The sequence below is a fragment of the Poecilia mexicana genome, unplaced genomic scaffold, assembly GCF_051168715.1.
Source record: "Poecilia mexicana isolate PSO_F unplaced genomic scaffold, ASM5116871v1 scaffold_6, whole genome shotgun sequence".
Lineage (NCBI taxonomy): Eukaryota > Metazoa > Chordata > Actinopteri > Cyprinodontiformes > Poeciliidae > Poecilia > Poecilia mexicana.
In genome coordinates, this window is record NW_028263375.1 from 29,742,776 (window position 1) to 29,986,568 (window position 243,793).

The 243,793-nt window shown below is 39.9% G+C and overlaps 9 protein-coding genes and 1 long non-coding RNA gene across 12 annotated transcripts in view; 3 read left to right on the plus strand and 7 right to left on the minus strand.

Moving 5' to 3' along the window:
• admb (adrenomedullin b) overlaps nt 1–1,978 on the plus strand; it is a 2,651-nt gene extending 673 nt beyond the window's left edge. The window contains exons 3-4 of the mRNA XM_088006790.1: nt 190–315; nt 1,012–1,978. Coding sequence (XP_087862916.1) covers nt 190–315; nt 1,012–1,285 — 400 coding nt within the window. The 3' untranslated portion in view covers nt 1,286–1,978. The remainder of the gene's footprint in view (nt 1–189; nt 316–1,011) is intronic.
• A 6,023-nt stretch (nt 1,979–8,001) lies between these two features.
• Nucleotides 8,002–34,025, plus strand: ampd3b (adenosine monophosphate deaminase 3b). Its single transcript, XM_014991921.2, has 16 exons — nt 8,002–8,468; nt 13,736–13,803; nt 21,949–22,171; nt 22,309–22,465; nt 23,075–23,240; nt 25,764–25,983; nt 27,306–27,435; nt 27,534–27,728; nt 27,915–28,046; nt 29,279–29,442; nt 29,638–29,764; nt 29,859–30,022; nt 30,558–30,678; nt 31,625–31,798; nt 31,916–32,026; nt 33,360–34,025. The coding sequence occupies exons 2-16, from the start codon at nt 13,746–13,748 to the stop codon at nt 33,537–33,539; spliced, it is 2,322 nt and encodes a 773-aa protein (XP_014847407.2). The 5' UTR covers nt 8,002–8,468; nt 13,736–13,745; the 3' UTR covers nt 33,540–34,025.
• A 372-nt stretch (nt 34,026–34,397) lies between these two features.
• Nucleotides 34,398–44,338, minus strand: rnf141 (ring finger protein 141). Of its 2 annotated transcripts, none has more exons than XM_014991931.2 (6): nt 44,217–44,338; nt 41,559–41,757; nt 40,863–40,971; nt 40,127–40,308; nt 39,851–39,958; nt 34,398–39,258 (listed from the first exon to the last, which is right to left on the minus strand). In XM_014991931.2, exons 2-6 carry the CDS (start codon nt 41,687–41,689, stop codon nt 39,108–39,110), a joined length of 681 nt encoding a protein of 226 aa, XP_014847417.1. In that variant the 5' UTR covers nt 41,690–41,757; nt 44,217–44,338; the 3' UTR covers nt 34,398–39,107. The 2 variants fall into 2 exon arrangements, with proteins under 2 accessions (XP_014847417.1, XP_014847418.1); XM_014991932.2 differs by having other exon boundaries at nt 41,559–41,760; nt 44,217–44,326.
• A 760-nt stretch (nt 44,339–45,098) lies between these two features.
• LOC106920731 (alpha-1,3-mannosyl-glycoprotein 4-beta-N-acetylglucosaminyltransferase C-like) lies at nt 45,099–47,288 on the minus strand. The gene is made up of 3 exons (XM_014991928.2): nt 47,143–47,288; nt 46,909–47,056; nt 45,099–46,494 (listed from the first exon to the last, which is right to left on the minus strand). The coding sequence occupies exons 1-3, from the start codon at nt 47,269–47,271 to the stop codon at nt 45,329–45,331; spliced, it is 1,443 nt and encodes a 480-aa protein (XP_014847414.2). The 5' UTR covers nt 47,272–47,288; the 3' UTR covers nt 45,099–45,328.
• Nucleotides 47,289–91,512: 44,224 nt separating this feature from the next.
• On the plus strand, nt 91,513–92,248 carry LOC148159492 (uncharacterized). Its single transcript, XR_015763152.1, has 4 exons — nt 91,513–91,617; nt 91,756–91,806; nt 91,871–91,954; nt 92,127–92,248. It is a non-coding gene; the product is annotated as an uncharacterized LOC148159492 (long non-coding RNA).
• Nucleotides 92,249–105,988: 13,740 nt separating this feature from the next.
• borcs5 (BLOC-1 related complex subunit 5) lies at nt 105,989–109,276 on the minus strand. 2 transcript variants are annotated; one of them, XM_088006565.1, is made up of 5 exons: nt 108,912–109,276; nt 108,625–108,768; nt 107,908–108,065; nt 107,225–107,430; nt 105,989–106,920 (listed from the first exon to the last, which is right to left on the minus strand). In XM_088006565.1, exons 1-5 carry the CDS (start codon nt 108,967–108,969, stop codon nt 106,875–106,877), a joined length of 612 nt encoding a protein of 203 aa, XP_087862691.1. In that variant the 5' UTR covers nt 108,970–109,276; the 3' UTR covers nt 105,989–106,874. The 2 variants fall into 2 exon arrangements, with proteins under 2 accessions (XP_087862691.1, XP_014847421.1); XM_014991935.2 differs by having other exon boundaries at nt 105,989–107,430; nt 108,912–109,275.
• Nucleotides 109,277–109,469: 193 nt separating this feature from the next.
• Nucleotides 109,470–125,692, minus strand: smc1b (structural maintenance of chromosomes 1B). The gene is made up of 25 exons (XM_014991933.2): nt 125,568–125,692; nt 125,047–125,235; nt 124,383–124,495; nt 123,913–124,116; nt 122,967–123,205; nt 122,583–122,838; nt 119,792–119,932; nt 119,586–119,668; nt 119,258–119,465; nt 118,985–119,170; nt 118,043–118,228; nt 117,813–117,959; nt 117,583–117,720; nt 117,197–117,313; nt 116,488–116,594; nt 115,286–115,427; nt 114,576–114,721; nt 112,807–112,960; nt 112,626–112,724; nt 111,930–112,086; nt 111,042–111,196; nt 110,643–110,794; nt 110,453–110,522; nt 110,067–110,177; nt 109,470–109,991 (listed from the first exon to the last, which is right to left on the minus strand). Exons 1-25 carry the CDS (start codon nt 125,674–125,676, stop codon nt 109,866–109,868), a joined length of 3,735 nt encoding a protein of 1,244 aa, XP_014847419.2. The 5' UTR covers nt 125,677–125,692; the 3' UTR covers nt 109,470–109,865.
• A 968-nt stretch (nt 125,693–126,660) lies between these two features.
• Nucleotides 126,661–131,911, minus strand: cpa4 (carboxypeptidase A4). Its single transcript, XM_014991936.2, has 11 exons — nt 131,789–131,911; nt 130,863–130,944; nt 130,192–130,326; nt 130,005–130,103; nt 128,833–128,934; nt 128,624–128,725; nt 128,407–128,517; nt 127,887–127,977; nt 127,523–127,722; nt 126,983–127,067; nt 126,661–126,896 (listed from the first exon to the last, which is right to left on the minus strand). The coding sequence occupies exons 1-11, from the start codon at nt 131,881–131,883 to the stop codon at nt 126,709–126,711; spliced, it is 1,290 nt and encodes a 429-aa protein (XP_014847422.2). The 5' UTR covers nt 131,884–131,911; the 3' UTR covers nt 126,661–126,708.
• An 18,232-nt stretch (nt 131,912–150,143) lies between these two features.
• Nucleotides 150,144–241,226, minus strand: LOC106920738 (copine-8-like). The gene is made up of 20 exons (XM_088006566.1): nt 240,847–241,226; nt 226,707–226,747; nt 220,103–220,149; nt 218,913–219,016; nt 202,353–202,392; nt 194,938–195,014; nt 186,968–187,031; nt 184,925–185,028; nt 184,168–184,272; nt 183,702–183,743; nt 180,454–180,529; nt 174,825–174,881; nt 171,898–171,959; nt 171,561–171,607; nt 165,368–165,549; nt 160,388–160,515; nt 157,726–157,828; nt 155,919–155,976; nt 154,222–154,295; nt 150,144–153,731 (listed from the first exon to the last, which is right to left on the minus strand). Exons 1-20 carry the CDS (start codon nt 240,927–240,929, stop codon nt 153,519–153,521), a joined length of 1,707 nt encoding a protein of 568 aa, XP_087862692.1. The 5' UTR covers nt 240,930–241,226; the 3' UTR covers nt 150,144–153,518.
• On the minus strand, nt 205,192–206,385 carry LOC148159493 (uncharacterized). The gene has a single exon (XM_088006699.1). It carries the CDS (start codon nt 206,383–206,385, stop codon nt 205,192–205,194), a length of 1,194 nt encoding a protein of 397 aa, XP_087862825.1.
• Nucleotides 241,227–243,793: the final 2,567 nt, after the last annotated feature.

Sequence of the window (243,793 nt, forward strand, 5' to 3'; positions counted from 1 at the left end):
TTCACGAGATGGTCGCTCATATATTAGAAAATAAATAAAGCTGAATAATTGAACTTAAAGGCTTGATTTTTTGGGGGGGAAAAGAACCTTTCAATATCTACTAAAATTATTGTGGTATTGGCAATAGATATGTTAATTTGACTGGTAAATGATGTTGCTTCCTCCCGTTTCTGTAAATGTTTGCTGCAGGTTCAGAGAATGGCTGCAGAGCCACATGAGCAGGGACCCCCACACCCAGCTGAGTGCAGCTGCAGAGCGGACCTCTGTGGGACCAGAGCAGAACCAGGATGGAGAAGCATCTTTACAATCAGCAAGGTAAATAAGAAGAGATGCTTCTCCTACACCCCACTGACAGCACTGGTACTTCAGATTACTGTCTGGGCAGAAAAGCAAATGAGAATTATGATCCTTAAATCCATAATAATACTGTTGGATTTTTGATCTTCATTTGGATGCCTTAGACACAACAATGCTGTTACCTTCAGAAACATATTATTAATGATTTTGATTTTATGATTTAACTCCTTAAGTTCTCATTTTAGAAGTTAAAAGTATTTTTTTAGTCCCCCACAAAGTTGATATCCTTACCAGGCCCAGACCCGTTTTGTAAATATGCAAGTTGACATACAGGAATATTTAATCTTTTTATTTCTTTTCCCCCAACTCATACTCTCCAATTGTAAGTTCGTAGGGTTGGGTTCCAGAAAAGTCAACATTTTATTCATTTATATAACATTTATTTTTATGCTAAATGGTAAATTTACAATTGATGAAAAAATAATGTCTTGATCAAGCAGAAACCTATAAAACATAAAGATTTTAAAGACTTAACACTTGTGAATAAAAAAAATTGCAGTTGCCATGATGATGTATTTTATAGTTTTGATATAGTTTAAAAAATTTATCTCCCCAAAAATACACAATTTATCCAAATTTGATCCAAACAGTCCAAGTTGTGTAAAAATAAAATCCAACAATACATGACATTAACCTGTGAATCTGTTATTTCAGTTTTGGAGGAAACATCAGATCCAAAAGATCCGCTGGCTGCTCTTTGGCAACCTGTTCAATTCACGTCACATTTGAAACCGTGTACAAAAGCAACATTCCCAAGCCCTGCGCTCCACAAGGTAAGATCGGCCCTGATGGCTTTGGACGCCGACGCCGCCGACGCTCCACTGTGGGCGACCCTCAGCTCACCCTCCTGACCGAGAGACCAGCAACGAGCAGTGAAAAACCATGCTCCAAGGACAAAAACACACCTTTAGAGGCAAAGAACAATTAGCGTTGGACCTTGTTTTTGATTGATTGTTTGTTTCCAGCATAAAGACTTTTCCACAGACTTAGGTCTTAATTTTAATTACCCGTGGAGTCCATCAGGGGGAGCTCTGGCCTCCCTTTTGGCTGGAAACGATACATACATGCTTTTTTAGCTGTTGGTGTGTCTGAACAGTGTGATTTATTGATGTGCTGGAGTCAGAACCTGTGGGACTTGATAAGAATGTGCCTCTTCTTCAGCCTTTAAAGTGAACCAGCCATGAACTGGGGAGGAACCAGTGAAGCAACTGGAGCTCTGGAAGCTCAAATCAATGAAGTGAAATGAAGGAAAGGAACTGCTCATTATGTGCAATTTACACATCTTGTACCAAACCGTTATTTGCTATTTAGTACTATTTAACTGTCAACATGTATATATGAATATAAATTCTATATTTAAACAATATAATTTTATACATGTTAAAAATATGCATTTTTTTTATTTCAACTTGAATGATATTTTTTCTGTATGTAACCTGAGTGAATAACTGTAAGCAGAAGAAAATGTGATAACATTACTGCATTTTGTGCTGTATTAAAGCTTAGTTGTTTCAGATTTGTCTTACAGGTTGAAGAGTTCTAAAGAACTAAGTAGGTGTTGTGCTGCCATCTAGTTTTGAGTTACATTTCTAAATAAAAGCTTGTCTTTCACTTTGGGAAATGCTTCATGTTAATCCTTGAACATCTTAATGTTATGTGATTTGTGTACAGCTAATCTAAAATAGCTTTGAATGTTACTAAACTTCATTCATGGATTGTGGCAAAGCCAGAAATTATAACTGATTCCAGCAGTTCTGCTTTCAACCAATGTCAGAAACTATTTAAAAAATGATGTGGTCACCAGCTTCAGTCTCTGGGGGTTCAGATGCATACGGGTGTCATTTTGGGACAGTGTGTGTTGTAAAAAAAATTCTGACTTACATTAGGAGCAAAACATGCGCCTCACATTCCATTTTAAAAATAACTCTTTTCATCAGCTCCCTGTTTCAAAAGAAAAACATGTCCTAAAAGGAAATCTGTCCACGGGGAACATCATTCTGGAGTTGAGCAATCCTTAATCTTTCCTGAAAATGTTCTTTTGGCAAGGAATAAAGGAAGAAAGTACAGGAACTGGAACTGTACAGTTCATTCTAGATATTTACTGCGACTGAAATAATTCTTGAAAACATTAAAGTTTGTCTTAGTTTAAATGTTTCCAACAGGGCCGCCGACATAAAATTCACACCAGATGTCAGGAACAACCCAAGTAAACCACATAAAGAAACTGAAGTAAAATAGCCCACATAAACAATAATGGGTAAAAAATTGTCATCTCTAACATCTCTGTTTCAGAGCTCCTAATTGGTGCTGATTAGAAATGAAGGCAGATGGCCACTATCTCCAGAAGAGCTTCAGATGGAGCTTAAGATGCACCACTTGCTCTCATTCTTCTCTCCCCTTTGTTGCCCTCTTCTCTTTTTCTCCCTCTCCTTTGCCTCTCTTCTACAACTAGCTATGATTTTTGTTAAATTAAAATTTAAGTTATCCTATGGATTGCTTTCCTTCATTTGTTATGCTTCTAGAGCCAGGCTGCAACAAATTGGGGGCTTGTCCGGGATGTAAGCAGAAAATCATAATTGTTAAAATAAATTGCTGAATAAGTTCTGACATTGTGAATATCTGTTCAAACCTCCAGCATGGTTGAGAGGACTCACTTCATCCCATGCTAATTTTGCAACCTCTACATCTTGTTCATTACTGCCACGCATAGCACCAAGATGAAATCCCGGTTGATTTGAGAGGAAGTGGACTTGCCTCATTGCCCCAGTCGATTTTATAGCCTTTCATACTTTGAGTTGTTGCCAAAACGACTCACATGATGGGATTGTTAGGTGGCAACTTTTGATTGTCAACTGAACTTTTTATGGAAATGAGCTAGAGCAGTGGTTCCCAAACTTTTTCTTCTGGCCCCCCCCTCCCCCCAGTGGTTTCCAAACATTTTCTGCGCCCCCCCATATGGATTCTGTATTGATATTAGCTAGTCATCTTTTAGCTAACATTACCTGCATCCAACAGCCTCAACTCAGTCGGTTAGTTTGGAGGGAAAAACTGTGAAAAGTTATTTGCGTTTTGCTGGTCTAACACAAACCTACGTAGCTCCGCACAGCAGCAGCAGGTCTCCTTCACAGGTGTAAACCCAGCGCGAGCGTCGTAGCGCTCATGTTGCGTTTAAAGGCGGCTCGGAAAAACAGGTTACAACATGTTAACAACGGATTAAACAGTTTTAACTGCTGATAAAAGTGACAGAGGACACAAATATGGGAAGTGTGGAAGCCTCTACTGTATCAAATTGACATAGGAATAACAGAGAGTTGGCCATTCTAAGGTAAAAACCCAGCGCATACAATGTTCATGTTTTGTTTTGTTTTTTTCATCCAGACGGCTTCCCGCGCCCCCACTGCAATGACACGGTGCCCCCCCTTAGGGGGTGCGCCCCACAGTTTGGGAACCTCTGAGCTAGAGTTTGATTAGAGTGGACTAAACAAAGCTGAAGTGAATGTACAATTAAAAGCTTGATACTTCCAGCCTGTGGTCATAACTGAAGAAGCTTTTTAGATATGAGGTAGAGCATCTCCAAGACACAGGAAAAGAAGTTTAGTGGCATTATATTTAAGCACTTAGGATTCCTGCAAAAAGCTTCTTTCAATAGTTTTGTAGAATTTTGACCCACTCTTCAGATCTGCTGAAACTGAACCAGGTTGTTAGGCCACCTTGTTCACACACACATTTTGGGCTCTGCCCACAAATTTTCTATAGTATTTGGATCACCAGTTTGTGACGACCACCCAAACACTTTCACTTCATCATTTTATTGTCAGTTTTGTGAGGTGCACCAGTCCCTCCATTTTTCTCCAGATATAATAATGGTTATTTTTGCAAAATGCTTTGGTTGTAGTTTGAATGAAACCACAAGACAAATATAAAAAAAATGAAGATCTTTGGTCCTAAGTGCATTTACAGTTCATGTCTGCATGGGACTTGATATACTGGGGACAATGGCAGTCCATCTTCTGCCAGGATCTCCACAAGGTTTTTCATCCTTTTGTTCTGGGGTTTATAAGCACATTTTGGACCAATCATGTTCATCTCTGGGTGACAGAACTCATCTCCTTCCGATGCAGTTTGATGTGTGGACATTTCCATGCTGTTTTCATTTAAATGTTGGAACTGATGAAAGCGGCACCTTCAGGCATTTGTGAATTTCACCCATGGATGCACAATGTCGGTGGAAGTTCACATTTCCAATCCTGATATCTTGGCTGATTTCTTTGGATTTTTCCATGATCAGACAAAGAACAATTGTCTGAAGAGTTGCCGTAAAATACATCCACAGGTGAGTTTCCATGTAACACAAATGTAGTGACATATTTATATAAACTTGACAGTATCGTCCCAGATTGTTTCACATCATAGTAAATTTCTGAATTTGGAGAAAGTATTCTGGCATTTGGTACCCCGGTCATTGTGCAATTCCGTTCCATTCTCATCTCCCTTTGGTGCTCCACCTGGGATTTATCCAAATGAGTTTATTTTCTCTGGCTGAATTTCAACCGGGCCAATCAATGAATGAACAGGAGAAGTTGTGAATGACGATGTTGATTTTTTTGTGCTGTTTTGGAATTATTGTCTGCCTCTGTTGGATTGTAGTTTGGCAATTGCAGCGAAGGAAATGAACAAAAACATTAAGCTTTTTTTCCCACACTTCCAAATATTGACCTGAAGCATAAGGAATGTATAAGATGTTTTATTGCTGGCATAGATGTTGTGGCCCTACCCCACACATTGTTGTTTACAGGGCACACAATTTCCGATAAGCTTCATCAAAAGCCTCAATATTTCTGGTAATTTCAAGGAAGCCCTTTTTTTTTTTTTTTTAAAGAATTGTTTTGCGTTTTACAGTCAGTTAAATCTCCATTGGGTAAAGAGCAGTCTTACGCCACACTCTCAGTCATTAAGTCATTACACATACAGATCAGCTGATACAGTCAAATCCAAAAATTGTTGCACAAAAATTACATGAGAACAATACTGGGCACACAACGTACATAAAAACATGAAATGAGAAAACAAATGGTCTGAAGCTGTCACCTGGAGGGGAGAACAAAAGGAAACATTTCCTTCACATTCCACAGGGTGGTGCTATAAGCCTAAATTTAAACATGCTGCATTAATAAACTAGATAGGTTTGTCTTTTCACCTACAAAGATTGTGTTCAGTGTTCATTATGACGGGACTCAATTGAAAAGTTGATCAAAAGTCAATGCAATGCATGCTGTGAACAAATAGTAGCAAAATGTTTTGCTGTTTGAGGGCAGTTATTTGATAAACGAACTCTTCCTGAGTTAAAACATTAGTGTTGTTTCTAAATGAATGTGAACTTGTTTTCTTTGCATTATTTGAGATCTGAAAGCGCTGCATCTTTTTCGTTATTTTGACCATTTCTCATTTTCTGCAAATAAATATAAAATCTTTGCTTGGAATTTCTGCGACATGTTATGTAGTTCGTAGAATAAAAGAACAATATTGATTTTACTCAAACATAAAAGTAAAATCGGAGAAACTGATCCTTTTAAGTGGTCGCTTAATTTTTTTCCAGATGTGTATATGTGGACACCAGCTAGCACTTTAAAGATTTTTTTATTTTTTTTTATTTCAGGAGATAAAGCTTTTCTTTCCTCTTATGAGAAATTTTCCTCTCCTTTTATTTCACTTGTTAACAGCAAATTAATTCCCACTGTTTAGCCAACCACTTTCATACAACTTTGTTTTAATCCAATAGCATCTCATGTCGGATAGGTTAAGCAACCCAAATAAAAGACTCTGCTTATATCATCATTCTACACAGAAAAACAAATAAATAAAGAAAGCATGAAAAAGGACACAGATGAAAGGATTTCATCAAATTAGACACTTTGGACAGGACAATTTTACCCCAATAGATGAAAGACCGGAGGGTCAACACAGCCAAGAGAAGTCGAGGCTCATGGAACCATTTTATCAATACCTTATTCTCTTTTGATGTCCTCCTCAGAGACCACATTTTGAAAGGAAGCTGGACTCTACCTATTAAAGTTTTAGGTGCTCAGCATCCTGGATGTAACTTTGACTGCATCTACAGCTGTTCTCTTGTCCTCGTGCCTGTGAGCGACTGAATTCAGTGCTTCCTTTTGGTCAAACATCTCACGGCAAAATGAAACTGACGACGACCTACCAAGCTGATTGTGTTTAAAAAGAAATATAAAACATCGGTTTGAAGCAGTATTACTTCGATTCATGCGTGTTAGACAATACAGAGACATGCACAATTGCAATCCCATGACTTTTTTTTTGTTGACTACTACCAGAGATAATTACCCTGATTGTTTAAAGGCAAAAAATAGGAAAGCGGCAGAAAGATGAGCCTGAGATGACTGATGAAGGAGAGGATGAAATGAGGGCGAGGATAGACAGTGTGCATTATACATCCACCAGCTAATCGCCAGCAGCTTTTAGAAGGGAAGCAGGGTTAGGGTTAAAAAAGGGGTTGGGTAAGGGGTTGAGGGCTTACCCTCTTTTATAAAAAGAGGGAAGATGAGAGTTGATCGTCAAACATCAACAAGACTGGCTACAGATACCAACTCAAGAATGCAGCCACCATCAGTCACCTCCTTTAAATGGAGGTGACTGATGTCGATGTCTCGCTCGCTGTACGCCAAGAGCGAGCGAGACATCGACTCACTGATCCACACCACCAGGATCTACAGCACTGACATTGGGATGTCATTTGGACTAGAGAAGTGTGGTCGGATGGTTACAAAGAGAGGGAAGGTCGTCCACACAGAAGGGGTATCACTCCCAGAAGGAACAATAGCAGACATAGAGCACAGTTACAAGTACCTGGGAATACCACAACCAAATGGCAACCTTGATGAGGTCACAAGGAAAGGAGCCACAGCCAAATACCTCCAACGAATAAGGCAAGTCCTGAGAAGCCAGCTCAATGGCAAGAACAAGATCTGTGTGATAAACGGCTATGCCTTGCCAGTAATTGGAGACCCTGCAGGAATAATTAGCTGGCCAATGGAAGAGATAAAGGCCAATGATGTACAGACCCTTTATAGGGGCTGTAAACTAAATATTTAGCTCCAAACAAAGCTAGCTTCAAACTACATAGTTCAGTTTGAAGCAAGCCAACTAAAGCTAAATATGTAGTGACATATTTAGCTTCCAACTAAATATTTTGCTTTCTAAGCTAGCTTGAAACCAAATATATTAGCAAGCTAAATATTTAGTTTGAAGCTAAATATTTAGTTCATAAAGTTGGAAACTGTGACATTTATAAATGAATGAATAAAAATACAACTTTGAAAATGTAACCCCCTTTTTTCCATCCTTTGACAGACTAAATTACTCAAATTCCTTTTATTTTTACAAAGGGTTCCTCATAGGTCAGAGGTCACGAGTCCTGGTGTTCCGGGCCCACTGTCTGGCATGTTTTAAATGAACGTGTGATTCTCAAATAGAAACAGTAAGGGTGTACTTACTTTTTCCACACAGTTTATTGACATTTTTCTTTTGTTTTTGTAACACATTCTGTGAGTGCAGACTGTTATATATGTTTACATAAATTTGAAAATTAGGTCATTTTAGAACCAGGTGGAGAACTATAAAACTCTGTGTTTTGAAAGAGGGTGTATTTTCATTTGTTGTCATGACTACAGATCTTTTTCTTTTATTTATTTTTTTATTTTTTTACCACGGTTTTAATGCCAGCTCACGCTCCTAACAAGAATCTGAGGAATGCACCCAGCCCAATCAACAATGACCCAACAATACCAGGCTGAGAGTAAAACAAAGAAGGGCGTGGTCTAAAAATAGCTCTCATCCTCTTAAAAGACTTAACAGTGCTGGTGCAGATGTAAGCCTTCCTCCGGCACTTCCTCTACCGCCCTGACATGATCGCGGCTCACTTCCTGAAACTCTCCGGGTTCCTGCATATCACCAGTCAGGTCAGGCTGGCCGCTTAGGAGTGAAACAGCTGTGTGTCTGCTAGAGGCTGCTCCTAATAAGGGTCTGAGCCGTGCTGAGAGGTCTGAGCGCCGCACACAGCCCTGCAGTGACAACATCCAGCAGTAAGTACACAGCAACGCCCGGCATTCTTACTGTACTGCTAAGTGTAAGGTTTTCATCACTCTCACATTCGCATGAATTTCCGTGGCAGAGTCTGAGTGAAAATAAAACAAACAAAAACAAAGAAACGTGGCTATAATTTGCATCCAAGGTCAAGATATGCAGCTCCGCTTTTAGTTCTGCTTTTTTTTATTGCAGCGTAGGAGATCTATGGATCGGAAGTTCTGTTTTTTTTTTCTTTAGCAAAGAAGATTTTTTTTTTTTTTTTTAGACAAATCACAAAAAAAGTCAGTCTGGTGGATGCGATTGTCAGGACAAGTGGATCAAAACAAAAACTTTTAGAAGTTTTTGTTGTTCTGAGTGTGGGGGTGTTCTTGATCCAGTTTCCATACACTGCACACACAAAAGAAGAGACAAGCCTGGGCAGGTACACAAGAGAATATGGATTCTTACAGATATAACTTTATTCACTCAAAATTAACTTGACAACAACAGCATGAGCGTTAACCCGTGGGATCGTTTGGAGTTTGCATGCGATGGAGAGCCAGACAAACAAAACCGACAGGTCTGGACAAATCTCACGTCTGAATGGATTTTTGCGCAAGACCAAAAAAAAAAAAAAAAAAAAAAAAAAAAACCTGCAAAGATTCCTGGGAGAGTTAAAAACCTAGAGAACTACCAATGTTTAATGGTGCGAGTAAAACTGTCGTTATTCTGATGGGCGTGGCTGCAGAAGTACAGAGTCATGAGGGAGGAGGAAGGGTAATAACAGAAGTTAGATATTGCACCTTCTGGGTCTTGGTGTAAAAAAAAAAAGAGAATATTCACAAAATATTTCTTTTTGTCATTCTCAGTTTACCAAACAGGAAAGAGAAGAGCAAAAAAAAAAAAACCAAATAAGGATGTGGAAATGCTTCTTTAAAAAACAAATGTTGGGCACACTGTAAAAACACTTTTACTAAGTGTTTTCTAGTGCAACTATCTTGTCTTATATCAAGTGTACTAACTCAAAAGTAACTTTTTTAAACTAGACTAAAAAGACTTGTTTTAAGTTATTTAACATAATGAATAATGAAAAAATGCTAGTACTCTTATAAAATGGGAAAAAATAATCTGCCAGAGCAACTAGTACTTTTTAAAATATAAAGAATTATTGATTTAAAACAAAATTTTGCCAAAAAGTTACTTGTTAGTTAGTTGTGTCTTATTTAATGTTTACTAAGATATTCGCACTAGAAACTAGACCAAACTTACTTGATAAGATTTTGTGTTTTTGCAGTGTAATAGGTTTAAGTGTAAGCACACATGACCATGACTGGTTACTTCATTGTTTTAATATACAAAAGAGAAAAATGTCAAATGTGATCTTTTTGCTCTTATTGAAACATTTATTCCTTCTGTTCATCCTGCTGTTAAAAAACAAACATATTGGCTGTTACAGTTATCTTAATGTTATGTGTAACCTTTTCTTTTATAATTTTGATTACAATACACAGAACAGCAAAAAATGCAAAAACATGTAAATTTAATTAGTTTTTATGGGCTGATCATTGGACAGAACATTATTTTTTTTCTTCTGATTTTCATTAAGTTAAACTGAGCTGGTTAAATTGTGAGACTTTTTGTTCGGCTGACTAATCTGTAGTTTGTTGTCTAAGAGAGCTGTCACTCATTGCTTTGATTTTTTTATGCCAAATGTAGTTTATTCATCATGGCCCTCCAAACAGCATAAGCTTCCGTTTAGCATAAATGCTGCCTCATCACGTTGTGTTATTTAGTGTCATATCACTCCACGGCACTAGATGGAGCTGTCGAGTGAGGCTGACATTGAGGAATACGGTACCGTGTCCCTTTGTGTAGTTCTTGTCTGATGTGCTACGTTAAATAAATGCACCGAGTTATGCAAGAACGTGTTTTATTTATTCTTGCATAAATATATCATTAGATATATCTTCTGACTTTAGTTGGCCATGAGTTGTTAGGTTTTATTTGCTGCAGTATCTAGTGCTGGACAATTCCTTCTGTCTTTTTCTTGACAAAACGTCTCCATTTTGCGCTTGCTAGCATAACAAGCTAAGCTAGCTTGAGGAGAATGTGGCTTAATAACTTTGACTGGCAGGCAATCAGAAAGATGACCACATTCAATAAGTTCTTTTAGCTTATATTTTTATATGAATGATTGAAAAATAGATTAAATTTTACAATTTACAAATAAAATTTATTATTAAAAAAAATTATTTTTTATCTTTTCCTTTTTTGTTTTTTTTAATTATGGAAAGCAAAGAGCAGGTTTAGTTTCAAGGCTATGGCCGATTTTTGATTCTTTCGGATATATGGAATTATATCCGAACAGTTGAACTTACCTTTCTTGTAAGGGAGGAAAAAGTGTGTAAGCAGCCAGCGTCATGCAACGATAAGTGGGGGAGGGGCAGCATCACGTCAGCCTGTGCTCCGTGAACCGGGAGCGAACTGCGTTCACGTTCTCTGGCTTACGGATTTAAATGTGACCTAGCTGTTACACCTAAATCCTTAAAGAGTGGAGTTGGACGTCCCAACATTAAAAGCCTCATTCTACAAACCAGCCTTTCCAAGCAAAGTAAACAGCTCTTATCTTAATGTAATGAAAGGCTAGAAATTTGACTATACACATTGTTCACATTTATTGCTGCAATTTAATATGAGGAGGTGAACAAAGAGGCTGCTTGTTCTCCCTGCACATGAAATGTGCCTGTACATGAATGTGTGTCTTATGTGACGTGTTGGACTTGGCATGTAAACCAACAGTCAGCATGCTCCAACCAGGTGATGGGATTAAATATATCTGCCATACACCTGACTCTGAGTACCCATTAAAACAATGGGTTAGCTTTTTTTTATTTATTTTTTAAAGTGGGGTTCTCTGCAGAGGGTATTAGCTGTTAATATCTTATCTGCTGTAACGAATAGGGGTCCACCACCACATCTCATGATTTTATGAAATAATATTTCATCTTGTCTCAAGAAGTCTTTCACAGTTGCAGTAAATACGGGACATCGTCTGCTCAAGTCGGTTTACGCTAATGTTATGAGCTCCACTTAAGAAGATGTCTGCCTTACGCTTCACACTCTGCTCTATTTAGATTGGATGACTGGATGAATAAGAATGAAATCCTATTCATCCATGTTACCTACTTGCTGCAAAGCAACAGGTCTACCAAGGTGCAGGCCTTGGATTCGATTTTAAAATGTATTTCCAATTGTAAATGAGACATGCAATGGCCAAAACATAAGAAAATGCAAAAAAAATTTTGCAAGGGAAATAAATAACTTATTGTCTTATATTTGAACAAAACTGGAACATTGGGAAAAGATGTACTGTTTTCAAAAATCTATAAAAAGCCTTTCTTGGCATTGCAGCAATGCTTCCTAGAACTCTTAAACCTTTAAACCGGTTTTCACTGATGATTCATCTTTTATGATGAGCGCAAACTCTTAGTGACTGGACTCTCCACAAATTCTCTATTGGAATCCAATCAAAAGAAACATTTGGGTAAAATATTATTTTTAAGCTAAATTGGCAAAGGTAATGAGTATTACTTGGCCTAATTTTATGTTTGAGACGTCCCGTTGCATTGATAGACTAAAGAGTCCAAGTCAGGCTGGTTGACAGTACTAGACTAGAAAACTTGAAGATAAGTGCAGCACTTTTAAATCTGGTATCTGGAAGCATTTTGGGTTGTTGGTATAGAAAAGAAAGTGTGCCAGAATGCTAGACGAGGCTAGAGTTATTAATAAGCACTGTGAGAACGCTGATGATGCTAAAGTTAGCATCAGCTTCATGGTTTTGTTTACAACCATCAGGGACTATTAGAGGTTTACCTCCAAACCTCCAGTAGCGATAGGCTTTATCGAGATGTAGAAGATGGATTAAAAGTTTTCCTTTTAAGCTTCTTAGGAAAAGCCAAATTCCACTCAAACCCCAAGCTATCTATTTAAATAAGCAGTGACTTTGCTGCTTTCTAGTGACTTTGCTGTAGTGTTAGAGGTACAGAAGCAAGTGGCAAAGCACAAAAGCAGAAACTTCTTCTAAAACCAGTCCAGTCACTCAAAGTGAAACTTTCTCAATCAACCATCATTGGTTTCCTCTGTCTTCTTCTCGTCCTCATCTGTTTCACAAACAGTGGTCAGACAGAAGCCACAATTCAGCACGGTGGCTCGTTGTGTGAAACACAAGCAAATTTTGCTAAGCAGCATGACGAAAAGACAGAACGCAGCAAACCTTCTGGTTTAAACACAGTTAATAGTTTTTGTTCTACGGAGTCTGCTTTCCCAGTCACACATTGCTCAGTTCATTGGGTCGCAATGTAAGATTGCATTTTATGTATGCAGTCATGTTTCTTATTAGCTGCATTATTTGCTTTCCAAAGTATTGAGATTGAACGTTTCTAAATGTCTCCTTACAATAGCAAACCTGAATGTGTTTCATAGGGATTGTATGCGGCAGGCCAACATAAAACATTACAATTAAAGCTGCAGTTTCAGTGTACATATAAGTGCACAAATTGGAATCTGATTAATGGAAACGCGCCAATTTTGAAAAAAACAAAAAAACTTCTTATGATAAAAAGCACCTCATAACGGAAGCAAAACTTCTTGGTGAAAAATTTTTCAATATTGACGGATTTCAATAAAGCCAATTTATTCTCGAAATTTCAAATAGCACAATTTACTCAATGGAAACTCGGCTGATGTGCTACAGCTGTTCGACGGCTGTACTTCAACACACCTGGACCAAATGAGGTCATAGAAGGACTCGGTGGAAGATGATTTCATGCTCAGGAGATGATTCAGACATTTGAATGTTGGAGAACAGTCAGTGCCTGGAGCTGGAAACCCTTCCTCCAGAGTTTTATCCTCCAACAACAAACCAGTTCTGGAATCATTCCTGCAAAAATGAAATTCGTCTGCAGGCGCAAAATTCCCCCTAGAATAAAGATAAGTTGTTGAAGTAAAAACAGATTTCCTTTTATGAAATGATTTTATATTATCATAACTTAAAAAAAAACTAAACAAACTTCTTTAAGTTTTAGAACAAAGAATAGATCCAACATTTAAAATGAGTATAAAATACATTTCTTGGTGTTTTTGTATTTCCCATATTTATGGGAAGTGAATAAATAAATATGTAGAAGAGTTTAGATGTTATAAATATAAGCCAGCATGAGACTGGAAATACATATATATATATATATATATATATTTGTATTAATCAAAGCTTTGCATCTTTTAGGTGAATCAAAATGAAGAGAAGGGACACTCCGTTTTTCAAGCAGCAGTCCACACCATGCCTCGGGAAAGGTGAGTCAAAATTCCCGATGTAGTGGTCGGGGGTCAGGGGGGTTTGGGACGTACGGGGGGAGGATAAAAAGAACACGGTGTGACAGAACATTACAGCTCTAGTCAGCATGTTATGAACAGCATCCTCTGTTCATAACAGTAATTAATACTCAACAGGAACATGCTTGTCAGCTGTTGGCAGCATGTAAATGTGAGAAATGAAGACAAATCTTTTTTTTTTTTTTTTTTTTTAGTTATATCAACGCATGAAGATGCTCTGCTCCAGTGAAGGAGTGTGTGGTTTCCTGTTATATGTAGCTGCATCGATGCCTCATAAATCAGAGATATTAGAAATATAACTGTGTTTCTTTGATAAACAGCTGGGCTCAACATACTCTGTGCCACTCATACAAACTGACTAAAGTAGTTTTTTTCTTTTAAAATGTATTTTCATCAACAAATGCATCCCAAAGCCTGCAGCTGAAAACAGGAATGACTCATGTGAGAGTATGCTGGTTTTGGGTTGCAACATTTTTCATGTTGGTTTGTATAATCTTAGGCATTCTTTGGATTCAGTTCGGTTTATACTTGAAGGCTATGAGCTAAGAGACGCGTATTTGGTCTCGGTTCTTGTTTGGTCTCTTTTTTTTCATGCTTATGAACAATGACTGACAAAGAATAAACACCTGGTGGAGTCGATGGTGACAGGTCTGGGTACTTCACCATATTTAGCTCATCCAACAACAGTACTTGGATCTAATGCTGAGAGAAAGTACCTGCCACCAAACAGATTTCTTCTCACACATAATGTTTCAGGTCCCAGATCAAGGTAACCCGAGTAAATTCAAAACACAGTTTTCAAGTTTTATTCACTAACAGGAAAAAAGTTATCAAAACCTTTGTAGAAAAGTCATTGCCCTATAATCAAGAAATCACTTCAGCAGAACCTATCTGACAACATGAATATGGACAAAAGATTTTAAAAAGCAACACATCAGGCCTGGTGTAAGGAGGAACAAAACTTTTGATTTTTTTTTATGTATCCTGTCTGAGTGTTGGCACTCAGACAACACTCAGAATTGTTGTCTGAGTGCCAAGGTGAAGCCCAAAAGATTTACTTTCACAAGTGGAGAATTTTGTCTTTTTTCTGGATTAAAACTTAACCCAAAGTAAGTTTTATTGATATTTATGAATAAAACTTAGTTTGGGTTTATTTCAAATGCAATGGACAGGAAGATGTGAAAGAACTGAGGGAAAAGGTTTAAAGAGAAAGGAGAGAAAGAAAGATGGAGAGAGAAAACAAAGACAACACGGTAGAAGTCTGCATCTACACCAATAGAAAGAGAGAAAAAGCTAAACACAGAGCTGAGTTCAACGTCAATGAAAAACTACATGGTACTACTTGATACAAGATGTATTTAAAGTCAAGCGTAGCCCAACAGAGTGTTTATGTGAAAACACCCGAATGCAAACACCATATCATAGGTACAAATCACTGACATGCATCAGTCTGGAAAGGGTGACAAAGCTAAAACATCAAACCGTTGAAGGAGTGGCTGCACTACCAAAACAAAGAGTGCATCAGCGACTCATTCGGGTCACAAAAGAACCGGGCTGAGCACCCATACACGTCTGACCTCTAACTAACACAGTATTTTAGAAGAACATACATGCGGTAGAGTGACGGTCTGAGCATTCAGACAATTCTGTAGGAAAATGCTTGACCAAGCACACAGGGGTCCAAAGCACACCAGTAAACCCATTATTGAATGTCTCAACCAAAAAAAGTAGTTTTTTCTTCAGCTGCCTAGTTAAAGTCTGGACTTTTTCAATGTTGTCATATGACCCTGAAGAGGTTGTCCAGGCTGGAAAACCTTTCAGGATCTCTGAATTAAACTGTTCCGGGATTCCAGCTACAGAGTTGTACAAAACCTGTTGCCAGTTGTTCAACCACTTGATGGCAGTTGTTGTTGTTGCCAAAGGGCTGGTACAGCCAGTTCTCTGGCTTAGGTACAGTTACTTTTCAACATAAGCCCAAAGTGGTTTGGATTGATAATCTAAACCCTTTAATTGTGACAGAAGCAGCAAAAACAGCAGAAATCTGTAAAGGCCTAATATCTTTCTGCAATAGTGAAAAGGTATTTACATCAGAGCTGACAGTTTCTTTTACTGTCATAACAATGCATGCTGGTGATGCATCACGGTATGTTTTGCATTAACCTGAAGGGTTATGTCCATGTAAATACAGCCACCGACTGACATTCCACACCAGGTGGTGTGTGCAAAATATGAGGAATGTACTTTAATATAAGTGCACATGTTGTTTTGTAACATACCACAGAACAGCCATAAATGCCTCCGTGAGTAATTTTTTCTACTGTAGGAACATCTATGTAAACCTGTAAACAGTTGTTTCTATGATTAATAACAAGAGGTTATCTAAAACCAACTGAAATGTTCAATCAACTGAGTTTTTTTAATGAGCATATCCAGTCTTTTTCTGCTTCTGGTAGAAATGTAGGATCGTTAATTCTTGATAAAAACATTTATGATATTAAACTGCTTTATTTAATAGCATATCCTGGTTTAGAAAAGCAATCTTCAAGATTCTCTTACATGGATGTAATTAATGACATTTTCCTCAAGTTAATAAGAGGAAACCGTGTTGGATCCATGAACCAAAAACAATTTGAATTGGTTCTTTGTTGCATCTCGGCTGGACTTCGCCACTGAGATATAATATTCTGTTATCAGTCATGTTCAGACATGGTCATAAAACAGTTCACAGATCAGATTTACAGAATGGAGCTTAGTCCTGCACCAGATTTTTTTTTCAGCTTTCAATGTAAAACATTAAGTTGGTGAAATTTAGATAATTTTCTGGACATGTCAATGAGTTGATGCAACTTTTCTAAAGAGAAGTTTTAACCCTCTGTGCTACATTATCAAAGCTTTAGGAAGGAAACCCGAAAAATTTAACCCAAGTCAAACAGTTTAGAAGACATGTATCCCCAATACGGACCAAAAGTATGCAAACAAAGATGGCTACAAAAAAAAAAAAATCTCATAATAATTCTAACTTAAACAAGAGGTTTGGTCAGATTTAACTTCAGACAGTGAAAAAAAAGTTTATTTTGTTCTGACATTGATATTGGATGAACAGTCCTTGCTCTGGTTTATCCTGATGATTCTCTGTAGGTCAGTGACGTTCCAACTCATTGGACTTGCTCATCTCCGTGTGGCGCTTGCCTTGTTCACGTTGAAACAGGAAGTGGCCGTGCTCAAACAGTTAACACAAAGTTTGAATCATGAAACAACAGACCTTCTGACTGCATAGCACTTTGAACAGGTTTTTCAAGTTGTGAAATATAAGATGTATGTCATCGTCAAGGCAGCTCAGGCGTTCCAGCGTTGGAGACATTGAGTTAATTTTGTTGTTTTAACGGTACCAAGCCCAACCTCCACTCAGCCAACCTCACATGATGTCAGCTAAACGTGTCTCTCTTGACAGCCGCCTAGCAAACGCATATTTGTTCTGTGGCCTGCCAAGCCAAGAAAGGTGTTTCATTACTCCAGAGAACAACTCTAAAGGCCAGTAACAACTTGCTTTACACCACTAAAGCTAAAGCTTTGCATTGCACTTTGTGATATTAAGGTTCATAAGCAATTGCTTGGCCATGGAAACCCATCTCCTAAAGCTGTTATTGAGCTAATCTGAAAGTCAGATGTAGTTGGTCTTGAGCTTTTTACCCTGCAGAAAGTTGACAACCTCTGCATGCACAGACCTGACTCAGTTCTGAGGTTTTCACACTGCGTACCACTCAGTCGCTGAGTGGCTGTTGGTCTACAATACCTCCAACAAATGTCTGTAGAGTAGTAGGGAGGAAGTTTTGTGACTGGACTTACTGCACAGGCAGCGTCCTGTCTCAGTATCATGTGGGAGTTCATAAAACTTACAACGGTTATTCATTCTTTGACAAATATTGACTGAAATGCCTCCTCGAGTCGTCACCCAAGTTTTTTTTTTTTTTTTTCTTTTGTTGCCAGGAATTGTATATCCTAATTAGGTTGCTATGAAAAAGGCATCGAGTAGAGTCTGTCAACAGGTCATGAAATCCGACTTTTTACGATCAGTGTCAGTCTTCTGTAGTGGTTTACTTCCCTGAAGAACCCGCATGGCAGAAGAAGAATGTTGACGTCACACAACAGCGTTGTTTATGGAAGTAATAATGGATGGATTTTAAAGTTTATTCAGCAATGGGAGCAGACAGGATTGTCACAAGATCATAAGAAAAATAAACTAGAAAAATACAGCACAACTAATCCTAATGCCGATTTGTTGAGCATTGACTGCAATTTCTGTAGAGAAGGAGTGGTGGGGCTGTGATGTGATGAAAGCTGTTTCCTTTATGATGTGTGCAAAACTTTGTTGATATTCTGACTTCTTGTTGTCTTTGTTTTTTTCTGCCAGTGGTAACATTTCAGTTGTTGATCATGACTCATGTTATGGAAAAAATGACGTTTTGCACAGCTGAATGGTTGTTTCGATCTCAGTTTTGTGAAATACACTTATTTTGATATGGCCGGAACCCCACCCCCCCACCTCATCCTTTCTCCAAAACTTTTTATCAAAAATCGTGGGATTTTTTGGAATCGACATGTTTCCATTAAGCACTTTGTTTTTTCCGTAATTCCAGTTTGCGCAATTTTATGGTCAGTGGAAACGCAGCTACAGACTTTTCTCATAATTTCATAAATAGGATTTTCAGCCATTGTTTTATGTCTGATCTGACTTTTTCCGGTGCCGAATTGTGACACCTGTCTCACGTCAGTGACGTAAATATCGGATAAAATGCCATTCAGACAGCAGGCGTTTGGAAACATTTAGATTTGTATCCGATTTAGCTCCACATTTGGAAGTGGCTAAAGTCAAATTTTTGGGGGGTATGAAAAGAGCGGAATTGGTGCTGCTCAGGCTTACGTGAAAAGATCTCATATGGCCAATAAAAATAAAATTTAAAAATCAGATTTGAGCTGCTTTCATTCACTGTGTGAACGTAGCGTAATGTTCCTTTCCCTTGCATTTCAGTAATACATTTTCTGGATTCGTCTTTTATAGTCATTTTGTTTTTCCACCCAAAATATCCAACAGCCAGCATTTCTTCTCAGCATTGAACAGAGGCATGTTTCTAAAAACCCAAATTTCCCTGTGGACATCTGGGCCCTTGAGTTTGTTTCTTCTCCACAAAGCGTTATGATTTGAAATCTATTCTCAGGACCTTGACGTGACCTAAAGAGCCCCGACGTTTTTATTCCCACTGACCCGGACCACAGACAGCCGCCTGTGTTATCAGCCCTGCTCGGCCATGCCAGCTCGGATTAGAGGCCCCTGTTGCTATGACGCTCTCAACATCCGAAAATAGATGGATAGAAAGGGACATTTAAGACAGCAGCAGCTAGCAGCTGTTTCATGCATGCTGTCACTGGAGGGCATAAACAGCGGAGCAAAGCGGGACAGAGCCCAGTCGCAGTCAGACGCTTCGACAAGAAGCATCACAGGCGTAAAAACAAAAACCCTCCGACGTCCAGGACACTGCCAGGTGTCTGCAGAAACCCTCTATAAGTGTTGAGAACCAGCAGCCTGAAGCTGACATTTTATTTTTTTATTTTTTTAGATAGTGATTTTCACTCTTATGAGAGCTGAAGTGTTTGAATTAGCAGAAAAAAAAGAGTGAGAAAAACAAACAAACATGGCCCAAATCACTGCAGAAGGTAAGAGACGGAGTGGAGTCTGACGTGTTGTGAATCTGTAGAGTGATGCTGATGTGATGACAGTTTTATCAGTGTTGGTTAGGATGGACTTGTATGCGTATGTGAAAAACGCATACAGGCAAAACACCATGTATTCTCAAACAGATTTAACTCAACTCTATGCTTTGACTGGGCCATTCCAGTCAAATGAGAATGTTTTGCTCTACACCATCCATTTCCCCTGTATTACAGCTTCTAACAGGGTTTTTTTCTAGTCTTGCTTTGTGTTTAGTTCTTTCCATCATCCAATCGGCTCTGATCCCATCCCTCATAACCCACAGCATGATGCCACAACCACCACTTGTCACCATGGTGATGGTGCATCTGCAGTGATGTGCTGAGTTTTTTCCAGTCCAAAGGTTAAACTTTGCTCTCCTCTTCAGGTGTTTGTGATAACCTTCACTCTAAAGTTGGAATGTTTTTCTTCCACCAACAGCTGAACTCTTTCTGCAGCTCCTCTGGAGTCAGTCTGAGTCTGATATGGCTGATGCTCATCTCGTCCAGCCTTTTCAGTTTACATGCACACCATGTTATTGTAGGTTGCATTCTCTTTCTTTTGATTTTTTATTTTATTTTATAGTTTCTATTTGTAATTGTATGTCTTTGCCTTTATTTCTTTGTTTCTTTCTTTCTCTATTCCTCTCTCTTTCCTTCTGCACACCACACCTCTCAGATTTTTATTTGTAAAGTAGTGTTATGTGTGGTTGCCATTTTTCTTCCACTATTTTTGCACTGCTTTACTTTGGTTCAACCACTAAAATATCCTTTCAACTACCTTAATAGTTTAAAATCTTTGGTTGTAAGTTAACACATAAAAACATTCAACATATCTAAGCATTTTTTACAAGAGGTTTTGTTTTTCTGGGTGTATTTTTTTATTTACTTATTTTTTTGAACTTCTAAAAGGAGACATCTCCATCATCCCGCTGGCGGCTCAGCTGTTCCAGTACAGGAGTGAATTGCACGTGCTCAGAAGCTCGGCCAGAATGAAAGCTTTAGAAAGTGTGTCAGTGTGAAGGTAAATAGTCCTGCGGTCGTCTCTGGGGAGCCAAGAGCGTTCAAAGTTCTGACAGCGTTGTCTGTGGCGGCTGCAGCTGGGATGTTAGTCACCCGATACTCTGGGACGTACACACATCTTCATGTCCTACTTGTTGATTGAAACTCCACGCGGCCCACAGACTGGCACAAACATTAACACCAGAAACAGTGATGACACAGAGGTCAGAATAGCTGCACATCTCCTCTGGTTCTGGATAGCAACAGAAGCTTTCACAGTGGGGATGGTTTGGCCTGCCAGCTGAGCTGTCTAAAAAAAACAAAACAAAAAAAACTCTGCTGTTGTTCTTCTGATCTGATCAAAATACAAATTTACAGAAGCCGGAGGGGGGGTGGGGGTTTAAATATAGCACCAGGCGTCATGCCACAGATGCAAAAGAGAGCCAGGTCAGTTTAAATAAACCAGACTGTTTTATTATAATGTCTTTGTAAGAGTGCTGCAGTCCAAATGGACTTGCATTAATCTCCCAGGAGCCACTAAAACTTTATATTCATGTTTTTATCTGGAGTCTTGTGTTCATGTTTCAGTTTCCACATTGTTCCAGCTGTACCCATAAACTTCAGAGTACGTTACTGGGATTTTATGTGACAGACCAACACAAAGCAGTGAAAAACTGAGAAAGGGAAAGACAAAAATGCATGTTTTTCCAAATGAAAAATATTTTTTTGTGGGATGCACTTCTGTTTGTCCACTAAATAAATTGTGGCCTTACGTTTTCAACACCAGTACTGGGCCTCTGAGCGGCGGTGTAAAATGTGTTGACTGTAACCTGGCCGGGATGTTGGACAGAAACATGAGCAGCCTTTTGGAAGTTGTTTACAAACTAGAGTTCAGATGAAGCTCAGCAAAACATCCGCCAACTCCCACCTCAAACTCATATTCAGATGTCTCTGGTTTGTCTTTGATACGTGTGTTTACTGCCATCTCTAAAATAATGTTAGCATGTTGGCAACTTGCTTAGATAAATAAAAACTAGTACAAATATACATGTGATTCTTACGAAATGATCCGGGGTCTCAGCACAAAGCTCAGGAGGATTGCAGCAAATGTCACGGTTGGACAGTGGAGAAATGATGGGGTTGTCCCGTCAGACTGTCAGTCCCCGAAACCACACACACAGAAAGAAAACCATGTAAAAGTGCAGTTGGTTTCAGTGCAACCTTGCAGGACTGTGTACAGGGTAAACAGCTCACGGGCTCCCATGGACAGGGTCTATCACTGGTAACCGCAAAATGGTTACCTGTGATAGTTTGTGACATGAATCCAAGACCTCCTCTAAAATGCTACTCTTTTTCCAGAAATAGCCCGGCTCTTCCCGAAGATGTCTCTGAGCGTGGCGGATGAGAAGATCCGGCTCATGGCGGAGAAAGTGTACATTTCTGCCCTGAGAGAGGAGGACACCAAGGACGCCATGGCCCTGTTCAGCGTGCCGGAGGACTGTCCCATCGGCCTGCACGAGGACAGGGAGCGGGAGATGCAAAAGGAGCTGGCTGAGCAGCAATCTCAGGAATCAGTGAAGAGGTACATCATGGATCAGTGTTCGTAAACCTTCGACTCATCTGTACCCAACAGTGAAAACTTCCAGTTTTATGAACTGGAACAGTTTTATGAAACTGAGCTTGCAGCTTGTCATGTGATCCCGTTGCTTCCCCTTTCAGGAAGAAGACCTTCTTGCTGAAGCGGTCCCAGTCCATGTCTTTTCAGGATGACTGGAGGGCGTCTCCACTGCCCACTCCAGGAGGGGCCGAAGCCTTTATCCCAGAAAACTTCCCGGACTACCAGAGAGTTACCATCAGTGGGGATTACTGTGCCGGGGTGCGTAGTACTTAAGCACACATAGTAAAAACACAAGTCTGTATATTGAAAAAGGCACCGTGATAAGTATTGAAGATCCAAACCAGAAACGATACAACCAAAACATGAATCAGGCTAAAGGAGACGAGGCAAAACCACTGGATCTCCAACATTTTGTCTTGCTACCTAAGTATGTCCTATAATTATCATTACTTGTAATGTCCTAAAATATTACATTTATTCTCTAGACCCAGATCACTCCTTGTAAGGGTGTGTAAAATCCCTGGGAGACACAAGGACGGGAAAGACTGTAGGATGCTGCAGGATTTCTCTTTTGTCTTTGGTAATAGACAAAAGGAGCCATTTCTCCAGCTTTTGAAACACTCACATTTGTTTTGGTTGTATTTACCCAGAATTCCCTGCACTGTAGTTCACTTACTGCCTTTGAGCGTTCTCCGGTTCCCTTGTTTTTCACATACGCATCCGAACTGCAGCAGAATTCACTTCAATCGAACCAAGACCGATGTTTTTAGGTGGAGCTAGAGTTTCCTTAGAAACTCTACTCATTTGCCTAGTAACATGCTAGAACGCTGGTGTGAATTCTTCGTTAAACTTGTTTAATGTTTCCAGATCACAGTTGAGGATTATGAACAAGCAGCCAGGAGTCTCTTTAAGGCCCTCGTCATCCGAGAGAAATACTCCAAGCTGGTGTACCACCGCTTCCCAAGAACCGTTGCGAAGTACCTTCGCGATGGAGAGAACGTGAAGTGGAGCGAAGACGACGAGGTTCTGCCAGGTACAGTAAGATCTTTAAACTGTTACTCCATCAAAGCATTCACTACATTTACTGAGTTGCACTCCCACTCTTGCAGATGCTAATCTTCAGGCATCCGCTCTTAAATTCATCAGATGCAGCTAGAGCACTGACGATATATGAAGCACAGGGAGAAATTCTTTCCATTTGTTGTTTCAAGCTCGATTTCAAGTATTGTATGTAAAGATAAAATGCAAAGTAGTATCTTTCTCTGCTATTTTCAGCTCCTCTCTATGTGTATCAGTATGTGTCTGACACAAGGCCAGTCAGGCTATTCCTGGTTCGAGATGAAAGAACACACAACCAGAAGTGTTTACCGAGTACAAAGACTTGACTCATACATGATGAAAGCTAGGACAGATGAACTAACATACAATTTTTTTGTATCTTTTTTCTGCAAAACATGAGAATAACTTTATATAAACACAGTGTTCCCAAGGCATAAAAATCCTGATCATTGGACCATCTGACCTAAGTACAAACACCTAAATATGCAGATTGCTTCTACAGACATTTATGAAAGAATCTAAGGAGTTCAGTAAATTTCAGTCAAATAACTTGACTGGATGCCACCTGTGCAAGTCTAGTAATGATTTTTTTTATTACTAAATATTCCACAGTCAATTCTTAGTGGTATTAGGGCAAAGCTGAAGTGATTGGGAAAAACAGAAACTCTACCATGAAGAATTAAAGGGACAGTAATATCTAAAATTGAGTTTTTTTACCTTTACATTATATTATAATTTTATTACCTCATCAAAAACATAGCTGGAGTGGTGCCAGGATTTATTCATGCATATTTAAGAAATTCTTTATTCTCCATGGCAGCCATCGAGCTGTGCAAAATGTCTGGGTGGACCTAGCTCCGCCTTTGAGACGAAGCTCCTCCTCTGAGCTGCAGTTTCCAAGCTTCTGCCTCACAGAGGAGACCTCACCCGTGACTACCACACTCAGCTCCTTCAGACTAGCCAGCAGCAATTAGCAAACACCAAGTTAAACTGCACATCTGATGAGATCATTATAGGAGCAACTTCTCAGTGAAACACTGGTAAAAAACATTGTTAAAGAGTTAGGAGGAGCGCTGCAGTGATGACTTCCTAAAGGTGGAGTTTCAGAAAGAGCAGGAGTTTCTTATAGAGAGAGGCCCAATTTCTAGCCATTAAATTACAAAAAGTCATATTAAAGTCATATTTGAGATATTTAGCATTTTTTTAACAGCTGAAGGTAACATGGTTGTTTTATTGTGCTATAAAATGGTACTGCCTATGTGCCTAGAAAACACAAAATACTGCCCCTTTAAGACATGTAAAATTGGAGTTTATGCCAAATTTCTGCAAAGTCAATGGCTTTGGGCCTTCAAACTTAATGTGACTTTCATACAAGGTTGAGGAGAGTGCATAGAAATCTTTGTGGAATTAGTTTCTATAGGTGAACAGCTGCATCGGAAGCTTATTTCACCTTCTGCAATAAAAACCCATCGGATGCAGCAGTGGAAGAAACTCCTATTTCAGTACACCAAAATATTTGAGACAGTTTCATCCTCCCAGCTGTATGAGAACAAAGGAAGGCCCATGAATCCATGGATGACCAAGTTTGGCTTGGAGGAACTTGACTGGAACTTGAGTCCTTCCTGTCCTCAGTCAAATACAACACAACTAGGGTGAATAATGGTGGAAACCGAGAGCCAGTCCTTCTCCTCATGAATTCACTTTCAGAAGACAGGATAAAGAAAATCACATACAGACCCACGCCAAAAGCTGTCCCAGAAGAGTTGAAGTGGAGATGGATGGACAAATGCTTTTGGCGATATAATGTATATAAACATGTTCTTAAGTTGCTGACAATGGCTTTTGTCCTTCACTTCTTAGTAGGTGACAAAATGTTAATGATGTATAAAAATCTAAGTAATTTGCACTGCAAGACATTCATTAAAATCTGATATTGTGACCTTCCTAAAATAATGGCCTGTCATTTTTTTGCCAAAAGTGTGTGCGTGTTTTTTTTGGCAAAAATCACCTTAGGCCATTATTTTAGGAAGGTAACGATAACAGCCAGGAGTGAAAAGTAAAAGCGGAAATGTTTTGTAGGTCAGAGTGCTCAGACTGGATCAGCAGATTGGATTTTTTACTTTGTACTCATTTTGTAAATTGAACCTCAGGTGTTTAAAACGGTGAACACATTCCACAGTTCACCAGTCAGTGAATATAGAGAAGGAAATGATAAATAAACTAATTTTGATATGGCCAAAAAAAACTCCCACCTTATTCTAGTGCCACAACTTTTCATCCAAAAATGACTTGTTTTTTTATTAGCATGTCTCCATTCAGCAAATTTATTTTCAAAATGTCAAATTGTGCAGCTTTATGATCAATGCAAATGCAGCTACTGACTTTCTCACAGAAAGACTGCCTCTGTCTTTTTCAGTCAATGATTTGTCTTTTAATCCAGTTTTACTTTAAAGCAGCATTGTTTAATGTTTTGCTCGTCTATTCCAAACATGTGCAGACACCTGGCCTAGCCCCCAAGAAGGAGAGGACCCGTACTCCATGGAGGGCATTCCTGAGGACCTGAACTATGAGCTGAAGATGAAGGATGGAATAGTCAATGTTTACGCCAACGCTGAGGCCCTGAAGCAAGACCAACCCCTCAGCCTGCCATACCCTGACCTGGAGACCTTCACCATCGATCTGAGCCACGTACTTGCAATGATAGCTGATGGGCCAACGTGAGTGAACAAACGCTTTAACATCTTTCACAAAGCTGAGGTCATGGGGGGAGTTACATCTCAGCTGGTAGTGTCAGTCATTTCCCCAACCTCAGGCAAAGATAAAGGATTGTTTAGCAAGTCGGGACAGATGGGAACCATGGTAGGGGTAAATTCTACAATAAAGTTATTTTGCAACAAGTATTTAGAAGAAGCTAATGCTAAAGTACTAAATTCATCCATGCTGATATCCACCATGTTACAGCGAAACAATATGTGAAACCAATATATCGCCCTCAACATGATCAGATTTGTGATTGCGTACCTAACAGTGCAGTTGTGCTTCATGAAATGATTCTTTGGATCAGACCTCATGGTTTCAGTTTTACAGTTGTTGATTTTTGAGCATTGGTAGCTATGAAGCTATTTTTACCTAACTGACCACATGGTAGGGCTTGAACTTTAATAAAATTTTAAACTGTTTATTATTTCAAATCTGTAGAATAATGGTGGGGAATGTGAAGAGGCTCTGAAAGTAATTTGCGAATATTTTCATTTTTTTAATTAACGCTGGTTCTTTGTTCATGCTCTTATGTATACCTCATTTGTTTCGTTTTTAGATATTTGCCATTTGCTCAATAAAAAAAGAAAACATGTGAAGAGTTGCATCAACGGTTTTCATAAACTTCAAAATAAGAGCACAACTATAAACGTCTGGCTACTTGAATAATTCTTAACAGTCGATAACCAAAACTTAAACACAAACGGTGAACTTTGTTCAACTGAGTGATTACAAAAGAGTAAAGTTAATTAGTGACTTTGGATGTATTTTGAAAAATGAATTTAGGGGAAGCAAAATGTTTTGCAAAATGTTTTGCAAAATGTTTTGCTTCCCCTATCATTCAAAGTTAGCAAAACGCTGAATGATAAATTAACTCCACTGTGCCCACCACTGGTTTTTAGTAAAGATTCACCGATCCAATATTGATATCTGTATCGGTTCTGATATTGAAAATAAATCTAGATTGGGTATGGGTGACAATGTAGTCAATCCATAACAGCAGATCTATTCAGTCTAATTTTATGCTTTCTACTCTTACATCCCTTACTGCACTGACTGACCTGGTTAAAGTTGTGTTGTTTTTACGTGTTTTAGCTAATCTTATGATACTATTGGGGTATTTAAGTGTTGCTGTTGCTGGTGCAGAATAAGGAAATAAATTTGTCATTCAGTACATTTATATCTGTTTAAAAACAGAAATTCAACACAGATTTTTTTTTGTATACCCAGTAATTCCCAACAACACATGAAATCTTTCTCTGTATATTGTGTTGCTTTGCAGGAAAACCTACTGCCACAGACGGTTGAACTTCTTGGAATCTAAATTCTACCTGCATGAAATGCTAAATGAAATGGCTGAGATGAAAGAGTTAAAAAGTGTTCCACATAGAGATTTCTACAACGTCAGAAAGGTTAGTCTGCAATTTTGACATCAAATCCAACTTCCTAGCTTTTGAAGTCTAAATGAGCAGCGGCGCAATGTCCAACTTTCCTGTTTGATCAAACTTAGGTGGACACACATATACACGCTGCTGCCTGCATGAATCAGAAGCACCTGCTGAAATTCATAAAACTATCGTACCAAACAGAGGAGAACCGGGTGGTCTTGGAAAAAGGCAACCAGAAGATAACTCTCAAAGACGTCTTTAGGAAGCTCAGCATGGACCCCTATGACCTGACAGTGGATTCACTGGACGTCCACGCAGTAAGAGTCAAAACATCTGGAAAACCACTTTAATGTTAACTGATCAGGCTGCAAATAAAGGGAAATGTACTGAAGGATTGTTGTTATTCTGATTGTTCAGGACGAAAGCAAAGGAGTTTAATCTGATGTTTGTTTTATGCCAAGTTCTGTTTTACTGTCTTTCACACGCTCTCTTGTGACTGGCAGGGAAGACAAACCTTCCACCGCTTCGACAAGTTCAACTCCAAGTACAACCCTGTTGGAGCCAGCGAGCTGCGCGAGATTTACTTGAAAACCGACAACTACATCAAAGGAGAGTACTTTGCGCGTCTCGTCAAGGTGAGGAAAAGCCCCGATGCCCCCAAAAAGAGGCTTCGCCCAAGATGATGTCATTCGTTACTGCTGGACAGATCTGGTGTTCTACTGAGGTTTAATGGGACTCTAGTCCATGTCGTCATATTCCTATAATGGCTGTCATTGTCTAGCAAAAGTGATTTTGGAAAAATTAAATCACTATCACACTGTTTTAGGCAAGAAAACAATGACAAGGGCCATTACTTTAGAAAGGTATTGATATTATATATCAATATATCCCATATTGATATTATATGGGATTGAGAAGTCATCAAGGGTTGCCTTCTATTTACGAGACAAATCTAAATTATTGGCACTTCATGTAAAGAACCCTAAAATAAATCTCATCTCAAACTGGTGACCCTAAGATTAACTAAAGTAAACTAGGGTCACTTCAGGGATTTTGTTTTAATAAATGACCATACATAAAGAAATGCTTAGGTGAGCAGTTATTTTTTGTAGCCGTTTACAGATTCATAAATGGTTAATGGTGTGTACTCGTATGTAGTCCAAAGGACCCTGAAACGCTCTAAACTACATTCAGTCATTGGCCCATTCATCCACACTCTCATGGTGGTGAGTTACTCTGTAGTTGCAAACTGACAGAGGTGAGGTTCTAATGATCAGTAGGAAAACCAGGTGAAGTGTCTTTTCCAGGAACTCAAAGACTGAGACAGACAGACCAGCAACCCAACGTTTAACCACCAATTACAGAAACTCCTCCCACCTGAGATAACTTATATCAGCTAACTTACTTGATGTAAGTTACCCTACAGCTTTGAAGAGTGGCTGAGAGAAATCAACCTCTGTGTCGCATCATATTCACACCCCAAGGAAACAGAACTTACCCTGTAGGTTGTACCTACATGTCTAAAATCTTTCTCGAACATTGTTTTAGAGTTTCTAATTAAAAAAGTCATCCTGGGGTGCTGTGGTGGCACAGGGGCAAAGCACAACACCACATATGTACGTGGCCGTCACAGGTTTGATTCCCGGCCTGGTGACCTGGCCGCATGTCTTTCCCCTCTCTGATTACCTTCTTTCTTGCCTGACCTCTCTCAAGTAAAGGCTACTAGAGCCAGTAAAAACTTTTAAAAACATTCTGCATCATAGTAAGCAGATACTACTGCTGCTTTTTTAATATACTGAGTGATTGCATAATCTGTCTTATCAAAAAGCATCACTGGCTTCCTGTATGGTTTGCGTGTCTGTTTCAGGAAGTTGCCGCCGAGCTGGAGGAGAGTAAGTATCAGTATGCTGAGCCCCGTCTGTCGATTTACGGCCGATCTCCCAGCGAGTGGGAGAACCTCGCCACATGGTTCATCCAACAGAAGGTCCACTCCCCCAACATGAGATGGATGATCCAGGTTCCAAGGATCTAGTAAGCACTCAGTCTAAAGAGCAAAGCACAGATCGTTATCCTCAAAAGACACCATGATGTCAGCATACATCATGGATCCATTCCGAAAGTGTAATCATATAGAAACTCAAGATCAGTTACTTAGCAATTACTTCCAGGGAACTGTCTGATTTGTTCATTTGCTAGGATGGGTTTATTTGGTTACTTGTCTTGCAGTGACATCTTCAAGTCAAAGAAACTGGTGCCGAACTTTGCCAAGATGCTCGAGAACATTTTCCTTCCACTTTTCGAGGCCACCATCAATCCTCAAAAGCACAAAATAATCCACGTGTTCCTAAAATACGTACGTCCTTTCGCAACTCCCACGTGAAAAAAAGACAAGCTGTAGAAGATTTCTCCATATCTGACGGAGCATAATAGTGAATGTCGCCCTGCAGGTGACGGGGTTCGACAGCGTGGACGATGAGTCCAAACACAGCGACCACATGTTCAGTTACAAAAGCCCGAAGCCTGAGGAGTGGATCGAAGACAACAACCCTCCATACACCTACTACCTCTTCTACATGTATGCTAACATCATGGTGCTCAACAACCTGCGCAAGTAAGTTTAGCCTGTTGGTGCAGCCGATTGGGGAAAAAAAAGGGTTATCAATGACTTTTGTTTAGGTAACGTGCACAAATTAAATCAGTGGGTTTTGCTAAAAGTTGTTGCTGTTGGTTAGCCCTAGTGGCTGATGGTGGCAGATAATTGCTAGCGCAATCACCTCCCACCTTTATTTCTTGTGTACATGACCATCACCTTTTGTGGAAATAAGCCCTTAATGCAAGTGTGATGAGGAAATCCTTGTGAAAATCTTTGAGAGTGAGATTGTTAAAAGTTCACTTTGCTCTTAGCGCTTTCATGCTAGCTATTAGCTGTTAATGTGGAACTCTACTTATAAGTTTTAAACACGTAACATGTTGCCAGGACTACTGTCATTTACTTGAGTGACGTCTTGAATGCAGCTCTTATTGACCCATACGTACAGCTTCAGTTAATAGGTCTGAAATAGGCATTACTGAAAGCACAATAAAGAGTGGTGAGATTCAAAGTGAAGCTCATGGCAACGTGACTCTGAAAATGTTTCTGTCCACAGGGAGCGAGGCCTGAACACCTTCCAGTTTCGTCCCCACTGTGGAGAGGCCGGCTCCATCACCCACCTGGTCTCTGCCTTCCTGACTGCAGACAACATCTCCCATGGACTCAACCTCAAGAAGGTGCAGCCCTCCTGCCATGACGCGGCTCGGTGACCGCAAATGAATTCATAAAGCCACAGGCAATAAGCACAATTTGTTGTTTCCAGGGAGAAAATTCTGGTCAAAATTCACGTGCCAAATTACATCAATGGGTCCCGGTTTCTTGATAAATATTTTAGCATCCTGCCTGCAGGTGGCAATGTTTCTGACCTTTACGACACTGTTGCCTCAACCTTACTTGATGTCCAGTTCTAGTCTATCAAGTAATACAAAGTCACATTTGACATCATAAGTAAGTGTAAATATTTCAAAATTCCTTGAAAATATTTCTAAATTATCATCACAAAATCTGCGATTTTTGATTGAGAAAACTCACAAAATCCTGGAAGGACTGATTAATGTAAAAAGATATTCAACATTATTTAATTATAAGAAGTACTTATTAAATGCAGACAGTTATTTATTAGCAGCTTAATGGGTTGATTCAATACAACCCATAAAGTTGTATTGATTCATGATCTTGATGTGGCTGAAAACTGAAGGTGAGTTTGATCCCCTCCTGCCCCCCTGCCCTAGATGATGTAAACTCTTATCTTTTGCAACGTTTCCATATCCAGCATGTCAAATAACGGAACAGATTTAAAGCAACTTTGCTGCAATATGTTCAGTTTCTACCAAAGTCTGGTCTGGTTTACCGGTCAATGAAACACCTCTACATGTCTGTCGGTAAACCAGGAAGAGAGATGAGTTGTAGAGAGATAGATTTTTTTGTTGCATACCTTAAAAAACAGATTTTGTTTTGAAGGTTTCATCCCATGTTTGTTTCAGTAAGGTGTCAAATAATCCTTGAAAAATCCACCGATTTCTCTTTCTGCGCAAATTGTTCTGGATCGTCTGATAGACGAACGAGTGTTGACCTACAGTGGTAATCCCTGATGCATGTCCTCGTCTTCCTCGTCTTCCATAGAGTCCAGTGTTGCAGTACCTGTACTACCTGGCCCAGGTCCCGATCGCCATGTCCCCGCTGAGCAACAACAGCCTCTTCCTCCAGTACTCCAAGAACCCACTGCGAGAGTTTCTGCACAAAGGCCTGTGTGTGTCGCTGTCCACCGACGATCCCATGCAGTTCCACTACACCAAGGTACACTGCTTTCTCTCAGAGGCTTATCAAGTGATCAAGCATCTTTGGGTGTTGCAGGAGTGTTGAAGTGCATTTTGTTTGTCTTGCTGCTAATATACTCATAAAATAAATGTCCAGGAAGCACTGATGGAGGAGTACGCCATTGCGGCGCAGCTGTGGAAGCTGAGCACATGTGATCTGTGTGAGATTGCCAGGAACAGCGTCCTGCAGAGCGGACTCTCACACCAGGTAAAGACACACGGATCGTCTCCGTCTTAAAAGCAACGAAACTGTCAACCTTCTGGCTGTTTTATAGGCTGTTACATTGAAGACATGACACAACTACAGGTCATGTCTAAAGACAAATACATATGTGTATCCATTAGTGTAATACTAATCAGGAGCGGAGTTTGTGCACAGAAGGAATTTGACTACAGTTCCACTTAACTCTGAGTAAAGACATTCAAAATATAAACATGTATAAAAAAATTATTCCAACCACAATATAATACAGTAATACTTTGGTTTTAAGAATGTTGGTCAAGGGCAAAGTACAAATATAAACCAGCTTAAAAACTTGTACAAAAATGAACTTTTAGGAAATGATGTTGTGTAGATGTCTGTCTCAAAGGCTAAAACTGCAATTGCTCATACTAATAATGTGTAAATAATGATACAGTCATGATTTATTTAATTAAGGTTTATCTGATGTGTGGAGAGAAACTTTGATGTGTATAAAAGGAGTCTTTAATTTTCTACCTGCCTCTTTTTGAACAAATTATGTAAAATTGCATGTCGGTTGGGTTGACAATATTTCTCTTAGTTTCTTTCCTGTTTTTACTTTTCATTTTCTGTTTAACTTAAATAAGTAAATACATTTTCTCTTATTGATAACACCTAGACTGCCATCTTGTGCTCAAAACTAGTACTGCCTTTATTATTTATTTTGATTTTATTGTCTGATTCTTTACTGGTTTCTAAAAGCCCTTTAGAAACCAGACAATCTTAAACTTTTATTGAAAAAGTTCTGTTCTGGACTGTAAAGTATTTGACCTCATGTCATTTATGTCAGAGTTGTGTGATGCTGAATATTTAGATATCAATCCGATGCCAAGTAAATACAGCAGCAGTACTGCTGATACCAATACCGATATATTTCATCAAACCTTTGACCTTCATATGTTTATGCTTTAAAATGTTTTCCTAAAAAAGAAGAAAGACAGAATTTGGACAAAATAACACATTTTCATAATAAAAAAAGAATATAGAAACAAAAAATATATTTTTGAGCATCTTTTCTGGAAAAAACAAAGTGAAAATAATAATCATTTTAGAACAAATCAAAACACTTTTTTGTTAGAGTTGAGAAACTCGAATACCAAAAATAAAACTTCAAGAGGGAATCTGAGACTAAAGTATCGATCTTACCATGCTAGCAACGATCTGATACCGATACAGTCTCGGTATTGATATGAACCTCTAGTTTATGTCCAGATCGTTGACCTGACTCACGATTCTTCTTAACAAAACTCTGTACCATGAATGCTCCTTCACTCAAGGGCTGCATGTTTTAAACCCACAGGAGAAGAAACATTTTCTTGGCTCCAACTACCTTCAAGACGGACCAGAAGGCAACGACATCCGGCGGACCAACGTGGCCCAGATCCGCATGGCATACCGCCACGAGACTCTGCGTAATGAACTCAGCTTCCTGGTGGACGCCGTGAAGACGGAAAGCGCTCTGAACCCAGCCGAGCTGTAGACCGGACGGGTCCGACCCAAACGCCTGGGCTGCGTCTTCAGATGACGGGACACCAACTAGACGGCAGATTTTTTTTTTTTTTCAAATTCAGTTTATTGGGTTTTGTTTTTTTCCACTTTTTTCTCATAATGTTGGGGGTAGGTAAAAAAACAAAATAAGAAAGTATGTAGTGTGTCTGGAGACTGGATTGAAACCAGCACAGATATCTCCGTTTATGTGCCTCTTTTGATATGGATAGGTTTTTTTGTTTAGTTTTTGAGTACATTCGTGCAATTACCATACAGCAACTTGTCTGTATGATTCTGAATTTTATTGAGGGAAATGTCACTTTTTATCAAAGTATTAATAATGATTTTATGCTGTTGCGAGGATTTTACTAAAGACTTGGGATTTATAGAGTATGAAAACATTAGTTAAAATTGATTAATTCTTTTACAAAATGTCTAATTTCTGTTTCCACAACTTAAATAAAGGATGTAAAACAGATGAGAGTGTTTAATATGCGAGTTTGTCTGAAAAATGACAATCCGGTACACGTTGAGGTTAAAGAAAACAGGTTTCCACTTCTGTCGGCGGCAGAAGTGGCCTGCCAGCAGGCGATAAATCTGCTCTTACCCACTACAGATACAAAGATGCTAGCTAGCTAGCTAGTAAAGGTAAATTAGCAGCTAGCTAGCAGTAGCCGCAAGCTGTCTCGAGTCACAGAACGCAATGAAGATGTATGCGTGCGACTCAAGACTTTTGCCTGAGGAAAATTATTTTTGGCCATTAATTTTACCTACATGAATTTAAGACTTTTTAGCTATTCACAGATAAAGAATATGATTAAGTAAGTAAATACGCAAGGTGACTGAGTGCTTATGTGCAAAATCGAGCTTCTTTATTAATAGTACATTAACAGGGCTTCGATTTCATTACATCCACATCCAAACATACAGCATTATGACTGAAAGTCCTCCAGCAAAAAAAAAGTACTTCAGGTAGTGGAATTACAGTTAATGCTACAACCTTAAGGTGGAAATACAAAAAGAAAAAATAATTAAAATACAGTTGTATCTAAAATCAATAGTGTCAATATGTGCAGCAGCTCCACCAACAGATATGTGCAAACTAAAATTATTAAATGCATTGAATCACAACTTTATTCAACATTTGGAAAACAAAATAAAATAGAAATATAAAAAATTTCTAATTTAAGAGAACATAAAAAAAAAGCTCAGTGATCAAATCAAAACCTCACCATCGAAACATTTTTACGAATTCATATCAACACAGAATTCATTAAAATCTTACTGAATATATATACTTCACAACCAGAGCTATCATGTATCAGGAAATATGCGAGCAATAAAACTAGAAAATAATGATAAAAGTCATATTTAAAAAGTGATACGTGTTCAGTTCATGACAATGTTTAAACATAAAACATTGTTTAAACGTTTAAAGAATGGTTTATGGTATTAAGTAATAATACTTAATACCGTAAGTATTATTACAGTAATGTTTTAGAATGGTGTTTTTAATGTGTTCTTAAAGTGAGTATTGAAACAGACAGTACTATATTAAAAACTAGACTTTTAACTTGGTACAATGGCGTATTAGGGCCACTGTAGATGGGGAAAGAAGGAGTAAATTTTCACCAATCAGAAATTTTGTAGAAAAAAACTTTGCAAATTTCTGAGTTTGAAGTCAAACATTTGCTGAGACTAATCTCAGAAATTTTTCAGAAAAAAACAAACGTGGAGATTTCTGAGCTTGAAAAGTGGCAAATTTCCTAAAATATTTTTTTGAAACATTCAGAGTTCAGAAATGTCCAAGTTTTTTTCCTTTTCTGAGATTAACCTCAAAATTTCTGAGTTTTTTCAAGCAAACTTTCAACTTTCAAACTCAGAAATTTGCTCACATTCTCGAGAAAGTTTCTGAGTTTAATTTACTCCCTATTTTCCACCCCATCTACAATGACACGCCATCATAGTATGGTTTTAATTTTTGAAATCGTCAAGCTGAGGTCGGGTGTTCTCCACATAAATCACAGTTAATTAACCAGAGAGCAGGAAGCACTCAGAAATACTCAAACAGAACCCAATGAATTTCTGCCTCAAAGGAAACTTGGTACCAGCAGACATGAGAAAACAACAGCAGATTTACTCATGCAAACATATTTATAGAGATGAGAATTAATTTATTTTTATACAATAATATAGAGTATATTTTTCTATGTACACACGTAAGTACAATGAAAAAAACAAGAACATCTTAGAAAGCAAAGTAGGATTTTATCCGAGTGAGAAAAGCTGTCATGTTAGCCAACCCCTTCTATTAAAGTTCAAACCAATTCGTCCAAAACACTTTTTGAAGGAAAATCTGAATCATGTCCCTTCACAGCTTCACATCCCAGAGCTCATTTGGGACCGAGTGGGGAAAAAATATGCAGGGCTTTAGCAGATGGGAAAGAAATTTGACGAAATCACTTTTCTTTGGCAGTTCAGAAAACAGGAATGTGCCTGATTTTGATTTGCGGGGGGAATAGAAATGGGAAAACCAAGATTATCTTCTTTTTTTTTTTTGCGACTTATTTAACAGTTAATGGCTTCCAGAAGGACGATCTGCCACAGGGCCTCCTGACTCAGCACTCAAAGTGGTTTAATCCAAGTTATTCCAACACAGTGGAACAATATTGCTTTCTAACTCGCATATATGCTCCCAAATATTACCACCTGTTTTAGAGGACAGTGAAGGCAACATCAGGTTTCGGTCAGTTCTGGTTTCAGTGGCGCTACAGCTCAGCTAACTCGGCCCAAACTATTACAACTCAGCAGGAAAACAGAAAACAGGACCTGATGGAAGCATGAACGTCATTCATTTTGGGTTTTTAGGTCTTTCTCCCATTGCTTAGCAACTTCGTCGCGACATTTAGCAACTTCTCAGACGAAAGAAAATTGTCCAAAATCAGAATTGGCAGGTCAGACTTTTTAAAGATTGGAGATCGACTGGCGAGAAAAACAAAAGAAAAAAAAACATATAGGAGCTGAATAAAGCCAACAAAATACAACATATTTTTGTTGATTAAGGGCTGCAATGTATGATTATTAGAGGTGTGCCGATCGATCGGTCACCGATCATAATCGGGCCGATTTTCGTGAAAAAGTGCATGATCGGTGATCGGCGATCATTGTCTCTTTTACCGATACCGATCACCTGCTTCTCATTTCCAACCTGCCTGTGCAGCTGGTCTCCTCTTTCCTTCACACTGCGCAAACGCGCAACAACAAATCCTAAGCGATGTGGAACTATAACGCACTGAATGAATGGGGAAGTTTGCGTGTTGCGGTGGAAAATTGAAGCACGTCAAAATGCATCAACACAACGAAGCTAATACGACATAAAAACAATCCCATACTTGACGGAGTTTGGCTACATTGAGGCTCACTGCAGTAAAAAAGACATAAGGAGGATCAGACAGCAGGTAAAGCAGCGCACAGCTACAAACAATCACCCGGATTAGCATGACGGTCAGAAAGCTAAACAAATAACCCGCAAAATTATTTAAGTCTTCGAGCTGCGATGTAAGACGCTGGTTCTGCTCTCGCTGTTGAACCGCTGCTACGCTACAGGTAGTAATATTTCACAGACGGAGCGCCGCTTCTGCTCCACCTGGTAGTGACTCTCACACCGAACCTCTGCTTGAAGCTGCAGCATCTAACCTAAAAAAAATACATTTTACCTACGTATTAAAACTGTCGCTGTCCTAACATGAGACAGATAATCTCTAAAAAAATAATCGATCTCCTCCCTGATCTGCATAATCACTCCGCTCAGTCAGAAACAGCCAATCAGAGCAAGCAGTAATCAGCTAGCCGCCATGCTATCAGGAAGTTTTCATTCAGTAACTCTGGATTGTTTATTGTAATGGAACCTGTTTTTGCCTTTGAATGTTAAGTTTTATACTTGAACTTTTTGGCAATGTTGAGAGGTTTTATTTTGGCTCTTTGCATTATTTAGCCTCTTCAGAGCCTTCATATGTTATCAGTCTGTTAAAGATAGTATTATCAATAGCAGTACAATTTGCACAATGCCTGTTTTGTTTAGTTTTCTTCTTGGAAAAAGTTATTAAAAACAAGTTTTTGTCTAAATTAAGGTGAATTCATGGTTCCTTTTTCCACATAATGTAACCGGTAGTGTTTATGATAAAAAATAAATAAATAATAATAATTATGTGATCGGTATCGGTGATCGGTATCGGTAGGAAAAAACCTGATCGGCACATCTCTAATGATTATTTTAGTTAAGCCTTTAGAAATACATTAAATAATGCAAATAAATAATTACATTTATTTTTTACATAAGAAAATAAAGATTTTATTGCCTAAAATGCAACAATATATATAAGTATTTATTTTCCCCTTAGGATCAATAAAGTAATATTTTTAATTGAATTGAGTGTCCTTACAGTACTGTAGGTCTCTAAAGGCTGGTAAAGTTAACTTTTTTTCATATCTACATGGATGTTTTAACAGTTTTATCCAAATTACAGATAAAAAACAAATAGAAATTTCTTGCACAGTGAGAGTCTTGTTTGGTTTTTACTGTTTTCTGAAAATTGTTGAAAAGCCGGAGATCCTTTCTGCCCACAGACATCACATCTACTGCAACTCTATGAAGAATCTTAGAGAGGCAGTATTACCTTCAGTTGTTATAAAATTGACAAAAATATCAAATAAGACTTAAAAGAAAGTTCCCACTCTTTCTGAAACTCTGCCCTCAGGAAGTCATCCCAACATGGCTCCTCCTATTTACCAGCGTTTCATTGAGAAGTTGCTCAGTATATACTGAGCAACTTCTCAATGAAGTTCCACCAGGTGTTGCCTAATTGCTGCTGGCTAGTCTGAAGGAGCTGAGTGGAGGGCTGCTCTGTGAGGCAGAAGCTCGGAAGCTTTTAAACTGCAGCTCTGGGGAGGAGCTGTGTCGTCGAAGGCGGGGCTAGGTCCACCCAAGCATTTGGCACAGCTGAATGATATCACTGAATCTCCAAGGCAACCAAATGTGCATAGAAGAATCAAGGTAACACTCCAGTTACATTTTTAATGAAAAAACAAAACAAAACATGATTACTGACAAGATGTAATGCTCAAAAAAGGTACATTTTACATAGAACTGCACCTTTAATTTCGCCTTAGGATCCACAAACTATTTCTGAAAATGAATTCATCTGAATTGTATCTGAATGTATATTTGAACCAGTTCAGATTAATCATTAAAAGCCCAAAATGATTCATGCTGATGATGGGTACATGTGAACTTCTCACCAGAGCTGTATGTGTGTGTGTGCTTGTGTGTTACGGAGCACAGTCCGGTTTGGAACGACACAGAACACAGGGAGGAATACTCAGGCTGCCAAGTGCATTCTGGGAATTTGAGGCCTTGAACAGTAACATGGTGTCTGCCGTTTAAACACAAATAAGACCCGACTGGTTGCTGTTTACGTGGAACATGAAGCTCTCCCAGTCAAAGTGTCACTGTGTGTTTAATCAGGTGAAGGGCTAGGCCTCCCTTACTCTGCGCAGTGTGTTAAGGCTGGTGTGGGTGGCCCGCCTCATCGGCCAGGTTCAGGATGTAGCTGACCACTTCGTCCTCCGAGGGGAAGTCGGACATCACCCAGGAGTCGTTGGCAGCCGTCACCTGCAGCCGGCAGATGGGACAGTTCCGGCTGCGGCCACTCCTGCCAACGAAGAAAACGTCACATGATGTCAACGAGAAGCCAAAATAAATGAATACGGCATAAACAATACCTTTATATCAGCAGTCACGCTGCTCCAGTGCATTATAAGCCTGGCGGTCTACCAGGCTTTACTTGTGCCCCCACCAGGCTAAGTATTGATGATTTTAGTTTTTTTTCTTTTTAAAGGTTTGCATTTTTTTAAGAATTAATAGTCAGAATTACTTAAGAGTCAATTAATAGTCAGGCATTAATCTTCCAATAACACATAATTATCAAGTGATATTTTAAAATTTCCTGTCAACTTTAAACATTTTTTAACTCAAAAACACGGCAGGCTGCTGAATGAATGACTGACCCAGCGCCCCGGACCACCAGGTTTTCTGGGGGAAACCCTGACACAGCTAGCACAGCTACATTAATTTGTGGGGCTTCTGAGGGACCCGTTTGGGGACTTCTTTTATTCTGACTCTGTATTAAAGATTTAAAGGAGAAAAAAAAAAGTTTGTAAAAGTGCACCACCTCACAGTTGCTTTTTTAATCTTATTGTTCTTACATGTGAAAAAAATAAATAAAAAAACAAAGCAAGCTTCACCATTTGTCGATGCATTTCTGACAGAAGCTGTGAGCGCAGGGCAGGATGAGGTCGGCCTTTCCGTCCATGCAGATGCAGCACTCCTCCTGGTCGGTCAGCTGCTTCACCCTGCACTCAATAAAACACACCACTTCAGCTCTACAGAGCCTTGCAAAACTATTTATATCTTTAGAACACTTCAAAGGAAACGACATATGGTTTAAAACTTTTTTTCCCCCTACTAATTAAAACTGTGAAAGCTCCCTGCTGAAAAAGAGCCTCTTCCTGTGTACTGACCTCCCCATCCACATGCTGGCCTGGCAGGAGTCGGTGGAGGGCAGCTGGGCGGACGAGCCCCTGACGGCGCCCTCTGCTGACAGAACCTCAGCCGCCTGGCTGGTGATGTCCCGGTACAGCTGGATGAACTGATACAGGTTCATGATGCGAGACGCCTCCACCACTCCGCTCTCCTTGTTTATCTGAGAGACAACAAATTCAAACCAGATCGTCCATCACACAAAAAGCTTAAGGAGATCAAGGCCAATTTATTGGTGTGTTCTTAATATTTTTGAAAGTTTAGACATTTTGTTTGTTCTTCTAACTTTGGGGACAAATTCAACAGGGACAACTAAATAAAAAAGAAAAACTCAAACCCATCAACAACAGTTAAAAAAACCTAAAACATGCACAATGTCCTACTGGATGATCTATATATTCCATTTCCATAGTTCTACTGCGATCCGATGTATTCTGATGAAACAGTTGTGGAGAATTTGTTTCTCTCTAAGATGCATTTTCATCTTTTTCTTTTTGTTAATAGTCACAGTAACTGAGCAAATGTGATGGAAATCTTCCACTTTAATTTCTTTAAAAATCAAAAGGTCCAACAAAGGACTGGGTCTGTAAAATTAGCCTGTTGCAAGAAAACAACAGTTGCTCTGTTTTTAGCATGTAGCATTGTTTGGTGTGGCGTCCTTCGTGAAATAAGTTTGAATTCAAACACAGTGGAATGTGGACCAGCACCGGATGTCACCTTGGTGCAGACGATCCGAACGGCCACCTTCCATAAGGCCGAAGCATCAGAACCGGGCTGGACTTCAAACAGAAGGTGCTTCTGCTGGCCGGCAGCCAGCTTGGCCGTCCTGAGAGGAGAGAAAACGTCGTAAACAAATAAAACAGACTCGGCCTGAAGGCTTTCCGACAAAGTTCATCCGAAGTACCAAAGTCGGCTGTCACTGACGTAAACGTGTGATGAAAAGGACAGAATTGTTTCTTAGAGAGGAGTCTGCCTGCAGAACTCGACACCCAGGCCCAGGTCGAACTGGTGTCGAGCATTTTGAGAAACTTTGAGATCAGAAATTTTATAGAAGACACGAAAAGTTTTCGACTTTTGAAACTAGAATATCTTTTATATTAATTTCAGTATTTGAGTTTTTTTGGTGGAAATGTAGTCTGATACACCTGATCAGACTATCAGAGTAGGCCTCCTTGATTAGTTTGTTAACATTTCAGCTGTTTATGCTTGTCTGAGTGGAAAAACTAAATGAAACATTAAAATCTTGAGTCATTTTCTCACTGCCCCTCCCCCCATTGATCTGCTTTGTGGCTTTTTTTACATTTTAAGAACTGAAAATAAAGTGGCGAAATCTTGCTTCCTGTTTGCAGACTAACGTCCACAGAGCATTATTAGTATGTTCAGAGAAACGACAGAGCCAGTGCTGAGACTCACACGTCATTAAGCTCAGCCACTCTGCCCAGGAACTCCTCGTAGGTCAGGTAGCCGCTCTCTCGGACCAGTCCAGCATGTTTCACCAGCTTCTCAGGCAGATGGTTTATCTGACCTGAGATTTGCTGGCCCATCCTGGAAGCAGCAGCAGCAGCACTTTACTGTCCAGCAGGGGGCAGCACTTCATTCAGTTCTGCAGCACCTGCTGGCAAAACAAACTTGTTAAAACAGATCAAATGTCCTCTAAGGCTGCGTTCACACTGCAGCCTGCAGCCACACACTTCCTGTACTTACAGGAAGGTCTGATTCTGTTGTTTTGAAATATTTGTGATAAACATGAACAGTCGTAGTGGGGAGGCTGAAAACGTACCACCTCTAGCCTAACGGCTGAATTTCTATTACTTTTGGTCCTGTGAAAATACATATTGAATGAAATTAAATGAAAAATGTATACAACTGGGTTTTAAAACTACAACTGCCAGTCACTAGTGGCATGCCAATTAAGGAGCTGACTGCCAGCAAGTTAGAACAAAATATAGATCGACTAATAAATCAGCTAAAATCAGCTGGCTAAAATTATAATAATCTATAGAGCATAAAAACAAAAACTGAATAATATTCTGCACTTTAAGAATATGTAATTTACTCAATTTATGAGGCATTTGTTTTCTGTTTTTATATTTATGTCTGTCACAATAACAAATTTTATAATAAATTGTCCTGGTGATTGTTGCAATGTTGTTGTTTTGAGACCATTTTCAAGTCATTTATTGATAATGGCATAATAATGCTAGTTCACCCTCTGAATAAACTTTAAATTTGTGCAGAACATTCCACACAGGAACTGGAAGATATTTTAAATAAAACATAAAAAGCAAAGATAATTTTTTTTAAAATTAAATAAAAAGCGCTTACAACCCACACCAGAAATAAAATGGAGTGAAATGGAGTTCCTTTAAAAAAAATACGAATTATCAGAACAGAAATGATGGAGCTCATTTTCATTTATTGTGCAACTAATCGAGTCATTGCTTATTCCGACAAGCTTATTTATATTTTAATTCTTATCTGCTTTGTCAGAAACACAGGTGGAGGCCCGAGCAATCACCCGTCTCTATGACGACCACATTGTGTGAGACTGAACGAGTGTGTGTGTGTGGACCACTGTGTAACCTCTGGAGATGACGGTGCAAAGCAGGAATCTCATAAAATCAAGAACATCGTGAATAACCCTGAGCTTCTTCATGAGACTGCCTTACGAATGTCTTCAGGCAGAAGCTTCTTCAGATTTGCTGCAACACTGACTGCTACAAGCACCTTTGAAATATATGAGATACAAGAATATCTAATACTGGAATACTGATTGCTTTCCAGTTTTAGAAAAATAATGTTTAGATCATATTATAGATATTTATATCAAATTACAAGGTTTCCCCCAGAAAACTTGCTAAGCCTGGTGGTTGGGTGCTAGGGCAGTCATTCATCCAGCGGCCCGTCGTGTTTTTGATTTAAAAAATGTTTAAAGTTGACAGGAAATTTGAAAATATCACTTGATAATTATGTATTATTGAAATACATAATACAACAACTACAACATGCAAACATTGTTAAAAAAAACTTAAATAAATAAGCAATTCTTAGCCTAGTGGGGGCACAAGTAAATCCTGGTGGCCCACCAGGATTATAATATACTGGGGGGAAAACCCGAATTATATACAAAACACTAACGAATACTCAGATTTGTGGTAATCATATTTTGTTCTATGTCTAGTAAAACTAAGAGCCCAGAAATCCTGAATAGTTTCAATATTTACAGCTGTGAGGCTGCGAGAGGATAATAGGTGTGTGTAACTCATTACTTAGTTGTGTGGTTTGTTGCAAACACCTTTAGTGTGGCTGTCCAAAAACATTCAGGACATGAAAACACCGACAGTACTGTACCCAACAAACTAGGGTTGCACAATGAACCAATATTGTACAATCATAACAATGTCAGTGTGTAACAAAGTAACAAAGGACTTTGTTGGAATGAAGTTACTCAAATGGATGGAGCTTACACCTGACGCAGGTGATAAGATGGCCTAGCCCAGAAACTAAAGTCTATCATGTCAGTAACATCGTAATAACAGCTGAGAAGGCGAAGAATGACTGAAATGTAGATAATGTACCAACAGTTGACGCAATGGCAACATTCAGCAATATTTCAGCTGGCCGATTTTTCAATATTATGCAGCCCCGTGGTAAATAAGTCTGTATAGTTTATCTAAAACTTTACTAACACATGTATTATTAAGCGGCTGTTGTAAATAAACGCCTACGTTAAAAAAAATACATTTTATTACTATCAATATGTTAATGGACCGTTGTATACAGACTGCTGGCCAACTGAGAACCATTTGAAACCAAATAAGCTACAAAGCGAACTCAGCTCCAGCTAACCAGTTCCAATTATTATCATTTTTAAAACATTCATTTCGGACCAAACTCAACTGAACCGAACCTCGGTTCAAATTCGAAGTTCTACTGATAGGCTATCAGCTAGCAAAAAGCAGCAGCTCTGCTTCAAAACCGTAGCGAGCCGGCTATATGCTAGCAACGAACAAGAAACGGTGTCACCATATTGGAAATTATGACGGAGAATATTACGTTATTCAAACTCACCACTCTTTTAATCCAAAAAGTTGAGTCTTCCGTTGCTCCCTTCGCTGAGAACTTGCTTTGACAAACACAACAACACGCAGCGGCGCGGCTTGATGACGCAATCACCGTCACTTCGTTGTTCGCCGCAGGTGAATTGGGTAATTTCTGTTCGAAGGTTTTTTATATTTGTTCATAATTTACCTCCTTGTTCATGTGGTTTAACCCGTTGAATTGTAAGTAAATTGTCGAAAGACGTTTCTGGCAGTTGTGGTCTCATTTGTTTCCTGCCGCAACAGGAAACAAATGTTGCGGGAGAGAGAGAAAAAAACATGATTAAAAGTCAACCCTAGTGAAGTTGTCATGTAGTGCCGCACAAACGTATTCATTCCTCTTAGTCCCCTTAACTTTATTGTATTAGAATTTTATAATAATAATAATAATAATAATAATAATAATAATAATAATAATAATAATAATTAATAATAATAATAGTTATTATTATTATTTGTATTTCTATGACATTATAAAAACAAATTCAAATATTCAAATACTTCGAACCTTTATACATTGTGTAATGGTGCAACCAAAGACTATTAATTTAAGATCATATCTGATAGACCGGCTGATAGAATGTTTTTCCTCATGGAGTTTGCATGTTCTTTCGAGACAATAAATATAATATAATATAATATAATATAATACATAAACATGTTGATTTGAAAATTATCTCTGAGTTTTGTAATTTACCACCAGATGGCAGTAAAGGACAAAGCAAACGCTGAAAAACCCTTTAATTTTGGGAAATAACTATGTTCTTTAAAGTAAGGTCTTACACTTTTGAAAACTTAAAGATCTATGATCTAACTTAAAATTACTAGCACGACTTAAAAAAAAGCCACACAGTTCCAGCAATGTGTAAATATTTTTTTTATAAATAGATCCTCAGAAAATGAACATTGTATTACAAATGCCCTTATGTACACAGCAGTTCTGTTGTTGATGCTTCACAATGAAAATATACAAATCTTTAAGCAACCCATGAAAATATGGATTGGTTTAAATTTACAGCACTGTAAAAGTCCAAAATGAACTTGTTGTATCAAACTAAAAAGTACAGAAAGACCTCAACATCTCTACATTAACTGACCGACAGGCGGTGTGGTCCAGAGGCTGATAGTTCTGATGATGAGCCATTCTTTCTGACTAGCCGTGACAACTATTCTGACACACTCAATGTCAAAGCCAATCTTGTGGTCCACATCATTAATCTCAATGTTGCCCACTTTAAACTCTCCTAATGTGATGTAGGATGTACACTGTCTTCCCTGTTTGGTCTCCACAGACTTCTGGCCTACTTCCAGAGCTCCGTGGTGAAGGATGTCGTTTTGCCGATCCTCCGTCCCTGTCACTATTTTGATTCTGCTAATTTTTGTTGATTTGTTGAAGATTATGATGAAAAAGTCTCCGGTGCAGGGAGGTTTCCCCCAGAAATACTCATCAACTATACTGCTGTACGCCTTGGTGGCGTCGTAGTTCTCAAAGACGTTGATATTGGTGTAAATGCCAGCCGGGGGGTTGTCCGGGATGTCTATGGAGTCTTCCTCGAAGTCGTCATCCTTCAGTTTGTTCTCCACGCCTTTGTAGGACGAGTAGTAGCCCATGTGCTGGAACAGCGAGGGCTTGAAGCGGATCACGTCCTTTTGAGCCAGCAGGCCCCGGAAGTGGATGAGGAGCCAGTCGCAAGGCATTTCCTGGTAGAACATGAGGAGGAAGTGAGCCAGGCGGGGCAGGTCTCTGGAGTGGTACAGCTTCCCGATGTAGCCCAGCTTGGAGAACTCCATCATCACCCAGTAGGAGCCTTCTCTGGAGGTTATCACCTTCTTCAGCGCCGTCAGGAAGTTCCGGGAGCAGCGCACGTCGTCCTCCAGCATCATGTAGAAGTGCGACAGGTTCGTGCAGAAGTTCAGGAGGAAAGCGTAGTCGACGTTCTGCTTGGAGCGGAAACGGACTCTGTCCTCCGGGTCGTTGTAGTTCCTCTTCAAGCCATCCAGAGAAGGGTAGAACTCCTCTGGGGCCTGGATGACCAGGAGGCGGCCAGCTATGATGTGGTGAGCGAACTTCCTGGTGATCTCCTGCACCACGTTCTCACACCAGGCCAGGTCAAAGTCCGCCAGGTGGACCACAACCACAATCTCTTTCAGCTCCTCATAGCTGGACTGGTCAAAGATGGATTTAATCGTCTCCAGGAGGTAGCTTCCCTTTTTTCTCTTGACAGATGCCAACCCGATGGTAAGATACTCTGAAATAAAATCTGTCTTATAATCTCACAAATAAAATGTTCATGTTCAAGTTGGCAACAAACATATTCAAGATGATATCTAGTTGAAACCAGATATTTCCACAAACCTTTTGAAAATACATTGTAAAAAGAACATAAGCCTTAACTTTTGGAGACATGTCCTTTAATCTAAGTGTTTCTCTATAATTGCCACATTTGGAGAAAAAACCCAACTGAGTTACGCAGTGGGTCAAAATTCCAGGAAAATACTTTGAGATGCTTGTTAACGGAGATCCAAACAAATAATTAAAAGGCAGTTCTGCCAAACAGTGAGGAAATATATTTAAAACCTCTGGCTTTGAAGAAAGTTATAAATGGTTTTATATGATTTCTGTAAATATCTGGTTTCAATTGCATGCCTGGCATATTGCTTACTTTTTCTTGACAGTGGAATCCCGGCAAGGTAGCGATACGTCACATTGATGCTCCCAGAGAAATTGGACAAATCTTTGAATGTGTGCACATATCTGTCAGAGCTTGAAGGATGAATCAAAGTCTCTCCCAGCTGCCTCTTTTCACCTTCCTAAAGCACAAAAAACCACCAAAAGATCAACAAGGAACGGCACTGGCAGAGGTTTTAGACACTAGATTCCAAATTGAGACTCGTACCAGGACGTAACCATCATTCATGTAAAGGTTGAAAAAGAGCAGCGCGGTGAGCAGGAAGGTGAGGACGGGGAGTGTGGATCGTTTTCTCAAACACCTCATCTTGTCCACGGACTTCCACAGCAGCCTCATGACCACAGCTGTGACTGCTGGGAAATAAAGAGAAGTGATGTAAGTGGGAATAGTATTGGTTTTTGTTTCAGCTCCTTTTTTAGCTCTGAGCTTTTATTGCCACAGAGTATTAAAGATAAGAATCTGTGAAAATATGATTCACTTTAATGAGAAGGTCAGTTAAATGATGGTGCTAGAAGGACGCCTGCAAGGCAGCTGAAGCAAAACTAAAATAATAGTTGTAAGAAAATCTGTAGTACCAGAATGTCTGGTGGTAATAGAATAGAATAGCTGGTTACATCATTAACCATGGTAGCTAGAAAGCAGAGCTTCTGTAGGAAAACAGATTAGTGTGATCTGACAAATGTAGACTAGAGGGAAAGGAGCTATATATGGGCAGCCATTTGTAAAATTACAGTCAAAAATTAACAACGATAATTTATTTTATATAGCCATCCATGAAAAAAAAGGGAGTTCATTTTTCAGATTGATATTTTCACAATTTCACTCATTCATTTATAAATGTCACAGTTTCTAACTAAATGTTTAATTCAAAACCTAAATATTTAGTTTACATATTCATATTTATCTCCAATTTAAATAATTAGCTAAATATTTAGTTCAAAATTAAATATCTAGTTTGCTACTTGGATACTTAGTTTGGAGGTAATTTTTAGCTAACTTAATCTTTAACTTGCTAAATAAATATTTAGCTTCAGATTATTAGCTTGCAAAATAATTTTTAGAGTGGAGGTAAACATTTAGGTCGTTAGCTAAATATTAAGTTTCTAGCTAATTATTAAGTTTGAAATATTTAGTTTCAAACTAAATACTTAGTTTGGAGCTACATTTTTAGTTGGTTCACTAAATATTTAGCTTCTAACTTAATATTTAGCAAGATAGCTTTAGCTTGCTAGCTATTAGTTTGGTAGTAAGTAGTTTGAAACCATGATATTTATAAATGAATGACTAATATGGTGAAAATATGTGTTTCTCCTACGACAGGCTAAGTGAGCCAAATGATAGTGTAACTTTACAAACGGTGCCCCATTGCTATGACGATGTTTTATAGATTTACAGAACCTTCCTTTAAAATGTTCTATCAATCCCTTTCGGGCTCCAGCAGATATTAAAACTTTAAACCCTTTTATCTGTGAAGCTTAGTGCCAATCATCAAAATCACAGGGTTCTTAGTCAGATCTCAACACGTACACTTATTTCCTGTTAACTTGTTGCATGAATATGAGACACATCAGTGCAAATGATATTTAATCTTTTTGAATATTTGTAGATTGAAGAAACACTCAAGTAAAAAAAAGAACTGAAAACTCAGAAAATGGCAAAAAGAACAAAAAAATGGAATAAAGGAATCTGCAAAGGTATTCCATCATCCTTCCTCATTATCCTGTACAACTCCTGTCTTTATGGTTGGATGCCAGTTATTCATATCTATCAAAATAGATTATTCTAACGTTAATCAGAATAATAATCAGCTGCAACCCCGAGGCATCAATCAAAGCCTGGACAGATCGTCATCTTTAATTACGTTTTGATGAGCTACTCAACATGACAGATGTGACCATCGGGTGCTGAGGCCGATGCAGAAGGCTGATCTGAAGGTTTTTCACTGGATGAAGCTAAATGGCTGCTGGTGATGGATTGTTTCGTTAATCCGCTCACAAGCTGAGACGTCAGTCATCTGTTCTGCTGTTACAGGCCAGATGATTGTCCAGATGCTCTTAAACGGATTTTCTGATAGGAAATTAACGCTCCTGGACCGAGATATGATAATATTAAACAGATTTCTTACAGGACTGATTTTTTGATGGGAAGTTCTGTAAAAATATAGCGGTAATTAGAAGTTTACATTCGTCGAATAAGAAAACACATTCAGTTTTTTTTTTCTCACTGAAGTTAAATCAGACCAAACTTCTCTGGTTTTAGGTAAGTTAGAATAACCCAATTTATTTCTATTTGCTAAATGCCACAATAATGAGAAAAATAATATGTCATATTCGTTTATTCATGTCTTCAAACTCAAAAGTTTACATACAGAGTGATTGCCACCTCTTTAAACAATGAAGGAAAGCCCAGATGATGACGTCAGGACTGGAAACTTCTGATTTGAGTTGATTGGAGGCACCAGGTAAAATGCTGCATTCTGCCAGTCCGCAAAATGGCGACAGCAAAAGATGGGAGAGAACACCAGAGAGAGCTGGTTGTTCAGCAAAACAGAAGAAATCTGCATTTCACGGTACGGTAGCTATTTACTATATGCAGAAAAAAATCGAACCTTTAGACACGCAGTCCTAAAAGAAAAAAAAAACACCTTATCATTCATTCATTCGTCACTCAGGTTCCATTCAAACCAACAGAGTGTCCTCCATCTGCTGGAGAAAATGAGCCGTTTTGGCTTTCTGTCATGAAAAAGCTCCAAGGTGGCACCTGAGGGAGTAAAGTAGAAAGACAATGACGGCTGTCACAAGTCAATAATATGAAAGCCTTGGCAGGAACACACACACACACACGCACACACACACACACACACGCACACACACACACACACACACACACACACACACACACGCACACACGCACACACACACATATTCACACACACCATTATCTGAGACAGCAGCCTGCGAAATCTGATATTGAGACGAGTGAGGAATACCTAACAAGGCACCGTAATGGCCGCCACGGAGAATCCTTCTAAGAAATGAGATTTTTGTTTGCTTTCTCTCCTCGAATCTGAGCAACAAACAAGCCTCCTATAGGTCACATACATTTATATGGAAATGAAGCTGCGTTCGGCGGGATAAATAAGCCCCAAGTTTGAGGTTTGGGGTGCCAGTGGAGAGTTGGTGGGGGGGGGCAATTTGCCTTTACTTCAAATGCTACTCTGCTGAGGTGTTTATTTTATTATTTCTTTTTCTTTTTTTTTGTCAGCAAATTATCAGCATGCATGCCCAGGGAGCTCATTTCTACAACTGGAGTCATTTTAGATTAGAGGCTGTAAAATAATAAAAAAAAAACAGATAGAGGAGAATACCAATGAGCATCTGCATTTCAAATAGTAATACATCCTCAGAGAGTTGCTCTTCTTCACTGCGCGTTAACCAGAGTCTCACTGAAAGAATAAAAGAAATGAGAGCTGATGGGGCCCACGCACAGCCGCTGTTTGAAACTTTTCTGAAAAGGAGGGGAAAAAAATGCAGAAGAGCACTTAAAAATGATAAACAGCTGGCGACGGCTGTTTGCACACAAAGCTAGATGGAAACCAAACTGGTCCAATCAGGTTAACCTGATGCTTTTCAAACATTTAGAAAAGAAAGTCAAAACTGAAAATTAGGATATACACAAGAATAAAACCATGAAAGAAATTTCTGTTTGAATTTTTTATTTTTATTTTTAATTATCTTCAGATTCTTTTGCAAATAAATTTGGATTTTGATCCAGGTAAGATAATTAAATGAAACTGTTTAATTCAATTCAAAAGTAATTATTGATCCCAAAGGGGAATTAAATATTATTAACTTGAGATTCTTCAAAGAGTTGTTGTAGACGTTGATGTCTGTGGACAGGAAGGATCCTGCTGTAGCAGTCTGTTTTACTGCGAATTGGAAGACGCCTCTGACTGAAGAAACTTTGTTTTTCTTGATTTTCTTTTTTTTCTGATTTTTTTCTTTTGTCACACTTCCATATTTGAAGTTATGACAATGCAAAATACAGTTTATTAAACATTTGATATTGTTTATTAAGAAAATAAAGTATCTAAACTAACCTGGCCCTATGTGGAAAAATTAATTGACTGTGATCGACCTAATTTTTTGGTTGAAGTTCCCCCACAGCATCCAGACCTGAACACTGACAGACCTGTAAAATCAGAATTCAAGATTCAAGAGTAGAAAGCAACATCTTGATCTGAAGAAGCTACAACAAATCCATTGGGTCGTAATAAACCTGATGGACTAAGAAGGAGTCGTCGCTCACATTCATATGTGCATGAAGGCAGGAGAACAAATACTTCAGACGATACACTGTACGTTTGATTTACACAGTTTGCTTAATTAAATCAGATTCTTCACATTCATACATCATGAATACATAAAAATAGACAAAACTGTTTTATTGTATATTGACAGAAAACTCCAGGCGCATAATAACCTGAGGAGACTGTATGGTTTAAAGTGGCAGCATTAAGTGTTTCTAGGCACAGAGTGTCGTTTTATAATCAAATAACTATGTTAGCATCAGTTTTTATAAAAACACCTCATAAAACAAATATGACTTAAAAGAAATTTTACTTTGTAATTTAATTCCTTGACTTTGGGCCTCTGTCTTTTTAAAACATCAGTTCTTTCTGATATTCCACCTTTAGGAAGTCATCATAACATGGCTCCTTTCTTAACCCTTAAATAACATTTAATCAGTATTACACTGAGAGCTCCTATAAGGAGCTCAGCAGCTCCACCAAATGTTTGCTAATTCCTGCTGGCAGTTTACACCATAAAAATATAAAATGTTAACCAATTATGAAACAAACAATAAAAATTACATTTTAAACGTGAAAAGTGAGAATGGATGAAAGGTAAACGGATAAACAAGTCAGCTGTAATTTGCTAAAAAACCAGAAAGACTGCAGTAGATTAGACGAGATAAGCTTTGGGCTGGAGAGCTAAAGATTTAATAAACAGCCTGTAATGAAAGTGCTATTGTGTAAAAATTAATGAGTAAATTTTTCATTTCGACCTTTGAAACTTAATACCACTGTGCAGCACTGGCAACCAGTAGGACACTGGGATATGAGCAGGATACGCCCTGGAGAGGGGAATGAGTGGAACGGGACAAGATGCTGAAACAGAATCTGCCTTTTCAGCAGAACCCTGCGAGAAATACGTTTGGTCAGAAAATGATGGATGGGACGGTTTTCGCAGCGGAGACAGAGGGACGCACATGGAGAGATCCTGTTATCGACTGGATGAATGCAGGCAGCTAGAGGTGGTTAATGGTGGAGGGATGGACTGGGCTGCCGGGAGTCTGAGAGAAGAAATATCACCTCCTTTACCGAGTTAGAATGAATAATTCCACTTTGAAAAGTGGCCTGGACTTCCACACTTAAAACTGCAGAGTGTAACTTTTATAAAAATATGTTTTTTTTCCGCCCGTATTTATTCAAACTGTCACCATGTCTGACAATATGATAACCTGTGAAAAAAAAAATCAATTTCCTCCATTTCCTAACTGAGCTACTGTTGCAGTCTGCAAAACAACCAATAACAGCCAGGAGGCGAGTCTTAGCGCTGTCAATCATCCTCCTGTACGCTGCTAAATGTACTAGTGGTTGAGAAACAATGTACAATGTACCCATACGGGAAAACTGGTTTATCCTCCATCATGAGGGGTTATGCTAACTACCCTTAGCATTTGTAGCAGGTTATGTTGTCATAGCTCGTCAAAAAGAACTAGCAAAGTTTAACTCTTTGTTAAATTGTAACTTAGCAAAGAGCGAGTGGGACGAGATGAGCACAAGAGTGATTGACAGCACTAAGACCCTCCTTCTGGCTCTGATTGGTTCTTTCTGAATGAGTGGTGTATTTCTGCAGTTAGCACTGGGAGAACTGGGAGAAGGCTTGATTTTTTCATAGATTACCTGTCTTATACCATCAAGACATAGATAAATTAAAAGAAAATAGTTATTTTAATAAAAGTTACAGAATGCAGCATTAATACATTTATATAAATAGATCACTGATTGCAGCTTTGCTTCTACAGCTTTCCTTCTCTCTGGGACTAAAACTGCCAGCGTTCTCCTGTCAACTTCTCTGACAGGAAACTCAGAAGGCATTATGAATAACCGCAGGTGGCCTAGTAGCAGATGCACATACACCGCTCACATCCCGGGCAGGCACCGTCTGAAAGAGTGAGTCAGGCGAGATGATAGGTCGATTCTGCCCTTAGTGGGTGGCAGGTTCAAAACAGACACAGACAATAAGATGTGACTCAAACAGTTCAGATGAGAGAGAAGAGTGAGCCAAGAGCTCAGGTCGGAGGCATGCAGCCACTCTTCATGGTGATAAATATTATGTTAATTTTTGTATTTTCTATTTTTCTTTTTTTTTTTTTACTTTTTGCTCAACTATGACAGTAAATTTAAAAATTAAATTTTAGATTTTCTTTAAAGCACACAAGTTAAAATGTATGCAAACAGACTCAAACATACACAAAATTGTGGGCACCACTAGCTAAAACGTTAGCTGTGCTAACCCTAAAACACTCCTGCTTAGCAGAAGCTAATGCTAAACAGCTAAATTCAGACGTGTTCTTAAAGACAACAGTTATAGTGTTGCATTCTGGGTACAAAACAAATGTCATGATGAGAGGAAATAAAACAGCTGTGTAAGCAACCTTCACCCACTTCAAAATAAAAGCATGAAGATAAACTACTTAAATATTTCTTAACTGTTGACAACAAAAATTCAACATGGATGTCAAATTTTATTCAACTGAATGTTTACGAAGCAGTCGAGAAAATTAGCGCTTTAGAATGTATCCAGTAAATTAGTTTTAAGGGAAGCTAAGCTTGCCAAATGTTTTCAAAGTTAGCAAATAACTAAAGTGCTAAAAGAAAAATTAGCTCTGCAGTTAGAAGAAGTGTGTCCACCACACCACTACATATACCTGCACTTCACAAAACATTTCATTGTCACAGAAGCAGAATGGATTTAAATATAATCCACGAACACGAGTTAAATCATAAGCAAAAAAGTGAAAAGATGCATTCTAAAATTCAAGAAAACAGTCTTAGTTTAATTCTATTACAATTTATGTTTAATGCATTATCCAGATGGCACAGAATTTTAACTTTACACAATATTCTCTGTAAAATACAGCAGCATTTCACAACATAAAGGACACACAGTCATTCGTCCGTCCGTTTCTTCTCTAAGTTTCTGTATTTTTAACCTCATGCATACAGATGCTTTCTGAACGTTTTCTCTCCTGCCTCCAGCTGAGTCACCTTGAATAAATAAAGTCAGACTGACTTAGTGATGTTCCCTCCTGATTCCCTCACAGTTCAAATCAAAGTGGAGTCTGAACAATAAAGACGGCTCGGCTTCTGGCTGTTTGGGTTTTTACTTCAGAGCAGATCATCACAAAAGAGACGTGATCCGAGATCCATGACAACAGCTGTTAAAGAATTATTAAAAATTCATTCTAGATTACAAACTTTTTCTTGTAGAAACCAAGTAAATATAGTCTGACCCATGATGTGGGTCTCAGACTTGCAATGGTGTATTAGGGTCATTGTAGATTAAACAAAAGGAGTCAATATCCACCAAAAATTTTTTGGAATCTCACAAATTTTGTAGAAAAAAATTTGACATTTTTTAGTTGAAAATCTCCTTGAAGAAAGACTCAGACATTTTTAGATTGATTTCTGAATTTTTTTAGAAAAAAACAAACTTGGAAATTTCTAAGATTCAACAGTTAAAATCTTCAATATATACTATTATATATATATATATATATATATATATATATATATATATATATATATATATATATATATATATATATATATATATATATATATATACACCAACCTGTGCACCGCTTGGATCGACACACCAACCTGTGCACCGCTTGGATCGACACACCAACCTGTGCACCGCTTGGATTGATTACAAGAAAGCCTATGACTCAATGCCACACACTTGGATCATTGAATGCTTAGAGATGTACAACATCAATAGGACTCTAAGAGCCTTCATTGCAAACTCGATGGGGCTGTGGAAAACCACCCTTGAAGCCAACTGCAAACCACTTGCACAAGTGTCCATCAAATATGGCATATACCAAGGAGATGCTCTGTCCCCACTGCTGTTCTGCATAGGCCTGAACCCCCTTAGCCAAATCATCAACAAGACTGGCTACGGATACCGACTCAAGAATGGGGCCACAATCAGTCACCTCCTCTACATGGATGACATCAAGCTGTACGCCAAGAACGAGCGAGACATCGACTCACTGATCCACACCACCAGGATCTACAGCACTGACATTGGGATGTCATTCGGACTAGAGAAGTGTGGCCGGATGGTTACAAAGAGAGGGAAGGTCATCCACACAGAAGGGGTCTCACTCCCAGAGGGAACAATAGCAGACATAGAGCACAGCTACAACTACCTGGGAATACCACAAGCAAATGGCAACCTCGATGAGGTCACAAGGAAAGGAGCCACAGCCAAATACCTCCAACGAATAAGGCAAGTCCTGAGAAGCCAGCTCAATGGCAAGAACAAGATCCGTGCAATAAACAGCTATGCCTTACCAGTAATCAGATACCCTGCCGGAATAATTAGCTGGCCAATGGAAGAGATAAAGGCCACGGACGTTAAGACTCGGAAGCTACTAACCATGCATGGAGGGTTCCACCCCAAATCCAGCACCCTGAGACTGTACACAAGCCGTAAGGAAGGAGGCAGAGGACTAGTGAGTGTGAGAGCCACTGTCCAGGATGAAACATCCAAGATCCATAAATACATCAAGGACAAAGCCTCAATGGACGATGTGCTCAGCGAATGTCTCAGACAATGGGGAACAGAGGACGAGGTGCTGGAGGAACCATCATGGGAAGACAAGCCCCTACATGGGATGTACCACCGACAAATAACTGAAGTGGCTGATATCAGGAAATCCTACCAATGGCTGGAGAAAGCTGGACTCAAGGACAGCACAGAGGCCCTCATCCTGGCCGCCCAGGAACAGGCACTAAACACCAGAGCAATAGAGGCTCAGATCTACCACACCAGACAAGACCCAAGGTGTAGGTTGTGCAAGGAGGCCTCTGAGACAGTCCAGCACATAACAGCAGGGTGCAAGATGCTGGCAGGGAAAGCGTACATGGAACGACATAACCAAGTGGCGGGCATAGTGTACAGGAACATCTGTGCCGAATATGGACTGGAAGCCCCGAGGTCAAAGTGGGGAACACCCCCAAAGGTGGTGGAGAATGACCGAGCTAAGATCCTGTGGGACTTCCAGATCCAGACAGACAAGATGGTAATGGCGAACCAACCGGACATTGTGGTGGTGGATAAAGAACAGAGGAAAGCCGTTGTGGTGGATGTAGCAATACCAAGTGACCACAACATCAGGAAAAAGGAGCATGAGAAACTGGAGAAATACCAGGGCCTCAGAGAGGAACTGGAGAAGGCCTGGAAGGTGAAGACCACAGTGGTGCCTGTGGTCATAGGGGCCCTCGGGGCAGTCACCCCCAAACTGGAGCAGTGGCTCAAACAGATCCCAGGAACAACATCAGACATCTCAGTCCAGAAATGTGCAGTTCTAGGCACAGCCAAGATACTGGAGGAGAACCCTCAAGCTCCCAGGCCTCTGGTAGAGGACCCGAGCTCAGAGGATGAAAGAGACCACCCGCGGAGGGTGAGAAGGGAATTTTTTTTTATATATATATATATATATATATATATATATATATATATATATATATATATATATATATATATATATATATATATATATATAAATATCAGAAATCTCAGAATGTTATAGAAAGAAAACCTTAGAAATTTCTGAATTAAAAAAGTAAAACACGTACAACTTGTGACAAATTTCCAAAACTTGAAGATTATCGGTTTTTGAAACAGATATTTCCATGGTTTTTTCCTAGAAAATTTCTGAGATTAGTTTTTTTTTTTCCAGCAAATTTTCAAGTTTTCAAATTCAATCATTTTTGTGTTTTTGTAGAAAATGTTTGACATTCCAACTCAGAGATTTACATGTTTTTTTTTCTGGCCAACTCTTGATTTTTGGAGCTCGAATATTTCCTTGAAAATTAATCTCAAAATTTCAAAAATCTTTTCGTGGCAATTTACTCCTCTGGTTGTTTTCTCCATCTACAACGACTCAGTAGGACATAGAGTTGTACAGACTGTCGTGTCTGCTGTGCCTCCATACGGGCCTGGAGCAGCGAGCTAATGTGGGTCAAAGCGCTGGCTGCTGAGGCGAGCCCATCCTCATTACAGTCGCCGCCACTGGGACTGCAGAAGCCTTTCATGTTCGTCTTTGACCTGAAAGGTAAATACACTCCAGATGCAATTTACATGTACGGCAGGCCCGCTGTGCGCCAGCGCCGAGCTTCAGAAGAAGAGAATTGTGTTAGCTTGGGGGCCGAAGGCCCACTTTTAATCCTGAATACTGAGCAGCTTGTTGCAACTACAGGAGCCGATAACGGAGATCAGATATTTTAACCAATGCTAATGTGAAGAGGTTTCTGCCTCTAATTTGCCACTTACATCTTACAGCTGGCTAGAGATCAGCCAGAGCGGTTTGAAGTGGCTAAACTGGACATAGAACCAAGATGTGCTCTGGACATTTTTAAAAAGGATAAAAATCAATGCAGTGGAATAAAATAAATATCTTTTCTGTTCCACATGTTGTGCTTCCTCATAGCCTCAGGCAGAGATTAGGTGCAGCCCACAGAGGTCTGATAAATTCACTTCTTTCTCTCTATACAGCTCTCAGCTCACAGCCTTTATTTATTATTATTATCATCCTCACTTTTCACCTCCTGTTCAAGACCTGATCTTTAATCGGTACATTTTCTCTGTGCTGCATAATTTACAGGTATTTATAACCTGGGAACAATCTTGTTTGTGTTGAATATGTGGAGCAAACCGGTCGTTATCAGACTCTAACATATAATAATCATCATCTTGTTGAAAAGCTCCGGTCCTTCAGGGCCGGTGTTGTGTGACTTTTGGTGGCACTTTAAAGGGGTCACTGTTTATTGGTATCGCTTATTTAATTATAAATATTTTAATCTGTCATTATTTGGTAGAAGTTAGTTTTCATTTTTCAACTGTTCCTCTACCAAGTCTTACATATGAACAGGCTCTGCTCCGTTATTCTATTGTATTTTAATCACATTGGCTTTTTGCATTGGCTGTTTGAATTTAAAACTCTCAAATGACATAAAATAAACAGAAAATAAATAAATAAATAAAAAATAAAAAAAATAGTGTTAGAGATACTAATGCCAACAACTGTTGGAGAGACCTCCAAACTCATTTAGGCTTGTTCGGATAATTAGTTTGGAACAGAAATTAAGATGATAAATTTTTAATGACCTCCTCTAACTGAAAAAAGAACGTTGTGCACCTGTTGTCATTACCCTCCAGTGTCTCTTGCGCGTGTGTGTGTGTGTGTGTGTATGCATGTGTGGGCATGTGCGTGCGTGCGTGCGTGTGTGTGTGTGTGTGTGTGTGTGTGTGTGTGTGTGTGTGTGTGTGTGTGTGTGTGTAGCACCAGACCAGAAGTTCATGGAGAAAATTTTGTTTTTTCAGTGCCATAAGGTGAGTACTCCTCACATGAAAGACTGTTGCTAGCATGACCTGTTAGCATTTAGCTACAGTCTGTTCAGTGATCAGCTTTCTCAGTCCCCCCCCCCACCAGGCGGGTCAGCTGTCCTAGCCGGTCGGTTGCCTGCCGAGTTTCTGATTAATTTCTATTCACTGTGCCGATGCCTGAGTGGGCAACAGGCAGGGCACCGATCAGACAGGTCACCCATCCAAAACAAGGCCCATGCTAAAACTCACACTGAAGGCAGTTAAAGATCTCCAGTTGATCCAACAAGCGGCAGTGGAAGAAAACAGGAAGAGCCAGAATAAAAGACCAAAGAGTTAATAAAAACTCAGCACAAAAATGCTCCAATTGGACCCTCTGAGACAGCAGTGTTAAGCACTATGCTGCTATGACAGCTGTAGTACAGATGGACATTAGGGGAAGTGAAAAAAAGTTCAAATTTGGACTTTTTTATAGATTTCCGATGTTTTTTTTTTCTCAGAATCAGATTTGTTTAAATTGTAGAGTCTTAAATCCTATAGCAAAGAACAAACTGCTATGTGATTATTTTTCATATTATTTTCTTATAATAACACGGTAATTGAAGTCTCCTTGGTTATTTATATGGGTTTTGACAGATTAAGCTCAGAATTCTAATTCTGTGTCAAAGTCAAAATTCTGAGATAGGAGTGGGCGATATGGACATAAAATTTTATCACAATATTTTGCAGTACTACAGTGATAATGATAAAAGTGATGACAAAAACTACTACTTTTTAATAATATCCCCACAAGCACAAGTAACGCTCTTGAAAAACATATTTATGTGTACTATGCTTCTTTGGGACAGTCACATAAACAAGTGTAATTTTTATCACTAAAATGCACACAGCAACTACATTTAATTATATTTTTAAATGTATTGATATTTATTGATTTGATTTATTTATTGCTAAAGTGAACAATTGTAGAAATAAGAATCCCAACAACATGGATAGTTTCAGAGGTTTTTAAACATTAATTGGAATTTATTGCAACAATGACAAATTAAAATCTTATCATGACAGGAAATTTATCACGATAAACGATAGCCCATTGCTATTCTGAGATTAAAGTAAGAATTCTTTTTTTATCAGTGGCCCTAATCCTCTTCCGTACTTCAGGATGACTTAAACGTGTAAAATTAGCAAGCGTCGTCCCAGTTTCAGAAACACTCAAGACTTTGAATCGACAGCGCTACGCTAACTGCTGGCCGCTGTATTTGTTTAGCAGGAAGCACCTGGAGCCTGATTTCCACAAAAGCTCCTGTTTGAAATTCAGCGTGTGTGTTCACACCAACATGGTCACGCCTCTGGCTGATGCTCCAACCCTGACTAGGCTTCCTGTAATAGAAATATTTAGGGCTATTATGGTCACAGCTAGTCCATATGCAGTGAAGAATTATATTGACAAGAGCATGCCCAAAAAAAAACAACAAAAAGAATGCAATTAATTTCCAGGAAAACGGCTCCTCGGCGCCTGTAATGAGATGCCGAATTAATAAGCTTGTGTGCCGAACAACAAAGCCATTTGGTAAACAGCACTGTTCATTTGCCTGTTGACATCCAGACAGTGCATGAACCCAGAAGGACACTAGTGAGCTGCTCTGTGTGTGTGTGTGTGTGTGTGTGTGTGTGTGTGTGTGTGTGTGTGTGTGTGGGTGCGTGGGTGGGTGGGTGTGGCAGGAAAGCAGGCAGCAGGTTTTGATGGAGGATTTTGGAAAATAACATGCATGTGATTTTTGCAGTCTAATTTGTTGACAATTTGAATACAGCTATTCCTCATGATGCTTTTTACTTTGCTTGTGTGAAGATGTCAGCCTTTTGGATCCAAAGCTGAAAATCAAATTCCACATTTTTCTGTTATCTAGAAGTAATCACTCATATTTGTGCAAATTTGAAATGCAATTTCCTGTATTTCAAGGCAGCTATGTGTAATTTCGCCCCGTATTTTACAGTTAAATGGTGCGTTCTGTTTCGAATCATTACAACATGAAGAAGATTTATCACATGTTCCAGAGTTATCGGCCATGAAGCATCAACTTGTCAATATGAGAAAATGCAGATGGACTGATTCGGGATTCTCTACTTATGTTTGGGTTGGATATTGATCCATTTTTTTTATTTTATGGTGGAAAAAATGATGAAAAAATTAAAAGATGATTCAGAACTTGAGTTTTGGTTGATCAGTAGTTGTCAGGATTCAGTGAGTTTTCTCTGCAGTGAGGCGTTTATGATGACAATGAAGGTGATTTTTGGTCTTGTAAAATGTCTCCTGTTGCTCCTGTAAGAAGCTCTGCAGCAGTGAGTCTGTGTTTAATCAATTACAGTTAAACTTAAGAATATTCATACTCCTAGCACACTTACATTAAACACTTTCATTTAACCCAGCAGTGTTTTTACCAGTTCTCTCACAAGAGTAGAGGCGGGGAGACCGATCCAAAATATCGATAGTACAGGTATAAAGTTGATATCCGTATCAGATTGATACTACCGTGGTAAGATCGATACTATGGAGCTAAATTGGGGCCATAAACTTTGTTCAAAAGGGGAAATAAATAAAACTGAAAAAAATAATAATAAAAGATTTGAAACCAAAAATATATTTTAAAACTGAAAAAAAAAGTCTGAAATTGGAAAAAAAAAACTGAAACTGAAAAATCTTCGAAAAAAGTTTGGAAATCATGGCAGGGACATCCGTAGTTGCCATGATTTTTAATTACATCTTGTGAATGAGCTTATTGAGGAATGATTTTAGATACATTTCTTATTTAATGGAAACATGGCAATTGTGAGATTGTGTCTTTTTTCCACAACAGCACAATAACAACAAAGATTTGTGCAAATTTTTATGGGAATGCAGCTAATCTCTTGTTCAGATCTGTGTCGTTTCCTTCAGTGATTCTTGGTGCTGCGGCCCCCTCAGGCAAGGAAGTAAACAGTATTTTTCATAGAGTTTGGCTCTTTAGACAGTGCAGAGCGAATGTGAACCACACCAGCTGAAAATGTAACAAATGTTGCTATTTTGGTCTCAAATAGAGTAGAGTCTACTGGACTATTAGGTGTGAAAACACCCTCAGTCTCATGCTACACTGTGCAGACCCTCTGTCTGCTCTGATGACGATTTACTCACCTCACCGCTTTATGTGGTTTACATAGCACTGCATTATTTGCTTACATAAACCACTGTGGAATTTCAGAGACAGGGATCCAGTGTAAAACTGGGCCCATTCAGACAACAACTGTACATTTCTATATTCACGTTGCCTTTTCCTGCTCTATTGTATTGTTTTTGCATTTGACTTCAAGCTCATGTTTTGCTTGTAAGATGTCATTTTAAACGTACAAGCTCAGCAGAAACAAGCAACACAACAATCTATTTGGAGATGTGTTAAGAATAAGAAAAAAAAAGCAAACAATTTGCTGGTGTCTCCAAGGCGACGTAAACAACAGCTCTACACAAGCAATTGCAGGTTTTTTTGAAAGGAAAAATGAAAAATAGAATGAAAACACTTAATGGTTCTCACTACAGCCTTCCCTATTAAGACCATACAGACAGAGTCTACCAGAAAAACATTCTCCTCTACTTTTGTCAATTTGCCTCCTGAATCATTCAGCAATGCAACAAAAAAGGACACAATTATTATAATATATATATATATATATATATATATATATATATATATATATATATGTATATGTTTGCCAGCAGTCAAGACCGAGGCAAATTGTTTTTCACATACTTTAATAACGGTTGCTCCATGTATGATTGAGGCTGTGTAATGCAATCTCCAGAGCAGAATTAAAGCTGATGCGTGGATCCAGACTCTAAGGAAAATGTTAATAGAGTTCACAGAAAGTAAGCAGTGAAATCTTCAACAAGTAAACAACATTTCCTCCAGAAGAAAGCAAATCTTCCTGCCTCCAGCTGGGAATTTTACCGACTGCTTCTCTGCCTGGTTCAATGTGTTTACTTATTCATCAAGGTGGGGTGCTGGGAGAGGGGGGGTGCAGTGGGGGGTTAGTGGGTTGATGGTGAGGGAGGAGGGGTGGGGGGGCTGCCGGTTTCTGAAGCTGCAGGAGGTACGCTCATCCTGCTGCTGGGTGAGACGGGCAGGCGTGATTAAAAATTTATGCAAACACATGTGGATGCATAACCTGCAGCGAGTGTTTGTGAGCGGTGATGCATGTTCAGCTGTCAGTAAACAGGTAATCTTATAAAAGACAGGGAATTGGATTTGATTTATAACCGTTTTGCTGTGAGTGCTCTTCCACAAGAAATAGGACAATGAGCACACCACCTCCTTTTATGTTTCTTTTTTCTTAAATAAGTCTGGTTGAAGTTGTACATGCTTGAAACACTGTCTGCTTTATTAAAGGCACAGAATTATGTAAAATCAACTTTTTTGAGCTTTGCATCATGCTATAATGTTACTCCCACATCCCTATAGCGTTGCTTTGATTCTTTCATGCATGTTTGAGAAATCCTTTCATCTCCATGGCAACCATTCAGCTGTGCAAAATGACTGAGTGGACCTAGCCCCGCCTTCGAGGATGGAATTCCTCCCCTGAGCTGCAGTTTTCAAGCTTCTGCCTCACAGTGTGTCCCTCCCTCCCCCGCTGCTCCTCCACTCAGCTCCTTCAGACTAGCCAGCAGCAATTAAAGAACTGGTGAAACTGAGCATCTGCTGAGCTCATTATATGAGCTATTTCTCAGTGAAACGCTGGTGAAAATGTTGTTAAAGAGTTAGTAGAGGAGCCAAGTCATGAAGACTTCCTGAAGGCGGAGTTTCAGGAAGAGCAGAACTTTCTTAAAGAGACTGAGGCCCAATATCAACGCAGTAAATTAAAAAGTCAAATTTCTTGTCATATTTGATATATGTAGCATTTCTGTAACAACTGAACACTTGACTGTTCTAAAAATGGCACTACGTGTCAGGAAAATACACAATGCTGACCCTTTAGTGAACCATCAGTAATGCAGCTGAGAGAAATTGAAACAGAGAAAAGGACTTTGTAGAACATATTTAAAGGAGTCACTGCCTTTTTTCAAATCAAAGTAAGTATGAGCAACACAAAAATGTTACAAACTAAAACCCTTTACAGAGGCATACAATTCCAAGCACCTTTAAGGGCAACTGAGTTCATGGAAATCCCTCAGGCCTTCACCATTTCCTTGCACTTCTCCCTAGAAGTGTTTGATATAAAAAAAAACAAAAAAACATAGTACTTTTCCCCCCTTCATTTTCTCTATATTTAGAATTTGACTATTCTAAATATTAAGATGGGTGTCATTCCAAAACGTCAGTAACAAGCCTGACTGGTGCTCACAGGAATAGAAAAAATAATCTATTATACTGGGTATGTGTGTTTTTTCCACATTCTGAATGGAAATGGTTGAAACTTCAAAACCGCAACGACAATAAAAAGCTGCTTTTGATTGGCCAGTGCAATCAAGACTCACTGACAAAAGTAAACTCTATGTATTTTAAAAATGGCTCTCTTTTCCCTGGCCTTTGACTGACTGACATACTAAATAGTTCTTGGAAATCTTAATTGTTCTGTTTTTAAATTTACTTATATTACAGTTTAAATGTTGCTGGTTGGTGTTATTGTGAAGCACTTTGGCCAACTGTTGTCTTTTTTCAAATGTGTTATATAAATAAATTTGACATTGACCTTGACATGGACTGACAACATTGGTGCTGTCTGTTGTCATGGAAACCACTGTAAAACCAAACCATCTCTGTGACCCAGTAAAAGGAGAGCCTGGTTCACACGGCAACATTTTTAAATTGTCAGATGATTTTCAAAAGGTAAAATTCTTTGTATGCAAAAAGAAAAAAAGCAATGTCTCTATTTTTTTTTTTTTTTGCATGTTAAAATTTATGTAATTAACAAATCAAAAATGTACTGCTCATCTCCAATGGTTTGGGGGCGAGAGGCGGGTTCACCTCGGTCAGGTCGCTGGTCCATTTCATGGCAACACAGACACAAAAGAACTTTAGCTTTGGAGAAAATGTTACATTACTATGGGAATCTTTTCATCTGATTGGTTCTCACCACATTAACCAACTGTGAGACGAGTGAAAATGCCGTGTTTTGTCTGCATGGCCTCAGGTAGTTATGTAATACTCCAGTACAGAGGACTGCTCTACCTACCCAAACCACTTCTCTCTTCATGAGTTGCCTTCATGGCTGATTATCATCAGATTTTTTTTTCCCGGTGGTGTTGACTGGAACGATAAGCTGCTGCAGGCTGTGTATCTACAGTGAGGCTAACTGGAAGAACTGGGCTCATTATAGGTTTGCCTCCCTGGCATTTATTTCCTGTGGAATCAGCAGGTGATGGAGGAGTCCTACAGGAAGTTTAAGTGGGAAATGAAGATTTATAACAATTTATAACAACTTGATTTTTCTCACAAAAAAATGAAAAAAAAAAAAAAAAAAAAAGCCAAAACAAACAGATATACTGTTTTATAAGTGACAAATCAAAAGTTAGTTTGACATATTTTACAGAAGTCTGGCTGTGGCCTTGAAGCCACGCCTCAAGACCACAGAGTCTTGAGGCCTTTTTTTTTTTTTTTTTTTTTTACTTATAGGTTTAAAAACATCCATTCGATTATGAACTTACTGAACTTTAGAGTTGCCTTTCAATTAATAAGTCATTACGAATGCATAAACTCTTGAACTCTTGATCAATATCTGCATTTTAGGTTATTTTTTCTTCTGTTCTTCTACATCTGTCCGTTTCTAAAGCTTCACACAGCATGTCGGGTTTACACTTTGGACTACTGTAGTTGTTACACTGGACTCTCTCCATGCTGCATCTGTGTGGAAAATCCTTAAATCACACAGTGTAAAGCGCTGGAAGTGCAGGATTTCGTTTGGTTGGGGAGTTCGTTCAGTTCCGTGTCATTAACTCTCTTCATGTAGTATTGATTTTGTCACCAGCTATATAAAATATTTGTACTTTGTCGGTGTATTATTTACACGAACAATCGGAAAGCAGAACAAGGTGAGGTTGATTTTCATTTGCTGCCCTGTGTTTCAGACATTAGCTTCACAAAGCCCCATCTGTTTTCAGATCAGCCCTCTCTGGTAACTTCTCATGTTCAGCGTCGCACACTAAAGATCTCCTTGCCAATCTGTGGCAAATTAGCGCTAATGCCAACGTGAATAAATAAATAAATTTCTGTGTCATTATATTGTTTTTGATTCAGGTAATTTGTCCAGGTTCATGGGGGGCTGAGCTGAATGTTAGAAAATAGCCAACATAAGTAAAAGCGGTGAGAAAGTAGGTGGTTGATGTTGTGTTACAAAGGTGGTCAGTTTTGGTCGCCTTGGAAACGCTGATAGCATTTGATTACTTGTATGACACTTTCCTCTCATGTTGACTTATTGGAGTAAAGTCTGCAACACCAGCTTTACAGTGAGGAGGAACAGAAAGGATTTGATGATCTGGCCTTTTCAAACCAACTACTGCAAGTTTTGCTCCACAATGATCATCGATCATTGATTGTTGCTGTTCTTTAATCTGGAAATGAGGTAAACAGATTATTTCAATTCCATCAGACTAAAGCAAGGAAGACTGTTTACAACTGAAAAACATTTTTGAGAAACAACTGTTTCATCTTGCAACTGCAACAAATTAAAGCCAAGCTGAGACTTTGTGACATTCAGAGATCCGAAAAAGCCGGGAATAACTTTTCAAACTGGAAAAGCATCAATTAACATGGTAAACATTAGAGTTTCTGGTAGTAAAGCTGAAAAGGGAATCAAACATGGCATGTTTCAGATACACTCTGAAAGGTTTTATCTTTAAAGAAAACCATAAACCAAACAAAATGTATCCATACCAAAGGAGGCTGGTCAACTCACCCCTTCCTTATGTAACTCTGTAATTTCACAGTTATTTGTGTTTGACCTGGTAGCATAACCTGTCATTAATGTATTGTTTCCCCTGAGTGGTATGGAAGAGATTAGTGTGGTTCCATTGTAAAAGTGGTCCATAAAACCAACAAACACCAAACTATTTCTGGACACCTGCAGCTGTAGGTTCATGAGACGGTACTGTATGGTAAGGAGGATGGTACCGTTCACAGTCCATTGATTGAGAGACAGAAAAATATCACTGCTAGCAACAAGCACGTGACATACTAGTGTGTCACGTTTGTTGTCGCACTAGCAAGACACCATGTTAAAGGTTTAGGTTTAAAAACAAAAGTATTCTACAATCACATTTGAGCTCTTTGAACCGACGTCTAGAGCTGAGCACAAACTGGCTCATCTGACATGACAGAAGCAGAAAATCTCCACAAGAATGGCTGAAAACCAAAATAATCCATGTGTTTCACTGGTATTTAATTCCCTTATAAATTCTACGTAAAATAAGTTAAAGTACATGTAATTTTTAATATTCCATAGTTGCAGTTTGTACCATGTGATAAAATGCTGCCTTACACAAGAGAAAAGCTTTGAAACATGCGCCACCCCAGTAGCTAGCTTCTACTTCGCCCCGCTTCTAGCTTGCTTAGCTTCAAATCGATGGGTCTGACAATTAAAAATGATAAAGACAAATGTTATTTTCCAACTTATCCTCCTTGTATCATAGAATAAACTAAAAAGTTATTTTTGTTTTGACATTTTCTAGCTAGCTCTAGCTCAGTTTGGAACATTTGTTAACTGGGCGTTTCTTTTTATCTCAAAGTAAAGTGAAACCTTTTAGCACAACTTGCCGTCATCATGTTACATGCTCTAACATGATGACGGCACGTTTTTGTGTTGGGAGTCAGATTAATAGGCACTACCTGACAAACTAGTAGCAGCTCTGCAGACTTTTCGGAATCATAATTTCATAAAACAAAACTCCCAAATTTAAGGCATTGAATGTCCGGTGGAAAACAGTGACACGCCGCTGACCTAAGTGGTGGAAAATTTATTTTTGTGGCCGGCTACAGAAGCACTCTGACTCATTAATCATTCATGGGGCAGATGAGTGTCTGCTGGGAGCTGATCCTTGGCATTTAGACTGGAGGGAGACTACAGTAAACACATTTCTGAATGCTACTCTGCGGTTCACATCTAATCAATTCTCCTGTTATTACGATTCCCTCACTTGGAGAAGGTTTTGAGGGGGCAATAGGGCAAAGGGATATAATATCACAAGGACCTGCCAATGATACATTTCTATCACAGAGAAGGCATAATTTGTGCTGGGAAGCTTCAAGCTTGTCTGAACCGGGTTTTTAATAACAAACAGCCCTCCTGTGAGGAGTCAACAATGCCCCAAGGTGAGAGGCGCGCTATTTGTCACACCAGACGTGCGACAATGTGCGAAATATGTGCCATCTGCCTGCAGGGGTTACCGAGATCTCATCCGAAATGAAACAGCCTGAGAGGGTAATACCAAAGTCATTAAGTATTCTCAAAGCCCATCATCTCCTCTTCCTCCTCCCAGCTCTGCACAGGAGTGGGGAGGGCGGGGGGGGATATAGAGGGGTAAAAAAGGTTCCAGCGTGTTGCAACCTGATTTTTTTTTTTTTTTTTTTGTCAGGATGGCAGATCATTTTAACAGGAAGCAGAGAGATTTAGAGATGCAAGAAAATATGGGGGGAATAAGATGTTGGTCTCCATGGTGACAAGTGCAATAGCTCGGTGACAGAACAGCAGAGAGACGGCCAGAATCTTTGTGACTCTGAAATGATGCATCCCACATTCCAAGATTTGTTTTTTTGTTTTTTTTCTGTTAAAAAATGGATGATTCAGAGATACAATCGTCACAGAAGGCTGATCCTGATTCACACTACAGCACAGAGGCTGCCCCCGATTCAGACTGCGCTAGAATATTATTAGGAGTGTGACGGAGCGAGTGACAATTTTAAATGGCGTGTGTGAACAGTGTGTGTGAAGGGTGGGACGACAGAGAGAAGCCTGGTTACGGCGTGTGACTTTCAGATTACAGAACAGATTAAATAAATATGCTTAATAATAAACTGAACAGCACAGACTGGAGTTTAAAACCACTTAGATGTTACTTCAACAAATGTTATTTTGTTGAAGTAACATTTCAAGTTACTTCAACAAAGCCAGAGGATAGCGGCGGCTCCATCAGAACCGAGGTAAGTGGTGCCAGATTGAGTGGATTTTGAACACGTTGGACTAATAAAAAAAACAAAAACTTTTGGGTGAGTTGTTCAAATCTGAGCTGCTTTTTACAACATTTGCTGTGAAAAATCAGAGGAAAATTATTTCAAAATAGTTATTTTGTGACAGAAAAGCAGAAAACTTTAAATAAAATGCCTTGTTATTGCATTCATCTTATTAGTTAATTTATTCAGAGATGTCTAGAATCTGTCAAATATGACATCATTAATGATTAGTCATTGGTTAATCCAATGTCACCATGTAGTGGTGTAAAACAGAAATCCCAGCACAACATCATGATTTAAACGGACATGACGCCACAAAAAAACCTGACACTGAAGCTCTTTTGACTCAGGTTTCATTAGAGGTTGAGCTTTGGGCTGGTTGTCTTGGTTTTTTGGAATTGGGTGGGGTTTATATTGTGTTTGGCAGAACTGACCAAGTTGAACTCCACCCGACTGTAAGAGCAGCCAACCTTGAACTGGAAGCAGTGAAGGCAGAAGAAGAAACGGGGGAGTGGTCCCGGCCGTGTCAGCTCGCTCAAACACTCGACAGGCCAGAGGAAATGAATCGGCATCAGAGCCGGCAGAGCGTTTCTACAGGAGAACATGAAATTAACGTTATTACTGCCTCTGCGACATTCGCAGTGGAATATATCTAAGGTGTGTGTGTGCATGTGTGTGTGGGGTGTTTTGTAGTTGCTGCAGACTTTTTTTGAGATGATCAATACGTCTGAGGAAGTCTGTAAATCACACCATGTGTGCTACAGTAAAAGACAGAATAACAAAAGATGACATGTTGTTTTTTTAGACACATATCTTCATCCATCAGACACTAAAAGCAAACCTGATGTGTGATGGGATTTTAAGTTGAAGCAACAGACTGAAAGATTTGTTTTTGGATACGATTCAAAACTATGAAAAACTAAATATGAACAATGAGATCAAATGTCTGATGTCTGGGATAGCAGATAATTCATAGAAATCCACTGTAAATTTATAAAAGTATCTAATTTGATTCATAAAAGTATACTATTAGATGCAGTTGTGCTCCAGTGCTTGTTGCAGGTTTCTGCTTCTCACAAACCTTTTAAAATGATCACATTTAAGGTTAGATCTCCATCCAGCCTTTGTCATTTTTCTTACTATTAAAGTAGCTTTTTTCACATTTTGCTATGTCAAAACAGCATAATTCAATGTATTTTATAAGGATCTTACCCGACAGTAACACAAAGTGGTGCAAAACTGAAAGCCTGGAAGGAAAACGACACATAGTTTTTATAAGTAAAAATCTGAAAAGAGCAGTGCACTTTTAAATTAAGTCGATGAGTAAAAAAAAAAATTGCAATCACAACAAATGGGTTGGAATTTTTGCTGTTAGCTTTGCATATCTCTAGACTTAGCTGCACTAACTCTTTACAAAATGGCAGCAGTTCTATCCGGATGGAAAGCTTGTAGCATGATTCTACCACCACTTTAATTCAAGGTGGAGTGATGAGCAGAGTTTTAGTTTTTTTTTTAGTTTTATTTCAGGATGGAGAGAAAAGAGGAAGACAAGCAGCAAATGACCCAAGACCAAGGAATCAAACCTGGGACAAGCACATCGCAGACTACAGCCTCTGCACACGGTACCTGCTCTACAAACTGAACCACAGTGTACACAGTTAGCTTTTCTCCATAAAAGTTCAGTTTTAGTCTGACCTGACCAGAGCACTATGTTCTCTACAGACTGAAAAATTGACTTCTTACTGCTGTTTTTAGCCCTGAGCTGTCTGCTGTGTTCTTTGTTCTTCATGATGCTGTTTGCTCACTAAAATTCTCTGAACCACTGAGGCCTTTACACAACAGCTGCTTTGTGCAGAGACAGTAAAACACACACAAGAAGTGGATTCTGTTTACAGTTACTTAGGGTGATTTGTTGCCATTTTAGAGCGGTGGGCACACTGCTGTAATCCGCTAATAGCAGAGCTAATTTTTTAGCTTCGCGCTTTAGCTAAATTTTAAAATGTTTAGCTCAACTTACCCTACACTTTTCCAGATGGATTCTAAACCGGTAATTCACTACGCTGTTTTATAACCAAGTGTTAAATAATTTTTCAAGTAGTAATGTTTATATTCATGCTCTTATTTTGAGGTCTGTGTACGCAGCAGTTCAGTTTCCTCTCTTCATGTTCTGTCTTATTTTGAAGAAACTTTATGGAACAAATGACAAGAATACAACAAACAAACAAATGATATGAGATAAACAGAAGAATACAACACTTACAACCAGGGGCGTTCAGCAAGCGAAGAGCAAAATGTCACCTCACATTATCATGTTCTCCTTGTGACACACAGTGAGAATCAAGATGGCTGAATTTAGTGCTTTAGAATTAGCTTCCCCTAATTACCATGTTGGTATATCCCTGTAGCATTAGCAAAACTGAGGTTTATGACTACTTTAGCTAAACATTAGCTTTAGCTAATGTTTTTGTTAGCAGTTCTTGTTTATTTAGCTGTATGAAAGCGAACCACATTTCTTCAGCCTGGTGTTGGTCTATGACAGACGTTTGTGGTTAAAACCTGACTAAATGTTAAAGGAGCATGAATACTTGACCACAGCCCTTCCTCTACGATTCTTTTTAACTCTGAAACAAACTTGGCAGTTCTGAACACATGCAGAGTTTTCATACCTTCTATGCAGTAGCTAAACTTGTGTCAACCTACATTGGTATCAGATATTTATTACACCAAAAAAGAAGAAGGAAAAAAAAAAGGAAATCATACGCAGCGATTTGGAACTCAGCCCAAACACTCACATTGGGAAATGCTCCAAAGCAACAGCAAGCCATAATCACTCAGCCGCCTGCCAGAAGTGTACAAGAGAGACTGCTGCTATAAGATGAACATAATGGGATGCTAATAAATCCTCCGGAGAGCACAGGGAGTTCAGAATGATGTTTCCCAGAATGCTCATCTATCAGACGAGTGAGAGGCCGACTTGCTTTCAGAGAGCGTCCTCTGTAAGCACCGCTTCGCTCCGTCTTGCCTACAACACACACTCATGTTTCTTTCCAAAACCTCAGTTTGATGTAAAGAATCTTTATTCAATTACCGGAGCTACATTTTCCTTTCTTAGCACATCACTGTTACCTCAGACAGGCAGCATTTTGTCATCTAACGCTCCATCGTCATCCTTTCAGCCTGTTTTTCTTTCTTTTTTTTTTTTCACAGTGAGATTGTGTAAATGTCTTTTTTTCTGACAGACTGTTTCTTTGGAGGAAGAAACTTCATCTCAAACCTTGTTTGACTTGAAGTTACTGCTATAAATTTCACTCTACATCTGTTTTAGTGAGTGTTTGATTGGTTATTTTGGAAGAACGGAAAGCAGTGATGGGGTGGGAAAAAAAATCTGATATTCAGTCCTAAATATGCCCTTACACACAAAAATAAAACAAAAACAGTTAGCTTATTACATCTGACATCTGCCTGTCGCCCCGCCTCCTAATAGCAATGTTTATCCCCAAGGCTTTCAAACACTCATAAGCCTGTCATCGCCAGGCCTTCCCATCATGTTAACAGGAATATCTTCTGCAAATACAGCAACACTCTGGGAAAATTAGTCTTAGCATCCGAAAAAACGTCACATCACTGCCAAAGACTGGACCTGCACTGAGGTGAGCCAGGGGAATTGAACTGGATGGGATTATATCACGTTTCAATATTTGATGGAAAATGGTTTGGTTTGAAAATTGACCACTCTGGTGGGATTGAACAGAAAACAGGAGGTGATTTTACAGAGGTTGTTTTATGGAATAATCACATTAAATTCCCTGCATTTTTAAAAAGATATTTTCTTTTCTCGTTAGTTTGGAAACTATGTGTTGTTTTTCTTTCACATCATGTTCCACAAATTTCGCCATCCCATAGATAATTATGTCCATCCTCTTTTTGAAAACGTTTTATGTTTTTCTTTAATACCTCAAAAACACAAATGAAATGCAGCTCTTTAAAAAAAAAACACACACATTTCCCACAGAAGATATTTTTTAAACAATTTTTTTTAAAATGTACAATTAGTGGATGTAAGAGAGTTTTATTTGCATGAACTGAAAGTGAAAATGGCTTTTTGGACAGTGAAGGTTGGAGACGCCCATCCTAAGCATTTGCGTGTGGAATTGTGAGTAAAGAGAAACATTTAATGCAGTTTTAATAAACTGCAGTGTAACAATGTTACGCTACAGCTGTGAATACTTTTCAGATGCAGTGTGAATCGTATAAAAAATAGAATAATTTAAACTTACATTCAAAGACGGCGTTATTTGAAACAACTAATTTTATTCAGTTAGAATATTACAGTAATATTTTTGGTTTGCAGAAAACAGAAAGCGTTTTCCTGGCACATTGTGCTTCATAAAACGGCACTATCAAGTAACAATGTTACCTTCAGTTGTTATAAAGTGACACATGTATCAAATATGACAGAAAAGAAATTTGACTTCGGAACTTAAAGGCTTGAGTTTGGGCCTCTGTCTTTTTAAGAAGCTCCTACTCTTTCCAACACTCCACCGTCAGGAAGTCATCACAACATAGCTCCTCTTTAACAGACGTTCTTTGCAATAAAGACTCAAGGCAACTCTCCAGGTATGTTTTTAATGAGGGAATAACATTTTAACATGATATAAAGCTAAAAAAAAACAACCTCTAATTTACATCATACTTTAAGTTAAGGATGTGGTTATGAGGTTCACCTAGAAACGATGTGTTAATTTAGATGCATTGAGCTCAGCTCTCTGTCCATCAAGCATGTCTAAAATATGACTACATTTAGACTTTAAGCAAACTTCTGAAAATGTAATTTAGATGTAGAAAACCTGTCACGTTTGGACCAACTATAGGTTTATCTTAGTCTAGACTTCCATGGACCTTTTGGCTCTTCCATTTTGCAGCACAGAGAAGTGTGTCAAGACCTCAACTGTTACGGTTTATTTTTCAGTCCGAGTGTTGAAATACGAGCATACTGGCCTTTTTAATTTCATATTCTGAGTTTCTCCTTTTACCAAAGCTGGAGCCGTTTGGCCTCTCGTCTTCCTCCTCCCAGACAGGATATTATTTTTGATGAGAAGAGAATGTGACAGAGATGGACCTCTGCATCACACTCTGCTTCATCAATTAAGATTTTTTAACCGTCTTAAGCCTCCCTCATTTCAAACCTTGGGGGCCAAGCGTGCTTGTTTGGGAGAATAATGAGAGGCAAATTGGGCCAGAGGTTGACGTGGAGCACCAGCATAACAATTCGCTGCAGGAAATGTAAACCATCTCTGGCCCGCTCACCAAATCAATTCCAATTTTGTTCCTGGAGTCAATGCTCCTCTCATATTCCTCGTCTTTCACAGCCACGCATTTATTTGATCATTGGAAGCATGTTGAATAAAATCCAGTGTTCTGCAGTGATCATAAACTCATCTGCTAATTTTCCCATCACTAGCTGTGTTTTCATTACAAACGTGCACACATTTTTTGTAGATGTTCTGTTAATGTTTTGCTACATAAGAAATTACATTAAAATCACACGTGAATGAGCTTGTTAACGCAATAAGTCAGTAAAAATCATAGCAGTAATTGATGTAAACAGTCACATAATTTATATTCATCATTCAGCCACGGTGCCACTCAGCAGAGGAGACGGCAGCATTTTATTTAGGCATTAGGAAACACCTGAATAAAACTTCCTTCGCCAAAACTCATACAAAGTCATGATTGTAGTCTACCACAAGCTATCCAAGTCATCGCCATTCAGCCCGATTCTCATCTCCCTTCAGTGCTCCGTCTGGAATTTATCCCATTCACCTATATGTCTCGGTCAGCGCATTTCATTCAGGCCAATCAGTGAACAGAAGGAGGAGTTGTGAACGGTGTCACTGAATTTCACTGTCACTGTTTTTTATTTAATCACTACTTTGTGATTCTACAAAGTAGTGACAAACAGAGGCTGAGCACAAATCCACAACACACTTTTCAATTTTAAAAAATGTTGAAAACCATGCACCATAATTTTATCCGCAATGCAGTGATCCTCTACTTTGTGTTGGTTTTTCGCAGAGAAACAAAAACACATCAAAGTTTGTAGTCTCAACCTTATAGAGTGTGAAATGGCTTTCCATACCAGTGGGATCCTTCACCGGACAACTAGGTCTTCTCTAACTTAAGAAGCATTTTCAAATGTGCATGCCAAAGTAATTTCTTTAAAGCCAGTTTATGCTTTTATTTTTATCACCCCCCACCATCTCTGCAACAGTAAAGTAGATCAAAGAATGAGCTGAGGCAGAGACTTGATGCTGGCAGGAAAATATCTTTAAGATGCTTTTTGTTTCATGTTGCAGCCATCCACAATAATCAAAAGTTTCTGTCAGGTACGCCCGACACCAGGACCTTGAAAAGTGGGGATCTGACAAACCTGCCACACTCAGAGAAGACAGGCTCGGCTTATTAGGACGGTAAGGAGCTGCAGGCTCCATATTGCTGCCTTCTGGTATACTTTTAACATCCTGGGAGTTACAGCTCACATTATCTTGCAGGCAGTCAAATCTGAACAATTAAAACAGCTGGCATTTTAGAAGTGCACGTTTTTTAAAAGAGAAACTTTCCTGAGCTGCTGCTGCTGGGGGCACCATCATTAACTCCAACCAATGGTGGAAACGAGTCAGAAGAAGTGAAATACAGACCAGAAATTGTTTTCGGTTAAAGTTGTTGAGACTAATGATACGGTGGTTCTCGTTTGCAGCTGCGTTTCCTTTACAAATGTGCGCAAAAGTTTAGTATTCCGCTAACATCAGAAATTCCCCACAATTTTGCAATTGTGGTGCAACTATAAAATAAGAAGCACAATTAAAATTGCGTTTGAATAACTTTGTTCAAGAGATAAATCATTAAAAAAAGCCGCCGCCATGATTCTCCAACTACTTCCTGTCACCGTCTTCTTTCTGGTTCACGTCAGTGGCAACACCTGGTTGTTGATCATGTGACTTGTGTGACGCCAAAAAAATAAAATAAAAATAAAGTAAAATTTAGCAAGACTGCAATGTTTGCATTGCAGTCTTGCTAAATAAACCAATTTCGATACTGTCAATAAATAAATAAATTTAAAAATCATCTCATCCTAGCAGCAAAACATTGAGTTTCTTCAAAATTGCTGTGCTTCTATTAAGCAAATTTACTTTTGAAATGTCAAATTGAGCAATTGCATGGTTATTAAAGACGCAGCTGAGCTGAAGCAGTGGCACATTGGGTGGACAGGTCCTGCTCGCATCTGGCAACTTAGTCAACCAGTTACGGTTTGATCTGTGGCTCAACGTTTTTAGAGGTAAATTATCAGATATGAAACATGAAAGGCAAGCCAATGAGATGCCACACAAACCCTCAGCCAACAGCACCAAACAACACAGCAAAACTACAGACCAGAGATGGAAGAATGGAGAACAGAACAGAAAACAGGAATTCAGTAGAGGAAATGAAGCTCTGTGATGAAATCCTCTGGGATTTGTAAAATAAAGTGGCAAGAGCGAGTTATGAATATCAAAAAGCTTAACTGATCCAATCACGTACATTTTCCCCCGTTCCGTCAAAGAGAAGCTAATCCGCGCTAATTAGCTAAATAAACCGAGATCTGAACGGAGGATGAACCGGGCGAGCGGGTTACGGGGGAATGCGACATATGTGCTCTTCACGGTAGACGACAGAGATGGAGGACTGATAACTCCTCTCTGATGCTCTCCTGGCTTACACACACACACACACACACACACACACACACACACACACACACACACACACACACACACACACACAGATTATCCACCTGTTGTGCGTCCGTAGGCTGTTTATCACTGATTTATCTCTTTGTTGGCACAATCTGATTGATCAGAGAATCAGTGGAATGCTTTTCAGATCAATCATTGCATGCCTCCTTATAGCAGGAACAACAACAGCGCTCCTTATAAACGCTTGCTCAGCCAGCAGCAGACACATGGAGGGCAAAAACCTGTTTCCTTCATAGGTTTTTAGAGACCTGAAACCTCTCAAGTGTTTGCTTCCATTTCTATGGATGCTGTAGGTAAAGGACAGTCCATTCATTCTCTGATCCTACAGGGAGAACATCCACCCTGCATGTGGAAAGGTCCTGGCTGGGATTTGAACCCACAACCTCCTGGCTACAAGTCAAAAGGAGGTTTATGGGATCATTTCTGAACACCTACAAGTTCTGAATGGTGGGGTAGAAGTGGAAGTGAAGGAAAAAGTAGAGAGTAAAGCAAAATGTTTAATTTTGGACGTGAAATTTATGCAAATTTTATTTTCAATACCAAATGCGATTACATTCTTGTAATCAAATTTATGGATGTCAAAAGAGGAGCTTTTCATGGGAAAAGAGATGATTAATTCAGTTACAGTGTGGGAAAATTATTCAACATCTAAAAAGTAGAACTCCCAACAAAAACTGTTTATTTCACACTGTATGACATAAAAGTATAATTTCAAATTAATGCGTTAATTTCCATTAATTACATATTAACACATACATTTTTTTTAGCACAATTAATTGCTTACCTGGAACTTTTGTATTCATGCGTTTCTGGTAGGTCCCTTAATCTGACGCACGAGTGACATCCACGAATACACTGATAGACAACAGAGCCGTTTCTTGGTCCACTGGGTTTTAATTTTTGTTTCAGAACTATCTGATGGGATGTTGGAAAAGACTATTATTGTGCTCAAATTGTGCTAAAAGCAGTTAGCTTATCACTGCAGCTATTAAAGCCTAAATTAGCATCTTAATGCTAAACATGTAACAACAGCACAGATGACCCCAACGCTACAAGGTGGTGTAGTAATTAAGGAAAAAAAAAACATTTAAGATGTGGACCACCTAAGAAAAAAAAAACTAACAAGTTTTAGAAACTGATGAAATAATTGTTGCAGAAATTCTGTTTCATCAACATGATAGTTATTTTTTTTAAAAACCCTACCAAACTAATTTTCTCTGTAAAAATCATTTAGACCGGTCTGAATGTTTGTCATTCTGGATGATGCATCACTCAATGTTGAGCTCTTAAAATACTTGTATCACTAACGGCAGACTAATAGCTTATATCATCAGAAATCAACGTTTCATCCTGTGTGAAAGTGGACCTCTCTCGGGTTTCAATGCCTCTCAGTGTGGTCCAGACCCGGCTGTGAGGCAGACGCCACATGGCGGTCCATCAGTGTCTGATGATGTCTCAAAATTAGGGGGAGATTTGTTAGGAGGCAACCAGATTAGCACTGCCAAGTATGAACATAAAGCCGCTTTTTTTCTGTCTGCCAAGCAGCTTAGCTTTTTGACCTCTCTCTCACAGGATGGATGTTCTGCTTTGTACGGCTGGAAACTGAAAACATGCTTTCAACTTAGCATGACCCTTTAATGGAAGCTGGGAGGCCATGTTGGGTGTAAATGTTTTGATATTTGTTTTTTTATTATTTTATTCCATTAAACAACAGAGAAAAATTAAGATGTAGCTGACGTCTGTGCCTACAGCTATGAGGTGGAACTTCGTTCTACAGTGGCCTGTAAATATTCGGTAAAAAGTGAGAGATTAGCTGGTTGCTATGCACACGTCCCAAACTAAATATAATGAGTATGCTGTGGTTTTACCACCTCAATTAAGAATATGGCGCAGCCAGCGCAATAGTCGCAATAGCCAGCGCCATTTCCTTTGGTAGGATTCTGAAGTTGGCTACTGATCTAACTATTGATAGGCCAGCACCAGTAACTGAAACCGGTAACCAGTAACCAAGTGGCTGGTGCTGGCAAATAAGAAAGAGACTAATCACTTCTGTTAGCACTGAAGAGGCTGGTGACTAGCATACCTAGCCTTGCCTTCTTCCTCTGTTGGCCATTAACGTGTACAGGCTAGCAATAGGAATAGATTTGCTGGCATTAGTGTTGTGTATACCAGCAACTAGCAATCCACAACTTGCACTTTCTTCTTTAAATTTAATTTTTTTAAGAAAAAAGGTAAGTAACATACTTTAGATGTTTTATTGCTTGTTTGTGTTTTTGACAGTTTACTGTAATCCAACATGACACCAAGCTTAGACATGGTGTTATTACAAATGAGCTATTCACCTATTGGAAACCCCAAATTATTTGTGGAAAATTCACCTTTTTGTTGTGAATATCTAAAATATTCTTAACAAACTGCAGAAAAACCTATGCACAACGCAACTTGGAATTCTATTGGCTGGCATTTGAAAAGCGGCCATTCAAGGAGCGCCATTCTTTTTCCATGGCGCTGATTGGTTGGACATAAGGAATGAAATTCTGTAAATCCTTAGCATAAAGTTTAGTGAACACACGGGGAAGATCTTAGTAATGCTAACTACACCAACCGAGCCGAATACTGATGCCAAATATTTCCTCTTTTCTAAAAAGAGATATCAATAATTAATTTCCATTCATGTTAGAAAGGCATAAAAAAATGACCAAAGCTGTTCTTGTAATTGTTATGTTATAGCTCAAAGAGAAACTGGGTAAAACTGGTATCGGCGTAAAGTTACATAGAAACCAACATTTAAAAATCAACAACAAAACTCTGATCTCTGCTAACTATAAAATTCAGTGGAAGACGGCTAAAGTCACTGGTGTGATTTACACGTCCACTGCTGGAGTCAGGCTGGTCAATAATATCTTGCTCTACACAGCTCCAGATGTTTTATGGCAGCAGAAAGAGAAATTGAGAGGATTATGTGCTCCGCCTGCCAACACAGTCTTTTGATCACAGGCCAGGTAATATCAGAAAATCTGCATTAATCCCCACCATCACCCTCCCCCTCCTCGCTTCCTGTTCTCATTTTGGCCGACCTCCCCCTCTCCAAGTTGTTATCAGTCAGAAGGATAATTAAGCCTTGTGGGACTGTTGTAGGCCCCTCTTTTCTAACTTGTCAAAAGTTAGTGGGAGGCAGATCAAAAGCTTTTGAAACAGACGAAATGAAAACGATAATCTGCCAGGCAGCAGAAGATAGTTGCCTTTATTTTGACCCTTATTCTGTATAATAGATAAAAGTTTACTCATGCTCTTAATGAAGGTGTTAAATATTCTGAACTTCTGTATAAACTATTACAGTCATAATTCTGGAGTGTCCCGTAAATTAGCTACTAATTTAATTTCTCTCACTTTATGATCTCTAAATAAAAAAAACAACAAGAAAACATAGATTTGTACTGAAAATGTGCTTCAGATGAAAAGTTTATAAACTGCTAATAAAATATTCTTGGCAGATTACCAGATCAACACAACCCACCCCCGTAAAATTAAGGTTAATTATTAAAATTTCTAATTAAAAATATTTTTAAAAGTCCCAGTCAGTTACTGAGTTGATAACACTTTTTAAAATATAACCAAATCAGAAAATCTGAGTCATCACTGACTAAATAATTACAATTGAGCGTCCCAAAAACAGCAGCTTTTAAGAGTTAGTCGTTATAGATTAAGCCTGATGCAATAAGCAATCAATTAATCAGATTATAAATTAAAATGAGTTCTATAATTTCCAATCTGAGGATTCATTTTTTTGAAGGCCAATGTTGTTTATAGAAACTTTGTAATTCATTTAATTTATGTTTTTGTTCATGCATGGTTTTTATTTCCATTTTAATTATTGTTCTTATTGTTATGTTTTATTTTAGTTATTTAAAATATCTTCCAGTTCCAGTGTTGTGTGCAAATTGAAGTTTGTTCATCTTTGGGAAGGCAAACTTGGATGATTATGCCATTATTAGCTGAAAATGGTCTCAAAAACAATATTATTGTTCATCGCAATCATTTCTGGGACATTCATCTGACAAAATTTGTTATTGTAACAGGCCTGCTACAGAATGAAATCAAGCTTAATTGCATACATCACATTTCAGCGCCAAGGCAGTTCAATGTGTTTTAGATGATAAAAAAGATACAATATGAAAAAAACATGCCTATTAGAATGACAGAACAAAGAGTTATATCCATGCCAAAGTCGATCCATTTTCAAGTTGTTATTAATCAAAGCAGCTGTAAAGAAATGGGTTTTCAGTCGTGATTTAAAGGAAAATTATCATAAGTTTGGAATTTGTGGCGCTGACCAGAATAGATGCACTCAAATCATCCAGCTAGCCATTTTGTTACCAAGTGTTTACATTTAGTTCAAGAGTGCAAATTTCCCAAAAGATTATGTAGGAAATGAAAAACACTGCAGACTGTTAAATATAGCAGTGAGTAAGGTCTCAGAAATCTTAGCCTCACTGGTAAAACTGAAAATTAGTTCACGAGTTTCCTCATTTAGAACATTAAATGTACAATATGTGTTTATTCTTCTTAGACAAACAATGTTGACAAATCAGTGAAAAATGGATTATTACATTTCAACAAGTCACCAATAGAATCCAAACTCAACCTTAGTACAATCAATCTAATTTTATCTGTACAGCACCTTTCAGCTACAAGGCATTTCAGAGCACTTTACATCATGAAAACACAAAAAACACTAAGGAAGCTGGATGTAGAACCTGCATCAGACCTTCCTGTCGACACTAAACTGAAAAGCTGTTTATATTTTTATTATTTTTATGAGCTCCAACTGAAGTTATTGGTCTCCAGTTCAAAAATACTTTGACTGATCAAATCTGAACTAGATTATTAAATTTTCTACTTGTGAAGACCCAAAAACAAGAATTTTCTTTTTTTTTTTTTTTTTTTGGCAGTTGGATTGACTATTGTGACAGATTATTTAAAACACAGTTTGTGATTTGAGAATGCAGAAAACTGGAGTTTCTTAGTTGTCATAGAAATATGACCAAACTCTGACCTTGACCTTGGTCAAAGGTCACATTTCTATGTCCTACTGTACAGCAGAAAGGAAGTTTACATCTACAATGCCCCTGGGAAGTGTTCACCTCTGTATGTTTTACTCCTTTTACTGTAAATCAATCATGACCGACAAAATTTGGCATTTTTGACAAAAAATAAAAAAACACTTTAATGTCAAAGTCAAAACTGAGCAATACAAAACAATGTCAATAAAAAAAAAAGCAACAGTGAAATACCTGAACAAACAAGGTAACTTGTTTGCTTGACCACAAAAGTTATGTGAAAGTTATTATGTTGTTAATAAAATAAGTAAATTAAAAAAAAAGTTGGGTTATTTTATGACCAGTGAGAAAAATGTTGGTGAGTCACCCTTTACCTTGGGAGTCAAACTGAATATACACAGCTTTCTTTTTTCTTATCAACTTATTATTTTTAAATACTAAGACTTAATTTAAAAGTGAACAGAAAAAGAAATCAGCTACACAGACAGGCCCGGCGGCATGGGTGGGCATTGGGGGGCACTGACCTCCCATGGAGTCAGCTGTGCACCCCCTTGGACTGGAAGCTGTTTGTTGTTTTTACCTTAAAGTGGCCAACCCTCTGTTATTCTTATATCGATTTGATACAATGGGGTCTTCCACACTTCCCATATCTATGCCTTGTCATTTTTTTCAGCCATTGTTAACACATCATAACTTGTTTTTCCGAGCCGCCTTTAAATGCAACATGAGTGCTAAGAGCTTGCGCTGGACTTACACCCGTGTGGCCTTGAAGGAGACCTGCTGCTGCTGTGCAGAGCTACTCAGGTGTGTTAGAATCATGGCAGCAAAACACAAAGAAATTTGCAGAGTTTTTCCCCCAAACTAACCAACTGAGTTGAGCAAAGCTGTTGGATGCAGGTAATGCTAGCTAAATGATGACCAGCTTTTTACCTCAGCTAACTCTGCCTTCACTCTTTTTCCTCCCGGCGTCCGTTAGTTCAGTTGCTATGACAACAGTAAAAAAAAACATAAAAGGACTTTACACTGAATTGATAGAAGACGCCAGCAACCTCAAGATATCAGCCCAAAAGTTAAAACGTGGGTATAAACAGGTCTTCTAAATGAGAGGTAACCCTCAGCAAACCATTAAATTAGAGAGAGAAAAAAAATCAGTGCATTGGAGAGGCCACCCCAAAGCTCTGATCTCAGTCCAATAGAAAAAGCAGAGGTAATACAGCCAAAAATTAGCATGAATAATTTGGACTGTTTAGCCTGTCATAAGATTTAAAAAAAAAAAAAAAAAAGTTCGTTTTTAAAAGTTATATTTTCACCATTTTATTCAGTCATTTATGTCACATTTTAAACTAAATATTTAATTAGCAAGCTCAATTTTTTTAACTGCATATTTATCTCCAAAGCAAATATTTAGCTAGTAAGCTTAAAATGTAGCTTACAAACTAAATATTTAGCTTCAAAGTCAATAGTTAGCAAGCTAACCAAGTTTTTACTTTAATTATAAACTAAAATATTCATATTTCACTGTCTAATTAAACATTTTGAAGCCTGCTCTTGTGGCATATTAAAATATTTAGTTTGTTAACAAAAAAGCGTGTTAAATATTTAATTTGTAAAAATATCTACCTCGCTAACTTTAGCTGCAAACTAAATATTTAGCGTTCTCATAAAACATTTAGTTTGACACTTGAATATACATTTTTGATAACTAATTTTGTAACACAATTTAATTATTATTCAAATAACATCAGAATAACTGTGACCAATTTTATTATTTTTGATTATGTAACTTAACAAGCAGCACCCCATCAAACTACGGTGAAAGAATACCCAAAATGTTTGACCCAAGTCATACAATTTAATATAGGTGTTAAAAGGTTTAAAACGTGTGCTGTAACAAAAGTGTCTTCATTCTGGCACTTAGCAAATAGAAATTATTTTGATAACCATAATCCTAAGTAACCTAAAAAAGGAAACAATTTGATTCAGTAACAGAGAGTGCTATGTTGGTTTAAATACTGTATGTAAACAATCAGCTGAATAAACTAGGAAAAGAGCCAAAAGCTCCCTTTCAGCATGAAAAAAAAAACAAGAAATGGAAAGAAAAAAATCTGTCATGAAAGCATGTTGTATCAAAGGACTGCCTCTTCGTGGAAAAAGACATGAAGAAAAATCCACTTCTGTTGAAATGTCTGATATTCTGTTTAAAGAACTTGTTTACATGTCAGCTGCTCACATATTTAACTTTTTTACCAAACACCCGAGCACCAAGGTGTCATTCTCTACACCCTCACACCTTCTCTAAAGATGGAGGATCTTTCCTGTGGAAGCAGGATATCACTGAACGGAGTTGCTGGAGGTGTAAAACACATGTAAGAACAGAGCTGCAGAGCGCGTGCAGTATTTATAAAGCAATAATGACGTGTGAACCCTAAAGAAAAAACTTTGTTTCACCTTTACAAGCACTTGCTGGTTTTTCAACCATATAAATTTACCTGAGTTTAACTTTTTAACCCTACCATAGTTTTAAGAGATGGGGCCAATTGTCTCCTGTGAGCATTTTATCCTGTGCGCGATCTGGTGAGGTCACACTGACCCTGCGTGCGCTTTCACAAGGTTTTTTTGTTTTTTTTCACGTGTATGTTTTCGGGACTTGATGGTCGCGCTAAGACATACTAGGGGAAAGGTGATGTGTACAAAACACAGTAAAAGAAAAAAGAAGAAAAGGAATTCAGCAGAGCCAACCTTGATTATTTCTCATTTCTTTGTCAATTGAGAATGTAGCTAATATCATTTGTACATTAGCTATGTTCAAATAGCTAATGTATTTGGACATTTGAATATAGATGTACAAATTTGTACAGAAGCTAATATACTGTTTGCTTCAGAAAGCTGACGATTCGTTCACGAAAGTTTCAATGAATCAAAGGACGAAGGAAGGCAGCAGCTCGTTTTCAGTTGCACCTCACACAGGCTCAGTACAGACAGTACTCACACGTTTAAAGCTGTTAACAGTTCGGGTGTCTGAAAAGTAGCGCCACTGATGCTCATGTGACAACTCAGTTCCACGAGGAATTAAAAAAAAAATAAATAAATAAAAGACTGACGTCAATGCTCGAAAGCGCTCAACGCGCTAAACTTAGAAGCGTTTTAAAACCAGTAATTTAATTAGAAGCGTTTTAAAACCAGTAATTTAATTAGAGTTTACCTACTTGTTGATGTGAATAGACCGGATGTTGTTTGAGGTTAAGTTTTTCTCTTTTTCCTGTTCTCTCTGGGCTGGCATGAATCTTTTCAGTCACAGCACGCACCGGTCTGAAAGTAAAGCCACACAAATGACAGGAGGAATCAGAAGACGACTGAGTTTGACTTAGTCGTTCACAACAGTCACGTGCGTTTTCGAGCACGTGTCCCCAATGATTTGTTTGTCCATTAGAGACAAAGGATGGCATGTTCTGTCAGCCTTGAACATCAGACTCTCACAAACAGAGCGTTCTTCGGTGAAAACGTTCTCTTCCAACACAATGCATCTGTGTTCAGCCAGAACAGGCTCATTATCTTCTGCCTCTTCTGCCCCTTCTGCTGCGTCTCATTAAATCTAAATCAGAGCCACTTTCTACCTGTAAAGAGCTCACATGTAGAGGACTCGTGAGTATATATGCTCCATAGTTAAATGTTGGGTTTGTATAAGTCAGTCATACATTTATCTAGGTATCCGAAACTAACATAATTAAAAGTAAAAGCATATAATAAATAGTCAAAGGAGTAAATCAATACACTTAAAATGCACTAATTGTTATTATTTTTTTTGAAAGACATTTGCCTCATGTTTATAATTTAATTGACATTCCTTTTTCATTTTTTCAGTTGAGTTGCAACAAGTTATATTTTGAGCACATAATTTGAATGTTAGTGTTATTAAAAAGTATATATACATATTTTGTTTGTTTTTCCTTTTACTTCTGCCTATTGGTTGGTTAGCGTCACTCCACATGTAGCTCAAATCTATACCGGCCACAACAAAGATGGCGTCGCTTGACACGTTGTGGGACAAGATGGCCAGTTTATAAGTGAGCTGAAGCTTAGCAACTTTATTAGAAAACAATTCTGTAACTACTAAGTCTATTATTTTTCATATAGACTTAGTCTATGCAAGCCAAGTTATTGCACCTATTTTATCTTCTGCTTGTAACATGTTTGTCTATTTTTCAGCTGAATTGTACAAGATAAATGTCATGTTATATCTTTAAAAATTTTAAAGTTATTTATCTTGGGCTTATCTTTCACATCACAAAATGTTTGAACATTTGTGAGAATCTCTGCTAAACACATACATACATACTCGACTATTAGGCCTCAGCATCAGGGCTGACAGAATGTGAAGCACAGTTCAACATGTTCATGTAAGTAAAAACGATATAAAGCAAAAGCAACCATTCAGAAAGTGTTTACAAGGACAAACCAGCAGCCAGTCTGCTTAATTTGTCAAGTGGAGCATGTTTGTGTGTGTGTGGCATGAAAGTCACTAAGCTTGGCATTCAGCTTGGATATGATGTGACTAACATGTTATGCTGTGTGTTCTGTTCCTGCTTAATACAAGATGGTAAACTGCAGGAGTGAAAATGCCTGGTCCCTCAGAGGCTGCCGGCGTGATTAAAAGGAAGTTCTGCTGCGAGCAGATGGCCGTGTAGACTTTGCTTGTTCCTTAAAAGTAGGGGCAGTCCACCCACCCTCCTTATTTTTATCACTTCATCTCAGAGAAAGTGAAGCAGAGACGAAGACAGACTAATGAGAATACATTTAGGGGAAAAATGTTTTGTAACATTGATCTGAAAGTGTTAATTTGAGGGTTTTTTTTAAAGGTTATTCATATACGGTCATGTGAAAAAGGAATACACTTATGTCTAATCTTTTTATTTAATTTGTCTCAATTTATTTCTGGGTATTTCGCATCAGTAAAACCACTATTAAACATGTTTTATTCACTAATCAAAAGGTAGCAACAGAAATGTGGTTTCTAATGAAGGAGAAAGTTAAAACACCCTATCCACTAAGACATGGATGTCCAAACTGTGGGCTTGGGGCCATTTGCAGCTTCCTGAGGGATTTTTGTGGCACCTGAACACTATTCTAGAGTAAATAAGTCCTCTTTATTTAGAATGTCGTCTCACTTGCTGATTGAATACATGTCACATTGGTACCCCCTTCAATGACGAACATTGGTATCCCTTAATGTTCGTCATTGGGGGATACCACAAACACTGTGATATTAGACTAAGACAATATAACGTTTTTAGATTGGAGTGGTCCCGTCAACCTTCTGAGCGGACCAGATCAATCTTAATACACCACACACAGCAGCAGTATCTCCTAAGATTATCTTAAGATTACCCCGATAATTGGGGTGTCCTAGACATTGTCGGATTGACTCGTCTCTATTTGGTTATAAGAGTTTTCCAACGGTTATGTGGCACTAGCCTCTTTTTTGGTCTACTTCCCTGGGGTTCCAAGTGTGTGGAATTGAGCTGTAAACATGTCATCAGAAGACTCCCAGTCTTTGATTGGCTATGGGGTGAAGTCACTGGTTGGGTCACAAGAATGACTTCCTGACGAGACTCTCCATTGTAAAAACTCAAGACAGCAAACGAGCATCTTTGAAGCTTTAAGGAAAACGGCAACATTGATAATAACACTGAGGTCGTTATCGAAACAAGCAGGCACTTTTGTGTTTGTGTCACATTCAGATCACATCATATTACTTATAGGGCTCTGGGTTTGCCCTGCTATAACTACCCTGACGAGCCTAGTGAAGTTCTTGTTTTCAAGCTAAATCAGGTATTAGTGGACAGGGTCATTGGATGACCAGACTTGGTCATGATATATAGCAGTTGTTGTGAACATCCTTCACCTATAGACCATTTTCCATACGGTGAAACTGCTGAGTTTATTTTATTTTAAGACGTCTTCAAATCCCTTCCCAGATTCTTAAGGTGCTTCAGTCTCCTCTCTGAAGGCCTCTTTCCATCTCATCGTGACGTTCACGTTCACTTCAGCAATCGGGAGACCGTCAAACTAAATGTCTATGATTAACAGAGCAAAAAGCTAAGTCATGACACCTTCACGATGTGCACCTAATGTCATACACCTGGGAGTAATTTTAGCCATTTTAACTTGGAATAACTGTGGGGGTGTCCAAGTTTATCCCTCACCATAAAATATTTTTTATCCATTTTACAGAATATAAATGTAGTGTTCCTGTCTATTAAAAATCCAAATGAACAGGTCTGTTTGAAAATGTCTAAAAATATGCACAGAGTTGCACAAATCTGAACAGGTTTCAAGGTTTATTTTTTTTCAAAGTTTTTCCTTGTCATTCATTCAAGCATCAGAAAATATTCTTGTTGTGTCTTGTTTTGGCTGACACAGAAACTAAATCACTTAGAATGATTAATCTTTCCACAGGTTGTATCCAGCCCTAGATTGTTGTGCATATTTGATTCTCATTTAACATACCCTGTAGTAAACACAAAATTTCTCAATTTCTCAAATGCTTCAGACTCGCATAAGATCAAAATCTTGTTCCCTCAGCTGATTTTGCAACTCAAAGATGTTTTTCATCACAATATCGGAGCGTGTAAAGATGGGAAAGTTTGTGTGCAATCATCCGATCTTTGCTGTCTCTGGAGAAAGTAACTTCAGTAAGTTTTGAGTTGAGTACGCATAAAATTAGGACTTCATACTCTAAACACGGCATTTGCTTTTAAAAGGTTGTCACTACATGTTCTGGAAAAAGAAAAAAAAACCTGCTGAAGTTAGTTTTGTAAGAACCAGGACAGACGTTGGTAATGTTTACCAGTTGCATTGCTTCCCTTACACCCCCCTCACATTGCTTCCCTGAGCGAGACTTCACCGACTGCAAAAACTAAAACTGCAGCAACGTCTTGAATTTAAATGGAGCCGTTTTAGGCTTTTTGAAAGTCTATACAGATGCTCAACCTCTGCAAACACAATGCCGAGATGAAGGTAAGATCAAAACGAGAGTTTCTGCTTTTCCACTGGACGCCCCCAACAAGGTCATTCCAGGTAAAAGCCAATTTTCCTTTTATTGATTTCTCATATTAAATCTGTTCCAATCACAAGAGCAGGGCTGCAGGTACACTGAAGGAGATGAATCGATTATGTTTTGAGCTGCTGGACAGCGCCGGGATGGAGAAAGAGTTTGAAGATCAATCTGCGGACGAAGACCCCAATGTTTTGTAGATTCACTTAAAGCAAGTGTTTACGACCAGTTTGTGGGTGAGCCAACAAAGACGAAAAAATCACCAGAGAGAGAGAGAGCAGAACAAATTCAGCCGACAATACAAGTAATTCCTAAATTTAAGGGCTCCATTAATTCCACCAACCGACACCGGTTTCAACGAGGGTCACAAGGAGAGCTAACATTAATAACAGCTGCCATGTTACGGCCGAGTGTGGCTTGGGGGACGATGTCCCGTTTGACAGCGTCCTCTCGCAGATGACATATGATGCCATTAGGTGCCATTATAGGTCAAACCGCACACAAACACGGGCGGGCACACGAGGAGCGAGTGTAAATCACTCTAATCCAGGCGTGAGATGAAGAAAGTTCCCCCCCTTCTCCCCACCCCGCCCCGTGTCGACAGCTGAGCGGGGTCGGGGATTTGTGTCAAGGGCTGAGCTGCAGTTTTTACAGCTCGACTCATGATAAAAGCTGTGATAGAGCTCAGCTGTCGCTCAAGCCAAAAACAAGACAAAAAAGAAAAAAAAAGTCCCACCACCTGCTTTCATCACCACAAACTTAAAGTCCACACGGAGCAGGAAGGGATACCCAGAGGCGCTCCAGCTGTGGACGCTGTGGGGGTTTTCCCATCGGGGACACAACCTCAACACCTAAACATTGCAGAACCAAACTGTTGCAGTTCTCTTTCACTGCTCTCACACATATTTACATCATCACATTATCATCCGCGTCCCTCAAGCAGAGATTGACTCATCATCTCCCCTCTGATCTCCGTCCAAACCTCATCAGCCCCTCTTGAGTCCGCCTGTCAATCCGGAGGCACGAAACGCTCCTCAGTCTGCCTGGTCACACAACTACCCTCTGGGGTCGGGGAGAGAAGAGGAGAGTAGAAGGCGACGCAAACTCTGCAGAAGTTGTTTGCTCCTCTTCCCGGGGAGGCAGAGGCAAATCAAGGGGCCAAAGAAGAAGGTCTGTAATCGGAGAGACGAGGCGCGAGCTTACCTGCCCACGACGCAGACACACACCAGCAGGACTGTGGCTTTCTGTTGCCGCTCCGCTCCACTCACCTACGCTAAATCACTTCCATGACTCACTCAGGAGGTGGGGAGAGAGACAGCACCGGCTCTCGGCGTTAAGAGAAGTCGTTGCAAAGACGGGGGAAAAGGCAGGGAGCGTGCTTCCGCTGCAGTGATGCTCGCCTCTCCTCCTTTTTGCTTTGATTCCCCACCCCCATCCATCAGAGAACCCCCCCCCCCCACACACACACACACACCTTCCCAACACCCCCTCACTCTCCAACACAAGGTGTTACAAACAGAGTGTGTCTGCATCTACTGCCTCTGATTGGCTCCCTGTATCCTCCTCCATCGCCACCATCTCAACCAGTTTCTCTCTGGAGTCTGGACAGGCAGCCTTAAAGAGGCACTGCATCAAAGCCGTCTGTCTTAACACTAACAAAAAAAAAAAAACTGATTTGTGTGGGGGAATACATGAACTGTATTTATAATCCTTTTTGTGTGTCTCTTTGGATATTACCCAAAAGCGAAGCGGAAATTTTAGTTTATGGAGTCAGTCTTGGCAGATGGCTACTTACACGGAGACTCTTACACTGCAGGAGGTTTCTTCCTGTTTAAAAGGCAGTTTTCAGTTCCCCTGTCACCACAGATATGCACAGCTTGAGGGATCGCTCCAAAGTATCACCTCAGGAGGAGGGTTTACTGCAAAATCTGTTTTCTATTAGTTATTCCCAGAAATTAATTCCCACCCATCTGTCTCTTTTACCTCAAGCGTAATATTTGCAGTAGTTCATGCAGTCTGCTGACAACAAATCTGCTGGTGCTCACAAAGGAAAACTGTGGAAGAAAGTGTTATTGCAAAAAAAAAAAAAAACAGATTCTGACTAGTATAAAGTTGCTCTTGACATTTAAGTTTCTATCAATCTTCAGACAATTATTTTAATTGCTTTCTGTTTTAACAGGAATGCAGATTGGATTTCCTGACGAGACTGTTTGGACTTAGTTTCATGCTAACAAGAGAAGCGCTCTACTTCAAACTTTATTTTTCTTTTACAACATGAATTTATACATTTTATTATTTTAACCATGATACATCTGAAATCTGTTCCACAAGAAAGACCTGGCAAAGATGGCATCTTGAGACATGGAAAGAGATAGAATTAATTCACCAAGTTGACTGTGCATTTGTTTTTATCCATTTTTTTAAATATCACAGATGCTACATAATAACAAAATGTATATCAAAACTGAAATTTAAGAAGTCACAGAAACAACTGAAACTCTGCATCGTCTTGTTATATCTTATGGAGGTTGGCAGGTCAGCTATGAATGTGTATTACTGCCACCTACTGACCTGGAGGGCGGACAGGAGATAAACAGAAAAAAAACTAATGCTGTGAAATTAACTCAATAATTCAACTAAATTCTTTCTAGTAATTTTTTTACATTCATTTGATATTTTCCTTTACTGCCATCACAACTGAAAATGTTATAAGTGAGTCTCATTGAACCCTGGGTGACTTCTTTGAAGAGAGAGCCAATGAAAGTTAATGAGCTACAGCTGTGCCACCAGGATTGGGCTTTATATGCCTCACATGGTGGCAACACTTGCAGCTTGTGGCAGGAACCATGGGAGGTGTTCAGGTTCTTCTTTTTCATCTGGTGGCATTTATGTGGCTCGTCAAAGGTATGTGAATCCCTTTTCAAAGAATTAATATTCTGCAGCTTGTTGTATACCTTTATTCAAGTCTGTAAAATCTTGAATTGATCCACTAAGATTGTTGTGCTACTTCATACAACTGAAATGACACTATATTGTTAACAGGATTATGTTTACCTATTGCTTCTGGAGAAGAGGGTCAAAGGATAAATATCAGTGAGTATAAAGGTTTGGTTGAAAGGGATTCATTGACTATTGCTAACAACTTTTTCTCTGGCAGTGACGACTCAAAGAGAGATTTCTATGAAGAGCCAAACTGCTTTTCTGAAGTCGCTGGATTCCATTTTAACACTGGGTGAAAAAGGTGGGTAACTCTAACTTAAACCAAACTTTGCAGTTGTGAGCACTGGCGAAGTGGTGGTAATCCTACATCAGAGTTCATGCATGACTTGAACAGTAAATTTCAGGGTACTGTAAACTCCTGAAACGATATCACAAGTGCTGCTGCCGTCTTAACGTTTGCTCATCATGTTTAGTGAAACTGGAAACGGCCAAGAGTGGATTGAGCGACGCCTCCCACAACGTGTCAAGCGACGCCTCCCACAACGTGTCAAGCGACGCCTCCCACAACGTGTCAAGCGACGCCTCCCACAACGTGTCAAGCGACGCCTCCCACAACGTGTCAAGCGACGCCTCCCACAACGTGTCAAGCGACGCCTCCCACAACGTGTCAAGCGACGCCTCCCACAACGTGTCAAGCGACGCCTCCCACAACGTGTCAAGCGACGCCTCCCACAACGTGTCAAGCGACGCCTCCCACAACGTGTCAAGCGACGCCTCCCACAACGTGTCAAGCGACGCCTCCCACAACGTGTCAAGCGACGCCTCCCACAACGTGTCAAGCGACGCCTCCCACAACGTGTCAAGCGACGCCTCCCACAACGTGTCAAGCGACGCCTCCCACAACGTGTCAAGCGACGCCTCCCACAACGTGTCAAGCGACGCCTCCCACAACGTGTCAAGCGACGCCTCCCACAACGTGTCAAGCGACGCCTCCCACAACGTGTCAAGCGACGCCTCCCACAACGTGTCAAGCGACGCCTCCCACAACGTGTCAAGCGACGCCTCCCACAACGTGTCAAGCGACGCCTCCCACAACGTGTCAAGCGACGCCTCCCACAACGTGTCAAGCGACGCCTCCCACAACGTGTCAAGCGACGCCTCCCACAACGTGTCAAGCGACGCCTCCCACAACGTGTCAAGCGACGCCTCCCACAACGTGTCAAGCGACGCCTCCCACAACGTGTCAAGCGACGCCTCCCACAACGTGTCAAGCGACGCCTCCCACAACGTGTCAAGCGACGCCTCCCACAACGTGTCAAGCGACGCCTCCCACAACGTGTCAAGCGACGCCTCCCACAACGTGTCAAGCGACGCCTCCCACAACGTGTCAAGCGACGCCTCCCACAACGTGTCAAGCGACGCCTCCCACAACGTGTCAAGCGACGCCTCCCACAACGTGTCAAGCGACGCCTCCCACAACGTGTCAAGCGACGCCTCCCACAACGTGTCAAGCGACGCCTCCCACAACGTGTCAAGCGACGCCTCCCACAACGTGTCAAGCGACGCCTCCCACAACGTGTCAAGCGACGCCTCCCACAACGTGTCAAGCGACGCCTCCCACAACGTGTCAAGCGACGCCTCCCACAACGTGTCAAGCGACGCCTCCCACAACGTGTCAAGCGACGCCTCCCACAACGTGTCAAGCGACGCCTCCCACAACGTGTCAAGCGACGCCTCCCACAACGTGTCAAGCGACGCCTCCCACAACGTGTCAAGCGACGCCTCCCACAACGTGTCAAGCGACGCCTCCCACAACGTGTCAAGCGACGCCTCCCACAACGTGTCAAGCGACGCCTCCCACAACGTGTCAAGCGACGCCTCCCACAACGTGTCAAGCGACGCCTCCCACAACGTGTCAAGCGACGCCTCCCACAACGTGTCAAGCGACGCCTCCCACAACGTGTCAAGCGACGCCTCCCACAACGTGTCAAGCGACGCCTCCCACAACGTGTCAAGCGACGCCTCCCACAACGTGTCAAGCGACGCCTCCCACAACGTGTCAAGCGACGCCTCCCACAACGTGTCAAGCGACGCCTCCCACAACGTGTCAAGCGACGCCTCCCACAACGTGTCAAGCGACGCCTCCCACAACGTGTCAAGCGACGCCTCCCACAACGTGTCAAGCGACGCCTCCCACAACGTGTCAAGCGACGCCTCCCACAACGTGTCAAGCGACGCCTCCCACAACGTGTCAAGCGACGCCTCCCACAACGTGTCAAGCGACGCCTCCCACAACGTGTCAAGCGACGCCTCCCACAACGTGTCAAGCGACGCCTCCCACAACGTGTCAAGCGACGCCTCCCACAACGTGTCAAGCGACGCCTCCCACAACGTGTCAAGCGACGCCTCCCACAACGTGTCAAGCGACGCCTCCCACAACGTGTCAAGCGACGCCTCCCACAACGTGTCAAGCGACGCCTCCCACAACGTGTCAAGCGACGCCTCCCACAACGTGTCAAGCGACGCCTCCCACAACGTGTCAAGCGACGCCTCCCACAACGTGTCAAGCGACGCCTCCCACAACGTGTCAAGCGACGCCTCCCACAACGTGTCAAGCGACGCCTCCCACAACGTGTCAAGCGACGCCTCCCACAACGTGTCAAGCGACGCCTCCCACAACGTGTCAAGCGACGCCTCCCACAACGTGTCAAGCGACGCCTCCCACAACGTGTCAAGCGACGCCTCCCACAACGTGTCAAGCGACGCCTCCCACAACGTGTCAAGCGACGCCTCCCACAACGTGTCAAGCGACGCCTCCCACAACGTGTCAAGCGACGCCTCCCACAACGTGTCAAGCGACGCCTCCCACAACGTGTCAAGCGACGCCTCCCACAACGTGTCAAGCGACGCCTCCCACAACGTGTCAAGCGACGCCTCCCACAACGTGTCAAGCGACGCCTCCCACAACGTGTCAAGCGACGCCTCCCACAACGTGTCAAGCGACGCCTCCCACAACGTGTCAAGCGACGCCTCCCACAACGTGTCAAGCGACGCCTCCCACAACGTGTCAAGCGACGCCTCCCACAACGTGTCAAGCGACGCCTCCCACAACGTGTCAAGCGACGCCTCCCACAACGTGTCAAGCGACGCCTCCCACAACGTGTCAAGCGACGCCTCCCACAACGTGTCAAGCGACGCCTCCCACAACGTGTCAAGCGACGCCTCCCACAACGTGTCAAGCGACGCCTCCCACAACGTGTCAAGCGACGCCTCCCACAACGTGTCAAGCGACGCCTCCCACAACGTGTCAAGCGACGCCTCCCACAACGTGTCAAGCGACGCCTCCCACAACGTGTCAAGCGACGCCTCCCACAACGTGTCAAGCGACGCCTCCCACAACGTGTCAAGCGACGCCTCCCACAACGTGTCAAGCGACGCCTCCCACAACGTGTCAAGCGACGCCTCCCACAACGTGTCAAGCGACGCCTCCCACAACGTGTCAAGCGACGCCTCCCACAACGTGTCAAGCGACGCCTCCCACAACGTGTCAAGCGACGCCTCCCACAACGTGTCAAGCGACGCCTCCCACAACGTGTCAAGCGACGCCTCCCACAACGTGTCAAGCGACGCCTCCCACAACGTGTCAAGCGACGCCTCCCACAACGTGTCAAGCGACGCCTCCCACAACGTGTCAAGCGACGCCTCCCACAACGTGTCAAGCGACGCCTCCCACAACGTGTCAAGCGACGCCTCCCACAACGTGTCAAGCGACGCCTCCCACAACGTGTCAAGCGACGCCTCCCACAACGTGTCAAGCGACGCCTCCCACAACGTGTCAAGCGACGCCTCCCACAACGTGTCAAGCGACGCCTCCCACAACGTGTCAAGCGACGCCTCCCACAACGTGTCAAGCGACGCCTCCCACAACGTGTCAAGCGACGCCTCCCACAACGTGTCAAGCGACGCCTCCCACAACGTGTCAAGCGACGCCTCCCACAACGTGTCAAGCGACGCCTCCCACAACGTGTCAAGCGACGCCTCCCACAACGTGTCAAGCGACGCCTCCCACAACGTGTCAAGCGACGCCTCCCACAACGTGTCAAGCGACGCCTCCCACAACGTGTCAAGCGACGCCTCCCACAACGTGTCAAGCGACGCCTCCCACAACGTGTCAAGCGACGCCTCCCACAACGTGTCAAGCGACGCCTCCCACAACGTGTCAAGCGACGCCTCCCACAACGTGTCAAGCGACGCCTCCCACAACGTGTCAAGCGACGCCTCCCACAACGTGTCAAGCGACGCCTCCCACAACGTGTCAAGCGACGCCTCCCACAACGTGTCAAGCGACGCCTCCCACAACGTGTCAAGCGACGCCTCCCACAACGTGTCAAGCGACGCCTCCCACAACGTGTCAAGCCCTTAATCCCTTTCTGATTAAAATAAGATTCAAATTTTTCTCGTATTCACTTCTTTAATCGAGTGTCACTCTTCCGAAGTTCTGTAGGTCTGTGTAGCAGCACAGCCATCTGGTCATTTGTTTACATCCTTCACCTGCAGGGTCTCAAGCAATTTGGCTTCTCAAATTTCAAATGACTCAAGATATTCTGTAGTCTAATGGGCTTTAATTTGAGTTTTTTTTTTTTTCTCTCAGGACTTTAAGCCAGGAAAAGTTCACTATGGTAGTACTGAGGAAAATGCCTAATGAAGCTCTTTGCTTTGTCTGAATTGCATTAAATTTGGATGCTTTCTGTAACAGTTTTCTTAGGGCAGCTTAAAAAGGAATAAGCTGATTTTGTTCAGGACATCTTTGTGGTTCTTGGTGAGTAAAAATCCATCTGTTGGCCTTTGAACGGTAAGTGTGAAAAGTAACTGAAGCTGCAAAACACAACCATTAGTGTCGAACTTTAGGCAATTACATTTGCAATATATAAATGAATCACTGCTTTTGATGCTTAAAAGGAACTGTGCATTATGTCTCTTTAAAAGTTCTATAATTTCAAATTAATACAACCCATACTTGTATAGAAGACACGTTTCTAAAATAAAGGGCCACAAATCTGAATAATCTGGCTGAACTGATTTCAGCAGCATGTTGGATTAAACTAAGGCCTTTTGTCCTCAGTTCTAATGGTGCATCATTTTCTGCATAAAGTTGCAGGTTTTCTGTCTGCCACTGATGGTGCTTTTAACAAGTAAAGCTTTTCCACTTCTGGAAATGAATTCTAATAAAATACAAAGAATGTATTCATGAATATCTTTACCATTTCAATCGTGCCCACAGAGGGCTACACTGTACCGCCATCATTTCAACCTGCAGTTATATCCCAGATACTTTCATCTGCAGTGATAGATGCTTGCACACAATCCTTCCCAACTATAAAACTCTGATTCCTGCAGATTGTGGAAGGCTGGAGAATGATTACAGGCCTGAAAGACTTGAAGGGTATCCATTAATGTCAGCCTTGTGTGTGTGCAAAAGGTGAACTCAGTTACAGTAGGCATTCAGAGGAAGTTCTGCAAGCCAATTAGCCGCATGAATCCTGCAGCCTTGCTGTTCTTTTCCCACTGAGAGAACGTCTGAATATTTCAGAAGTGATAATTCCAAGGTTGCAGGAGGTTCCTGTGCAAACAAGCAGTCGCTCCTCATCTTCAGGTTAGAAGAGAAGAAAATTAGACATAATGTTCAGTAATGGGTTTAACAGCGTGCTGTAAAAGAACCATCTTAAGGTCAATGGTAAACCCTCACACAGACTCTAGGTGTGTGTAGATTCTATACAAAAATATAGAATATTTTATTAGAATTTTAGAGGGATTTATTTCAACTTTAATGGACACAGAGACGACAGACCGGTAGAAAGGGATCAGGTTTAAAAGGAGAGGAGATGAGAGTAGAGGAGAGAAAGAAGAGAACACAAGTCAACACCCTAGAAGTCTGCCTCTAAAACTGCGGAAAGAGAGAAAACAAAGCTGAGAAACCACAAAAACAACATATAATAAGACCAGTTACAACATGCATGCATCATGTATTGGTACATGACAATACAAGATGTACGTTGTGGCAACCGCAGTCTGACAGACGGATTTCAAGTGGGATTAAATCAAGATAAGTACAAAGCATGATAACAGTGGAGAGTAATAGAGAACTAAGAGTCATCCTGAAAAAGTGATGTTAGAGTAAAACTTACTTCTGTGCTGTTTTCACATGTTGTAATGGTTTGATGCAAAACCCCCCAAAGCAACACAAAAGGTCTGACCTGACAGGTGAAATTATTCCTTACAATCAGATGAATGGTTAAGTTAAATAATTATTTTACACTAGCAGATTTTAACGCTGCCGTTCAACGTAAATCATTTTTGAAGCAGGATTGATGTAACAGACTGAATTTAAGATCATTTCTCATGTTGCTTTTGCATTTCTTCTTTTTCATTTGCTTCAAGCAGTTTAGTGTTGGTTCAATAGTGAATAACTGCTTCTACAATGATGCTTTTCTATCTTTTTTTTGTCTACAACAGTAAAATAATTTCAGTGATCTGTCCTGCTTCTGTCCTTCTCAGAAGATGTTTTCTCAAGATAATGAGAACATTTCTTCCATTATCACGAGAAGATACTAATTGTTTTCTTGAGATAACGAGATGATTATCTTATACTTTTTTCCGATGGAAAAGGTCACACGTACATGACGTAAACTTATAAGTCATCTCCCGCTACTGTGGCATGCATTACAAGGATGGAATCAGGATTAACACAAACACCAATCAACTTGTTATCTCAAGAAAACCTTTGGGATGTTAACTTGTGATCTTGGGAAAACCATCAGGGAAACTTAACTCATTATCTTGCAAAAACTACCGGGAAGAGAACTTGTTACCTCATTCTGTCCCACTGTTGTGGCATACATTACGACAGAGTAACGTTTAACCCACACACCGGCTGACTCGTTATCTCGAGAAAACCACTAGGTAATTATCTTATCTTGAGGAAAAGAATATGTCTACCTGTGCACGTCCCTAAATATTTCCACTGATGGCAAAAGTATAGCCCAGAGATGACCGTTGAGTTTGCCTTGTGGTTTTTGAGCGGGGGTAAGAGGCTCCAGGCCGATACATGGTCAACACAGACAACCACACACACACTCCCACTTAAGTGCAACTTAGAATAACCAATTAAAACGCAGATGGACTGTGGGAGGACGCTGTAGTACACTGAAAGAACAAAACTATGAACAAACCCGGAATGTGAACCTTATGGCTGTAAGGCAACAGAGCCGAGCACCAGGCAACCTGCTGCCTCCGGGGACAAAATAACAGCAATTATTCTAAACGAATTGGCTACTTGTCTGTTTTTGGGAGAACAGCCAAACACAGAGGACGTTTCACTCCGAGCCAATGAGCTCGGTTCTGATCAAACCTCGATGGTCCTCCACAGCCTTTCCGCCGACACACACACACACACACACACACCGACCCGTTGCCGTCCCTGTGTGCTTCCAGAACAAAGAGCTTGGCTCGGCCTCTTATGTGCTAATCAGCCTGAAGAGGCCACTCGACATAATTGATATAGGATGATGTTTTTCCCCCTTAAACTCAAGCACACACCGACACACGACTGACAAAGCAGCAGCAAACCACTGAGTGCAGACTGAAGAGGAGGATGTTCCTATAGAGGGTAGCTTTGCATATGAATGACAGCAAATAATAGATTCCTCCTACTTGTTATTGTTGAAAATGAAGCAGTACACGTGCTTCCTTTTCAGAGGAGCAGCAGTAAGGCGCATGCTGCAGAGCTCTGTGCATAGAGAACACAAGCTGCGTTTCCATTGACCAGATAACTTCGGGAATAGGCATTTTGACAATAAATGAGCTTAATGGAAACACGGCAATTTTGAAAAAACTAGTTTCTCTATTAAATGGTTTGTCTCTAGGATGACGTAGTTTTTCGGCCTTATCGAAATTAGGGTGTGTCGCAATTGAAAACTCTTTTCGCATCACAAGAGTCACATGATGAACAACTGGATGTTGCTAGTGGCGCTAACCACGAAGAAGAAGAAAAAGAAGACGGGAAGTAGTTGGAGAATGATGGGAAGGCATATTTTTAAAGGACTTATCGCGTGAACGCACCAATTCACTCGTGACTTTAGCTGCATTTCTTATTTAACGGAAATGCTGCAATTGAAAAATTGCTTTTTTTTTCAAGGTTGTTATTGACAAAGTTTTGTGCACATTGGCAATGAAAATGCAGCAACATTACATCTGTAAATTATATGTTTATCGATTGGATAATATTAAGGCCTGCTGCTCTGCCCACTTTCCGTTCTTAATAAGATCTTCTAAGAAAAATGACATTTAATTAGGAGCACAGAGCCACATTTGTTACCAAGGGTTGGACGCCTGGAAGCCAAAACAACAGAAAGAAAATGTCCTGCGGCAGTGTGTGCTTTCATTTTTTTGCTCAGAGAGAGGGAGGAATTCCCAGCGGTTCGTTTGACTCACTCATCTGAACGAGTCAAACATAACAGAGCAGTGATGGAAGTGGCTCCCGTCTCACTGGGTCTCCTCCACTTCTCCATGAATAATGGATGAAATGTTAAGTCTTCATAAAATCCTCCTTCTCTCTCAGCACATGCAGCGGCGGGTGTCTTTTTAGCACGCAGTCAGGGGCTCCGATGTGGTTAAAACGAAGCTGATGACTGTCAATCGCATTGAACGACAAAAAAGCAACTGAAATATGACTCACAAAGCAGATAACATGCACAACCCCCCCAAAAAAATCAGATAATTTTTAACATTTCAAAGAGCTGCAGCTGAACGAATGAAGCAGTTTTCTAAGAGGTGTGACTGTCCAGTTAAAGACAGTGCTCTGAAGTTATAGACACCCTGTACTGAGTTCATAAATGTCTTACAGCCTAACAAATATGGTAAAACAGGCTAAAAATATATTAAAGGGGAAGTATTATGTGTTTTCCAGCCACATAGAATAATTTTATAGCACAACAAAGTGACAATGTTGCCTTCAGTTGTAATAAAAATCCAGTATATATCAAATGACAAAATAAATTTGACTTTGTGACTTAATGTCTTGAAATTGGGCCTGTGTCTCTTTAAGAAACTCCTGCTCTTTCTGAAACTCTGCATTCAGGAAGTCATCACAACATGGCTCCTGTATTAACCCTGTAACAATGTTTCTACCAGCCTTGCACTGAGAAGTAGCTCCTATAACGAGCTCTACCAACAGACGTTTGCTAACTGCTGCTAGCTAGTCTGAAGGAGCTGAGTGGGGGAGCCACAGGGGAAGAGCTCCTCTGTGAGGCAGAGCTGCGTCCCTGAACGTGATGTTAGGTCCCACTGAACGTTTTGAACAGCTGAATGGTTGCTGGGGGGATTCAAGGATTTCCAATAAAGTAGACTTTACGTAGTACTGCCCCTTTAAGTCTTACTTAAGCCCCCAAGCGTTTATGTTCAAAATGAACTAAAGCATGTTTTAATGAAGAGGAACGTTTGATGTGCTCGTTTGTTTTTGTTTGGTCTGTCTGTCTTCCACAAAAGAAGACTCTACATATTCAGCACTGACTCAGACATCTTTTTTTCTGCAACACACTTTACCTGCCTTGAACCTTCACATTTCAAAGACTTTTCAGAACAGAAACAATGATGTCACATTTGCACAATCCTCCGCTCCTTCCTTTTGTAAACTAAAAACAACAAAAAACGAAGACGAAGTCTTTCACGCGTCGCGTCGCTGCCTGTCAGCTCCAGCTCGACTCTCTCAGCTAACTCAGGAGACAGCACACCTGAAGTTCAAGTACCACTGGTAACAGGCCATGAGTATGGAGGCTAAAGAAAACTGTCTAGGTTTATTACCACACACACACACACCTCCTCCTAGCTCACACACCACCTCGCTCCACCACATTACGAGCCAATGTCACCTCGCTCCCCGTTTGGTCCAAACGGAGCCTTTAATGACCCGCTGTTTGTTTGGCCACAGGGCGTCTCAGATGAGACATGATGCTGACAGTCGGATTTCATGGCAGCTGCCTCTGTGCCACTGAATCACCATCTGAGTCTCACACCATCACACATCGGAGGCCCAGCAAGTTCCCCAACGGTCGGCTTCATCCTCTATTACAGCCGTTGTTAAAGCTTGACTTGTCCAATGGAGAGTTGAACTTGTTTTTTTTTTCAATCCAGTGGCTGATCGAAATGCTGATGATGTGCTGGTTATGGGAATATGTCCATCTTGAGCTATGATCATCCTCTATTCTGAACGTTAAGGTGAGATGATGATAACTGAAGGGGAAACACTCCACTGCTACCCTTCAAAGCTCAGATTTTAAATTATTGTTGTGGCATTGTACCCCGATTGCCATGGAAACCATACAGTGGGGCAGCGTGTTAGTTCCACGTCTTCTGTCAGGTAGCTGACTCATGCAGTCATCCCTCTGGTAACGTTTGGAGCGACGGCCTTCCGGTGGAAGGCAACGAAGCAACGAATGCTGTGTGCAACGAGGCAACGAAGTGCTTTATTAGATGTTCCAAGTTATATTTGGTTTGATGAGGGATTCGCAGAAGAAGAAGAAGAAGAAGAAGAAGAAGAAGAAGAAGAAGATGGAGAATAAAAAAAACATGAGGGGTGAAGCTCCATCAGCTTTCTGTCACTGGAGGTGGCTGGCTGTCGAATAAAAAGCTGTGCTCAGTCATTTTACAGGATGAAAGTCAATACAGTCGATACAGGCAATCATCTAACCTTCCCTCCAGCTGCTCTCTACAGTATTTACAGCTCCAGGCCGGATCGCTTTGACCTGAAAGGGGGCGTGGGTAAGACGGTGCATGTGTAGAATCAAATGCAATGGGACAGAATTAAAAAATGCTAGCCATGTGACTCGACTAAAAAATTTTTAATCAAGTTAATTGGAGCATTCGTTCACATCTTAATTGTAACAAACCCCCTTTTTGCTGCTAAGTTCTCTAATAAATAGACATATGAGCTCAACAACAAAGATACTTAATCTGTTATGTCTATCAGATTGGTGTAAAGTGCTACTCTACCGGTCATTCATGTAACTCCGAAAAAAAAATACTTTTGTTGATGCTAACATTAGCAGTAGGGATGTTTGTACTGTTTAGCACTGAGATGCTATTTTAGGCTTGAAAAGCTTCAGTGATGCACAAACACAACATGAACACAACAGTAGTCTCTTCCAGCATCTTATCAAATCGTCTTTTGGAGCAAATATTAACGCCCTGTGGGCCCAGAGAAGCAGCTTCGTAATCCGTCGTTGTTGGGTGCGGATGTCAATTGTGCGTCAGATTTTCAAGTGTTCCAGAAACGTGTAAGTACAAAGGTTCCAGCCGCAGTAGGAATGGGTTTTCTCAGGATGCCTGCAATTTCATTTTTCACCAAATCTTATTTTGCACTCGAGGTTATTTCAGGAGGACAACTTTTGGATTCCCCCACCTGAAATTTAGTTCTGTTTCCAGTCTGAAAAATTCATGGCGCATCCAAGAGGGTATCCAGATGTGTGATATAAACTTTTAAAGTTGTGTAGTTTGCAAAAACAGAAGCAAAGTCCTTTTGGAAAGCTGGAGTTTTTTCTTTTAGAATCTTAAATTTTGAAATAAATCCGAAGCAAAGACGGACGATGTTAAAAAAATGATAAGTATGACTTTTTCTTTTAGGTCCTGCGTTTCAAATGGCACATTACATCTTTATTTCAAATTTCTGCTTTTTTCTCTCAAAAGTACATTTAGGTAAACCAGATCTCATGTTTCAATTAATTAATTTTCTCTTCATTTCTTGTTTAGAAATTGTAAAATCTGTCTACGTCTTGTAGAAAACAGTAGTATTCTTTTTAAAAATGCTTACACTTTCAATTTCCTGCAGCTTCTTAAAATGCACTTGTGTCACATAACAGAAAATGCATCAAACAGTTTGATAAACTCAAAATAAATCACGGAAAAAAAATAAGTAATGAAACATTAATCAACCTCATAGCAATTCTTCACAAGAGTGAGGAATTCCACAGTAAGGCTTACTGGAGCCAAACTGAGGTTAAGCTTTTTTTTCATAGTGTTTTAATTATCTAATTAAACCAATTTGCACAGATTAAAACAACAACACACAATCCAGTAACAAGTAGGGGGGAAACTAAGAGACAGAAACAGTGTTGCAGCTCAACCAACAGAAGTGCTGACATATTTTCATGTTTTTAATTTGAAGCGTTGCGCCAGGAAGGAGGCAGCAAACCAGGCTTTTGATTTATATTCAAATGAGAAGAATACAGGGGGAAATTGGATTTCTCTTTCATTTCAGAGAATGAATTTCCTGGCTGCAGATTATATTGAATCATCTGGCAGTGTTAATATCCAGCTCTGAGCGTCAGGAGCAACTCCTCATTACATAAGATTCAGAGAAACTTTTACACCTCGTCGCCACGGAGCGCTGCGACAGTTTTCACTTCAAGGGTGATGTTCAAACAATACACACACCGCCCACCCGTCCAAAGGCCGTTTAAGGCATTTCCACCTGTTTTAATTTACACATGAAAGGCGATAACATATCAAAAAGAGTTCTAGTTAAAGTTCCAGTGAAGATTAGTCTCTGTTTTATGTCCCATATGTCAAAGAAGTGGACTAACGCTGCGCCGCCATGTGAAAGAAGGGAACAATTAGAATGGTCATCAGGACGTTGTACCCTGATTAAAATTCAGCAAACATTTAATCATACCGACTCAAACGGAAGTAAATACGTCTTCGACTTCAAGAAAGACGGTTAAATCCGGTGTAAGCCTTTTCAGGGTTTATTTATCAAGTAGATGAAAATGACTGATCTGGCACAATAACCTGCTGTCCGGGAAAAATGGGTTTTCTTGCAGAGGCGGAAGTAATTTGTGGGGGGGAGTTGACTCTAAAGCATCCTCCTTTGTCTGGACAGCACCAAAAAGCTTTTATATTGATTTTAATAGTGGAAGAGATTAAACACATAATCAATACTCACGGTTCATCCCGTTTTAAGGGAATTAGAAAAGTTCTCTTGAGGTCCGAGGATAAGTTAGGTGTGTGTCTGTGTGTGTGTGCTTGCTTATATAAACATAGCAGAAAAAGAACAGAAATTTGTGTTTGGTTGATTATTTCTTTATTCTAACAATGCTTTTTGGCAATACATCTTCTACCTCTGAAAAATCTGTTCATTTCCCCTTAAAGTTGCAGTGTGTAACTTTAATAAAAAATGTTTTGTTTTTTGTTTTACATATTTGTTAAATCTGTTAATATATTGTGACAGTACAGATAATCTGTCAACCAATCAAAGCGAGGAGGAGGGTCTTAATGTTGTCAATCACCTTCTTGTATGCTACTCATTCTCTGTTCCCTTCCTTGTGATCTGCTAGGCTACAGCTTCTTCCAGATAGCATATCTTGCCCTGAATGCTAAGGCTAGTTAGCATGACCACTGACGATGGCCAATAAACAGTTTTCCTGTAACAGTAATTTGTTTTTCCACCACTAGAATATTTAGCAGCACACAAGAGGTTGATTGACAACTCTAAGACCCTCCTCCTGGCTCTGATTGGTTGGTGCGTTTCTTCAGATGGCAGCAGCAGCTCAGTGAGGAGGTGGAGGAGATCGATCTGTTCACAGATTATCTCTCATATTATGCAGTCACCACATGACAGTTTTAATGAATATGTAAAATCCATATTTTTCAAAATAAAAGTTACATACTGCAGCTTATATATATATATATATATATATATATATATATATATATATATATATATATATATATATATATATATATATATATATATATATATATAAACAACTATATATGTATAGTTGTTTCTTTACAGAAGTTGAGCTAGGTGGTGTCTGGTCAGTATTTTATTTTTATTGTCCATAAATAAAATAGAACATGCATTTACCATGTGGCTGGTTTTTTTTTTTTTTTTTTTTATTAAAAGTTTTCTTTCTAAAATAACATTTAGTCAGGTATAAAACATACTTTTAACTAAGTTCATATTTCTTTATTAAAAATGTTTTTTTATTGTTTCTGATGTAATAATCTAATCTTAAATGTGTTTTAATTTAAACAGAAAATTTTAAAAAAGGCTTGAAAGCATCAGTTTGTGTCTAATTAATTTATATAATGTGTTTCACTTAATGACTGAATTTGTGAAATACTGGAACTTTTACTGACTTGACTGCATTTTGGACCATACAGAAAAAAATGCATATTTGGCGCCACCTAGTGAAAAAACAAACCAACCCAGTGTGTGTTGCCTGGACCTTTGCTGCCCTTTAACTTATAGCTCTTGCATGAGGAGAAATAACTTAGGACATTTTATTCACTTTAAAGGCTTTTATTAAAAAAACAGGTTTATGTGACTAATCAATATTTACAGTTACAACTTGTATAATTCACCTCTTTGACTCGTTCCTCTGTCATTAGTATTTGGAGTTTCTTCTGCTGCTCCATCTGCTTCTTTACAAGGGCACTAGCCCAGGGCGACACATTTGTTTTTGGGGAGGTGAAAAGAGTCAAAGGATTTTTTTAATGAATGCGTATTTTGCGACCATTCTCACAGGGCCCTACCAGGTTAGCTGTGTTAATATTTAAGGATTTTTAGGCACATAAACAGTACTCGAGTATTTGAAAATTATGACGTTATTTTTGGGGAACAACATGGAGCTCCGTCCCACGGGACATATTATACATGCCGTGTGTCAATTATTACCCACTGATGCATAAGACTAACTACTAATATGGTCACCAAAACTGGAGCCAACATCCTTCTAAACATGGCAAAGACTTCTGGTTCAACTCTAAATCAGATGCAGTGAAATTTATTTGATGGGTTTCCTGAAGGAAAGACCAGACAGTTGTTTAATTCCTACTTCCTGTTGGTAGGCAGGGCTGTTCAGCTGTCACTCGCCAGCAAAACAATAATAAGGCTGAGATTTCTTTACGAGACCCTAAAACACGTCACGGACTGAGAGCTTCGTCAGTCTTTTTTTTTTTTTTTGCAATAAGCTCCGGCTTTTTTAAAAGCACTAGTTTAATCCATTGCTATTACTTCAACATACTTCACACCAAACTATTCAAGTAAAACTCAAAGCAAACATTGACTCTTTGACTTGTGGGTCGTGTCCGTCTAGAACATTCTCAGTTTGTCACAAGTAGAGGGTCTTGATCTCGACGCTCAGGACAAAACACCAGATCTGGAGCTAGAAGGCCGATTTCAGCCATGATCTGTAAAGTGAGACGAGTGATCTGAAAAAAAAAGAAAAAGAATAAAAAAAAAAAGCTTTCTGTAGTTCTTCAGCTGTTTTTTTCTTTCTTTTTTTTTAGCAAGTGTTGCCATGATTTTTACATAGTTTGTATCCAAGAGGAAGATGTGAAATTTTCCCTGCTCCTTCCTCGTGTTGGGAAAACATGCAGGACTAAACGAGCTACTTCCTTAATGCCGTTAGTTCCACCAAACAGTCAGAGTCAAAGCGGTCCATGTTCATCGACCTGTTCTGTGGCTGGGTTTGGGTCCAGCTTGGGCTACTTGGAGGCAGGTTCGCCCTCTGACCTCATGCTGAAGGGCTCCAGCCGCTCGCTCTCCGGCAGCATGTTGTTGAGGCGCTCCATGAGCGGCACCGTCTGGTCAATCCCCATCTGGATGCGCCGCAGGATCATGGACATCTCGTTGACCTTCTGGATCTGCTCGGCGTACTTGGCGTAGCGCTTCTGGCGCTCCTGCATTATGCTGAACAAGGCTTCCACAGACAAGTCCATCTGAAAGGGGAAAAAAAAAAAAAGACGGTAGACAGTTTGTAGGGCTGCACAGTGGCAGAGCTGTTGCCTTGCAGCAAGAAGGTTCTGGGTTCGATTCCCGGCCCCGGTCTTTCTGCATGGAGTTTGCATGTTCTCCCTGTGCATGGTGGGTTTTCTCCGGATACTCCAGTTTCCTCCCACAGTCCAAAAACATGACTGTCAGGTTAATTGGCCTCTCCAAATTGCCCCTAGGTGTGAGTGTGTGTCTGCATGGTTGTTTGTCCTGTGTGTCTCTGTGTTGCCCTGCGACAGACTGGTGACCTGTCCAGGGTGTACCCTGCCTCTCGCCCGGAACGTTAGCTGGAGATAGGAACCAGCACCTCCTGACCCCACTGAGGGACAAGGGTGTAAAGAAAATGGATGGATGGTAGACAGTTTGTACCGGGGGATAGTATATACGGTAACTCTTCTCTGGTTTGGACTCAGTGAAATTCGAACCTCTTTGATCCTCTTGACGAGAGCGTTCTGGTCGAAAGCCACGGCTTCAGCACACTGGTGCAGGTGGTCTTGGTATCGGATGCAGAGCTGCAGGACCTGGGCCGGGTCCAGCCTCTCCAGACAGACGGTGCTTGGGGACGTCTGACCGCTCAGCACTCCTATGGAGAGACAAACACAAAACGAAAGACCTGCCGAGGCATGCTGGAGCCAAGAAAAGCAAGTGGATCAGAACCAAAATGAAAAGTTTGAGATATTTTTTTTTATAATCTAAACCTCCAAAAAGTAGAGTTAATAACAATAATTAGGTGAGTACTGAAGATATTTGGTTGCCTTAGGTTTTATTTTCACTGCAAAAACACATCTTACCAAGTATTTGTGGTCTAGTTTCCAGTCTACAATTGAAAACTAACTTGTAGTGCAAAATCTATTAAAAATCTGCTGTTGTTGCATCAGTATTCTTTGAAAACTTTTGCTGTGCTTAGTCTTTGTTATATGACTAAATAAAATGCAGATTAAGGTGGATGCAAATCTGATTTTGAGTAAACATACTCGAATAAAAAAAATTTAAAAAAAACTGCAAAGCGTGATCATTAAAAAAATTGTGCATCTGAAAAGTCCTCTTGTCAGAAAAAAAAAGTTTTTTTTCCTACTTCCACTGCCTTGTACTCGCGGGCCATATATTTACCATTCTTAAATCGTGGTTGCGGTGCCTCGTACCTTTCAGAAGCGGTTGGAACGTCGGGATCTCTTGGAGCTTGATCACATCGGGGTCGTTGTGGATATTTCTCAGTGACTGAGTCCCCTGAGCCACAACCACGATGTCATCCATCTTTGCCTTCTGCCTGGCCGGGGATGGCACCGCTGAAATGACACCAGAGTCAGAGAGACGAACTCCACCTTAGCTCAGCTTCTCCATGAGAAGAAATAAAACCAGAACTTATACTGTAGCACACAAACTTTATTTAACATGGCTATTTTTTTTAAAGTGAACCAGGTGATCTTACCAGCTGTACTGTAATCGGAGTGTTTATGTTCCGCATCTCCACTCTGTTCGTTTCCCATAGTAACGACACCTGGCTGCAAACCTCACCTTCTACTCAGCTTGATATCAGTTGTTTTCTGGATTGTTTTTCAAGCAACCCAGAAGTCTTAAAATGTGACAAGATTTTAAAGAACTACAAAAACAGATTCATGTCTCAACAGCTTATCAGCTGAGATCTGTCCTGCGGCAGCAACAAAATGCTTCTTAATTACTAAAGAGCTATAATTAAACTGTGGAGGAGAAAATATCATTTTATGTTCCAATTCGTCAAAATCTTCTCCTGATGATCTGCCTACTTCCGTAAATACTAAGCCCGGAAGCACCGCTTGGTTCTTTGCTGCCCCCTGCTGCTGCGGAGGGAAAGAACTAGTTGAAATAAAAAAAGATTTCTTCGATAATCTTGCAGTTATTCTGTTTAGTAAATATCAAATAGCATAAATAACATTAATAAATAAGCTTACTGTTTTATCTCCCACGTCATAAAATGATTCAATCATTAACACAGAAATATATCAAGATATTTCGTTCAGTGTATTTTTAATGAACAGGAGTTATGTTTATAGCATAACTCTAAATGCAAAACATTACAAACATGGAAAGTTGTTGTTTTTTTTTTCAATACAAAAACTTTGTTTTTTAAAACTGTATTTAAACCTGAACTCTTTCCTGAACTTCCTGACATGTTACTGACTATAAATGACAGAACTGGACCCACAAGCAGTTCTTATATCGGGTCAATCCAACAGTAAGCACCCGGGAAATTTAAGTTTATCACTCAAGGAACTGCAAACTAACTCGTTTTAGAAAAAAACAAAAATAGCAGCAGAAAACAGCTGTTACTATTTTGCAATAACAAACTGAAACTATAAGAACCAGTTTTTCTAAACAGAGTTGAACTGCAAACTAATGATTTCGTTCATGAAGGAATTTCGGGGCAGCAGGCCTCGGATCCTCTGTCTGTTTCGTTGCTGCTCTCCTCTTCAGCCAGAGGGTAGGGACGCAGGTCCAGGGTCAGAATGCGGCTGAACATGCATCCATCCAACTGGAAAAACGAGGAAAAAAACATCAGTGCGGACTAATTTCTACTGAATAAACAACATGGAAAATGTTTTCCCACGTCAGAGTAGACTCCCAGCAGGGCGTCGGCTTTGGAGAAGAACTCCTCCTTCAGGGAGATGACGATGATCTGCATGTTCTCTCTGGACTCCTCTCTGATGAAGCTCGTCACCTGGAGACAAATCACAACACAGTATTCTAGTTACAAAAAAAGTTTGACCAACTAATGCACTAGCAGCTACAGACCAGCAGGGAGCGCTGGGCTGTAGCATCTATGGAGGACAGATCCGGACATTATTGGTGATAAACAAAAATAAATAAATGGCTTGATAAATCTAAGTAATTTACAAGTACTTAAGTAATTATGTGTTGTGTGTTAAATATTATTTATTTCTGCTTTTTGCTGTTTTTGTCCAGATGCGTTCTCCATAGCAACGAGGTTTGCACCTTGCTGATGTTGGTGTTGTCCAGAGCTGCGTCCACCTCATCCAAGATGAAGAAAGGAGCTGGACGGAAGCTAAAGGAAGAGGCACAAGACTTAATTCATTAATGACGGACAGAAAAATAACAATAACAACAACAACAATAACAATTACACTTTGCAAATGATTTCTTTGAACCTGGTAACCCAGGTTACCTGTGTATTGCAAACAGCAGAGCGAGAGCGGCGATGGCCTTTTCTCCACCAGACAGATTGTCCATGGACATGAAGCGCTTCCCTGGAGCCACACAGTTGTAGTTGATGCCACCTAAATATGGCTCCTCTGGGTTTTCAGCACTCAGAATGGCCTTGCAGCACCATGGAAAATGTTCATGTAAAGATCAAATTCAGATATGGTCATTGAAGAACAGATCAACAGTTTAATAAGGAAAAAAAAAAACCAGCAAATAAGACGTTTCTGGTCACTGTTTTCCTACAGAGAAAACACGAGCAGTGAAAAAGATGGCCGACTTGTTCCTGTGTCTGCCGTGGTTTTGTGTTTTACACCAGCCAGTCCTGCAGTCCTCAGAGGGGGTTTGTGTGGAGTGCTCTCACCTGGGCACTCCTGTTTCTGCATATCCGTTTGTAGATGTGATCGATGACGAGCATCACGTGCTCAAAGCACTGACTGAAGAGCTGGAACCGCTGAGCTTTGACCTGCTCAAACTCCTGGTTGCACCTCCTGGCTGCTCTGGTGCTGGCGTCAAAGGCTGAGTGAGGAAGAGAGAGGCCAAGTTTATCAGTCACAGGAAAACTAAACCTAACAATGCATTTAGGAAACTTTATTTAGAAACCACGGTTTCTAAATAAACAACGGTTCTTATATGTAACATGTGAACGTCGTCCGGTTTGGTAATCCAAACAAAAATGATGTAGCCTTACTTTACATTTAGCACTGCAGCAATAACAGTTTGATAAATAAGTTACAGAACCAGTGCAACTCAAATACACGGCAGTGTCTGCTCTGATAAAGATGCCAAATGCTTGAAAGTAAAAGTAGCAGTGACAGCTGGACCTGTTTTCTTATTGATTGGGTAATTAAACATTTAGGTTTCATTCCCAGACAGCTAGATGACTGATATATGTAAAAACAAAATTTTATCGATTACAAGAGTTTGTCATTTACAAAGATTTGATTTTCGGAAAATCTGGATCCCCCGCCCCCACCAATAGATTCATAGAAGGCAAAGCAATTTTTTGAGAATATTTTTCTTTGATTAGGGTCAGAAAACTTCCTGGATATCTCAACAGAAAGCACAGCCCTAGTACATTTTAACAAAATACTTCTTTCAGCTCCCAACAGTTGAACAAACTTTTCTTTTTCTTTTTTGGGGTTTGGTTTAGACTCTTGGGAGATATTATGGCATCAATACTGTCAATATCTTTATGCTAGAAGGTAAAACTCAAGAGCAAAGACACAAAACGGCAGGAAAATGAAACCACCTTCAGTCACCCCCTGCAGCTTGTCTTTCACATCCCTCATTTTCTCCAGAGCTTTCAGGTTAGGCGGAGTGGTGCGTTGCAGCACTTCTTCCAGAGAGGAGACCGACTCCTTCAGCTTCTCCATGTGAGCCTCCAGCTGCTCCTCATCACGCAGACACTGTCAATAAATACAGTCATTACACGCACACTGAACGTCCAACTGAAGTTTGAGTGGAAAAATAATTCAGCTGCTCTCTCACCCGGCTGAATTTTAGCTGACTGAGGTTATTACAGTCAACTAAAACTAACCAAATCACAAAAACTGAAATCAAGAAAACATTTTTGTTAACTGAAGTACAAACTATAACTAACTGGAACTATATTGTGAGTTTATAAAACTAAGTGAAACAGAATGAAATTATAGATACAATATCCTCCATTTTTGTATTTCTGGATCTACTTATTAGCCTTTCGAACTGATGTGAAACTGTTTATTTCCCCCCCCAAAATACAGTTTACAGAAAATTACAGCACCAGTAAACAAAATGGCAACAGCAAAAGTTAGGAGAAAACTCCAGTCAGTTGGTTCTTCAACAACAATCAAATAGTTTTTTTTTTGAAAATGGCATCTTCTGTTGTGTTTTCATTAGACAAAAACCAAGGAAATAAAACCAAACTATAGTGAAAAACCCCAAACTATCATAACCTTCTTCTCACCATGAGCTCCTCTTCCAGCTCAGAATAATCAATAACGAACTGAGCTTCTCGTTCATAAATGTCCATCGTGGCTGTGGTACTTTCTGAATCCGTCATGAGCTGGAAAACGACAAACACAAGGCTTTGATATTATTCCAGTTTCATTCCGTAACCAGTCAAGCTACTGAAACAGAAGCCCCACCTGCACCTCGCTGATCTCGTTGAGGCTGCCTGACAGCATGGTGATCTGCAGGTCCTGGATTTTGCAGGCGAGCAGCATGTTGTGTCGAGCCATGCGCTTCTGCTCCAAAGCCGTCTCCGCGGACATGACCTCGCGCTGAAGCTTCGTCAGCTCTCTGAACGCACGCCACAGCAGAAAAAACGCCGCAACGCTAACGACGCTCTCAAAAACACCAACAGCAGTTTTCTGGATCATTAGACTATAAAAACACAAACTTCCAGGCTCCAGTAGTGTAAAGATATTAGAATTTGGTCAACCATGCTTCAAATTCCACCTCAACCAAAAGCTTTGTTACACCCGTCAACAAGCTTCTTGTACAGTCTCGCGTAAAAACAGGCAAATTATTGATGGTAACAATCAGTTTGTTTTTAACCTATCCTTGAAATTGTTGAAATGTTGTGTTTTAATTTTGTTTGTGTGTTTTAAGGTATTTTATTATGTCCTTTTGTAATGTTTGTTAAAATGTTAAAATTGTTGAGGTGGTCAACTTGAATTTAATGTTTTGAGTTTGTTTGTGTCTTAAGGTATTTTACTATGTCTTTTTTTTTTGGTAATATTTGTAAAAACATGATTTTTATTGCATTGATTTGTGGTGTGGACCCCAGGTAGAGACTAATGGGGATTCTTAAATAAACACATCATCATGATATAAAAGCTTGCAGCTAACTTTGAATTCTAAGTCACATTTATTTATTCATTTATAACATCAATGAGGGATTTCTTTTTCAGCACTGATTACGGACTGGGTCTGATTTTTGACTTATTAAAATGAGGCACGTTCTGTGAGAGTTCTGATCTGGCATAACTGAAGCACCAGGGGGCGCCACAGAGGCGACAGAAAACTGGAGGGAGTGAGGAAAAAAAACTTTTAAATGAAAAAACCTAATACCGTATTTTTTTACCAGAAAAGTTTCATCATAAAATGTAATCTGTTTTTTCAAGCATTATTATAGAACATAAGTTAAAATCATTTATTAAAATGTTATTTGTCACGCTTCATCCTTCTGATTAGTCAGTCAGATTTGTTAAGTTCCTTTGCTCGTCATGCTAGCATAGCGTGGCCCACTAAAATCAAAAGAAAAGAGGCAGCATTTAGAATGGAAAATAAAACAACAGGTAACAAAAACAACAGGTAATAAAAAACACAAAGTGTGAAAGAAACTTTCTGGAAGTCAAATTTTCTCTACATATTTTGTAGCATTGTTTGTGGGTCCCAACAGAGAAGCTAATCCTATTTGGGAACCTCAAGATTAAACTGCTATGTATGAATTACAGTATTTTCTTTAAAGTTTGTAAAATTATTATTTACATTTTTTTTACCATCTCTGTGTTAAAATAAACAGAATTTATACACTTGTATATGAAACTTGTAGGTTTTGAAGAAGCTATGAATTCAAAGGTTTGGAAGAAATCCCTTAAATATAGAATGAAACCTGGGAGTAAAATATCAGCAGCCAATCAGGAGGCCCAAAATATCCTATTATGATTTCATTCGCAAATTTTAGTGCAATTTTTATTCAATGTTTAACCACCTTTGGAAATTAAGAAGCCTTATATCCAAATTATTTTCAAGAGTCTCTTTAAAAGAGACTGGAAACTTCAGAACACCTGTGGATTATTTTAAAGCTTTAAAACAAAAAGACGACAGCAGCTGTACAAATCGGTCTGTGTTTCAGAGACGGATTGCTTTAAACGGGATGAGAAAGTGCCGGTACTGGAGGGATCTTTACTTGTTTGTCTCCTGAAGCTTTTGAGTTTTCTGGTTGAGCTCAGCTTTGACTGAGGCCACCTGGCTTTTTTTAAGGAGCAGCTCGTTCTTCATCTCCAGAAGCTTGTTCTGAACCTCCTCTACCGTCTCAAGGAGATTGTTCTCAACCTGCGGGAAAAATGGTGAAAGTTAGCTTAAAGAACAGGTAATAAACAACACAGCCTGTTATCATATATTGATAATAACCTCAAAGGGAGGAAACCGAAGTTTGGGCTACTTGTTGCGCATATTTCCATTACAAATGTGCGCAAAATTTGGTCAACATTCTGCTCATGTCAAAAAAAAAAAACATATCAAAGTCACGTGTGAATAAGTTTGTTCATGTGATAAGTCATTTAAAAAATGCCACGCCATCATCATCCTACCACTTCCTGTCATTTTCTCCATCTTTTCCTCCGGTAGTAACATCAGGTTATTGATCCTGTGACTCGTGTAAAGCGAAAAATGTTGTGTCCATTTTAGTTCTGCAAAATAGACTAATTTCAATAAACCACCTCATCCTAGCGCAAAAACGTCTTATGGAAAAGGATTTTGCGAAATTGCCGGGTTTCCGTTGAGCGAATTCCAACTTCGTAATTCTAATTTGCACAATTTTAAGGTCAATGGAAAAGCAGCAACTATTTACTCCTATTTCTCTTTGTTGCTACACAAAAGGTAGGAAAGTGGCTCCACCTCTCTGCTTTCCACCGTGGCTTGCTCCTCCTTCCTGATGGTGTCTTCCATTTTGCTGAGTTTCTTCCTCTCCTGAGCCAGCTGCTCTGCTTCATATTCCAGCTGAGCGTTCAAGCGGGCCTGCTGACTTTCGAACTCCAGCCTTCGGGGAAAGATATGTGAATGTTGAACGACCTTCATTACAAAAGGGCTCTTCAGAGGGGTAAATTAGGGGCCACACTGAAATATTTAATGCAGTGAAAAAGTATATATTTTTTTTAAGATTTCAGATCATTTTAATCTTAAAGAGTCAATTCAAAGAGTTTTTAAATGATTTCACTTATAAAAGTATTTAAAGCAAAAGCTCCTTCAACATAATTGGTTATAGAGCCCTTCATTCAACAAATGCCAACTATTTTCATTTCAGTCACTTTGACTTTAAAGTGTAATTTTTTTCTGCTAAACTGTCTAAACAGGTCATTTAGGGTTCTATGTTTGAGTTTCTGTGTGCATTTTAATATTTTTGTGTAAATGCTTCATCTCTACTCTTAAATTGAGATGAAGAGTAGAGATGCTCTTCATCTCAAGAGCATCTCTTGATGCTCTTGAGATGAAGAGCATCAAGATGATGAAGAGCATCGGTAAGAGCTCTTACCGCCAAGCTCTTACCGAGCTTGGCGGTAAGAGCTTGGCACATCTTACCGCCAAGCGGTAAGATGTGCCAAGCTCTTACCGCTTGGCACATCTTACCGCCAAGCGGTAAGATGTGCCAAGCTCTTACCGCTTGGCACATCTTTTAGTAGGCTAAAAGATGTGTTCTTTTAGCCTACTTCCTGTTAGAGAGGTCTTATCTAAATGACTTCTGGATCATATAGTTCCAACAGTAATCGGACCTGTGTTTGCTTGGTTAAAATCAATAAAAAGTGGGATAACGGGATATTTCATGACTAAATAATCGTTAGTGACGATTATTTCTTCATAATCGTCACTAACTTTGTCACATAAGACCAAGTTTGGCTGTATTTATACATTAAATTATTATTTTTAGACAGATTTTTATATCTACTCCAGCTCTTATTGCCAACTTTTAACATTAATTTGATGAAAAACAGGACAAACCTGTAAAGGGAGGAGTTCTTCTGTCTTATTTCTTCATAATCCTACCAAATTAGCCAGGTTAAACTTCATACATACAACAATGTAAACACACACGTGTGTTTTACCGTTTCTTGTCGAGCTCCGCCTTCTGTTTTAAGTGTTCCTGCTCAAACTCTCTAATGGTTTCCACGCCGATCTTAGCGCAGAAGTCTGCAAACACTGTGTCATCGATCTAAAAACACAACATCCACACAGTTAAACATGACATGATCCCAAGCACAAATACCTTCCCAACACCATCTATGAATAGAACAGAATAATAACAGAATAGTGCCAATCTCAAGAAGAATCGTTATGAGTGAAAAATTACAGGTTTTCCATATTCAAAATCTTAGAAGGTAAATGCAGCTTGGGAAGCCAGAACTTCTACTGGACATGTGATTGGCTGGCCTTTGCAAAATAACCAATCCAGGAGCTGCACTTATTTTCCCTGAGGATGATTGGCTGAACCCTCAAGAGAGAAGATAAGGAAGACTCCAGATGTTATATTCTAGTAAATAAAAGTGGAGTTTTATTTACTAAAGTAATGCTATGTTGTTGCATATTATGCAATAACATTTTCTCATTTAAAAAAGGAATCAAGTTATTTGAATATTTTAATGTTTTTCTAATACAGCATAAAATAAGTTTTAGTGGTTAAATAAAAAGAAATCTATAGAATGTGCCATTTTGTATACAATTAATCGTTAGTTGCACACTTACAACCCAGGACTTCCAGAGTTAAGCAACCTAAAATGTTCTTTTCTAAATGTAAACGTGTTGGAGAGGCTGCACCTGATCGATCTGTTCTCTGATCCTCTTCATCTCTGCATCTTTCGCTTCGAGATCCTCCTGCTGCATCTCGATCTGACACTCAAGGTTTGATAGTTCGCTCTCCAGACGGGAGATCTCCTGAAACCCGTCAGAGGCACAAAACTGACATCAACACGTTTGATCTGAAGAGGACAATCAGTGGCTGTGTAATGTGAGATGCAGCACACTTGCAAATAGGAGCAGCAAAGACGTACAGCTTAATTTTAAAATCAATTTTTGAGCATTTTGAATCGATTCAGAATGATCCGGACTAGGAATCTCTATAGAATCAGTTTTTTTCTGCACCAGCAGATGTGTGTCCAGCAGTCAGATAAGAGTGAGACCTCACAGCAGCTCTGTGCTCTTACCGCTTGGCATTTGGGGATGGTTTTGCTCCGGAGGATTTCCAGATCCGTCCGGGTGTATTTCATACGGGTCTGGGCTCCCTGAGACTCAGCCAAGATCTGATTTAAATTAGCCTCCTTCCTTTTCAGTCTCGACAAGTCCTGAAGAAGAAGTCAGATTCACTCTGAAGAGCAGCAGCAAAAGGAACCAAACGAGTTGAAAGCATTTCATGCAATTTATTTAGTTGACTAACGCGCATCTCATTCATCAGCTGGTCCCTGTGTTCCTTCAGACGCCGCACATCCTTCTCCTCCCAGCAGCGAGCTTTGGTCCGCAGGTCACTGGAGCCTCCGGAGATAACGCCGGACGTTTTGAATAGCGTCCCATCCAGGGTGACCGTCTGCAGCCCATACCGGCGATTAGCACATATTCGTAAGGAACAGCAGAGGACGCAACATAAAACGAGCTCCGCGTCGGGCTTACTCTGACTCGGTCGGGTCTGTCGAAGGCCACGCTGCGGGCCTCTCTCATGGTCTCGCACACCAAGGCGTTGCCGCAGACATACTGCACCACTTTCCCCAGCTGAGCGCCGCCGGCATTCACCTGCACCACGTCCACCACCATCTTGACACCTGGAATCTCCCTCAGGCGCTCGTTCAGAGGATTCACCTGAACACCAGGGGGAGCGAGGGTCAGAGTTCATCTGCTTTTCCCACAGTCAAATTCAAACACATTTTCTCAGAGTCAAAAACAACAGAAAGGAACTGAAAGTTTAGTCTGATTGAACTTCAGACAGTGAGAAAAAATGGCATCTGTCCTTTTATTAGGTGTATGATGATATCTGGTTTTCTAAATTTAGGCTTTAATCAAACGTTATACATCACTTTATTACAAAACTGTGCAGTCTAGATATCAATATCAAGGATCTGTAATCCTAGAAATGTTCTTCAGGTGATAGAAGACTGACTTTGTAATTGTCTTTATGTGACTAAAGGTTCAGTTCTGAGTCCATCGCTTTGATAACTCAACGGTGCACCAAAATCTTACCAAATATTTTTGTCTATTTTTTAGTGTAAATATCTTGATGTACCTGATATAAGACAAAACTAACTCTGAAGTAACCTTTCAGCACAATATAGGAGCTTGTTTTATGTCAATAATTCCTTAATAGTGATAAAAATACTAATTATAATCTGCCACTGGAACTAAAACTGCACTTGTTTTTTGCACTTGTCTTGTTGCTTTGCCAGATTATTGGCAGAAATCGAGGACTTTCCAAACCTTGAAAAACGCCTAATAGAAACTGAAGTATTTTCAGGAATTTCAAGCAGCCATACAAACAGCAACTTCTGTCACTTCGGTCAGCGCCAGAGGTGTGAGTTTCTGGACTTCTGCTGTCGACCTGTTTGTAGGGAAACGACGTACAAGCAGGTAGTCAATGGGCAGGAAGGTCTCGGGCTCGGCCCGCTGCTCCTTGAGGAAGGCGATGCATTCACGGGCGACTTTCTCAGACGACACCACGATAGAGTTCATGTATCTGCCGAACACCTTGGTCACGGCCAGCTGGTACTTCTTGTGGACCGGGCTGCACAGGTCGGACAGGCGCCCAAACTGAAACGGCACAAAGCGGTCAAATAGTTTGCGACGAACCAGACCACCGCGGGGTTTGTTTTACTGCTGTCGGGGTTTTGGTCTTACGACCGTCTGAGGGTAGAGTCTGCGGAGTTTCTCCAGCAGCTCCCGGCGCTGCTGTTGCCTCCTGGTCTCGTGGCTGTCCAGTCGAGCGCTCCTCAGCTCCTCCATCACCTGGTCCAGCTCCTGCTTCAGCTCCTCACCACGCTGGGTCACATGCTGAAGCTCTGCAGTCAGGCTCTGCTGCCGCTCATCAAGATCTTCAAGCGACTTCCTGGGTCAAAATGTTAACTTTGTTGCACTTTCTTTCCAGGTTACATTAAATCAAACTTTCCCAGAATAAGAAAAAATGTGATTGAAATTCTGTGTTAAAGACCAAATATAGTTGACCTACTTGCATTTCTGGGTGTACTCCTCTAGTTTCTCTGCTCTACTCATGAATTCTTCCAGGTGAGTTTGGTTGTTTCTGATGGCAACCTGCAAAATATGTTTCAGTTGAAGCACAGAGGATTTAACGGACATATTTCCCAGAGACTTATGGCCATCCAGCTATCGTCAAAACATCATGGAGCTCGTACTACGAGGAAAGACAAAACACACCTCTATCTCCTTCTTTCTGCGCTGGTCAAAAACCACCTTTTCACTGTCTGCTTTCACTTCCCAGTGCAGCTTGTCGGCCTGCTGGCAGAGGACAGCGCTCTGCTTCTGGGCCAGCTCCTTCAGCTCCTTGTACTGATGCAGCTGGAACACAGAACATGGTGGTTTTAGACTTCATTATTATCACTGATCTTCCCCCTACACGGTGTCAGATTGTTGTGAATAGGGGTGTAATGATACAATAATTTCACGATACGATACGATATTCTGGTCGCAATACAATATGTATCACGATATTTGTTGAGCGATAAAATTCGCTACGATTCAGTGCATTTTTACGATTTTCTGAAAGATTTTAGAAGGACAGAGTGATTTTAGTGACATTTTGTGTTCCATAGACTTGAATTTAGTTAACTGAAAACTGATTAAAAGCACCAACTACACAATACCTGACTCTGATTGGACAGTCTAACAGTCTGCAGCTTGACAAAATGAATCAAAGACGCAGTGAGAGAATTAGTTTCTGTCATTTAATTCGTGTGGATTTGACATAAAACTCAAAAGTTTAAACAGTAATCCAGGAGCAGAGTGGGGAGATTATCAGCCTCTGTAGACTCTCAATATGCAAATGATTGCACTTATGTTTTTTCTTTTGGACACTGTGGCTGCATTTTGGAGTAAAAATGCAGCCACAAATGCAGTCTTTTGGACTAAGGGGAAAAAGGCTTTTCTACCTTGGCTCCCGGAGTTAGCCGCGGCTGTAAGCTGCTTTCGTCTAACTGCTAAAGTAGTGGCTCCGCCTCACCCCATAGTGATCGACTTCCTGCAGCTAAGCAGCGCCTCTACTCCCCTGCTTGGATCTCTGAGTAGCTGCCTCTCAGACTGCCAGCATCTCATAGTACTGTCAGTCTCTGATACTTTTTGTCTGTTGCTAATAAGAATGATCGATCAGCCATTGTTGTCATGGAAATCCTCACTGCACCGCGGATTCCGGCTGGGGTTTTTTCCTCTTTGTCTTCCTGCTCAAAACACAGCGCTGCTGCGTGCCCGCTTCAGATGTTATCAACCCACGTTCATTCTTCAGGTAATCCTTTATATACAGAACAGAAACCGCTAAGCTAAAAACTAATTACGAAGTGAATGCTACCAGTCAAAATTTGCATTAATTTCGCGATTTCACTGCCTTTGCAGCTGCTCCGTTCGCGCCGCTACTTCTTTCCGCTTCTCCGTTCCGCTTCTCTTTCACGGTTACTTGCTCAACTTTACTTCGTTCCTCAGCAACAAAATACAGCCCATTGTTATTTATTGAAGATTTTACATTTCCAAAAACACAGGAATCTAATGTTTTGTTTCGTTTTGTACGTTTGGAAGCTCATTCCCTCTCACTTAATCGGAAAAGTCGGGGAATGGCGGCGCTTTTGACATTTCTCTGACATTCGGAAAAATATGGTTTATTAATTTTAGCATAACTCCGGTTATACTTGGCCTATTAACACAATTTAAAAACTGGTGTGTAGTTTATAATGTGCGCTTTAAGCTCGAGTTGAAAGTTAGACTGAGGGAGGCGGAGTCTTGCTGCTACTCCGTAACAAACTAGACGTTAAAAAGAGCTGTCAGGCTATGGACCCCTATGGTTTAACGGATTGATACTTGCGGATGAAAAATCGATACTTTCCGAGGGCGGAAAATATCGATATATATCGCCAAATCGATTTATTTATACAGCCCTAGTTGTGAAACCCTCAGTGGTAACACCTTCAGGCCTGCTGTAGCTACATGAGTGAATTGCCCGGTAACTAACCTGTCTGTCTCTTCCCTTCTGCCCAGGTGCCTCTCCTGTCCCCGATCCTGACCTCCACTGGATTTGTACCTCCTGGCTTTGGCCCCATGTCTGTCTGACACTGAGATCAGGAACTGCCTGACCCCAATTTGGATTCCCTGGTTCTGATCCTGGCCTGTCTGACTGAGAATAAGCTGATTCCCTAATAAACACCTACTTTGTATTCATTGTTCAGAAGTTGAAAAATGTTAAACTTTTGTTGTTCCGTGTGTTGGATTTCACTCCAAGTGGCTTTATCATCGTTTGTTCCTCCTCAATGATAGATGTCAAAAAACTAGTGAGCAAGAGTATGCTAGCAGCTAGTTAGCAACTGTGACATCATCACCTGTCTTGAGTCAGACTGAAATGAAGAAAAGATGCACACACCTTTTCAAACTTTTGCCTCACAAAAAAGATTTTAGATACATGAATTAAATATTTTTTAAAGATCTTGATGTCTGAAAACATTTTAGATTTAAACAATGAACTGGATAAGAACTGAGATGTATGCAAGCTTTGCTATGTTGTGGAAACACAACGGGTTGCCGAAGCCTTTTAACGAAACACAAACGCAGTCTGTGCCTCTACCAAGGCAAACGCAGCTGGAGAAGGCATTTGAAACTCAAAATTCTCTGCAAGTCCAGAAACTAACGGAAGCTGATGCCACATTCATCTGCAAGGACATGAAGCTACACGAAGTGGTTGAGAATGACGCTTTGAACTGCTTTATGAATGCAAGAATAGGGCTTAAGATTCTATAAAAAAAAAGGTTGAAGTATGTTCTTGTAAATTAATGTAGTTATTCTTGAATTATTTACGCTGAAGTTATACAGTAAACACATTTTCTTCATACATGTGTCTCAAGTTTCAAACCTTTCTTTTTTTTTAATTCTTTTTTACTATTTGAAACTTGAAAATGGATACTTCCAGCATGATTTTATGAGCGGTGTTTGCACATGGCTGATGCACGGTTACCTGATCTACATCCAGACTGATGTCTTTGCCCCTCGCCACTCCTTCCTGGGTCTGCTTCTCGTATCTCCTCCAGGCTCTCTGGAGCTCGATCACTTCCTGCCGATCCTCCTCCAGCTGCTGCTCCTTGGCAGCTATCGCCCGTCTCTTCTTCTTCACGGCATCGCCGATCTCTTCGGCCTTCTTCACGTGATGGGATGTGTTCACCTTGGCTTTGATGTACTGCGACCTGGACTGAGTCAGGACTTGCTCCTGACCGCTTTGCCACGAGGAAACAGCAGAGAAGATTAATGGTACGCAAAGACGAAACATGATTTTACTTAAAACTATTAAAATAAATAAATAAATAAATAAAAAAAGCTTTTAATGCTGTCAGGACAAACACACCGGATCTCCTTGTCCATGTGCTGCACCTCTCTAGTGAGGCGTCCATGTTCTTTTTTGTGAGCTTTGACGCTCTGCTCCGCAGCACCTAACTCCCGGTTCATTTCCGCTGCAATCTCCTTCCTCCCCCTCAGCGTGTCACTGATGGCGTCGATGCCCTTCTCGTTGTGATAAAGCTCAAAAAGACTCAGCTGCAGACGCTTCTGGTTCAGGTCATCCACCAACTCCTGGTATTTCTGGGCCTGAAGTATGGGATGAGCCGGTTAAGAGTCTGACCAGACCAAAGATGAACAATTTTTGGTGAAGAATTTGGGTGACATTATTCAAAAAAGCCACAACTTACCAGGTCACAAGATATACGTTTAGATTAAGAACAAAATTAATTAATATTTCAGTCCCCCTTTTTTTTCTACTTTTACACTATAAAAATATAGCTTCAGCTAGAAAAATAAATCAGGTTTTATTTCTGGTTTCACCAACTCTAATTTCAGTTTTTACAACTTTTTTTTAAAAGATTTTACGTATGGAATTCAAGATGTGTGTCTCCACAGAAACGTATGAACTTCGTCCAGCCAACAGCTGATAAATTTGCCAGTTAACACAAAACAAGCTAGTGAATTAGCTAGCAAGGGAATATTAGCACCTGGTTAGCGGTAGCATCAACCATCAAAGAACACAATGAATATTTCTGTTCAAACTTTTGCCTGACAGAAAAGTCCCACAAAATTGAAGACCTGTGATTAGCATGTTAACGGCTAACCTACTTTATTTAATTAATTTCAATCATTTCAAGGCTCTAATTTAGACAAATTAATTTAAGATGTTTTAATGACACCCTGTAAATAAATGTAGCACAACTACACCAACTTATTTTGCTTTCAGGTTATTAGCTTGCAGGTGAAATACTAATTTTACTAAAAGCTCTAAATGCATTACTAATTTTATTCACCTCGACTTTTTCCAGGGACACCTGTTTCCGTTCCACAGTGGCCGATTTTTTCTTGTTGAAGTGAAACTGTGTGTCCTCCTTGGCCTTCATCAGAGCTTCTTTCTTCGTCTTGTATTCTGCAGCGTACTGCTTGGACTGACAGATGCACTCCAACATCTTAGTCCTCTCCTTTGGGTCTTTCAAAGCTATGGCCTCCACCGCCCCCTTCAGAGAAACATGGTGAATTACATCTTTACTTTCTCCACCGTTTTCCGTTTTGTGCCACTTTTTGTCCCGTTTCTCTTAATTTAGCCTTTTACAAATTCAGCTTTCAGCTGTTATCATTCGTAAAGATGTATGTAAAGATTAGACCATTAAAATATCACTATCCTGAATTAGGGCAGGGATGAAAATTAAATTTTTGGGAAAAAAATAAAATAAAATAAAATAAATAAATCTAATTACAATGCTAGAACATCTTAACATCTTACCTGAAACACCACACAGTTCTGAGCTTTGGTCACGATGCCAATCTTTTCAAGCTCCTCGATGTATTTAGCATGCGAAACATGAGATGCATTAATATGATATGCAGAAGAGTCCCCTGGAAATATGAAAAAACAAAGTGAAGAATAATTTATGGCACTCTTGTCTATCCATAGCGATGAAGGGGGCAGGAGATGTGCAATCTCAGAAGTGTACAAAACTTAACTGTTTATCAAAGGCAATATGGGTTTAATCAAAACCGTTCAGGACTTATCAAAAATCTATAAAACGGTGCTCATCAGTTAGTCAAATGTAGATGTGCTATTTTTAAAATGTGCTTTTTATCAAAATAAAATTTGACCATACAATCCTTGGGAATTGTATTTTGTTTCTATTCATTCAATTGGGCATTATATTACACTTTAACTTTCTCTTTTTTTGGTCATCGAAAAGAAAATAGTTTTACCTAATGTTCTTCATGGGTTAATTTATACAGTTACTGTGCATTACTTATGATGGAGAAGAACTGGAAGTGTCTCTTACACCTATTCTATTCTTTATAAAATGACTGTTCTCTTTTGGGCACTTCTTGCGTGTTTTAGTTCTCTCCCTAGTCCCTCGAGGACCGACTCTGGGCACCCCTGGCCTAAATCGACTTACTGCACTAACCTGTTATTGTACGAGAAAAAATCGTCTCTCTCTCGTCGTCATTCAAGAAGCGCAGCGCCACACGCGCGGTGTCGGACACAGGTTTACCGATGTGGGCTCCGTGGACCAGGTCCCGCAGGTGCTTCACCCGGAGAGAGGCGACCCTCTCGCCTATGGCGAAGCTCAGGGCGTCCATCACATTGGACTTACCTTTAAGCGATTTTACATACATTAAACAATTACAATATCTCAATAACATAACAGTGCACAGCCAAAATGACCACCGAGTAACATTAGAAAAGAAAAGAATGGTCGTTAACAAGTTCCGCTAGCATATTTATTTCCTTTCTAAATTATATTCTGAGCTCTTTTAACTCCAAGGCTCCAATTTGACTATATGTTATCTTCATACTTAGTGCATTAACATCCCTTTTTATCATAATAAACTGAGCAGCCCAACATCAGTTTAACAAGCTAGTTGACGCAGTTTGTACATTGCTAGCTAACAAGAAGGTTAGCACAGTATTCAAAGGTTCACTTACCGGAGCCATTTGTGCCTATAATACAATTAAATCGCATAAAAGGTCCAATGACTTGCTTTCCACGCCACGACTTGAAGTTTTCAATATCAATTTGTTTGAGATAACCCATGCTGGTCCACGGTGGATCCAGCAGCTAAATTATCTGCGCAACAACCTTCTGAACAAGACGGAGTGTCAGAGGCGGGAAAACAAACATACCTTTAAAAAAAAAAAACTGTAATTACAAAAGCTGTTAGGCTTCTAAAGTTATGGAAAGCTTCTATGCAGTATGCACTCCTCTTGCATTAATACCGTAAAAGGCTATTTATTATTATTTTTAAATCTGTTTTTGTCACTAAAAGACATGTCTCTATATAATTCACAGCTTAAAGGCAAAATTAATCAGGTGAGGTCTAACAGTAATCTTACAAGAGAATAGCATTCATGGAAAGAGTATATTTCTCTATCTGTTTAGATTTGAAGAAAACATACCATACTCTTTCCTTTGGTTTGTTATTTCGTTTATATTTCCTTCTAACTCATATAAAGCGCTTTGAATTGCCTTGTTGCTGAAAATGTGCTATATAAATTAAATAAAATTACATTACCTTACCATGTCTGAAATAATTCAGTTGCTGAAGATTGTTACTCTGTAATTAAAGCATATTGACTCTCCGTAGCTTTTCTTTTTTTTTCTCACATTGCCACTTATATCTTTCTACATTCATTTTTTGTTTCTTTCTTAGCAATGAATTTCATTGTCTTCATGTCTGACCCATAACCTTGTCACTTGGTCCCATATAGTGAACATCAACAAATGTTTGAAGAAAGGAAAAAAAATGAAGATGTGAAGAAGACACATTTAGAGGACTTTTATTTCTTATCAATGCCGTCATGAACTTTTATCCAGTTTACTTCAGACTTGGCAGATATGTTTATGGGGATCAAAGGGAGTGTAGTTCAAAGTTTTAAGTACTTCTGTGTTCATGGTAATTCAAATAAAACTGAAGGCTTTGACCCAAAGCCCTAAACCTTGACTTGCGTCCATCCTACTGGTGCCATAAGCCCGATAACAAATGTGTTAAATACAACCTTAAAACACAAAGACACAACATACACTGAGACAAAAAGTAGCTTTATTGGTCCCAGAATCAATAGCCCACTAATATGGGTGGTCACGAACATACTCCATGATGTGCTTCAGGGCTAACCAAGTCTCTGAGGCAGTCGGGATAATCTGATCGGCAGGAAGGATGAAACCATACCAACCGGTGTCCCTCAGCTCAAAGGCAAAAGAGTATTTGATGCCCACATCGTAGGACCAGTCAATGCTCCCACCGCTGGCTTGATCTGAAAAGAGAAGAAGAAGATGGCAAACATGATCATACATTAGTAGTAGGGTTTGAAATGTTGCGCTGAGGGAAAGTGTTACTTACAGATGATGTTGCAGATGTTTCCAACCTTGTATGTGGTGCCGTAGAGGGACGTGAGCTTCTGCACTGCAGCACGGCCAACATAGTCCTGTGCCCAAAAGTACAATTGTGTAAAGTGTTGGCCAGAAACAATGCAGGTCTTATAAAACGTAGTATGATTTTAACAGCTGAAAAAATTTAAATAAGGCTAGGTATGATGGAGTAGGATCTGTAGTGTACCGCTCTATAGTAGATTTTGTTTTATCTACATATTCACAAGAAAACCTAACAATATCTGTGCTACTACGGTGAAGTTAAGGTGGTTGTTAAGTGGAGTAAACTTTTAGCTTTTGCAACAGCCAATGAGACATTCCTGTGCTTTTCCAGGTCTTGTAGTAAATTAAACTGAAAGACTCAAGATCAGCTGGCATGTGAACAGATACAGCTGGCAACCTCAAACATTTGTTTGACTACCTTAAAAGGAATATTTTCGACATAAAGGTAAGTTCAAGGTTTATCTTCAGTGTTCCCTCTCCTGGATTACTCTAGAGCCTAATTTAATACCAGCTCAGCCTGATCAGCAGCGCTCTTGCAGGTGTAGCCATAGGGGTACATGAGGAGCTGGGAGTAGGCGTGGACGGAGATGAAGGACTTGAAGTTGCCATGGCTCTGGACCAGGTTCACAATGTTCTTCACCTCGATCTCAGAGTGAGCAAAGGGGCCGCTATAGGCATCAGAGCAGGGAGAGGAACTGGAACCGGGACCTGGACACAAAAGTTTAGTCTCTTGGCTATAATCTTACATATTTACATGCTAACCTTCATTAATATGTATTGTCCCGTTTTTTAAATAACTGATCTGGACTGAAAACATATCCTGGTTATGCTAAACAAATTCAAGGATGTTGCTGTAACTGAAAATCACTGACCACCAAATCCTGCATCCCAGTTCCTGTTGGGATCGACTCCGACACACAAAGAGCCTGAGTTTGGAGAACGCGTCTTACGCCACATCCGGTCCTGTAAATCACACAGCACCAGTCAGTGTGTTTCCTATAGAGTATTTTATTAAGCTCTTTATAGGGGCAGTATTATGCCCAAGCATATATTGCCATTTTATAGCACAATCAAGTAACTATGTTTCCTCCAATTGTTATAAAAATGTTGTATATATCAAATATGACTTAAAAAGAAATTTGGCTTTGTAATTTAATGCCTTGAAATTCGGTCTCTGTCTCTTTAAGAAACTCCTGCTCTTTATGAAACTCCACCTCCAGGTAGTCATCACCACAAAGCTCCTCTAAGCCTCCTCTAAAAAGTCAATTTTACATAATAGTGCCCCTTTTATTTAAAAAATGGAGAAATGGGAGAGGTACGACTATAGCTGTGGGAACACACAATCTAAATTCTAACAGGAAACGGTAATTTGAAGCAGTGGTGGTTTCTTACATTGGTGTGGGAGAAAACATAACCATCAGGGTTGGCCACAATAAGCATGTACATGTCCATGGTGTTCAGAACGGAGGTCAGAGAGGCATCGGTGCCATAATCAGTGGCGATCTGGGTGAGAGCACAATGTACTCATTTGACACAATTATTCATAAACACACCAAATAGATCAGGCGAGACTTATAGAGACCCACGTATCGTCAATGGCGTTTTGTACCTTGTTGGCCGTCCACACTCCAGTGGCCTGAGAAACCCACTCCCTGGAGTGAATACCCAAGTCCATCCAGATAGCAGGGCGATTGGTGCCTCCAGTGCTGAACTAAATACAAAGTTAGTAACATATTGATTTAAAGGAAGTTATAGTACAGGGTGTCTACGCAAGCTAATTGTGTTGTCTAATGAAAGCAAAGCCAACAGTTTCCCTACCTTGAGGACGTACATGGGTCTGTTCTCATAAGATCTGCCAATTTCCAGCTTAGTCACCAGGTTTGGGTGCTGAGCCACCAGCGTGTCCATCCAGCTGTAGATCTGTATGGAGATGGATCAAAACCTGAGACCAACAAAAACATGTAGCCTGTTTGATAGCACTGATAGCACACAAAGACAGGTAAGGCAATCTTTACAATTAGGAATAAAATGGCAACAAAGGGGACGAAAATAAATAGTAAATATTTGTTTTTTTGTTTGCAGTGTGAAGGCAAATTCTCCTTACACCAATGATCTCAAACTCCAGTCCTCAATGGCCGGTATCTTGCAACTTTGAGATGTCTCTCTGCTTCGGCACACTTGATTACAATTTTAGCCCGTTAGCAGAGCTCTGTAGAGCTTTACTGTGCTAGTGAAGCGGCTTCACTATTTAATCCACATGTGTCGGACAAGTGACACATTTGAAAGTTGCAGGACAGCGGCCCTTGAAGACTGGTATTTGAGAACGCTGACCTGAAGTGATAGACAAGACAAGAAGAACATTTATCAAAGGAGGAGAGAGGCCCATGGTAACGCAGAAAGAGCTAGCTCAGATGGGAGAATCTGTTGACTGGACAGTGATAAGTTCACTCAACAAATCTGACCGTTTTGGAATGTTTGTAAGAAGAAAGCCATTGTGAAACAACGCCACACAAAGTCCAGGTTGTAGTTTTTCTCAAGCCATGTAAGGAACACAGTAAAAAGGCGCTCTGGTCACACGAGACTAAACTTTAACCTACATGCAAAATGCGGTGTGTGGCTAACACTGCCCGACACTGAATACACAACCCGAACAGTAAAACATGATAGTGGTCACATTGGTTTTTGCTTCTTTTTTTAAAGAGAGACAAAAGAGTTATGTACACAACAAAATGTGGAAAGAAGTACGGCACAAAACTGACTGTTATTACATTGTAGCAAGAGATGTCAAATCACCAGCACAGTTTCCATGGTCACAGTCAGAGACATCTCTGTAGACGAAACCTTTCAGCAACAGCTCCAGCTGTAAAACTTTTCCATTCCATCACATTGTGGAGACATGAAAGTCATCGGTTGCAGTTCACAATCGTGAATTTGGAGTTTATTTCAGCCAGAATAAATAAATAAACGATTTGCCGATGTGTGAGTCGTACCGTCTCCAGAGGATGATAGGCTGCAAAGTTGAAGTTCCTGGTGTTACGCTCCCTGATAAGGTTCTCCCTCATCTCAGCTTTCTCCTGATCGAGCAGCTCCTGAATGTTCAGGGAAGACAATGCTAAGCTCACACGTGACTTCATGTCACCTTCTGAGTCAACCAGTAAACCTCTGAGGACTACCAACCTGGACGTCGTCAATCATGACAGTGAAAGGGATGCTGTGGGCGTGCAGGTACTCCTTCATGGCACCAAGGTGGCTGCGGGGCACTCTGACGTCAACGGGAAGCTCCGTGGACACCGGGTGGCGCCAGAAGTCCAGCTGGAATCAGAGAGTCAGCGGAAGGAGATGATTGACACCTGTAGTTTGAGCACAGCAGCTTAGGTTGATTTACAGATCTACTGTTTTTTCAAGTGTGGTTAGGAGAGAGTGCTTCATGGAGCTAAATTAGGGCTGTAAAGTTTGTTCAAAAGAAAAATAAATTTGAAACTGAAAAAAAAAGTATGTGAACTGAAAAAAATATTTAAAACTACATTTTACATTCAAGGGTTTTCTTTTTTCAGTCTGATTTTTTATGTTCTTTTGAACAAACTTTATTGCCCTAGACAAATACCACATGAGCCATTCTGAAAATCCTCATACTCTCATGCACAAGTAAGAGATAATTACTTAATTAAGCTAAAAGAAAATATAAAGAAAAATAAAAATAAAAGACAGAAAAACTTATCTGTGATTTAATGCAATAAAGGTGAAGCATAAAACAGTCCAACATGCAGCTAAGAGAGGCTATGTATGGATGACTGTGTGGGACTGTGTGAAATGTGTGAAATGTGTGTGTAGTGTGTGTGTTTACATACATTCCATTTTTCCTCAGACTCCAGAATCTGCAGCAGCTTGATCTGTTCCTCCGACTGGGCATCGATTCTGATGACCTGGTCACTGAAACACATCTGATCCAGTCAATTTCATGTCTTCTTAAATGGTTGCCTCATGGTAAATCAACAGTAGGTTAGCAGGTTGATTCTATTGATCACCAATAAATAATTGTTCAACACATCACTGTAGATATGCTGCTATACATTTAGATTAGCAGAGGACAAACTGAACACCTTTTCCTCACTTTTTTCTTCCACTGCTCTGGAATCCAGAAGGACGACCTACCTCAAGTGCCCTCCACTCAGCTCCTTCAGACTAGCCAGCAGCAATTAGCAAACACCCGGCTCCACTGCGTAGCTGCTGAACTCATTATACCAGCTACTTCTCAGTGCAATACAGGCAAAAATGTTGTTAAAGGGCTAATAGAGGAGCCATGTTGTGACGACTTCCTGAAGGTGGAGTTTCAAAAAGAGCAGGAGCTTCTTAGAGACAGGCGTTTCAAGGTGTTAAATTACAAAGTCAAATTTTCTTGTAAGCTGATACATATAGCCTTTTTTTTTACAACTGAAGTTATCATAGTTATTTGATTATGCTATAAAGTGATTCTATGTGGCTGGAAACTATTTAATACTGGGTCCTTGAAACAGTCTTTAGGAACATGTGCCAAATTTAAGGCACAGGGACCAAATCCAGCCTGCTGTGGCTTTTCATGTGGCCATCTAGACTCCAGACACCAGTGTGAAAAGATGCTCGATATTATTTAATTTTAAGAACTACTTACAGAATGCTGATTCAGCTATTTATTAGTATTTTAACAGTTTGTTAATGAGCTTAATTAATACATTCTGTTCATACCAAAATTAAAGCTAAAACAAACGCCACTGCTAGTTTTAAACGTCAAACTCACCCAGTGAAGAGCCGCTCAGATCTGGCTACAGACACAAGCACCAGCAGAAACCAAAAACCTCTCATCCTGTCTGGATAGTTCAGACTGTGAGGCATCGGCTCATCTAAGCTCTATTTACCACAGTGGTTCAGGTGGTCTGTTCCCACTTCCCCCCCCCAGAAACTTGCACACCTGTCAGTTCCACTTATCTGCTTCCTGGAAAACAGGAAAAAGAACATGCTGATGAAGCATGGGGGTTATCTGTTCACTGCCCAGCTGCAGATAGAGCCAAGTTACCCAAAGTTATTTGCTAGGTTTGAAGGTTTCTTTATTTTTTTACTCTGCTCAAAGAAACAAGCAATTCAAAAGCCACAAAGAAATCAGGAATAAATCTGGCATTAATATGGAAGAGAACATATCGTTTTATATGTAAGGAGCATCACAGCTGAGTGTGAACAGAATATATTGGAAAGAAAACTAGAGCTTTGACAGCGAGCATTTCAAATTTTAATAGCAAAGATGTGAAATTTTGCACTCAGATTCAATATGATTTAGACTTTTAGCAATTAAATTCTTCCATACAATAGGTTAATTTTGGTCAGTAGTTTTGCTATTGAAACTCTTCCATAGATCCCCCTTTTTTTTTACCTAAATGTGACATATATCAAATAAGACTTGAAAGAAATTTGACTTCTTAATTTAACACCTTGAAATTGGGACTGTGTCTCTTTAAAAACTCCACCTTCAGAGAAGTAGCTTGTACAAAGAGCTCAGCAGATGCACAGTTCCATCAGGTGTTTGCAAATTGCTGCTGGCTAGTCTGAAGGAGCTGAGTGAGGGAGTCGTGGGGGAGAGCTGCTCTGTGAGGTGGAAACTTGGAAACTGCAGCTCAGAGGAGGAGCTTCATCCTCTAAGGCGGAGCTAGGTCCCATCAAGCGTTATGCACATCTGAATGGTTTCCATAGATATTAAAGGATTTCTTAAGCATGCATGAAAGAATCAAGGCGACACTCCATGTTTGTTTTTCATGAGGGAGTGACATTATAACAAGATATAAAGCTAAGAAAAGTAAATTTTGTATAATACTGCCCCTTTAAGACTTTAAAACGTCACCACTCCCAACAAATTAAATAAATCTTTACATTCGAGCTGGTATTTGCACAGTTTTATTCATTCTGAATATCTTTCTGTTGCTATATCTATATATTTTTTAAATTGTCTCTATATTTTGGCATTATAATGTGAGACAGATAATTTGTGAGAAAATCGAATTGCTTAGATGACAACAGTAGCTCAGGCAGGAGGTATAGGAGATTGTCTCAAGTTCCCAACTGTAATTTTATTTCTTTCCCTTTGTGCTGTGCAGTGATGTCTTTTCCTTTCTGCATAACAAGGACATGGTCTGTCAACAAAATACAGTAAATGCATAAATATGAATCTTGTCCAGTCCTTTATCGTTGATCTCCCATAATTACAATTTACAAAACTTGTCATCAAAACTTTAGAAATAGTTTACAACAGTGCACTGTCATATTCACAACATGACCCCCCCTTCTTTCCCCCAGAAAATGACTTAGGCAAAAAAATAAATAAATAAAAATTAGGCAATTATTTTAGGATATTGACAATATCTAAGATTGGCCCAAATGCGACTAGAAATAAGTTACAATACACCTTAGTGCCACCAGAGGGAGACACATTTACTCTCTGCCTTAAAATGTAATGAATAACATTTAAGCAGGTATTAAACATACCTTTATTAACCTCATATCTCTCTATTAAATTTTTATTTATTTATTTATAAATGTGGTGTTTGCTTTTACTTTGAACAAAAAATAGTCATAATTAACCAAAATAAAGGCTCATAGCTTTAATAAAACTCACTTCCCCTCCACCCCCACAAAATACTGCAGGGAAACATTTAAAGTAATGAGCCTAATGTCAGTATCTCTGAGTCGCACCCACTGAGCACTTTTCAGGTGGAAAATCACAGCCTAGTTTCAACATGCTGAGAGCTGACATTTTAACAGCTAAAAAAAAATCTGATAGCTGCTTATTAATGAACTCAAATAAACTGAAAGTAAAATACACTGAGAAGCCTTCAAGAGTTGGTTTCTGTGTCATGACATTTGATATCTGAACCACTACTGTGAAGCATGAATAACTTCCTCACAGCAGGACACAGCTCAGGTAGAAGAAAACAATCAGTTAGCAAAGAGAAATAGGTTTAACTCTCACACGGTCTTAAGAGACGGAGCTCGTCATCAGCTTTTTACCTTGTGCGTGGTCCGATGGGGTTGCACTGAGCTCGTGTGTACTTTAGCAAGTTTTGTGTTTGTGTGTATGAGTGGTTTCGGGAACTGAGAGTCTGACAGGACAATTCGCAGCTATCTGACCGTGACATCTGCTACGGTCCTACTGAGCATCACACTAAGACCAGGAGGGTTAAAAACATAGAACAGGTTAATGCAAATCACAGTAATCTGCTTCTGTTGTGTGAACCAAAGACTTTCATTTATTATATTTGTTCACTTGTCTGGCTGCTCATTATTTAAAACCACAATACTAAGACCACCCAAGAAAGAGTATTTTCCCTCACAATTCATCCGATAATTTCTTCATGTGTTTCACTTCTAATGAAGACTGGAAACTGTAAAAGACTCAAAGAGAGTGAAAGAACCAACTGTTATATGGCTTGTTGTGGAGTTTAATATTCAAACCGCTGCTGAATTTCTGATTAAAATTTGGAGATGTTTGTGACAAGCAGCCAAACAAATGAAACTACATATGGAAAGGTGATGCAGAAGAAGCTTCTTAAGGCTCTCCTATTTCCTATTTTTGCAATTGGTTTAAAAATATGACTTGAATGATTGTGTGAAACACTTTTTTAAAATCAAGAAACATCGTACTTATAAATTTGTTTTAGTCTAGGGAATTCATATTTGCTTTTCTGACATCTGTAGCAATTCTGGTGTTCTAGATCTGAACAGTCAGAAAAAGAGTTTGAACTTTTGGAAGCATTAATTAAGTTTATCTGTAACTAACTTTTCTACATTTTTGGAGAACTTAGTCAGAAATGGCGAAAGTTTGAGGAATGCCTTCAGTTAGCTCCATTTTCAAAACCTCCGAACTTCTGCCTCACAGAGCAGCCGTTCTCCGTGACTCCCTCACTCAGCTCCTTCAGACTAGCCAGCAGGAATTATCAAACACCTGGTGAAGTCTGCTGAGCTCATTATACCAGTTACTTTTCAATGAAATGCTGATAAAAACGTTATTAAAGGGTTAAAAGAGGAGCCATGTTGTGATGACTTCCTGAAGGCAGAGCTTCAGAAAGAGCAGGATCTTTTAAAGAGACAGCAGACCAATATCAAGGCGTTAAATTACAAAGTAAAATTTCTTTTCAGTGATATTTGATATAAACAGCATTTTTATACAGAAGGCAATGCAGTGAATTAACTATAAAATGGTACTATGTGCCTGAAAAACTCATAATACCACCACTTCAAAGTTTGCTTTGAGTTGGGGATTAATGAAAACATCTGCTGGATGGTGTGAGGCGACCGCCTGCCTTCTCCCCCATCAGCTGCCATGACACTCCGCCAAACCCCCCTCCTTCTCGTCAGAATCATTAAAAAGAGGTTTTAGCATGTCACTTCCCCTCCCTTTCACTTTCTAACAATCTCATGAGGCAAAGTGAGAGGAGAAGGTTTAATAGGCGTAGGAGGCCACAGGCGATGCGCGGGGCTGGGGGGCTAGAGGGGGGTGGTGGTTGAGAGCAGGGACTTTCCATCTATTTCCCAGTGTTGAAATAATTTATTCCATTTCCCTTTCTGTGTATCTAAAAGTTTAATACTCCACATGAAAAGTGGCTGTACATGCAAATGTGGGTGGAGTGTTTATTTCTGCCCATCTTTTGTCCCATGTCTTATGCCTCTAAGAGCCGTAAGAGTAAAGAACCCCCCACGCCCCGCACCCACCCACCACCCAACAGCATGTTCCACATGACTTCCTCTGCGCTAAAAATAGACCCATTTACATTGGCATTACACGCCTGGGCTGTCTCTCAATATTTCAGAGACTCACCGGGAAATTGACCATTAATCATTTATCGCCTGTACTGGCTCATCTCAATTTGCGCGCGCACGGTGCACGGTGTCGATGCAACATGGCGGTTTAGCCGGAGCGCAGTCAGTCCTCTAGCGTCTGCTTTTATTCTTACGTGGTTTGTCCATTTAAATGCAATCTGCTGTCCGTTTGATGCCAGGGCTTGATGTTGGGAGGCAGTGAAGCTGCCTCGCTCATATATTGGCCAACTGAGCGTGCCTTGTCATGTGATCCTCCCCTCAGTCCAGTCTGGCGGTCAGATGACAGAAGCGGTCAGCTGTGAGTTTCTGCCGTGGAAAACTGTCCCCTCTGATTTTGTTGCACACTTAGAGCTGGGCTTTAGTTTTTGTCATATTCGTCGGTAATATAATAACTCACCTGCGTGCAAAAGGTTCGGTCTCTCAGATCACCTTCCTCTGTTGTATAATGTATGTACAGATGAGAGGTTGAGCTCTCTGATTTAAATGCTGATTGGCAGCTGTGTTGAATGTAACTTTACAATCTCGGTGGAATATCTAGACGGTTATGGTGCAGAATGAGCAACATGGTGAATCTACAGCCCACAGCATTGTTTCTGGGGGTTTTGTCCACTAGGGGTCACACAGACTCCATCACTTTCCTTCTGCTATACAGTGTCTTTAAAAACAAAATCTACATATGCCTGTAAAATGGCTGGTTTTTATTAAAAAAATAAGATAATTTATCCTCACAAAAACAAACAACATACAAAACAAATACATTAGGGGTGAAAATATAACAATGAAAAAAAGTGTAACAACAGGGTTGCAAAGACAAGTTGTGAAAAAGTATTTGCTTCATCTTTATATTCGCATGTTTGTGGTACGCCCGTAAATCTGACGCACCAGCGACATCCACAAACAACAACAATGGACAGCAAAGTCACTCCTCTGGCTCTACTGGGGGTTCGTTTTTGCTTTGAAAAATGATTTGATTGGATGCTGGAAATGACTGTTGTGTTCATGTTGTGCTAAAGGAGTTAGTCTCTGAGTGAAGTTATTCAAGCCTAATGTGACATCTCTATGCTAAACATGTAGCAGCAGCATAGACGTCCCCAATGCTGATGTCGGCGTCTACAGTCCACATTTCTAAAGAAGTTCCATGAATAATCAGGAAATCCATCCATCCATCCATCCATCCATCCATCCATCCATCCATCCATCCATCCATCCATCCATCCATCCATCCATCCATCCATCCATCCATCCATCCATCCATCCATCCATCCATTTTCTAACACCCTTGTCCCTAGTGGGGGCGAGAGGCCGGGTCACCCTGGACAGGTCACTAGTCTGTCACAGGGCATGTTGTCATATTGTGATAACATTTTCCGTTCTTTATTACAAAGAAACCTGTGCCTTCAAAGACCACTGTTTATGTCTGGATTTAGCATGTCTGGCTTCTTCTGGAGCAGAACTATGATGCATGTCTCACATCAGTGATGTACAGTCGGATAAAATGCGACACGACTGTTTGGACTTGAAAACAATCAGATCCAATTGACTGTCACCTATGGAAGTGGCACAAATCAGAGTTTTGGGGGGGTCAAAAGATCCAAATTGGGCCATTCACACTACCACATAAAAGTTGGACATAAGTTGCATGTGGACAAAAATACGGATTTGATTAGCTAATTTAAACACCTGCTCTACTGATGATCTGCCAGAGAGCTGCTATATGGGTCGCCTTTTTCTTTAACTAAACAGAAACACCAAATTCCACAGCACATCCACTGCTAGCTTTTCAAAGTCAAGCTAGCATAACTGACCTAGTTCCCTCTCCTTCACTATTTTTTTTCCAATTAAGACTTTTTCCTAACCTTGTTATTTAGTTGTCACAGTGTTGACAATTAGTAGCAAACCACTGCATCCCTTTTCCATTTATGTATCATAACTTTTAAGATTTAACACATTATGTTGACAACTTGACAGTTAAAACCAATGATGATCGTTGACAAGCAGCTTTTTGCCCTCCAGCAGGGACATGCTTATTGGGACAGAAAAAATATGATGATTGTAAGAAAACATGTTCTTCAGGTACTCTAGAAGACCAGAATATTTTTGCTTTATTAATATATGACCTGTTTGATCAATTTCAGCCCACTCTCCGGCCCTCCTAGTATGTAGTTCCACCTCTGAGTAAAAGGCTACGAGAATGTCCCAGTGACGTTATTTTAGCCTAAAGAGCTAAAATATTAGATATTAAGGGTGTCCTAACTAATTCCTGAGAAAACACATTTCTACTGAAATCTTTCATTCATTTAGTGGAAAGGACTCGATATTTAACCATAATCCAATGAAGAACCAAAACTTTCATTAGGCATCCTACATTTTTTCACGACTATAAATAGTTTGTGAATGATGTGAGCAAGTCAAACGTTTGGCTTGGGTGAGTGAACTGCCTCTAACCAAGTAGCTGCTTTCAGTCACTACATTTAAGAAAAATGCAAACTTGCTGTTATCCTGCGTATAAAAAAAAAACTGACAGCGATATTTCTGAATATAGTTGTCAGCTGAAGTGCTGATTAAGCTGGATGTGATTGTTAACTGATCAGATACATGGAGCTGCCAGATTCCTGCTCCAGTTTTCTCCCCTCAGCTTTCACATTAGCATGCAGCTTTTAATTAATTAGCTGACGGCGCCGAGGAGCACGGTCTCCTTCAAGTGTCAGATATTCAACAGAACTGAAATAATAGAGACTTAAAATGACAACGACTTGTCATCGCTTCGTCTCATACCAAGGGAGGATTCACTTCCTCCAGGATTTTCTAGCTGTGGCCTAGTTAAAGTAAATGTTTATAAAAAAAACACGTCTGGCTGATTTATCCTCAACTAATAACACATCTCCTAAATGTTTTAGCTTACACTTAGGAAAAGTGAAAGGAAGGAAGAAAAGAGGAAGGGAAGAAGGAAGGGAAAAAAGAAAGGATGCAAGAAAGGAAGGAATCAATGAAGAAGGAATGAAGGACACAAGAATGGGAGGAAGGAAAGAAGGAAGAAAGGGAGGATGCAAAAAAGGAAGGAAGGAAAGGGGGAGGAAAGAAAGAAGGAAGCAAGAATGAAGGAATGAAAGAAGGCAGGATAAAAGATAGAAGGGAAGGAAGCAATGTATAAGGAAGGAAGGAAGGAAGGCAGTAAAAAAGGAAAGTAAGAAAGAAAAAGGCAAGGAAGAAGAAAAGAAGGATACAAGGAAGGAAGGTGGGAAAGGAGGACATAAAGAAATATATATATAAAGAAGGAAGTGGAGAAGGGAGGAGAGGACAGACAGACAAAAGGAAGGACACTAGGAAGAACAAAAGGACAGAAAGAAGGAAAACCAAGGAATACAGGAATGTCACAGCAGGATCAGGAACAGAGTCTGAAGATTTTTCCAAACTCTTTCCCTTTCCTCTTCTGACTCAGACCAGGAAATTCCCAAAATTCCGCTCCATATTTTCCCAGTAGAATCCCTGTCACAAGTATTTATGAAGCTCACTGAAAAGCTTCAGAAGAAGAGAACCCTCGACGTTGGGGTTCCCTTCTCCGTCGAGTCGCCCGTTCATGGCGGCTCCTCTCAGACATTCAGTCGGGCGTTTCCACAGATCTGCCATCAGATTAGCTAAGCTCTCTGTCAGGTTCCGGCCGGTCGGGGCCTCCGTGGAGCCAGACGCCTGCTCCATGTTGCACATAGAGCTGCTGTCTGTCTCAATAGTTAGGCAGTAATGTTTACAGTTACTGTTTTTTCACCCCCGTCCGTTTAATGATGTTGTGTCTTCCTGAAGACTAACTCATTAATTTTCCCTTCGTTTCCAGCGACAGCGAGCTGACAGGCTGTCCACCGGCTGGTTAAACTCTGCCAAGACTCCGGCAGACATGTTTTTGCTTTAACAGCCACGTTTCTTCATGGGTATCTGTTCATTCTCCCTTTAAATCCTTCATATCTGATTCGTAGTTCTTTTACTGTCACACCAGTGAGAGGCATACATAATTTTTTTTTTTAAATCAGCATGAATGCTGTATTAAAGTTTTGTACTTTTAATGATTTATTTGAACTGGGTGGATTATATAAATATATTTATACTCCAACCCTACAATATTATTAGTCTACATTTACTTTATTATGTGTTTCATTGCTACTAACACATTGAGCTTCACATCACGTTATAATGTTATTCCATCAATAAAAACATACCTGGAGTGTTGCCTTGGTTCTATTGGACATGAAAGAGAAATCCCTTAATCTCCACGGCAACCATTCAGCTGTGCAAAATGCCTGGGTGGACCTAGCTCCGCCTTCAATAATGAAGCTCCTCCTCTGAGCCTTGGTACCTTGGTAACACAGTTTCGACGTTACCAAGCTTCTCCCTCCACCACAAACATCAAAACAAATATATATTGTTCACTACTTATTACTCTCCAAACAGTCCTTTGCAGCATGAATACTGTGCACACTGAGTGTGAAATGATGATATTCACGATATGTTGTGCAGCCCAACATAAAGAACAGTTGACATCATTCAAATCTCACGATTCTGCGAAGTATGTTGGATGAATCGGACCCACAACCTAAAGCACATCCCAGGAAAGGTGAAACAAGTTCAATTGACAAAAATGGGAATGTGCAAGATGGATGGATGGATGGCAACTTCTTCTTAGCAGCAACTTTTTGGTTAGACTTTGTAAAAAAAAAAAAAAAAAGCAAACAGGAAGAATTGTGAATCGTATCTCGGATCTGAAAATGCTCTTTTACCTGGGATTGTTTCGCTGGCAGGACCGAACAGAGGGGAACGTTCCATATGCTGGGAACTGGCAATGATGATGACACAAAGTGCAGAAACTCCATCGTTCTGCACTCTACCTTCCTAGTTTTAGTGAGAACGCCAGCAGCAGCATTCTGGATCAGCTGCAGCTGGAGGATTGATTTGTTAGGCAGACCTGTGAAGACACTGTCACAGCAATAAATGTGACTGAAGATGAGTTTCTCTAGAGCTCACTGAGACATTAGTTCTTTACTCCTAGAGATGTTCTTCAGGAGATAGAAGGCCGACTTTGTAACTGTCTTTATGTGGCTCTGAAGGTTCAGGTAAGAGTCCATCACTCCTCCCAGATTTCAGGCCTGATCGCTGGTTCCTAATTGTGATAATTGACTCTAGACAGTTCCTCTTTGGGTCCAAAGCCAATAACTTCAGTCCAGAGTTTATATGGGCAGCAGCACAGGTGAAGCAATCAGCAGCCAGCAAGATTAGGAGGAGCAGCAGAGAACACGGCAGGAACAAGGAAATCATAGGAGATTCACCTGACATTAATGCGCTTACTGAATGTTGGTTCTGACCAGAGTTCGTATTTCACCCTTGACTGCCTGATAGAGCACTTCTTCTGCTTCTGACTCGCAGCGCTGCCTCATGTTTATTATATAATAATCTAAGAAAAGACTGCCATAGCCTGGGAAGGCCTGAGCTTGTGTAAAAATAGACTGACAGCAGTGGGGGTGGGGGAAGTTGGGAATGATCTGCCTATTTTTAGCACCGGCGCTCCTGTCCACGCCTAAGAATAGCAAAGAGAGATGCTTCATATTCACCCTGCGCCTGTCAGGCCATTCTCATTCCTGACTGGAGCGAACAGACGATTGGTGCAGGCCGGAGTGCTGGCCGGAAAGGTCCTACAGGTGCATGTCATCAATTTTTATTTATTTATATCTTTTCAAATATCAGTCCATACTCCACTACTCATCACAAAGCGTTTGTTTTTTTTGTTTTAGCACGCGGACTGTTGCTCGCAGGTTGATGAGCTCGTGAGCGACGACAGGGGAAATAAAGCGGGTGGAAAACATGCGCTCTGAGAGCCGTCTGGCCCCCCCGCATCAGCCTGACAGATATTAGAGCCATGCTGAGCTCGTTCAAGTCTGCTTTATTGCTTTAGAGCGTCGGCACTCTAAGCAGCTGGTGCTACGGGATAAAGGTGGGACATGGGAGGCATCAGAGGACTGAAGAGTGGGAAAAAAAATAGTTTTCTGTTTGTGTCGAAGAAGAAAAGGAATGATAGAACTTTTAAAAATAATAATAATAATAAAAAAGTTTTAAGCGCATTAGAAGTTGATTTTGTTAAGTCAATATGGGAACTTGTCTTTTTTACTTAGCTTTCTAGCATGTTAAAATGTTATTCCCTCATCAAAAACATTCATGGAGTGTTGCCTAAATTTTTTTGTTGATGTTTGAGACATTTCTGACGGTATCAAAATAAAAATAAATGAAAAGCATATTTTGAAAATCTGTTGATTTAGTGTCACTTTTTAAATTTGGACTACAGAACCTTGCACTCCACACTTTGCTCCACAGATTAACATTTTGCATGTGTCCAAGTATTAAGTAACTCTGTATTGGTTTGTAATATGTGACATTTTTCAGTACAAAGTTGCATACCATCACATCCTTAATCACAACACAACTCTTTTTGGTTGGTCATTTAGGTGCCTCTATTATTGTTAGTCAACAAACCATAATTCCTAAACCTACCACACAAACAGCGGCTATTTTCCATGCGGTGGTGTCTTTCCTAGTAAAGTATAACATTAACCTAGCATGTTCCTCAGCTTAGGGCTGAGAATTCCAATTAAAGTTTCCAGATATAGCTTGAAGTGGGAGGCGACCTTAATGGCACAATAACTCATCACGAAGTTAAAAGTAATGCGAAGATAAACACAGAGAGCAGATAGCAGCTCATTAAAATGTTGAACGATCCTACAAATGAGGAAGGGAGCAAAGTCTACTGGCTGTAATTAGCACACTGTCACTCGTTGCACAGCAACCCACGTTCTTAGTATGTCAGATTACTCCCGAACTGCTATAAAAAATAATAATGAAAATACTCGAAATGCAGAAAAACACACATCTTGTATGACCCTAACCCTAAAAACACACATTTCGTATGAATCAAGACCAGTGGTCAGTCATCATTGGAGGTTTTCACTGGGATGTGTTTGGTGTAGTAAGTCAGCAAACTTATTGGGTATCATAATCTTAGTGGCAACCGAACTATTTGAATGTATTTATCAGATTATCCAGCCCTTTTGGAATCTTTGAATGTTATTTTGGGAACTAGCTAGCTAGCGCTTGATAACTTTAAAAACATTTATAAAACCCTCCTGCAGTTCTTTGTAACTTCATAAAACTTTTTTTTTTAACCCTCCCGCGGTCTTACGAGATGAGCTTTTTAGCTTTTTACGCCGCGTGCGGTTCGGCGGGGTCGCACTGATCCCGCGCGCACTGTTTACGATGATCCCGCCATCCCCCGCTGGCCGACCGACCGTTACACATCCGCCGCGCTACTCCTGAGCATCGCGCTAAGCCCGCGGTGGAGAATAATAATGGAGCAGCCCCATAAACATGAATGCACAAATAATGCAAGTATCAGAAGTGTCAACATGAAAAAAAAAAAAAAAACAAACATTCAGGGCTTCTTCTGGCACAAATCTGTGATGGCTTAACATGAGAGAGAGAGAGGCGCCTCCATGTTTGTTAAACTGCTGTTGTCATGTAAAATCCTCAACAACCTTAAGCCCCTTCAGACGCCTTGACATGAAGTAGAAAATAGAATAATCCTATTAAAACCTTGCTTTTTATTAGTTCCTCAGCCACTGAGATTTCTGACTTATGATGTTTTCAAGTAATAATAAAGTGAGAGTATTATCTTGAATATATCGGTATTTATATTAAAGTCAGTGGTCAAATCATTTTTGCGCTCGTTGGAGAAGACAATCCCTCTTGCAGCGGATGGCTGGTATTAGTTATGTAAATAAAAAAATAAGTTTACTCAAACATATCAAAAGGAGGCCTGTATTAATGGGGTGCTATTTGTAAAATTACAAAATATTTATATATTTATATTTATATCCAAATATTAACGGCAATAATTTGTGGGTTTTAGCCTGACTGTCGTAAGAGAAAAGAAAGGGGTTTATTTTTCAAAGTTTCACCATTTTACACATTCATTTATAAAAGTCCTAATTTCAAACTATTTAACCTGAAGCTAAATGCTTCAGGTTAAATAGCATCTACTACTAATAGGTTAAATTAGCTTGCTTATAAAAATTTAGTTTAGAGTTAACTTCAGAGTTAATATTGACTCGCCCACAGTTAGCACACTAACAAAAAAAATTTAGCTTGCAAACTAAACATTTATTTAACTTGCTAACTGTTTTGCTAACTATTAGCTAAATGGTCAACTATTTAGTGAGCTAAATAGTTAGTTAAGTAGTTAACTATTTATGAAGAGTTAGCTTGTTAAATAGTCAGCAAGTTGAATAGTTAGTTTGCGAACTAGATAGAACCCAAATATGCAGCTTAAATGTTCAGCGTAAATATTTATGATTTTAAAAAGGAATTCCCACTTTTTTGCTCTTACAACAGGCTAAATAATACAAATCATTGCTGTTGGTTTGTGGCTGGGTAGCTTTACAAACAGCACTCCTCTCTGCAAGGAGAAGCGGGTAAAAACAACGGGCGCTTTGGCGGTTATATACGGGCATTTCTGTCTTTAAGAAGTGTAATAGATTTCCTGAAAAGTCGGGTAGACAGAGGCAGTTTCTCAGTGAGCAGAGCCTTTGGAAGCTGGACAGAACGACACCCTGTTGTAACTCGTTTCATCTCGAGATGAGTGTTGGAGAGGTGTAATGGTGTGAATCTCCTCCAGTAATCTGGCTCTGCTTTAAAAGTCATTGGCTGGCTGCGTCAATCAAGACAGGTGTCCATCAGGAACGAGAACGCCTCTTATTTTTAGGTTTAGCCGGCCACCAATAACTGTAAGAGCCAAAAATTCCTGTGGCATTTTACAGTGCTTCAAAAAGCATTTGTCCCCTCATCAGAAGCTGACTTATTTGCTTCTGATGAGCAAATAAAATTTAACATCAAGATAGATAACCTGAGAACTCCCAAAATTCAGATTTCAAATTTCATTTAAGGGAAAATGCTTTAGATGTTTTGTTTATTTATTTTGGATGTTTAAAATGTTTTCCAGTCCCAGTGTTAATTGTTCGTTAGAATTTAAGGTTTATTGATCTTTGAGAATGTGTTCTTGCATTATTATGCCATTACCGTTACATTACTAGAAACAATATCATTGTTTATCGCGATAACTTGTGAGAATTTATAGTCCAGGAAAAGTTTTTATTGCGACAGACCTACAGCTTGTGAAATTGAATTCTACTTTCCAAAATATTTTTCACTGCAGTTATTTCAGTATTGACCCTGATTTTCTCAGGTTATTTTTGTCTGACATAAACGTTTGGTGACCTGGAACACCTAAGAGCGAGCAAAAATAATAATAATAAATAAAAAACACAAGACAAATCTGGAAGTGTAAATATTTTTTCACAACACGGTGCAATGTTCCCAAAGGAGCCCAAAAGAGATTACTTTTTTTTGGTTCTCAACCGCGGGGAAATAAACACCACAACAAGACGTATTATATGAATATTTATTCAAATATTGTAATTCTTACAGATACGGTCTTTTAAAATAATCAGATGCTTGTGGCTTTTGTTGTTCCTCTGAAACCTGTGCTGTCTTGTCATCTCTAACTCCTCATTTTAAGGAGTTTATAGGAATAAACTTTTTTTTCATGTGTAACATCATGCAAAAAAACAAAAAAAAAAAAACATACTGTTTGGAAGATGATTTTCTTTTAAAAAAAGGAACTGTAAATTGTTGAAATTTAGCATCAACTACAAAAATAACTTTAAACAAAACGTTTGGAACTACATGAAGGGCAAGTTAGATCAGATATTTTCTATTTTCTTTCTCACATGACTAACTCTGGCTGTGTGTCAGTGAAGTTGAAAGAAAGAAAGAAAGACAGAAAGACAGAAAGAAAGAAAGAAAGAAAGAAAGAAAGAAAGAAAGAAAGAAAGAAAGAAAGAAAGAAGGAAAAAAAGAATATTCATTATTTAAACAGAACATCTGAAGGCATTGCATGATCCCCAGATCAATCAGTGAGCTACTTAAGGCAAACAAGTCCTTGAAATAACACAAAGTACAATTAATCATTGTTTCGACCCACCGATGCATCATGTCTGCAAAAAAAATAAAATAAATAAAATAAAATAAAATCCAACACATGCAAACTTGGTGCATGCTAGAGTAACACATCAGGATATTATAACAGAATATTCATCACAGGCATTCAAATAAACCACTTTGTCCGATATAATAATTTACAGTTTACACAGTTTATATTACATGTGTGAAGATTACTGGGCGTTCTTATGGCCGGCTCTTGGCAGACTGATTCAGACAGTGCAAATACAGCTAGAACCAGATAACATACACTGGATAAAAATACAATCACTTTTCCCCCTCTGTGTCTTACGTTAAATCAGACCAAGCTTTTCTTGTTTTAGGTTAGTTAGAATTACCAAAATTATTTCCATTTGCTAAATGAATGAATGACATTTTGCAAGAATAGTTTTTAGAGATTCCTTTTGTAATGTTATATCCTTGAATTCAAAAGTTTAGCTTGACTTAAGTTAGTGCGACTCCAAATAGGTTAACCAATCAGAAGTTTGTAGAATGAAGCCCAAAAGGTTTGACCCAAGTCGTACGGTTTAAGTCTGTTATCTCTGATACCAACCAAATGTATGTAAACGTTATTTTTGAATTCGAGGAAAGTCACAACAAATACATTTCTAAAAAAAATGTTCTTAAGTTTTCTGGCATGTAGCAAATAGAAATCATTTTGTTAATTCTAACTAAGCTAAAACAAGAAAAGTTTGGTCTGATTTAACTTCAGAAATAAAGAAAAAAAAATGTGTGTGTGTTGTTATTCAGTATGTAAATATCTGGTTTTGATATTTCGTGGTATTTTTACCCCACGCCGGTTTGTCCGCTTGTGATTTCAACATTCTCCTGCACTGTAAAACTGTCCCCAATGTTGACTCCAGTTCCCACATGGATGTGCTCTCACGTGAAAGTACCGATTAAATAACTGGACCTCCTCATCCTGAAGGTGAAAACTCTAAAAAAAAAAATTAATAAAAAAAAAAATAAATAAAAATTATATATATATATATATATATATATATATATATATATATATATATATATATATATATATATATATATATATAAACAAGGAGCATCTCTAATAACACAGCTGGAATGTAGTTCTATTTTGTAGTAAAGCAGTAATTTGATTTCTAAATGGCATTATCAATGACCTCCGTAATAACGTTGCAGATTTTGGCCGTATTAAAAACAGCAGAAGCGTTTCCCGGAGCTCTGCTCCAAGCAGCCGGTGCCGCCCCGTCAGCCTGGCTGAGCACCTGTTTCCAGGGCTCTCTGCCACGAGGGGAACATGTTTAGGAAGAACCGTGTTCCCTCCAGCAGAGCTTGTAGTGGAGTCCAGGGAGGCTGCTATGTAGGCACAGAGGGGCGAGAGAGTTTCCCAATAAGACACTTCATGTTGGGGTTCCTTCCTACTTTGTCCTAACTCTGTGTTTTATTTGTGCTGCACAGGAGAACAACCTGATGTGCATAAATGTTTTAACATGTTGTAGGATTTTTTTGTTGTTGTTTCATCATTATATAAGCAGAAAATGTCTTCAAAAGGAACCTTAAACAATATGACATTTCTTAAAATAGCAGCAGCTCTGGACATGGTATACAAACAACCAAACCGTAAACAGCATTAGTTTTAGCCCAATGCTACACAATAAGTGAAGAAAGTCAACTTTCAGAATGTTTTTCTCTCGCTTTTATTCACTATTCAATGATTATATGTTCAGCATAAATGTAGCCTCATATGTTGCAATTTTAGTGGGACATGAGTTCTTGTCCATTTTGTGCTAGTTATGCTAGCCAGAGGAACGAAGCAGCTTGAATAAATTGGAGAATCATCCCAATAAATTATTTTAACCTATGTTTTATAATGAATGAAAAAAAGAAATAGAAATAAAAATTAATGATGAAAAAATGTATTAAGATATCATTTTTACAATTTTCCTCACATTTGGAGGATTTCTCCCCCCCCAAATCAAACTCAATGGGAGAAATCCCAGGCAGACCACTTAAGGGAAATGAGAATCAAGTGGAATTTCTAAGTTAGGCAATGCAGGTCGTATTGTTAAAGGTTCCTTTGAAAATTTCCAGAATTTTTTAAAAATCAAGATGTTCTTTGGACATTTTATTTAAAATCAAACCAGTAAGAAAACAACGAGGTCTGTGTCAGGATTGTTTGACGCGTATTAAAACCATAAACCTTCACCCGTTACAAGCTGTCCATATGTTTGCTATAACAGAACAAAGACTAGATTATTGTAAAAGCTTGGAGCATTTGAAATAAAAAAAAACAAAACAGTTTTCCCCTCACAAAACTCTCCGTCATCACTCAGACGTGACGTTATGTAAGTGTCATGCATGTTTCATATATAAATACACGTCCTGGATGTTTGGAGTGGTTGTGAGATGAGGATGGGATGTTGCCACGATAAATAAATGAAAGGCGTTGCCTTTTGTTTTGGACCGGAGCGGAGCTCGGGGGGAGGGGGGGGTCACAGAGTAGCGGCAGTCTGATGCGAGTCCAGCTTCCACAATATTTACATGTAATAGATTTCCCGCCTGTTCCGGCTTCATCTGCTGTTCCTCCAGTCATGGACTGAGACTACAGAGTGCTACATTGTGCAATTCCACATTCACGCTTTTGTACAATAGGTCCCAGCCAGGACAGAACACCACGACGTCCAATCCCCATAACCACACAGGGAGGAACCCTATTCAGTCAAAACTGAACAAGCTGTTGTTTTTTTCAGGGATTGAGACGCTACACTTAACAGCATGTTAAATTTGGCAGAAATAACATTGCTACAGAGTGTTTTTTTTATCATAAAGTTGATTTTCTAACACATGAAACATACATCGTTATCTAACCGTTTATGCTTATAAAAATACAGGCCTGTCGTTCATGATTTAAATATGAATAACGTCTGCAGAAACATTGATAAGGCCTGTTAGTCATGATTTAAATATGATTACAGGCCTCCGTATAAAATGTAATTCCTTTATATGAGCAGTAAAGAAGCAGCATCTCACAAACAGTACGCACAAAAAAGGCAGAACTCTGTACAAGTGTATAAACATCTCAGAAAATGTTATAGAAGCAGTAAATAACCAGATGTTCTAATGAAAACATCATCAGCCAAGAAGTATACTGTGATTTTGAGGCGTGAGTTTAAAAAATTGTTGTAAACATTCTTTATATAGATTCCTTGACTGAATAGGGCCCTAAAGACACAGGTTAAAATCTACTGTACAGTATGCGGCACACAAATATACAGGAAAACATCAGTTCACACATTTACATAAAGAAAGACGGCCCTCTATATGCAGAGTTTGATGACTGATTGGGAGGAAAATGTTTGTGCTTTGCGACGAGTTAAATTCGCGGTGGACCTGTGACGGGGCGCAGCCACACGGCCAAACTTGTCTAAAAGTGACAGTGCAGTTACCTGAACCACTGGGCTTTGATTATGAAGACTGATCTCTTGTGGACTCAGAAAATGTTGCGGCTGACTTCTTGTGGCTCAAACAGCAACAGCAGATTTCAGTGGGTTAGCAAGAAAAAAATAATAATTTAAAGTTCTCAAGATCCACATGGGCCAATAAACAATTCTGACAATATTAAATATTTGAGTAAAAATATCTTTATGGTAGTAAAACATACTTTGAAGCCAACTGATTAAATGGTCTGTTGCGACTCTTACTAAAACTGCTAGTATGATAACATCCAATTTACAATTGTTCATTTTAGGTTTAATAATACAGTAGAGCGATGTTTTCACAATACAGAAATGGTGAACCTCTTGGCAATCTTTTTAAAATATGGCTTTTCAGATAAACCTACACAGCAGCTGGCCAACAATATAGAGTAATTACCAACTGAGTTCTGTGGTTACTTTTGAGGCTTGCTAGTTATTAGCAAACTTATCTATTGCAGTAGCTAGCCAGCTTTTATCTGATTATTGAGTCAACAGACATGCTAACTATAAAGTTTGTTGCTAACATTTGATTGTAAAAACATTGGATTTGTAACGTAACTTTGAGTCTTAAATAGTTTTTAGCAAACCTATCAATCACAGAACCAAGAAACTTCTGGAACTATTTATCATCCAGCAAAATTTGTGATTGTGACAGGTCTGTGTGGAAGATGGAGGTACATATTAGCAAAAGGATTAATTGACCCAGAGCTGCTCAATGTGCCCTTCACTCCAAAGTAAAGAAGTGGTTCTTATACACAGAGACATTAAAGCAGTATGATATGTTTTACCCATAAATTTATGCTGGCAGTGCCACAGATAAGAAATTTTCACTGAAATCTATTGAGCTGTCAGTGGTAATCTCACGTTGGACAAGGTAAACAGGGAAGCCGCCAAATGAGTCCGCTGTAACTGTCTAAGTCTGAGTGGAGCGCTGCTGCCGTCACGAAGCTTACAGGGGGTTTAAAAAATGTACACTTAAACTTACATTTTTTGTAATCATTGGGAAAATCTGCCAGTAAATTTAAACCAAACGAAAGACTATATTGGTTTTTTTCTCCCCACCATGTCAGTGTTCAGGAAGAGAGGGAACAAAAAACAGAGGTGGCGAACAGGACTGAGCATCTGGACGAGCTGACTGCCACAACCGTCCCTGAAAGGAGCACTACCGTAAGGCCTGTGATATTCTAGCATTAATTCACAGATTGTTTCTGTCTGAACACATGAAACACAGAATGGCCTTGAAGAAAACAGTCCATTGAGATGAACACTTACAACATGAAAGAGCAACAGGAGGTGTGTTTCCACGCCTTGGAAAGCTCCTGCTGTTACGTAAGGCAGGGTCCGTTTAGGACAAATGTGACACACTCTGTGTTTCCCACGCTGCCGTAGTTCAGCTGACCTCGCAATACTTCATTTATTTTATATTTAGCAGTAGGAATTAATAATAATAAAAATAAAAAAAAATCAAAGAACATGGTGACACATCCTTCTCTGGGTGTTAAGTGCTGTTTTCGCCCCTCACATTTCTGGCTCCAAATAGTTTTAATTGCTGACATGGCAGCCAAAAAAGTGTAAACGCTGGTTTATAAAAACCCACTGACAGATTTTCTCCAAAAATCTTTTTTTTTTTTTTTGTTATTATTCTGGGACTTTTTTTTTTAACAAGTTTGACACTGGCACATAGGTTTTAGGTGGACCGCTCCTCCTAAACTCTACGGCTTGTCAGACAAATTTTAATGTTAGGCAAAAATAACCTGAGTAACACGCTTTAAAAACAACATATCCAAACCTACGCTCACAAAGAAGACCAGCTTAAAACTGACAGCATTTCAGAAACAGAACGTCAAACAAACGCTCATGATAGTAGTGTGGTGGTTGTCCAGGGCTTCTGGCCCTGGACAACTGGCCATGGATAATGGAACCATGAACTCTGTTCTTTAGCAAGAAATCCTAAAGGAGGATGTCCGGTCGTCCGTTTGTTACTTTAAGAAGACAGTTTTATGTGTAAAGTTCCTTCACAGCAACGAGGCAGACCTACAGCCACGAAACACATGTGTTGCCACAGAGGGTGGCAGCAACCAATTATTAGTTTTAGGGCGCAATTATTTTTTCCACACTAGGCCAGGATAATGTTTTTCCGTTAATGAAGGATTGCATCATTTGAGAATAACATAATTTTCTAATTACTCAGGTTATCTTTGCCTGATATTAAAAATCTATTTGATCATTTAAACAGTTAAATTTCAAATAAAAGCAAAAACTTTTTCACAGAGCGTTGCGTGAGTTCTCACTGGATAAGGAGTTTGAGTTTCATCGGCTGGTTATCAGCTCTTTGAGCATTAATTCAGTGTGTTGATACCTGCTCTGATTACAAACAAATTGGCATGAGAGGTTTTAGAGAATTTAGTAATGATCTTGTATAACAAAATAACCGTTAAAGCTGCAGTATGTAACTTTTACATTAAAAAAGTTTTTATTTTATTTTTTTTTTACATATTTGTTGAAGCTGTCACCATTTTGTGACGGTATAGTAAGAGACAGATTATGAAATAAAAAAATTAAGCTCCTCCACCTCCTCAGTGCTAACTAGAAACAACCAATGAGAGCCAGGAGGTGGGTCTTAGTGCTGTCAATCATCCTAATGATCATACTCCTCTCTCTCCCCACTTTTCTCTCTGCTATAATCCTGTAGTGATTGCTAATGCTAGTTAGCATGGCCACCAATGACGGCGGATAAACTGTTTTTCTGTAACTGTAAGTTGTTTCTCTGCCATTAGCCTATTTAGCAGCAAGTACACGAGGTTGAGTGACAACACTAAGACCCGCCTCCTGGCTCTGATTGGTTGTATTGGGTGGGGAGTGGTGCATTTCTCCAGACAGCAGCAGCAGCTCAGGGAGGAGGTGGAGATCGATCTTTTCACATTATTTTTCTCATATTAAATTGTCCCAACACAGTGACAGTTTTAAAAAATATGCAAAAAAAAGACATTTTTTTAAATAAAACTTTCATAATGTAGCTTTAACTAACATAATTCACAAGACTTGTTATTCACAAGAAAAGATGTGACATTTACATTTTGTACAGAGTAAAGTAGGAGGTAGAGAGACGTAACCAAAACACAGCGATGCCTCTGAAGTGCAGCTGTATTTTCACAAAAAACAGCGGCGCTGTGGATCGCAGCTCACAGTCAGAGACTCTGTAATGAGAGGTGTGTGTTTTTGACTGCTGGGCTTGGAGATCCTCATTTCCAGAAGCCACGGTGTAGACGGGACGATGCCTGTGAATGTTTTCTGAAGTTAACAGTAAGGCTGGTTGGAGTCCCAGCTGCATTTGACTTGACCCGAACCCCAGGGAGCGCCGCTTCCTGCTGGTGGGCGGAGCGGAAGGAGGGAAGATCTCAGGTGGTGACGGGTTGGTCTGTGGCGGAAGTTAGCAGTGTTAGCGGCGGTGCGGAGGGAACGAACCCTGAGTGTGGGACGACACTGCATGCTTCTTCTACACTAAAACATGCTCTACTTATTTAAAAAGAAACAAAGTATAACTGCTGTACATGTAGGGGGGGGAAGCAAATGGGATCAGGGCCTAAAAGTTTTAAATTCACAACCTCCTGGTTCTGCAGGTGAAAAATATGACTCTGAAAGGTTTTCACATTGAACGGTATAAATCGTTAATCACCTGAAAGAAAAACCCTCTCCGCTTTCCACATGTAAACATTGAAGTATCAAGAGATTTTGTGAAAGGTTCAGGAAGTGGATGCAGAAGAACAAAGAGGAACGGACAGTGTTTGCGACCAAAGAGTCTCACTATTCCGAACCTTTTCTGGACGTCCTGTTCCTTCTCCTCTTCGTTGGATTTCCGCCGGTTGGAAAGATTTCCAACCACCATGACCTTCTAAATTACCCGAGCATAAAGTCCCGTCACTGAAATCATGGAAGCATCCCCAAGTCAGGGCTACACGCTGCAGCCAAACATTCCTGAAAGTGCAATGCGAGACAGTGGGTGAAGTTCACCGTGTGCTCACAGGCTTCCAGTGAAGACTGTAGCGAGAAAAGGAAGCTCAAAGAGAAGATTGGAAGCCGGTAAAAGCTGGCCAGCCGATGCAGAGGGTTGGGGGCCTCGGCCCTTTAGATCCGGCTTACCCGTCTGGTGTGGAGAGGGTGGATGGCCGGGGGCGGACACGGGGTGTAAGGTGGAGGCTGGGGGCCAGGTTTTATCCCTCGGGTCCTCATGTAGGAGAGAAACTGGTCGGGGATTTCGGCGAGCACTTCTTTAGCCAGACGAGCCATGCTCAGGATGTGGTTACCTCGCCGGTCAATGTAGTCTCTGAAAGGAACAAACTAAAGAGAAAAAGAATCGAAGAAATGAGAGATATGGAAGGTGGAAATTAATTAGGCAAAAGGAAAATGGTGAAGAAAAGAGACAAGATGAGAAGCGAGAGGTGAAACGACGGCAGATTACAGAGAGAAGAGAGTCAAATGCCATGATCCGTTTCATTAAAGCTACACTATGTAACTTTTATGAAAAATATATTTTTTACATATTTGCCAGGACAGTCACCATGTCGTGACAATATGATATGAGATAACGCCGCTCGGAGGATGAGTGACAGCGCTAAGACCCGCCTCCTGGCCCTGATTGGTTATTTCTAGTTAGCACTGGGAGAAGGACTTTTTTCTGTGGATTTTTTCACAGACGATCTGTCTCATACCATGGTGTCACAACATGGTGACAGTTTCAATACATATGTAAAAAAATATTTTTTATAAAAGTCACAAACTGCAGCTTTAATCTCAAATTTCACATTTCTTATTCGGGAATACTCTGTACCTGAACGATGTCCCTTTCTGCATATCGTCCCTGGGATGAGATCCTCTCTTCGTCCCCATCCAGCTCAATCATTTCTGCGAAGGAAACAACATCACTTCCTTACTGTCAGGAGAGAATAAAAACACCAGCTGGATCGTCTGAAGTCTCATCCTTCGATGAATTAACTCTGATTTGAAGATAACCTGGTTGAAATGCCAACCAAACACAGTCGGTAAACCACAGGTTTATGGGAGTTCTTTGCGTACATTGACTAGGTCTCTTTTGGAGCCAGATAACACAGAGGTAGGTTGACGGTACGATATTTCATTAGCCACCATGAAGTCATTTGCATTTTAGTGGCCCACATGTCCTAGGAGACTACGCCAAATATGGAGTGATGCGGAGAATCTGCACGGCTGAGTGTGAAGCCACTGGGATGTCACTTACCTATAAGTGTGGGATTATGGGAAGCGTTATGGAATATGTCTGCAACGGCACCGCAGGGACATTAAACAGCCAGACACAGCAGTTTCAGATGTGTGATCATTTTTGTGGAGCGCATTGCTCATCCTCAATGAGCTTGTTTTCACAGAGGACTGGTCTGGTGTTCGTAAACAACACAGGAGACGATGTGAGGGATGGGGTAATTGTATAAGAAAAGCCAATAAAAACCATTCACTTTTTCTGAAAGACAAATGGGATTTTTTCTTTCTACCTTCTGTTTTATGTCTTTACTGCTTTGCAAAAGCTTTGTTATGTTCCAAACCCAAATTTGAATGCATTTAGTTGGAGTTTTAAGTGACATGTGATCATGAGGGATAGTCGAATCTCAGACTCAAGAAGAGCAGTGAGATTTTTGTCCTGGTGTTGGAGCACTGGACCAGCTCTTCATCATCAGCAGGGTTCTGAAAGGTTTACGGGAGTTCGCCCTACCGGTCTACGTGGGTATGATGGATTTGGAGAAGGCGTTGGACCGTGTCTTTCTGGGAATACTGTGGGATGTACTCCAGGAGTAAGGGGTACCAGGTCCTTTGATATGGGCTGTAATGTCCCCGTATGACTGGAGTCAGAGCTTGGTAACTTGTTTCCGGTGAGAGTTGGACACAACCAGGGATGCCCTTTGTCACTGATTCTGGATAAGTGCCTCTAGGGTCATGCTCTTGAGCCTGAAAGGGGTAAAATACCGTCTCTGGGTCGGGGAAGAAGTCCTGTTTCATTAGAGGAGGTGTTTAAGTATCTCGGGATCTTGTTCACGAATGAGGGGAAAATGGAGCGAGAGATCAACAGGCGGGTTGGCACAGCATCTCCAGTGAAACAGGTTCTGTACATGTCTGTCACAATGAACAGAGAGCTGAGTCAAAAGGCGAAGCTCTCCATTTACCAGTCGATCTACGTTCCTGCCCTGATCTATGGTCACAAGCTCTGGGTAGTGATTGAAAGGACGAGGTCACAGATAAAAGTAGTTGAAAATTTCCTCCGCAGGGTGTCGGGGGTCTCAAATTATAAACATGAAACAAGACTTGAAAACTAACATTCACATATCCTGTCCATCCAATCTGACTGAGCTTTAGCTCTATTGTAAAGAACAACGGGCAAAAATCCAAAAGACAAACTTCAGCAAAAGGTGATTCCAAAAACTGCAGATCTTTATTTGTAAAGCAAAGGTTCAAGATTACCATGTTCCATTTAGTCACATACACACACCTCAAGCTACTTACCATCAAATTCTGCCGGTCCAACTCCAACTATTATAATTGACATTGGCAGAGACGCGGCCTGCAAAAAGGTTTAAACAAACAGAAGGACATTAAAGGCAGCAGTTCTCAATGAAATCTCTATTGGCAAAGTTAAACTCTGCACGCTGACAGCCAAATTGCTAACAGCACGGTGAAGAAACAGTTCATGCAAAGGGAGCCCTATGGAAAATGTCATCGCTATTGTTAAGACATCCACGCCGTGTTTCGTGAAGCCTCTCACCGCGCCAGTTTCTAATTTCATGCATCTACGAACTTGTCTAAATCTCCCAAAGCTTGTCGGTTTAGAAATGAGTCCAATTTACATCCACCTCTGCACACCCCAACCCCGAGTCTCGGTTCAACTGCAGATCGGCACCGCAATATTGTTTATTAAATCTCAGCCAAGTGGGACAACAAAGCGGGGTTTTAGCGCTGAGTGATGAATGGAGGTTTTGTAAGAGTTTCATAACTTCCTCCGGTTATTAGACTGAGGACTAAAATTGCCAGAGAAACCAGGGACGGAGGAAATAATCACTCTCACGCCTCACCACCAAGATGAGGGCCGGACAGGCTTGGCGTAACTCGGCCAATTTAGGCGCAGCAACTGGGGCAACTCGGGTTCCAAACGTTTGAGATCACCTGAAATCATCGCCCGTATTATCTCCGAGCAAACTCATTAAGGTTATTAAAGCTGAGAACACAGAGCAGGAAGGCGGGGGTGACCACGCTGCCGCCGCTCCACCCTCACTCTCCTAATTAGTGGAGATAAGAGCGCAAGTGTAGGAAGCATGAGAAGACTTTTGCTTTTTATAGCCTCCCTTTCATACTGGGTGTTTGCTGGTTTATCAGGACCTTTGTTGGAGTCTTAATTATAGCGAAACCTCCAGGGCTCCTCGCTAATTTTGCAGTGTATCAGCAGCATGATGGCGTGCACATGGACTGCTGCTGCCCACAATAAAGGGAATCTCATTTATTGTGTCTTTGTACCAGGGTTATAATAGTTTTGGGGTTTTCATTATAGTTTACTTTTATTTTGTTGTGATTTTTAGTTTGTCTGATTCAGTTAGTTTTAATTGGTTTGCTAGTTTCTATTAGTTAAATAATGCTTAGTTTGGATTTAGTTTTAGTTTTTATTAGTTCTAGTAGTAGTTTTGGTTTATTCATACTTTGATTCTTTTGGTTTCTGCACCTGAAAATGAACCAAAGTATTGTATTGAGATTATATATACATTGATTGTGTAATGAATACTCAATAAGGAGCTAAATAAAGAGGACAAGTGGTTTTGAGTCTCACAGTTTTTCTGCATTGAAGAATCGTCTTTTTGCCCTCCAGCGTTTTTGCACGTGTGCAATTTCCACATGTAATGTGTCTACATGTTTGAGTATCCTCCCAGTTAATCAAAAACAAAGAAGTGATACAGGAACACCATGTTGTCCTGCTTTGGACTTTGTAAACTTTAAAAACTGACGTGTGCAGATTCACCAACAAGGAAAGCTGTCAGAGAATCGCTGGACCAGCTGAAGAAGTAAATACCGTCTTCCATTTTCTGTGGATATATTGAGAGTCCTTAAAACCACTTAAATTATGAGAAAAAAAAATCCATATTTATTTGTTGAAAGCATTGAGGTGGAAGGTTGTGCTGTTGTATAAGGTGTGATGGACTGGGGATGAACCAGGTTGTGTCAAATTCATTCCAGGATAGGAAACGGATGATAATCACTGCAGGATCTAAGTTACTCTACTTCACTTTCTAACGAGGCTTCAAAGAGAATAAATGTAAAAACCTACGTTTACAATGGACTCCTTGGTCTGCGCCATGTCAGTGATCACGCCATCCGAAATGATGAGCAGGATGAAGTACTGCGATCCGTCCGTCACCGCCGATGCATACCTGGCGTTGAAACAGACAAGAAAAAAAAAAGAAAAAAAAAGTTAAAAAGAGACGCAGCAGCGTAGAAAACTTTCATTTCCATAAAACATTTTATCCAGACATTTATTAGAGGAGATAAAACATGCGAGGTCTGCTTAATAGTTACCCCACTGACAAGTTTCATTTGTTCCAGGGAAGAAGATTATGGGGAGCATCAATTTTATGGATGGGCAGATATTAACTTGCCGGAGTAAGTGTTTAATAAGCGTTCCATCTCCAGCCTCTATCACCGCCTCACAATTATCTTATTACAGAAAACCTCATTTTAGGAAATTACCCCTCAGAGATCAGTGAAACTGTAGCTTTATTTTATTAAAGACATACTGACCAATTAGACATCATGACAGTCAAACACAGAGTTATGTAAGACATTAATTTATTTTGAAATTTCCGTTTCTTTTTTTAATCACAAATTCTAGTTCTTCACAGATGTTCCAACTAAAAGCTGTTTGTAACTTTAATGTGAGCTACAACATCTTCCATGTCTTCTATGTATCTGAAACAGGACTTGGTGACAGAATGTGATGTTACAGAGGCAGCACAGTCATTTCAGCACCATAACAAATGTTCAAGCTAATTCATCAAATGAATAAAACATTTGTGAGCAGCACCACTTAAGATCAAAGAAGACACACAGCGCTGTACATTAAGGTCAGGTCCTTTATTTATTTATCTCCACTACGAAACGGAGCGGTTCTTTTTGTTTCTTTTTCCAGTACGCTGATGCTAAACGTCTGAGGTGATGGAGCGGGACAGTGTTTTTGCGAGTTTAACAACGCTCCGATGCCACACAGGCACCGGCGCCTAAGGATTTGACGTGACATGATGTCACTTGTTTGGCCGGCGTCTTCCTTGCTTTCAGTCAGAAAGCGGGCGCCGAACAATGCAGCTATTCTCAGGCCGAGTGGGCGGACGGAACGAGAGAGAGACAGAGAGACGGGAGATCTGAAAGCCAATGATGAAAGATGGGAAAAGTGCTTGTTACAGTCAGTCTCCAGGATCATGAGACGAGATCTGGCAGTAGGAGACGTCAGGTGGGAGTCGGGAGAAGCTGCCGTGCAAAACAGCCTCAGAACTTTATTTCGTTCGCTTTAGTCACGGTTCAAAAAAAAAAAAAAAAAGGCAAACAAACTTGTTTTCTCCAGGTTGTAAAGTCAAAAAAAAAAAAATTCCCCACATTTTACTAAACACATGTGAACAGTCGTGTGAGGATTAACAATCTACACTCCATGACTCAGCAGCTTGTAGCTTCACCTTTAATTGCAATCATTTACAGTAGAGGTTATCTTTATATCTGTCTGTCACATTGTTGTGGAGGCTTTTTGACCCACACTTCATTACAGGATTGCAGACATAGGCACATACTGTCAAACAGGTTGACCTCTGAACTATGAATGGCTCATTTCAGATCCTTGGTTCTGTTCTGTTTATAGATGGAGGTGTGGAAGTCACACTTCTACTAATCCACCAAGGTGCTACGGAGCTCATATTTTGCTTAACGCTTTTGCTAATGTTAAAAATGTTTAGCACACTTAGCTTACCATGAATTAATCTAACATACAAATTAACGTGGCTGTTTTGTAAACTTTCAGTTGAATAAAGTTCGACATCCATGTTGAAATTTTGGTTATTGACTGTTAAGAATTTTTTCAAGTGGCTGAACCTTTATGTTGATGCTCTAATTTTTTGTTTAGCACCTTAGTGTTTTTGCTAGCCTTGAAAACACTTAGCACACTTAGCTTCCCCCAAATACATTTTTCTGGATAAATTGTAATGCGCTAATTGACTTGGCTGTTTTGCAAACTTTCAGGTGGATAAAGTTCGACATCTGTATTGAAGTTTTGGGTACTGACGCTTTTACTCATGCTCTTATTTTGAAGTAGACAAAGACCGTTTTACACGACAGTTCTGTTTCCTCTCCCCATGTTCCTCAAGCAAATGATGCTTATCCACTACCCAGAATGCATTGGTCCAATGAAAGCAACGGAATGGAGCTTGGTTTGACATTCTTTACGTTTGTTTAAATATAGAAACTGATAAAAACTGAATTAGTATAATGTCCTTAAGGATAAAATCCAAACACTGACAGAATGCATACTTCGTTTTTCCTATGGCTGTGTTCGTCAATTAGGAAAGTGTTTCTGACAGAATCTCTTAGTATCTGCAAGAGTAGTACGTTATTTGTTTTAAATATTTAAAAGACGTAAAAAGCAGATCCTTGCAAATGTTGCTCCAGAAGCCCTCAGGGAGCTATACGCCGAGGATTAGTCAGCTTCAGGTCCTTTTTACAAGCATCCGTTGGGATTCAGTTGATTGCTTGTCTATGAAGCTCATGAGGTGAGGCATTTCCACTTCCTCTGAGGGAGGTTTTAACAGTTTTCCCTTTTTTTTTTTCAAATGCCCCTTAGGGCAGCAAATTGGTCACCACTCAACTAAAACCTAATTACCGTAAACGTCCACGCTTTAACAGTAGTTATTGATTTCTCTGCCTGAGCTAACTGCACATTTATTTTGACCTACCTGGCCACATGGTTGATAACAGGGGAGAAGTGGGTGGGTCCGTACAGGCGCACACTCTTCAGGCTCTGGTAGTAGGCCTCCATCACGCCGTCTATACCGCTGCAGTATGGGTTCTGAGGGTTACCGTTCTGCTCACAAGGACAGAGGACAAAACGGACTTTCAAACCTGACAACTGTCAAAGAAATTTTAGACAGTTCTCACACAGATTAAATCAATAAAACATCTTTCTCTGTGGGGGAAAAAAAGAAACATCCAGTTTAATTAGTGATATTTGTTTTAGATAATTGGAAGGCAGGAGGGAGATGAACTGGAGTTGTTATGGTTGAAGTTTTTAAGTCAAGTTAGAGTTAAAACTGAAACGTATGGCTTCAAAATCGTCACCTTTCTAAAATAATGGCCTTAGACATTTTTGCTAAAAGTTTTTTATTTTTGATGTTTTTGCTTAAAACATCTTTTGGAATAAAAGGGTGTTTTTTTATTTTTGACAAAATCAATTTTTGCAATAAATAAATAAGTAAATAAACTTAAGCCATTATTTTAAGAATTTGGCAAAATATAGTTGTATTTATATACAAGTTCATCTACATATCAACAGTCCTCAAAAAACTACATTTCAACTTATGTACACTTTTTGTTTCAGTTCTGTTACATAATAAAAAAAAATATTTATTTTGTTATTGGCAATATTTGCCATGCAACAGTCGTCCCCCATGACTGGTTAGGCCAATATTTCTCTCTTAAAAATAATTTTATTGGTCTTCTGTGCTCTTCTATTTTTCACATTTATCTTTTCATTTGCTAGAATTAATCAATCAATCAAATTTATTTGCAAAGGACTTTTGACAGTCAGGCATAACACAGTGAAAAAAAACCCCATAAATTAAAATGCTTATTGACGTTTTGGTGCCATTCATTCCTCCATTATTTCCCAAGTAATCAGATGTTGACATATGCTTTGATCAAAGTACAGCAGGCTCACAGTTCACCACTTCCCTGTACAGTCACTTCATCAACGTCTCATTTTAGTGAGATATTCCACTCCACTCTGCTCTTCAACTGGGTGTGTGCCTTTTGAGATCTTACAAACACAAATTACACTTAATCGCCCTCCAAGCAGAGATCAGAGTCTGTACAGTGTTAGAGCCTGATCGTTTTACAATAGAATAAGTAGCAGACTATTAAACTCATAGTGAGTCATGTAGTTAAATGACCCAGGTTGTTAAAACACCACACTGCAGTTACAAACGCTGAGTAACAGAACAACCAGCCCTGCTGGTGACGACACACTCAGACTCTTTTTTCTTTTTTTTTTTAATTGATTGGCTCTATAAACACTGCGGGATTCACGGTACATTCATCAACATATATTTACCCGCAAATCCAACCATTAAATGTGCGGTATGTAACCTTTATAAAAATATGTTTTTTCCATATTTGCTAAAATTGTCACCACAGTATGATATGAGACAGATAATCAGTGGCAAAAATCGATCACTTTCACCTGCTCCATGAGCTACTGTCGCTGTCTGAAGAAAGAAGGTGAAAAACAACCAATCAGAAGCATGAGGCGATTAATTAGCATAGCCATTGTTGGCTATGCTAATTAGAATTAGTATTTGTGACAGGCTATGTTGTGGTGAACCAGCTTTGGGAGGGGTGAACACAAGATATGTAAATATGTAAAAAAAAAAAAAAAAAAAAAAAAAAAAGAAAGCTATTTTTAATAAAAGTTAAATACTGCAGCTTCAACTCAATATGATATATTACACAAAGGGCTCAAAAATAGCACTTTTATCACGTCCTGGTGTTCACATACAACCAAACACTCCTGGAACAGTGTTTTCCACATTGCTGTGTAATGCTGGTGTACAAAAAATGAAAACATCTTATGAACATTAATGGAACAAAAATTAGTGGTGAAATAATTCCAGAAGAATTCGTCAAAGAATAGGTTAGGCTGCTGTCAGTTGGAGCAGCTCCAAGCATTTAGCATGCTGATCTGAGTGACATCATCACTGTAGAAAAAGCATCTGCATAGTGCAGCATGAGCTTGAGTAATCTTATTATTGATTTGCTGCTACCACATTTGGGTAGCATTTGCATAAATTAGCATAAAGGTCGCAGTACCCATTCATATTAGAACAATAGTTTTTGCTAATATTCAGATAAAAACAATGAAACATTTCTCCAAACTGGAAAAGGCCTTGGAATGACAAACTATCTCACATCCTTCATGCCAAATTGTAGAATAACAGGATGTACATTTTGTACAATGTACATTTTCTAGAAGTTAGATTTTTGTGCCAGTGAATGTGTTTTCCATGCGCTCAAAGGAAAGTTTCAAAGAAGAAACAACAGTAAGTAACTAAAAATAGCAGGAAGCCATGTTTAACTTTGCTTGGTTACCCATAAATACAACTGCACATGAAATCCTTTGCTTTGTAAATGGAGCTTGTATAATTGTGCCACATTCAGCGGCCGCCCATTCCCACTACTACTGCTCTACAGCTGCAAGTGGAATCCTTAATGCTAAGAATAATGCATGTGAGACTCGACTGGAGGTTCAGCGCCGTGGGGGAAGCTGCTACCCAACGCAGAGCAGCTGTAATAGCTGCAAATGCCTCTGGAAAAACATCTGGACGGAAGAGTAAACCGACCAAGACGGCTGTGTGGAGCCAGGGAGGAGTCAGGGTACCTTTTCTTTTGGAAAACGTGATGGATGGATGACCTATGAAAAGTCAGACAAAGTGAAGGACTCAGCACTTTTCCATCTGGAGAATGGCAATAAATTCAAATGTAGCTAAATAACTGACTCAAGCATTCTCCCTAGATGCGCTTATATAGGCACAAATACCCACCATAAATATTTTGTACTGCTAAATCAAGAGTCTGTAACCCTGTGAAACAAAATAGACGAGAATTGTATGTTTAAAAAAGATTTGTATTTGTAAAGAATACCCATTTTTTGTTGTTGAGGGCTTTTTACAGGTAAAAAGTGAAAAACATCATGCAAAACATCATGCCTCACATTCCCTCGCTTGTGTGTGAGTTTCAACCTTCAACCTTTCAGCTGGTCGGTCAATTTCATGTCAGTCTCAAACTTAACGATCAACCAGTGCCGTCATAGAAACGGTGTTTGTAGAGACTCTGTGTGCTCGCTACAGAACGCGTCGGTTCGTTTAGAGACCATCAACAAACACAACTACACAGTCTGAGTTACAAGTACAAAACGTTTATGACTGGAATTTGTGTCCGTACATTTTTCTTTTTTTTATGTTGAACTCCTTTTTCCATCAACTGCCAACACAACACTCCCTTTAATAAGGTTAAATATTTGTCCAAAAGTAGCTATAACTCTCCTTTAAAACAGACCTAGGACAACAAGATATCTTCAGTTTGCATGTTATCTTCTTTTCACGGTTGAATTGCAGCTAGTATTGGTGGATGCAGCAATAAAATCTCATCCATGAGATGATAGTTGTTTTATTCAAACACAGAGCGGTTGTTTTCCCCAAACAAACACTGACAATAAATGCTTTTGGATTTATATTTTTTCAAAGTGAGAATTCGAGGATTTGTCAAATATAAAATCCTACCCATAAAGGTGCCTCGCTTCCCTTTAGATGCATTACAGCGATTTAGATGGTTATAGCTTACGGCAAATGAAAACCCAAAGTAAAGTTTCTCACATAATGTAACTATTACATTAGACTGGAAAAAACAAACAGAAATGTGTTGTTTATGGCCATATTATGATCTACATAGTCATAAGGAGGACTGCTGTTCAGCAGGCAGTAACAATAAAACCCTCCAAATGCACAATATGATGCAAAAGGTCACTGATTTAGAAATGTGCCAAGCCTCTTGATGATTGAGAGAAATTTAAAAGTGTGCTGTAAAAAATTACACAACAGGGAGAAAGAAACACGTCCTTAAACGGATTACAAACCAGAACCAACTCAAGAGTTCGGGGGAGATTCACAATGCAGGGACACACAGAGACATTTACATGACATGGACTCCAACTGCAACACTCATTATGTTTATGCCACTCCTGAACCTCAAAACCGTCTCACCTGGGTTAAATAAGGACTGGACTGTTATTCCTCTTTTCAGATTTTATAGGGGGATCAAAGTCCCAGAGTCTGAAGGAAGTGACCTTCACCATGAGATACTGCACTGATGCAGCTACGCATGCAAATATTAAACGTGTAACATGCACAGTATGTGATCAGATATTTTGAGTGGGTCAAGAGAATTAATTTACATTTTTTTTATCTTTTGTGAAAATTCTGAATTGTTAATTTAGATTTAATTAGGTGTAAGCCACAGTCACATAATAAAAACCACTGAAATAAAAGCTAAAAATATAATATAATCACAGTGAAATCACTAAAATAAAATAACTGATATGAGGTGTAGGTAGGGCAGCCGTCCACCGTGTTTTGGAGTTTAAAAATGTTTAAAGTTGACAGGAAATTGAGCATATAACTAGGTAAATATGTTATTGGAAAGCATTATTAACAATATCTAAACATCAACTGAAAAGTTAAAATAAAAAGGCAAACGTGAAAAACTTACAATGAAAATAAATAGATTTTTTTTCTTTGCAACTCAATAATATTGCAACTTATAATACAGACCCTGAGACATAGTCAGTCTACTTAGCTGAGATGAACCTTGGAGCTTCTATGCACCATAAATCTTGAACCAACTTCCAAAAAACTGCAAAAAAGCCAAAACACTGAGTTCCATTAAATCAAGACTAAAAACACACCTGTTTAAAGTTGCCTTTGATTAGTAATAAATAGAACACCGACCAACATGTTTGATGTGTATTGATGATTCTGAGGATTAAAGGCAAATTTGAACTGCACAATGCAAAAAAAAACTGAACTTGAATCCAAATACACATAGTAGGATGATCCACAGTACGTGGCCTGACGTTAGGCTGTGTGTTGTGAAAAATCTTTCCTCACCAGGGGAAACTCATGGGAGACACGCCCGTCTGGTGGGAGCTTGGCACCGAATCCCAGCGCAGGAAACAACTTGTCGCTGTCGTAGTCCTGGATGATCTCCCCGATGGCGCGCAGGGCCATGGCGTAGTCATTCAGCTGGTACGGGCTCATGTAATGGAGCGAGGTGGGCTGGGATGGGTTGCCTGCGCCCCAAGCACAGCAACACAACAAAACACAGGTTAGCAACATACTGTCGTTATGTTTCCTTCCCCTGCGTTTGATTCATATCACATCACGCAGTGTAGATCTAGATCCAAAAACATTTGTTACAGCCCCGGCAGAACTGGAGGCAAGATAGATTCAGATGCTGAGTGATGCATTTGGTGTGCTGGTGAATTTGTGAAACCTGTTGTAAAAATTACAGCTGCAGAATGGAGCGGCTTATAAATAACAGATGGCGCAATTGTTGAGATAAATGAGCATGCAATGGCACGGAACATATGGAAAGTAAGGAGAACGTTGCAGTGATTTTTAGACCTTATCAATCTTCCATGCTTAGGAGTCGTGTCACTAATGGAATACTGTTAGTGTGATTGGTTTTCTTGAGACTTAACAACTAACAGAAGTAGTTCAAAATAAAAAAGATTCATTTAATTCAGGGGGTTCCAACATTAATTCTGGAGATCTAATGTCCTGCAAGTTTTAGATGCAACCCTGCTCCAACACACCTGAATAAAATGAATGGCTTGTTACGAGGCCTTTGCCAAACTTGATGGCAAGATGAAGAGGTAACTCAAGCATATGATTCAGGTTGGATGTAATCCTTGGTTCACATAGCAAGATTTTTTAAATTGTCGGCTGATTTTCAGAACCCGAGAGACGACACACACAGCAATGGAAGGTCTTGGGAATAACAAGTTTGGTCGTAGAGTGTGTGGTACCTTAAAAAAGACCATATTTGTCACATAGTATGAAAAAATAACATAAAAAATAACACCAAAAAAAAAAAAAAAAGAAAAAAGAAAAAGAAAAAAGCCTCTGAACCAACATAAAAATGAATCTCCGGCTTCCAAAGTCCACACTCAAGTACATAAAGGAAGATTTCTTAAATCTTTAATTTGGTCAGAGTTTTTGTTAACAATAATTTTTAGTGATATTAAATAGAGGTTACGTGTGGATGAAAAGCCAAATTGCGTAAAAATCTATCAGGTTTACCAGATATCCTGCTACCTATGGAGTAGGCCTCATACAGAAAACTTCAAAAATATAAGAACCCAAACTGAGGCCATCAATGAAGCATCATCTTCCTTCAGATGCCAGAGGTCAAGCAGCAGACGGGATGTAACACCTCTCATCTCTCTGGAAGCTCAAGCAGCAGGAGGAAACGCCAAAGGAAAGTGTGACTCTGGTCAGCAATTTCTCTTCTTCGACCCATGTTTAGTCTCCATGGTAACCAAGTGTCGCACAGGCTGATGGTGGTAATCTCCGTTACATCCAGGATGAAGGTCTCTGCATTCTCTTTTACTCAGTCAGGTCTCATTGGCATTTTGGTCACACAGCTTCTAACCCATAACAAGAACTGTTATTTTTCATCAAACATGATCTGTACAAAAAAAAATCCTCCCAAAAAAACAACTTCTTGATAATGTGCACAGCTATTCTCCGGCACTGGATTTACTAAATACTGTCTACATTTTCGAGAGCTCACTGGACATAAACAACGCATTTGCCATGTGCATGATGTGACCAGACTCCTCCTCCGTTCCTGGTCTCAAACAGGATTCAACTCGTTTCTACACCCAGGAGTTCAGGTTCTACATTTCATGCTTTTGTAAACTCTGCACACATTTCGTTTGGGCCACAGCTGAGCTCTATCAACCAGAAAACATGAAGCACAGACATGATAAAAAGCAAAAAAAAAAAAAAAAAAAAAAGAAGTATATTCTTTTAATTCAAAGGCCTTACATTTTAGAATACACAGTTGTACTAATACACCGAATAAAAAGACAAGTACGTATTTTTTTCTCACTGTATGAAGTTAAATCAGATCAAACTTTTCTTGTTTTAGGTCAGCTAGAATTACCAAAATTATTTCTATTTTCCAAATGCCTGAAAATAGAGCTAGAGCATTTTTTAATCACATTTTTATAACTTATAATTTAATTGGTCAATGTCAAGAATAACACTTTTAAAACGTATGACTTGGGTTAAATCTTTTGGGATTCTTTTCTAACTAACCTAAAGCAAGAAAACTTTGGTCTGATTTAACTTCAGACAGTGAAAAAAAATGTGTGTGAGTCTTTGTTATTCAGTATATATGAAACAACTACATATGGTAAATGTTACACTGAGTTTCTTGTTAGCAATTGTTGCCTCCCATCAATCTCGGAAGAACTAGGAGGATAATTCCAGACACTTTGAGGTCCATCACTTCTGAGCTAAAATCCTCTTTCTAAAGATTATTTATAGAAAGCCTGAGGCTAGCCCTGATACCAGACTGTGAAATATTCAGAAGACCCCAGCGACTTCAGTTAGCGTGTTGAACATGAGAGTTCATGACAGGACAATTAGAGGAGGGCCGGACAAGCGTGGCGTCTTTGGAAGGATTCCCAGGAGAAGGCTCTTGGCAGCGAGTTGGCGGCTTTACAAAGTTGAAGTAACGACCCTGTCAAAGTCCAGACTCTGAACTTGATTGAAATCCTGTGGCGGGAGCCAAAAGAGAGAGCTGAACATAAATATATGCCAGCAAACGTCTCTGAACAGAGCGCTGTAAATAAAAGTGTGCCAGAAATCCTCCAGACTGTTATGGAAGTCTGCTAAAGGTCAGACTAAAGACGATTACTTTCAGCTTCCCGCTACTTAACATAGTTAAAAAAAATAGCCAATAAATCTTCCTTTTAGTTATGAACACACAAGTAATGTCTCTACAGTGAGGAGACATTACACCCCCTTGTTTCCTTTCTTTGTTCTGTTTTTGTGTAAATGTTAAAATGAAAGAATTTTGAAACTGATCACAGACTGGAACTGTGACCTTGAGGTGATATCAAGCCTTTGTAATCCTAATTTTTCAAAATTAAAGATTTATTCTATTATATAGGAGCCAATAAGTAATTACGTACTCTGCTTTTTTTCATCCACTGCTTCTACATAATTGCTAGATTATTTTAAAGAAAACAACCAGCATGTGTAATTAGTCTTTTGTTTTATTTAGGGTAAAAAGCGTTGTGTAAAAACCTTTAGAAGGGCAGTATTATGTCAAATTGACAGTTTTAACCTTTATATGATGTTGCACTGTTATTCCCTTATCAAAAACACACCTGGAGTGTTGCATTGATTCTTTCATGCATGTTTGAGAAATCCTTTCCTCTCCATGGCAACCGTTCAGCTGTACAAAACGCCTGGGTGGACTTAGCCCCACCTTTGAGAAGCAGCTCTTCCTCTGAGCTGCAGTTTCCAAGCTTCCAAGATTCCACCTACCAGAGCAGCACTCCACACTCAGCTCCTTCAGACTAGCCAGGAGCAATTAGCAAACACCTGGTGGAAGTGAGCATCTGCTAAGCTCATTACAGGAGCTACTTCTCAGTGAAAAGCTGGTAAAAACATAGTTAAAGGGTGAATAGAGGAGCCATGTTGTGATGACTTCTTGAAGGTGGAGTTTCAGAAAAAGCAGGAGTTTTTAAAGAGAAAGAGGCCCAATTTCAAGAAATTAGTCACATTTGATATATGCAGCATTTTTTATAACAACAGAAGTTAACACAGTTACTTGACTCTGTAAAATGACACTATGTGGCTGAAAAAAACAATATTGCCGCCTTAAACTTTGAAACATTTCTCAGCACATTGTATTCAGTTTTTATGTGACCGCCTAATCCTCAGGGGGTTAATATCCTGCTTGTGGTAGAAACTGCTCCATGCAAGTTTTCTTAATGGTCAAAATGATCTCCTCCATCTTTCACCATGTCCTGCAGGACCCTGATAATGACCCATTTATGTGCCCGGTAGAGCAGCCGAGAGGCCTTTTTTACCTACGGAGCATTTTCAGATATGTGCAACTCTCTTAAATCATCACCACTGTGGCTCATATTCAAAGACTTTTCCAAAAATCTCTCTCTTTTGTTTTTTTTTACTTATCTTCAAAATTGTCACATAATATATAACAGTTATAACATGTTTACATGTTCCATCTCCACAAAAAAAAAAGTATATAAAACATGTCTCGAAAGTTGAAGTGTTATGATTTGTGGGTGCTATGGAAACTATGTTGCAGCGGTTACATCTGTCAGGAATCTGAAATCCAAAAGCTAAAAGTAATTACCGTTATTGAATTTATAATGTGGAATTTCACTAGTTTGACGTGACGCTTTGCCTCCATAAAAATGAGCTGACAGAGAAACACAGCAGGTCCATTTATCCCTGTAACATGGGGCTGGACAAACCGCAGAGAAGAGTGAATGTAGAGCAGGTTTTGGCTCCACTCCACCACCTCAGTGTGCAGGATTTAGATTAGGGAGAAGTAAGCTATGTTTCGACTACGAGTTCCAGAATTTGAAAACTTGCTGTGTTTCAAATGGAAGAACCTGAAGGCAATGAGGTCAATATTAGTTAAAAGCCAGACTAAGAATGTTGAAAATGTCCTGCAGAAATACTCCAGTTTTTGGTGCAGATGGCGAAGACATTGAAGAAGGGTAATTATATAAAATCAACGTTCAGCTTTCAGCTTCATGTTATGTTATAATGTCATTCTTTCATCAAAAACATACTTTGATTCTTTCAAACATCTTTAAGAAATCCTTGAATTGTTGGTAAAAGCGATGTTAACAGGTTACTAGAGGAGCCATGTTGTGATGACTTTCTGAAGGCGGAGTTTAGAGCTTTAACGATTCCTCGAATGATTCGAGTACCTCATGTATTAAAATTCCTCGAGGGAAAATATCTGCCTCAGAGCTTCGTTAAATTATGTTTTATTACTTAGCACACCATGTTCTGACCAGGTGATTATTTGTGTTGCGCAACACTCTCTTTTCTGCCTATGAATCGGCCTATGAGTTGTGCCGATGTTAATATCTGATATTGACACTGCTGTTATGGCAGTATTTACCAGCATTTTATTTGATAAAATTTTTATTCAATTACTCGATGAATTGTCAGAATAATTGACAGAATATCCAATTACTGAAATAATAGATTATAGCCCTAGCAGAGCTTCAGAAAGAGCAGGAGTTTCTTAAAGATACAGAGGGCCAATTTCAAGGTGTTAAATTACGAAGTCAAACTTCTTTTAAGTCATGATTGAAAAAGCATTTATATAACAACTGGAGGTAACAGTTACTTCATTGTGTAATAAAATGGTACCATGTGGCTGGAAACACATAATAGTGCCATTTTAAGGCTCCTCTACCAGAATCAAAAAGCTTTTTTTCCCCAACAAGATCCTTTTCCCTCAGGAAAAAATATGTAAAAGTAGTGCTACTCGTATCTAGGTACAACTGTCCTCTGCCACTCTCTACATCATGTTATTGACATTTGTGGTACAAAAAAAATGGCAAACAGAAAAAAGGAAACCAATTTTAGATTCTAGCATAGCGTTATTAGTTTACGCTCATGGAAAACCTGGTTGTGGTTATTGTTCGGTTTATTCCGAGTATTCAGCCTCCTCAAAGACAGCGTGGTGGGAGTCTGATTCGATTACAATACAGAAACTCATCCATTTTTCTTCCCGTTACGTAAGCTCTGAAATTGTTCAACTCTGTATTAATCCGCTAAATCACGTTTTGCCAGAAAGAGTCAATCAATCATCTGTGACAAAGTCTTCTGCGCAGAACAGCTAATTGTGTTTGTCTGTCTTCTTCTTGACGTTCCTCATCTGGGCTGGTTTACTGCTGGGGCTTCCAAAAGCAGCCTGACAGACTGGAAATGTAATTTGTAAAAAAATAAAATAAAATAAATAAATGCAAGCGCTGTGATTCACTGACTAAGCAAAGTACTTTGGAGTAAAACTCCAAAGTTTGAAATGACAAACTTCTAACAGTCAAATTTCACACTCTTAATCCTCATTTTTTTTACAGCTAAATTAAGTCATTAAGCCAAGCTGACTGACTAGGAACTCCCCTAAGAGTTCAATTTGCACAGATCTGATCTTTTAACTGCCAAACATTCATCCATTCGATACACTGAGGAGATGCAAATTATAAGAGCGAAGCAGTAAAACACTCACCGTTTGATGCCGTGAAATCAATTGCCACCGTGAAATTAATCTGTGTCCTACAAAAAAGAAAATAAATGGCATAAGGAGAAACATGGAACCATCAATCATGTCAGATTATGCCGCGGCATGTTTTCAAAGCATGCGGCAGAGAGCAATTAAAGCAGCAGGTTATCGGCAGCTGTCTGTCTTAATGTTGGAGCCGGGAGATAACGCCGCCGCCGGTAATCTGCCCGGCTGAGCCGCTGCAGAGTCTACACTAATAACTGCGAGTGACACAAGATTTAATGATGAGAGCATCGCTGCTGCCTAATCCTGTACGACTTCATACCAGTTAGTGGGAACTTACCCGCCTCTGATGTAGTCCAGGAAGGACAGCTCAGTGTCCACCAGGCAGGACAGGAGGGTCACCTGCCAGTCAGAAGAGCAGGGCAGTAAGACAGGAAGTCTCACTTCATTTGTATGACACGTTTCAACAACAACAAAGAAGTGCTTCACATGGTGAAACCATAAAGAAACATTGTAAACACAGTTATGAAAACCAGCAACAGCCATTAGAGTTTGTCAAGTCATTGTCAAAATCAGGTGGTAGAAGGCTGTATTTGTAACTGTCTTTATGTGACTCTGAAAGATCAGGCATATAAAGCTAATTTTAGCATTTCAAAGATAAAGACTTTTTTTAGATTTTGATCTCTCTTCTCTTTAATTTAAACAATAATTACGGTAAATGATCACAGAAGCTCTACGTTCTGGACTGTCATTGATTTCATATTGCTGTTCCAGTCAAATTGTTTGTCCATGTGGTGAGGATATGAAAACTCACTGTCAACATAGATACTGTTAAAAAGCCTGATCAAACAGATGTTTTAGGTAGATTTGGGCCTTTACTAATTGCTTTCTCACCACTCCAGTGGATCAAAGTGGAAGCGTGTTTACAAGTTGTGGCGCCAAAGTGGAGCTCTGTAATTCTGTATAAATAAAGCTAATAAGCGAGAAACAGATGCAGGGAGTTTCTCTTTTTAAGATTTTATTTTCTGGCAAGATACACCAGTAAACAACCTAAAGTATTCCCATCAATTTTTAGCAGTGTTAATACCACACAGCTATTCATTACGACATTATCAATCTGTCCAGTTGTTTTTGACTTTTTACCAGATTCTTCCCTCCCTCACTTCCTGTTTAGATTAAATAAAATCCTGGTTTGCATCAAATTTCCTCAAATTAAATGCTGACAAAACAGAGTTTCTACTCACTGGCACTAATTCTACTCTATTTAAAGTCAACAACTTTCCCGTCACACTTGACAGTTCTCTGGTCTCTCCAACCCCTCAAGTTAAAAGTCTGGGTGTCATTCTTGACAGTAGTCTCTCTTTTCACTCTCATATTATCCGGTCTGCACACTTCCGCTTCCGTAATATTAACTAACTTCGTCCATCCCTCTCCCTGCACTCTACTTCCATCCTGGTCCACTGCTGGTCATTTCTCTAATTGGTTTCTGTAATTCTCTCTTGATTGGTTTGCCTCGTAAATCTATCCATAAACTTCAACTGGTTTAATACTCTGCTGCTTGCATCATTACCAAAACGGCCTCATTTCATCACATCACTCCAATTTTACAACAACTTCACTGACTTCCTGTCTCTTTAAGAATTCAATTTAAAATCCTGTTGTTTACATTCTAGGCAATCCACAACCTCCCCCCCTCCTTATCTGGTATGAAAGTATGAAATGGCAAAAGATTACAACCAAGAGAATACTATATTATTTTTTATACTGTCACCTTTGAATAAAGGCAATTGTTTGTATTGTCATTATCTTTCAATTAGTCTCTTAAATTCATACTTACATGTTTTGATCTGCAGATTAGCGATGAGTTACCAAATTTTAATACATTTTAATAAAGGGACTCTTTCAGTGAACTGAATATGCAGAGACACAACGAGGTGTAACCCTAATGACTGAGGTACACCATGCTGAACAATTCACTTCAGTTTTAATTACTAATTAGTGTTGATTGGTATATTAGTCAATAATTAAAATGCTGTTAGCTGCAGGCCATTTACAAGTGTGGCTACAAGGGAGTTATATGCACAACAAATGACTTCATTTGCTTTTTTCTCCATTTGAGATTTCCATAAGCTAAGTCTTCTTTCTCTCTCTCTTTCAATGAGTGTGTTGACATTTTTCACCATATAAGGCTGTGTTTTTGTAAAAAAAAATCTGATTCACATATGAGGTTAGAAGTTATTTTTGTTTTGTAATGAAGCTATACCATTATTATGTCAGTTCATATTTTGGAATATATAACCTTCAGAAAAATTATAGATGCATCAAAAAAACTGCTGATGACTAGAAGGTAATGATTTCCATAGACAAATATAAGGAAAAATTTACCAAAATAGAGCATGAACTATGTAATATGACCGATAGCTGGCTGGGTAGCTAGCTAGATACCCAGCTAACAAGATAGCTAGAGAGATTGATTTTAATACTGAATCTTTCACCAATAAGTGATTGCACCACACAAAGCACAAATTATTACTGATATAAATTTGTTATAAAAGTATTACTGATTGCATTTTAAAAATTAGGTAACTTTATGTTATTAAAGGTAAAGTTTAAACAGTAATGATTTCCTGGTTAATGTCAAGTTGTCATAACAAAGACATTTTGAATAATGTCAACTTTGTATTAAAAGTGTCATAATTTACCGAATGACGCTTTATGACAACAGTCATAAATATTCATGAAGGCTTATTGATGTTCATGACAGGTGTTATGTCATGTTAATGAAAGTGTCATATCAGTCTTATTCAACCCCCTTCAAATAAAGTGTTACCCAACACTCTTCAGTGTGGATCCCTTTACTGAGTGAAGAAGACTAAAAGTTAGCCATAGACATTGATACTGTTGTTTTTGTACCACGAATTGCACTAACTATGGTAATCCCAAATGTAAGATTGCTAATGACTGTTTCATTTGTAAAAAATAAATAAATAAATAAAACAATTCATTTTTAAAAATAGTAAAATATTGTTCAGTCATTGCTCTTTTACACAGCTCATTAACATATTGAATTAATGTCACAGCAGGCAGACTAACATAACATAACATAATCTCAATGTTTTTCTTAGCAACAAAATTGGGTAAAAGTTTTAGCATCTCTAATTAACATCATAGAGTATATCATAGTATATTGTTATCTCTACAGTAATATTTTCACATGTATTTTTGACATACTGATTGGCGGTTGTTTGTCAAACAGTTTCCACTCACCGTTCCTGAGTTTTGGTACTTCTTCTTCTTCTTCCCTTTCTTTTTTGGATTTAGCACCTGTGGAGACATAAGCTTGTTTTTAAAGCCTGAAACAAAATTGTTGAGTCTTAATGGTTCTGCAGCAGTCAAAGTTCGAGTGACTCCTGGCCCCTCAAGTTTTAATTAACCCAGACTATTTAGCAAAGCTGAACTAAATGCCTTTTTAATAAGCATTACCATAGACAATCTCTATCCCCACATTAAAGGCAAAGTAATTACTGAATTTACTTTAGTCTCCTTCCACCCCCCCCTCCTTTACAAATTCTTTTTCCACAGGCCTCAGGATGCTGCTCCCAAAAGAACCCAGATAAAACAGCATCACACAAGGGGCATATATTTGAACAAGCTCACATTTAATATCAGGTTTTACTCTATCTATATAGTCCCAGAAAGAGAGAGAGAGAGAGACAGAGAAAAAAAGAACTGTGAAAAGTGAAAAAAACTGATGGCATATAACTTGACGCATATATAAAAAAAAGGCAGCCCTACTCTTCTGTCTCTATACTAAAATGATGGAGGTTGTTCTTCCTAAGCAGCTTTACTGAGTCTTAGTCTCCAGTGGTTTATGCTTTAGCAGAGCTAATGGAACAGTTAGGTAAACGCTCGAGGACATGAGGAAGGCTCAGAAGTCTGACTTCAGTAATTCAACAGATTATAATAAGGAAATAAAAAACGGCCTTTCTGTTGCCCAGACTCACATTAAAATGATTCTATTAGGCTATAAAAGTACATATGTGTCATGAGGTGGGGGTGTTGGTGGTGAGGAGAGACGCTGAGACCCAGGTATTGGTGATGATGAAGATTTAATGATGATAAAGCAAACAAACAGTCCAAGGCAGGCAGCACGGCAGGAACAAGCACACAGCTAAATACCGGTAGCAACTGTCAAACGGACCAGACGGAACAAACACAAACCAGGACTTAACAGTTCTACTGGAGTGACGAACTACGACAAGGACCCAACGAGGAACACAGACAACAGGAGGGTTTAAATACACACGGGGTAATCAAGGGAATGAGACACACCTGGGGAGCAATCAACGGGGAGGACAGGACAGAGACTCACAGGGAAACAGGACTGAACACAGAAAACTCAAATATAAACACACAAAAACACGGATCTTGACAGTACCCCCCCCTCAAGGGCGGATACCAGACGCCCACAAAAACAGAAAAGTCCAAAAACACAAAACAACCCAACAGGGTGGGTGGAGGGGCGACGGAAGGAGGGCAAGAGTCCATAGAAAAAACAGTCCAACAAAAAACAACCCAACGGGGTGGGCGGAGGGGCGACGGAAGGGGCCAGAGTCCAGAAACAAAAATTAATCCACACAGGAACTGAAAACACAGGAAAAACAGTCCGGGGGCGCCCACGGCACAGGAGGTGGAGACGTAGAGGGGGGTCCGGCGGGCGGCGTCTCCGGCGCAGGAAACGGAGACGTAGAGGCGGGTCCGGCGGGCGGCGTCTCTGGCGCGGAAAGCCGAGACGTGGAGGCGGGTCCGGCGGTCTCCTCCGCCGGCGCGGGAAGCAGAGACGTGGAGGCGGATCCGGCGGGCGTCGCCGGCGCAGGAAGCGGAGTCCCGGAGGCGGGTCCGGCGGGCGTCGCCGGCGCAGGAAGCGGAGTCCCGGAGGCGGGTCCGGCGGGCGTCGCCGGCGCAGGAACCGGAGTCGTGGAGCCGGGTCCGGCGGTCTCTTCCGCCGGCGCAGGAAGCAGAGACGTGGAGCCGGGTCCGGCGGTCGTTCCCGCCACCGCAGCAGGAGGCCCTCGGGCCCGTGGGGCCGGCTGGAGGCCCTAGAAGGCCGGCAGAGGGGCCAGCCGGCAGGAGGCTCGGACGGAGCTGGCTCGAGGAGCTCGGGAAGCTCGGGGTGCTGCGCACCGGCAGCGGGCTGCGCACATGCAGACTCAGGAAACTCGGGGGGAGCAGACTCAGGAAACTCGGGGGGAGCAGACTCAGGAAACTCGGGGGGAGCAGACTCAGGAAACTCGGGGGGAGCAGACTCAGGAAACTCGGGGGGAGCAGACTCGGGGAGCTCGGGCGGCTGCGCTCCGGCAGCAGACTCAAGGAGCTCGGGCGGCTGCGCTCCGGCAGCAGGCTCGGGGAGCTCGGGCGGCTGCGCTCCGGCAGCAGGCTCGGGGAGCTCGGGCGGCTGCGCTCCGGCAGCAGGCTCGGGGAGCTCGGGCGGCTGCGCTCCGGCAGCAGGCTCGGGGAGCTCGGGCGGCTGCGCTCCGGCAGCAGGCTCGGGGAGCTTGGGCGGCTGCGCTCCGGCAGCAGGCTCGGGGAGCTCGGGCGGCTGCGCTCCGGCAGCAGGCTCGAGGAACTCGGGAAGCTCGGGGGGCTGCTCGTCAGCAGCGAGCTCGAGGAACTCGGGAAGCTCGGGGGGCTGCTCGTCAGCAGCGAGCTCGAGGAACTCGGGAAGCTCGGGGGGCTGCTCGTCAGCAGCGGGCTCGAGGAACTCAGGAAGCTCGGACGGCTGCTCGTCAGCAGCGGGCTCGGGGAACTCAGGAACTGGCGGCTGCTCGTCAGCAGCGGGCTCGGGAAACTCAGGAACAGACGGCTGCTCGTCAGCAGCGGGCTCGGGGAGCCCGGGGGAAGGCCATGCCACTAACCGTGCCGCCTGTCGTCCCGGGGCTAGTCTGGCCGCCTGAAACCCCATCACCATGGGAACTGGTGACGGGCGGACGGAGGCGGCTGGAGACGGGCGGACGGAGGCGGCTGGAGACGGGCGGACGGGCTTGGGAGGTAGAGGGGCGCCCGCCATGACGGCCAGAGTTGTCTGGCGTTCCCACTCTGCCTCCAACAGGAGCTTCTCCAGTCCCAGATGCGGCAGTCGTGGGACCCAATACTCCAGCTCGAAAACTAACCGGGAGACCAAACCCAGCCGACGAAAAGCAGAGTTCGGCTCGGCCATAGCCTTCCCAAACTCCTTCAATGTCTCTTGGAGGGAAGCGACATCTCTATTACTGGACGGGTCCATAGTATAGCGATCCTCACCGGTTGTGGTCGGGTCCTTCTGTCATGAGGTGGGGGTGTTGGTGGTGAGGAGAGACGCTGAGACCCAGGTATTGGTGATGATGAAGATTTAATGATGATAAAGCAAACAAACAGTCCAAGGCAGGCAGCACGGCAGGAACAAGCACACAGCTAAATACCGGTAGCAACTGTCAAACGGACCAGACGGAACAAACACAAACCAGGACTTAACAGTTCTACTGGAGTGACGAACTACGACAAGGACCCGACGAGGAACACAGACAACAGGAGGGTTTAAATACACACGGGGTAATCAAGGGAATGAGACACACCTGGGGAGCAATCAACGGGGAGGACAGGACAGAGACTCACAGGGAAACAGGACTGAACACAGAAAACTCAAATATAAACACACAAAAACACGGATCTTGACAATATGTACATAAAAGTCAGAGCATTTTGTTCACGTAATTCTGAACAAATGGACACATTATCAAAGGTCATCCATCTACTGGACCAGTTTTAGTGATATATGATCCAGCCTACAGTAAAAGAGAAAGGAGTGTGTCTATACCACAAAAACAGATCATGAACTGTAAAATGTGACCACCAGCTAGCCAGCTAGCCAGCTGGCTATCTAGCTTTATCGCTAGATAGAAAACTAGCGATAAAGCTAGCTTTCTAAAGCTAGCAAGACGGGTTTAATTTAACAACATATACATTTAAAGATTAAATAAAAAAAATACAGTATTAAAACCAAACAAAACCTTAACAATAAACCAGAGGGCGACCAATAAAGGACGTTTGATGAAGTATGTTGGGATATTTGAGTCTTAATGGAGAGAAGAACCAAAGACTACCTGTCAGAGCATTTTCTTTTAGTTTACTACTAAGAAAAGAAAGACAATAAGAAAAGTACTGAGGCAACACAATTAGGCAGTAATTAAATTGTATTTTCCAGAGACCACCAGCCTACTATTACACAACCTGGAATTGATAATATTCTCTATAGTCACTAACTTTTTTAATTGTTTAGAACATTTTCACTGATCTGTTGGTGATATCGTACAGAAGGCAAGACTGATACAACAGTCAAAATGGCGCACACCTTCTGAGACCAGTAAACAAAACGATTAAACAGAAACAAAGACTACTCAAAATCAAACCAAAAATCAAACCTTAACATCATGAGGACTTCACCTCTTTATTTTCAAAATGTGTAATTAACAGAAAATGGATTGAAAATATACAAATCTGACATTTCCTTTAGATGTTGCTCTTTAAAAAGCTATTATTTTTATGCATATTTTTAAAAATGTTTATACATCTAACTTGTTTCTTTAACCATGTTATTCAGAGGATAAAATCAAAGAAAAAAGACAATAAGCTAAAGTCAGCAGGGCTCCTTGAGCTTTTATGCTCAGACTGCTAATTAGTGAATAATTGCTCCTATATTTCTTCTTGTCAGCACAAGCAAAACAAAACTTTAGAGTGAGTTGTTTTTTAAACTACCCCTAATTAAACCTTTTTTAGTCTGGAAAAAAAGGTGCTGAATAAATTCACCCTGCTCACCGTGAGGGAGCAGATATATATTTTTTGCAAACCGAACAAAAGTGAGTCAGATGGAGCGTTTCATCTTATGCACTTACACAAAAACTTACACAATACATTTGGACTTTGTATTTCTTTGTTTGAGGAAGTGACATTAACCAACAGAGGTGATTTATTTATTTATTTTCAGAAAAGGAAAAGCAAGAGCTTTGTTTGCATTTACAGAGACGCATGTTGTTGGCCCTTGCTGTATTTTATTTTGTTGTGGTTGTTGGGCTTATATATACAGATACATGATAGATTGTATCATGTTGGTGATGCAGGGAGAAACGGCGACATAAAATTGGGCTGCTTTTGTTTGTTTTTTGTGTGTTATTTTACCTAAAAAAAAAAAAAAAAACATGTTGATGCAGAAAGCAGAAAAACAAGTACATGAAAAAAATCACTATAGGCAAGTCAGAATTTTACAAAAACCAGCGATCGTAATTGGTTACAATATCTCTAGCTGTACAGAGTGGAGCTGTAACTCAGCTTTTAGGCGTTAAATGTTCATATGCCCTTTTGGGTCAAAAATACTCTGACATTATGAGGCTCTACTGCGGAAACTATTCACAATGCACATGTTAGTGAAGGTTTCTTTCTGTAAAAAGCAAAGACAGAAATGGCCACCAGCATCGTTATTCAGAAGCCGTCGCTGTCAATCACGCGGGAGGAATTCATCTTTGTAGTAACTAAGAAAACAAAAGTTTGCAGCTGTGGCTTTGTCTGTTTGCGTTCACATGAAATATTTGGAAAAAGTGACTTTCAGTCCAACACTGAAAGTCACTGCAGAGTGCAGAGCTTTTATCATTGCACATGTAGCAGGCTTATTGGTGCATGCAAGTGTTTTATTTTATTTTATTTGATAAAGTGTTAGATAAAGTGCCTTCCAGTTCTTCCTTGTCTCTAATTGGAATTAGGTTGAGTGTGTGGTCATATCGAGGGACTGAATGAATTCCAATGTCTATGACAAAAGCCTGTATGTGTGTGTGTGTGCGTGTGTGTGTGTGTGTGTGAAGAATAGCACCTCATAGACATGGAACTGTGACTGGCTTCTGCACATTTCTCTGTAGCTGGTGCTGAACTCGCCGATGAAGTCATGTCTGTTAAAAAAAAAAACAGAGCAAAAATATGGTCATGTTTCACTCTAACTTCAAAATGTTCACACGGAAGAGGAGTAGGGCCACTAAAAAAAAAAAGAGTATGATTTTTTTCCCCTCAATATTTTTACTTTTGATCTCAGAGGATTAAAGTTAGAATTCTGAGGAAACGTAAACATTTTGAGAAAAAGTCAAAATTCAGAGGAAAAAAAGATTAAAGTCAGAATACTTTTTTTTTTCAGTGGCACTAATCGTCTTCCGTAGGATACAGGATCATAAAAAGATTAGAGAAGTAATCAGAAGTATCAGTGATAAGCTGTGTGGCCTCTGTCATCATGAGGCTAGTTGACAGTTTTTTTAATTTCATGGAGATAATGAAAGGTGTTTAAAATTAGAGTCAGGTGTTATTGGGAGCTCATCCAGTCAGATACTTTGTGTAAAAAGTATCTAGAAAGGCAGAAAATTATGTCTGAAAAAAATCTCTGCTTTGAAGGAAAACAATACAGTACACAATTATTGGCACCTCTTATGAAGATTTATATATGTCTTAAAATAAATGGTTGTTATGGAGACAATGAGATACCAACCTTTCTTTCACTTCTCAAACTGCGAGCTTGTAAGATTTATCTTTCTTTTTTTTACTTGTTTTACACTCCTGCTCACGGTGTGACGGTAAGATAAATACCAGTAAAGATCCACCTTTGTTTGCAGCAGCTCCAGTTTATTAATATTTTATTGCTCTGAATGTAATTATGGGAGTGTATTCTTTTAGATATTTAAACACGGTGGAGATTTTTTAAGGTTTCCCCTCTTACAAGGAGAGTCCTGTAGTTATTAGAGTAGGTTCACCTCAGCTGTAAAAGACACAATCTGAATAAAAATTTCAGGATGTATGATTTTTAATATGATTTGTATTTTATTTTATGAAACACATATTTGATCACCAACCATCCAGGAATGTTCTCTCTCCCTGTTAGTCCGTCTTTAAGGTCCTCCTATCCTCCCTCATTACCTCTATTAATTGCTCCAGTTTGAACTCATTACTTGTATGAAAACGTCTGTCCACACACTCAATTTATTAAACTCTAACTTCTCCACCACGGGGGAGACCAACAGGAACAAATCAGATCTGCACAAGGCAGGGAAGGGAATCATTAGAAGATGGAGAAAACTCAAGATGACTCTGACACCAGATAGTTTGGTAAACTTGGTTTGATTTTGGAACAGAATTGCAACATTTGTTACTTTTTCAGTAACAAAAGTAACATTTGTTACTTTTTCAACACACTATGCTGTGTCAAACAAACCAAACCCTTTTGAAAAATCTGTTCACACCCCTCGCCTGTGATGGCACTGTACCAAGAACGACAAGAACGTCAATAAAACCTTTGAAGACACCGAGTGCAACTTCCTTCCTCGCAAAATGTGAACAAAAGTGGAGTGGCGTCTGATTTTAGCGGTTTTAAGATTTATCTTTTTTGTCTTTGGCAAATGCACCAAGCAAAACAAACACTGTTCAACAGCAGCTGCATTTCCACTAACCATAAAATTGTGCAAATTGAAACTAAAAATAATACATTAGCTTAATGGAAAGATGCCAATTTTTTAAAAACTCACATTTACCAACAACTAACTCATGCCAGTTCTGCTTTTCGTTTAGAAAGAACTGAAAAAACCCAAATGCTTTTGAAGGGAACCGTTGTTAGAACATTAGAAACTGGTTAACTTCATGTTGGAGCAAAAAAAGACTCTAGAATATAAACTCCAGAGAGAACAAAACCCCAGTCATTATTATAAAAACAGAACTTCTCAGTATTATCTGAATGTTGTTGGTGAGTCAGTAACACAACCCAATAATGTGGACTTTATCGCTTTATGGCTCTAAAATGTCTGCACACCTTTGATAAAACGACAAATTTCAACAACATTCAATAAATTGACTGCAATAAATCATTACACTCTTTTCCACATGTGATATTTCAATCTGAAAACCAACATGTCTGTCAAAAGGAAAAATTAGAAGTGGTTTGATAAATGTGCAGCTCTAAACTAATATATTTTTAAAACGCCTTTTGATCCAGTTAAAGCACCAACTGCCTCTCAGCTCCAGGAAGCCTGGGATTCACTTTGAAGTTTCTGGAGGTTTTGATGCTGGGAGGTTTTTGCTCATTTTGCCTGGCTTTGAACCAAGTCTGCAGTTTATTTTGTAGTGTTAGGTTAACCTCTGAGAATGAAACTAAACGACTAAATCGACTTTCATCTGACATCATAGCCATGTTTCTGTCTGCAGCTTAGTGAATCAGTCGCTGTGTTTCCATTACAAATGTGCGCAAAACTTTGTCAATATTCCAGAATGTCGAAACAAGCAAAAAAAAACAAAAAAAAAAACAAAACACAATTTTGCAATTGTGTTGTTTCCATTAAATAAGAAATACAATTAAAATCACATATTAATACGTTTGTTCACGCAACAAATCATTAAAAAAAATATGCCACGCTGTGGTCCTCCTACCACTTCCTGTCATCTTCTTCTTTGTGGTTTCAATCAGTGGCAACATCCGGCTGTTGACCATGTGACTCATGTGATGTGAATAAAGTGTTTCCATTGCAGTTTTTGCAAAATAAAACCATCTCATTCTAGCACCAACATTTTTATGGAAAGAGTTTTGATGCAACGTGCCGTGTTTCCATCAAACAAATTCAGTGTTAAATTGCGCATTTAATGGAAATGCAGCTACTGAGTGACGAAGAATGCTGCAGAATTTAAAGCTGAAATGTTAAGGATTTAGTTTAATGTCTCTTTCTCTGGATGGCTCAACTTACATATTTTCTACCAATTAAGTTCATTGGGATTAAAAAAAAACAAACAAAAAAACCCACATATTTTAAAGAACACAAAAGGTGTCATTTTTCCAGAAATTAAGATTCATCTCTATGTATTTGAAAGTGCAAAAAAAAAGTCACCTTTAACACTAAACACGTGTTTCTTTTTCTCTATAAAACAAGAAGCTGTGTGATCTGTGACTGTAAGCCCCTCGTATTTCTTCAAGTAGATGTATTCAGCACAGTTTTTATTGGTGCGATGGAGCCAATAATGTCGGATGGATTTAATTAAATAATGGCATGCCAAAATGTAATAACACGTAGGTCATAACATAATAAAATAGACCCTCACCCTCCATCTCTGTCCCAGTCATAAACCTCCACCTTAATGCTCCTGCAGGGAGAAAGAAAAGGTAGAAAACAAATTCAACACTTAAGATTTATTATCAGTTCAAAGAGCTCACTGCTGGTCTGAGGAAGAGTTTATTATACAATGTAATTTTATTTCACTTTTATTCCTTTATCTTCCTTTAAAGAATGTCTCTATATTAACTTGAATTGGAACACACCTTAAGTTTCCTAACAGATTAGCTTTTTTCCGCAGCGCGTGTACATTAGGAACCCCGTCGTTGTGCTTTCCGACTTTTCCTCACGTTTCCTGAGATTTCATAAGCTAATTAATCTCTCTCTGTCGCCACGTATCACCACCGCGCCTGAATACTTCAGCAGTTCTAAAATTCGGAATCCTAAAGACGCTGCAATTATCTGTAAACAGTTGCTGAGGGCTTGCGGGGTTCCTGCTGTGGGCTGCGTTGTACCTGTCATAGTCTCCGTTGCACAGCGCCCTGACGGGAATTTTAAAAGCCTGCCACACCGGGTCCAGGGTATTCTTCACCACTTCTGTTTTGTGGCAGATGGTGTAGCTGTGAGACATATAGAAGTGTTAAGTTGACAAAAAAAGAAAAGAAAAACATAATAATAGCCCAGCAATGCATGCAGCTCTTTGTCAATAACTGTTGTTTTTTTTTGTCGCATCTAGACTGGCTCTTTGTTACCACGCTGTGCTGCTGTTATACCCTGCAGCGGGGCATTTAAGCCGCATCAGTACAAACCCAGCTGCTCTAAAGAGAACGTGTTAAGTGTGAGACGCTCAAGTCGACTTGAATAACAAGCATCTGCGGGGCAGGAAAAAACAAAGACCTCCGCACAAAGTTTTGCACTTAATTCCATCTTATCCATCACTCCCCTCTTTGTTTTCTTCTTGTCAACTCTGTCCTGTTTTATCGCCTCATCTACTGCCTCCTCGTGATGAAAGAAGGGGGGATCAGGGGGAAGAATGTCACATATACATCATCAAGCGTTACGTAACGTCGCAGAGACAAATCACTCTGCATAGGAGCTTTTGGAGCATGAAAACAGCCGCGCTCGGGCCTCCGTGTACATTAAAGTCATCTTTACGTGCCGGCTGTGTTTTTCTGTTGTTCACATGTGTCACATCGAGATGGCTGGATCTCTGAGTTCACCAAGTCGAGGAAAAACAAAAAAAAGGAAAAAAAAATGCCTTGAAGGACTTACGACCCGTCTTCGTTGCTGCGGTAAAACACGAGGAAAGGATCCGATTTGCCGAAGAAGTCCTTCTTATCCAACTTGTTGCCACAAAACTGAAGCATCACTGACTCCTAAACAGGAGAAATAGAAACACGTTACAGAGAACAACTAAAGATGAAAATATCCAGACACTGGTTAAAAAGTAAATATTTTCAAAGGGAACTAAATGAGGGACCCGAAACACAAAATAGAGCACATGGTGACATTAGATCATTGGGATGTGTTGACAACCTGCCAAAGCAGATGGCTTGTCATCTTGTCCACTGAGTTTGGCTTCACTCCAATATTACAAAACCATGTGATGGAAATATTATTATCAAACATTGCATTTCTCTTCATTCCTCTGTTCGTTAAAAACTTTCACCTCTTTTCTGACTTTTAATCTCATCGGTGGGCATCTACTGCAGTTAGACACCAGCAAGCGTCATGGCAACCAGAGGCCAAGAGAGACTTTGTCCATTGTCCTACGTGGCCAAATATTCCCACCACAATGTACTTTAACCTGCCCATTTCTAAAATGATGACGTAGTTGATAGTCTGTCATTTTTTTAAGTAACATTCAGTCTGAACAAGCTTCACAGAAAACCCACATCATGCCATCACATGTCAAACAGATGAATACATGAAACTTTTTCCCCAAAGTGATAAAAACAACAGACTGTGGTAGTATTTGCATAGAAACAATGAAATTCATCGATTGCACTTAAATTAGGAATGATTGGCCTGCTGTGGCCTGAACGCACAGCACGCCCAACTTCCACCTGGTCTGCATGGACCTGAATTCCTCACCTGCTTGTGTGCAATCAAATGTCTAAAGTTGTCATGAGGTTTTGAACTTTTGTCTCCGACAGATGTCTTCTCATGGAAGTTTTGATGTTGATCTGGAGGTTCAATTTGCGTTCTGCTGCCACAATGGAAACCCGGGATCACAAGCACCACTTTGGCAAAAGTTTTGAAATCAGGGAACATTTTTCCAACTGAAGTGATCAAAAGTTGGCAAGACTCTCTGAATGAGAGGACAGGGCTTCAGCTAGTGGAATCCCTTATAGCTTGCACTTCTTCTACACCAGTATAATTCATAACACCTCCCGGATAGCGAGATACATTGAGTACGAAACGATGCTCAGATGCTCAGATGCTCTGATGGGAATCTTTTTTTTTTTTTTGACTGGTTTAGTTACCGGGACTCTGTAAAGTAAACTTGAAAATGTCTGCATGTTTGCACCTAGTGGTCAGGAGTGTGAAATGCCAGATTCACTGTTTTAAAGGGGAAGTATTATGGACTTTCCAGGCACACAGTACCATTTTATTTCACAATTAGGTTACTATGTTACCTTCAGTTGTTATGAAGATGCTATAAATATCAAATATGACTTAAAAGAAAATTGGCTTTGCAATTTAATGGCATGAAATTGGGCCTCTGTCTCTTTAAGAAACTTTTTGAAATTCTACCTTTGGGCAGCCATCTTCTCTATTAACTCTTTTTTTTTTTTTTAAATGGTCAACAATAAAAAAAAATTATCTGGTTAACACAAGCCCAATAACCAACCAAAATTACATTCCAGTCCTTTGCAAGAATGACATTTTTCACATTTAAAGTGTGATGAGACATAATTTATAGGTTAGATTCCTTCTGTTCCAATCCCACTCTGTGAAACAGGCTCTTTAACTTGGCTCGATGAACCAGTTTCTTCTGTAGAGAGAGAAGATTTTACCCGATGTTGTTTACGTTTCAAACTCATTTTCTTTATAGACGACTGCTGTGAAACCGTTGACCTGGTAACAACTCATCCACAACCTGATCCAAAGTATTCAGATTCATCCCCAGCAGAAGCCAAATCCATAAGAAGTTGTTTGTGAAAATTGTTTGATAGTCCTGACAGCATCTCACTGTAAGCCAATTAAGACTTTTTGGTTTAGAAGAGAAAAGAACAGGCCGGCTGAGAGAGAGATGAGAGCGAGGGCGGGCGGGGGACGGGAGACGACAGCGGCTTAAAGTCTGACTCTTACCCGGCAGTTGCTCAGCTCCTCTGCTCTAATGATGATGGTGCCACATTTCTTTCCTGGAATTCCACTGGAGAAAACAGAAAAAAAATAAAAAAATAAAAATATAATGTGATAACTGTACGGCTGTTACTGCATGATGCACAATAATAGCCCCGCAAACACAAATACTGCTCCTAAAGATTCTTCTCCCGGACACCAGTCATAAAGAAGTGTGATTTGTATCACTAAGGTGCACACAGTAACGCCACTTAATCATATTTTCAAATGTATATTTATTACAATTGGACAGACAGTGGAGAGAATAGTAAAACTAACAACCTCGACAATATGGACAGCTTTTTTCTTTTTTTTAAAAAAACATGATCAATTTGAAATTTATTGACAATAAACCAATATTTTTATCATAAGAAATGTATCGCGATAAATGATACGATACCATTAAAGCCCATTCATGACGACATCACTATCAGCAGCCAATCATGACCAGCAACAAGAAATGAATGGGATCCGACGTTTTCGAGATATGACATACAACCTTCAGCACCATATTTATACAGACATATTCAATAAATTATAATATGCGCTCTGATGTCTTGTATTATTTCTTATTAAATGGAAGGAAGATTACACCCTTTAAAAATAGTTTTACCAATAAAAACTGCGGCGTGCGTTGGTATTCAGAACTTTTACCTTGTTACGTCTAATTAAAATTCACTGCTTTGATAGGTCACCTAATTAGTAAAGAATGTTTGTAATATGATGACCTGCAGTTTTGTGAAGGCGTCTGGGGTTTGTTAAAGAACATTAGTGAACAAAGAGCATCATAGAGACAAAGGACAAGTTTACAGCAACATTCCCGGGAATCAACACCTGAGATCGTCATCCAGAAATGGAAAGTTCAGCAAAACTTCAAACCTGAGACAACATGGCTGAGAATCTCTGTGGAGAAGAGAGACACACACTCTTCATTACTTTTTTTTTTTTGCTGTTGCTTAGAGACGAGTAGAGAAAATGCCAATTCAAATTCAAAAACACTTTATTGATCCCAAAGGGAAAATAAATAATTAAATTCAATTGTTCATAGAAAGTCATAATAAGTCTAGTTTTAAACAAGCCTCGACGGGGAACAAGTAAATGTATAGGAGCCGCAGATACCAGATAAAACCAAAACAGTTTGTCTGGTACATCAGCCATTTGACACACTAAGAGCCTGAGGGCTGGAATACTTTTGAAAATCGCTGCAGATAACGTTAGATTACACTCAGAAACAGGATTTACATTACGGTTTAAAATGATGAGTCTTAAGTTATTTGCCATGCTAAGCTGACATGCTTGAATTAATGAGCTGTTTGCCGAGGTAATTGCCCATGGAGTCTTTCACATGCTCGTCTTTACACTATTCAACCTGTCTGCGATGCACTTTTTGCTGAAATAATTTGGCAATTAGTCAAGCTGGCCGACGCCTTGAAGACATTTTAAAGAGACCGATGTAGGCTAAATTAAAATGAGCCTGATGCTGTATTTCAGTGGCCATCATTGTGCTGTGTTTTCAGCGGGCTCAGAAGGTCACCGGGTAGCGATGCAGTTCAATGCACCGTTTCTACTCCATGACCCAGGAGGTCAGGCACCCGCTGGTAATCATGGGTTTAGAAAGCCCCCAAGTCTTTTTTCCCCTTTTATTCACTGTTGTCTCATGTCTGCTTTTCTGTATTGGCAGAAAACAAGTTTTCCCACTGGACATTAGAAAACGAGTCAATGGTGAAAACCACGAGGAAGAAGACAACAGGAAGTAGTTGGAGGATGATGGCGCAGCATGTTTTTTAATAACGTATCACGTGAACAAACTTATTCACGTGTGATTTCAATTGTGTTTCTTCTTTAACGGAATCATCGCAGCTGCAAAATTGTATTATTGGAATATTGACAAAGTTTGCACACATTTGTAAAGAAAACGCAGACACTGTCACATGACCACACAAATACACAAATACCACATGACCAAACCCTCTCCTCCCCTGAAAACCCAAAACAGCAAGACGATGCAAATAAACATCAGACACTGATATCGACTCACTTATTGAACCGATGTTAAAAAATGACCAACATCGGCCGATACCGATGTTAATGTCGATATATTGTGCATCACTACTTCAGACAGAGAGAACCTGACCTCAACCCAATAGATCACCAGTGGTTGTTCACACAAATGCTGAAAAAAATAACAACCACTACATCAACTAGAAACGAACATCATAACGATATATGTGGTTTGAATGTCAAACAAAAACACAAACATCACACAAACCGACACCTTCAAACACAACAAAAGACGTTCATATTGAGAAACCATCTCCTCAATATTATCAAAGACTGAAGAACAGGCACAGCTGAACTGAACCTATGCAATAATTAATACTCAAAGGTTCTGAAAAAGAACTTTGAAAAAATATCTATGGCATATGTTATACACGTTTAACATTTCAAATGTTGGAAGCTCAAGAAGCTTTGATTCTTGAAACGGTTTTATGTTTATTTTGAACACTCAGGTTGACAACGGTCAACCTTAACTCGTCAAAACCCGTAGCAACCAACAGTGCCTACACTAATGGATCGCCAGAGAAAATATGAGGCAAAATTGCTTGAAATGCTGAAACTGAACAGAGCAGCTGTTATTGTTCAACTAAATCTGAGGTTCTTATGTGCCACAGAGGAAAACAACATGTTTTTATCCTAATTCAGTGCTGAATTGCTTACTTATTAAATAGAACAAAGTTACTTGGTGTTAAGATTTAAAATTTTAGTACAGTGAAGAACATAATGACAGTCTCAATACTTTTGTTCAAATAATCTTTAGCTTTCTCCTGCAACTACTTCCTTTCTTTTCAACATTAAGCAGCGTTCCCATGTTAATTGGAAACAGCAAGTCGCTGTGGGCGTATTGATTCTATTTCCATACAACTGGTCAATGGTTTGTGTGCATGCAGCACTTCTGACTTCGCTGCACGTGTTTTGTTGCTATGATACCAAGTTGAAACAAATGTTTGTTTGTTTTTTTGAGTAGGTTCTGTCTCCCACGCACGATAGTTTTGTTCAGACCTTACTCAAGATCTAACAGATAAATGAGAAATTAGCTGAACAGCAAATATAATCATAATCTTAAGATCCTACATAAATCGACAGAGACCTCTGAAGAAGGAACCTGGAACTTCTCTACTTTTATTTAATCCACCGTCTCCCCCCAGAGGATTATAAGACTGGTGGGCCACCAGGCTTTACTTGCCCCTCCACCAGGCTAAGTGTTATTTATTTTAAATGAGGTTTTTTATATAGCAGTAACAGTGACAGGAAAGGCAAACTAAGACACGGGAGGCTGACCACTAAATCTAGACCAGATGTTTGCCACAAACTAAATGAGGAAGGAGAGAGATCATTTCATTTGGCTGAGATCTGACAAATAATGACTCGGAAAGAAAACAATAAAACAGAGAAATTGCAGGAAAATTGGAGCAAAGCTTTGAAAGCCCCCCTCCGATTCCCCTCAATCACACAGTCACCTGAGACTCAACAACCACACTCCCTTTGATGAACGGGAAAGGAGTCATTGAAATTAATTTGCTGCACAACATGGAGAAATTGTTCGGTAAGTGGGTGGATGAAAAAAAAAAAACGGGCCGAAGAGCTAACAGAAGAGGACGGACCGAGTGGGGAAGGCAGAGGGAGACAGGAGTTAAGTCCCTGGAAAGATGGAGAGCTGAACGAGAAGCCGGCGCCTGAACACAGAGTGGGCCTGAAAGCACCAGCATACGGTCCCCCAAGTATCACCGAAATGGGTTTTTAGATTGGGGAAGCTCTTAGGTGCTCATAATGCGGACGCGTATCGGCGTGGAAAGCGAATGTCACCCTTCTGTGTCTTAGTCCAGACCTATTTTTAAACACTACGATGCTTCACTATTCTGGAAACAGAGAAGCCGATAACTTACTGATTTCCTCACAGGATGCATGTGCTGTCACATTTAGAGCCAATTACGTTCCATTAGGAACAGAGTCGCTCTCTTTGCCTTTTGTAATTCTGGTGGGGGGATAAAAGATCTGAGAGAACAAAATGTGAAAAAGTGCAGCCTACTCTTTTTGAATATGAATCTTTGCAAAGGAAGTCTACAAGTAAGACAGAAGCATTGTTTCTTTTGTTTATAATTAGCTTCATCCATCATTTGTTTAAGTCCAGCCAAACTTACCCTTCTCTCATTATCTATATCGTTAAAAATCTGAGGCAGTGCAGTGGCGCAGAGGTAGAGCGTGTAACTCACATGGTTGCTGAAGCAACCGAATCCTGACCTGTTGACCTTTGCCACGTCTTCCCTCTTCCTCTCACAACCTACTTTACTGTCTCACCACTATTAAATAAATGTTACTAGAGCCAGTAAAACGCTTAAAACTATACAAAAACTCCAGCATGGGCCACTAAGAAAATGAAGTTTCTAATACAAAACTTTCTTTATTCTTCTCTTGTTGCTGCTTGGTTGAAATATGCTCTGAAAATGACTTTATGAACAAAAATGTGACGTAAGGTTATTGCCTTCTCTGTTTTGTTTGTTGCTTTCTGCATGATGTTTTTCACTCGGAGGGGAACTAAACATAGGTAGCTCAGACCTGTGCGGACAATCAGGCATTCGTAATAATAAGAGATGATCTAAAAATATCTTAACGAAAAAAGGCTAAAAATAGAACATATACATGTGTTCAGACTGAGCACCGCAGGAAGACACACAGATCAGAAATACAGTGAATGACTGCAGGCAGAGGTTACATAACTCTGAAATGGAAACACATTCTTACATCACATTCCTTCTGCATCATTCTTCAGCAAGCCCATTCAGTGGCAAGCACTCATTGATTCAGCCTCCAACACACACACACACACACACACACACACACACACACGCACACACACACACACACAAACAGGGGCATGTAATAGTAATGGATGAAGATGACTTGAATCACTTGTTCCGTCACATAAGCTGACATAGTGGACACCAACCAGCGAAGAAAGGCGCTGGAGGACACTGGCTGCATTTCCACTGACCATAGAATTTCAAAATTTGATAGTTTGAAAATGAATTTGCTTACTGGAAACACGCCAATTAAAAAAAAAAAGTTTTTCGCTAAAACATCTTGGCACTAGAATGAGGTGCTTTATTTTTCACTGCATTGAAATGTATTTATTTCGTAAAACTGCAAAGGAAACACTTTCTTCGTATCACACGAGTCACATGATCGACAATCGGCTGTTACTACTGGTGGAAACCACAAAGAAGATGACAGGAAGTGGAAGACACAGCATGTTTTTTAATGACTTATCGTCCGAACAAACTTTTTCCAAGTGTGATTTTAAGTGCTTTTCTTATTGAATGGAAACAGCACAATTGTGAGGTTGTGTTTTTTTTTTGACATTAGCGGAATACAGACAAAGTTTGAACGCAGCTACTGATAGATGATTGGTTGCGTTCAACCTCAGGAAGAACACAATTAGAAAGTATGAACTAAAACTTGCTTATGCACGCTTGTATTTCAACTTTGTCAATAAGAATACATGACATGTACATCATTTACCAGACTTTAGAAAATGAAGTTTTAGATCTTCAGTATTCTCTTTTCAGACACTAAGCAGTTGGGCAGTTTATCCTCTGCATTTACAGTTCTGTTGTCTTTCCCATTTTGAAGATTGTCCAAGAACGGAGTCGTTCCAATAAATTCAGGCATCAAAACGTTTGAAAAATCAAACTTTTATCATTCCCTGACATCTATTTGAGAAAGCTGTGTAATAAACCCTTAGATACTTTGATGAATCAACTCAGGATTCATCCAACTCAAGTGTGAAAGGTCCACTTTTTAATCAGATTTTTTATGTTGATTGCTATGTTTAGTGCAGCATTGATATGGACACTCGGGGAGTATACTGACCAAAAAAAAAGAGTTTCTAAAGTCAATACTTGAGAATAACTTCTTCACAATTAAGAAAATAATATCCTATTCACATTGAGTAATCATACCTTGACTACGTTTTCAATCAACTTTGCCAAAATGTTGAAAGGACAACAGATGAAACTCTTAAGAGTTTAGAAAGTCACCAAAGACGTTATGGTAAGAAGGCTAAAAGTTTAGTAAAATAGTTCCTTAAATCAACAAACTGAATGTTATAAACTGAAATGATTTCTGATTGTAAATCAGAACGAAAATGTCAGAATTACAATAGCAGGATAAAAACATCAATACTGATGTTAATTTGAATCCAAAAATAGAAACGAGCAGTTGAGTGTAATGTTGTGATTATTGATAAGGACAAACTGAGGCGTATTAACACATTTATAAAATGTGTTAATATACATTTTATAAATGTATATTTATAAAATGTATATTAATACATACATTTATGTATGTGTTAATATACATAAAATGTGTGTTTTATGTATGTAACTTTCTTCTTCTTCAAAAAAGAAGAAGAAAGTTCTTCTTTCTTGTGATGATAATTAAGATAACAAGGGTCGTGTTGAATAGAGGGAAACACTGAAAAGTGGAAAACATATGAAATGTGACATCTGACCACCAACAAAGCATATGGCTTGATGACACAACGTGCTGTGTGTCATGTGACCCACAGTTTCTCCAAGTACATTTACAGAACCTTCGACACTTTAATAAAAGGAGTTTTGATTTTGATATGTAAGAAGTTGCCATTTATGTATAATTTTAATCCAAAATTACAAAAAGTATATATACTAAAAAATAATAATATATATTTTTCAGAAGGGCACTTTTTATTTCTTTATTCTAATTAACTAAATGCATTGTGTGAATTTTGGAGGTCTACCTAATAGGATGGAGGGGTTTTCTTTTTTTCTTTACCCATGAAACATTTCCAAAGCAGACTGTTAAATATTTTAGACTTTTGAGTAGTTTACGCCTACATTTCCTTCTTGTTTTGTTTGTTTTGCTGTAGTAGCTGGAGTCAACAAAGTGTCACGATGTCAATCTGTGTCAGTCTCAGGTGGGAGAGACACACAGCTGATTTTAGACTCACTCTACTGTGGCATGTGAGACAGCAGAGGTTTTCTGAACATTAGTCATTCACCGAGCGCCTGCTCGTCTCACACTGAGCAGTCAGTGTGAAATCTGTCTTAAAGGGCTAATAAGAACTTTGTTAATCAGCAATCAGGAAGGAAATCAGACATTTCAAAGACATCTCTGATAACCTTTTGGAGGCTTCAGCCGAGATCCTCACGGCTAACTCCACTTTGGGAAGTGTTTCTTTAAACAACAGGCAGTTAGCCGTCTAAAGATTTTCACAGTCTGTTGTTTTTCTATTCATCTCATTTTGGCTGTTTCATGCCCGACTGTCTTTGTGTCTAATTCGTCATAAAAAAACAAATCTCCTGCTGGTTTTCAATTCATAACCATTTTTATCAATTAATCAAATTTTGGGGGTTTTGAAGATTAAACTTTTGGAAAATCTGTTTCCATATTTCAGAGTGATGTCAGCACAAAAGAGCTGGTAGCGTCGAATCTCATTAAACCAACTTTTTTCTTTTAACTTTAAGACATTTCTTCAGGCAAAATTGAGTCTTCATTCTATATCATTTTCATAATACAGCCTTGGTCTCCATCGTACAACTCACAGAAGGGATGACTAAAAGGAAAACCACTTTTTCTAAGATATTTTCTCTCATTTGTAATTTCTTTTCTTTGAAAAGAAAGCAAAAAAAACCCAACTAAATCTATTAAAATTGGAAATCTAGTATGAAAAAAAATCTGATTGTAATTTTAAGCCACATCGCCGAGTTCTAACTCACACCCAATAGAATAGAAATTGTAAAGTATGCTCAATTATGATATATATTGATCTATGTATCTATATCTATATTTAAGGTAGCATAAATCATTTTGGATATTATTGCTTGCTTGATGCTACTTACATCAGTGGTTTTTCCAGGCGACTTCCCAGGGAGCCGACTATTTCACCCAACGTACAGAAAGCCTGGCCCAAGAAGTCCTGCATGTGGGAAAAGCATGAGAAGCATCAACAACGACATTGTTCATATTTACCATTCATTTTTCATATGTAAATGTATCGACATCGTTAAGTGTATGCAGAAGAACCCTTAAGCAACGATCCAGAAAAGGTTTCCTATGAAAAATGGATGCCTTCCTCATCTCTAAATGATTCATACAGACAGTCAATGTTCAATAAGCAGCTGAAAATAAAGCAGTTAGCAAACATTATGACGACTGTTTAAATTTTCATCGTCTGCTCAAAGCATAAAGGAATGCTCTCGACTTTTAGACGAATTCTTTTAAACCGGTAAGAAGGAAAAAAAACAACTAGTTAGTCGCTCAGTTTGAAAAACTTGCTATGTGTTCTCTAGTGCCAAACGGCTTGTGGTTGAAGGTGATGGTGTGTGTCCCACACTGGAAAGATGAGGCTTGTTGTCACTGGAGGTAATCTCCATCCTGATTAGATTCTGAACTCAACGCCAATCCCATGTCTCCACTATCAGGCCCAGAACTCTGACCTCTGAAGCGTCATCAGAGACTTCAACTTTAGGTTCAGCTTCCTGATAGTTTGATTAAATCCAAAGATGCAACAAAACGGCCACTTTCCACCCAATCTATGTGCAAAGGTTTTAAATGGAAGAAACAGTACCACTGTTATTCATTTGGGACTTATTGTGATGTATTTAGTTGCTGCCCTCTGACCTCAGAGGAACTAACCTCGTGAAATAAAGATTGTAATTCTGTTCAGTTTAATTTGATGTGTAGGAGAGGAATGAATATAATCGGTCAGTCAGGCAGTATAAATTTTTGTAGTCTGAAGTGTTGATAATTATTTGATATCTGAATAGCTATATATAAAATCAATCAAACTTCAGTGTGCTGCTTGTCCCAATGACCACCACATTGTCATTTCTCATGTGTTTCCACGACAAATGTGCACAAAACGTCGTCTAAATTCCGCTAATGTCAGACAAAGACAAACTCTCAATTGAGATGTTTCCGTTAAATAAGAAACGCAGTTAAAATCACACGTGAATGTGTTTGTTCACGCGGTGAGTTGTTAAAAAACATGCCACACCGTCATCCTTCGACTACTTCCTGTTGTATTCTTCTTCACGGTTTACGCCAGGGCCAGCGTGAGGTGATTGCTCTACAATGAGATACATTACAGTGAATGTAGTCTCAGTTAGGCTGTGTAAAATCGCACAGGGAAGTAACAGGGAAATCCGCTCACACCAAAATATAGCAACAACAAATAGGGAAAAAAAAACAACAACAAAGAAACACAAAGCGTCTGGTTTGATGAGTCAATTCAAGCTGCGACCTTTAGACTCAGAATTTGGAGTGGGAAAAAAAAATGAAAGCATGTGGAAGAATGCTGCAGGCTGACAGTGATGGTGTAATGTGTGGAATATATAAATACACATATTTTATATTTCTTTTTTTGGGGGGGCACAATTTAGAGACATTAAAGCAGACCTGCAGACAAAAGCGGGGCAACCCATGTGTACCTATTAAAGCGGCCAGGGTGAGTAAATGAAGACTTAAAGGAACTGGTGATTGATATTTGCTAGAATTTAAAAAATATATATATTGTGTTGATGTATTTTAAAACCTGTGCAGTTATAAATGTGACTCAACTGTCATGGCTTCCTGACCACACAATTTTTTTCTCCTGGTACTTTGATGAGGAGCTACAAAAAGGCAATGCTGCACAACACAGAACATGAGAAAGTGTTAGCAGAAGAAAGGAAACAATCATGTTTAACTGAGATTGTTCAGGAATGTTTTGGCCTTTAACACCTAAACCAACAGAACCAGAGACCGGTGAGCTAGTTAGCTGCTTTAGGGTCCTGACGAGAAAAGAGACAGTTTAGAAAAGACGACCAGCAAGAAGAGCAAAGCACTAGAAGGAGTGTGTGTAAAGTCTGTTTACTACAGACCCTGAACTATGTGTGTATGCACTGATACTGCGGCCTCCATTACCAGATTGTGCATGCATGTGTGTGTTTGTGTGCGTGTGTGTGAATGTGTGTAAAAGTCCTTGACAAATGAGCCATGTTGAGTCCAGCGGGCAGAAAGCAGCTCCAAACATCTTTGCTGGTGCTGAGTGCAAAAACGGAGATGGCAAAAACATTCTGGCCTTTCCTCATGGAGTGTGCTGCAAGCTAACTAGCAGCCGCAGCCAATCGGACGCAATGCCTCGCAACGTCCAGGACCAGAGGTTGAGGCAACTTACATTAACTGGAATGATGATGGCAGTAGAAAAAAAAAAAAAAAAAAAACCCAAAAAGGTTCAAAAGCTTCCACAGCTCATTAAGCTTCAAACTTAAATCACCCAGAGAACGTGTATTAGTTCTTACAAACACGGTAAAACAATCCATGGCACTCTGTCTGAACCTAACAAGGAGTTTTAGGTCACTTCATCCAAAAGGAAAAACTAATGAAAAGTGAAAACTTAAAGGGGAAGAATTATGTGTTTTCCAGCCACATAGTGTCATTGTATAACACAACCACATAACTACGTTACCTTCAGTTGTTATAAAAATGCTGTATATTTCACAGCATATGACTTAAAAGAAATTTGATATTGTAATTTAACGCCTTCATATTGGGCCTCTGACGCTTTAAAAACACCTGCTCTTTCTGAAACCTCGCCTCCAGGAAGCCAATCCAATTTGCGTAGTTATACGGCCAATGGAAACGTAGCTAGTTTTTGATGTGGGGCAGACACTGCAAGAGGTGGAGCATAAGTGTAATATATATGTTTTTAAACAATGTATTTATCCATCTTTTGTACTGTAGGTATGTCTCCATAACATTTAAAGCCTCTTAAATTGGTAGAGTGGTAGAATTGATGTCTTGCAATCTGAAACGTGTGGGTTTATTTCCACCTTCCTCCTGCCACATGTCAACATGCCCCTCGGCAACGCACTTTACCACAAGTTGCCTATTGATCTGTGTATCGGTGTATGAATGTGCGTGCATCTGGGAACACAGCGGGGTCAACGTGGCTCTGCTGTAAAGTGCTTTGAGTGACTAGAAAGGCACTATAAACTGTAAATTTGGTCTATTTACTGTCACATGTCTACAGAAGATACAGATGGAGACATAGAAGACACTTTCCAGCCATCTTGTAGCTAATGTCTATGCTGCAGTTTACATTTTTTTTATACTTGAAACTTAGATGTTTTACTTTCATTCCAATTGGGAAAGCAGATTGTGGGTGATAGTTTAGTAAATGATTATTTGCCTCCTCCAGGTCTCTACTTCACTTTTATACTTTTATGGTATTACAAGGAAATATGTAGCAAATTGAAAATGTGTTGTGTGTTTTAGACAAAGTTTTAATGAATTTTGACGCAAAGTCTCTGAAACCTAATCAATTTATTCAGAGAGAAAATAGAAGAGTATAATTACACAGTCACTGGAGCGTAAAGTAAGTTTGATTGGTATGTGCTACATTTAATTATAGCTGGAGATATCTTTTACTGACGAAAATATTGAAAAAAAAAATGATGCTTCATTTATTTTAGGACATTTAATTTATGTTTTCAAAATGTTCTACTATTTATATTCTGATGCTAAAGAAATATTAAAGACATTATGTCTAACACAGTAGTAGGGGTGTAACAATATATCAGACTCATGGAATGAGATGATTTTTGGTTCTAAAGAATAACTCAGCAAATTTCAGCAATACGTTTTGAGGAAATTTGAGGAAATTTAGACACCACAGCTATATATATATATATATATATATATATATATATATATATATATATATATATATATATATATATATATATATATATATATATATATATATTATATTGGAAGTCCCACAGGATCTTAGCTCGGTCATTCTCCACCACCTTTGGGGGTGTTCCCCACTTTGACCTCGGGGCTTCCAGTCCATATTCTGCACAGATGTTTCTGTACACTATGCCCGCCACTTGGTTATGTCGTTCCATGTACGCTTTCCCTACCAGCATCTTGCACCCTGCTGTTATGTGCTGGACTGTCTCAGAGGCCTCCTTGCACAACCTACAACTTGGGTCTTGTCTGGTGTGGTAGATCTGAGCCTCTATTGCTCTGGTGTTTAGGGCCTGTTCCTGGGCGGCCAGGATGAGGGCCTCTGTGCTGTCCTTGAGTCCAGCTTTTTCCAGCCATTGGTAGGATTTCCTGATATCAGCCACTTCAGTTATTTGTCGGTGGTACATCCCATGTAGGGGCTTGTCTTCCCATGATGGTTCCTCCAGCACCTCGTCCTCTGTTCCCCATTGCCTGAGACATTCGCTGAGCACATCGTCCGTTGAGGCTTTGTCCTTGATGTATTTATGGATCTTGGATGTTTCATCCTGGACAGTGGCTCTCACACTCACTAGTCCTCTGCCTCCTATATATATATATATATATATATATATATATATATATATATATATATATATATATATATATATATATATATATATATATATATATATATCATAACTTCTGTTTTAGCATGAAGCCATCGTGGCTTTTGCATCATGTTGACCCTTCTGGGCCACTGCAGTTTTTGGCTGGCCTGAAGAGCAATCTCTGTCAACACAACAGGGCAACTGAAAGACCACTTCCTTTCTTATTTCAAAATAAGAGTCTCAAACATGCCTACAGTCATTTCAATGGAAGTCGCACAATGTGGTGAAGGCGAATCCTTGAAATGCATAACTACAACACTCCTAAACCCTGATGGGCGTAGCTTAAGATTCGAATAAAAGACTGTTCTGTAATTGAAGAGACATCCATAGAAAGAACTCAAAGAGCTGCTAATGAGTCTGTACAAAGAAAATAGCAGCCTGTCATCTGTAATGTTCTGTTTGCCATGATGATTTTACTTGTAAATGTAACAATTATTATTATTGAGAAACAAGATTTTAGCAGAACAGATGTGCGGATGAGTAGTATTCATATTTCACACTTCAGTACATCGATTTATTTGAAAAAAATTAAATAAAAGTATTAAAACATGTAAATGAGAACAGATTCATAAACTGAGGTCTATGTGAGCATGGAAAGAAGGAAGATAACAGATGGCCGTCTTAGCCACATTTGCTGCAACCGTGCAAACGGCACACAAAGACAGTATCCTATTATTGTAAGGACACTGCCAACAAAAAATAAATAAACCCAAGCACTGGGACCTGGGCTCCTCGGATGCCAGCAGCGACTGCTTCAGCCAGTAACACAACATTTGGCATCTTTTGATAAAGCCGGAGGGATTTCAGATTTCGCAGGCGTAGCTCCAGCAAAGAGGGACTAGTGAATTATTCGAGCTAGATTTGTGTGACTGCATGCTAAATGATGTGTTAGGTGAGTTCAGAAGCGCATTTGTAAGAGGAGCAACAAAATTGATCAAGTGGCTGAAAAAGGGCTTTTAAGGCAATCTATGAGCTGTTTTCTAAAGTGAAAGCATCTCTGTTGACTGCCTGCCCTTTGTAACTTCTTAAAGGGGCAGCATTATGTGTTTTCCAGGCACATAGTGACATTTTATAGCACAATCCACTAACTATATTCACTTCAGCTGTTAGAAAAAGATTATCTATAATAAAAATATGACTTAAATGAAAATTTACTTTGTAATTAGCACCTTGAGTTTGGGCCTCTGTCTCTTTAAAAAAAAAAAACTCCTGCTTGTCTGAAACTCCTGCTTCAGAAAGTTATCACAACATGGCTCCTCTGTTAACCTTTTAACAACGTTTTTACCAGCGTTCCACTGAGAAGAAGCTCCTATAATGAGCTCAACTGATGCGCAGTTCAACCGGGTGTTTGCCAATTGCTGCTGGCTAGTCTGAAGGAGCTGAGTGGGGGAGTAGCAGGACAGAGCTGCTCTGTGAGGTGGAAGGTCAGAAACTGCAGATGTCCAGAAACACTAACCTTTTTTGTGATGGCTCAATGGTTTACTATTGTTGTTTTAAAGTATTTTGCGTCATCAATGTGTCATGTTTCTGTTCTTTTATTTTCCTGTAAAGCCTTTTTTTTATTATTGTACTGATTATGAAAGGTGCCACACAATTAAAGGCACCTAAAAAAACTCTGCAGAAAAAACCCCATTAGGTTACTTCTGAAGGCAGATGATTGCACTGGTGTTTTGAATAGAAGGCTGAATACAAACGCACAGAACACATTTTATGATTTTCATTTACAGAACTTTTTTTTTTATCCACGCATACCTTCCAATCAACTTTACAGTGATGCACAGCTTTGTGTTGGTCTATTGCACTAAACTCCATTAAAAGACTCTGAAGTCTGTAGCTGAGATGGGACAAAGTGAATGTGACAATGCAGGGCATTGTCGGTGCTCCATGATTAGTTTACTTTTTCCACAAGCATCTGTGAATATCAATGCATACCAATTTTAGAAGAGAAAGAAATGTAACAAAATTCACCAGACAGTGGTAAATTACTCAGAAAAAAACTCAACGTCTCATATCTCCTTCATTACTCTGAAGCAAACCCCCTTCTTTGCACTTCTCCCCTTACGGCTATTTTCACGCAAGGTATGCACGCCATATGGCGGGGAAGCGCTCTGTGCATCTGCTTTGACGGGAGGATGAAGGCATCTTCAAAGGCTGCCACTGGAAATACTGTACTCGTGTGCATTTCTATCATTTTTTTTCCCCTCCTTCTTCCAGTTATTTATAGCTGTGCGACAGTGGATGGACTCTGCTTGGACAATGGAGCCACCACCGAGTGCCAGATCTTAAATCCCACACATCCACAGTAACGACAGGGTGCAGCCAAGCGTCCCTGGCCTTCTTGCTTTGAGTGAGCTTTATGCTCTCGCACCGCTCGGAGCGCACAGTGGAAGCCGGAGGGCACGCTGGGCTATCGGGCCGAGGATAGCAGCTCCGTCAGCAGTTGGCAGTGAGCACGAAGATGAGGGAGGCGTGGAGGGGAAAGGACGGCAGATTAGCGCAGAGGTGGAGCAGGAAAGATAGGTGAAACTAGAGCAGCAGGCTGCTAAAAGTTGTGTCGGGAAGTGACAGTAAAGGGTGGAACTAACTACAGGTTTAATAGACTTAGACTTGATTTGTTATTGCACAACCACACGACAGTGAATCTGGCAACAAAATATCGTTGCTTGGCTACCGGAGTATACAGAAAAAAATGCCAAAAAACCACGGTGTAAAATTCATCTACATTCCTTCAATCTTGAAAAGTCGCTGTGATCCTCTAGGCGAAACACTCGGTTTCAAATCATGCTGCCTTTGTACAGCAACAAGTAAATATGGTCCTGTTGTGTCAAAATGAATACTTGACTGATTACTGAGCCAGCGAAGGAGAAACTCACGTGTTTAGAGAGGTTGTCACTCTTGCAGTCCAAGTCGTACCTGCAAAGCAGAGGAAGGAGAGAACACATGAGGAGTGAGGCTGCAGGAGGAAGATCTGAGCTGCGGATCGCGACAGATCAGGCAACCAAAACACAAATTAGTGAACACAGGCTTTAATTGCTCACCACCTAGCATAAATGCAGGGCACGTCTTTACTTATCGCTGAAGGAGCTCTGCGATGGCGGCAATAAAAGCTTTTCGGAGCAGGGTTCATTTAGGGGGGTGCTATCGGCGTTGTGGATGTGTGGCAGCTTATTAAAAAAGGATGGAGCGAGCGCTGTTGCTTCCCCCCCACCGCCTGCCAAACATCCCGCTGTGCATTAACGCAGTAGGTGAACTTCATGAAAGTAAAATGGTAAGAAGGTGAAGATCCTGTGGATCCTCACACCCACTACTGAACGTCCTTATGGAGAAGCTTGTTATACACAAACACATTTACACACTCACAGCTGTTTGGATCCAGGTGATTATAAAATCCTTTTGTGTTTTATTTACCGTTGTCATAGCAACTGAACTAACGGGCGCCGGGAAGGAAAAAGATCGACGGCGTTTCTAGTTAGCTGAGGTATAAAGCTACTGCACAGGAGCTGTTGCAATCTGATGTTATGTACAGATTGTTTAATATACCGTCAGTTATCAGCTGTGAAGTAAAACTGTTCTAGAAGTTGTTGGAAAGTAATTAATATTGTTATGATGTTTAGATTGTTTTTATGTTACATGAATCGAATCTGTTAAGCTATATTGTGTCTGTGAACATGTTGGTGTACAGATAAAAAAATACAAATATATGGATATTCCTTATGCAGTAGCAGATGGGGTAACAAATGGCAGTTATTCTGAGACTTAAGTGTGTGACATAAGCTGTACCTTTGTATTAAAGGATCTAAAACTGTTTATTACAGGAATAAATATTGTATAGAATGACAATGAAAATAACATGGACACAATGATATTTTGAAGAAAGATCAGAGATGGTGCTGTTTGGAAATGTTTAATAAATGTTTAATCAGAACAGATTCCAGGAGGATTAGTGAAGCACAGATTTGTTTCTGCCTCATCACTCCTACCTGTTCTTTACTTTTTACAGGAAAATCAGCATCTGTTACACTGACACCAGTCCTGGTGTGTGTAACATATGCTACAATCACAATCTTTAATATGTTTTGTAGAGATGTCAAAGCCTCCATGGGGACAAAGTGGAATTTGATTTTGGGCCCCTCTATATCTGTTAAACTCACTGCATCTCTGAATAGTGCTGTTTATATTATATCCTACATGAATATCATCTAGTAGTGGCAAAAGCAACAAAAAAAAAACAGTATGCTTTGAACTTAAGATGGAATACATGAACACGTATTCATGATATGCTTTGATTAAACGAATTAATCTTCAGTGTAATTCCAGTACCAAAAAATTAACTTTATACCAGGTGAGTCTCTCTCACCTGAGAATGCGAACCTGTACTGGGCTGATTCTGTGCCTTCAAATAATTTTAACAGCTCCTGCAGAAGATTCATAACTTATAACTTAAAAGTCTGAAACAGGAACAGGTCTGAAAAAAAAAACAGTGTGTGTGCTACACTCAAGAGAGAGATTCAATTGATGCATCAAAGAGTGATGTCATCACTGCTGATGTCACTGTTACCATAGGAACTGAACATTCTAATGATGCATTCACACCAAACACGTTTTGAGCATCAGGTGAATCTGGTTTACCTTCAAAGTCTATGTGGAGCGTTGGACGTGCTTGATGAGTCAAACGATCCAAACGGCCGCTAGACGCTCGGAACGCGCCACAACGGCCCTCGACACGCCTCCACATAGGCTTTGAATGTAAACCAGATACACCTGACGCTCAAAACGGATTTGGTGTGAATGAGCCATTATATGTCTGGTGTCCTAATATGATGGACTCATTGCTTTAGGTCAAGGGTAACATTTAGATTTAAGATGTGAATTAAGTTTTAATTAATGATAGGGTTAGGAATAGACTAGGTGGGGTTAGGGTTAGGGAAAATGTCTAGGTTAGGCAAAATCACAGCTACTAAAATGAAGGGAAATCAATGCTAAGTTCTAATATGGGCTGAATAGTTTTGACAAACCTGCATTGCATTTAGTTTTCTAAATCATTCTACAAATTATTAATGATGATATAATGTTAGGGTGTTTTTCCGCCAATTGCATATCCTCACTACACTAGTAGTCTAATGTGTTGAATGTGCTGAGACAACATTCAACAGAGAATTTTTGGTTCTGATTGGTTGTTTCTGGACAGTAGCAGAGTCAGAGTGATTTTCACAGATTCTCTGTTTCATATTCTACTGTCAGTCACTTTTAACAAATATTCATCCATCCATCATCTAACACAGTGTTTCCCAACCCTGGTCCTCAAGGCACACTGCCCTGCATGTTTTAGGTATTTCTTTGCTTCAGTCCAGCTAATTTCAATCGATGACTGATTAACAGGTGTTTGCTGAACTGCAATCAGTTGAATTAGGCACATTAAAGCAGGGAAACCTCTAAAACATGTAGGACAGTGTGCCTTAGGACAATTTAGAGAGACCAATTAATCAATTCATTTTTGAGAAATTTTATCTGATCAGCTTTTATATAGGATGAATGTTTCTTATGCTGTTTTGATTTCTGAAACTCATCTTGTGTTTTCTCCATTGATTTTGGAGTCAGGAATTTTATTTGCATCGAGGGCTGTGTCTGTTTTTATTTCCTAAATTCGCATAAGGCCTCGAATTTCCTTAATGCCCAGTTTTAGCAAAACCTGGATTTAGATAGTGACCTAGGTTAGTGCCACTTGGGCGTGGGTCGGTGTAAAGGCTTAGCCGGGCATAGACTGGCCTTCACACCTTTCATGCAACCAGTGGAGGTAGGTCGCATGGATGTCTGTCTTTCCTCGGACCTCCCTGGTTGATTGGAGATCTGTCTTACCTCAGACCTCCCTGATTGATTGGAGGTCTGTCTTTCCTCGGACCTCCCTGGTTGATTGGAGATCTGTCTTACCTCAGACCTCCCTGGTTGATTGGAGGTCTCTCTTTGAATGGACTCCTCTGTTTGCAACCTGGGAGTTAGTTGGCGCAAAGGCCGAGCCAGGCTATTCATGGAGACCCCCGGTGACTTGAAGGTCTGTCTTTGCTCTGGTTGTAGGGAGCCTTCTGTTTGCAGGGGGCACTCTGGTTCGGCAGAGACTCTAGGATGGTCATTTTCCAGAGCATGTTTCAACTTCATCTTCAGGTCTGCAACCTGACCCTGCAACGATATCACTGTTTCCTCCTGTTCTTTGAATTTGGAAGCTTGCTCTGTGTGACTTTTGAGCTGCTCCTCATATTTCAGTCTCACTCTGTATTCTTCAACCATTACTTCTATCAAACCTTTGTTGCGGGAGGCGTATTTTTCAGCCTCCCTCTTAAAGTACTCCAGCTGTTGAAGAATGGTCTTGTCTGCTGTACCTTTGGAAGAGCAATAAACCTTTGACACATCTGTAATCTCGTTCACGTTTCTTTCATGTTCACGTTTACCTTGCATGTGACGTTCTTTTTCTAACATTTTTTGCAGTTTTTTAATCTCCTCCTGCTGTGATTTTACTTCAGCCTGACATGCAATCCTTCGGTCTCTTTCCTCATGGAGATCAAATGTCTTACTCTGCAATTCTCTTTTAAGATCGTCTACCTGCTTTGTGAGATCACGGATGTGTTGGCTAGTCTCTTCCACGACTTCCACTGAAGGGGAAATCTTGAAGCCAGCAGAGGGACTTCTTTCCTGCTCGACTTCCAGTGATGTTGGAGTCTCAAAGCTGCCGGAAGGACTTGATTCCCCCTGGATCTCTGATTCAACTTCCGGCTCAATGGGGCTGTCTGTGTCTTCTTCAAAAGGGAAAACGACAGCGTCGTAGTCGACTTGGATGTTGAGATCCACCATGTCGACCCATGAAAGCTTAGCTGGAAAAGCTTCATGTTCACAAACAATCTGTTGTTGCTTCATGTCTAATCAATATCCTGCTTGTTTCGATTAATTTCGAACGTGCTCTGAAGAGTGATCTGTCGCGATAGAACTGTGGAACAGGTCTGAGAAAACGCTGTCTGTGAGCTACATTCAAGAGAGAGATTCCTTTGTGGCATCATAGAGTGATGACATCACTGCTGATGTAATTGGGTGCGTTCACACTGCAGCCTGAAGTGGCTCAATTCCGATTTTTTTGACGTAATGCGACCTGTATCCGATCTTTTCATGGCAGTGTGAACAGCACAGGTCGGATTCTTTTTCGAATGTGACCCATATCCGATACGTATCCGATTCAAATGCGACCTAACGTCCAGGTTGCATTCATCCGAACTGAACGTCACTTTTTCACAACAAATCTCACTATTCTGCGTCCTGATAAGCGCAAGTGGGAAGAAAAACAACAACCATGACGGATTATATGAGGATTAAGTTGTTAATATGCTGCTCCGGCCGGACAACAACTTCAAATATGTAAGCTAAGCTCCACTGTTAGCCTCCATGTTTACTTCCGCAAACACTGAGCACTTCTTCTTTTTATGGCGGTTGGCAGAACACTTAGAACGCTGACGCTATTGCACCCTCTACTGCGCATGCGGGACACTTTCAGGTCGTTTGCCCGTTCAGACTGCAGAACGCATACAGGTCGCTTTTACTGGCAGTGTGAACGGCCCCGGCAAAAAAATGGGAATTGCCAAAAAATCGGAATTGAGTCACTTCAGGCTGCAGTGTGAACGCACCCATTGACTGAACATTCTATTGTGGCCTGATGCAACCCAGGTTCCAGACGAGTTTAACAGGGGGGCATCGGCTTATTTTGGGTGGGGCAAAATGAATACACTGCAATAACAAAATTACTCAAGTAAAAGAAAAATGTGCAGTGCAGTAAAACTACTCATATAAATACCTTTTTTCCAGAAAAATTACTCAATGTAACAACTACTACACACTTTTGAACATAAACAATGTCATCAGTAGCCTACAGGCTACTTGTTAACAAGCCTAAGGTGCTGTATTGGTATTAGCTAGTCATCATTTAGCTAGCATTGCCTGCATCCAACAGCTTTACTGAACTCAGTTGGTTAGTTTGGGGTAAAAACTCTGAAAATTTCTTTGTGTTTTGCTGGTTTGCTGCCATGATTCTAACACACCTGAGTAGCTCTGCACAGCAGCAGCAGGTCTCCTTCAAGGTTGCACAGGTGTAAACCCAGCGAGAGCGTCTTAGCGCACATGTTGCATTTAAAGGCGGCTCGGAAAAACAGGTTATGACGTGTTAACAATTATTAAACAGTTTTAACTGCTGAAAAAAGTGACAGAAGGCACAGATATGGGAAGTGCGAAAGTCCCTACTGTATCATATCAATAAGGAATTACAGAGAAGTTGGCCACTTTAAGGTAAAAACAGCAAACAGCTTCCAGTCCAGGGGGGCACGGCTGACTCTGTGGACGGGCAATGCCCCCCAAAGCCCACCCATGCCACCGGGTCTGATTATAGATACTCTATAATGGGCTGTGGTTGCCACTAAATACATCTTGTACTAATTAGTAGCGTGTGCTTTTCAGTGACGTTGCTGTTATATATGTTTATGTTGTTTAGTCGGTTCTTATTTTTTTCCTCTCTCTCTGCAGGTGTAGAAGCAGACTACTCGGGTGTTTTTTTTTGTTTTCTCTTTATCCTTCCTTCTCTCCTGTATTATCTCCTGCTTTTCCTTATAGCTTTTTGCCCCAATTCGCTTCCTTTCTTTTTTGATCCCTGCTCTAATTAATCAAAATTTATTGAAAAATAAATTTATTGATGAACAAAGAGAAAAGAAAAATAGTAAAAGTAGCAATCCCGACAATACGGACAGTTCTGAGGGGCTTTAATTGGAATATATCAAGACACCAATAAATCTAAATTATATCCAATAAATGCCCACCACTAAACCAATGCAATTTCTACTAAAGTTTTTTTTATAAGTATATATCAATTAGAGTTTTATAGCGAAAGCTTTAATACTCCACTGGTCAAAGTGAATCTGTTGCGCTCCCTCTGGGCACCCATAGCAATTCTGACGATTATACTGCCGGACAGGAGGACATAAAAACAACAAATAAATAAATAAAATAAAATAGGGAAGCTCTTTCTTCACCCACCAGGAATAGTCAATCTCAGACCATTAAGGTGACAGTAGGGGTTGCACCAATTAGTCGACTAGTCGACTAGTCGATTCTTTTCTCTGCACTGACTTTTTTCTGGGCCAGTCGACTAGTCGCAATTACATGACTAAACAGATTTTTTCCCAGAAAATGAAAGAAGGTGGACTAGGTGAGTTCGTCAGAAAGCTCAAATTGTATAAAAATGTAAATAATTTAATAATTACAAACTGTAAATTACAGAATAGGCTACCGCAATAGGGGCGTTGCGCGGCGCGGTGGTTAGCGCGGCGCCCCGCATACAGAGACTTTAGACCGCGGTAATCAGGAGTCCGACTCCCGTCCTCCATTCGCTGGGCCCAGGCCTCTCTCCGCTCTCTCTGCCCCCTTATAGTCAGATCGTTGTCAAATAAACTAGTGCCGAAAAAATCCTTAAAAAAATAAATAAATAAAAAATACTACCGCAGTAATGTGTTACAAGGCGTCATGATGTCAGGCTTTTTTATCCATCCAACTGATCAGGGTCACCCTGCGTATTGAAGCTTTTAACCTGACAGCTTTACGCTCTTATAAAGATATGGTTTAACTAAATCTGGAAACTAAATCCAAGCTTCATCCTGAGGATCTGATAGAGGCGATCTCGGCCGCCGTCCGCATGTCGGTTCAGAGAGCAGCTGCTGAGTCAGCAGAGCCTCCTGCTGCGCATCGGGCGGAGGAGCAGCAGGAGGTTTCGTTAAATTCAACTGTAACCAAACGGGATCCGTTCATAATAAGTTTGGTTTGTGATGTTCCAAAAGCACCATTGTGGTCAGTGTGATAATTTGACTCCTATACGAGTAACTATCCAGAGATCATCAGCATCAGCCGGTGTTTGGGAAAAAACAAAAAAAAGTCAGACCCGAATTTGTACAACGAACTTTTCTCCCTGCTCACGAAGAATGATCTGTTTATTGCTCTTTTAATTCTGCATAATAGACTTAGTAAAAGCAGGAGAAGGGGAGTGTGTGTGTGTGTGTGTGGGGGGGGCGGGGGTCCATATTTGCCGTGAAAATAGCTGATAACGCCTCCAAGTAGTTGTGAAGGGTTTTTGCGCTTACGTCACTATGACGTCACCGCGACTAGTCGACATCGACTCGACTATTATCATGATGTAGTCGACCTTACAAAATATGTAGTCGTTCAACCCCTAGGTGACAGAGGGTGTTATTTGTGAGCATAAAGTCTCCCAGATAAGAAAATTGTGTATTGTCATGTTTTTTATGTGTCCTCTGCTATAAGAAAACATCTGCTGATGTCCATAGTTCATTTTATTAAGTCAAATTTTGATCAAATTTGCTGCTGCATGTTTCCCCAAGCTAAGCTTCTGCAGCAACAACTTGTTTTTTCTGTTTCAGAGCCAAACAACCTTCAGAATTTAATCTTCTATTTCAATCATATGTAGCATTAGCTGAAAGAGACTACCTCAAGACAGACCATAGAGGTGTTATCATCACAACAATGTGTCGACACTAAACAATCAAATAAAACACAAAGTAAAATTTTTAGAAACTTGAGACTTCCAGCTGCTTCCATTCACTGCTATATATATATATATATATATATATATATATATATATATATATATTTTTTTTTTTTTTTTTTTTTTTTTTTTACACAAGTGGTGCACAGCTAATTACAGCCATCTGGAAGGCCAAGAAAATGTAATATATTAGGATACAAACACATGGGAAATTCTACCAGCATAATCTGCACTGAACCATGTATTTAAAAAATAAATTCTTTAGTGTGCAACTTGCCGCAGCTTGTAAAAGCGTAAAACCAGATAAATGTCTGAGAAATACTCCAAAGTGTGTCACAATGCAGTTGTTTCACTTTTTTTTTTTTTTTTTTTTTTTTTACCAAGAATGGATTATATTTCAAAAACCTTGTCCCCATGAATAGTTCACAAACATGGCGGAAAACAACTCCCAGTAAACATAACACCATTTCCCTGTAGCTAGTCTCTCCTTCAAGCATTTCTCGAATCCTTTTGATGACTTTCAAAATGCATGTGATATCAGTGACACAGCCTTTGCTAAATTATGTAGTTTGTCTTACTTTTTGTTTTTGTTTTCAGCCATTTTGAGTCGTCTGGCCTCACTGTTTGCACCTGTTTCTTGTTCCCGAGATAGTGCTATACATATTCATGCAATCTGTGCCATGTCATCCCATCTGCTAAGACCAGCTTTTTTTTCTGTTAGACCCTCTCTAATTCCTTGCATTGCAACTTTGCTTGTTATTTTTCAATCAGCTTCTCATTTACATTTTCCTGTTGGGACTCGTATATTTTAATGGTTTAAGCTTTAAAGTAACATTTCATCTCAGATTCCTCCCTTTGGAGGGGACATGCATCACTGCTTATTTGCAAAAATCCTGATTCTGAGTCACATTTTACAGCACATGTTCAGCTTGGCATGCTGATTTTGCAACTTCCTGTTATGAAAATGTACATTAACACTTTAAACAGTAAAATGAACACGGAGGGAGACCTCCACGTCATATTGGAAAACTAGAATAAGCCGAGCTATATTTAGCTGCTCGGTGGGACTTTGTGTTGTGCTCACCTTTAGACACAACCTTGGGAAAACTTAAAAAACTTAAGACAGTTGCTAAATATTTTACGTGGCCTTTCATCTGTGAGGAGTTTGTACAAATGATTTATAAGTGCTGCACTCTGGGAGTACTTTAGCAATTTGACTTTACTTTCGCGCATTTGCTGATGCACAGTGGGGGTGAGGGTGGATGAACTGATGCTGAGGAAGCAGAGATACTTCTCATTCAGTGCACTCTTCTTCTAAAAGCAGGTGTCCACTTTATTCATAATGGAGCTGTAGCACCTGGACAGATATTTGGGTGTATAATACAAGTCGTGGCTTGAACTAAGGTGTGTGCATATTTCCTTATGGAGCCGTATCAGTCATCTTAGCCTCCCTCTGATATGAAAGTGTTTCATAAATAAAACAATTCTATCCATATATAAATAATTATTAAAATACACATTTTTTTCAATTTTTTTTTACAAAATGAGGGCTATTTCGCATCTTGTTCTCAACACATTTCATGTGATTGCGTGTGACAAAACATTTGATGGTTTCTATGACAACGCCCCAACAATCTTTGCAGTTTCAGGAGTGCTGCACCCTTCTGAAAAACATAATTTTATTAGATCTATATTTGTGTTTATGAGGCTCAGACTGATATATTTGCTGACTTTAGCAGCAATTCCCATTGCAAATATGTGCAAGACTGTCGATATTCTGCTGATGTAAAAAAAAAAAAAAACAAGCACAATTTTGAAATTGCGCTGTTTCTATTCAATAAGAAACCCAGATGAGTATGTTTGTTTGTGGAATAAGTCATTAAAAATCATGCGATGCCCACATCATCCAACTACATCCTGTCGTCTTCTTCTTGGTTAGCACAATATCTGGACATTGCAGTTTTATTAAATAAACCAATTTCGATACCGCCAAAACAAAAACAAAACAAAACAAAACAAAAAACCACTCTTCCTAGCGCCAAAACGTTTTATAGAAAAACCAGAGTTTTTGTTTGTTTGTTTGTTTGTTTATTTAAATTGCAGTGTTTCCATTAAGCGAGTTTATTTTTGAAACACAGCGGGTTAGGAACCTTTAAATGATTTCTGCTATGTTACGTCTCTTCTTTGTAACCCAACGGTACATGCCGCTAATCAGATAAACTCATTTAAAACAAACATTTAACCAAGCTCGCATTTTTTCCCATTTCACCCGGACCACGCGGGCCGCACCGTTCACCTACAAGTAGCCGCCGCTGCGCCACGCGGACCACATAATCCGCTTGCCTTCTCCAGAGAGCAATTTATCAAGCTTTGTTTGCTTGCAGTGACACACAGTACCTTCAGCGTGTCAGGTGCGCGTCAATGTACGTGTGCGGCGGCGCGCGGCGGACTGTGTAAATAGGAGAGCCTCGGCAGGCAGCATGCCACGTCTGATAAGGCGCCCGCTGACAAAAGCGAGTGGATGCTGTGTGTCACGGCAGGACGGAGCGCTGAGCTCTGCTGCGGCGCCGCTTAATGTACATTCCATAGGAGTGAAGGAGTCACGCCGCTGTTACGCAACGTGCTGCCAGCTAAAAGCACAGGTGCGTTTCACGTTCCGTCCAATGTTCATGAATGATTCATTTATTTTTATTTAATTATGAGGGACAGAAAGGTAGAATAAAGGGGGTAGGAGGGGGGCGGGGGGACATGTTACCCATGTATGTATGACGGATTCGGCTGCACTTGTTCACACACACAAGCAACACACACACACACACACACACACACACACACACACACACACACACACACACACACACACACACACAAGTGTTTGCTGGACAAGATGTCCCTAGGCACCTTGTGACTTCACATTAACTGTGTGTGACTGTGTGTGTGTGTGTGTGTGTGTGTGTGTGTTTATGTAGATGACATCACTCTGCATCGGCACTGAGCCAGACAGGATTTCTCTTGGTCCTGTGCGGTTCGTCTCGCTGGGGGAGCGGGCCGCTCGGAGCTCGGTTTGAACCGAGCGATGATGACTAATGATGGTACACAAACAAAACGGGGCCACAACAGAACTACAGCAGCCCTGGCACTGGAGCGTGGTTTCCTAACAGCTTTCCGAAGCCCTCCTGAAGCCTTCACACTGATCGTTACGAGATGCCACGCAAATGTGGCATTAGCCGGCTATGTGTACAACAATGAACAACACACTGGAGATGGAATATAAAGATTTGTTTATGTCATTTCTGTGTATAATTTGAAAAAACAAAAACAAACAAAGCAAAACCATGCATCCCATTTTCACTGATATGACCAGACTAGAATACATTCTCCATACTCTGCTGTGTCCCAGTTTAAATGCGCTGAACTGTCTCCACCAACTTCATCTCTAAACATAGAAGTGCTTATTTACTTTTATCCACCCTGGTGCTAAAGCTCAATTCTCCATAACAGATTCTCACATTCTCACCCCCTTATAACCCTGGAGATATTTACTCAGCTTCAGCAGTCGACTCCACGACTAGTGGATGTAGAATAGAAATGTTTTGTTTCTTTGCCTTACTCCTTACTTTCTTAAGCAAATCGCTTCTTCTACAGACATGTTGCAACATGACCTCCCGCTCACAAGATCGGTGACTATCATTGGCATAAGCTTTCAAGTTGTCAACATGAGGCACTAAATCTTAAAAGTACAAATAGTCAACACTGTGACAACTAGATAGCAAGGTCTGAAGGTATCACATTTCACAGGTTAGAAAAGAGTTTAAATTAAAAAATATGTGTATCAAGGGAGAGGAGATTAGCTCAGTTAGGCTAGCTTGACTTTGACAACCTAACATGTAGATATGCTGTGGAATTCAGTGTTTCAGATCAGTAAGAAAAACAGGACCACACACCAACTCTCTGACAGGTCATCAGTAGAGCAGGTGTTTACATGAACTAATCAACCACTACAGTGTTCAGACTTATTAATTTTCGCAAAATAAAAGACAAACCTGAAAAAAACAAAACAAAATTGGACTGAATATTCTGTTGTATGTGTGGGGAATATCAGCATGTTTTCTGGTGTTGAATCCTAACACACTAATGGAGTTGTTGTCAGTCAGCTGCTATAGCAATGGATCAGCGTAGTGTAGTCGACACATAGAGCGAGGAAAAAAATAGAAGTTGTTTTGAGTTATTCTTCAACAGTTTTTCTGCGTTACTCTCCCTTTACTGCTGCGCACCGCACTAAATTATACTAAATAATAGCTACATCTCCGGGTTTCATTTTATTAACAGAATTGTTTTACCACCAGAAAAAATGTCCCAAAAGTCAGTGGCCGGCGGACATCACTTACTGGAATATAAAGGCAGGTGATAGCCTGAGCCATGGAATCAATTACCCATAAAATCTATTTTTCTCTGCACCTCTTCGACAATCCAATCCCAACCATTCTGTTAGTTTTGAGGGATTGCAAAAATGAGAGCGCAGACTTTATTGTTATTTTCACAATAAATGAAAAATTCTGCCAATGATAAAAATAAATGACACAACAAGTATTTGCCCATCCCTTGCTGCTGTTGTGTTGCTTCATGGTTTTACAGCCCAAGTCTCCGCAGCATATAATGTGTTTAACAGATACTCAGTTTTCAGTTTTTATGGTTACGACCCACAAACTTCTCCTGTTTATTGTGTAAACTGTTTAATAACCAGAGGCTGCATAAACACTGCTGGTTTATGTTCTGTAGTAAAACTGGGGCAGTAATAAATTTAATAGGATCACCTGGGAGATAAAAATATAATTTTTCTCCTGACAGCAGCCTATAGCTCCGCAGAACAGAAAGTGATTTCTCATAGCGACAGGACAGACTTACAGATTCTGCAGATAACAAATTTTGCTGGACGATAAATTGTTTCAGTAATTATTGCGATAATCGATAATTTTTCAAGCAATATGTTGATAATATAATGATATTGATAACACTGACATCTCATTGCCATTTTCACTTATGTGTCTTTGTAAATGACAATAAAATAAGTCTAAGCCTAAATATTGATGATGATATAATAATGCAAGTTCGCTCTCTCAAAGACTGATAAAGTTTAATTTTGTAACCTTTAGCTGGAACTGGGAGATATCTAAAGTATACGACAACCAAAAACAATGACTAAAATGGAAATTAAAAAAAAACACTACAACCGTAACCATAAATAAAATGTATTATGAAATGTCTATGACCAAAATTGTCCTTCAAAAAATATTAATGGTTAGAATGGAAATTATTGAGCTCATTTGCGTTTATCAGGTGGTTAACTGCTTACTGCAACAGGCTTTTTGTTTTGTTTTGACAAATGTCTATAAATATCCGGTTCCAAGTGAGGACATATTTTTATTACCTGCTTAAGAAGAAATATTTCTAGTTTAGTTAAATAAAGTGAATACAGCTCTATCCTTCCTTTATTTATTTATTTCTTTTTTTTCTTTTGCAGGGATTTTCCTTCAATTTTTTTTTTTTTAGTCTGATCCAATTTAGCACACTTGATTAGAGAACCATCCAGCCAGGGGGCTTCCACTGGCTTCAGTGAGCAACACAAGAATAATAATAATGATTAAAAAAAAAGAGACCGCTTATCTCACTGCCAGTCGCTAGATAAGAGTTAACAGGATTTTGCAGACTTGGAGAGAGGATGCAAAGCGTTGTTGTGGCTTTTGTGCACGGAGGGAGTGGGATGGTTTGTGTTTGTGTTGAGCTCAGTGCTGTCTGCCTGTATGGATGTCCTAAAGGCACTGGAACCCTTCTGCAGAGATAAGAGAGGTGGGAGTAATGCGGAAGCTACAATAAAAGCAACTTCCCGACCTCAGGACAGCGTCAGAGGGCGGCGGGAGGCAAGAGCAAGCGCTGGTCCTGTGATAAGGAATGTGAGAGGTGAGAGAGGCTGCAGGAAGTCTGGGCGGGGTGGACCCACACTGCTGCACAGCCTGAACGTCTCACAAATGTGTGTAAATACGAGTCGTTTGTGCTATATTTGGGACAATTCTCTGGTTTTTGAATGTGATATATGCAGTATAGGCGGCAAAACCCCCCAAAACCCCTCAAGGACACACACATGCACACACTATCAGTCACACACTATCAGTTTCTATCACTTTCCTGCTTGTCAGGGATTCTAGCAGTCTGATGGCAAATACTAGGAAGTGTCATTTTTAAACATATTTCTATAAACAAGAGCTGAATTCTGACCCACTTTATTGGCTTTTACTAAATTAAGAAGGCTAAAATATTGTTGACTTGCTCTTAACTAGAAAGAAGCCAGTGCCTTTAAAAATGTTGCTGCTCTCCTGAAAAAAGCATAGAGTATTTTTCTTAGCATCTGTATCTCGTTTGAAAGTTCAGCATCGTAACAATCCTGCAACTAAGTAATTTTCACGTTTAATAAAGTCAGATTTAGATATACAAAACTAATCTGATTCTTGAAAATGTATTCTTGTATCATTATACCACTACTATTATATTAACTGAAACTAGTCTCAAGACAACAATATTATCGTTTATCGCAATATCTTCTTGAACAATTTATTGACTGGCAAAATTTGTTTTTGACAGGCCTACCTGAGAGATGCATTGAGTTTCTTTTGCTTCATCTTTAATGTGTCAAGTTTACCGTTTGTCCAACTGTAAACTTGAAAAACTTTAGTAAAGTTCTGTGATATTACAACAAACTACAGGCAGAATTAGACGTGGTTTCTTTGTCTCTACGTTTTCTCTAATAGCAAAAAGCTGACCACTGCAAATGACGAAGGGTCAGATTCCGCATGCTTTTTTTTTTCTTAGGTTCTGACATTCAAACATGCACAAGATCAAACGGCTAGCTATCTCTCTTTGACCTTCGGCGCAACCTCCTGCAGCTTGTAAGCAATGTGGGTCCTTAAGACAGTCCAAGATACTAACAAAGGAGTTTTCCATATTTCATGAGCCGCAGTGTAGCAGTCCAACTCTGTGTGAGGAAGCTGGTTTCATTAAGGAGGTTGGGGTTATGTTTTTGCAGAACGATTTGACATAAATGCATGTGTCAGATGTGGATAGTGTGAATCATCGTGATGCTGATCAGCAACCTGAGCCTAATGAATTAATTACCAAACCATTTAACTGCATGTCAGTCATAATCACATTACTGATGCTGTAATTTCACATCAAATAGTTTGTAAGCCTGTTTGAAGTTTCTGACAGTAATGCTAAGTCTTCTTATTTAATCCATAAATGTAAGTAACAGCAGATTAGTGTTGGATGCAACAATGCAGACATGATCCAGCATGAAAACTTCACTTTGAATGCATCGCACAAATATCCATATATTTATTTTAATTTTCTGTCTCCACTCTGGGGGGAGTACAGCCAATCAGAGCCAAGTAAAAACAAAATGGAGCTCCTGGATTGGAAGGCAGTCATTTACCATTTTATAAGCTAAAATATATTTTTCCCAAATATAGCATGCCATTTGGGTATATGAGCCTGAGTTTGTGATGTTCAATGTAAATTAATAAGAAAAAAATCAATCGACAGCAAACATCTGAAATCATTATTTCAGCTAATTCTGATCCTAAAATGAGCGTGAGAAGGACCGCACCCCCACGTTTCCACCATACTCATGTTTTATGCATCATTGCCCAAAAATCATCACAAAGCTATAATTTACAGCAACAGCTGTAGATTTAACTAAATTAGATACTTTTTTTTTTAATTGGCCAACGGGATTACAGCATGAGACTCTTCACCTGGGCAAACACAGATTAGCTGATCCCGCGTTAACATCAAGCTCGCCGTTTAATCAGAACCAGACAGACTGAAAATGCAGCCAATACATCAAACTTATTCATATCACCGCTCTCACTTCATGAACCTACCCAGTTGGCTTTTTTTTTTCTTAAATAATGCTGATTTCATACAGGCGGTATTGTTGTAGCTCCAGGTATGTTGAATAGCGATCAATAAAGTCAGCGTGTCAAAATTAAAGCTCGACCTTCATTTAAAACGTACAAAAAAAATTAAAAAATTAGGAAAATGTATTAAAACCACGCAGTACAAAAAGCGTCCAGTAAAAACCGTGGAGGGGCGTGTGGGGGGTCACCAAATGAGCGGCGGCGAGGCTTATTTCCGCCACGCGGGCCGCAGAAATGACCTGCTTTAGCGTAGCAGGTTCCAGCCGAGCGGTGAGCTCTGGGAGACTCGGCACTGACCCTCGGCGCTCAAGGCAGTCAATTAAAATTGTATGATCAACTGTGTCAAATGCTGCACTTAGGCCTAAAAGGATTCAAGACCGAGCAATCTTGTGCATCTGCTGTAAAAACATGGTAATTTGTTACTTTCATAAGGGCTTTTTATGCACTTCTTAGCACCACGGAATGTGAGCGGGCTTTAAAAGAGGAGGAAGAAGACAAAATAACGTAAATATAAGTACTACTTCAAATCACAGATGTGTCTAAGAGTACACTTCATTACATAGAAACAGCTGGAAATAGATTCAAATTGTAGCAAAAATGTGTTATTGTGTCCAGACTTGTGTTTTGACTTTTACTTTAAATGAAAGTAGAGGTTATAAGCAGCAGAAAAACTTCTCTTTTATTTAGGGGAGTGAAGGCTTACATCTCTGGTGCCTGCCAACTATGAATATTTCAGTCGCAGCTCAACTTTGCTAAACACAAAGCAGCACTTTCACTCATGGTTTTGCACACAACCTCCACCCCCCCACACACACACACCTACGCACACACACACAAACACAAACATGTACACATTGACACGTATTAGTCGAGTGTTAACTCACAGGTCAAAGCGAAGATTCTGCCTCTCCTCGAAGAAGTAGTCCACGATGAATTTGCGGACAAAGTCAGGATTGAGGGTGTTGTCTATGACTTCTGTCCTGCCAAACTGAAAGACAAATCAACCAATTAGCTTTTACTATTGTTTTAGTGCTTGACAGATTATTATTGTCACTGTAACATAATATGCATTGTTGTAAACACAGCAAACAACATAATTTACCAAGTTTAAAGCAGTTTAAAAAAATGTATGAAAAAATAGGTGAATAAAAATATATTTTAAAAATCCATGAATATTAGGGCCAGGACTTAACGTGACCGGAACCTTTGTATTTGCGAGTTTCTGGTACCCCCGTAAATCTGACGCACAAGCGACATCCGCAAATAACACATGCACAACCAGTGTTCATTTTTGCTTAAGAAACAACAACAATCTGACGGGACTTCGGAAATGACTATTTTTGGTGCAAATTGTGCTAAAAGGAGTTGAACTGTTCAAGTGAGGCAAAACTATTCAAGCCTAAAATATCATCTCAATGCTGTCAATAGATTTCACTGGCGATTAGTTGGCTAAAAAAAATGTTAGCCACTTTCTGGAGACAATTCATTTAACAACTTAAACCTTTTTGATCAAATATTAGAAATATAAAGAAAATGAAAATAAACAAATATTTCAATTCCTTTTTAAAAAAAGAAAAACATTTCGTAGCCTAAAATGCAACAACAGTGCTTTTCTTTAGTGAATGCTGGATCATTTGTAGCAAAGGATGCATCTGATTAATAGTTTGCCAACAAAGGGTGGTTAACATGACATTTTTTGTTGTTTCCAAAATTTGAATGAGGTAAAGCTAAAAGCTAAAATTAAATCTTAAATGTAAACTGTATACATCGTTGGTACAGTTTTGGGTTAATATGTTGTTCTTTCAACAAATGGTCTTTGTCTCCAGTTTTGCAATTAATCAATTACTAATTCAGTTGACAATTATTTTAGTCAATCAATGAATTGTGGTTAATCAACCAATAATGATCAATTGATTAATCATGATCAATTGATTAATATTGGTTAATCTATTAATCATGAATGATCACGATTAATCGTTTCAGCCCTACCAGCTTTTAAAACATCTTTATGCTTCTACAGCGTGTGACTGGGAGCCTAGCCAGCCGTTCCCCAACCGTCTCACTTGGTACTCACCTCCCTCCATTCTCTGTTGGCGATCCCTTGAGTGTACAGAACACAAACTGTTGAGAAGGAAACAAAGGAGGGCAGAGAAAAGGAGAGGGTTAGATTCAACTGAGAGTATTTAACAGCAGAGAAGCAACACTCTGAGGCCAGCCAAGAGGGAGTTCTTTATCCACATCCTGACGTGACAGAACCTTGTCCTAATTAAATCCAGATGGAACTCCACCTCACAGCACAGTGATATTTCACGGAGTTGGGGAGCGGAGGGGTGGGGAGTGAAGGACAGTATTCTGATGGGACTACTCAACGTTTGTAGGAGTCTGTGAGTGTTTCCTGAGGATGGACCATGAGAGAGAACAGAGCCAGGCAATCAGCTGTCACTAATGTGACATTTCATTTGCATTCAAGCAGCCTTTACGGTATTCACAAACACGAGCCCCATGTCAGCCAACATTAAGTCAGAAAATCCAGTCATACAACACACTTTTACATGTGTTACCTGGCAAAATGCATCCAGGAGGAGAGCCCCTAGTGGTTGGAAAAAAACTGAGATAAAGAACTCCTGTTTTACTTTTGAAATCCTATATCAATTTTCTTTCCTGTTGATTTTTTACATTTTTTTTTATTTCATGTTTGTTTCATTTCTTCCACTAATGCAGACTCCGCAGATGTTATGGTAAGACTGTGAAGCAAAATAAAGGGAACATGTCAGTTTGGAAATAATGAAGTTCTATAGAACAGGAGCCAATTCCGCTCGATTCTCATCTCTCTTTAGTGTTCAGTTTTAGCATTTTATTGTCTTCTCCAGGGTGTACACTGCCTCTCGTCCCACTGTGTTTTTTTCAATGGAAACATCAATAAATTTGAAAATACAACTACTGCACTTACTGTGTAGAGTTCTGCAATACAAATCACACTTCTTTACGTGATTCATGTTCTAGACAAGTGTATTGCAAATGGGAATGTCTTGTAAGATCGTTTTTTGTACTGGTAGGGCTATAACTGTTGTGACACAGTTATAGCAGTCAAATACATATAGTTACCTGAAAAAGAAGCAATAAATAGTTCTTATTGTCACTTTTGTCATCATCACAATAGTACACAAGGCAAAAGTGATAAAATTTTAAGTCCATATTGCCCACTCGTAGTCAAAAATTTTAAGATTGTAGATGGCATTATTAAAACGTAATAATTAGGGGTGTACAATACATCAGAACCAACATTTGTATTCACCGAAAATACTCAATTTTAACCATATTGGTATAGGCTCGATAAATAAAACTGTGTAAGTATTAACAGCCAATATTTATTTCCAAATTTCTTTTTTGTCAAAGTGTCAAAATGGTAGAGAATATGTATAATATATCGGATATCAGCCATAACAGCAAATTAATGAAATATCGATAGCGGCCCCGATGTTCATATCGGTGCATCAATAAGGAGTAGCTGTTGTTTTTCTGTGTAAAATAAAGGCAATTAGATGACATCATAGATTCAAATTTTTGGGTAAAATACTGTAATACCTTATTGTTTTACTTTATTGTTTTAATCCGATGACAAACCATATTTCATTAATCAATCGATGTATCCTACTCCAATCGATATGCTATACCTTGGGAACCATCTAACAAGAACACATCACAAGGAGAGCAGACTACGTGTTTCCAACACATTCCACCTGAACAGCTGTAATTACCAACTCTAATAGACCAAGAAAAGCAACCTTTGACTGTCCTTATCTTGTTTTCTTATAAAATATGTGAACAAACCCCAGCATGGATACATCTGGCATCTTAAGTTCGGTTCAACATCCCCGCTATCTTTGGTTCTGACTTGGAAGACTTTATTAAAAAAAATAAAAATACTTTTGATTTCATGACATGAGGTTCTGATTGCAGAGGCAACACCTTCCGAGGCAACGTGCATCATCATTACCTGCAGCATTCATTAATTGCAAATTTATGCACATGCTAATAAATGAGCTGCTTACATACTGATGAATGGACATGAGAGAATTAATCATGAAATTATGAGCTGTTGAAGATCGAGAGCGAAAATTATCTCCAGTTTCAAAATCAGATCTGATTAATTCTATTTTTTTTTTTTCCTTTGAACAAGTTTGATCATTTGGACAGGAGCTGATGAGCCGATATGTTCTGGATTTTACTGATAACTCGTGAAATAGTTTTGTTATTTTTTTCCTTTCAAACTCCTTGAACATATAGCTTTGGTGCAAACAAAACAAAACAACAACGCCCTTGTCTGCAGCATGAATGCAGAAAAATGTGAAACAGGGAAATCGTTGACGGCGCTGTTAACTCTGAAGGACACCAACAGGTCAAAGGAATAAAGCAACAAACAGGAAGGCAAAGATCTTACGAACACATCCAACACATCAAGCTGATGTGTTGGAAAGTTTTAAGTGTAAGAATGTTTAAGGGAAGCCAAACTAACACATTTAGGATTTGTTCGCTGTGTTTATGAACGATAAATCTCAGAATGTGTTCCAGTCAGACGCAGGGCCGCAGGTGAACCAGGTGCCGGGGTCGTTGGCACCGAAGGCAGCTCTTTTCAGTAGCGCAGCTGTTGAGAATCTTAATGCATGTTGATAGAAGGGTGTCGGAGCGCATCTGACTTACAGATTGCTGAGCAGCTGAAGAACGGTTAGACTGTCCAAGCACTTAATTCTACAGGATGTAATTTTTTTTACATTAAAAAATGTGTTTTTTTTACATAGTTAAAACTACCATTAAGTCCTGACAGCATAACACAGAAAATCTGTGGGGGAAAAAAATCAAGCTCCTGTGCCTTCCCTTGATAGTCCTGCTGTCATCTGCAGAAATACTCCACTCTCTAAAAACAACCAATCAGAACCAGGAGGAGGGCCTTAACGCTGTCAATTAAGCTTGTGTATGTGCTGCTCACATTCTCCCCCACTTGCTCTCTGCTACACTACAGCAGGTGCATTACAACAGAATAATGGATGGTCAGGCTAGTTAGCATGGCCACCGAAGACTGTTGTTTGACCACCATTTCTACGTACACAAGGCACGTACACAAGGTTGATTGACAGCACTAAACCACTCCTCCTAGCTCTGATTGGTTGTTTTTGATTGGGAGCGGTGCATGTTTTTCAGACAAATATGTAAAAAACATATTTTTGCAAAAGTTAGGTACTGCAGCTTTAAGAGAATACTTTGGTCACTCCTGACCAAAAGTAACAAAAAGGTCAGTCTTAAAATAGAAATTCAGAAACCTAAGCTGTTCATAAGAACAAACCCAACATTGCTCAAATGAAACAATTCCACAAGGAAGAGTGGGCCAATATCTGATGCAACAGTTACTGCAAAGTTTAGGTGTGGCACACCATTTATTTTTTACGGATTACTTTTTTTTTTTTTGCATTTGGCCAAAATGGTTTGGATAGCTTGATAGCTAGTTTGGAATCAACACGCTACCACATTTGCATCATATAAAGCACTGATTGAGGTATAGACCTTGCATTACTAACAAAGGCCAAGAACAACATCTGTGAACAGCAGTAGATGCATGGCACACATAGTGGTGCGTTCTCCACCTAAAACCTCGTTTTCCAGATTACTCCAGGCTATATTTACTGCTACAATGTAGGCAGTACAGAAGGTACATACATACTTTGACAGGGTTCTGTCTGCTTAATGCCCTTTTCCAGTCAGCTGAAGGAAACACAAGGGATGAAACACACACACACACGCATGCACACAGTCACAAACATGCAAAAAAGTAAAACACTGGAATGCTGTTCAGCTTTATAAGCTGATATGAATAAGGTCTGTGAGCTTGCCAGTGGCCTGAGATGTATGTATGTGTGTGTCTGCGGTAGTGAGTGTGTGTGTGCGCGGCTCTGTCGAGGCAGTCTAATGCTGTGTGACTGGGGCCAGTGCTGTCAGCAGAGCAGAGACATGGACGCAGCACAAGTGCCTCCTTGGATAAGCGTTGGGGCGGGCAGGGATGCTCATCCTCCTTTCCTTTCCCACCATCTGACATTTAAAGGTCCAATCCACAATTCTGGGAGCTCTGCAGTTTTTGGCTTCACCAGCAACCAACCACACAGCTCACAGCAGCTCAGGCCACGATAATCGTAGCTACGGCAGCGTCTGACAGAGCCGTCCGGGTTGCTAGCAGAAACGCAGGAGTGAGCGATGTAAACGAGGGATTACGATAAATCTTGAACAGGACTGAGGAGAGGCGTCTGTGTGGAACCTTATGTGACATATGAATTAGAATGGTATGGCTATGAGGCAAATTGTTATAGAGTAGGGTTGAAACGATTGTGATTAATCGATTGTTGAAATAATCATCAAGTAATTTGCCGATCGATTAATCATTAATCAATTAAAAAAAGGTTGGATATTAACAATCCGTACTCTGAACCACTCTGATGTCAGCCATTGCATATTAGTTCATTTTTGTTGTTGTAGTTGAGAATTTCCATGAATAAGATACATACAAACGCGGATTTGGGACAGTTGACTTGTATGCAAAATGACAGACTGTGACCCCTAAAACCAGAACGGCTCTAAGCGACTGGGGGATATTATTTACTGGACTCACATAAACACAACCTCTACAGTAAAAATGGGCAAAAACAAAACGGCAGATGGCTCATAACACTGGGGATATAAAAAAAAGAAAATCCAAATCAAGCAGGCTTATTATACGTTCAACAAAAAATGGTTCATTTAAATGTTGGACAGTCAACCGCGAACAAGTTGAAGGAAGCAAACCAGACGACAGAGTTCTGTGTCAGGATGTGAGTCTCACAGGTGAAAGTTTTCTGTATTGAGGGAAGCAAGTTAACAAGTAATGGAGCATCTCATTTCTGTAACCTGAGATCTTAGGATGTTTTTAATCCTGATAGTCCGGTGGACTCGGTTTGATTGGGGACCGAAGTTGCAACATTTGTTACATTTTCAGCTGCTGCAGTTTTCTGTGGCACTGCACTGTGTCAAATAAAGCAAAAACCCGTTCACCTCATCACCTGTGGTGGTGCTGCACCGAGAACTACTGAAGGATACGACACAAAAACCTATGAAGAAGAAAGACACAGAGCGTGACTTCCTTCTTCATGAAATGTAAATAAAAATAGTGTCAGATTTTAGTGGTTGTAGGATTTCTTGTTTGTCTTTAGCAAAAGACCATGAGCCGTTTCTCCAGCTAGCGGTAGAAAGTCGTGTTTGTTACGGTTGTGTTTACCCAGAATGCCCTCCATTGTAGTCCACTTCCTGCCTTTGGAGCGGTCTCTGATCCGCTTGGCTCTCATATATGCATTCATACCACACCAGACTTCACTCCAGCCAAACCAAGACATAGGTTTGTAGGCGGACCAGAGTTCAAGCTTTTGGTCTACATCAGAGTTTGATTAAGCTACGTTCAGACCGAACAGGATTTGAGTGTCAGAGGCGTCTGGTTTACATGCAAAATCTATGAGGGGGCTGCAAGAAGGCTAGCGGTGCGTCTCAAAATGTGTCTTCTGCTGAGCGTATGAAGCACTTAGAGCGTTCAAAGCACGTCCAACGTAGCCAACACTGCAGCTGGAAAATCTGAATCTTTGCAGATGGAGCTTCAAACAATCAGAGAGACTTCGCTATATCATGTAGTGGTCTGTAGTTGGTGTCCTGCTAGGAGATTGAGGCACCGAGAAGGGTCAGCAGGTCATCAAACTGGGCTCAGGTGAGATGAAAATGGTGCTCAAAGTGACCCTCATCAACCCGCAGCCAGGCTGTGAAACTCAAATTCACAACGCCTATGAACTGTCCTGTGAATTCAAACAGGGTGCTGAGGAGCTTGATGATGACATTTTCTTGCTCTCAGTGAATAAAGCTGCAACACTCCGTAATTCGTCTGCCATTGTAAAAAGAGAGCAGGAGAGGAAAAAAAAGGCAAAAGTCAAGAGGCTCCTCCGTGCCTTGCTCAGATGAGGGTCAAGAGTGATTTTGACGCACAACATCAAGCGTCCGACTTGACACATTGGATGCGTTTTTGATGCGTTGGATGCGTTGGATGCGTTTTTGACACACAGAACACATCCAGTCTGATTTACATTCACACCTCCCTAAACGAACCAGACTTTCTCGACAAACAAACGAGAGTTCAACTAAAATGAACTCTCGTTCATTAAACACATTAAAGGTGTGAATGCACCTTTAATGAAGGTGTAGATCAAAACCTTTTAAAAAATGCCAGACTAGTAGTCAAATGAAAACAGCCAAGCGAGTGAGGTGTGTGTCTGTGCAAGTGAGGTCGGTACTTGTGTGTGTGTGTGTGTGTGTGTGTGTGTGTGTGTGTGTGTGTGTGTGTGTGTGTGTGTGTGTGTGTGTGTGTGAGAGTGATCTGGTTCCCCTCACTCACATTGAGAGCAGAGAACAGTGACGAATACGACCCCTGACATATGCAAATGCCCACTGATTCACACAGGCCAAACAGTGTGGATCTGTGGGTAATGTGTGTGTGTGTGTGTGTGTGTGTGTGTGTGTGTGTGTGTGTGTGTGTGTGTGTGTGTGTGTGTGTGTGTGCGTGTGCGTGTCTGGGGGAGTAGGTTGGACTAGGAAAACAGATAAATCAGGGAAAAGCTTACTTGGATCAGACTTGGAGAACGTGTCTCTATCCAGCAGGTTCCTGTAGAGAACAAAGACACACGGACAGAGAAATTAATTACACTTCTCTCCTGCCACAGCAAAGGAAGTTATTACATCATTAAAACTCTCCTAATTAGCTTCCTCGCTGACCCTGACAACTTGTTTACTCCTAATCCTCTTCTGACTTCATTAACAAAAGCCTTTTCTTCCAATCATCTAGGCAGCAACGTTAAGCAGACAACAACATCAAGCTTACAGTGGAGCTTATGCATATTTCAGCCGTACCACGACAGAACTTCAGTCCTGGGACTATTTTTCACTCTCTTTGCACTCTTCTCTTTGCTAGAAGCAACAGCAGAGGATGCCATGAAATTTACATGGCACTCTGGTTGTGTTTTTTTTTTTTTTTCTGTACACTAGGAGAAATAAATGGAGCTGTGGGTCCTATTACAGTGGAGACGGACCTCAGTGCTGACAGAGGTCTGGATTGACAGGTTTGGAAGGATCGGAACACCCGAGAGATGACGGAAAGGAAATTGTGGATAAGCTCCGATTTAGGGTAGAGAGACCTGTCTGGTTGGATAAAAATTTATTAACTTTTACCAGTCCCTAAGGCGGAGAAATGAGCACAGCCTTGAGTGGCAGCCCTTAAATTTTTAGCATTTCATGAACGGCCACTTGGGGTTGAGCTCCAGAAGCAGTGCAACCTCGCTGCAATCCAAGCTAATAGCAGACAGAAATCTGTTTACAGGTGGTAGCACCGATAAATCCACCCCGATTTCCTTCACTTTGGGGGATCGATGGATAAAATCTTAACTGTTGATCTTATCAACCTTTACAAAGAAGTCAAGTTTATTTGTATAGCACATTTCAGCAACAAGGCAGTTCAAAGTGTTTTACATCACAAAAACATAACACAATAAACATTACATTTTCACATTACATCATCAGAATCATCAAATATTTCGTTCAATGTTCCACTTACTACTAAAAGGGAACTCTAACCAGGTGGGGTTTTATGCCTGATTTAAAGGAACTCTGTGTTTCAGCTTTTTAAAGTTTTCTAGATGTTTGTTAAAGATTTGTGGTTCATAGAAGCTGAATGCTGCTTCTCCATCTTTGGTTCTGGTTCTGGCCTACTAGTTCTTTAGTCCTGGAAATGTCTTCTATCAGGTGACAGAAGGCCGACTTGGTAACTGTCTTTATGTGTCTCTTGAGGTTCAGGTCTGAGTCCATCACTGCACCCAGATTTTGGGGCTGTTCACTATTTTCTCGCTGTAACAACTGAAGCTGTGTGCTGACTCAAGATGAAGCATCTCTAAATCAGCCACTAACTGACCACAGGGTCATGTCTGCACATCCGCGTCCACTGTTGCCAACTTAGTGACTTTATTGCTATATTTTTAGACAAAATACTCCAAAACCGGAATCGGCAGGTCAGGCTTTTTGGAGAACAGTGATCGGCCAATAAACTGCAATTGGTGATCCCCTAATGGTTAGTGTTAAAAATTGTTTCAGATTTGATTAAAAAAAATATATATATTTTCATGGAAAAAAAACTGCATATGTTGTGTTTATGCAAAGAAAAAAAAACTTGTATAATCACCATGTTCCATAGGTACCATGGATCAGGACACAGTTCTGTGTTCTAAATCAGGTTAATCTACAAACCAAAGGTTGTATGCCTATGAGTCCAGTTTGTTCAGTACTCCCATATACGTTCAGTGATGAGTAAACATAATCAAATCTGCCATTTTCATCCTGTCCTGAAAACTAAAAACCTAAAATTATTAGTCAGAAACCCAAAACCAACTCCAACACTCTTCGGTGTAAAAGTTGATACTAAATAACTCAACGTGGATCAGTGAGGTGTTTGAAAATGAAGTCAGAGGAAAGACAAACAGTGTAGAAATCCACTAACCAGGGAGAGACTGTATGTCAGTAGTTCTTTAACGCTGCTGCTTCTACAGAAGGTGCAAAACCTCAACAATAACAGGAAGGTTGAACTTTCAACAGCAAAACCACTCCGTTTTATTATTATTATTTTTAGCTTTTAACCCCCGTTATGGAAGACGGCAACACACATGGAGATTTCTGTTTTACGCCGACTCCTCTCACACACACAGTGTGACGTCACCTCTGTCTCTGTGAATAAGTGATGGCTAGTCGTAGCAGGGAGTCTGGAAAGAAATTGAGATTTTTGATCATTGTTGGTAGTAGTTTTGAAATGGAAATTTACAATTGACTTGACAAGTCAAATGACTTTACATAAGCAGAGACCAGAAATGAGCCACTGACACAGAAACTCAGCCACACAATGTAGTTATTTTATTCTCTTAAGACATAAGACAAGAGAATAGCTACATAATTAGCCAACTTCTTAGATTTGTTATCGGTTTAGTATGGAAGGATATCAGATTATCTTCTTTCAGGGTGTGTTATTATCAGTGTGACTATATATTATCCTAAGATTGTCAACCAGCAGTTATATTAGCAGACTCATACAATTTGCGACACATAAAATAAAATCAGCAGCACATTTTCTAGCGGTGCTTTATTGAATTTAAAATTGATGGTATGAATCATAGAAAAGATTAAATGATCACGCAGCAAAGCTTAATTCATTTTAATAGAACGCAACTGCAAATTGCAGCAACAGAGTTAAATCAAACTTTGTGCTAATTAAATTGCTAAGATTAGATTTAATTTGTCTGCACTTATCATACCTAAATGATGGCCTACATTTAAAATAAAATATATAAGTGACAATAATTACCTTCCTGCTGCTTTACAATGCCTCCCTTTGCGGTCTGCCTCATGCATAAAGTCTTACAGGAAATGTAATAAATTGATACCTAGTTTCAAATCTTTTGTTCTGACACTAAGTTATGATGTTAAATATTACTCATAAAGGCAATATAATATAAATCAGGACTGAGAAGTTAGTTTAAAAAGGTTTATACAGTTTAACACAAAGCCAAAATGGAAATACTTCAGCAGAGACCCCACAGGAGCAAAAACAGGAACCCAGTCTGGAGCGGATTATAGTGCTCTTTCTAAACTATTTAAAATCTGTCACTACAGTGAGGAAGATTATTCAAAGCTGCAAAAATTAGCTCAATTCTAATCTTCTGACTACTGGACACATCTTAGTGAATTCACCCAAAGCTCAAAGTGTGCAGTACTCAGAAAAAAAGGAAGAGTTACATACAAGCTGCTCTCAATGATCTCAAATTGTCTCTAATAGGCTCAAAATTCTACATACAGGCCCAAATAAACACATATTAAAGACAATTAACGACATGGATTGGTTTCCTGGCACGGGCCTGGATTTAAACAGAACAAGTTAAAAGTCTCTTTTTTCCCCAAGAAAATTTTTAAGTTGCCTCTAAATAAACCAGATGACTTTGAAGAGATGGGACTAAAGCAGAGTTTAAGCTCAAAGAAAAACTAACACCTCCAACTAAGCTTGCGGCATGGTGGAGGAGGAATGATGATTTGGGCTTGTTTTGCAGCCATAGCTCCTGGGCACTTTGCTCTCTTTGAGTCCTTCATGAACTCCTCTGTATGTCAAAGTACTAAAGGGACAGTGTTATGTGTTGTCATTTTACAACACAATCAAGTAACTTTATGCACTTTAGTTGTTAAAAAATGCAATATATATCAACTTAAAATAAATTTGACCTTGTAATTTAACATCTTGACATTGGGCCTCTGTCTCTTTAAAAACTCCAGTTCTTTCTGAAGCTCTGCCTTCAGGAAGTCATCACAACATGGCTCCTCCTTTAATGTTTTTACCAGCGTTCACTGAGAAGTAGCTCCTACAATGAGCTCAGCAGATGTGCAGTGCCAGGTGTTTGCTGCTAATTGCTGCTGGCTAGTCTGAAGGAGCTGAGTGGGGGAATCGCAGGGGAAGCTTGGAAACTGCAGCTCCAAAGAAGAGCTGCGTCCAGAAGGCGAAGCTAGGTCCAGCCAGGCATTTTGCACAGCTGTATGGTTGCCATGGAGATTAAAAGGTTTGTCAAACATTTACTACAATTTATAAATGAGAGCATTAAATATAAAAAAAGCATTAAAAATGCGAAAGAAAACCAAAAGCGATATGCAAGAAATGAATCAGAAACTTTTTGAATGAGAAACTTTTTTGTCAAAGTGATGTCAAGACAACCTGGTCCTCACCATCACTTGGCAGCCATTGCAGGATGGCAGCACAGAAATGTCAGAAAGGAGACCGCCGGTCCCACAGGAGTTAATGTTTCCCACAATAAGGGAACTGCTTCGACATTTCAGCTGTTTCTCACACTGGCCTTCACAAATGTCATGCTGGAGATGGCACATACGGAAGGATTTACAAAACACTGTTTGGACACAGCTGGAGAAACGCAGATGAGCCTGAGCTGTAAGGAGATGATAAGCTTAAGAATACGCAGGTTTGGAACTCACGTAAAAGATAATTAAAACAATCTAGCATTTTAAGATATGGCATGCTGATGCTGAGGCTCTTCCATAAAACTAATGGAAAACCCTTTTTATAATTGCAGACCAGAACTTTGCACGTCTCTACGGGTATTTTATATGATTTATCTTCGGAGATTGAGGTGTTTTTCTTGTTTGCTTGTTTTAAACATACAAAAAGGTCTGAAACTTTAAATTTGCACGTTTGCACACAAGCAATGGATGATAAATCTTTTCTCTTGGCTCAATGGAGGTTCATTTTTGTTTCAAAAAACAAACTGAGGGGCGCTGGAAAAGGCGACTCATGAAGTGAGGGCAAAAAGTTGAACTTGAACAACTTTTAGTTCAAGTTGTGCTAAAAGGAGTTAGCCTATTAGCAGAGCTATCCAAGCATCTCAATGCTAAACACACAGACGTTTCCTTTAACGCTTGAAAGCTGAATAACCTAAATGACAGATTAAAAATAATTGTAGTATCTAGATTTAGTCAATAATTTAGCAACTAAAATATATCCTGAATTGAAAATTAAGCGTGTTCTGTCCATATAGAGTTTTTTATTAAAATGTGACTAATTGCAATTAACTCAATTAAAATTACAGCAGACAGATAAATTAAATGACTTTCAAGTCAGAAGAGACATATTAATAAAATAAAAAGAGTATTTTAAACATTTGACCATTGAACATTTCAGTGTTTAACTGTGTTTGTACTAACAGATTTCTTCTTCCGCAGATCAAAAATAACTCAAGAGCAGATATTAAACAGATCCATTTATTTTTATCAGTCAGCCTTTAAAGGGTTGCAAAGACACCGGTTATTCAGCGTGAGAGACGTTATTCACAAACTGACAAAACACAGAACGGCGGTGAACCGTTCCAGGTGTGGGCGGCTGTACCAAAATTACACCAAGAGGACGCAGACGAGTCATCCAGGAGGTCAGCAAAGAACCAAGAATACCTGCTGAAGATCCGCCGGCCTCGATTCACTTCATGAGTCAGCAGTAAGAAAGAGTCGGGGTAGAAAAGCATCTGAGGGGGAGTAACAAGATGAAAACCACATCTGACGTAACGTACTTAAAGACTGATGGAAAAACATCCTGACTTTGTGGAACATTTTCTGTGGACGACAAAACCGAAGGTTTCGAAATGGCCCGGGGAAAGTTACATACCCAAACTTTAATCATCAGAATCCTTTGCATCTTTGTCAAATATAAAATTTGTTTGGTCATCAGAAGCATTTATGAATGACTAAAAAGCGAAAACGGAGAAAATCTTTGCTAGGGAACATACTTTGTCACGCTGCTGCAGAGTTTCTGAAGGACGGTTCTTTGTAATCCTAAAGACAGCAATCACAACAGCTTGACTACGTCCATATTGTGCGCTACTGCAAGATCCACAAAGACGTAGCAAGAGCAGGAGGATAGAGAGAGCGCGAGAAAGAGAGAGAGCTGCGGGGCGAGCGCTGTCGCACGTCCTGTCCTGTGTATCAAGCGGGGAGCTTTCTGAGACCGTTGATGGCTAGTGATGTATCTAGATCAGGCACTCGTGTTGTGCTGATCCCTGTGTGGCCCAGATGGTGAAATGCCACGCTCTGTTGATTCCCTGTCAGACAACGCCCACTGGCCCTTCTCCAGCTTTCAGACCTTAAATACATGACAATAATATTAAGGTTGCATTTTTTGTTGTCTTTTTTTGCATCGCCGGTGGACAGTCCAGGAGATTGTGCAGGAGCGATAAGTGGGAGACGTCGGCCACTGCCAAAAGGGATAAACGCCCGAGACAGGAATACTCAAGGTTATTATAGTTAACTAAAAAAAAAACAAACAAAAAAAACAACTGAAGTTGAGTAAACATTTTCGTTAACTGAACTAAATGAAAACTAATTGGACCTATACCATGGATTTATAAAAGTAAAACATACTGAAATTACAAAGATGATATCCTTTGTTTTTGTGATTATGAATGTATCAGCCTTTCGAACAGAAGCACACAAGCAGTTTACCATTCACAAATTGCAGCACTCCAGACTCCTCCTAGTGGCACAAAATGGTGACTGCAAAAGTTGGCATAGCCGATGCAGAGAGCAAAAACAAAAAAGATACCAAGGTTTTTGAGTTGTTCAACTGTTTTCCTGCATTATGTTTTCTTTGCTGTGGCGTACTGCACTAATCCCTACATCTCCAGGTCTTATTGTAACGAAATTGTTCTACCTTGTAAACACGGCTACGGATGGCAAGTAAAAGAATCGTCTTTTTGCCTTCGAACGTTTTGCACATGCTTCAGATGTCCAGATGTAAACAATAAGACGCAATGTGTCTGTACATCAATTGGATAAGGAATACTCAACAAAAGATATCATTTCCAAAAAATGTTTTCGATAATTGTTGAACAGCCCACTGTCTCTTGTGGTCTCTCTCAGAGCCGCTGCCATAGCAACTGACTGACAACGGCTCCACTAGTGTTTCAGGAGTCAACAGTAACAAACGAAAACTAGCAAACACACTATAAAAACTAATTAAATTTAACTGAATTAGACAAACAAAAAGTCACAACAAAATAAAAACTAAAAACCCAAAACTATTATAACCCTGGGAATACTGTGCCCAGGTGGCTCCGCATGGTAGGGTGAAGGGAACAAAATATCAAGAAGGACAGGGGAAAAATGGTTTGTGTGTGTGTGCATGCGTGCGTGCATGCATGTGTGTGTGTGTGTGTGTGTGTGTGTGTTGGGGTGGGGGGCAGGCAGCACACACTTCTTCTGTGGTAACCTCCCTATGATTCATTTGCACCCGAGGGCTTCCACCTGGCCCTGACAGAGACGAGTCACACTTTAAAAAGCCCTTTCCTCCACGGGCAGCCTGGGAAAATGCCGGGGCGGTGCGAGCAGAGTGCCTCATACTTCATCAAACATTTACGGCAGCGGTCCTTCCTCAACACCAGAATTACATTTGAAGTCCCACCAGTTACATCACGGCCACCTAAAAACAGCAACTGCAGCTTTAAATACCTAGCTGAGGAGATGGAGGGGGGGACTTCCAATCCGTCAGGGCATGATGCATTCATGTGCTCTTTGGAAGAAAAAAATAAATAAAAATACTGAAGTAGCTATGCTTGGCTTTTAATAGTTGGAGCCAGAAAAATAACCATTAAAATTTTTTTACAAAAGAAACGAGTGATCAAATACAGTTATGTGGAAAAGTTAGGATGACTTATGACAAACAGGGTATTTTTATAACCTTTACGGAAATACAAAACTGAAGAAAATAACTTCAAAATTTCTGTTTCAGAGCAAGTGAGCAAAATTAGAGCATCATTACTCAGAATTTTGAAAGCGGTTTGCCCTGTTTAAACCTCAGACATTTAGTTTTGGTGTGTTTCCTGCCTGCGTCTGGTAAGGTATTTCAAAAAGTTCTCAAAAGAGTTTAAAACAGTAAGAAACATTTTTAAAAAGTCTACCTGTGAAAAACATTTAAAATACGCCCAGGTCTGGCCATCCAAGCAAAGTAACCCTGAAAGCGGACTGCAAGATGCTAAAAGAAGTCTCCAAAAGTCCTACTGTGCATGGACTACACATCTCAGAAAAACTGGAGAGTCCTCCCATCCGAGATGGAGGTTTGGACTTAGAAATGTTTCAGAGTTTCATGCCTCTGGTAAGGCACAAAGCCACCAGTGGATGAGAGTGATCCATCGCTCTCCTCCCAGCCTGGAGAGTCTTTGGCAGGCCTCTCCAGGTCAGCAGTCCTCCTCTCCATGCTGGACATTTGGACCACACCAGTAGATGGCAGCGTTCGCTACATCAGAACTTGGAAATGTTGCTGTTAGAGTGAACGTGAACATTCAGGGTCTTCCATATTGGAAATGGCCTAATAAGTCTTCTGAGGTTGAAAGCCAGCAACATTTGCTTCTCTCAGATCGATTACTGTTTTCTGTTGCTTGTTGTGTTAATACCCACCAGTACACTACAGAGCAGCCAAGAAAAAAACCCTCTGCTTTAAGAAAATCCCAATAAGTGGAAATGCACATTAGGAATAAAGATATCGTAATACCACATGGAATCCATTAACCAGACTAAAACAACATTGAATGTATTTTAACTCCAACATGAATTCTACAATGTAGACAGTTTGCATCTTCCAAGTCTAAGAGATTTCTGTACATCTTTTGTATCATAAAAGTTCTGCATAAATCTACATTAAATTCCCTGCTTCCTTCAGCAGAAAAGCATCAAACACAGGACACTAATCATCGTGATGCCTTCAAGTCCCCGCGCTGCAATCAGAGAGATGTAGGTAAGTGGCTATGCAAAAGATGAAAGCCAGGGGAGCGGAAAGGCGCACGGGGCGAGGTGGTCAGTAACGTAATGGTGCCGCCTCGGCTCTCTGGGGTAACCAGGTGAAGCTCCAGCAGCAGCATTAATTACACCAAATGACTGCTTCAAAAAAAAAAAACTAATTAATGTAACCACTTAGGATGACTCCTGCTGAGCCTTGAAGTGGTTCACAATTCCCAACTGGGGCTGATCAGATCCGAGGACATTGTTGCTATTGCTCTACTCCAGCGCAGTGCTATCATTTTATTTGTGTGTATAAAGTAATTACTGGGTTCAAAGGCTTGGAAACCCTTGATTTTTTTTTTTGTTGTTTGCTTGTTTTATTGGATTATTGTTTTTTATGTTTCAGTCTGATTCGGTTTGACAAATTAGAGTGATTCTGGTGGTCGAGTTGACTCTATAAGAAACCAAAACAATCAGTGTGATTTTCCAAAGTCACCAGCTGCTTACTTTTATAGATTCAACAGTAACTACAAAAACAAATATTTCAAAGAATTTTATCAATTCTACTACAAACTGCAAATGTGAAGACACCTACACTGTTTTGTCCTACTTTACAACTAAGGCAAGTATCAAAGGAAGCAACAAGACGACAAGAAACAATGAGCTGAAGTTATTTTAAAGATAACGCTGTACTCACGTCCCTTAAGTCAATGTACAGTCTGTAGTCATGTGACTCCTCCCCATCTAGCCTGATAAAACCACCTCCTTGTTCAACGCTTTGCTTCATCCAGAAAGTCTGGAATCTATTGAAAAACGATTGCTTCCTGGAGGTTTTAAATCTTACCCAGTCGCAACGCGTAATGCCAGGTCAACGCTATGAAGCTAACCAGAAATTGTCTGAGCTGTAATCAAACATCCTCCACTGTGATGAGGTTAGAGCCGATCCAATTGCGGTGGATGTTAATGTTAATTCAATATTTGGATGCGTGGCCAATGTGGACTGAACGGCTTCGTTCACTTCCTCCGCTGCCTTTGCTAAAACAACAGGCAGACTACAATTCTACAACAGCACCGAAAATCCATGTCATCATTCACAACCTCTCCCTCTGTTTGCTGATTGGCTCGATAGAGAATCTACCGGGCGAATCGAAGAGTGAATGGGAAAAAACCCAAAGTATTGATTTTAATCAAGCAGAATAGCACAGGACGGCAATACCCAGGCCAATCATACGTACAAAAATATGCTTATTTTGTGTGAATAGGAAGCACATTAAGTGCACTATGACACTTAAACAAGTTTGTAAGAGGGACAGGTCTAATTTTGGACTGTGTTTTTTCTCTTTTCAACTACGTTTCTCCAACATAGAAATCTTTAATGAAAACTGTCTTTCGATCCTAATTACCCTGGCCTTGTCCTATCTCAATGTAAAACTAAACCACAAAAATACCTACACAGTTCAAATTCCCTTTTTCCCATGAATGAAATCTTTTCAGCTCCTTTTTTTTTTTTTAACCTTCCTTTGGAAAAACGCAGCATTGGCTGTGACACATCGACCGACCTCCCAGCAGGTCAGAGACCAGCTTCAATGCAGCCACATCGGAACACGTCAATTCTCAGAAGGAATACACTTCCTACCTTTTGTTGTCCAAAGGTCACGGCTATCTCTACGCTGTGCACCACTCAGATCAGCAGACAGTCACGCCGCTGCAAGCACCTACGTCTCTCTGCACAAACATCCGCCCCCTAACCTCCCCCCCCACCGCCCTACACGGCCTCCCAGACCCCACGGTTTGCAAGGGTCTTTTGATCCTGCAGCGCTAAATGCCTGCCAAGGTTGCTGTTTACTATCCAGCCAGGATGTATGAACGGCTTTGCGTGTGTGGGACCAGAAGTGAAAGGCGCTCATGGGTCGAATGGCTTTGTGTTCGTGTACAAACAGTCTGGAGTTAAATCAGACCGTTAGCTCTGCTGGTTTCGGCCAGCAACGAGCCCTGAGACGAGTCTTGATTCATTGAGTGAAGGAGGACGGCATCTATCGAGACCGAACGCCTTAGCGGTTTACAAAGACGTCAGAGTGGGAGAATCACACCGCCCACCAGCTGGGACGGCTAAGAAATATTAGCACGGCTGTTGGGTGACAACTCGAGAAGCTAAAAATGCTTCTTTCCTCACTGTAAGAAAAAAAAAAAAAAGCTACGCAGAGGACGTGTCTGTCAAGCAGCTTAACTTATGCAGGTGTGTAGAGGAGAACGCTGGCATCTGAAGTAAACGTGTCAGCTGAAAGAGGACTGAGAGGATGAATAATAATAATAAAAAAGCAAGTGGAGATTGAATGGTGTTTCACAGCCGTGTCAAGTTAAATGATTCATAGCGTTTCCAGCCGCATTCAGGGCCAGCTCACATTCATTGTGATTGAAACTGATTCTGTTGTTCAGTGCTCAGCGGCTGGTAACTGCACAGTCGTCTCTCCACACACTGTCCTGTTAGAAATCTGAAACATTTAAAGTAAGAAAGCAAAGAAACTGCTGTCAAGGCTTAGTAAAAGGTGTCCTATAGACAGAGATCCATTTAAAAAAATACATTTATTATAAAAGCTTGGTTGTAAAAAGACAAAGATTTTGTGTCGTACTTTCCATTTTCCATTGTAGGAAAATCATGTTGGTAATAATGAAAAAAAAATTTAAAAAAATTCTCCATCTGCATCAACCACCTGCGCTGGACGGGTCAAGTTTGTATCAATCTTGATGTTACAAACCGCTAGGGGCCGCAACAAAAAGGCACAAAAAATCAAGTCCAAGTGCCACAATGGCCCTTGGGCCTCACTTTGAACACCCCTGCTTACAGAACCTGACTGTAAGAAGGTTATTGAATCATTTCTTCCAGGTGCGTTGGACCAGAGAAACCTGGAGTTTGCTAGATTCCTACTCACAATCTCTTTCTCCAGTTTAATTCCCTAGAGCTCGAGCTGCTATATGTCTCCTCATAACAACAATACATCGCCTAATGACTGTGTGAGTCCAAATGCCTTTACATCCATTAAAACGGCTCGGCTTTGTCCATTTCCCGTCGGATCCGTCCTATTAGCTGTCAGGAGGACGTGGAAGCCCGGGCTCATCCATTACGCTCGCATGAATAAAAGCAGCGTTTGTTAGAAAACTGAGATGAGTCACAGCTCAGATAAACATTTCTCCTACTATGCCTTAAAAAAAAAAAAAAAAAAAAAAAAAAACACCCAGATGGTGCCAGCTCCGTTTCACGACGCAGTGTCCACACTGGCTCTCTCAAACCATTAAGGTCGTTACCAGGCTGACTTTTTCTGCTCAGACGTTTTCAGGATTTGTTTATTTTTTCCCCCCAGAGATTTTACCTCAAGCGATGATTCACCAATTTAATGTCGCTAGAAATAAAAATTTACTTTAAAATCTTTGTAGATTTGATCAGCAAACATCTCACATGTGGCTTGTAGTTAATATTTGTGGGGGGAGGGGGGTTCGTTATTTGTTTTTTTAAAAAAAAGGTAAAACTTATACCTAAACGACGGTGATCAAACCACACAGAAATCCAGACCCAAGGGGAACACAGTTTTTTTTAAAGATTGTGTGAAAGTAACATATATAAAAGAATATATCATTCAGTCGCTCAGTTCAGCCAAGAAACAATAAATTGCAACAAATGTTCCCCGCTTCCAGCCTCACACTAATGAGGAAATCATACGAGGCTGAAATTGATTCAGTAAATCGAAACATAATAAAGATTTTTTTTTCCTGACATGTTGTGTTTAGAATAAGACAATTACAGAAACACAACACATGCTTTTAATTGTAGGTCAAAATCTTAAAGGAAACATTAAGTTGTAGAAAATGTTCATGACACATCAATTGCGATTCTCCTCTGATTTGTTTCCTCTTTCATTTCCTCCCATCATGGTGATATCCCCACCGCTCTCTGTGAACTTCGCCGTCTGTCAGTCTGCAAAATCAAAGGGAAATCCGTGCAAATATAGCACGAAATCTAAAATGCAACAGCCTACAACACTCCCCGACCAGCTCTGTTTGATCGCATAAAGGTTCATCAGCAAAATGCTGCAACTGTTGTGTTTTTGTGCTGCTTCCAGTGCAGTGGCAGACACAACCCAGAGGCAAAATCACCTGATTTTGATCAAAGTCCGCCTTAGAATCCAGAGCTGTTCCACTAAAATATTATTTAGATGTGTTGGGAAGACGCGCAATTTTCGGACAAACCACAGCGACAATATGATCGCAGCAGACCGCCATGTTCTTGTTTTCTTTCTTTCCCATCAAATTCAATTCAAAATTCACTGCAGTTTCTCACTTGGTCTCTGGGAACTTTAGCACATCAGCTACTAAAACCTGTAAAGGTCTGTTGTTGGGAAGAAAATTATGGATAACCCTGAGTTTCTTCACGAGACTGTCATAGAAAAACAGAGGCTTCTGCAGATCACTGTGATATAGACTGCTACAGGAGATCCTTCCTCCCATCACTATCTACAACACCTATGTGAAGACTCTTGAATAATGAGTTATGCTTTGAGATAAATAAAATATGATTCAGATTCAATTGAATTGATTAACTAAATATTGTCCAGCTCTAATCACAACATATTTTATGTAATTATGTTGCTTTCATGAGCCATAAACCCCTGAATAATAAATAAATGTAATTCATTCCCCAGCTTTAGCTCAGAGGCTAACAGTGTTGTTATTTACCAGATACATGAGTTTTCTGTTTGGATCTCACAGGGATCAGTTCTTCATCACGCCTCTACATCTCAGACCCAAACTGGACAGGAGGTGTTCCCAATGACCACAATCTGATTCGACTCTTACATTTATTTATTTTTTTCTGCTTTTCGGTTCAAACTGCAAAGGTTTTAAAAAGTTTCACAAATTTTTGTTAGCTTCTCTACCCGATTTACAGTTTTCCAAGAAATTGACAATCACTCTTGCTTTTCCTCTTCTCGTGTCTCTTCGTTTTCCAACAGTTATCAATTTATTTGCTCGGCAGGGGGTTAAAAAAAAACGATCCCGTCGACTAAACAGTTTAGAAACAAAACTCCTTTATGCAGCAGCTACGTGTTTGTGCATCAACACCTCACTGAAACAAACACGCATTCGGACTTATGTGTGTTTCCATGCAATCTCTTCAGTCTCGATCCTGCTGTCAGAAACACGGCGAGAATATCTGCACGCTGAAAACATCTTTCCTCACATCCAGCGGGTCATTTAGACCAAAGCAAATCTTCCGAAAATGCTCATTTACATCCATTTGCCCCCATAAGCCGCAAACCTCTCTCCTCCGCAGCTATATAAAGACATACAGGCGATCCTGTAGTGATGCGTTTACTCGCACAGGGAGTTCCTCCAACACTCCACGCATGGCTTTGCACTCACCTGCAGGACACAGTCAGCTCAACTTTGGTGGCAGGTATCGCGGCGGTGAAGGGGTCCGCGTCCCCGATGCACGCCATGTTCATGGAGAAGCCCGCTCGGTCCGTCACAAGTCGCCCCTTCTCTGGAGCCGTAGCGGCGGCATGAGAGGAGGCGGGAGTCAGGGGGGCAGGGGGGTTGGAAGAGACAAAGAGAAGATTTTTTTTTGTTCTGTTTAATTACTTTGATTAAAAACAAATGTTGTAACTAAGCCCAAACGAGACCGGTGTTTTCTTCTGGAAGCGCGGAAATAAAACACCGGAGAGAGAGGGTGGGAGAAAAACACACACACACACACACATACACACGGACGCGGTGCTGCAGCGCGTCTTTGTGCGCCTCCGAGCTCCGGAGGAGAGAGGATGGAGGGGAAGGGGGCGGGAGGACCCACGTGCTGACACTCAAACACGCGCACGAGAGCGCGACTAGAGACAGTAGAAATTCCCCGTATCCATCTATCAGAGCCAGCCTAAGGCTGGTGCCTGTGGACGGGGCTGGTCAGACTCAGGGGTGACTGCTTGTCAAGAGGACGTGAAATGTCACAACACATTTTTAGTTATAATGCAAACATGGCAGTCGTTCAATTATTTTTTTTAATATGATATTGTTATAAAACACATTATTTATGTTTCAATTATTGAACCCTCCAGGTCATAGCGTAACACTGAAGAGGAGCGCGGCAGATATCAAGGTAGGACCGCAGGGGAGTCCCGTTAGACTGTCAGTTCCCAAAACCACAGACAAACACACACACACATACACACATAAGCTTTTGTGGGGTCAGTGGACAGCAGGATAAAAAGTTCACTTTAGGAGGGTTAAAATGAAAATGTTGGTAAAGCTGCAGCATGTAACTTTTTTTATATTTATTACCATTATGTAATGACAGTATAAGATAAATAATCTGAAAAAAAGATAACTTCTGTTCCTCTGCTGTCTTCCAGTGCTCTCAGTGTAAACTACAGAAATACACCACTATTTCTGAAACAACCAATCAGAACCAGGGGGAGGGTCTTAGCGCTGCCAATCACACTCACGTTCTCACCCTCCCCTTGGTTTCTGCCATGCTGTATAGTTGGTTCACCAAAACATAGCCTGCTATAAATGCTAAGGCTAGTTCTCCGCCATTAGCACATTTAGCAGCGTAGATTGACAGCTCTAAGACCCTCCTCCTGGCTCTGATTGGTTGTTTCTGAAATGGTGTATTTCTTCAAGTGGTAATAGTAGTTAAGGGTGGAAGTTGAGGAGATTGATTTTTTCAGATTATCTGTCTCATATTGTAGTGTCACAACATAGTGAACAGTTTTAACAAATAAGCAATTTTGTGATGACTTCCTGAAGGCGGAGTTTCAGAAAGAGCAGTAGGTTTTAAAGAGACAGCGACCCAATTTCAAAGCATTAAATTATGAAATCAATTTTCTTTCAAGTTATATTTGATATATAAAGGATTTTTTAACAACTGAAGCTAACATACACAGTTGATTGTGCTATAAAATGCCTCTATGTCCCAAAAAAACACCAAGTCCCAAAGCTTTAGAAATAAAGGAAAATTTAGTCCAAAGATTGGGTTACAGAGTAAAGTTGAAACCAACTTTGTTAATAGAATCACTTTAACAAACCAGAAAATTTTGAAATGGATTACAGTCATAGACTTTCTGGAAGTGAAAATTACTGCGCTAACAAAGCAAAAGTAATTAAGGATTTTAAAAGACCACATGAGGATCCGCATCCCCTGTAGCTTCCTCTGGAATTCTTTTAAAAAACACTGAGCTGCTTATCTAAAAAAAAAACAACAACAAAAAAATGATTGGCTGGTAAAAAGAGTCAAACTGTGGCCAAATGACAAAAGCCACCTGAGCAAAGCAAACTCAATTAACCAGCCCAGCATGAACCTGAGAGCTAATTACAGCAGAATGGGTGTCATCTTGGATTAGTTAGACCAGTGTTCTCAACCCTGGTCGTCAGCGCCCCCCTGTCCTGCATGTTTTAGGTATTTCCCTTCTGCCACACACCTGAATTGTATCTCTGGGTGATTAAGAGGCTTCTGCAGTACTTGATGGTCATGCAGCCATTTGAATCAGCTGTTCTGGAATAGAAGCACATCTAAAACATGCTGAGCAGGGGGGCGGTGAGGACCATGTGAGAAACACTGAGTTAGAGGATCCAGACTGACAGTTTATCCAGCAGGTTGAGCACCTGCTTAATTGATCAAATCAGGAGTTACACTCCCAGAACATGTTGCAGCTCACACTGCAGTACAAATGGGGGAAAAAAAGCAATTTTTCTCAAGTAAAATTCATATTTTCATAACACTAGTGAATCTTATTTGTGCTTTCACGTTGCCAAAAGTCTCCAATAATATAAAATGGTTGCTAGATTTATCGCTGGTTGCTTTTTTTAAAAAAAAAAAAAAAGAGTTGTAAGAGATGTCTGGAAAAAAATATGTAACCCTTCGCTCACACTTGGCCACGCCCCTCCATTGTTATTGGCCCCTCCCACTTTGGTGACATTTTTCACAATTTGCAGGGGGGGTCCTCAAAGGGAGCCTCGGTTGACTATAATGAGGTTTGAACATGAACTGTCGTCATAAGGTCATCCAGACTTTGACTAGACGATTTTAAAATGTTAATTTGGTCTTTACACTTTCAGAGCGCCACCCTCTGGTGTGCTTTGGATAATTGTCTTGCCACATAACCGAAGTGTGCTTGAGCTTGAGGTCAAATACTAACATTTTTTTATTATTATTATTATCCAGAAGTTAAAGTCACTTGTTTAGGGTGAGTCCAAACAAGTTGATGAGAATTTCAATCTTTTGTTAAACAGAATGTTTTGCTTTACAGTGCAGAAGCATAATTCCTTGTTTATTTTCTATTCCATCTGTGCAAGCAGCATACTTCCTGGTGTTTTCCTT

Bases quoted from the DNA above. Each gene is read 5' to 3' on its own strand.
- cpa4 (XM_014991936.2), bottom strand. From the start codon at position 131,883: ATGCCTCACAGTCTGAACTATCCAGACAGGATGAGAGGTTTTTGGTTT. The intron at 128,726-128,832 runs GTAGGGAAACTG...CTTTGTATTTAG, and splicing joins GACCCATGTACGTCCTCAAG to TTCAGCACTGGAGGCACCAA. The intron at 126,897-126,982 runs GTAAGTAACACT...TTCTCTTTTCAG, and splicing joins AAACATCTGCAACATCATCT to ATCAAGCCAGCGGTGGGAGC.
- LOC106920738 (XM_088006566.1), bottom strand. From the start codon at position 240,929: ATGAACATGGCGTGCATCGGGGACGCGGACCCCTTCACCGCCGCGATA. The intron at 195,015-202,352 runs GTGAGTTTCTCC...TCCCACATGCAG, and splicing joins GTGACAACCTCTCTAAACAC to GACTTCTTGGGCCAGGCTTT. The intron at 154,296-155,918 runs GTAAGTAGCTTG...TTTCCTTCGCAG, and splicing joins TGGACCGGCAGAATTTGATG to AAATGATTGAGCTGGATGGG.
- LOC106920731 (XM_014991928.2), bottom strand. From the start codon at position 47,271: ATGAGGCTGCTGTGGAAGTCCGTGGACAAGATGAGGTGTTTGAGAAAA. The intron at 47,057-47,142 runs GTACGAGTCTCA...TTTGTGCTTTAG, and splicing joins TGAATGATGGTTACGTCCTG to GAAGGTGAAAAGAGGCAGCT. The intron at 46,495-46,908 runs GTAAGCAATATG...ATTTTATTTCAG, and splicing joins GATTCCACTGTCAAGAAAAA to AGTATCTTACCATCGGGTTG.
- LOC148159493 (XM_088006699.1), bottom strand. From the start codon at position 206,385: ATGAAGCAACAACAGATTGTTTGTGAACATGAAGCTTTTCCAGCTAAG.
- rnf141 (XM_014991931.2), bottom strand. From the start codon at position 41,689: ATGGGCCAGCAAATCTCAGGTCAGATAAACCATCTGCCTGAGAAGCTG. The intron at 40,972-41,558 runs GTGAGTCTCAGC...CTCTCCTCTCAG, and splicing joins GTGGCTGAGCTTAATGACGT to GACGGCCAAGCTGGCTGCCG. The intron at 39,259-39,850 runs GTGAAGCTTGCT...CTTCGTTGGCAG, and splicing joins CAGAAATGCATCGACAAATG to GAGTGGCCGCAGCCGGAACT.
- ampd3b (XM_014991921.2), top strand. From the start codon at position 13,746: ATGAAGAGAAGGGACACTCCGTTTTTCAAGCAGCAGTCCACACCATGC. The intron at 22,466-23,074 runs GTGCGTAGTACT...TAATGTTTCCAG, and splicing joins GTGGGGATTACTGTGCCGGG to ATCACAGTTGAGGATTATGA. The intron at 31,799-31,915 runs GTACACTGCTTT...ATAAATGTCCAG, and splicing joins TGCAGTTCCACTACACCAAG to GAAGCACTGATGGAGGAGTA.
- borcs5 (XM_088006565.1), bottom strand. From the start codon at position 108,969: ATGGGAAACGAACAGAGTGGAGATGCGGAACATAAACACTCCGATTAC. The intron at 108,769-108,911 runs GTAAGATCACCT...GTGTCATTTCAG, and splicing joins CTCCGATTACAGTACAGCTG to CGGTGCCATCCCCGGCCAGG. The intron at 106,921-107,224 runs GTCAGAGGGCGA...TTTTTTTTTCAG, and splicing joins CTGGAGCCCTTCAGCATGAG to ATCACTCGTCTCACTTTACA.
- smc1b (XM_014991933.2), bottom strand. From the start codon at position 125,676: ATGGGTTATCTCAAACAAATTGATATTGAAAACTTCAAGTCGTGGCGT. The intron at 119,669-119,791 runs GTGTGTTTTGTC...CATATTTTGCAG, and splicing joins GCAGAAAGAAGGAGATAGAG to GTTGCCATCAGAAACAACCA. The intron at 112,725-112,806 runs GTGGGGCTTCTG...GTCGTTTTCCAG, and splicing joins ACGAGATCAGCGAGGTGCAG to CTCATGACGGATTCAGAAAG.